Source organism: Mytilus edulis, chromosome 8, assembly GCF_963676685.1.
Source record: "Mytilus edulis chromosome 8, xbMytEdul2.2, whole genome shotgun sequence".
Classification (NCBI taxonomy): domain Eukaryota; kingdom Metazoa; phylum Mollusca; class Bivalvia; order Mytilida; family Mytilidae; genus Mytilus; species Mytilus edulis.
The window spans coordinates 10,639,626-10,899,018 of record NC_092351.1 but is presented as its reverse complement, the minus strand read 5'-3'; the positions used below and the strand labels follow the sequence as shown (position 1 = coordinate 10,899,018).

Sequence of the window (259,393 nt, the reverse complement as noted above, 5' to 3'; positions counted from 1 at the left end):
CAGCCAAACTGTGTAGAGGGCAGTAGAACAGAAAACAATTTCCATTGTGTATATATGCAATAACTCATATATTGAAGCGTAAAACCACGGCAGCCAGGCTCGTTTAGGTGGAAAAATTACTGTCAATTTCATATACTTAAATATTGTAAATATGTCATAAAAGCAAAAACACACGAAAAAAATGGCCACAATGTATAATAAAATTCAACTTTTTTTCGGCCGTTTCGTTTGTTCTCAAGTTAATGTCTTACTGATCTGTTTTGTTAATTAAAGTTTTTTTTTCCATCTACAACTGCAAAAGGCGCAACAGATGTGTTAAAATCAGCCATGCGACTTATTTGAAGATTCATGTGACCTTTGTTGTTTATAGATTTTATTCGAAGTTCGTATCCCTTCAACCATTTATTTAGATGGTATTTTAACGTATAGATAGCACGAAACTCTCCTTACTCTATGCATCGGATATACGACATTTTTATTTCGACTAAACGAGGCTGCAAATTTATACATCCGAGCAGCTAAACGGCCGCACCCAATTTTAGCAAAAATATGTAACTGTCGGACGGGAGCAGTCCAGAGATGTGAATATTTCTATACCCAATCAATCCTTTTTTTATGAAAAAGATTTTAAAGGTATACATTAATACGACAGCAACCCAACGACACATATAATTCAAAACACTAAGAGTCAACATACAGATTTTTGTTATAGCTAGAAGCCTGTAAAGAAAACAAAAACAAAACTGCAACATGAATATATAATACGGAGTCGGTGAGATTTTAGACAAGTGTTTGGTTGTGAAATTATAGACAGTGTTATATAAAGCAGTGTAAGAAAAACAATTCTTTGTAAAGTAACGGTAAAATAAATAATGATTATGGATGACGGACGCCAAGTGGCATATTAAATAAATAATCAGAACAAAAACATCAAATGTAAATATAATATGATAATTAACCCTGCTTTGTACTATAGACCGACACACAGAATTGGATTTCTAACGTGTGATACGTTTGATTTAAAAGAGGGATGAAATATACCCGAGCCGGGGACAATTTTATAGTTTGTAATTCCATAGAATGCATGTTTCACACCCGGGTTTCACAATTTTGACGAACACAATAGTAAAGCTGACTGAATTATTATCTCGTACAGATACTGGTCCATTATAAATAAAAAGATGCGATATGAGTGCTATCGAGACAACTATCCAACAAAGTCACTGTGTAAAAATACATTTGTCTTCCACACCGTCGCACTGCCTTTGAAAAATTAGCGGGGAAGTATAACGTTACGTCCCGAAACGTCTTAAAATTTCTGGCGCAATTTGTGAGGCTTACGGAAGGGATTGAGTAAACAATATTATAATACTTGATTTTTCTCAAAAACGAGTATGGTGACAGATATTTTTCAAAACGTTATGACGTTCCATTTTTTTCAAAGAATAGCATATCTTACTTTGGTCAAATCGACACCGTTAGAAGTATTAAAAAAAATCTTAAATGTGCATTTCAAATGTTCATTTCTTGCCGTTTTTGGGGGTAATCATAACGTTTTTGGCTTTTTTTGAGTAAGAAGTAATTCTTTAAATGGTAAAGTTAGATTTTTCTAACCATCTTAAACTATTTTCCTTCAATTTGAGCCCCAGTATATAAGTATATGTTGATTAGAAAATCGTATTTATTTTTTTTAAATAAAAAACGTTCGTTTCTTCAAAATTGCAAAAATGTTCAATTTTCAGCAGTATTTTCTGCAAAAACGAAATGGATGACAAATATTTTTTTTGGCAGAATTCGATTCTCTGTCAATTGAAGAATGAAATATCTAAGAGGGAAAAAATTCTCACCGTCAAAAATAAACTGTTGGATATGCCCTTAACATCTAAATTTTTAGTTAGTATTTAGGCTTCATTAAGAAGTGGGTTTAGATTTTTTATTATTTAATCTAGATAGGTACAATGTACATCATAGTTTAGGTTTTTATAAAAGTTTCAATTGCAGAAGTCCTAGGTAATTTCTAACAGCTAGATTTGCCGTTGAGTTTGTCCCAAGTACTTGGGTTTTTTTCTAAGATCATGAGTTTTATCCATTAAATGGATAACATCTGGTGTTGAGCTAGTCATGCTATATGTTAGTATAGGTTTGACTAATGATCCCGGGCCAATGATTCAAAAAGGCAATGGACTATCCGTTCCGAATTTTCCTCAGAGACTGGAGTTCGGCCGGTATTTTTATTATTTTTACTTTTTTGTGCATAAAAAAATAAAAGAAATTTTCATGATCTGTCATTCCTGCAACAAGATAGATCAAGATACAAGATATATATACGCTGTCATTCTTTTTATCATCCTGGTTCACTAAGCAAAGTGTGTCTGTACTTTATTGCAGGATAGAGTACAGTGCAAAGGGAGATGATTCAGTAATAACGTAATGCAATCTTTCCTTTATCCTGTAAATGCAGAAGGAGCACTTGGCATTCCAGGACTTTCTAACTCGAACAATTTGAAACTGTATTCCAGGAGACGTTAATAAAAGGAAGTGTCAAGTAAGATGAACATGAATTAGTAATGTTTAAGAAAGCTCACACTTGTTTAAAAATCCCGATCGTTCTGAACTATGAAAATTCTTCAAAATAGATCATTGTAGATTGCTTTACTTTTTGAGTTTCAGTTATTACACATATATGTTGGAAGTCAGTTATTCATGAGTAAACAAGAATGCACACACATGTCTCGTCTTCTTTACTAACCATTGAATTGATGTTGATAGTTCTAAATATAAAGCTTTACTACAAGTATCATCCACACAAACTAAACACGATCAAACATGATCCCAGAAAATGAGGTCAAGGTCAGATAAACCAAACGAGAAATACATATATGTGCCTTACAATCATTCAATACACCAAATATAGTTGAATTGTTTCTCATAGTTTCAAAGAAGCAGACTTAAAAAACCCAGACCAATGGCAATGAACCATGAATTTGAGGTCAAGGTCTTATGAGCAACTGGACAATGTCAATTTGCTTAGAGAATGTATTAACAATTTGGTATTATGTACCCTAATTTGGGGGTGAATCTAAATACTCAAAGCAAATTAGTTTGACTTGTATCATAACTGTTTCAACATTTCTACCAATCACAAACCTTTTTAGTTTATTTTTAATCATTTAAGACACAGAATCCATTAAAATAGAAATATGAAATAAGTACAGATTCATGAACAGAATAGTCCAAATAAGACACATTGTATGACTTCTTTTTAGAAATTTTAGAAATTTGAGTTAACTCCCTTTTCATGATTTTTGTTTACAATCCATTCTAAATTCACTTGTTTAAACGAACATAAAATATTTATGTACACATTGCATATTAATTTCTGAACCAACTACAACCCAAACTGTATACTGAATTATAATCATTCATGACATAAAATAATAACAAAACCCATTTCTGAATTTGTCAGGCACATTATGATCATATCATTTTATTAAGCATTTTTAGAAATTCAAACATCATTTACTTTGTCCACAACAAATCATTTGATTCACTGTGCCTAAACATGTCCGATAATTTTGTAATACTGTACACTGGCTTTTCAGAATATCTAAAACTATACAAAAATTATAATTAATTGATCTATAAGTAAGAAATAATTCTGCACTAAAATGAATATGTAATCACAAGGTGGTCACCACCCAACCTCTTTAACAGAAAATACATGATCCTTTTCTATTACTACCAAATTCATCCAATAAATACAAGGTGGTCACCACCCAACCTCTTTAACAGAAAATACATGATCCTTTTCTATTACTACCAAATTCATCCAATAAATACAAGGTGGTCACCACCCAACCTCTTTAACAGAAAATACATGATCCTTTTCTATATACTACCAAGTTCGTCCAATAAATACAAGGTGGTCACCACCCAACCTCTTTAACAGAAAATACATGATCCTTTTCTATATACTAACAAGTTCATCCAATAAATACAAGGTGGTCACCACCCAACCTCTTTAACAGAAAATACATGATCCTTTTCTATATACTACCAAGTTCATCCAATAAATACAAGGTGGTCACCACCCAACCTCTTTAACAGAAAATACATGATCCTTTTCTATATACTACCAAGTTCATCCAATAAATACAAGGTGGTCACCACCCAACCTCTTTAACAGAAAATACATGATCCTTTTCTATATACTACCAAGTTCATCCAATAAATACAAGGTGGTCACCACCCAACCTCTTTAACAGAAAATACATGATCCTTTTCTATATACTACCAAGTTCATCCAATAAATACAAGGTGGTCACCACCCAACCTCTTTAACAGAAAATACATCAAACCTTTTCTATATACTACCAAGTTCATCCAATAAATACAAGGTGGTCACCACCCAACCTCTTTAACAGAAAATACATGATCCTTTTCTATATACTACCAAGTTCATCCAATAAATACAAGGTGGTCACCACCCAACCTCTTTAACAGAAAATACATGATCCTTTTCTATATACTACCAAGTTCATCCAATAAATACAAGGTGGTCACCACCCAACCTCTTTAACAGAAAATACATGATCCTTTTCTATATACTACCAAGTTCATCCAATAAATACAAGGTGGTCACCACCCAACCTCTTTAACAGAAAATACATGATCCTTTTCTATATACTACCAAGTTCATCCAATAAATACTGTGTGGCTGAAAATTACTATAGATAGAACACATTCACATACTGACCAGGGATGCCTGCAAATTTTAGACATGCATGTTACCTTCAAACTTTAAGAACCTATATTTTTTTACATTACTTAAATGGTAAGTTTTCTCGTTTGTTTCCGGGCCTTTAATAGCTGACTATGTGGTGTGGGGATTTGTTCATTGTTTAAGGCCATACAGTCACCTATAGTTGTTAATTTCTGTGTCATTTGGTCTCTTGTGAAGAGTTGTCTCATTGGCAATCATACCGCATCTTCTTTTTTATATAAGATATTTTTGAATACAATTCTGATTGCTTTAGTTTAAATAAAAAAATATAATTATTAATAAAAAAAGAAACATGAAATTTGACCTAGCAGAATGAAATTCTTTATTAAAAAGTACATTTTCCATTTTTGTAGGACCTATATGTATATGTATACGTCTATACATGACAAGAAGAATTCACAACAATCTGTACTTTACATTTTCTTAAAAATTGGACTATTAATTTTAAAATACAATGTATCTTTCTTTTCAGGATTAGAAATGGCTTTTATGATTGGTGCAGTCACACATGTAAGTATGAATAGAAAAAAGAGTTTGGATACATTAATGAGACTGAGCAACCTAACAACATAGAAAGTCAATTTAAGGTGCATAAAAGTCAAAATATGGAGCGACTTCAAAGAAGTGTCCAAACAATACAAAATATATATTATTATTATGAAAAAATTGAAAAAAAGTTTCAATTATAACTAAATCTAAAGTTTTTAAAAAGCATTATCCTGGATATTTTTTTATATTTTACCTATGGTACAGTCAAACCTGTATTATGCAGTCACCCACAGAAAGCACTTGTAAAAAGTGACTGCTCAAGAAAGGTAAACTTCTAAAAGAGTTTATAAAAACTCAGATCCCTGTAGGTTGGATGGCATCAAATTGTCAAGTGTTTCAATCAGTAGAGATATCTTTCTTGTGAGCAATGAAATAAGAATGGCAGATTGAAGAGTTGTAAATTGGAATAAAAAGCTTTTGAAATATATTTTATTGTTTGTGGAGAATCAAGTCAGCAACACAGTTTTCAATGAAATCTGAAATGGGTTAAGAACACTAGGAAATCTGAAATTCACCTCCCCCCATTCCACGATCTATGTTGCATACAGGTTACAATTCTCATTTTTACTTTGATAGTGAAAACATGAATTTATGTGTCATGATCATATTGTAGTCCTATAATATAAGACTTTGTAGGTTCAGATTTTTTGCATTCAACGTTTTTTTATCGTTTTTATGCAGTTAAGCTGCATTATGCAAGCACCCTAGATTTGTGTTCTACCCAATAAATGCTGAAATACTTGCCATTGTTATTATCTAGCTCGCTACTATGTTATATATAACTAATTGAACACTTTTTTAATACTTTTTATTCTGGATTACAAAAAATATGACCAGAAAAACCTTAAATGATCGTCGATTTATCCAAAAGTTTTAAAGTTACACATAGGAAGTAGTGCTTATTAAGAATCCTTGTGTAGTTCATTATGACTTGTGCTTTTAGCTAAGATGTCAAAGAACAATTGTATGAAATATTTAATCGCCGAAAATCTCTTAAGACAAGTAGTTTAGATTTCCCAAATGACAAAAGTCGTAGGAATATTGTTTGTCATCAATACGTAGTACAACTACGTCAGTAGTCTATTATATAATAAGTTCAACTGTTCATGCTGTTGGCGGCAATTTCAAATTAGTCTAGAAAAAGAAATTTTCGTAGCTTTTCAATTTGGAGGCAAGTGTGCAAATTAGCGGTGGTCCGAGGTCCGCGACCTTCCACTTTTGCAAGCGGAATTTCGAATAGGATAGTTGGTTTCTAGCTACGCCCGACGTAGTCACCTTCCACTTGAAAGAAAATAAGAAATTACTTTGCAAACCTTTTCACCATGTTCACCAAAGTCTCCAATTAAACGAGCTAAAAACTTATTTTTATCATTATTAGTCATGACAGCGATGTTCATTTTGTTCAACCGCTAGCTTTATACAGAAAATCGCCGACAAATATTGTATAAATTCGAGTAAAATCGTATCTGATTGACACAAACAACATTGTAAACACATAACAATGGAGGCCGTGAAGACCAAATTTTATAATATCGGATCCGATTCCGGAAGCGGATAAGGGTAATTCCGGTTTTGGCGATCATTTACAAAATAAATCCAAGTAGGTGAAACAACACATCTATGCATGGTAAATTAATGAATATAAACACTAGAATTGTAAACCAAAAGATATATGTAAAAGAAAGAAAAATCAGAAAAATATTTTATTCAGAAACTCAAAATTACTTTTTGACAAATTTTTAATTTAAAAATCCAATACAAAGTGACAGCTGGGAACAGTATATCTAACAATATACATGTTCATGGTCACAGTCTAAATTTTCTTTATAAATGATAAATGATGATAATGCATGTGAGATGCTTTTAAAGTGTAAACATATTACTGCAATTTCGAAGGGTTATTTGTTTTTCTCAATTTTGAAGGGTCAATTAAAGTAGCTGAAAGTTTCTTTCTTTATTTTCACAAATAATGCAACTATATTATATATACCTTAATGTAAGTAAATCATATGATTTATAGGTGGCATTCTTTGGGCCACTCTACCCCCTCCTGTTTGATAACTTGGAAACGGTTGAGCTCCCCACCCCTAAACCATATGAGGGGCAGATCCAGGATTTTAGGTTAGGAGGGGCGCAAACTTAAATTTTTGCCGAGCAGAGTGAGGCTAAAAAAATTTGAGGTAAAATTATCGGAATATTCTTTATTAAGCTAAACACAACCCATGCTTTGCAAATTTAAGGGGTGTGCAAGCCCGCAACCCCCCCCCCCCCCCCTCCCCGTCTGAATCAACCCCTGCATATATTCAAGTATAGGACAATATAATAAATAAAAAATGAAATATAGGGGGAGTCCCTGGAGTTACACCACCCCCTCCTGTTTGAGAACTTGGAAACGGTCGAGATCCACACCCCTTAACCATATATATTCATGTGTGTGACAATATGAAAAATCAAATGAAATAATGAAATATAGGAAGAGTCGCTGGGGGTCACCCCACCCCTCCTGTTTTTAGAATTTAAAAATGGTCGAGATCCCCACTCCTAAACCATATATATTCATGTATGGAACAATATAACAAATCAGATGAAATATAGGGGGAGTCCCTTGGGTCACCCCACCCCCTCCTGTTTGAGAATTTGAAACCCGTTGAGATCACCACCCCTTAACCATATATATTCATGTACGGGACAATATAACAATTCAAATGAAAGATAGGGGGAGTCCCTGAGGTCACTGTTCACCCTCCTGTTTGAGAACTTGGAAATGGTCAAGATCCTTACCCCTAAACCATATATACTCATGTATGGGACAATATAACAAATCAAATGAACTATAGGGGAAGTCCCTGTGGTCACCCCAACCCTCCTGTTTGAGAACTTGGAAACGGTCGAGATCCCCACACCAAAACAATATATATTCATGTATGGGCCAATATAACTAATTAAATGAAATATAGGGGGAGTCCCTGGGGTCACCCTACCCCTCCTGTTTGAGAACTTGGAAACCAATGAGATCCCAAACCCTAAACCATACAGTGTATATATTCATGTATGGGACAATATAACAAATAAAATGAAATGTAGGGGAAGTCCCTAGGGTCACCCTACCCCCCAGTGGCGGATCCAGAAATTTTCATAATTGGGGCCCACTGACCGACCTAAGTGGGGCCCGTTCCAGTGGTTCCCTATATAAGCAACCAATTTTTTTCCCAAAAAGGGGGGGTGGGACGGGCCCCCTGCCCCCTAAATCCTCTGCCTACTTTGAGAACTTGAAAACCGTTGAGATCCCCACCCCTAAATTATATATATTCATATATATGGGACAAAATAACAAATCATTTACATTTACTATGGGCAGGTCAGTCAGACCTCACCTTTGATCCCTGTTGTAGTGAACATTTGTCTGATTCGTGTCTCATAACTTTTGTACTATAGAACACAAACTCAGTTTTCTTTCCAGGGAAACCAGTCCATTCATACTATTACATGTTCATACTAAGTCAAATTGAACCTCACCATAAAAAAATATACATTGATATATGCATTGCTTTTGAAACCTTGATAACATGTAAATTATTTGCCTTAATAAATAAATCATTAGATAAACATGAATGTACTATATATGAATGTTTAATGTTGAGGCAACATTGCCACAGTTTTCATAATTACGGTTGCCTTGGTTTTTGGTTAACTGCCTTCAGCGCTTACAGCGCTTTGATTTTTTTTTACAATCAATGGGGAACCACAGTATTGATATTAAAAAAAAAATATTCAATAAAAACCGTTGACTGCTAATGATATGAACGTACAAAGAAGTCTTTTATTATAGGACTAGTTTAAGTTGTAAGTTTTAAAGACTGCTGTAACAACTTGTTAAAAGTTAAAAAAATGACAATTCCATACACAAATTGTGTGACCGCTGAAAAAGAGTTAAATTATATACATGTAGAAAATGTTTTGGAGGGTCTGAAAGTGACCATTAGAGACAGGTCGACTGCTGAAAACTGTGGCAGGATTGACTGGATTTAAAAAAAATATTTTTATTTGAAAATGTATTGGAATTACACTCATCATGAAAAGCATTGATAACTAGAATCTGTTCTCATAGAGGAAGATTAATCATAAGATAACAGTAATTGTAATTTTCATGGGAGAATTTCATTAAATTTAGATAACTTCATCTTTAGCTGGATTTGTAATGGATGTAGTTCTAAGGCTGTGATTTAAGCCCATTGTATTGCAGTCTACAATCAGATAATATCTGCCATTGTCCAATGTTAATCCTAAACAAAGTATCATAATGCACTTTATATTGACTTTGATTAATTATATCCAAGATCGATGGCTTTTGTCAGATAACAGTGGATCTCTACATTTTACTATAAAATTGTTCCTTTGGAGACAGAAATAGTAAACTGAAAACTTCATATGCAGTGAGTTTTGAAACCATGATGCATTTTGCATTAATGTGGAAGAATATCACTATATAAGAGATTAACAAAGAGGAATTACCGGTAAATAACAAAAAACAGTTATTTACATGTATTGGAATGAATTCGCCATTTCAGACTCTAATGCATTGTGGGTAATATATACAAAGCATATATATACTTTTAAAACAGTTTGATTGATTAATCAATTTTTCATCTGGTGGAATCAATGAATTAACTTTAATGTCAATTTTACAAACATTTTGAAATATTAGAGAATTAAAATAACCAATCAACTTCGAAAAAAATGAAGATATGTACTAAGCCAAACATTAACAAAGAACATATATATATACTTAATGTATTTCTTTTTTATAGGATTTGGAATAGAATTCCTGGTTTTCAGCAGGTCCGTGGTAGAGGTTTTATGGTATTTTTATCGATAAGACTGGTCTGGTGAATACAACTTCCCAGTCTTACTCTACTTCATGGTAAAATTAAAGAAAAGGTACACATTTTTATAATGCCTTTTCTTGGCAAAAGGGCATTATGGTAAACCCTGGTCTGTCTGTTACCATCCATTCTGAAATTATTTTCTGTTTTAGTTTGCCTCAATCAAATATGAAACTTATACACATTTGCATATTAACACCAATCACAGATCAAGTTAAAATTTTGGTGACGTCACTTTAAAGGGGTACTACATGTAGCTACGAGATATATAAAAAATCTAAAGTTTGATTTTTTTCTGTTCAATCAATAATGAAAGTGAAATAGTGAAATAACAATTCACTTTTTGCAGCCAGAAAGGTTCAATTTTGTCAAATTACGCTAAGAAACATTGATAATTAGTTATTCACTTGCAAGTTAATGAGTCGACCTCTTTAAATCCGTATTTATGTGAACTTCAATTTAACCCCTAGCTACAGGTTGACAACGCATACATTGTACGTGTACTAGTTATTTAAAGAAAAAGAATGTCAACAATGAAAGTGAAACTACGGTAAATCATTTCATTACTAATGCGATGCACATAAAATCATTCTTATATGGTTAAAAACAATGAGAAACATCTATTTTAAATCTATAAAATCAAATCAAACAGACCTATAAAAATCCAATTGCACGTGTTGGTTTAATAATCATATCTTTATGTTTACATCGCTTATATGGTCATCTGAGGTCAAATCGATAGTTAATTAGATGCACCTGGACTAAAATACACACGAAACGAACCTATATATTATCTACCCCATGCTCTGTAAACTGTTTATTTTGGACTTTTGATAGTTTGGATAAATGTTTTTCATTGTTATAAATCAAATTTGAGAATTTGAGTCAAATTGGTGAACATGAATTTGACAGCTAGTGCCCCTTTAACCATATTTGATTTATGTCCCTTTATGAATGGAAAAAATACTGAATTTGCTGTTTCTGCACTGTTAACTTTGGCAAAATGTTCTGAAACTTGTATACAAGTTTGAATTAAAATGGCAACACTTTCACCATTCTTAAGATATGTCCCTTAATTATTAAAAAAAAATTAATTAATAAATTACTTGCCTGTTAGTACATATACATGTATATATATCTATGTAGTTATTTTATGAGGAATTCACTGATATTTTAATAATCCTTTTTGTACTGTATAGTGTTTACAGCCTGGAAATAAACATTTTAAAGTTTAGTCTGTCCCATTGTCATATGGTATAGAAGATGTGAAAAATGTTAACAGTCAAACTCAACATAGGCAGATCTATGGGGGCCCTCAGGAGCGCCCCCTATTGTAGGAAAAATTTGGTTGATTATATAGGGAATGACTGAAGCAGTCCCTTCCCCTTTACAAAAAGTTCTGGATCAGCTACTGGTCATATTTACAGGTCATGGGAACTGTCCTCTGCAAATTTCTATCCCTGGGGGAAAGGCTTGAAAAGAACTGTTTAAAACATTTATCCCTTATGAATTTATAGGCACTTGTGCACTATGATATATTATTGCAAGCTTACTTTTGGATACGTTCTGTGTGAAATATATATTCTGTGCCTATGATACAATACAAAACTTCAGTTGCTGCTCATCTACTTAAAAGAAGAATGTCAGTTCTAAAACGTAGCCCAATTTAAAAGAAACACCAACAGCACTCGAATGTTATGACTAATTGTTCTATTTTGTCAAAACAAACACAAATAATAAGTTAACAAGAGTAAATTCAAAACAAACTTTATAAGTTACTATTTATGTTAATACTAAAAAAAATATTAACTTTTAAACAGATCTTACAGATATGAACAATCTTTATCATTCTTATGCAATACAACAAATGTGTTTATCTGAAGATATTAAGTTCAGGGGCATCAGATGTGTTATTTTTAGAGGGATCCACTTAAACTTTCTGAAAAATGAAAATGACAGAGAGGAAATTAATTCCATTTGTTTTCTGTGATGATTAATGAAATATGCAATTAAGATCGATTTAGATTGCATTGTCTTCATTATTGAAAACTGTATAATTGTGGCATGCAAGAGTCGGTTAAGTATGGAATAATTGGGCAAATAGGAACTATGCTTTAAGATTAGATGTGGAGAAAGACTAGGTTTGGGGCATGTCATGTCAAGTTACTGGAACAGCACCACTAGAAGTTGTCAATGAACATAAATGAATTGTCAGTCGGATGACTAAGATGTGAATTTTCCCCAAAAAACTACATAAACGTTTTATCTTGAATTTAATAAAGAATAGTTATTTCAAAACTTTCTTAAAGGTATAATAAAGTGTCTTTTTACAAACACGTGCACAGGCACATACAAAATTTTGAGTTGATGAAAATAATTTTCCTATACTGAACAATAGATTTTATTTTTAATATCATCTGCATTCAATATTTGTTTAAACAATTATCAGTAGGAGTTATTCCTTTGCATTTTATGTAGATTTAATTACATTTTATGCAGGCTTGGTCAGCTTAAGATCCTCATGCCAATTCCCTATACGACAATAATCTGAAAAATTCACTATTTTTTGCTATAATTTTAGTCACTCTCATGAGAAATAACAATAGCTCTTGAGAGGTCTGCTTCACTGAAAAGCTTTCTTACAATCAATTAGACAGGATTAAAACATAGAAATAATGGTCATTCAAAACACAATAGAGATGAATAATAACTGATTTTTATTACTGGAATTTGAACGATAAATTTCTACCATCTGTATGATGTGAGCTGAAAAAATATGCAGGTCTTAAAAGTAACTTAACCTGGTCTCATATACCAGTCTGTAATGTCAAAACTTATATATAAAAAAGATCCATTATACTCTCCAAGGTTTAGACTAATGTATGTACCATCATACATAGTGACTAAATTATATATTGTTGTAAACAGATTGTGGCTGAAAACTGAATCTGAATTACGATGTCGTCCATCCGTTCTAATGAGATGCATTTAAATTTGACCTTCTGGGGAAAAAAACCCAATTTGCTTAAATTCCTTGAAGGGTTTCATATTTTTTCTCCAAAAAAGTTAGGAGGTTTATTAGTTTTGTTTTAATACTTGTTGTGTCCCTTTAATTTCTAGCATCTGATCTTGATTGTGGCAATTCTTAATTTTTAAGGTTGTGATAAATCATGTTTAAGCTGTATTAAAATTCATGAAATTATTCCATACACAATTGATGCTTAGAAATGCACTTAAAAATTATGTTACTGAAACAAGGATAGAATGTAAGGATCTTTTGAAAGAGAAGTAAAAATATGCATTTTTTTTTACAATGACTGTTGACAACTTGAATGGAAACGGATTTGTATTTCTGGAAATGTTTGGTTCACACAATTCTTTGGATGGTATTTCTCTGTAAACTTGCTCTTGAATTAAGCAGACTAATTCATTATGATATGTCCAGAGGTTCACTTGTTCACATTATAGACTAACTTTTCTTTGTCAACCCTTAGATTTGTCAAAGTCTTTGTAACTATGATAAAACTCGAGACTCATCCATTAGATTTCGTGTCAGAGAGGACGTTTTTGTTTTGTCAACTTAAGTCGCCCAAGCTTAATGTATTTAGTCAATATTTCATTACATTACATAGGGACACAATTTATAAAACATAATAAAACGCATTTGTCATGGGGAAATATCTCAACATGGAAGAATACAAGTCAAGGTGCATTTCACATTAATCATGGACAAACATTCTAGTCTAACACACAACATAGCATTTAACTTTTATCAGCAAGAATAGAAAGTAATTTTTCAGGCTTTTAATACTCATTATGTGGTTCAAAAAATGTTTCTAAGATGCTTTAAAAAATCCTTAATTCCTTTGATTGGGTCTCCTTGTTAAAAATGATCTTCTCGTAAAGTTAGATGCAATGGTCGATTAACAAAAATAATGTTTTGTGAGACGAGATCTGCAGGGGATTTTAATTCTGTCCGGGAAGTTTGTCATAAATTTGTGGTATTATGTCTCCCGATCAGACTAATGTTTTAATTTGTCGTATTTTTTATGTTGTTTTATCCCTGTTATGCTATAGTCGAATTTCTTTCTAACAGAGCTATTATTGAGATTGGACAATGTTTCTGATTTATTGTGTAATTAGATGGTGTAACATGGTACCATAAATGCAGCTTGGAAATGGTTTAATTATCTTTTTTTATTAATTGATCACTTATTATAGAAACAGTGTAGTATCAAATGATCGCCTGGATAAAAGAATGATTTAAACATACAATACTAATGAAATGTACATTGCATTTTTTCTAAATCAGCTTTGTATTGATACTTTAATTTTATATTAGACTGTTTTTATAGAAAAGGGGTGCTCATTTCTCAAATCCTGCTTTTTATTGAAGACTCTTGACATTGTATATGATAAATTGAGAATAAAGATATACAAACTTAGCATTTACTCTAAACTTACCCTAACCTGTACCTACATGTTACTTTAACAATAGCCCTACCCCTAAATATAACCCTAGCCCATATGTAATTTGAACACTATCCTTTATTTGTGTACACTATTTCCAGTCCTCTCAAATTCTTTGAAGAAAGAATTAATTCTAAATCTTTTAACCGTTAATCCAATATCTAACCATAAACCATACCCTAACATTAAACCAATCTGTGACCAGAACCCTAACCCTAGAATACAAGGAAAGTGAAAGAAGGGAACATTTGATAATTTAAAATCATGTGATGCAAGTGGTTCATACTAAAAAAATGTTGACATCTAATAAAATATAAGAATAAGACAAGAACAACATGGAATGAAAACAAAATCTCTTATCTCTAATTTTACAATTCACCCAATGAATCGCTAGATAATTCATCAGTAAATTCCCTATATTTTCACATTTGATCAGACTTTTTATATTTCCTGTAAAGTGAATTATCCCTACAGACCTAAATGAGGTCATGGGATAAATGTTTCTCAGACTTTGTTTTATATTTCTACAAGTAATAAAACAGCCTAGACAAATCGTAGAATTAATGACCAATGTTAAAAGCTTAATAAAAACTTTGTAGCCTGAAAATTTGTGAGAATTAATGATCAGTAAAAAAAGCAATAACCATTTATTGGAACAAGAAATGTCCAATAAAGGACATAGATGACCACTTGAGACCTGGCTTAATAAAACATTCACATTTGTCTTATAAACCAATAACACTTTAAATTATTACTGAACAAAGCATGGTCATTCATCTTAAGGTTACTTGTTAGTAATTTGAACTCTTTTAACCCTTTTTGCATGGTAACAGTTTGGTATATATCCATTTTGAAATATATAAAACTGATCATGGGTTCCAAATCTTTCTTCCTAGACCTATACTTGTTAAAAAATGTAAACCCAGTTTCAGAAATTTTATTTTACAAAGACTGGAATCAGCTTTTAATAGTCATTTTTTTTAGCTGAACCATAAGTGTTTTTTTTTATTGGACCTTGATAAAACTAAATATATGTGTGATTATCACAAAAGCCATTCAATTATCACAGAAAATTAAATACCGGTTAACACAAAAACAAATGAGGAGATACAGAGAAAACTGTTAGACATCAACTAAACATAGTGACATTCATCAGGAGATACAGAGAAAACTGTTAGACATCAACTAAACAGAGAAAACTGTTAGACATCAACTAAACAGAGAAAACTGTTAGAAACCAACTAAACAGAGAAAACTGTTAGACATCAACTAAAACGATTGACATCGATCAGGAGATACAGTAAAAACTGTTAGACATCAACTAAACAGAGAAAACTGTTAGAAACCAACTAAACAGAGAAAACTGTTAGACATCAACTAAAACGATTGACATCGATCAGGAGATACAGAGAAAACTGTTAGACATCAACTAAAACGATTGACATCGATCAGGAGATACAGAGAAAACTGTTAGACATCAACTAAAACGATTGACATCGATCAGGAGATACAGAGAAAACTGTTAGACATCAACTAAAACGATTGACATCGATCAGGAGATACAGAGAAAACTGTTAGACATCAACTAAAACGATTGACATCCATCTGTTACATTCAATGGAAAAGCTAATGATTGCAGTTTTTGCTTTTATCTGAAAACATGAGAGGACATACAAACAAACCAACACAAATACATGATAAACCATGAATGTGTGAGATATTGATGCCTATATTTTACATAAGCAAGTCAGTATCTTATAACTACTAGTTATTTGTATATTTGAGGCTTTTGAACCATATCTTACACAGTATTGACCAGTTTTCCTGTTTTGTGCAAAAGTCCATGATCTGTTTCATTCTTCAGTGGTTGTTGTTTGTTCATGACTGTCATTTTTGTTTTTCTTAAATTGTTTTGTTATAAATTAGGCCGTTATTTTTCGCAATATGATTTGTTTATATTTGTAATGTCATTATCCTCTTATAGCAGACTATATCTACATATGGTACAGGATTTTCTAATTGTTGAAGGTGGTACAGTTGCTAAACAACTGATTAAGAATTGTAAATATAAAATAAATGAACATCTTGTATTGATATGGGGAAAACATTAACATTTTGCTAAACCTTTTGTTTTTCCCTTTCAGAGGGCTAGTTGATACTCCTGATCCTGCATGGTTATGGGTAGAATTAAGGAGTATGTGTAACAGAACTAGTTGCTACAGAAACTTATTGAAAACAGAACAGGTAGTATGTTTTCCATTGAAAGGAGAGGGTATTTATGTTTAGATTGGCCCAAACAATCTAATGTTTCCCATTATTTATTCACTTTGCAGAATTTTAGACGATTGAATCTATTAACTTCAATTAGTCATTGCTATTTCAAGCTTGTTTGGCATCAAGTTTTGAAAATCATTCTCCTCTGAAACCACTTTTAAATTGACTTTTGAATCCACCTTAATGTGAGATTCCTTTTGGGTATTTATTTTGAAAATCAAATATGCAACACACATTGTCATCAATGCTGAAAATAGAACACAGGGTAACAGTTTTGTCTTGTATTTAAAAAAAAAAAAAACAAAGTTGTTAGATAACCTCTGGCAGAGCAAAAAGTTACCCAGAGGCTAAGATCATTTCCTAGGTACTACCTATGAAATTTCAGTTTTTTGCAAATACAAATTTATTGCAGTTTTAGGGAAACTATATAACAAATAGAGAAACACATTGAATAGAAAAAATGACCAGCACAGCAAGATCTTCAAACAAATCTGTAATGTTTAAATGTCCTTAAATGATGATTTACCCATTTATTGCATTATTTGTGTAAAATATGGAAGATAAACTGAAAATGTAAACAGAAGAAATTATAAGCTTGACGAAATGTTAATCAACATAACTGTTATTTTAATTCAAAATCTTAAGTGAGTTATTGCCCTTCAACAATGACAATTTTTACCCATTTTCGGAAAAAAAACTACTGATTTTCGCAATTTTTTAGTGGGAATTGTTTTTGCCATTTTCTGAAATGGCAAAAACGATCAGTTTTGTACATATGTAAATATGTTTTTTCCCTTAAATATTGTAACTGTCCGTTTCTCTACATTGTAATCTTTTGATAAATGTATATATTAAAAGGCATTTCACTTCACTCTTTATTTTGATAAAGAAACAACAGTTATTTTCCTAAGAAATCGTTATGATTTGACAGAATTTATTCTTAGACACGCTAGTGATAATTTACCAATATAGTCCATGTGTCATATTTAATAGAAATTTAATTATAAACTCTTCAAAGAACTGAGAGTACCTCCTACCGTGTGATTTCCATTGTGCAGGGTCCATTGTGTCACAAAAATTTACATTTGTTATTAATATAATTTATATATTATTGATTCAATTGGACAAAATTATGATAAATGACCGGTATGTGTGTGTATTTGACAGACTATGGTAGTTAGTTTACCCTGGTCTTTGGAACTGTGTAAATTATTGGTTATTATGCTTTTAACTAGGCTGTATGCACATTTTTAAAGATGGAAAAGTAGGGAAGCTGAGGAGGTTTTTATTTCAATTCTATCGTCCTGAATATGCATGAAATATTTGCCACTGGACGTTAAGCAACCAACAATCAATCAATATTTCAATTCTACAAGCACAATTATTCTGCCATTTTATGCATTCAATATTTGCCACTGAACATTACACAAACAATACCAAATCAAATTAGCATGGAAGTTTGATAAAAATAATTTTATATAAGACAAAAATGAACCTCCTCTTAACTGACATTTTGAGGAAATAAATTCTCTATCCGGAACAAAAAAGATGTTTCGAAATGAATTGTTAGTTTATTTAAACTTCCAAAAATATGATAAGTACAGATGATTGTAACTGTTTTTGAGAAAGAAAAAAAATTTGCTTGTGATCTGCTCAATAAATTGTCTTTTATTATTATTATCTTGAAAACTATCCACATTTTATAGTAAAAGGGGTCTGACTGAAAGACACATGTCTGTAAACAAACTTTTAGTACTTCATTATAGAAAATCTGATTTTGCATAATTTCTATTATCTTTTGTTTTCCTTGAATGGTCCACTTAGGAAGAATAAAACTGCTGGACCAGATTGTTTTAATGTTTTAATAATCAGTAATCATGTGATTAAAGAAATCATAAAGTTCAATTTACTGTTAATAACAGACAACAAAACACAGCAAATGGTAGTTTCCCTTGGGGAAATGTGACAATTATTTTTGTTTTATGTTTTAGGACATGAAATGTTTGGTCTTTTATATTGTATAATTTATAATTTTAGGTTTGTAACAGAACCATTTAGAAGGCATGCTGAGAAAATTGGTAGATTTGAATCGAAATAACTTTGTTAGGTAGTAAATGTTTTATAGGTAGTTTATATAAAATTATTAAAGAAAGAATTAAAGTGGTGAATAGACTCAAATGTTTTAACTACTTATATGTCTGTTTAAAATAAGGGGAAAATTACAAAAGAAGCAATAAGCAATCACTGATTATGAAAAGTGAAATCAAAGCTGTGACATAAAAGAGAACATGTTTTGGTGCTATTGCTCATGGTAAAATATTTATCATATGTATCAAACCAAAGACATGGTAACAGGAACAACTTATGTTAAGGTAATGATGTTTGGTAAAAAGTTGTATAAGAACTAGCAAATCTCATTTCAATTTTCTTTTAGTAGCCCCCTCCTATGAACTTTTTTATGCCCCTGCCATAGCAGAGGGAGCTTTAATTTAACCCTTGCCCGTACGTCCCAAAGTTGGTTTCTGTTCTCTAACTTCAGTTTGCCTCAACCAAACGTTATGAAACTTATATACAATGCTTATTACAACAAAACACTAACTAAGTTTTGAATTTTGGTGGGGTCACTTTAACCCTTCTACAAACTGTTTTTTTTTTTTTATAATTTCTTGAATTCATCAGCACTCAAATTTATACCATTTAGTGGTTTTATATATAGATATAGTTCATTGCTACTTTGGTAAGGAGAGGGGTTTGATAGATTTGGGAAAATATAGTTTATCCTGATTTTTGTTTGAATAGATATAAATGTGATCCCTGAACTGATAAAAAATGTATAATGTCCTTTATTTCACTTGTATGCAATTGAAATGCTGTGAAGTTTAGTAATCTAATTTACTCATTGAAATAGCTTTGGAGTCTACCCATTTTGAATACTAATTCCTGTATTATTTCTTGCTTATTTATCTAGCAAGCATCTTAAAGTGCACCTTGGTTGTCTAAATATTTGTATTGTTTGTGTATTTTGAGGTTGTTTGGCAATTTATGGCAGAATTTAATGAATTTATTTTCTCCTTTATAGACTATAACTTTATTTAAGATATTTACATACAGTATTGTCCTGGGATGCCAGTAGACTTGACATCAAGCTAAACATCCTGCTCTAAGAATGCAAGGGACACAGACTTAACTTGACGACGTCAAATATGATTATATTACCCTGTCTTATCTTCCAGTTTAGAGCTTATATATTGGCATAGTTAGTTTTTTTAATGATATTTAATTCACTTATTTGAGAATCAATCTATCTGTAACCTTTTTAAATTGAATTATCTCTTCAGGTCTTAGGAATTTCATCCTATGTTAATAGTTTATAATAAAATAAAAACAGATTATTCACTCCATACGAAATGATGTCAATATTTACTTTGCTGTATCTTTGATCGATTGTCGGACAAATTTTGTCGTATTCTCAATAGTATGGTCTGTAATTGCCAAGGAAGTAATTTTGTTTAGCATTGAGTAATTCAAAATCCAAACTAACAATTCACTTAAATACACAGGCTGAACAGAGTAAAAAAATCACTTGATTTAATTATTGGTGTTCTCAATTCAGATAATATACAATACAGAATAATCAACGCCAGATGTGGATGGAGGTTTTTTTCAGTCTTTTGCGAATAAATAAATGAATAATGTATAACTAAAATCTATTTCATAGACATAAGTAACAAGAACTTTGTGACATGTATAATTATAGCTTATCAGTAGGAAATATGTTAGCCCTATAATTGATTTAAACATCATTAAATGTTTTAATTCAGCCATTTTGAGTGACTTAAACAACCAATTATACTGCTGTACATGATATTTGTTGGAATTTTTTCACAAAATTGCCTTATAAATACAGATGATATAGGATAATCCTTTGTTGTTAATACAGTTTATTGATTTTGGTCAAACTATAAGGGTCAGTTGGTTCATTTCCATTGCTTCTGGACAAACATTGCTGAAATCAAAATTATTCTTCTCCTGTGATGATTTGTCTTAGGGAATTGTATACCTAATCTGCTCACACTTTATGTATTTGTTGAAGACTAAAATTTTAGATATCTGCTTTCATCAGTATGCCAGTGGCTAAATTGTGGTACAAACCAGGAAGCTATATACTGTGAAAGTACTTTTATTTGTGGGGTACCAATTTTTCGTGGTTTTCGTGGATGACTTTATCCACAAATTTAAGTGTCCAACGAAATAAAACAACCATTGTTCAAATCAAGACATGGAAAGATCCCCATGAAGGTTTGACTACTGATATGATATATATTGAATAAGTTCGAATCTGAGAATACTTTAATAGCAGTCACAGAACTACCGCTGCATGCAGGATTATACCCATTTAATCTTTAATAACCTAAACTGTACAACTTTTGATCTTTTAATTTTCATAAAAAAATTTTTTTTTCGATGAAAGTCAGATTTCCAGTATTGATATGCTAGCATGATAAAGTGTTCATTTTATATCCTCATAGTTCTCGTACATATGGGAAATAATAATTTCATGCTGGGCTTGATTTTGATAAAAATTATTTGACCATTCAAGATATATATCTTATATATGTGTTTATAGCATTTGTTTATGATACTGATTTCTTTAGGTGACATGTGTATGGCCTAATTAACACCTTTGATGGTCCTTAATCTGTTGAACACTTTATCTTGGGTTAATTAGTGTTGTCAGTACGATTTACACGGTCAATGTTTACTTTGCAATTTCCTTCAATCCAGACAATTTGTAACCTTTGTTTCTAAAAGGTTTAATTTTTAATTTTTAGCTCACCTGGCCCAAAGGGCCAAGTGAGCTTTTCTCATCACTTGGCGTCCGGCGTCCGGCGTCCGTCGTCCGTCGTCGTCGTCGTCGTCGTCGTCCGTCGTTAGCTTTTACAAAAATCTTCTCCTCTGAAACTACTGGGCCAATTTTTACCAAACTTGGCCACAATCATTATTAGGGTATCTAGTTTAAAAATTGTGTCCGGTGACCCGGCCAACCAACCAAGATGGCCGCCATGGCTAAAAATAGAACATAGGGGTAAAATGCAGTTTTTGGCTTATAACTCAAAAACCACAGCATTTAGAGCAAATTTGACAGGTGTAAAATTGTTAATTAGGTCAAGATCTATCTGCCCTGAAATTTTGAGATGAATCGGACAACCCTTTGATAGGTTGCTGCCCTTGAATTGGTAATTTTAAGGAAATTTTGCTGTTTTTGGTTATTATCTTGAATATTATCATAGATGGAGATAAACTGTAAACAGCAAAAATGTTCAGTAAAGTAAGATCTACAAATAAGTCAACAGGACCAAAATGGTCTGTTGACCCCTTTAGGAGTGATTGCCCTTTATAGTCAATTTTTAACCATTTTTCGTAAATCTTAGTCATCTTTTACAAAAATCTTCTCCTCTGAAACTACTGGGCCAAATTAAACCAAACTTGACCACAATCATCATTTGGGTATCTAGTTAAAAAATTGTGTCCAGTGACCTGGCCAACCAACCAAGATGGCCGCCATGGCTAAAAATAGAACATAGGGGTAAAATGCAGTTTTTGGCTTATCACTCAAAAACCAAAGCATTTAGAGCAAATCTGACATCGGGTAAAATTGTTTATCAGGTCAAGATCTATCTGCCCTGAAATTTTGAGATGAATTGGACAACCCTTTGATAGATTGCTGCCCCTGAATTGGTAATTTTAAGGACATTTTGCTGTTTTTGGTTATTATCTTGAATATTATCATAGATAGAGATAAACTGTAAACAGCAAAAATGTTCAGCAAAGTAAGATCTACAAATAAGTCAACAAGACCAAAATGGTCTGTTGATTTCTTTAGGAGTTATTGCCCTTTATAGTCAATTTTTAACCATTTTTCGTAAATCTTAGTTATCTTTTACAAAAATCTTCTCCTCTGAAACTACTGGGCCAAATTAAACCAAACTTGGCCACAATCATCATTGGGGTATCTAGTTTAAAAATTGTGTCCCGTGACCTGGCCAACCAACCAAGATGGCCGCCATGGCTAAAAATAGAACATAGGGGTGAAATGTAGATTTTGGCTTATAACTCTGAAACCGCAGCCTTTAGAGCAAATCTGACATGGGGTAAAATTGTTTATCAGGTCAAGATCTATCTGCCCTGAAATTTTCAGATGAATCTGACAACCTGTTGTTGGGTTGCTGCCCCTGAATTGGTAATTTTAAGGAAATTTTGCTGTTTTTGGTTATTATCTTGAATATTATTATAGATAGAGATAAACTGTAAACAGCAATAATGTTAAGCAAAGTAAGATTTACAAATAAGTCAACATGACGGAAATATCCAATTGACCCCTAAGGAGTTATTGTCCTTTATAGTCAATTTTTAACAATTTTCATAAAATTTGTAAATTTTAACTAACATGTTCCACTGAAAATACTGGGCCAAGTTCATTATAGATAGAGATAATTGTAAGTAGCAAGAATGTTCAGTAAAGTAAGATGTACAAACACATCACCATCACCAAAACACAATTTTGTCATGAATCCATCTGCTTCCTTTGTTTAATATTCACATAGACCAAGGTGAGCGACACAGGCTCTTTAGAGCCTCTAGTTTTTTTTAAGAAAACTAAAATCCACGAATTTTAAAACCCACGAACATGTAAATATTGCTCAAACCACAAAAATTGATACCAACGAATTAAAGTACTTTCACAGTAGTATAATTACTTGTATATCAAAGCAAGTAGTCAACAATGACTTATCATGATAGACAGACAAGCTATATTTGTCACAATTTACAATGTTTTCAACATAGACAATCAGAATTGTTTTACAAACCATGCAGACATCACATCCTAGTCAAGTTATCATTTCATGCTTCATATGCAAAAAAGACTTGCAATATTGTATAATTATAAACCAACATAGACTATCCTCAGAACTGCGTGTTCAGACATGCATCTCTTTGCCAATCGCTCTTATTACGGCTTGTTTATTCAGATGACCATCCCTGTGCAACTTGTTCTCAAAACTTCTTGTTTTATCCAGATGACCGTCCCTGTGCAACCTGTTCTCGAAACCTCTTGTTTTATTCAGATGACCGTCACTGTGCAGACTGTTCTTAGAACCTCTTGTTTTATTCAGATGAGCATCCCTTTGCAACCTGTTCTCAAAACCTTTTGTTTTATTCAGATAACCATCCCTGTTCAGACTGTTCTTAGAACCTCTTGTTATATTCAGATAACCATCCCTGTTCAGGCTGTTCTTAGAACCTCTTGTTATATTCAGATGACTATCCCTTTGCAAGCTGTTCTTATCAATGCTTGTTTTATTCAGACCATCTTTGTGCTGACTGTTGTTAGAACCTCTTATTTCCTTCAGATGAGCATTCCTGTGCAGACTGTTCTAAGAACCTCTTGTTTCATTCAGATGAGCATTCTTGTGCAGACTGTTCTCAGAACCTCTTGTTTCATTCAGATGAGCAGCTCCTACAGCCTCTTGTTTTATTCTGGTGTTCTGTATTAGTCATATTCATCCATATGTAATAAATGCGTGAAGAATATACTTCCAATCAATGCTAGCCATTTATCACTAGAATAGAAACCTATATTTTCTTTTAGAATTATGTTCTGTTTATGATAAATGACTATTTCTTGTCATCTACAGTATTATTTATTGGTTTTTCTAATACAAAAACAGAAAGTTTAAGTTGTGTAATCTTTCATGTTATTAAGGAAATATTGAAATATGATGAAAATGACAATTATATTTAAGTAAAGCGATATTATATGAGTGTTATAAATTATGGTCTGGTTTTATTTTCTGTGAGTGGAAGTCTTGATAAAATAAATCTATATAGAATCAATGATAACAGGCAAAAACAGGAGGAAACATATTCTGCATTTACAAGGGTTTCTGTGATGATGAAATTATATAAATTTTGAATGAACTATCTCAATATATATATATATGAATCATTAGAACTTTTGAGTTTTAATGATTAGAGATACATGTATCAGTATTTTGGACTGTCTCTGATGTTTAACTTTTTCTGAAATATTGCTAACAGAAATTTCAATAAAAATTGTTGAGAATTGTAAGCATAAGAGCACTACAACAATGTTAGAGGGTGGTACCAAATCATTGTCACATCCTTGTATTGCTGGTTAGGACAAAAACAAACAGACTTTATGCTTTTTCAAATGCAACCTGTTCAGTGTTTGGGACAAAATTAGGTGCAGCTTTTGGCTTATATCTCTGAAACTAAAGCAAAAGTATAACTGTTGCATTAATTTATGCATCTCGACAATTGTAAATAAAAACCTCAGGTGAGCGACACAGGCTCCTTGGAGCCTCTAGTTTCAGATCTTATTATGCAGAATTTTTTTTCTATTTACAGTTTCTCTTTATTAATATAGTTCCTGCCAAAAATATCATTTGCTCTCTGTTGAAGGTCTCAATTTGACCTTGAGATGAAAATCAACCCTTTTCTATTTCTTTTTGTTTGTCTTAGTGATTGTAGTGGGCTTTATGTCCTGCATTAATACAACCTCTCCATACATTATCATTGCACCCTTTGGTTTTTCAGCAGCATATACATGTCATGTTGAGGCAACTTTGCAATAAATAGACATTTTAGGGGAATATAACAAGAATAATTGTGAATCTTTGAATTTTGAACATTAATTCTTTAATTTTTGCAAACAGAAATTGTAATATCTTGCATCAATTTGATACACATCTGCAGAAAATGTGATTGCTTTTAATTTTTCTTTTATTTGTTTATGAATTCATTGGAGTGTAAATTATCAGTGATCCGAAATAATTTCCTTTTTTTTCTCATTATAAGGAAACAAATTTTTCATATTGATCTAATTTAATAGCTATTATTCTCATGTTACAGACTTATAAATGTATCGGTGATCTGTAATAATTTGTTTTTTCCTTATTTTATATAGTTACAAATTTTTCTTACAATACATTACAACCATAGATAACAAAAGTTGATTAATTAATCAATATTCTTTACTGATTTCCTCTGCTTTCAGCTTAATGAACAGTTTCCATCAGATTCATTCATGCGTAACAGGCAAGCATCCAAGCGATCTGTGTTACAGCGAGAAGTGTCATATGATCAGCGTAAGATATGTTTTCACCATGTAACAATAGCATAGCTGATTATATACTCAAGGTAACGTGTTTGGTATAATTAACTCTGTGTCTTTTGTACTATGCTGAAATAGACCTTTTATGTTGACCACTGAGAGATGGCCTATTAATTGTCACAGAAAGTGAATTGGTTCATTTGAATGAAAATTAAGGGAAAGTAACAATCTACAATCGTAGCTTCCAATCTCTTATATTTGTGTCAATCTATCGTTTGCGTTTCAAAAGGACATTTATTACGCTGAAGCGTGTTGGATTAGACATAATTTCCACAAAATACTCATTAGCTGTTGAGAAAGAATTTGAGTTTTTTATGAAGGAAAAGATTTTTAGAAGAATTAATGAGATTGTTAGATGTTAAAATCAGACAGGTAAGAAAAACTTAAATTTGATGAATGCATTAATTTCTACTTGAAAGGAGTGATTGAAAAATTTCTATAGAATAAGATTTGAAAAAGCTTTTTTTAATGATTTTGAAGCTTGTTCATTTACTGATATTGACTTATTAGTAAAGACATGACAGCCATTTCTGTCTTGATTTAACAGTTCTCTATAAAATAATAAGCTGTTTCATAAGGTTATCGTCATGGAAATTTATCACAATGTTCTACTATGAATATCTATTTTGAACATCAAGCCAGGGTGAAGTGTTATAAGGAGTCAAGGAGAATTTTCAACAGAAAAGATTGAAATAGCTCTATCAATGATATTATGTTTTCATACTTCATTGAGACACCAACCAAACAAAGTAAAAATACAAATGTAAAAAGCCAAGTTCAATATGGCTGTTTCCAAATTTTTGTAGTTGTAGATATAATATCACAACAAACTGAAGAGTTCTGAAAAGATCTTTACATCAGAAAGTAAAAGCCAGTGTTGTAAGATCCCTTTCAGGGGAGGATGGACGCAAGATCACAATGCATCTTGTAAAAGTCTTTTCAACTAAAAGTAAAAGCCTACATTGTCAGATCTATGTAAGCCTTTTGTGAATAGTGTAAATAAAGTATCTGTATATATTGTATATATTTATAGTCTTTTCTACGTGGTTAAAATAGTCCCTGAAATTTCTACTGTAACTAGATTTCGAGTCACCATGCCAGATCATATTTAGGTTATAGCCTGTTTGTAAATAACTTGACTTGACTTTGTGCTTTTTAAATCCCTTCTAAATTACACCATGTAAAGACTTCAGTAACTTTCAAAAGCTATTAAGCAGATAATTATGTAAATTTTATTTGCCTATTATCATAATATTGTACTTGTATTTAGATACCGCTCACTGAACTTGGAACAAATAGAAAAATAATGGTTGTTTCTGGCTTGAAATTAAAGTTTTTGTCATTTACATTTGTCCCAAGTGTGTATTTAGTCCAATGTTAAAGAGGGATAATGTTTGTGGAATAGGAAATTTAATTATTCATGTGAAATATTAATTAAAAGAATGATAGTATCCTGTTGATAAAGTACATTTAGCATTGGTTTTGCTTTAGCAATTCTGAGAGGCACTGTAAGGGGTGTGCATGTACTGCTGGTTTTTATAAAATTTTATAGGAAACCACTGAGGTTGTTGTAAAATATCAAAATAAGACATATATTTAGTCTCTTGTCCAGTCTGAAAAGCAAAAAAACATTTTCTTCTTATAATAAACTGAGATACTGGCTATCTTTGACTAAATGGATGAATTGGAAAAACCTTGTCTTTACAAATCAATGGGGAAAAAAACTCAATATTGGCTGTAGGTAAACATAGTTTTATTTCGGGAAAAAAAGTTTGCTCTAAATTTCATCTTTTTTTAATCATACAGTACACTGAAGTACATGTGACATAGTAGAACTACTTTATACAATCCTGGAATCCACAGATATTGATTGATAATTCTTTTTACAGATGAAAAATGAATTGTATAATTTGAATTGTAACTATTTTGTATTGAATCGTTCATCAGAACTTAACATCTGGTGAAATTACTTTGCAATCGTAAGGCCATAAGTGGTGAAGAATCATTTCACAATTTGATTTGAATAAAATTACCAAATAACGGGGAGTGTAGAAAAGTTAGAAAGGAGGCACAGGCACTTTAAATTAGAAATTCATGTATCGTATTATAAAGCAGATTTAAACTGGAAAATATATGGATTTTCAGAATAGTTGTATTAAAGAAGAATTCATCAAAACGTAGTAATTGTAAGATAAGAATTGAAGAAAACTAAATTGAAAAACTTTTAGAAGTGTTTTTTTTTCTCCTTTAGAAGGTTGAGTACTTTCTGGGTATTATTAAGTTTGGTAAAGGATATGTACTTGTAAGTTGAAGATTTAGTAAAGTTTTTGGGAAAGGCTAACTTTACTGTCATGACAAAATCTAAGAGTGAAGCTTAATGATCATGACTAAGTCTAATGGCTGTAATACATCCTGAGTACTGAATAAGAGGTGTTGAATTTAAAACCTCAGTTAACTGAAACAGCTCCCTGGTAAAGATTCATACACTTGAATCATGCATTGTTTCCCCATTCATGTGAGAAAAGTATCAGAAAATGATAGAATTTCTTGTGTGTTTTTTTTTAATGTTAAAAAAACCCAAACTTTTACTGTTATTTTTTTTATTTTTTAAAAATCGTAGAAATTTCTGATGAACCTGTTAGAAAACTTGTTCATGCTGTGGTAGAGCTTTTAATTCAGTTTCAGTATAATGCTGTCCTGCTCAAATTTCATGCTTATTCTGTTCAAATTCTTCAATAGATTTTCCATGCTATTGGTTAAATACTTTATGATTCATTTCTGGCTTCAGGAAAGTCTAACCAGTTCCGATATCTCTTTCGAATATTTGACTATTACTCAATTGAGATAATATAACAGTTTAAATACTTAAAAAATGAACTCATATTTACTGAGGCCAACTATCTTATCATGTTTAATTTTTGATAAAGCGGACTGTCACCTATTTGTTTGTATAAACTGACAATCTTTCCTGTAAAAGCCCTGTTGACTACGAAATACAATGAGAATTCTTTTATCTATTAAAATGAATCACCCATAAGAAACTTGAGACTATTTTGTCATGAACTTGGGTTTATGTACTTAATTTATCATTTTATTTGATCTTCTAGGCCTACAGCAAACATAAGCAGGAGGTTTCAGGTAAAAGTGCAATTTCAATTTATTTGGTGGAAATTAAAATTTTTTAGGGCTTTAGTATAGAAAAATCAAATGTAGATTTAACAACAAAAATATACTTTTAAGATTCTACAATCATAATGAATCCTTTAATAAATTTATAGGTTAAAAGTGTAAATGTATTAGGAACAACTGAACCTAAAGGGTGTAGAGCAAAGAGTTAATACTGTAATAGCTTTCTCACTGTTTTGAAGAGATTAAAGGATATATGGTTATAGTTGAAATTAAAATAATATTAACTTAAAGGGAAAATTCACGATTTTTTACTTATGGTTTAAATATGTTCATTATGACATAATATATATGTTCACAAAGTTTTATCGCTATATGTGCAGTAATAAAGGAGAAATTCAATAATTAATGAAAAAATATCAACTACTTCCTGTAGGTCGTGACGTTTTCTCCTGATTTTTGCATGCCGGGATTTAAAATACAATCATTAAAAGTCTTGGTTTTTAATCATATTTTAACGTAATCGTAAGCGCGCCGATGACTTATGCTTTATCTAATAACCATCCGATAATAAGAAGATAAAACGCACAGACGTTCAATTGTACTCATTCGTGAGATAAATTATCTATGTTAAACGTATATATTCGAATTATTTTTGTAGACAACACAAAAAGTTATAAATTTATTTTTAATAAATGCATTTTCGGACTGATAAGGTGAACAAATTAAAGTAAAATAATCTGTAAAGACAATATGTTGGTGTACTATTATTGACCTTTTACTATCTCTGCTATGACTAGGTTTATACGATGTGTGTATTCACGGTTCTGTGGCAATACTAGTAGATGGCTTGTTGAAAGGTAAATTGTTATTTGCACTTCGGTATTTAACCACGCCTCTAGGGCACACCTTGCCAGGTGTGACTGTCTATTCGGATCAGTGGGAGCATTTAATACACACATTAAAAATACATATTCAAGTTGGTGACAAATAAAAATTGGTCGCCGTGGAATTATTTAATTATATTTGGTGCTATTATTTATTTGAATTCAAATAAGTTAATTTACTAAGAAATACACAATTTTCGGTTAAAGACGGGAAACTTAATTCATATGTCAGAATGAAATGATATACAAGTCTTGTCCTTGATTTATGTCTCATAAAAAAGGGGGACTTAGAAATTAGAAATAGCTTCACTAAATCATTTTTATTTGTCTTTATTAGGCGAAAAAATGTACGAGAACACTTACATTTAGACTTTTGAAAGCCATGTATTAATTAATATATGAAACTATCTGAAGATAACTCTACCGAAGCGGAATATAATATGTACGAAAAAAGAACAAATACTTTTGTATTGGAATGGAATCGAAAAATTACGAATAGATATTCTTTTCAAGTGTGAAAAACGTCAACCAAATTTATTCATAATCGGGAACGTCCTTATTAAAATCTGAGACTACTATAATAATCGTCGTCTCCCAACGTATATATATACTTAAATAACTATTTGACCAACGATGTTTAAAATTAAAAGACAACGAATTTAATGTTATCTTTCCCTATTTTTGAATGTTTTTATAAGTCTGTTCAACTTGCAAGAATACCCCTAAAGCGGACAAATATCCGACAAGCAGTTTATTCTTTAAATTGCTGTCATTGAATATCAAGAAAGAATATAAATCCCGAAATTGATACTCAATAGTTTTCCTAGAAAATATTCACATCCCTTGGGGATTATTAGTGTACGTCCAGTTGCATATATTTTACATGAATGTTGGAACAATTGTGATGATGACGAATTTCGTTCTTATTCGAGAACAATCTAATTGATATATTATAAATCTGTGAGTTTACTATGTTCTTAACTTCGATGAACCAAAGCAAGTTATAAATTGACCTGTATTTAAATCAAATTGTTTCTTTTTTTTCTTCTTCTTCTTTTGGTATACAATAGTCTATCGAATTCGTTGATTACATACTGTTGGCATACGTGGACTAGTCTATTTACAAAACTTTTACCACAATTTACACAAAATGTATGTTTCTTTCTTATGTTCAATGTATACATGTATACATATTTTAAATTGCGCTACTGACTATAGTTCCGTAACTTTCTACCCAGGCGTATGTATACACGAATCGTCGACAAGTGCGCACATTTTTTTAAATCAATAATTCTGGTATGTTCCAATCTGTCCTAAACTATTGACAACGAGTATATATTACATTTTCCCAAATTAACCCTTGGAAAAATATGTAAATAGATTTGTATTTCTTCAAATTTTTTTTTTGTATTTTTTTTTTTTTTGTAAATAATATTCTTTACACCAGAAATGTTATTTATAAACAAGCGTATGAGTTCAGTAATGACTAGTATATTATATAACTTTCGGACACGCAAGACAAAAATGTATATTATACATGCACCTGATAGTTCAAAATGGAAAGTTATAAGTAACGGTCGTGTACACTGATCAATACCTACAGAAGTGAAACGATGCATGAACTTGCAAGCCCGCCGGACAGGAAATCGATTGAATACCTGGACGTGTCACCTTACACCCCTTCCAATACCTTTGGGAGTAATACCTTTAGCCATGCTGGTGATCAGATGAGGGAAGATCCGAATTTATTTAAATAAAGTTTATTACTTGAAAGAATTATGAACGAATTAGATTTTCGAAAACAATTTCCACGGAACACTTATTCATGATTTGAACTTTGACTTTTTAACTAATTACAATATTATCAGTTTAAAATTAACAGACTATATGGTTATTTAAAAATAAGACCATTTTCCGTATCAAGTTAGTCAGTCAGATAAAACAACCGTACGATTGACAAGATATCGACACGCAATTACGACTACATCGTTTACTGTAGTTTTGTTCCTTTGTGGTTTATAGACATATCGGGATTTTTCATCGGAGAAGGTGACAAGATGGCGGAGAGCAGAGAACTGATACTGAAAATTTAAAATCGATGGTGATCTCTTATTTAGCGGAATAAAACTTTAATATCTATAAATTTGAGCATTTTTATACAGAATGGACATAATATCAATTTTTTAGCTCACCTGGCCCGAAGGGCCAAGTGAGCTTTTCCCATCACTTTGCGTCCGGCGTCCGGCGTCCGTCGTCCGTCGTCGTCCGTCGTCGTCCGTCGTCGTCGTCCGTCGTCGTTAACTTTTACAAAAATCTTCTCCTCTGAAACTACTGGGCCAAATTAAACCAAACTTGGCCACAATCATCATTGGGGTATCTAGTTTAAAAAATGTGTGGCGTGACCCGGCCAACCAACCAAGATGGCCGCCATGGCTAAAAATAGAACATAGGGGTAAAATGCAGTTTTTGGCTTATAACTCAAAAACCAAAGCATTTAGAGCAAATCTGACATGGGGTAAAAATGTTTATCAGGTCAAGATCTATCTGCCCTGAAATTTTCAGATGAATCGGTCAATCGGTTGTTGGGTTGCTGCCCCTGAATTGGTAATTTTGAGGAAATTTTGCTGTTTTTGGTTATTATCTTGAATATTATTATAGATAGAGATAAACTGTAAACAGCAATAATGTTCAGCAAAGTAAGATCTACAAATAAGTCAACATGACCAAAATGGTCAGTTGACCCGTTTAGGAGTTATTGCCCTTTATAGTCAATTTTTAACCATTTTTCGTTAATTAAAGTAATCTTTTACAAAAATCTTCTCCTCTGAAACTACTAGGCCAAATTAATCCAAACTTGGCCACAATCATCTTTGGGGTATCTAGTTTAAAAAATGTGTGGCGTGACCTGGTCAACCAACCAAGATGGCCGCCACGGCTAAAAATAGAACAAAGGGGTAAAATGCAGTTTTTGGCTTATAACTCAAAAACCAAAGCATTTTGAGGAAATCTGACGGGATAAAAATGTTTAACAGGTCAAGATCTATCTGCCCTGAAATTTTCAGATGAATCAGTCAATCGGTTGTAGGGTTGCTGCCCCTGAATTGGTAATTTTGAGGAATTTTTGCTGTTTTTGGTTATTATCTTGAATATTATTATAGATAGAGATAAACTGTAAACAGCAATAATGTTCAGCAAAGTAAGATCTACAAATAAGTCAACATGACCAAAATGGTCAGTTGACCCGTTTAGGAGTTATTGCCCTTTATAGTCAATTTTAACCATTTTTCATAAATTAAATTAATCTTTTACAAAAATCTTCTCCTCTGAAACTACTGGGCCAAATTAATCCAAACTTGGCCACAATCATCTTTGGAGTATCTAGTTTAAAAAATGTGTGGCGTGACCTGGTCAACCAACCAAGATGGCCGCCACCGCTAAAAATAGAACATAGGGGTAAAATGCAGTTTTTGGCTTATAACTCAAAAACCAAAGCATTTTGAGGAAATCTGACATGGGATAAAAATGTTTATCAGGTCAAGATCTATCTGCCCTGAAATTTTCAGATGAATCGGTCAATCGGTTGTTGGGTTGCTGCCCCTGAATTGGTAATTTTGAGGAAATTTTGCTGTTTTTGGTTATAAACTTGAATATTATTATAGATAGAGATAAATTGTAAACAGCAATAATGTTCAGCAAAGTAAGATCTACAAATAAGTCAACATGACCAAAATGGTCAGTTGACCCCTTTAGGAGTTATTGCCCTTTATAGTCAATCTTTAACCATTTTTCATAAATCTAAGTAATCTTTTACAAAATCTCCACTGAAACTACTAGGCCACAATCATCTTTGGGGTATCTAGTTTGAAAAATGTGTCCGATGACCTGGCCATTCAACCAAGATGGCCGCCACGGCTAAAAATAGAACATAGGGGTAAAATGCAGTTTTTGGCTTATAACTATGAATTCAAAGCATCTAGAGCAAATCTGACAAGAAGTTAAATTGTTAATCAAGTCAATATCTATCTGCCCTGAATTTTTCAGATGAATTGGACAACTGGTTGTTGGGTTGCTGCCCTCCAATTGGTAATTTTTAAAGAAATTTTGCCGTTTTTGGTTATCTTGAATACTATTATAGATAGCGATAAACTGTAAACAGCAATAATGTTCAGCAAAGTAAGATCTACAAATAAGTCAACATGACCTAAATGGTCAATTGACCCCTTAAGGAGTTATTGCCCTTTATAGTCAATTTTTAACAATTTTCATTAATTTGGTAAATATATGTAAATTTTTACCAAATATAGTTCTCTGTTACTAATGGGCAAAGTTCATTATAGATATAATTGTAAGAAGCAAAATCGTTCAGTAAAGTAAGAACTTCAAACACATCACCATCACCAAAATACAATTTTGTCATGAATCCATTTGTGTCCTTTGTTTAATATGCACATAGACCAAGGTGAGCGACACAGGCTCTTTAGAGCCTCTAGTTATTTTTTTGCGAAGTTTCCCTTTAAGATTAAATAAAGGTCCATGTGAAATCGCGGACTAAATTAAATTGGACATCAAATCACATAATTGAAAGACCACATGATCAGTAGACCTGGCCTTGTGATTGTATAAAATTGGAGTAGGATTATGGTACATTTTTTACTCAGACTCTTAGAGTTCAGCCAATTAAAATTCTGGATTTCAGCTTTCAGGTTTGAGCACAAATTTTGTTCTACAAGTACAGAAAGTTTTGTGATTGAGAGCCTAGAACCAAGGCATATGAATTAAACCATTTCTCAGTGGAGTATAGAATTTCAAATTTTTTTATCTTGATTTATTTGAAATTTTAAAAGTGAAGATATAAAAGATAATCAAATTGCAGATTTAGGGTTGCAGCTAGGGCTGCCAAGTCTCTAGCATTTTCATGCTTATTTGGCGGTATTTTCTACATTATATATGATACACTGTTTTTTCTCTTCGATCTTTACAATTTTTGCAAAATCTCACGCATTTGCTTCATGAAAATTTAGCAGAACTAGGGTTGGTTTAAAATATTATCCTTCAAGTTTGGTGAGACCAAAATATCTTGATACTTAAAAATTAGCCTACTTTAGGGAGAGAGAAAAGTATATATACATGTGTTGTGTGTAGTACAACTCATGTGTTTTTTTCTGTTGCTTTTGTCAGTTTTCTGGCCAGATTCATACAGTGTTGCAGATGGTCTGAAATTGTTGTTCTAATTGTATAGATAAGAAATAGTATGTGCTTTGATTGCTTATAAGTCAACCCTACACCAGAGACAATATTGCTGTAGATGTTAGCAACTATAGTCACTGTACAGCCTTTAACAATGAGCAAAACTGATACAGCATAGCATATGTTTAGTTGATGGAAAACCCCCTTAGAGGAAAACCAATATTTTAATGCACTTAATGTGAATTTAATTGGTATATACTTTACACCCTGACATTTTAATACTTCCATGATTCCACTAAGTCAGATCAGAAAAATCAAATTTAGTGAAAATAATGTGATTTTAAAATGTTTATAATTCAATTTACATAAAGCCCTGAATTATCGGTATCATTACAATAGTTAAATTTATAATTAACAGTCCTAGTTGTAATATTTACAAACAAATTTATTAAGAATTCAGTTTTTCCTATAATAATTCTATGTCTTCCATTAGACATTCTGGCATCAGAGATATTTTATAATGGACCAACATTTTTGCTTCATAAATAATTCATGATGCACTTTCTGTGTATCGATTACCCTTACAAACCACAGTAAACACCAAAGACAGAAGAATGAAATCAGACATGGTCTGCAATAATTGGATGATTTCTGACGGCTGAAAAACACAATTAACTATAGAATTAGTAGTCATATTGCATCAAACTTTTGATAGCAAAAAAATTGGGTTAGAATTAGTATTCATAGTGTTCAACTATTTCTTTATTCTGGAAAGAAAAAGGATTTCCTTAGATAAAAAAGACAAGCTTATAGACTTTACCATGTACAGAAGACTAGACAGAGAGACAAAAGGCAATGAATAAAACCAGAAAAGTTATTGGATTAAACTTCATTTTTACATAGAAATCATATTCAATATTTTAATTTTCTGCTGGATAGAAGAACAAAATCCCCAAGATTTCTTTTACTGGTAATCAAAGGATAAAAATTAAACATTTTTTTTTTAATTTCATCAAACTTATTGAACATTTCAACATTTGCTAGTTTAAGATGCTTATTGATTTTTACCAGTAAATTCATGATACATTTTTGTTTTTGAAGAAAAAATCATATAGAAAACATGTTGCATTTGATTGGCCTTTCAAAAGTCCTTAGAATAACTCCAGCTTATAATCCCAGTCTATTAGATAATTGGGACCGAACTAAGGTGACTATATTTTGTCTGTAAACTTGGGTTTAAGTGACAATTAGAAACCCTGTTTTTTGTATTAGATTTCACAGTCTTTAATCATCTTTTCATTGTAAATTTGAAGTTTGTAGTAATTACCTTTAATCATGTGATCTATCTTACAACAAACAATTGATCTCTTATTGATAAATCACCATCCGGGTAGGGTCAGAGGTCAAGGCAGGTATTTATAACAGGTGTAATAATACACTAAATGACAACTCTTGGTCATGGTCTAGTTAACTTCCTCAGATCAAAGCCATTTCACTGGACATATGACCATATAATGTGTTTGACATTTTCACCTATATCATGTATATGGTGTGAATATTTTCAGTATGTATAATGGTTGATTTAGAGTTATTTGGATAGTTAGACTGTGATTGTAAGTACCATTGAGTTCCTTTATCTGCATATTGTTAAATGTTTGCCATACATCTGAAATTAATGCATACCTTTATTATTGTCAATCTTTGACCATTGTCAAAACTGAAATTAAATCAAGGCGATCTCAAAAAAAATATGAAGGAAAATCACTACTAAAATTACGAATGGAGATTTTATTATTGGGAATTTGATACTGTCACATTTGTCTCAATAATAAAAAAAACATTGCAATGCATTTCTTCATGACTTTGAGATGTGCCTTAATAGAAGTTTGTGGACATTTAAATTTGTAATATCAAATTTTGATGCATCCTTTTGTCATGTTTGTGAAAACAAATGTCTTCTGATGAAATAACATTTGTAAAGCAGCAATATACATTTCTCTCTGAATTTCCCCCCATCTTTTACTACCAAGTAGATTTAAAATATTATCCCCCACCCCCCACCCCAAACCCCACCAAAAAATAAATAAAACAAAAAGCAAGAAAGAAAACTTTAAAAACAATTTCAGAATGTTAGATAATGTGTACTAATTGATATGCACTCCTGCATTTCCCCGTATAATTTTCCTTGTTTTCTTTAATTCTACCGTATTTCAATGCTGCATTTGATGACAAATAGCACACGAAGAATGAGTTTGAAGGACTTTAAATTAAATTTCTAATGATAGAACATGTGCCTTTATATTGGGGCAAACTTAATTAAAGCCTGCGATGATTAGATTTCAAATTCATTCACTGATTTTTCATGATTTTTTGTGTGCCAGCATTTTAAAGATTTAGATGACTTCTGTTGAGGGATGTTATTATGAAGACAAAAACTCGGATGAGTTACGTAGTACAGATTGATCAATACCATGTATTATACATTGTATGTATAAAAAAATAATTGAGTGCAAGACTTAGAGTCATGCTGTTAGAAAATTGAAGTGTCAAAAATCTGTACTAAAAATCCTTATTCTGTATGATAATAGACAGAAAGTCATTTATTCTGTATATTACTGAGTCAAATATCTAAAGCATGACAATGAATCGTGATTTAATTTGTGAAACGTTGGCTATAGATTATTAGTGAAGCTGAGGTTTTACTCCTCCATATGGCTAAGAATTTGTTTTAAAAGATTTTAATATATGCAGACATTGAAATTAAAAGGGAAGGTATAAATGCTGATTATATTTTTGCTCAAGGTGTATTTGTTTTCATTATCAGCTGATCAAAGACCGAAAGTTGGAAGTGTCAAGATCAAAATGAATAAAAAAAATCAATCTTTAATTCTTCAATCCTTTGAAAAACCATAAAACCATAATTTTACACCTTTTGAAATGGTTGAGTAAATATATAAACTTTAAAAAAAAAAAAAACCTATTGCACAAATCTTTAAGAATATGAAGACTTGTGTAAGAAGTTATAAAAAAAACAACAGAAATTCATCAAAGTTGTATACATGCTCTGGCCATAACCTGCTGCTACTGAGTACTGTGAAATAAAGTAGAGAGGTCCATTGAAATCGAAGAATCAGTCAGATCATGGAAGTATTAAATATAATACTTCCATGGTCAGATGTTTCTCTTGTGAGAACATAAAATTGAGAATGGAAATGGGGAATGTGTCAAAGAGACAACAACCCGACCAAATAAAAAACAACAGCAGAGGGTCACCAACAGGTCTTCAATGTAGCGAGAAATTCCCGCACCCGGAGGCGTCCTTCAGCTGGCCCCTAAACAAATATATACTAGTCCAGTGATAATGAACGCCATACTAATTTCCAAATTGTACACAAGAAACTAAAATTAAAATAGTACAAGACTAACAAAGGCCAGAGGCTCCTGACTTAACCCTCCCCCTATACCTCTAACCAATGTAGAAAATAAAAGTACATGTAATGGACTGTGATACTCAGATCAGGAGATTGGGAAAAGTTAAATGGTTAACTTAAAAATTATATGCAGTTGAGTACTCATGAATGTGGTTTGTTTTGTATAAAATTGTCTTGTTGATATTCACATGACCACTTGGTGATATTGTTTGAATTAAATGATGAACTCTTTTAAAGCACTTGCTAAACTGATGCTTCTAACTAAGCTTATGTTAAATCTGTGTTGATAGGCTCAGGATACTTTATACTAAGTCTTTGTCTTTAGTATGTCAGAAAACTCCTGGAGGTTTTTAAAGTTGTAGTACATGAACATATTCTGGTATTTGATTTACATGATGTGAATTAAACAGGTGAAAACTTCCTGTTTACTGCTCTGAGCTGTCAGCTTTGATCAGGATATACAAAGTGACCACTTGTGACAGAGATACCTTTTTAATCAGGAAATACAGAGTGACCACTAGTGATAGATATACCTTTTTAAATGGACAGATAAATAGTGTACATTTGATAGGATTATGTCTCCTGATTAATGGTTATTGTCTTAACATCTTATAGTTGTTGCTTTGAAATTTTAATTGCAAAATAAATACATACTTGTATGGGTTTTAGTCATTGTTGAAGGCTGTAGGGTGGCCTATAGTTGATTAAATCTGCTTCATGTTGGAGGCTTGAAGTGGATAGTTTTTTCATTGGCAATCATACCCCATTTTTTAATTTTATATTAGTTTAATTTTCAGTTGACTCATTAACAATCAGTTGTGTGTTCTACAATTTTTTGTGTTTGTATGTCTGTTTTTTTTCTTGGTAGTTGCGCTGAGTACAAGTGCAATTATTTTTTTCAGGAATTGAAAGATTCCAAAATGATTAGAAGACTTTTGAACACTGACCTTGGAATGGGCCTCGCTCACATTGTATGCCACAGATCTATACACTGAGCAGACTCAGCATCAGAGTCTGAGCTTTATAGTATATCTTACTGTACTTATATTCCTGCTTATAGAGTGTTACGTAACCTTGGTTGTAAAAAAAAATGACAAAGATATAGTTGGTTTTTTTAACATTTTTCTGGTACAATGTGATTGTGTAACGTATGCTTCAGGTGGGTCCATATAATTATCTTTTTACTAGAATGCTAGTCACCAACAGTGCAGCCTTGAGTAGCAACAATACCTGAAGATAGCAGAGATACAAAATCCTTTCATTGACCAGGGTCATGATTCATATTATATGCAAAAAATTTAAATTGGATGTAAAGAATTTGGAAAATGAAAATCTAGAATTGAAAATACACGATCAAACCATCCAACTAATTAAAGAACAGCTTCAAAATTATTCTAATTACAATTCTGACTCAAAGCTTAAATATTTTTCATTTTGTTACACAAATTTTTCTCTTCAAAAATATCTTGACTTTAATATTCCAAAAGCACTATGTAAAAATTTGACTAAGTTAAGAATTAGTGCACATTCTCTTTTAATAGAAAAAGGTCGTTATCATAGACCAAAAATTCCGCATAACTCAAGACTTTGTCAGACTTGTGATTTATTAGATGATGAAAAACACTTCATTTTATACTGTAAAAAGTTTTCAATTTTAAGACAAGATCTCTTCAAAAAATTAAATATCGACCCCTCGGATTTAAATAAAAGGGAAAAGGAATCTACTATTCTACATAACATTATGTATCCTTTAAATAAAATTGATACAAAAGCTATCTGTACTTTTATTGAAAAAGCTTTTGAACTATATTAATGTTTTACAACTTATATTAGCTCTGTCCAGATATTATTTCTAATGTATATGCATTTATTTTGTATTAATTGTTTTAATATCTGTTCATTGTGTGGAAGACATCAATTGTGCACTGTACATATATATTGATTATCCAATAAACATATTTGATATTTGATATATTGAAAAGAATCAATTTGACCTTTTGACTTGATGTTGATCCTATCATTTTTATGGAGGTAAACCTCTCAGATGTTAGGATATTAAACTGTCATTTTAGTCTTTGTATGCATATAAGTTATGATATTCACTGACCAGTATCTAAGGTGTACTATTTCACACCTGTATACCTATCCACACCTGGGGAGATGTTACTTTGATGTAACATATTTACAGGTAATCACTTTGATGGATTATCTGTTATTTTTATATGTCCCTGTACAAGGTTTAGTAGTCAGATACAGGGTTAATATTAATTTAATTATATTGTAACTTTTTATATCATTGATAATGTCATTTGATATGATTACTGGGACATAAGGATGGGGAAATATATGATTTGACAGGATAATTTCAGTACACTTTTGCTAAAGAAAGTAAGTTTTTCAGTTGTGCATTATAAGTTTCTGCTGGCCGACAGTAAATCCTCACAGAATTAGTGCTAATGCACTTACATTATTTATAAGATGAATTTTGATGTAGGACAAAGCACTGACTCCACTGTTGATTGAAAGATATTTAAAGGGGCAAGCACACCACCACTAGGGTTCTTTTAAGAGACTGTTACAGTCCAACAACAGGGATGGATCCAGCAAATTTTAAAAGGGTGGTTCCAACCCTATATAAAATTGAGAAAGGAAATGGGGATCGAATGTGTCAAAGCAACAATAACTGGACCATAGACCAGACAACAGCCCAAGGCCACCAATGGGTCTTCAATATAGCAAGAAACTCCTGCACCTGAAGACATCCTTCAGCTGGACCCTTAAAAAATATGTATACTAGTTCAGTGAAAATGGACGTCATACTAAACTCTGAATTATACACAAGAAACTAAAATTAAAAATTATACAAGAATAACAAAGGCCAGAAGCTCCTGACATGGGACAGGTGCAAAATTGCAGCAGGTTAAACATGTTTATGAGATCTCCCCCTCCCTTCTTTACCTATCCCAATTCAAATGCATTTATCGTCCAAAAAAAGGGGGGGTTCCAACCCCTGCATCCACACTGAGAGGTATTGAGTGAAAGTTACCTCTAGGGAATAACAGTCGAAAACAGGGGTGTAAATTAGAGTGAAAGTTTCTAGGAACTTTCTCTAGCATTTCCCATGCAGGGGTATTAAAGATAATAAATCAAATTAAAGTGTGTTGTTGTGTTGTAAGGAAGAACTTTTTCATTGATTGTATTTATCAATTTGATTAAGCTAAATATTCTTATATGGTACAGAGCTACTTGAGTATTGTTTATATGAAGGCCTGTCTGTTTTGTTTCTAAGCATTTACAAAAAGAAATAGTTATGTGGCAGAATAAAAGTCATATATTTGACATTTTTTATACCCACTATTGACAATGCAGTATGTTGTAGACCATTTAGATAATTAATATGATTATCTGATGCAGTAGCACACCGACTTTTGTATTGTTATATTTGACATCTGTTTTTCACTGATTTTAAGATTACACATAAAATGCAGGATATAAATCGTTTTATCGATTTTTACACAATTATTTTAATTTTGAAGATGAAATTTATTGTTCATAACATCTGTCACATGCTTGAATTGCTTTTGTTATGTTTGATATAATAAAACCCACAAAAGACCTTGAACAAGCTTGTGGCTAAGAGATATACCCAGTCACTCAAAACTTTGTAAAAATAGCTCTAATTGTAATTGTTTGAATTTGATAATGTGGAAATTAGATTTTAATTTGAGCTATAAATTGATAGTTCAAGGGGATTTCTGATTTATAGAGAATTAATCCATAGTAATGTAAAGTTCATGATCTGAGTAATAAAACTAGTGGACAATGGCTCTGTAGCAACAGATGGGCAGTTAGATACTGACCGGTGATTTATTGGTTCAGGACATTGATATCTGGGATTGATAGAACAGGAATGGTATTCAATCCATTGGAAATTAGTGGAAACCCAAAAGGACTATCAGATTTACTAGGGAGATATAATGAACTGATAGTAATGCCCATATGTGTGATTTCTCACCCCGTTCTGTAATCTGTTAAATATTTGTCACATGGTTTTGTCCCTTGATAATCAGTAACACCTCTGTCTCGGATATTCCACAATTTGATACTCCCTAGCAGTGATACTATCAATAAAGGGGAAACTTGCAGTCTGTCAGAAATCAGAAGCTCTATTAATCTCTTCTTTCTAATTGTTCTTTATACCTTTTATGTGCAATATTAATGCATTGACGAATTCCCGCAGTCAGTTTCTTCACGCAGTCAGTTTCTTCACGGCAATCTTTTGAGGTTGTTCAAAGATACTTTAGTGTCATTCTTATATCCCCCTGTTCAGTCCTGTAAACAAATATATCTATGGGCCTGATGTAGGATGCAAATCTGGGTTTTTGGATAGAGATGTCAGCGATGACAGGCCACTAAAAAAAATACTCTATGGAACTGAACCAGTCTGATATTTTAACCTTAAAAAGCCCTAAATTTCACCAGTTTTATGTCTTCTATGCTATATAACTGGAGAAGTCACAATTGACTTTGTTGAATGAAAATATGGTAAATGAAAATAAGGAGATGTGGAATGATTGCGAATGAGACACCTACATGTATCCATTCAATGAAGTGGATATAAGCAATTATAGGAAACCTACCCCCTTCAAAAATGAGAAAAACCCCATACTCTAATAGGCCCTGATAAAAAAAAATGAAACTATTCAATTGAAAAAACTAACGACTTTTTTTAAGGCCAAGTAGCTCACTGGAGTGACTGATGCAGAAAGAACTGAAATAAAAAAAGGTTGAATTATCGATTTTGATGAAATCTAGTCCATTGTTGAAGAATCTTATCATGAAATCTGAGTTCTATTGACAGAGAAAATAAAGTAATTTGTGACCATTGTATAGAGATAGTATAACCCTATTACATAGCTTTATATCGCTGATTGCTTTCTTGTGTATAAGCTGATTTCATACATCTTAGATTGTATAGGAAAATTAAGCTGTTTCTTCTTTGCTTTAATAGTATTTACTGTTGTGTCGATCGTAGCATTGTATGATGTAGGTGGGATAGGACATAGGGTGATGTCAAACAGGAAATCGCATTGATTTGAATAAAAATAAAGATTGAAATCTGGAATCATGCTGAATTTATAAGAAATTGAAATGAAGAAATCTTATTGATTTAAAAAAGTTATTAATAGGATGGATATAGATATTTTATATACTTTTTGTCCTTCTGGAACAAATGTCACATGGTGCCAGGTGGCATTGTCAGCACTAAATGTGGAGTTTTCTTTATTAGATTCATTTGAATGTCTTATGATACATCATTTATATTTTATATCTAGTTTGATTTGCATGGAGGAATATCAATTATAATGTATTGAACCTCAGACCCTCCTGCTCCATTGACCATGTCTGATTATGTCACGTTTAAAAACTCAATATTTTTGCAAATCATTAAAAATGGAATTAAAGTTTGCCTATACAATGTTCTTATAAATCGTGAGAGTAATAGATTCCACTACCGTAACGCATGCAATATGATATTTCTTCTCTCGAGACTTTTAAATTTTAAATATTTAAAAGATACAGTATAAGCCTCACATTTTTAATTTGAAAATATAATTGTCATGAGACAAGAAATATCCTATCATGCTCGATGCAGCGGTATAATCAGTAATTGAACAAAATACACAATGTAATACCTTTAATACAACCTAATGTCAAATTTGAATTAAAATTTGAAAGAATAGGATGTTCCATGTTTACGTTGAATAGTAATGTAACTCTTGTTTTATGTTTAAATCTCTGTATCAGTAACAATTGAATGAGATCCTTAAACCTTTATTTTCATGTAAAACATGTTATAACTGCAACAACAAACAAATCCTTTACTCATGTGGGTCATAAAACCTGTTTTTAAAACATGAAGGAAAAATTCGTTAATATTTTATAAACAGTAAAAATCAATTAAGTACAGATCACTTAGTGTATAAGAGGATTTTGTGGGTGATATCTCATGCTCTCAGAGAAAGTGCATATTTGTCCTCCGATGTTACGGTGACATTTCTGACACATAAACCATCTGTCCTGCATTATAACATATATTTATCATGGTTATATGGAGTTATAATTGAATGGTGTTCTGTTTATAGGGCTGAGTTATTCCATGGTATTCATTCTCTCATATAATAGCTGATTTGCATGGTACATGTGAATATTGTGATCTATTTTTTGGGGGATGATCTGATGCTGGCATGTTCCCTTTTTTACTCCTGTTGGTAAAGAAACAGAAATTGCAAAGCATTTCATCAGGGTATTTTGTACTCTTTTATAAATTTTGTGGATTTAAGTTACCAAAAGAAGCTGCATTTAAGACCCATTGATGGCATTTGGCTGTTATCTGCTCTTTTGTCGGGTTGTTGTCTCTTTAAAAACATTTCCCATTTCCATTCTCAAATTTTAATACTGAAGAGGAAACTTCAGTGAGATTTAGTATATTATGTGATCTTAGTACATAATTGCAATATAAATCCTTGAGAATTTTAAGATTTAAAAGCATAGATAATGTTTTATAATGTTTGATTTATTGTAATAAAATTTTGTATTCATTTACTTCAATATTACCCCCCATATCGGATATTGTTTTTAAGGTATTTGACAGTTTACTGTATATGTGAACTTTATTAAGATTGCAGATGTGTTGTTTTTAAAGCAACCCAATAGCAAAAAATAAATCTGCTGAGTGCTGACCCTTATGGAGCACCTGAGATCACCCTGTTTTAGTGTTGTTAATTTATCTGCTGACCCTTATGGAGCACCTGAGATCACCCTGTTTTAGTGTTGTTAATTTATTTGCTGACCCTTATGGAGCACCTGAGATCACCCTGTTTTAGTGTTGTTAATTTATCTGCTGACCCTTATGGAGCACCTGAGATCACCCTGTTTTAGTGTTGTTAATTTATCTGCTGACCCTTATGGAGCACCTGAGATCACCCTGTTTTAGTGTTGTTAATTTATCTGCTGACCCTTATGAAGCACCTGAAATCACCCTGTTTTAGTGTTGTTAATTTGTGTTGCTCATTTTGTGGTTGTCAATGTTGTGTTTTGTATACTGTTTCTCATTTGTTTACTTTTGGTATTCAGCCTTGGCATCAATTTGCGTGGTCTTGACTTATGAGTTTAAATGTTCCTTTGGTATCAATCATCTTTCTTGTTATGATATGAGTGATAATATTACAGATGGAGTGAATTTATTTTGACCTCAAACTTCGGGTGATAATTGGTAGTTGACTTTTACGTTTATTGTAATTTATTCATATATACAACATGTTACATAAAGCACCCAAGGACTTGAGGTGAAATATTGAAATCTTAAATCTTTGTTCATAAGATTAGATAAATATTGTATTATTTATAAATAAACCATAGGACCAATAAGTATTGGTTATAAATGGAAGATATATTGTCAATATCATAAGGACAGTGATGTGTAAAATAGGATTTACCTGTTAAATTAAAAGTTAGTGAAATATTTAAACTTATTATAGAATTTAATGGTTTGAATTTTTATTGTACAAATACTTTAAATTTGTAGGTAAATAGTTTCCTTGTGAGCTTGTGGCTTATTTAAAACAGATTTCTCTATAGGTTTTTGTGTGACAGCTTTAAAAAAGAAACTAACTTTATAAACAAAGGATCATAACTGATACATGCACTTTCAGTATTTATGCTGTACATTCTTAAGTAAGTGAATATTTTGTTTATTTAATTTTGAGCTCAAGTAAAATGTATAATTTTAAGAATGGTAAAAAAAAAAGATTTTTTCCCCAGAATTTGTTGTCCAAACCTGATAGGCTTTTTATCATTCTTTGTAAAAATATTCCAAGTGTTCATGTTGTAATGTTTACAGAGGATGCAGGAAGCGATGCTTCAAGTCCAGTGGCAAATATTACATAAATATTTTATCGTTTATTTTTCTTTAAAAAAAAAATTCCACATGAAAAACAAAAATGTACACCACAAACAGATCATATTTTGATAATATTGACTTGCGGCTTCTTAGTAGTCTGATACATATATAATATATCGTAAAGTTATAAACTATATCATGTATGTTCAGTTTACAGCTTTAAGGTATAATAGATACAAGTGTTAACTACCTCTCTCTGTAGTATCTCTGATCAAACTGTAGTTTCAACAAATTATAAAATTTTGGTGAAAATGTGCAGGATTCGGTATTAGTATCAATCAGATTCTGAATAACCCTGCGCCTGATGAACATAAGGGTACCCTGTTTGTCCATTGACTTTTTGTTTTTCATTTCTTCTGATAAAGGTTTTGCAAACATTAATTTTGTTATGTGCCTCCATCTTCATGGCTCCAACTAATACCAAATTTCCGCTACTCAACTTTTTCAATAAGCCATGATGTGCCAGGCTAGGATTAATGAGGCTTGTTCAAATTTTATTTGGTTGTAAGAACTATTCTCAAAATAAGCCAATATATTCTATCAAAAAAGCTCAGCCTAACAGGATAAAATGGTTGATTGTGAAGACACCTCCCCTATATACAACTGTCTGATTCTGTGTTTACATGTAGTATTAACCTGTATCTAGTTATTTATATAATCATTATCCTATAGACCTATTTACTGCTCAATCTGGTCTGGACAGAGAGAGCTGTATTTAGTGTGTAATCGGTTGGAAATCTGTGGTATTATTGTGACTTGGGTAGGATGATCGCTGGTGACATACCATCATTTTATCTCTGATATAACTCATTGTTAACTTATCTGTAGACAACAATGACAAGTTTTACCTGTATAAGTGGCTTTATTAACTTTTAAATTTACTTGATAGATTATAGGACTTATTGAGAATCTTTTGAAAGCAGGTTGGTTATTTTCATTTTATAAATTTCATATATATATTTTTAGCAATATTCAAAAAACGCTTGTAGATTTTTAAATTTTTATGTCATGTTTTTTTGTCTTTTTTTTTTAACATATATAGATGATGGTGATTATAATTTGTTTTATATAAAATCAACATTTCATTACTCCAATAATGTCTCATAAAAATGAGCAATCATCATAAAGTTTTCATTTTTAGGGTAAGAGATAAGTCTGTGTATCTTAAACTTTTGTGTATAAATATTGGAAGATGTGGTATGAGTGCCAATGAGACAAACTCTCCATCCAAGTCACAATTTATAAAAGTAAACCATGATTGTATATGTGTAGTGTCTTTTTTTATTAAGAAAGAAAATAAAGGGAAAAAATCATTCTTGACTGGACTTGAGAAAAAAGAACAGAACACTCAATTCTTGAACAATGTTTTTGGTTGAATAAGTGGAAAATGATTTGAAGAAGAATTCCAACCAAACTTTCTGTATCTTAAAAAAAACAGACAGATGTTTTGTAGGAAGAGCAGAAGTAGATGAATTAACATTCTAATAGGTTTAATTCTCTTTTTTTCACTTCACAAATCAAAATAAATCTTCAGAGGTGTGATGCCATTTGGAAAAATTGGAAAAAAATTAGAACACTGATTGTAAGGGGACACATCACGACAACCGATTACTTGTCTGTCGTCAGGATTTAACGTCTGTTGTATGGGACAAATGGTAAACAAAGGACAACAATTTTTATTGCCTCTATTGGGAATTTTAAAGTTTTCAAGACGTTGAATCTTTTTATGCAAAACATTGTTTTTTATCCGAGAATCGTTTGACATTTGTGATTTCGTTAATTTGGACGTCAATCAGCTTGAGTGGTATGGGAATACATTGAGAACCAGGGAGAATCACAATATGTTGACAAGTAATTGCAGAAAATTATGTGTCAATTTTGTATACATTTTCAATAATTAGTAGCCTTTATAATGTCAGATCTATTTTAGAAATATAATTTCTTATAATGGGTAATGAATTGACAAATTTAAAGCATTGAATATAGAAATTTAAAACTGAAGAGTCATGTTTGTAGGACAATAACTAATTCAGAATTTCATAAAGGGTACTTGAAAAGACTTTGAAATATTATTGAATATTAAATGGTGATTGAATTTCATAAACGATGATGTCTACTTTATGATGTAATGCATATTAACACAAATTACCAAATTGGTTATATTTTTCTTCTTTTTTGAATACTTTAAAGTGATTTACTTTTGTAATGCATTTGTTTATATACTGAGGTTTCATGATTATGTGCTAAATTTTCAAGGATTTCATGGGTAGAGGTGACAAACAAATTTAAGTTGTTTACCGAATCAGCTTGTTTAAGACCCACTATTTGCAGTTCCACAAATTCAATTATCATGATTATTTCCACATCCACTAAAATAAATGAATCCATAGTTATAAGTATCACTGTTTGTGATTAGTTAATGTTTATAGGTTTGTATATACCAAAGTCAGAGCATACCAGGCTATCATTTCATAAAACAATCGTAGAATAAAGTGCATGTTAAACCCATAACAAATAAGTTGGACTGTAACCATGCATGTTAGCTTTTAATGGCTGTTTTAAATAAGGCACAGTGATTTAAATAAATCGTAGAACAAATTCAATTAATACCATCTGCATCTGCATTTTAAGTTTATTGAAAAGAAAATTAAAATTTACCCTTGAAAACATAAAACTGCAAGTTGGTAGACAGTACATTTGAAATTCAATTTAGCCTTCAATGATCTCCATTGATTTTACAGCTTCATGCAAACTTTAAGGGGAATCACATTAAAATTTTATGAAAACCATTATTTTTTTATTTTTTATTTTTCCAACTCGCTAGCAGATGAAACAATTGTATTCTGCCATATAACAAATTAATTTTATGTAAATTAGTTAGTGGATCCATTTGTCTTCTGACGCGTGACAGCACCATGTTTGTGTATGCTGTACGACTATTAAAAATCACCATTTGGAGAATTCAAATGAATTTGTGTTAAAAAAAATGAATTCACCCTGATGCCAAGGCAATGATTTATTATCATCTTTTTATTAAGAAGTCGTGGAAGATGACATTATTTCCTCTTTTCAAGCGTGGTAGATTGGAAGTCATCAAGATGTCTGGTTTGTCTTTGTAACTCTAGCCTCATCTTCGTTTAATCAAAATAAATTTCTGTAATGTTATTTTTATTCCTGTTTCTAAATGTAATTTCAACCATATTTTTTCTATTGAAGAATTTTATTGTCATTGGAAAAATAGTTTAAGGACTAAAGATTAAGTCAACCTGACAGATTGATGGAGGCAGGGTGAGAATAACAGAATTGATGATCGGAACATTTTAAGTAATGGAAATTCTTGATCTGTTTTCTATCATTTGTTAGTAAGACTGAGTTTAATTGAATTTAGACGTTTTTAGTGGGAAATATCTGACAGTTTGTAGGAGTTTGCTTTTCAAACTGAAGTACAATTGTTCTTTTTATTGCTGATTTGGCAGAACTCAGATGTACCAGTACTCTAATAGTGCAGTTCTGATGGAAGGATTATAATAAAGAAAATAATGTTATAAGTACAAAAAAGGAATCTTTCACCATAATTTTGTCTTTATTTTTTAATTTTTTTTTTACCTTATTTGAATATAAGATAGTATACTCCATTATATATAAAAAGAAACATTTATTGAATATAAAAAAAAGAACTCATATTAGTTGGGTTACGTGACTTCCTGTTGAGTTTTTGAAGTTTTCATGTTAAATCTACTAGGAAGTACAGTGACTGATAGTGAGTGTAGGTGGGCAGGATATTTTATAGGAGGTAAAGTACTTCATGCTTTTTTCCATCTTATCCATGACAAATTTGTCAGTGCCATTTTAATTTAAAATCTTACAAGCTTATTGAGGTTACACTCTAAGTTTACCAATCTTTTTCAAAATACAATGTATCCCCAGAGCTCCAGATAAGAATTCACAAATTGGGTTTTTTAACCACCATTTTCTTATACAATTGGGTGATAAAGTTTTTTAATTGCATTATCAATTCCAATTCACCCCTCATGTTAATATCAAATTGGGTTTTTCACCACCAAGCTCCTTAATGTATTGGGTTTTTTCATCAACACAATATTGAATATTTAGGCAATATCAACCCCAGATTTTTTCCATCTTAAATATGTTTCTTTCTTTGTTTAGCTGTTTTATTTGGTTAAGGGTTAGGGTTAGGGTTATTTGCTAGCTGTTTTATTTGGTTTATTCACTGAGGAGCAATTGTAGGTTTAATTTGTGTTCCGTTTCAAACCTTCTGCCAGTTTTATATTTTCTCATATAAACTGTAAAAAACGGATATGTATATTCACAGGCACTGGCGTCTTATACCTTTACAATGCTTTATATAATAAATTCTGAGACCATGAAGTGCCTGCGTGTGTATTCATAATTAACCGTAAAATGAAAAAAATAGTATATAAACTCTAATTATACTTGAATGTTTTTGTTTTATTCCAATTTTCATAAATCTGGGTTTAGTTGTCTTTTATTAGAACTTTTGGTTTCTGATGCTTTTTCATGTCATAATTGATTTGGCCTTTCACTTTTCAACTGATTTCATTTTTGAGGAAACCCTGTTTTTATTAGCAATGTTCTCGTTAAGGTACTCACACACGCCCGTGTGTTCGATGGACGCTTCCTAAAAACACTGGCTGAGTCTTGTTATCATCATAACTTTCCTTCAGCTTTTCAAAAGAAGCAGAAAACATGCTTCTATTCAATATTTTACCGGACATTCACTTTCGTTTTAATTCAATGTATGTTTTGATAAATCCTGAGCAATGCGAAAAAAATATGACTTCATGACACACGCTAATTGGATAAACGCCGAGAAGATCGAAATGTTTTCAAAAACATGTGTACCTATTGAGCAACGGAAAACTCTAACAGGAACCCATTTAAGCTACATGATGCAAGGATCTATTTTTAGAACGAAAGAAATTTCCAATTATAAATATTATAAAAATAATTTACCCGACGACTGTAAACAGATAAGGGTAAATAACGCAAATTGTAGCCAATAAAAGGGTTGTGAACTCATGGTTTTGGAATATAATTGGGTGTTCCTTTGAATAAATTGGGTTATTGAACCCTGCAATGGGCAATTGCATTGGGTATTTTATTATTTGTATTGCGTGATCACGCAAATACGCAGCTTATCTGGAGCTCTGTATCCCTGCATTTGATTACCATAGCTGTATTTGGTATTCAGAATTTGGTATTGATATTTAGCAAGTAGAAATTTGTTGGCTGTAGTCTCCTTCAGAATTTTGAGTCCTGAAGTCCAGGCTTATCTGCAACTTTGTACAGTTTATTTTTGCCCTTTTTAATTTTTTATTCAAGCATCACTGATGAGTTCTCTTTTAGGTTAAAGCATGCCTGGAACAAAAATTTGAATGTTGGTTTCTATGAGAGTGTATGGTATATATAAGAAACAGTAATCCCTGTAAGGTGTCTCAATCATATGTTTTGCTCATTGTTGAAGGCCATACAGAAACCTATAGTTGTTAATTTCTGTGTCATTTGGTCTCTTGTGGAGGGTTGTCTAAATGGCAATCATACCACATCTTCTTTTTTTTATATACATAATGTGAGACATCCATGGCAGTGCCATACACTTTATGAAATAATCTATCAAGATAGTATTGGTTTTGCTGTTTGCCTGAAGCACATTTTCATGTTTACCCGTTGTTCAACTAGTTTTTGTTCCATATCTAATAATCAGCAACATTTTCATCTAAACGTTGTGTTATTTGAGGAGGAAATGAAACTGTCGTATAATATCAATCCACGGATATCGCTGTTCATTTCATTAAAAAATGATTCATAACCCAGAGGGAAACAATGAGATATAGTGCATTAGATTGTAGCTTGGCAACAGTTTTATATGGAAACATATTAACAGCTTATAAGTAATGCTTAAAAAAATAGATAAAAAAAGAAGATATCAAAAAATGCATATAATTTAAATATTTAATCTATATAATTCAGTAAAATGTCCACAGCATTGTTAATAATCTCTGTATGAATTGTATCAGGCTTGTTGGCTGGATGCAAAAAAATTAAAGCATATTGTTCTAATAAGGTAATTATAGACTTAGACAGTTTTCAAGGGGGTGAATAATATTTCATTAAAAAAGCAAATTTGTCAAATTATAAAAAATATGTTATCTATTTTACATTATGTTTGTTTCTGATTTCAACCCATGTTGATACTTGCTTTCATTTGGTACTTCCATGCTTAGCATGCAGTGCATCTGTCATTATTTTCAATACTTATGTCATATAAAAAAGAAGATGAGTTATGATTGCCAATGAGACAACTGTCAACCAGAGACCAAAATGACATAGAAATTGATAACTATAGGTCACTGTATAGCCTTCAACAATGTGCAAAGCCCATACCCCATAGTCAGCTACAAAAGGCCCTGATATAACAATGTAAAACAATTCAAACGAGAAAACAAACGGCCTTATTTATGTACAAAAAATGAACGAAAAACAAATATGTAACACATAAACAAACAACAACCACTGAATTACAGGCTCCTGACTTTGGACAGGCACATACATAAATAATGTGGCGGGGTTAAACAATTGTTAGCGGGATCCCAACCCTCCCCCTAACCTGGGACAGTGTGTTTTATGATTATATTTATCCATCAACTGACTTCACCAGTAAAAAGAATCATAGTAGAAATGCTCTTCCTTCCTTCGACAAAGTGCCTGAGCCAAGTCTCATTTTATAAACTATAAATTAGTTGATTATTTAATTCATCTAATTCAATTGAAACTTCTGTGAGGTTTTTCACTGAGCCTGGGAACACAGCAAGGGAACATTATAGTAATACAATGACCGTCACACGACCATAAGCTGCCTGGAATAATTTAATAACGTTAATTGTTCACTATCAGATCTCGCCAGTATCTGTGATATTCTTTGTTGTTTATTTATAATTAATTTCACTGTTTTTGGTATTCAGAATTGGGTATTGATATTTAGCGAGCAGAAATTTGTTGGCGGTGGTCTCCATCAGCGGACTGGGAGACTCCATTTCATAAATTGATTTAAGGTGTCATTACTCGTATCATCTTTCAAACCATAACAAGCAGCTTGTGTAAAGAGATATTTCTCGTTATGTTTTTTAATTTCCGTTACATATTAATTGGCAGGTGAATGTAACTGATTGGAGGATAGAATTTCATCTGCTGAGGTCAGCACTTCCTGAAGAGTATTGACCTATAGTCAGTTATTATAATTGTAATCATTACTTTGATATGTTAATTTTGAAGTTTTGATGGTTTGAAAATGTACTCTTAGCTTTGACATTTATTTTCAAACAGACACACCCAATTGTGGCTTGAAATACCTTTCTAGATTATTTTCATCATAAAGGTAAAATGATCTGAGATATTTTTTTTAAAGTTCTGTACATGTTTCCTATACCTGTATTCCAGCTTTCTTGGTTTTATGTTATTTCTTAGGCCCTTGTTTGAATGGTGTAAACACTAGTAATAATTTTTGGGAACCCTTATAGTTTGCTGTTCGTTGTGAGCCTCAAGGCTCTGTGTTGAAGGCCATACCTTGACCTATAATGGTTTACTTTTGTAAATTGTTACTTGGATGTAGAGTTGTCTCATTGGTACTCATACCACATCTTTCTATATCTATTGGTCATGGTCACTCACTTACAGTCATTTTTTCTGCAAATTGTCTTTTTCTCACTTTACCAGTTTTATCCTAAATAGGTTGGAAATACCAGATTTTAGTTGCTTTAAGAGGTAACTTAGGACAGAATGTAAGCTCCCCAAAGCTTTTGTCTGTCTTTTGTACTCCAACGTGTTTATTTTAGATTGTAGCATGTTTGTCAAAGAGGGTTTAAATTATTTTATTATTGCAGAGAAAATTGATGAAGCTCAGGTTTCTTTCTCACTCAAACCTGCAAACATTTGTAAATAATAGAAAAGTTTAGAATTCAATTATACTGACAGCGCAGAACAGATTATAAATAATGGAAAAGTTTATTTAATAGAATAGTCTACAATAAAAACTGTTTATTTTGTTCTCTATATGTGGGGGCGAATAACTGCTGAATCAGGGCAATGTGATTGTAAATATCATTGTATTATTATTAGAGATGTATTGATACCTTAATGGTCTGTAGTCAGAGCTTTTTATAATTGCCTCTAGCCAACACAATAGAATTGACTTTTTACTGAGGCTTATGGATTATAGATGGAGGCAATGTTATATTTTTATTGTCCCATTACAACCATATGGTGATGGGAGAAAAACACATCTAACATTTTAGAATTATTATTTAATCATTTCATCTTGGTATTTTTATCCAGAATTATGACTTTATTATTGTAATAGGCTTGTGTTGTGGGAAGCTTCATTGTTTTTTTACATGTAAAAAATGTAATGAGTTTGTGCTTTGTGCAGATGAAATAATAGAGTTATCCCCCATTAATGCATATTGGAATAATCCCCAATTTGAAAGTATTGCCATGTTCTGTTTTGTAGCTATTTTTAACATTGTTAATAGCTTTTATATGCCTAAATGAATTTAGAAAGTGTATTGTAATAGTTATTTCAAACAAGTTATTCGACAGGTGGCTAGGTTTGTCAGAGATTTACAATAAAGTGCTCACAAAAGCAAATCTTTCAAAAAATAAGATGTTTGAAGTTAAAAATTTCCATGTCTTTTTAACAGCATGGAATATTATATTTCTAAAGTAAGTGAAATTTTGTTTGAAAATAAAAAAAAAGAGAAAACTGAAAATGAAAAGTAACATAGAAAAAGTGTGGACGTGAAAGGATCCCTTCCTTCTGTTGCAGAAGAAACAGTGAGACATCAGTAGAGTAAAAAGAGCATATCCATAATGGAAATTAAAAATTTGATCGATTATCATTTCTTCATCTTCTATTCCTCACCTGTTGGGTCGGTTTATTACCATTTCAAAGAAATATTTAATATTTAAATTATTGATTTTAATATTTTCGCGTCTTTGAACCATTAAATAGTAATCCATGTATAGGTACTTGAGATGTGAAGATAAAGAAGAAAATCATATTTACACTTTCTAATAGTATCTACGATATTTCTCAGATTCAATGAACGTGTTGGTGATATATAAGGATTTAATCGACAATTTTGTTGGTATTGTAACGGTCTTTAAGTAGGCGGTACTAGTTTGACATTTTTCGAGTAGTTCATTCAAGTTTTTGTAAACATTGAATTGAATAGGAAATTTCTAATTGTGAGTTATGACCACATGTTGTTACAGTTTTTTGTTGTACAAACTTTACACCTCGATGAAGCACTTTAAAATGTAATTCAGTTGTAAAAGTTTTTAGTATGATTCACTATTGTGGCTATTTTGAGAGGAATTTCATTATAATAGTTACTGAGGTTAGTATATTAATTGTAACTATTAATGTCACTTATAGATGTAAGGATGTAAGTGTTAAATAAATCTTATGTCTTTTTGAATATTTGACTCCTGATTTTTACTGTAAATTAATTAACGAATGAAATAGACTCTTGATTTTTTGGTACCTAAAGATATTTGTGACCTCTATGCAGGACAACTCAAGAAATTTAAAAAAAAGTAGTGCAAATGTACTGTTGAATTTTAAAATTTAATCAGTTGTGTCATCAAGTTTTTGTTTTATCGCAATCAGTGGTCAAGTATATTTTTAATAATATGACACATGTGCTATCATTATCAGCAGACTCATACTTCATTACCTGTATGTTAAAGATAGATAGAAGTCCAGGCACGGTCACCCAAGCCCACAAAAATGTCTGAACTCGAGTGTCTGAATACCTGGTCTTGCCGAATATTATTGACTTGACTGCAACAGTCCGCTTTTGACACAAAGGCTTGAATTTAAATTGTCATTTTAGATTTAAATTTATCAGCTATTTATACATTTTGTTATTTAATATTCTGTATAATTATATCATTTAATTGTACCATACATACCTACATGTATTTATTGACATCATAAATAACAAGATTCACATAGGAATTGAGAATAAATGAGATGTATTTATTATATGCATTGTCCTGATACCGGCAAAATTAAGTCTATGTTGTCATTACAAATATCTTACTCCAGTGAAAACTTGTCCTTTATCAAGGGAAATTTGAAAACCTAAATTAACATATTAATAGTGCATGGAGTTACCCTGAAGTTGATGTGATTTGACTTTTCAGTACTTTGAACAGGACTCAGACCAATTAGGAACTTTTCATAAGGGGGAGGGGCACTGACTGACCTAAGAGGAGGGGGCCACTCCAGTCATGCTTCAGTAATTCCCATTATAGTCAACCAATTTTTTCCCACAAAAGGGGGGACCAGGTGATCCGCCTATGTTCCTTCATAGTAATCAAGTAAATGCTTACTAAATGTTTTTTACAGAAATTAAAAAAAAATTATTGAAACTAATTAAATGTTTCATCATTGTCTTGAAATATGACAGTATGAAGTTGCTTCCATCAATTTATATAATGTTTAGAAATTATGATATATTTCCAAATAACAAAGTATGTCAGTCTTCATGTTCACTGTCATATACTATAAGGTCAGTGGTACTTTTGTTTTGTTGGTCAATGTTATTATCATTGATTATATAGTGTTACAACTTGAATACCTGACCATATGGTTATAAGTACCAGGATGACCATAAAGAAAGATTTATAGGAGAATATACATACAAAAACAGATTGCTCATAAAACCTGGTCAATTTTATATGTGACATCATAATTGAATATGGTCAACATGCTGTGTTTGATCCATATGCTATTGTTACATTAATATATGGTCTGGAAAGTAGACTTATTGACCCTCGATCTTTTCACTTTTTATAAAGTAAAGTCACCTCACCATGCTGCAGTTTCTGTCTAATTTCTGAATGATATATAGCCTTTATATAGATAGATACTTGGTCGTAAATGGTCAAATCCAGATAACCTATAGTGGAAATCTGCTTACAAGCCGAAAAGAATCATCTCTTTAAAACGTTATTATACTTACTTGGCTTTCAATAGAGCCTTTTCCACTTTTATTTCTGATGAGCAAAATTATATGATTTAATTGAATAGAATTTAAAAATTGTATCCAAAATATTGTTTTGTAAGAGGCGTTAAAAGAAACTGATTTCTCTTTGATGTGCGTTGAAGGATTTTACCAACTAACTGTTATGGTTTCTGTAATATCTGTTTATTACCACTCTTGATTCAAATGTTTGAACTGTGAAAATTTATTAGAATTTTAAGAATATCAAACAAAAAAGTTTGGTTTCACCCTGTTTGCAAAATATTAAAATGGAATATTTATAGAATATCAAAGCCCACTCAGCATTTTCACTGTAGTTTATTAAGGCTTCTCACACAATTTATATTTTCTTCAAGTTTTTAGAATAGATTTAAGTAAGATTGGATGATTTAGAATAATATTTCCTGTCAGAGTTTTTGATGTCCAGTGGAGAGGGCAATTAATACAGTTCAAAAATATAACAATCTTAAAATACGGAATGGAAAAGGGAAAAAGAAAAAATGACATAGCCCAATATAATCCACTTACTATAAAGAGAATATTGAATCAATAATGACTAAGTTGTTGATATATTAAATGTTTACTTTCATGTTTCAGATAGATTTATTTTGGTAAATACTTATCTTAAATTGCCGACAGTAGATTTAAATTGTGCAAATACAAAACAAACATTCCAAACAAAAAACTTTTATAGATAGACCTTGTTACACAGGCCAAAGGCAGGAATTACAAACATTTCTGACAATAGAGTCTTTGTAGAAAGACCAACAGTTAATAAACTGAAGTTTGCCGATTTCTAAATTTTTGATAAAATGAAAGAAGATTATGATAGTGTTATATAATTTTTATGTACTTAATATTTTGGAATATTGATCATGTGTTAAAGATCCAATGTTGATATAGTTGATCTACTTTAAGTCCTTTTATCAACATAGCTGTAATTCTCTCACTGCCTCCACAATCAATGTGATCTTTTGTTCTGAATTCTCTGACCAGTGGTCAAGCACCAGAAGGGGTTTGTTGGTATTGGTCACTGTGATCAATAAACCATTGTTCGTAGCTAGTGGTCAGTTACAGGGGGCACTGAGAATTAATGAACAGGAAGTGAAAAGCCATATTGGTTACAAACTGTTAATTAGGGTATTTAATGAATTATTGTTATTTTGGAAGTTAAATTTGGTGGAAGATCTTATTGTTACATGTGGTAAAACTATTGATCAGAAATTTGTTCATATGAATGGGATGTACTGCTTTATTTAATGGTAGGTAGGATCTTATTATTCTTTACATTATTAGGTTAACTACATGATAAAACAACAAATTCCTCCAAAACTTGAACTTGATTCTTTGGTACATTTTCATGGGAGATATAAAAGGAGAAATTCTTTAATTGAAAATTTTAACTTTCTTATTTTCGTAGTGTAATTTAACATGATTTATTCTGAGTCAGTCATTATAGGGCTAGAGCACACAAAAATATGAAATAAAATAGAAATTTCAAGCTGAACGTAAAAAAAACTTGCATGTTTTGTTTTTAACAAATGCCAATTAAACACAGTGAGAAATGACTTAAAATACAAGTTGCAAAAAGTTGCACAAAAATGACCATTGAGTCACCCACTTCTAAGATTTCAAAGTGCTTTCACTTCCTTGAAAATATAAGTATTAAACACATCCTGTGGTGATTTATAGAATAATGTTGCTGGATAATAGAGAGTGTGTCCTTCAGGCAGTATTAACCCATTGACACAGATCTTAGATCATCTTAAGCCACTACAATATGTGAAGTCAATTTTCAATGTATCATACATGTATCACTATCAAATACGTCAAGTTACTATAAAATGTCAAATCACTATCAACAATGATGTCAAGTCATTAAACAATAAGCCAAGTTATTTCACAAAATATTAACTCGGTATACAAAATATTAACTCAGTATACAAAATATTAACTCTCTATACAAAATATCAAGTCACTATACTAAATGTTGATTCAGTATTAGATATGTCAAGTAACAAAACAACGTCAAGTCAGAATCCAATTTGTTATTCGGCATTCAATATGTCAAGTAAAAATCCAATATTTCAAGTCACTATCTAATATATCAAGTCAGTCCATCCAAAAATGTCAAGTCAAAATCAAATATCGTATGTCAAATCAGCATTAGATTTATCAAGTCACTCCAATACGTCAAGTCACTTTCCAATTTTTCAAATTTATCACAATACCTTATGTTAATTTTGAAATTGTTTCAAATAGATCTACTAAAATATTGAACAAAATAGGTTTGACATCTTAAGGGATATTATATTTAATTAATAAAAAAAAAAATGTAGCTGATATCTAATTTTCATTTCTTAAAACTAAATACCAACATCAAACAAAAATATTCCAGTTACATACACAATATCATCATTATCATGACAAACTGTTTGACCTACTTCCTTTAAAGATCAGCTGTAAGATTCTTCTACCGATTTCCTTATTAGATTTATAAAACAGGAGACATTTGGTATTTCTAATATCAGCATCAGAAAGTCCTGTCAGAAGTTTATATTACAGAGAAGATGAAGCTGAAGATGAAGTGTAAATTTAATTGTTATAGATTTGTATACACAGAGATGGAAATTCCCAACAGATGAATATACCAGAAAGTGAACATTCAACTGGTTTTGTATTGATCCTAGAGATATTAATCACATAACCTTAACACTTTGATTCTTGTATTTTTACAGAATATTGGAATTTAGATAATTAGTTGGTTGTACAGACAGCTAATTAATGGTAGCTTATTGTAGAGTATATAGGTAAGTACTTTACCTTTGTTTTAGAGATTTATTTTGGCATCATGTTACATATTATGTCACTTCATGGTATTGAAAATTAATCTTCTACATAGTTCCAGTGAACTGATTTGTAGTATGTCAGGTCTGTATATTTTCTAGTCAATATATATGTTTGCTTAGAATAGAAAATGTGAACAAAAATATTTTAAAACAAGCCCAGTAATTGCACAATGAGTTATCCACACAATGAGTTATCCACACAATGAGTGTTGATTTAGATATTTATTTGGATTTTATGATATCTCCCCAAAACATTTATTCCAAAAATGTTTCCATGTAAGATGAAAGAGATCAACATGGATGTCACAATATCTGACCAAGGCATTTCTTTTTAATAAAACACATTGTCATTGCTGATGGTTAGACTGGCTATTGCCATTTTCATAATTTCATAATTTTCCAGCTGTTACACTACTCTTTCCATTATACATGTTATATGTTTACAAAATGAATTTCTTGCTAGTTGAGAATTTTTGCAATTGAAAAAAAACCATGGAAGATTTTAATCACCAATTAACCAAAAGGTTTTATAGAATAATACTGATTCTTTAATTTAAATAGCTTTGAAAGGTTGTCATGGTTATTTTGTATTCAACACTACACTCAACATGTGTCATAAAAAGGGACTGAAGTGAGTGTCAAATGGATTTATACTGTAAAAAAAGGAACATTGATTGAGCAGAATAATACTTATACTTGAAATATATGTAACAAGCACATTGCATAATGACTTTAGCCAGCATCAATCAATCAATGTCTAGTGTATGAAAAGATTGCCAGAACCTGAAAAAAGATAAAGGGCACTTTTTTGAACTGTGTCCGTGAAATTTTTTTTTTTTTAAATTAATTTTCAATATCTACTTTGTGAAATACAAATACATGTACTATATCTTAGAAATTGAGCAGTGCACATTTTGATAGTATCAGTACATATTGACTTCAGTATGCGTTAATTTTGTACTAATTTGGTATTGCTCCTGTTCTTAGGTAATTAAATTTGAAAACATGTGAACTTAGTGGTTTGCACAAATTATTTATTCGTTCAAAGGTAGAACAAATTTTGAGGTCAAAAGGGGAAATAATCCATGTCGATAATTTTGTGACAGTATAGACACAAATTGACTTACTGGATATGTGGTGAATTCACAGCTTCCATTGAACCAATCAATATGCTATTTAATCTATATAAATGTACATGTTGATGAAATTGTTAGTTAAATGACCAAGGCAAGATTTCTGAGGGCTTAATCTGATCAGCCAGAAATAAAATGGTCGGCAAAACAACGATCGATGCCAATAAGACTTTACAGAGTTAATTGGAAAATAATGCAAATAATAGAATGTAAAGAAAATTAAAGATGTGTTAATAAAATCGGTTTACAGTGTTTATATTTGCTTTTATGACTTGGAATACACTCACAGTATTAGTAGCATTTATGATTTTTAAATGCAATGCAAAATAAATAGGTAGCTAGTAAAAGACGTAACGTTATTATACACTGTGGCTACATTTTCTGGTTCTATTCTAATTAGTAACTTCTCGTCAGCTTTTTTGTCATGATAAGCTTTAATCAAACTTCTCCCATTCAGTATACCTAAAATACAGAGTTATCCATATTTCACATGTTGAGTGTGAAGATAACTAACACCATGGCATCTGTTTAGAAAAAGGTAATACCCTTCAGCATTTTCAGCAGGTTATAAATTATCCATCATTATATGAGCATGCTTATAAGCCATTATTTTTCCATTTGTTCACAGAAAATAACTTCAATCAAGTGAATATTGGCATATTTTTTGTCCATTAAGTTTTCTCATTGACAATTTACAGTACAATAAATCCTCTGTCAACAAGCAGAAAGCTAGCAATTAGCAACTGAATATTAGAATAAATATCCTAACTGGCCTTTTCTATCTGACACCTGAGAACAGGTAACAACATTGTCAATATTTAATTACTTTTAAATGGTAATTTTAATGGAATCCAATCCAATAGGAAATGTTGTTTTCACAAGGTCCATATTAGGCTTTGTGACTGATGTTGGGTTAACATGGTTGAGTGTTAACTGACAATAGTAGATCTGAACTTTGGAACTGAACATGGTAATTTTCATGACACAATTATAGCTATGTAATTCAAAGGGTAAACATTTCTTGTATAGTCCATAGAATTGACAGGTTACTTCTGCATTTCTAGTTTCTGAAAACATAATTTCATTGGTAGATAAAAAGGAGTTCAAGATTATTGGTAGGGTAGATAAGATGAAGTTCAAGATTATTGATAGATAGAATATGAAGTTCAAGATTAACCTTCAGTTGTTCATCAAGTAACTAGTAAACTCATTTACCTATGAGCAGACACACTTTATTTCTTCAGTTTCTTTTTAATATAGTTGGTTTAATTTTCATGGCTTGTTTTAAAGAGATCAAATATTGGAAGTGAATAACTCCACCTGTGTGTAGTGGATGGTTTACTCATTTACACAGTACAGTTTGCAACTTAATAACAATACAAGCAGTAGTATAGTCTAAACTTACAAGGCATTTGTACAACAAATAAGATTTGTCTATCAGTAACTTCTTCAGATTGTTACTTATCAATGCTTATATTTACAGCATGTCAGTATGAGTTAATTCCCTTTGCTTCATTTGGATTTTTTTTCATATAAAAATCAACTTTCACACAATATGAAAGATATCATGCAGAATCTTTGAGATTGAAGTTTATATTGCTTTATAAAACATGTGAAATACTGCTTCATTGGTGCCAAGTCCATGAAGTCAGACTATTTCTACCTGTGTGGCAGCCTATAACATTCTTAATAATAGTAATCTTCCAGTCTGAAATTATTTGGTAAAAACATAGTTTGTACCTATACCTAAACAAAAAATATTCTGAATCAGCATTTAAGCTTCACATGCCTGTAGATTGTAATTAATAATTATTGATAAGATTAACAAAGTTATGTTTTGTTTGGAACCTCACCAAAGTTACCAGGTACCATCTTATTATGAAGTAATGGCTAATGAATGGTTTTCTATGCTCTATGGAAAAAATAATACAAGATTGATAATCAGCAAGAGTGATGTTTTTGTTTTTTTGGTACCTTGTTTGTATAAAATTTCACATTCATATTTTGCATAAATACTAATTAGTCAACTTTGCAGTTTGAGCACATGAAATACCATAATAAACCTACTCTTCTTGAGTACTTGACCACTTTTTATGCCCCATTTATTATGCCATTATGTTTTCTGGTCTACGTGTCCATCCGTCCATTAGTTCATTCGTTCTTTCCTTTGTCCACCCTCTGTCCCGCTTCAGGTGGAAGTTTTTTGGTTAAGGTTTTGGGTCCAGGTAGTTTTTAATGAAGTTGAAGTCCAATCAACTTGAAACTTGAAATTATCTTAGTACACATGTTCCCTATAATATGATCTTTCTAATTTTAATGCCAAACTAGAGTTTTTACCCCAATTTCTTGGTTCCCTGAACATAGAAATAATAGTGCAGATGGGGCATCCGTGTACTATGGACACATACTTGTTATGGAAGTTTTGTGCATGGTTGCTTTGTTCTTGTATATTTAATAAGTGAATATAAACTCTTTTATTGGTGACACAGTTTCCCAAGTTCTCAACCTATCTCAATGTTGACAAATCATTTGATGTGATGTATGAATTTCATCACTTCACATTTTCCTACATGAAGTCCTACAAACCTTGATGTTGACCCTAGGTTTCCATGGATCAGAATGATTCTAAAGTAAAAACTGTTGTTAGTTATTTTAAGACTACAGACTTGATACAGACTGACGTTTTCTATTAGTTTTATCCTAGTTTATCTTTGTGTTTCTTTACAGTTGTTAAGAATCATTGTTCTAGAATCTTATCTAAATTAGATGAAAGAGATAACACATTAATTATACCTTAGGTCATGTTAGATTTTATTGTCTGACATCAAGTGAATAGGATTTAGATAGGTTTAATGAGGTTCCATTGTGTCTTGTAGTTTATATTGAAATGATTAGTTTCCTCATACACTATTTAGTACTCCAGAGAAAGATCTGTGATTGCATATGGACCAGATAAAAAAAAATATCGAAAAAAAATCTTGAATTTAACTCCAGTAAAATCAGTGTATTATAGATAGCAAGGAAGTATTAGTAAGTAAGTAAGTAAGTAATTTTAATTGGTTTAAAATCCAAAATTACAGGATTGATACCAAGACAATACAAATTTGTTATACACAAAAATACAAACATATATATATCATAGCAATTTCATAGATAGCTGATATAATTCTGTACTATGTATTTATAATTGGTGAACTTTTATGGGTTTAACTTGTGAGACTGTTCGAAAAAAAAAATCATATAAAATGTGAGGTTTTGTTTAGGATTTTCCTTTGAAAGTGAAACAAATGTCATGATTGCATGGGTCTTATTCTTTTTGTGTTAGTACTTAATGTTGCTGTTATAAATTAGTTTTGAATGTTTTTAAGTCATTAAAGTTGAGTGAAACAGGATAGCAACAAAAACAACTAATGCTAACTATTAAATGTAAAAGTCTAACTATGACAGATGTCCTCTTTAAGTATTTGTTTCTATTCACAAGATCACAATGGTTTAGAATTGCAAACTTATATAATTAGTGTCTTCAGTGCAAAGTCTATCTTGAGTTTTAATCTGCCAAGTTTTTCCACTTGTATCTTCCTTTATAAAAACTGTCAAAGATTTGTAATATAATCTGAGTGACTTTAAAAGTATGAAATTTCAAATTACTTCTCAGATTTATTTTATTTGTGGTATTTGAAGACTTTTTATACAAAACTTGTGGACAACAAGGTTAATGTGCACTTCAATGTTAACTGCATTTGTTATTCATTTTAGTTCATTTACTGTGGGTACAGACCTGGTACTTTAGGGTTAGGCTTCATTTGAGGATTAGGGTTGAAGGTAAAGGCATTGTTTTAGGGTAAGGGGTAGTGTGATAATAAGTATCATATGGGAAGGTCAGTTAGTTTTGATATAAGGGTTGATTTTTTTGCCCTATCTTTTGTCCACTGAAAAAATGAAGGCCATTGTTAAGTTTCATTTCAATTACTTTTCTTTTGTGATGCATATCATTGGTCAGTATTCTGCCTCAGAAAATAATTTGTATAGAAAAATATAAATCCTTTCAGGTATGGGGTTTGGATTTGATTTTCAAACAATTTTGAACATGTTGCTGCAGTTTTATTTTTTTTAGCAAATTATAAATTGACCTTATCCTTACAGTTTCACCTGAAATGAACTTTTTCTTTGATGTGTGTTTGATCTTGATCCTGACCTGACTTGACCTTGAGCAATAATTGTCTGACCACTGGTAACAAACTAATTATGACCATTGATTGATATAAAAGTTAATGTCTGATCCTATAGAATCTGGACACATGTAATGGACATGGATATTAATTATAACTTGTTGGTGGAGAGTTAAAGTGATTTGTTCAGACAAAGCCTGCAGGTCAAGTGTATATTATAGGTAAGCATTGCTGATGGTTAATTTTAATGGTGTTTTATCTTTTTGAGGTGGGTGTTTCAAGTGACTGGTCAGACTTATCTTGTGTTTTGTCTAGATATGTATAAATATCTTGAGGCTAATACAGATTGTTTCATCCTAAGTTATAGTTGACGAATTTCTGTTGAGATTAATAAAGTCAGAATCGGTGAGCAATCCAAGACATCATTGAAATGTTTGTGCTGGTTAATTTCCACTGAAAAAAAATAATACATGGTTTCCCTTCCATTTTCATAATGAAAAATGTAAGTGACAACAGACATAAATGCTTGCATTCAGGATTTGTGTATGAATCATACCAACAAAAAATCTTGTAAAATACAAAAGTGTGTTTGATGTTCAGCATCTTATGCATCATCACTGAAAGACCCCCCAAAAAAAATAATTTAAAAGGATACAAAAAATATCTTTTCAGGTGACTTTTTTTTTCTGAAAAATGAAACTTTTTTTATGATGGGTGTTTATTTCATAAACATTGGATTCTTGTTAATTTGAAGTTAGGTAAACTTGTACCCTAACTAATTTTGAATTAACTGTTTAGATTGATAGTACTTCATTAAAGATTTCATGATTCCTGAGGCACTTAATTTTATTGATATACTCAATATACAGAGATATGTACTTGGAAGTTTTTTTTTATATTAATTAATGTTTCTTTAAAGTTTTTGGGATGCTTGTTACTGCATGTACTGGTATAATGGGATGTGTATTTGGGTTTGTTGACTTGACATGTAATATCCATTATATCCAATACCAATTATCTCTAGGATCCTGTGGCTTTATAAACTACTTAAGTTTGATATGCAGTCTTTATGACTAATAATACAAACCCAAAGACTCCATATAATAAAGTTCCATCAATTTATACAACAAATATTGACAGACTCAAACTCATTCATTTCTCATTTTAATTAGCTCATTTATTAAACATTGATTTTTCACGTGGAGTTACAAAATTTCTTGAAAAACAATTTGTTTGTCTCCCATTAGAATTGAATGTGTTATTCCAATGTCTACAAGGAAGGAAATCATCAAAGAATCATGAAGTATGATGAGGCTCATTTTATGTCGGATTGAATGTTTGGGGCCTAGCGAATGTTCAGCAGCAAATGTTACAACCCAATTAATTATCCTTAATATGTGTGAAATATTTGTCACTGGACAAGCAATTATCAATCATACATGCAAATCTAGGATGCTAACATGAACTGAGGTCAATGAAATCGATATTTGGAGACTTTCAAGCCGCATTTTTACGCCTGTCCCAAGTCAGGAGCCTCTGGCCTTTGTTAGTCTTGTATTTTTTTAATTTTAGTTTCTTGTGTACAATTCGGAAATTAGTATGGCGTTCATTATCACTGAACTAGTATATATTTGTTTAGGGGCCAGCTGAAGGACGCCTCCGGGTGCGGGAATGTCTCGCTACATTGAAGACCTGTTAGTGACCTTCTGCTGTTGTTTTTTCTATGGTCGGGTTGTTGTCTCTTTGACACATTCCCCATTTCCATTCTCAATTTTGATGTCCTTATTTTATATTTTGCATAAAAAAATAATTAAAACTTAGATTTTAAAACATAAAGACAGTTTTAAATCATTTTTTGCAAATCATGTTAAAATTAGTTTATCAGGAGTAATTTTTGTTAAAGAGATTATTTTAGTTAGACCATAAATGTCTTGATGATTTATTTTCTGTGATGTCTTTGACCTAATCTTTCATAAAGACATCAGAAGAGTTTAAAAGTAGATTAAGAAATACTATCAACAGGGGAGATAATCCATATATCTCTGGTCCTGATAGACATAGAATAAGTTGTTAATATGTATTGATTGTTGCCAATATAAAGTTGATTTCCCTGTGTTTTCAAATTAAGACTAAGTCAAGCCTCTTATAGTTATTCTGACTTTGTAAAATTCGTAATTATGGACACCTGTGACATGATTTTTCTTAGAATTCCGTGTTATCACACATAAATCTAGAGTAGTAGAATGTCAGATCAAATAGAAAACGGCCATTCTTAGTTAAGTTGTCGGGGAAAACAAATGTATTTATCACACGACATATAAAAAATGACGGGAAAATGTGTTAAGTTTTTATCTTCAAGGTTCGGCAGCTGGTATTAGGAGGACTTTGTAAAGATCGTGTGACAGTTAATCAATGGTCTACGATGGATTATGAAACATTAGTTTTCATTTTGACGGATATTCCCAGGACGTTTGACAGAATTTTCCTTTTTAGAAAATTGTACTTATTCTTGTTATAGATATGGTTGAATAATAAAGTTTAAGAACCCTATACCATGTTTACAACAACAGGATATTTTGTATCACAAGAGTTTATATCTAGCACATTACGTAACTTTCATTTAAGGGTGATTTTCCTAACATCTCATATTTTTTGGTACACATTATAGATGATGTAACTTGGTAATTGTATCGGGGAAATAGCACTACATCTGTATAAACTGATTCATATACTGCTAGATTAAATGGTTACATATTGGGGAAAACCACAATAAATAACATTTCTCATGCTATCCAAAACGTTTCTCATCACACTAGTTAATTAAATTGAAAATACGTATATGGGTTTTGCTCATTGTTAAAGGCTGTATGGTGACCTATATTTGGAAGTATCTATGTCATTTGCAATTGGTCTCTTTAGGAGAGTTGTCATTGGCAATACCACATCTTCTTATTTTTATAATAACACAAATTAGTGGCAGGTCTCTAGTTTTTTTATTGGAATAGGGATTTGGAATTACATTGTCTGTAATTCAGGATTGAATTATAATGCAATGCAGGAACCAACACATTATTTTTCGCAGGAATTTTGGATGAGACACACCTCCAACTCTCTCTCACAATTCTCAAAATTGAAATATTGGATGGATAAAAACTGCATAATTGTTATCAAGCTCAGAAGTCTATAATTTTTTCTCTGACTTCTGTGGTAACACCTTAAAGAGAAACGACCAAAGAAAAAATTGTTTACTAGGAAATCTGCGTTTTTTGTTCATGTTGTTGGACAATTATGACTTTACGTAAAAAATTTCTTCTAATTGACAAATGAAATTACTTTCAAAACCGGTAGTTGCTATATAAATTTGAGATTTCTTCTATAACCGGATGTTCATTAAGCAGTCTGTTGATTTACTCAATCTTATTGTGCATAGAATTCAACTGAAATTAAATTGCAACTTTTCAGGTAGTTTAAGTGGGAGGATTTTTGAAACAGACTGATTTAATCCAAGAATTCAATAGGACTGTTTGAATGAATAAGTTTGTGGATGATTTAGAATGCAGACTATTGTAAGGCTTTTTTGTAATCCTTATGTAATGAGTTTATAAGAAGGTATTGATTGTTATACTGTTAACCTTGTAATATCCGTCAATACAGAAAACCTATGGCAGTTTACAGCTGTATATACTTCATTTGATTTATCCATATATAAATGTTCAATGCTGATCAATATGAACAACTGCCATCTCTTAAAACACCTACCAGATTGTGATATAAAACGTCTAATATAATACCATGGCTTACTTAAGAAGCATTGAGTTACATTTTAGATGTTTTTAAAAGATTTGGTTTTTAAATATGATAATTCTGACATGGGGAATAATTCTTAAATTAGTAGTTTGATATTTCTCTGATTTTCTGGGTGGATGATCTAATTCTTTATATTTGTATTTTAGAGAGCTTACATGTATGGTGGAGCTGTATTCTTTGTAACTTATCCTTTTTTGTCTGCACTGAGGTCTTATAGTGTACCGTTTCTATTTATTAAAACATTAAAGTTTCTTCATTTAATTTTCTATTTCTCAACAATGAAATCTGGGGGGAAAATCAGTTTTAAGGTTTCTAATGCTGGTAAAAACCATCATCTCTCTCTCAGGTCTCTGACAAAATCTTTGTCAATTTCAAATTTTTTTCTACTTTAATTTGAATATTTGTAGGAGCAATATATCAGAGGTCCTAATTGCAATATGATAAAGTCTGTCCATCTATCACATTACTGCTTGACAATTTTCTTTTGAAGTTACAAATTTACTATTGACCGAAAAGAGGACATTCAGTGTGGGAACAAATACATATTGACCATCTATCTATGGTTGATTAATATGACCCTTGGACATGGTTCTCTCTATAAACACGTCAAGTTTTACAGATCAAATCTGACATTTTCATTGTCGGCTAAAAAGTATGTTCATTTTGTAAATCCTTCCTTGTAATCAAATTAACTCCCTTTGGTGTTAAGTCAGTGGGTATATTGATTGAATTAGTCTTTGTACTATTCTGTAGATATATGATGGGAAAATTGAGAAGATACCAGCTAATATGAAGAAGCTTCGAATGCCATTAATGCTATTTGTTTGATATTTATTATCATCGGATTAAAGTGTAAATTCATCAGATTTTAGCATGCCTTGTACAAGAGATTTAGTATGTAAGGAATCTGATCTAATTGTAAAGAATCTGGATACAAACATTACATGATAGTTTTCTTTTGATATATAGTAGTTCTTTGGCAAATCAAACTACCTGTTTTTAACAGTCAGCATATTTAATAGTTTAAGTATTGAAGTGCTTCTAAAGTTGCATTAATTGTATTATAGTATTCAGTGTCTTCTAGTTTAGTTAGTGCAGGTGGTTGTTGTAACATATCTTGTCTTTCCGGCTAAGCCTGTTTTTTTTTGTAAAACAAAAATTCTGGGCTTCTATTATTTAATTTATACTTACCACTCTATGAGTAGAGGCTAAAATACATACCTTTTACAATCACCTTGTCCTTCCATTGTTCAGTAAATTATTTTGTCATCCTTTTTTTCAAAAAATAACTAACAGAATGGATTCATTATTTGGTCAGCAGCTTATAATTTTAGTAATTGTTTGTTAATACTATACAACAATCTGATTAAAATATATGTATATACTCTTGATATTGATACGCCTCAGTGATCTCATGGTATAGCATGTTTCCCTAAAGTGGGGGAGGTAATGTGAGTTCTTACCCTGGCTGGGTCAAAAAATAAACCTGGAAATTGGTATTTGCTGTATCCTGTCCTAAGCACACAGCATTAAGGAGTTAAAGAAAAGTCTGATTGGCTGAGAGTCTCTGTGTTACATTATGAACTTAGTGAGCACTTCAAAAATCTGGCTCAGTGTGTTGGTTTAATACAAAGCAGGGTGTTATTCTCTTGGAATTATGTTCTAGTCCTGAATTTGCATTTTTAAAATTTTCCACTGGAAATTAAACATCTTGATGTTGATAATAAAGTACAATATACAGATATGGTTAAATATAGAATTAAGCTCTTTACATTAGGTATATACATGCAAGGTCTTTATGATCAATAGTAATTAGTATTTATTTTTGATTTTTTTTCTCACAGGTTTATTTTTATGAGCAATAAACTGGGTGCTTCAAACAACTCTTTCAATATAAATTATATTCATTTTCCATATTTTTCTTCCCTGCAGTATTCTATGATAATCAAATCACTTAAATACTCCATAAAAGTAGTTTGTTGAGAATATTCTCTCTATAAATCTGTATATATAGAATTAACTCGATGGCCTAAAGCATATATGTAATCAGATCATCTTTCTACAGACTAGGAAATATGGTCATAGGGAAAAATCTTTCTGTTTGAATCTAGAATATAGAATTTACTGCCATAGTTGGGGAAAAGCTTTCTACATAAATCTCCTATATAGAATTTATCTTATTGATTTTTGACAATTTACTTTCCTACTGTGTTCCACTAGGGATCAGTCAGCCTGGAACCGCTGATGGCTGAAATTAAAATATATGGTTAAAAATATGATGAAAATAAGACATGTTTTAACAACATGGTGACATGGGTGCTGTATAAATCTACAAGTTTATGGAAGCATGTAATCCCTAGAGAGATGGCGGAGATAGTAATCCTCCATTAGAGTGTCAGACTTCACAATAAATGCTTTATTTTCGTGGCAAACCTCATCAAAATATTGTGTTACTTAATATGCCTTTGTTAGAAAAATGTAAATTTATTTAACAGTGTGATTATTGGGTAAACTTTATATGTAGGGTTCCATAAAGGATTAATCATATAGCAGTTGTTTTGGTTATCTGAATTAATCCCCTGAAAAGGAGGTGGATTTGACTCTGTATGAAGATATATAGGTAAAAATATGGGGTGTGGGTCCTAGTGGGTTCAAAAATAGGGATGAGGAAAACAAGGGGACTTGATAAAGATGGAAGTAGGAAAAATCATACATGTAATTTTATCTTGTGTATGATCAGAATTCTTTTTTTCTTACTTTCTTTTCAAAAATAACAGCTCTAACTGAGGAGACAACAGGACAATAATTTTTCTGAGCAGGAAATTGCTTTCATGGCAGATTTGAATTGAGTGTCATTGTTGACAGAAAAAGTAAGCTTTTACGAGTTTCTTTATCTGAAAAAAAAAAAACCAATGTAAACATCATCATACAGTTGTAATCATAAAATGTTTGTGAACAATTCGCCTAAAATCACCATAAAAGTATTCCTCCTTCCGACAGCATTGTGTGAGACGGGTCCATAAATTACCCATCATTCTCGTCTGGGATTGGCAACTAAATGACGAACATCCAAATTATACAGGAAACACTACACTTGTAATGTACAAAAGCTTGTATGGCAGAGACGGAATAATAGAGGGAAGACATGCGATGTGGACTACATCGGGATATGAACGGGACATAAACTATCGTCATGCATGATGTCCTCCATTGTTGGTTATTGGCCATTGTTACAATTACCAGGAATATTTGATATGAATTATGATTTGATTGGTAGCAGTAAATAGGAACAAAGCTGTCATTTGGATGTCATATTGATAGTTGTAAATTATGATATATGCTGTTATTACATGAGCTTATTTTTTTATAAAATGATTTACATGAAGCTGTATGAAATGAAGATAAAGTATATATATAGTTCAAAAATTGGAATCTTCAACATTTTTACTGTTTATTAAATTAAATCAAAACAATTTTATATTTCTTAAAAAATCAGTTTTATTTAGCCTTAAAAATATGAAAGTAAATTCCACTCCGTTTGTTTTCACAAACTATATGTAATTTTATATTGCATTTTATCGACATAATTCCGCTTCTTTTAATTCTTCAATAATGATGGGATTCCAGTTTTGTATTTTGCTATTAGCTATTACTAGAATTGATGTGTATAGAATTAACCTTAGAAGCAACTAGCTGTTGCAGTTTGTGAGAAGTCAAAACACATTTTTCATCCAGTTGATAAATTTATCTAGAATCAAAAGTTTTCAACCATTGTAAAACAAATGCATCAAGACATGCTCAACTGTCTGTTGTTTATAATTGATTTTTATATATAAATCTGCTATTTCAAAGAGCATAAACATCTCATATTATTTGAAGTCTTTTATTTCATCAATACACTATTGGAGTGTGTTATCAGAAATCAGAAATTAATATGAAATTGTCCTTGAAGTTTGAAATGGTTTGATTTTGTTGAACATTTATTTATTTATTGATACAAAAGACCAAAGACAGAATTGAATACATCTGCTATAAATCAGTGATCGGGAAGGACGTGCCCCCTGCGCCTATAGCGCATATTGACCAGAAATGGCGCATAGAGTGACAAATGTAAGGGCCCACGTGGCGCACAATATTTTTCACATCCTTTCGAAACGTTTAGATATCGTCAAATGGATTTCCGATCGTGTTCCGTGTCGCCATGTGTGTGTACACAACTGTATAATGTTCCTCCAATCATAGGAGCACCTATATATTTTTGTGACGTCTCAGCTGTTTTCCTATGGTAATAAAACCATGCGTGTTAAGTCTCCTGTGTTTTCCTATGGTAATATAATAGAACCATGCGGTTTAACTGATAACCCAAAATATGTAATTAACCATCGTTCATGATATAATTTTTTATTAGCAACTTTAAAATTTGTGAAATTTGACTATTACAGACGAGATTTAAATCTAATAATAATCTTTTAATATAGTTTAGCAAGCTATTATTTCGATTGAAAATCCCCGAAGCCTTTTTATGAATATAGTTTTTGTCTCCATAAAAGGCGCTTAACTGTTGTCCTTGTCATTTTTTGGTTTTTGGCTCGTTTTGACATTTTGTAAACATGACTTCATCGAATTATTGTTTTGTTCTATCAATAAATGGTACTCTTTACTGTTATTCTTGTCATCGTGATGAAGTAATAATAATAATACAAGAAGTGCAGAGGAAGTGCCTGAAATGTCCTCTAATACGGAACATCTGGAATAAGTATGGTATTGACGAAGACCCAAATTTAATGTTAAAAAAACCATGAACATGAACAAGCCAAGGCGACAGTACCAGTTTAAACATTGTAAATAAAGGTTATCTTTAATATTGTCCGTTTTGGAAGAAGTTATTGTATATTTATTGAAATTACAGAATCACAGGAACACTATATCCATGATATTATTTAAAATTATAAAGGTAAGTACCAACACCCCTTTCCAAAAAAATAATGATACTTTTTATTTTTTTACATAAGTCAATTCAAATGGCCCACTCATTTGACAACATGGCCCATTATTTTTATACGACCGCAAAATTTGAAAAAATTTTCGTCGTATATTGCTATCACGTTGGCGTCGTCGTCGTCGTCGTCGTAGTCGTCGTCATCCTGCGTCCGAATACTTTTAGTTTTCGCACTCTAACTTTAGTAAAAGTGAATGGAAATCTATGAAATTTTAACACAAGGTTTATGACCACAAAAGGAAGGTTGGTATTGATTTTGGGAGTTTTGGTCCCAACATTTTAGGAATTAGGGGCCAAAAAGGGCCCAAATAAGCATTTTCTTGGTTTTCGCACTATAACTTTAGTTTAAGTTAATAGAAATCTATGAAATTTTGACACAAGGTTTATGACCACAAAAGAACGGTTGGGATTGATTTTGGGAGTTTTGGTTTCGACAGTTTAGGAATTAGGGGCCAAAAAAGGGCCCAAATAAGCATTATTCTTGGTTTTCGCACAATAACTTTAGTTTAAGTAAATAGAAATTAAGAAATTTAAACACAATGTTAATGACTACAAAAGGAAGGTTGGTATTGATTTCGGGAGTTTAGGTCCCAACAGTTTAGGAATTAGGGGCCAAAAAGGGACCCAAATAAGCATTTTTCTTGGTTTTCGCACCATAACGTTAGTATAAGTAAATAGAAATCTATGAAATTTAAACACAAGGTTTATGACCATAAAAGGAAGGTTGGTATTGATTTTATGAGTTTTGGTCCCAACAGAATAAGGGGCCCAAAGGGTCCAAAATTAAACTTTGTTTGATTTCATCAAAATTGAATAATTGGGGTTCTTTGATATGCCGAATCTAACTGTCATGACTGTGTATGTAGATTCTTAACCTTTGGTCCCCTTTTCAAATTGGTCTACATTAAGGTCCAAAGGGTCCAAAATTAAACTTAGTTTGATTTTGACAAAAAATGAATCAGTTAGGTTCTTTGATATGCTGAATCTAAAAATGTACTAAGATTCTTTATTATTGGCCCAGTTTTCAAGTTGGTCCAAATCGGGGTCCAAAATTAAACTTTGTTTGATTTCATCAAAAATTGAATAAATGGGGTTCTTTGATATACCAAATCTAACTGTGTATGTAGATTCTTCATTTTTGGTCCTGTTTTCAAATTGGTCTACACTAAAGTCCAAAGGGTCCAAAATTAAACTTAGTCTGATTTTAACAAAAATTGAAATCTTGGGGTTCTTTGATATGCAGAATCCAAAAATGTACTTAGATTTTTTATTATGGGCCCAGTTTTCAAGTTGGTCCAAATCAGGATCCAAAATTATTATATTAAGTATTGTGCAATAGCAAGTCTTTTCAATTGCACAGTATTGCGCAATGGCAAGAAATATCTAATTGCACAATATTGTGAAATAGCAAATTTTTTTTAAATTAGAGTTATCTTTCTTTGTCCAGAATAGTAAGCAAGAAATATCTAATTGCAAAATATTGTGCAATAGCAAGATTTTTTTAATTGGAGTTATCTTTCTTTGTCCAGAATCAACTTAAATCTTTGTTATATACAATATACAATGTATATTCACTTTTTACTACCAACTGATAAATTAAAATAATCTTTACCATTCAGTGATAACAAGCAGTTTTTTTACATCTTAATATTTTATGATGTATTTAAATGAGTAGTTATTGTTGCAAACTCCATTAGAAATTTTAATTGAGATTAGTTTTGGAATAAGGGAAAGGGGAATGTAATTAAAAAAATTGGGTTCAATTTTTCTCATTTGAAATTTCATAAATAAAAAAGAAAATTTCTTCAAACATTTTTTTGAGAGGATTAATATTCAACAACATAGTGAATTGCTCTAAGAGAAAACAAAAATTTTAAGTTCATTAGAACACATTCATTCTGTGTCAGAAACCTATGCTGTGTCAACTATTTAATCACAATCCAAATTTAGAGCTGAATCCAGCTTGAATGTTGTGTCCATACTTGCCCCAACTGTTCAGGGTTCAACCTCTGCGGTCGTATAAAGCTACGCCCTGCGGAGCATCTGGTTTAAAATGGCCCATTGAATTTATTTTTGAGGGGCCCTGGGCTCATAGTGAAAAAAAACCTTCCAGATCACTGTATAAACTACAGTTTCATCAAAGAACAATGTTTTAAAAGTGTGACTATTAGGGAGGGACATTGCAGTTTAATTATTTTTCCAATAATTTGAAATTAGAAGTATAAGAAATAATAGCTGAAAAACTACCCATCACTTCAAGACTATATTTATCAAACAAGTTCATCATATTATATTGCATGTTCTAGACCAGGTACGCAAAATTGTAACAGTTAACACAACTTCAATTAAGCATATAAAACAACTGAAAGTCTCACTGGAATAAAGTATTATGGATAGATTTAAAGGTGATTTCAGACCTCAGAGAAAAAAATCCTCTATCTAGTTCCAAAATAAACTAGTAAACCTGTTGGTGACCTTCTGCTGTTGTTTTTTCTATGGTCAGGTTGTTGTCTCTTTGGCACATTCCCCATTTCCATTCTCAATTTTAATTACTGTTGGCTATGTAAAGCAATATTTTAAATAAATGAGTTTGACTGTAAATGAAAATTATAAATTAAAATCTTGGATCTATCATCAGTTGAGGCAGTATTCTTGCATTCAATGATGAAATTTGCCTGTAACAAAAAAATAAATAAATATCAAGAGACACTGGGTAAAGCCATGATCTTTACTGATCAGCAATCATAATATTTTGAGGCAATATTTCCTGAATTCATGCTGAATTTTGGCAGTAAACAATAATGATAAGTTAAGAGCTACAGGATTAAACTAGGAACTTTATTAATCAGCTATCATACATCATTTGTTGCCATTAATATCAGGTTGATCTTTATCAGAAAATCTCCATAAACTACTGAGATAAATGCAGGTTTGGAGTGATAAGACCATGGGTGCTGTAAGTCAGGGGTATTAGATCTATGATTATAGAGTGACATGCCAAGATAAACCTGTATAGAGATATGTATCAGAGGGCAGGGGGTCATGTCCACTTAATAAGCTGATGATGGAGATACACCATCTATTGAGTATGAATGAGGAGGTTGAAAGTGTAGAAAAATATCAGCCAGTAAAAATAGAAAAAGTTTTTTTCAGCAACAGTTCCTTAATTTAGGCAAGATTTTGGGTGTTCTGTTAAGTTCTTATTGTTTCTGATGCTCTGAAATTTTTATTTTATTGTTTTTTGAGTAAAAAAAAATCCAAAAAATCCGTTAGCAGCTCTTTCCTCATTCAAGGTTTTGGCTCTTCTTTTTCGTCCTGTTAAATCAAGCTAAATTGAATTTTTGGGTTTGGAGTTTTACAGGTTAATGATTTTTTGTGTGGTGTTTAGAGCTTATGTTGGGTAAGTGAAATCAGTACAAGTTGCCATCATGAAAATTTTGTAAAAAGAAGTTTATTAAAATATGAATCTGAACAGAACTTGAGATTAAATGCACTAATTATAATAAGAGGCATAATATTGTTTGAACATAAAATAACCATTAGAATACCGGTACATGCTTTTAGAATGCTATAAAACTGACTCGGGTAAGCTCTTCATGGCCTTTTAAAACATTGTTGATTTTGAGACCTAATACAGACATGATCGTGAATCATTCCATTCTGTCATTGATAACAGCCTTGTGTCTTCCCTCAGGAAACTGTGTGGAATAAAAGTCAATATGCTGTATGATAACTTTGACAATTAATGCAGTTAATTGGTTCTATAATTACTTTAAGTTGGGGGAAAATCTATAAACTGTCACAATTGGTCTTTATTGATGGAAAAATGACCATCAGAGATAAGGGAGGTAATATTGATCTCACAAGGGAAGTAACTTGTGTGTTTGTTTTAATGGCAGGTACTAGCCTGTTTCTTTATACCACTCTGTCCCTAAAGAAATGCTCGTGAGGTAAAAATTCTTCAAAATCTATTGTCTTCAAATATATACATTGTAGATCTGCTAAGAGTTTCAACACACCTTAAACGTCTACTTTTTTAAGTACCGTCTTTGAAATTGCTAGTAAAAATTCATGAATTTACAGAGAATTCAAGGGACCACTTGTATACACAATATGGCATTAGTTTCATACACCTTTCAGACTGTGCATCTCAGCATAAGACTTCATACATTTTTAAATGTCTAATTAATGCCAGCACAAGAGTTAAGGTTTAAAAATTAAGTCACAGTCTACTTCAATGCAGTTCTACCAGGCGTTAGTGCTCTTGCTAATATCTGAACCAATTATGGAGTACCGTGACCAGTCCTCTTATTGATATCTGAACATAATGCAGTCCTCTTACTAATATCTGAATCTGTGTAAGCTGTCTGTTATCAGAGTGATCTAATATATTGAAGAATCTTCATCGTTCTGATTGTAAAGTTCCTTTATAAAAGTATAACAATCAGAGCCTATTAAAAGCATCCTTTGTGGGCATCACAAGCCATTTAACTTGATATGACATAACATCCAGTAATAGCTTGTAAACAGGATAGAAGCCCTTCTCTAATTCCAATATTATTCCAAACAGAAGCATTTAATGTAGAGATTAGAAACATTGTTCTAATGGCTTCTCTGTTTGTTCTAGCTTCTCAGGTTTTTTGTTTTTGTAGGAGGTATGACATAATACCAAACAATGACATCCTTTGTTATAGACAGAGAAGTACCTCTTTAGCTATAGTAATGGGAGTACTTATTAAAACTACATTAATTGATATGGTTTTTTTTTCAGAACTACTAGTAGAATGAAGAGTGTAATTCAATCCTTTGTTTCATTATACTAGAATGAATCATGTCAAATGTATGAAGTTTTTAAAGTTTTTTGTTTTACAATTGGTGTTGAAAAAATTGGATGATAAATTCTAATGTTGCAATAATTTTACAAACAAAGCTGAACTTATAAGAAGGTTAAGTTGTTTAACATGGTACTGACATTAAATATTGTGGTTGTTTTTCATTTTACATTGGTGCTTTTACCATTATTAGTCTTACACATAATAGTACAAAATTTACCATTTACCTGGGTTAAAAAAGTTGGGTATGGGAATATATCCTGTTTATCTATACCTCAATTTTAAAGACATCCTTAAGCTAGAACAAGATTTTTTTTATGTCTCTTGAAATGATATATTGCCATTTCGAACATTTTTTTTTTAACTTTGGTCAGTTTTACTTTCAATTAGAATTAACAAAACAAAATGTTGTCAATAAAACAACAACCATAAGCCTCGGTCACACCTTACCGGATAGCCCGAACGGACGCCTAACGGATAACTTTTTTTCAATCCGTTCATGTCCGTTAGACGTCCGTTCTTATCCGTTAGGCGTCCGTCCATATCCGTTGCATGTCCGTTAAGCGTCCGTTTTATCCGTTGACGTCCGTTCTGTCCGGTGGAAAATTTTGAGCATGTTCAAAACTTTGAACGGACGTCCAACGGATAAAATGTCCGTTGAACGTCCGTTAGGCGTCCGTTAGGCGTCCGTTTTGTACGGTACTCGTCCGTTTTGTATCCGTTACGTGTCCGTTATGCATCCGTTGGAGATCCGGTAGACCAATTTACCAACGGACGTCTACCGGACGCCTAACGGACGCCTAACGGATAAAACGGATGTGAAACGGACATTAACGGAAGGATAACGGATAAAACGGATGCCTACCGGATGTAAAACGGACAAATGCCAATTGAAATTTCGCGTTAGAAATGCCAATAATTGGTATGTCAGATTTTCTTGAGTGTCATGAATATTTATTATTCGTGATGGATCTTGGAGTAAGAGCACGTCTTCGCTACCAAACAGCTCTTATTCAGGCCAGACTCAACTTAAATGTAGCAAATATAAACCTTATAGCTGTCGAAAGGAGAAGAAGGAGAAGACAAAGGAGATGGTGGACACGACCATGGCTTAGTCCTGAAAGACGATGCAGTTTTGGTCTATATGACCAACTCATGACCGAACTTAGGTGGGAGGATCGGCAGTCCTTTGTACACTTCCTTCGAATGCCCACAGAGATGTTCGACGAGATATTGCAAGTTGGACCTCGCATAGCCAAGCAGAATACCTTTTACAGAAATCCACTGGAACCAGGACTCAAGTTAGCAATTACACTTAGACACCTTGCTTCTGGAGCAAAATATCGTAGCATGCAGTACGGATGAAGAGTTCCGTATAACACATTATCCGTTTTCATACCAGAGGTACATAATATAAACAAATTCAGAAAATCAACTTAAACTCTATAAGACTGAATTACCACACTGCTTCTACCTTGAATTTTTTTTAATCAGAGTAGCTCTATATTTGCACACATATCATGCTAAACAAGACGCAATACAAAATAAAATCAACTAAACCTGTTAACTAAAGTGACCCTCGTGTGTAAAAACGTAAAAAAGAATCGGATAAATTGTTCTATTTGTTTGGTACGTGTGACCTTGATACCTGTCCTACTGACCACACTTTAATTCCCAGAAGCAAATATTATAACATATATACATGTACTAGATACAATCATTTTAAGGTCACGTGTATGTGGTTTATTGCCTTTAATTTTCAGATGGTTTATTGCTTTTAATTTTCAGATGGTTTATTGCCTTAAATTTTTAGATGGTTTATTGCCTTTAATTTTCAGATTATTTTGTTCATCCGTTTTATCCGTTACGCTTCCGTTAGGTGTCCGTTTTATCCGGTACTCGTCCGTTGGATGTACGTTCGACGTCCGTTCTGTCCGGTACGTATCCGTTTCATGTACGTTCAATGTCCGTTGTGTGTCCGTTAGGCATTCGTTACATGTCCGTTAGTAAACCAACGGACTCCCAACGGATAAAAATTTTGTCAACGGATAACTTTTTTTTTATCCGTTAGCCGTCCGTTCGAGCTATCCGGTAAGGTGTGACCGAGGCTATAGATTTGATATACCATAAGTTCTTGTTTTACTTCTTAAGTATGCCAATACCTTTGAACTTTTTACACCTTTCGTTAAGTATCATAGTTGATTGGAAAAGCAATAACTACATAAAAAGTACAAACATTCAGAAGTTTGATGTATATCGTCTGTAATTGTTACTAAACTTATGTTTTCTCACCAGATAAAACAGATGTTTCAAGGCTTTGATTATTTATGTTAAGATTTTCAGTTGTTTTGGCAAACATTTATATATTTTCATTGAGTCTGAGTTTGTCTATAGAGATATGAACTTTTGTCCCTACTGTATCATACCATTTGGTACATCCACACTGGAGGGTTATAGTTCCTTGTCAACAGCTTTGATGATGTTTCTATTTTAAATGTAATGTTAGTATCATTACCTTTATAAAGCAAGCATGCAGTACTAATGGATGTACCTACATTAATTTTCCATCCAATCCATTAATTCAATACATCAAATAAATAATAATTGCAATCTTTGTGGTGGGGCACATATGGTACCTATTACAGTCTTATATTTCAATCATAAAACATGTCTTCACTAGAACATTTAATGATGTATATCTCGTTAGCTAATTAATTGTGGTTTTCTATAAAGTCATTGATGGTGGAGAATTTGTGGTATAATTGTTTTAGTAAGGAATTGATTTAGTATCATCTCTGTGAACTTAACCAGCAAAAAGATGAAATGTCCTTGTACTCTCTTGAAGCATACAGTAAAACCTTTAGACAAAGGGATGAAATGTCCTTGTACTCTCTTGAAGCTTACAGTAAACCTTTAGACAAAGGGATGAAATGTCCTTGTACTCTCTTGAAGCTAACAGTAAAACCTTTAGACAAAGGGATGAAATGTCCTTGTACACTCTTGAAGCTTACAGTAAAATCTTAGACAAAGGGATGAAATGTCCTTGTACTCTCTTGAAGCTAACATTAAAACCTTTAGACAAAGAGATGAAATGTACTTGTACTCACTTGAAGCATACAGTAAAATCTTTAGACAAAGGGATGAAATGTCCTTGTACTCTCTTGGAGCAAACAGTAAAACCTTTAGACAAATGGATGAAATGTCCTTGTACTCTCTTGGAGCAAACAGTAAAACCTTTAGACAAATGGATGAAATGTCCTTGTACTCTCTAGAAGCATACAGTAAAACCTTTAGACAAATGGATGAAATGTCCTTGTACTCTCTTGAAGCATACAGTAAAACCTTTAGACAAATGGATGAACTGTCCTTGTACTCTCTTGAAGCATACAGTAAAACCTGTAGACAAATGGATGAAATGTCCTTGTACTCTCTTGAAGCATACAGTAAAACCTTTAGACAAATGGATGAAATGTCCTTGTACTCTCTTGAAGCATACAGTAAAACCTTTAGACAAATGGATGAAATGTCCTTGTACTCTCTTGAAGCATACAGTAAAACCTTTAGACAAATGGATGAAATGTCCTTGTACTCTCTTGAAGCATACAGTAAAACTTTAGGACAAATTAAAGCCATTATGACTGATGCTTTTGTGCTGAGTATGCTACAACACTCTTCAACTTGTCAGAACAGAAATCGTGGGACGTGTGTCAAGTGTAATATAGACTTGGAAAAAAAGCATGTGCTTTCTTTCCCATATTTCATCTCTGTGTAAAACAATGATATGACAGATGGGAGAAAAAACATCTGATGGCCATGTTAATATCATTAAAATGTAATTATCACATTCTCCATAGCTTACTGATTACAAAATCAGAAGTAGTGAGGGACATCACATGTGGTGAGAAGATGAGACAAGGATACAAAATACAAACAAAAAATACGGAAAAAAATGTCGACATGACATAATCAATCTGGAAAATATGTTGAATCATAATTCTAAAAACAAAAAAATCTATGGCAGATTTGTAAAGAGAATAAAGTACATGTACCATCTTCTTACACAATGATTCAGGTGACATATGATGTTCTGACGCTAGAGTAATGTAAACATAGTGTCATCTTGACATGTATTCAAATGTTAATATAACCTAACTTTTGTTATCTAAATCAGCTTATTATCTAGTCTATAGAGGGATTATATTTTACTTTATATAAAAAATATATACATTTATATCTATAAAGTATGGAGATAAATTGTCTGAGTAAAATGTTTGGAAATTTTTTATGTCTCCCTATGGTTCTCCGAATATTACGAACTAAAGCTAGATTCATGTTGAACACTGAAAAATTTCAATAATCTTCAAATAAGCCATTAATCTTTAAAATGTCTAGTTGAATGAAGGAATAAATTTAGTTTAACTCCCAAAGGATAAATTTCCTTATCAATGAATAGGTTTTTTTTTTTAAATTATAATTCTTTAGTGAGTAATAAACTGTTTATACTAAACTATTTGTACTGTTTTTACCTGAACAGTAATTCAAAATTCCACAGAAAAAAAGTACAGATTAAATTTCAAACGTGAATCATACCTAGGAATCATACAACTGCAAAATGTTATCTGAAAATAGTACCAACTTCATACCTCAATAGTTGGTAAACAAAACTACTTCAATATGAACTGAAAACAATGAATTTATCCTCTATTCTATTAACAGAACTTTTAAGTCTCTGATAGCTTATAAGAAACCAGATGTATATGTATATACTCTACATGCGAAAAATGAAAATAAAAACTCATGAAATTTTTACTGTTGCTTTAAATTATGATAAACAGGCCATACTTAGTTTTTCCTATTCTTAGTTATTCAATTTTTGTCAAGATTTGTATCCAAGCTGTTGCACCAGGTTTATTGATCAGAGAATATTTTTGTCATGTGTAAGGATGTGTGAACAGGTGGGCTGTCTGTCTGACATTTAATAGGGAGGGTTTGAATCTGAGATTTGATAGGGAGATCTGAGTAGAATCTGAGTTTTTTAATGGTAAGTCAACAGAGTTTTAGTTATAAACCTGTCAGCATTTCTATGTGCAATAAAGTAGGTTTTTGTATATATCTTTGTTCAGGATTATTTTCATTTTTTAACACAAAAGGTTTTTCCAAAGGAAATGAGAAACAGATTTTCGGATCATAGATGTGCTACTTAATTAACAATGTTGTACTATGGAGTCTTGTCTGTAAAAGTGAGTGTAACATTGTCTCCTTTTATCTGCCTTATTACCGATACTACAGATATAAACCAGAACAGGAATTACCCCATACAGACATGCTTTGTAGATTATATTCCAATAAAAAAAACTAATGAAGTGATTTTTATTGCACATCTGTTCCCTTACAGAAATGAAAAGTTTGCTGCAATATTGCAACAATATAGCGGCAATATTGCGGCAAACAAATTTGTTTGCAAGAAGTGTTTGCAAGAAAGTTGCAGGTTGTTGCAGCTACCTGCAATATTCCCGCAATGTTACTGCAACAAAATTTGTTTGCAAGAAAATTGCAGCAAGTTTGCTGCAATGTTGCAAGAAAGAATTTGTTTGCCAGAAAGTTGCAGGAACCTTTTCTTTTATTATTTAAGGAAAGACTATTTGCAACAACTTTGCAAGAAAAATTTCTTTAATAATGTCAGACATGTAGTAATGCACCAATATTTCAAGCATTTTAAAATATTACATTTTTAAAGATTTAAGGTTCAAATAATACACAAGGTATGGTTTCTTTGAACATTCAGTTATGGAATTACTTCAAATTATCTAAATTTGTTATGGTCATACTTTATTTTACTCAGATAAATCTGGATATTTGAATAATTTATTTGAAATAATCTTCAAATAACAATTGCCCCTGCGAAATGATTATGAATAGTTCATGAATGTTCATGGATGATTCATGAATGATTCATGAACATAATTCATGAATTGTTCATAAAAGATTCATGAACAGTTAATGAACTAGACATGAACTACAAATGGACAAGCACGTTCATGAACCAGTGAATAATGAACTATTCATGAACAGAAAGTGTTCATGAACTCTTTGGTTCATTAAAGTTCATGAACAAAAATAGTTCTTGAACTTTTATTATTCATGAATTGTTCATGATTTTATAGTTCATGAACACGCTTGTCCATTTGTAGTTCATGTCCTGTTCATGTATAGTTCATGAATTTTTTTATGAATGATTCATGAATTTGTTCATGAATTTGTTCATGAACCATACCAGTCCATGAATCATTCATGAACACATGAACTACTGTGTTTATGAACTGTTCATTAGTAATTTAATTTATGAACATTGTCTGTCCACTTGTAGTTCATGAACTGTTCATCTAAAGTTCATGAAATAATTTAAAAGGATTTTTTTGAATTTTCATTTTTTGTGTTATTATCATAAGTAAACTTCTCTTCCTGTCTGTAATTAAAATTGCTGTATCAGGACTTCCAACTAGAAATGCTAAATAACATCTTGGTGCAGTTGTTCTGCTTGAAATTCTTCACAGTTGAACAGATCTTTTAATCAATAAATGCATCTGAGTTTCCCCCTGCAAAATCAAAAATCACTCCACAAAGAATCAAAAGTCCTTGATATTTGTTTTTATAAATAAGCACTCAAGATTAAACAGTTTCTAACAGGTATAATACAATGTAATAATTTAATTTAATAAATGTTGTTTTTATTAAAATATCAATATAGTAAGATTAATAACATGAATATCACTTCAGCCTTTTCATGACATTTCAAATAATGTACCTACCCCCCTTTTTCCCCTTTTAATTTACCCACACACAATCATAAGAGTGGCTGAAGCATGAATTATTTTTACCTTGAAATACAATATATTGTACAAATCTATCAGTTATTCCTGAATGGAAATCATTAAACTAACACTGTAAAATGTAAAGGCTACTTTCTGGTGTTTTATATTTATTTTAATTAATCAATAATTATTATAAAATGCTTCAACAAATAGTTATTCAGCAAAAAAATATAATCAAAATATATATAATTTACTTATCTGATAACAAATCTGCTTTGTTTTGACAGCTATATTACTTCACTCCTCATCAAACATCTTCATTTGTATTGTAAGCGTCAAAAACATCATTTTGCTGACGTCATTATGACGTTTTTCTATTCCCAGTCACTTGTAATCATTTGTCTACATTGTAATCTTTTGTCAAAGTCATTGAAGCGTTTTACAATAGGTAAACGTAATTCATTAATAATGATAATTATTGACACCAGTCTGCAATGTTTGGGAAAGAATGAATTGTCATTAATCTGTCCTTATTTTCCAAGTTCCTCTATGTGCCGTATGATGGTTAAGAAAGGCACATGTTTGAACTTTGAGAGACAATCAGAAATTACATCTTTAGAAGAAAGAAATTAAGTTTACCAAATTTGTCATGATTGTAAAAACGAAACATGAGAAACATCTCCAGCTCAAAGTAAGTTACAAAACTTCAAAGTGAGTCCCAAATTTTGTATGACTCTAAAAATGTAACACTCTTCTGGCATAGTATGAAAAAAAGAAAAAGGTGCTGAGCTAATATCTGTTGTTAAATGATTTTTTTTTAATGATTATTTTATTTTCTTTAATTTACCACAAAAAAGAGAGATATTTTATTTTTTCATATTTTATTTTTTTTCTCCAACTTTTTCTCTTTCTCCCAGCCTTCCTCTCCTTTCTCCTACCCCCTTTCTCCTTTCTCCTACACCCTTTCTCCTTTCTCCTACACCCTTCCTCCCTGTCTCCCTTACCCCTGTCCTCCCCCTCATACATGTATTTACACTTTTGCTATTCAACTGAATTTTGTCTCAAAATGATCTCAAGATCTGTAAATGAATAAACTAGAGGTCATGCTAAAAGCACTTTAATTGTGATGTCATGATACAATGTAATGGATGTCAAATTTTATGAGAACTTGTATGACAGTCAAATTTATGAATTTTTTTATAAACTTTATGTATTCATTTATTCATTAAAGTTCATAAAATGTTCATGAACATGTGTTATGAACAATTTATGAACATTATGAACTGACTTACAGTTCATTAAAGTTCAGAAAATATTCATGAACTGCATTTTATGAACTATTCATGAACTAAATTCATGAACGAAACTTAATGAACTCATTATGAACAGTCATGCATTGTTCATGAACATTCATGAACAGTTCATGGTGGTTCATCAGTTCATGAATTTCATCTCGCAGGGGTAATGCTTATAAAGAATTCCTAAACTGCACGTTTATCACAATTTTAGATATTTTGTAAGGAAAGAATACTTTGGTATTCATTTCAACAAATTTAATCTAAATAATTGAGTCATAATACTTTTTGTTCTATATGTATTATTATGCCTTTTTGTCACTTTTTTGTGACATTTTTCTATAAACAATATTTTTAATTCTAATATTTTCCATCAAATGAATTTAGCCTCACCTGCAGTTTAATTTCTAGTATCATTATTTTAAAATTATTTATACACAAATTATCTTTCTCATCTCAATTAGTAATATGAGCTGGTGATAGAAATGTAATGTGCACATCTGGTTTTCAGTATCTGTGGAGCTGTAGAGACAGGAAGTACCATAAATTAATGTACACAGAGTTTGAGGCCAAATTAAGGGCAGAGCATTTCTTGTTTGTATATATTTCCATTATAACTTATAAAACCAAAGATAAAAAAGATGTATTTATAATTATTTATATATTATAATAAATAACAAATATTCAAGATTTAGGCAATGGATATTTATAATTATGGGCAAATTTCAAAGGGATCACATTGAAACAATACCCTAAGCAACCTTGATCAACATATATTCAAAATTTGAACTGGACATGAACATGCATACAACAAACAAAGATGTCTTCTATCAGGAACAAAGTAATATGAATTTTACAATGGATTTAGACATGTTACATCCAAAAGATCCAATTGATTCTATTGACACTGGGTAATGCAGATGCTAGCCTTCAGTTGACATGACTCTTGGATTCAGGAAGATTGGTGTTTACACACAATTTGGACAACATCTTTTGGTAAGTAAAATGGGGTTGAATGTCCACCATTTTGAATAAGTGCATGCTCTTTAACAGTTCAAATAGTGATAAATAAAGAGTCTTCTTAATTTAATAGAGTTGGCAAAAGTATTAGACAATAGATTTATGCACATGAATATTATCAATATTGTGTAAGACAGGAGATATTTTTTTAAATCTTTTAATTACTGTATGTTTTAGAAATAACATTACTTATATTGAAACAAGAAATCTTCTAATAAAAGCAGTTTGGTATTAAATAAGAGATCTGTGATTTAACTGTGCCAATAAGAGGTTTGTCAACAAATGGCAACAATGTATAGCTTTCATATATAATACACAACTTATCACAAAAATTAACATTTTAAAGAATAGACTAGACCAATTATGTTATAGTTCAATGAAAAACAAATATTCAAAAAAAACAATAACAACCTAGTACTGACATGAGGTTAAATGTATTCTATAGTTATATGCAATTTCTAGAAGGACTTGATCACTTTTAGACTTTGGCGCTTTAAGTGAAACAAATTCACGCGTAGCGAGTCATTTAACAGTGAGCACCAAATTTGTTACGTTATTTTGAATAGACAGAAAAAATATTACAGTCATTTCTTATAATTTAATACTAAATTCCATTTTAAACCGTAAAAAGCTATGATAAAACGTTGATGATATCACGGTCACAAGACTAAATTATGTATATGGGCTGATAACAAAATAACGTCAGCCAATCAGAAGACAAGTTACATCCAAAATTAAACCATATAGTAGTAACTTATATTTGTGTATCTTTATGATTTTAGTTATTTTTTTTATGTCTACTAATTAAAAATCTTCAACTTTTATTTTGCAGTATTTTTGAAATCAGAAAATTCAACTTTAAGGACAGTGAGACTTATAGAGAAACTGTGAGAACTGAAAGCTACACAGATGTAACACGACAACCTATATATAGAGGACAGAGACCATTTTCAACCTACAGAGGACAGAGACATTTTTTTTTTATTATTAAATCATAAATTATTAAATGTTTAGTTTTTAATTCCAAATTTTACACCTGAATTGTTGAAAGATTTGCTGCAATGTTGCCGCAATATTGCAAGAAATTAATTTTCCTGCAATATTGCTGCAACATTGCAGCTAATGAACTTGCCGCAATATTGCTGCAACAATCACAGCTACTGATTTTCCCGCAAACATTTGCTGCAATATTGCCGCAATTTGTTGCGGCAATGTTGCAGCAACTGTTTGCAAGAAAACTAATTTGCATACGAAAAATGAATATTTGCAGCAATATTGCCGCAACTATTTGCAGCAACATTGCCGCAAATATTTGCAAGAAGCCTTATTTTTCTGTAAGGGTTCTTACTAGTTTATTTTTTTCTGTTAGTTACTTTACACTGTAGGTGTTGCAAATATAAGATATTGTTTCCGGAGCTCCCACTAGGTGGGTGTCTCAATTTGCCTCCTCAAATTCCCACCCTGAATTTTGTAAACACTTGGTGTTTTATAGCATTTGATTGGCTGTTGGTTGAGGTTGATTGCACTTGATTGGCTGTTGGTCGAGGTTGATTGCACTTGATTGGCTGTTTATAGAGATACTTGTATAGTACCTAAGGTACTATACCTTATGTTGTTGTTTTTTAAGCTTAAACACAGCTATTTGATATTTAGTTGAATAATGATACTGTTGAAAAAGGAATAAGATAGAAGGGACATTGAGTTCTGTCATTGGCATTTACAGATAATTGCAATCTCTAATTAATTTAAAGATTTTTTCCATAAAATATAATTTATTTATTTATTATACTGTTCCAAAACAAATAAAGTATCCTGGAATAGAGACAAATGGTGAAATTTGTATGGATCTTGTCTCATGACTTTTTATTGACTTTTATGTCTTGGAGTTTTTCTTTGTTGATCATCAGCTATCTCCTTGAGTCACACCCCACATATCGTTTTACTTATATAAGAAGGCATCACTTGGAGGTTGATTTGCTCTAAGTTCTTATATTTTAATTTATTGTGTAAGAATTATCCAGTATAAACAAATATTTAAATTGATTTTCTTTTATTTAACTTTCTATATAGACTTTTTTTCAAGTCCCACTTCAAAGTTTTCTAGTTTAAAAAAAAAATGTCCCCTCCCCCTCTTTTAAAAATGTAGGATCAGCATCTTAAATTGCAGAACAGAACCTGCTGTTTGTAACTTGGCAGTAAATTGGTTTCAGAGAAAGGCATCAAAGTTACTAGGATTATATGATTGTGTATCCAGACTCTTATCATGGACTTTATGGCAAATCAAGGATAATGACAGTAAATAAATGACTTCCTTAAGAAACTATCAGGTTTTTTTCTCTGAAGACTTTGTGATTCAGAATATTATTATTTGTAAGATTACATAACATTTTTGACATATCTTAAAGTAATTTTCTGCCAGAGGCAAGAGAATTTATTATCATTAAAACAGTCAGTCATGATTTTATATAATTAGTTCCCACATCACAAACAATTACTGCTCCCTAGACAACTATTTTTATTTCATTTTCACCTTAAGATAATAGGTACAGGATATTGATAACAAATGTTCTGTAAACAGAAAGTTTTATTGTTACTCATTGTTTTGTACATGAAATTGTGGAATTGCTTAAATTTATTTTTTATTTATCTAATTGTACAATAAACACATTATATTGAAACAAGGTTACTGGTACTTTAAGTTTAAATATTCTTGAAGCTAATTGTAAGGTATTGGTTTGTCTTACTCGTTTCTTATGCTGTTTGCAAAAGTAAGTCAAATATATACATTTTTGGTCTTTGGATGTTTTCTGCTCTTTGGTCAGGTTGTTGTCTCTTTGACACATTCCACATCTTCATTCTTAATTTTATTGACTTCAAATAAATAGAAAAGGAAGCATCAGTTAACATTGGAAGGTACCGTTGTCTGAAACGCTCAGTAAATCTAACACATTTGGTAGAAAGAAGTACGTCTCTTTAAACTTGTTGGTTTCCAGTTCCAGTATGATTCTATGAAATCATGAAATCAATCACAAGTATTGAACTTAAAAACGCATATACAGCAGGTACATTATTATGATGACAAATCAACCAATGGTTTTAATTCTTTCATTGTTAACACACATTATATCACATTAGCTAATGCCACAACAAATGTATTCACAAACCTCAGAAAATAAAGTAGAATATAGCAAAAATATGCAACAGCCAGTACTTGATGCTAATTTTATGTAGATATTTTTGTGTGCAGTAAATCAGGTGCATCTGTTATTGATCAATTAATATAAAGCCTATGTAGTCATTGTCTAGTAGTCTGAGTAAATCCTGCCTCATTAAAAGCAGCAATAAAAGTTAGTCTTATCTCATACCTATAGGTTATCTCCCTTTAATGACCCAAAAGTGTCAATCATACTATTGTTTTTCTGCTGAAGAAGACATTTGGCAGGTTAAAGGTTATCTGATGTAATCTGATTTCTGATTGGTTAATTTTTGATGAGGATCAGAGATTGTTTTTGTTTTTTGTGTATTGCAGCTGATGATATGAATGAGAAACATTTTATTTCAATTTCTCACTTTTCTATTTTTGCAGGCATTAAGCAGGAAATTGGATCTGACACTTCTGTACCAATGTAATGTGTGAAACTGAGGCAGAAAGTCATTTGTGCTAATTCTCTTTGGAATGAATTTTATGTAATAGTGTAAAATTTTGAGAAATAATTCTTGTGGGATATTATTACATTTGCAATATTTTGTGGATTAATATATAACATGTGAATCGGGGAAAACCAGCTTAATAATTATAAAGTAAGTACAAATTTTATATTTAAGTTTATAATGTAAGCAACAGGCAATGACAAGGTTGATAATAATTGTCTTGCAAAAAAGTATAAAAACATACAGCAAAAAAAGTATAAACGAACAGAACTTTTAGGTAAATTCAAAAAGGGGGAGCTCATACATCTGACAAAATCAAACGTTATCAACCAACAAAAAACAACTGTAATAATTTCAAAAATAATTAGATTCTAACATGAATTTTAAGTATTCAAAACAAAACTACATGTTTTATTATTTAGAACAAAATAGCCATTGGAAAAAAAAGAATAAATCTCATGGGAAAGGTTTTAGTTTTTTCAGCTACCAAAGAAAACAAAATAATAGAAACACAAACAAAAACAAAAACAATGAGGAAAAAATGAGAAAAAGAGAAAGAGTTTGTTTGATATCTTTTGTGTTCTTACAATTTTAATTTCTGTCCATTACATGTTAGAAACGGTATATTGTAAAGTAATACATGCAACTAGATGTAAAAGAAGACTGCATCATTGAGAGCCAAGTGGCAAGTATTTTACCGTCCTTGGGAAATCCCAAGATGTGTTAAGTACTTTGTGTAATGAGTACTTGTATGAGATTATTATCTCCAGAAAAATGTCATTTGGTTATGTAACTTTTTTAAAGGACGCTTTATAAGTATCCCAAGTAGCAACCTTTTTCCTTTCTGGTTTCTCGTGAGAATGTATACCGTTTGTTTGTTCTTTACAGAGGAAAGTAGAACAAGTATAACAACTGGTGAATTATAACAATATTTCTTTTCCTTCATGTTTCTGGTTTGCTGTTTTTTTTAAATTGTAGATTTGTATAAAGGTTTTAGCATAAAGTTGCCCATATCACACTGGGTCTTAGTATAATGATTTAAGTTTGAAATTGAATATTCTGAGTCTTTTGAGATTGGGTTTTTAGAGGTGAGCTTCCCATTATGGAGCTACATTTGATAAATGAATATACTTTTTTAAACATCAATCCAAACGTTGGCTATATAGTGGAACAGAATTAGGGATGTAAAATTTGATGCATTTATAGGGAAGGTATATGTAAGTACCCTTGCAACCAAACCACTCTTTGTTAGGTTGGCACAGCCAAATGTCTTCTCCTCTAAAGATAATTAATTAACCCTGGCAATTGTAATTTCTCTCCTTTATCCTGGCCAACCCATCAAAATGCAATTAAAGATAATGCATTATTATATTGGAAGAGTACTGAAAATTGCAATGATTTTACAATGGGTTTCAACTCTTCTAATTTGAATGTATTAGTATACAACATTCCATAATGAGGTACATGTATGACAAGACAATAGCCTTGGAATTCAAACAAAATCAACAAAAGAAAAGGACCTGTAAACAGAACAACCAAAATCGTCAGAGTACTCTCCAAGCAACAGGTGCTTGTTTACATTCTGTATGTGAATTGAGAAGAAATGAATGATCATCTTTTGATGTAAATTTCAGGCATATCTAAGATAATAAAATATAAAAATGTGTTAAACATCAAAACCACTTCAGAAAATTCTAATAAAAAACAAAACCATGGTTTATAGCTTGTCTGGTAGTCATTTCAAAAGATTATTTTTCCATGTTGGATCTGCCCAGGTTTTAGATATCTGGGAAATATTTTACCCAATTAATGGTAAATTAAAAGATTTTTACATGTGGTGAATAAAGTTCAAAGTGTTTAGAGGAATAAAAAATGACTTTTGCATGTTCTATGCTGGAGAGCTGACAGCTAAATATACCTTCAAATGATAAAAATATGAGGATGATAATACTAAGGGGGTGTATTTAAGCTTGGCAGTTGTCTGTCATTTTCTTTGTGTTTTTTGTAAGTAAGAGATTAAAAACCCTTCTTCCTGTTGCTCTTTAGTACTGATATTTCTGGGATCAATTATAAAGATTTTAAAGGTTTAAGTAATAAAGGCATGGTTGTGTTTGTTTGTCTATCTCACATGTCAGATGCTATATAGTCCCCAGGTGGGGATTAGATCTGGGGATTAACTCAGGTCTTCCTGTTGCTTTTAACAAGTCAAATGGTAACAGGCTTATGTAATCGGTATAGATTTTTTAAGCCTTTCATACATGAAGTGTGCTCAATGTTTATTTTTTGCAATGAGGAAGCATTGCATGACTTAATCATAGACTTTGAAAGACAGAAATAAAGTGCAGTATTGTACATTCTTATAGCATGATAAAAGTTATCCAGTATTTTTATTTTTTTATTCGCTTTTGGTCAATAATTAGTTATACTCCTAGTAATAACAATTTTATGTATTTTTGTCCGGGTTGGACAAAGTCCAAAACTGACTTATATTATAGTAATGTCGGGTGGTGCATGCGTCATATAGGTGAGCAGGGAAATGGGATATTGTAATCAACCTTACAGATTTTTTAACCAAGATCCTAGAAACTTTACAGGGAGATTACACAGAATTTGAACTTGTTCACCTGTGTTACCTATATATTATTGGTATTGACTTCAAAGAATTTTGTCTAATTATTTCAGAACTCTGATCTTAAAATTTAGTCACAAATATTGCAACCTGAATGGGACTTTGATCCAGTTTTATAAAAGTTTTGGTTTAAGTGTTCTTGATGAAAGTAAATCCAGAAAGGAGAGCTTCAGACACATAATTAAGTGTTACTTTCATTTCCCATACACATGCGAAATTAGTTTAGAAAACACCTCATTAGTGGAAACCAGGCCAAAATAAGAAAAACCTGGGTGGTTGAGTTAGATGTCACAAAGATGCCAACCATTACGATTTTTCCGTAGTTTTTCCGATTTTGCGATAAAAACTACGCTATTACGGTCAAAGTTGAATAGTTACGGATTCCCAATCATTGACGTTCAATTTTGTAAAACGCGGATTTATATCATTACTTTTCCGTCCTGGTCCAGTATTTAGGAAACGCCAATCTGTATCTGTATCTGTATAAGGAATTCCCTCCTTTAAAGGAGCACTTCTTTTCAGAATCGGTTTAAAAGTTCACAATATATATTTACAGGACTATATTTACAGGGGTGTTCGGTATTCAAGAAAAGCAAAAATCTACGCCCGTGGGGTGAATGTTGGCTACATTCAATGGCCCTTTCGTTTGTTTGACGGTAGAGCTTTCAAAAGTTCATTTCTTTTGGTATGTAAAGCATAGCACAGTTTTCTATTTATATACTCTACTTTGAAGCAGTTGTCCATACATTTGCATCTACAGCCACATGCGCATAATAATCTACTTGGATCTAAAATAAGCTGTTTATTTATTACTAAGCTGGTTAGGTTAAAGCATTTATCACAGTTTTTAATGCTACGAAGAAAGCAGTCTAATTCATGTTAGTATGGTATACGAGTGTTATTCAGAGGTTTACAGTCTAGAATAAAATGTTCAACAGTTTCTGAATTTTCATTGCAGAGAAGACACGTTGGATCTATTGAGTTTTGGTTAAATGCAGCCTTATTGCTTTGCAGGTAATGCTTCTGGTTTCTCGGGAGTTATCAACCTATTGTTGGGTAACTAACTGACTTCCGAAGAGGCAAACTTGCATTTTATTAAGTAGCTTTCCCCCTTTCTCTACTTCTCCTTGACAAAACAAAAATGTTTGAGTCGAGAACATCTGAACAATTAATGAATGGAATACATACTACAGACAACATGTTAAATGACAAATTTTAGTGTACATCACTTTGCAACCACTCGTCAGTAATTTTTATTGGTAAATGCACATTTATGAATGATTACTGAAAACTTTTCAAAAATACGGAAAATTTGATAGTTTGTTACTGATTGTGTCAAAAGGGGGTTGGCATCTATGCATGATGTCAGCATCAACCTTGTAGATCACTTTAGCTGTGTTCCCTGTACTACTGTAGACCATATATACATGAGAAAATTTCTTAACACCTGATAAAGTATTATCATGGGCACTACCTTCTTGTAGTGAAAATCTATGTATAAGTTATAAAATATTACAGATTGTAATTTTCCCAGTAATACACCAAACATGTAACATGATGCCTCAATAATTATATAATGTCACCATAATATTTGTTTTGCACATAGATGTGGTAATATGTTTTAAAGGTCAGACCGTGAAAGGTCACCTGGTAATGACATCTCTTTCATTCTACTCAGTTTATTAGGAGATATTTATAGATATATAGTCTGAGACTACTATAACACTAGAGAGATATTTATAGATACAGTCGGAGCTGACTTATCTATAACAGTTATGTATACTGTCTAGGCTATAGTTAGATCACTGTCATGACTGTACTGTGACTGTGCTCATAGAACATTTGTAATTCGTTGAACATTTAAATTTGTTGTTTACCTGCACCCACAAAATCCACAAAAATTGGTATCCTACGAATACATGTATTAAAGAATCTATAGAACTACACATCAGTATTCTCTTCTTCTTTATAATTGTATAATGTAATGATCTCACTGTTCCCCCGCTGTGGGCCCATTATTGTAGAAAGAAGTATCAAATCTTGCATAAGATTATAACCAGAAAAAACCTGTAGCTTATAAAGGGTTATCTTAAAATTCCAACACATATAACCAGTCATAAATCACTATTTGCTAATCTGTGATAAATGTACTGAACAAAAAAATTCTAAAGGAATATACATATAGGAACAGAAATTAAAAATGAAATGGGTTTTAATAATTTTTATGATGTAATTTATGAAAAATGTCAAGTACGTCAAGAATGAACTAATTGCACAATTCAGAATTTCAATGTTATGGTAGGATGGTCAGTTAGGGTTGTTAGCATTCTTTGGTCAAATGGTCAGTTTAGGAGAATGCAATAAAGCGGTTGATGAAGTCTATCTTAATTAACCTCACAGATATATAGATAAAATTGTAATTATGTGCCAGTCAATAGACAGATTTATCGCCCTGTAATTGAAGGGTGACAATATTTATTGTTTCCCTGAGGTGTGATAACAAGCATGTAACACATGGTACAGTGTGGACCATGCCATACCCCCAAACATACAGGAAGGTTTATGGGATAAATGTCTGTTCCTGGATATAATTAATCTGATTATTTCAAAGTACAAACTAGAACTGTTTAGATGCTGAGGTGTCAGTGTTTTTCAAACATTTAGAGAGGAAGGTTCTTAATGTTTTTGATGCAGTATTTTAAGAAATAAACACATTCCATTTCCGATCTTTATGAATATCACTGTTTAATAATCATGATAATGGCATATTTATGACAGTCACTTAAATTTGTAGAGATAGATATTGTTATAGAAGTACTAATACTTTAAATTTAGATTGGTTGACTTAGGGGACAAAAGTGGAATGGGGAGATAAGAAATTTTGAAATACAACAAAAGATCATGTTTACAAAAGATGACCCAAGATGTGCTTGACATTAGGTACTTTTAAGGTAGAGGGTCAGGACACTTTTCACAATACATATGTATATGCATCTCTTAGATTTGGAGTGTCATTCCTATTGGATGTTAAAAAATAATAATCTATACAAAATTTATATCCTAAAAAGTATATTACCTGACTTGCATATGAGTTTAAATTTACAGTTCCTGAAAATGAGAAGATATTTAGTTTTGACCTTAAACACCTGTTTCATCTTTAACAAATTATTGCACATTTTGATATCAGTTTAAACCATCTTATCAGTATGCAGATTTCCTTTTAATATAATCAAAAAATTAATAAACCAAATTACCGGTAGATTTGGACAATTTTTCATTGTGTGTTCAGCATCCAACAATGGGCAACTTTAGAACCCATTCATTCAAGAGGATAATTTACACACTTGAAGCCATTTGTCATAATTTGTTTAGAAACTAATAACTAATTATCTCCTCAAAGTGACCTGACCATTGGACAGATTACAGACAGCCCAGGCTCCTGACCAAGTCTTTTGATCTGCTCTTAGCATCATTTATCAAACTTCCAAGCCCCTGCTGGTGTCACATTGGGTCACAATGACCTCAAAGAATCCAGCATTGATGTGAGGAACTAAGGGAGATAATTGGAAATAAATCATCCCCACAGCTTTTGAGATATGTGTAAGACAAACAGAAAGGGTATCAGGTGTGAGTAAAATAAACAAGCCAGCCTCCAGTGAGGTCATTAGTACACAGGATAGTTTACATTGTGGTGTTGGCTAATTATTGGCATCAGACAAAATAATAATCACATTAATTCACATGAGGAGAGAGAGACTTGTTTCTTGTAAGACTTATAAAAGACATTAGCAATTGGACTTATGTATACAATATTTCATCGATTTTAAAAGGTAAATGTCTTAAGGATACTTGTTTCCGAAATGATTTTTAACTGGATATTGAGGGCCCACATCTGTATTACTCTGCAAGCCAAAAATATATAATTTTACTGACCCTATTTAATCTCATTTCAGTAGTATTTGGATGCAAGTGTAATTTTGTTATTGAAAACTTTGAAATGCAGCATTTTTTGTTAACTATGGAACAATATCTATAGATGTAGATAGCAGATTTAGTCAAATATGAAAAAAAATCATGCAAGAATTTTACATAATCTTATATAAATCCTTGGTTCCTTACAAATATTTTTTCACACATTTACAGTAATTTTAGATAATTTTATTATTTAAATTAAGTGTATGTGTTTGATCTTTTCTTAGATTTATTGTTAATTAGAAGTGAGGAAAAGTAATTAAATATTTACAATTCACGCCTAGACAAGATGTTGTATAGATTGTCAATAGAGCCTTTGTTAAAAAATCCTCCTTATTGTGGAGAGTTAAATACTTGAATTAATCTTTTATATATCATTTGTCAATTCAATCAATATTGACCAGAAACATGTCACCAGACTTATTCCCTCCCCCACAATCAGCTGACCTGCAAACAAGTTTACCTGAGGTTATTTATTTACCTGTAATTGATTAGATAATTTAATCTTTGATTATTATGTAGATAACCCCCAGGATTCTTCTCAATAAATTTATGACCCTGTTTTCTGGATTAGGAACAACCATAAACTTAATGTGACATTTTGATAGGGGTATTGTACACAGCTACAGCACAAAGGATTTAGAAAAGAGGAAAAATTCAATATTTGTTAAGGAATGTACTGTTTAGTTGTGGAATTCTTTGTGAATGAGGAAATGTGACATTGCATTGTAGATGCATCACTGATCTAAAATATGTGAGCTCATTCATCTAAAGGATTGTTTTAAAAGTTATCTAGAGAGATTATCAGATTTGGTGAAATTTACATAAGGTATTTAACATGTTTAGTTTTATCTTCCACTTGTTGATAAAAAGAACTTAAGAAAATTCAACATAAATTAGGTATGTGCTTCACCAAAACATTTTATTATTTCTGCTTGCAATTAATTTGAAAGTTGAACAAAAAATAATATATATCTGTTCTCGAGACTGAAAACAGGACCTTTTATGTCATGTTACAAAGTTGTCCCACATTAGAATGTGGACCCTCCCAGCACATTCACAAAACCTCAACATTTAATATCCCTATACTTTAAAATATCTTTAATGATAAAAAAATCATAATGAGGATTATATATTTTAGTGCAACTTTAAGTGTTTTAATCATTCATGACAATGAAAGAACAAACTTTATGTGTTATATAATATTACAGAGAATATTTATTATACATGTATATATATACAAGCTGAGACTACTATAATACTGTTACAGTAGTCTCAGATACAAGTATGCATAACTATTAAACCTCATGTGAACAGGGTGGAGTGACACTCACTTTTATAATCACTAAATCATTAGGATCCTCAAATTACAAACAAATCATGTTTTGATATTTATAAATATTATTTTTTTCTGAATTACATGATGTGGTACCTGATTTACTTCCTTCTATTATGATTTAGACCATTACATGACATGGAATAATAGTCCCATGTACCCTGACAATCACAGTGATTCTACATTGTATAAACACAAAATAACAGAATTGGGAATGCTGCTGTAATTTGAATTACCTTAAATTTTGTGAAGTAAGCAAATAGTTATGGCATTGCACACCATTCAGAATCAAAAACAAACAATTTTTTCTATAATTATGCAATCAATTGACAAATAGATACTTCAGTTTGAAATGAAGAATTTTCTCACAATTGTCTAGTGAATTAGTGAAGAATTTCAATTTGAAATTAAATGACATCTTGACATTTTGAAGTGTTTATGAATTACATGTAAGACATCAATTAGGCCTGGAAATGCATCTTTAAAAGAAACATGATTTCTGAGATCTTTTAACTAATTTAAGAAACAAAATCTTCAATTTTGAAATGACATTTTAAGATTGTATTGGAAAGCCAAACATGACACATTTCAAGGTCAATATTCTTTAAAATGGAAACATGACACATTTCAAGGTCAATATTCTTTTAAAGTGAAACATGACACATTTCAAGGTCAATATTCTTTTAAAGTGAAACATGCAGTTGTAAGTGCAAGTTTAAGCATAGTTAAAAATTACTCTCTTTTGTAATATAAAGACACAATTATTTGGTGTCTTAAAGAAACTTATGTGCAAATGTATATATTTACTATTTAGTAATTTTCCATTTAAATTGGAAGCACAGAACAGTACTTTAATGTCCGTTATTTAATAAATGTATGAAATATTTTCATTTCTGACCATTTTCATGATGTTTATTGTTGAACCATGCTTATTGTTCATCTTTGCATGAATTACAGTATGAATTTTGTGTCCAACCACTGCTGGTCTAGCCCAACAGGTTTAGACATAGTCAAACCCCGCTGTCTTCTACCTGTTTAGAATTAGAATAGACAATTGACGACCAGATATATATGTGAGAGTAGAAATGTACATGTAGGCCACAGTCACATGGTTCTTTGAATATTTTACATTGGCCAGACATATCTCTGTGTCCGCAGATTATTGGGGTTTATATTTCCAAGTATTTAATTGTTCATCATAGACTAGTCTGAATTGCTTATGAAACTATCATGTCTATCATTCCTAAGGCCATTTTAGTCTTTCATCCATTTCTGTCTAGCCTGCGATAAGAGTTGCAGAATGCAAGACATTAAGGGATTACTATATGGCGGCAGCATAAACTTTGTGTTTATAAAGATTCACACTTTAGAAGGTAGAAGACCTGGATGCTTTCAATAACATGACTTATTGATAATGTTAGTCTGTGATACTTGTAGTAAATATTTTATTTACAAACTTTCAATATAACTTCAATCATGATAAGTTAAGCAGGCAAGACATTTGAGTGTGTGCATTCTTGTTCTAGTTTGTACTGAAGATAGTTGATAATAGAAAACATTACCAGTGAACTGTTTTCTACATACTTGTAGGTGGACACCTGATCTCTGACACAGTGAACAATGCCAGTTATTTCCCAAAAATTAATATTTTTAAACCTCTTTTATTTTCAGATAACTTAAAAGACATAGTAATGTGAATGGATATTTAGGAGATAAATTAATCAATAAGGTAAGAATTCCAGAGACTAAAGAAGCTATGAGGACTCAGAGCAAAAAGTTGGGGCATTTATTTTTTCAAATATGTGGAGACTTTTTTTAAGTAAACAGATTTGATTTTTTTTTAAACCAAGGTTATGATTTAGGAGGAAATTCTTTATTATTATATACACAAAGAAAACAATACAATGGTGTCAGGAAAGGGCATTACAAGTACAGGAAGACAAACACATGATATACCCAGACAGATATTATAAACAATGCACATGCATAATTGTGATCATAAGTTTAGTTTTTAGGGAAATCCCATAAATTTAAAAGATTACCAGGCCTCCATTAATATGTTATTCTCCCTCTTTTGGAACATTTCAACACATGCATAATTAAAAGCAGTGGTAAGAAATGTTTACTCAATGTAGCTACTTTTATTCTGTTAGCCTGTCAACATCACGTCTGTTAATCTTGTAGAACACACATACTTCATGCCATTCATAAGTCTTCTACTAAAAAGTGTAGGTGTTTGTCTCAACAGGGATAGATCTGTCACTATAGACTATGGAATTGATGGAAAAAATGTCACAATGGGAGAAATAATTCTGTTATCAGGTCTGTTGTACACTTTGGAAGATTCTTAGTATTGAATGGTGTGGGTGTTCTCAAGTCATTTGCCTAAATGGAAACTTAATGGAGATTCCATGCATAAAAAATTATGAGAAAATTGCTGGATTTTGCCTTTTTTGCACCCATATATTCCTTTATAAAATTATGAATTTTATCCTGTTTGATTGCTTGATTTTGATGCAATACATAATCGTTTCTGACATGTTGAAAAAAAACTACAATAAGGAGTTTTCAGCAGTGTTGAATTCGTCATGTGAAATATTGTGGAGTCAGGATTTCAATCATTTATCCATCCATGAGGGGCATCCATCAACATCGTGCTTACTATTGCATCATTTAAAGTCATACACAAGATGTAAAGTACTGATTTATAAGAGTTCTTATACAACTTTAAAGTTATCAAAAAATAAACCTTGTTTCCATAATAATTGAGGACAAAATTCTGTTTTTTAAATCCTTGAAAATTTTAAAGTGTTAAAATTGCACCTAGAAGTTGCCCTTAATCTGAACAAGGACATGAAAGAGGTGTGTTTAAATTTCCATAACTTTTTTTAAGGTATGAGATAATGGTATGAAAAGATCATAGGATTAATTATGTATAATTACTGATGACCCGTGATTTGATGTTCTTTATGTTTTGAATAAGATATCACAGGGAGTGCTTTCTTCAGTAATTATAGTAACCGTATTAATTTTGTTTATCCTTGAAATCAGAGAAGTTTGTGTGGGGAAGAAATGTCTTTCTTTGTAATGAGGAACAATTTTAAGACTCATTGAAATTTTCCTTTAAGAAGTTATATATTAAGTAAGCTACTATTAATACATTTTATGTAAATGAGAATTTAATATATTTTATGGAAATGAGTACTAAATGCACAACAAAATTCCAATAATTCATTGTACATGTTGTATTGTAAAATGAGCTGGAAAAACAGATTAAGATAAAGCTGCCTCCCTGATTATATTATTTTAATATAGGTGTAAAGATTTATGAATACCAGCCTATGAAATCTGCAGTTACAATCTCTGTAATTAGAGGGTGTCAGAGAATTAAAAATCTTTCCTTGACGGTTAGTTCCATCATCAATTGATAAAAATGGCAGGGAAATTATTTCTTTGGTTAGAATGTATGTACACATATTTCATATGAAGTGAATCTTCTGACATTCAATATCTATCGTGTCCATCCGTTCACAAGTTATTTAGTTTATATCAGGAGCTTTGTACTTTATGGTGATATTTGTTGATCTGTGATTTACATCAACAGAGAAGTCTGTTATTGTCTGCCTACTTGATCAATTATTGGGCTTACTGGTACCCTTGTCTCTGTTTGGTACTGTTAGTAGATTTGTTCCACATCAGAGGAACTGTGATGTTTTATTGGATTGACTGGGTCCCTGCTTTATAATACACTGTCTGCAGATCTTCTTTGCTCCAGTAGACGAAGACTTATATGACTTTCTTATTAAATTTATATAATCAATACAGATATTCTTTTTTGTCATCATTTTCCCATTAATGTTTGTGTTCATTCAAATGTTTTGATATCCATCCATTAGTATGATGAGACATGTAAACTTAATTCTTCATTTTAAAATGTTTTAATTAATTTTATGAGATAAAAAAGGTATATTGTTCTAGAAGACTGAATTTCTCAAGAAGATATTCTATTTATTTTAAATTTTTATGACTAGTTAACCCTTTCCTCCATAATGACGCCTTTTAACGCCACCCCCTTGCTTGAATTCCATAAAAATTAGTAATATCTTTTTATTAGCACACAAATATTGAAAAGTAATTACAAAACAAATTGTAATCAATCAAATGTTTGTTTTAATTTGTCTTATAGTTGTTAATTTCTGTGTCATATAGTCTCTTGTGTAGTTGTCTCATTGGCAATCATACCACATCTTCTTTTTTTATATTGTATAAGTATTTAGTTTGAGCTTACAAGTGCAGGATTTTGCTCTTCTAAGACTATAATGTCTATTTTCCCTTTGACAAACAAAAGATATTACTTATAATATTGCTGAATTGACCTTATCAAAACTTCTGTATTAACAAGAAAGTTGATGATACTGATAATGATTAGAATGGGGTGTTTGTATTAAAGTATTTTGTACCAAGAGATCTTTTTTACACCAGCTGGGAATCTTATGAGGAAATTTATTATCAGAATTTGCCAGAATAGCTTTCATCAAAATCAATCAAACAAAAAATGTTAGTAGGGTTTATGTTGCCAGAAATTTCATTTTTGATAAATTTATCAGCAGTTTCTGACTTTTGAAAAATTGATCATAATTTTTCTGATTTTCTATAATCTAAGTTTATCTTTCAAAGAAAATTAGATTCTAAAACTATTTTGTGTTTCCTTTTATTTTGTATTTGTACCCACGCTGTTTTTGTCATCCTTATCTAGGCAATTTTATGGATTGATGATTGTAGCATAATATCTTTAACACTCATTTTGAACAAGTCATCCTTTTATTTTCATGGCTTTTGAACATTCTGATTTTTGTGATTTTTTCTTTTATAATTCAATTGGTTAGCTGATTCTCAGAGCTAGAGTTTGCCTATTACAATAAACATGATCTAAACTTGACAATTCTCACCTTCAATATAAATAATTATCTTCTTGCTGAGTTCAACCTTTGTTTTGACAGGTGAAAGCAATTATGAGAACAAAACCTTTTACATGTGTAAAACATATACTGGTGAACGTTCTTCAAATAAACAAAATTGTAGATGTTTTACATGTTGTGAAGAGAATTCTTACCACAGTTGGAAGAGTATTGGTTTACCATAATTCATTATTTCCTGTGTTGGTATGCTATAGTTGTGACCACAGTTTATCGGTCATTGTCAAGTAACTGTTCACTATTATGACTGATAGCAGTCTTAGCTATTTTACTTCATTTTGATTGCAACTATTATATCTTTCTTGTGCATGTTGTAACGAGAGAACAAAAATTAAAGTAAGAAAATAATTGATTGAGTAAGAGTTTGGAGGACATTTAGTTATTTGACTATGTTTAATTTTCAGTTTTTAAAACCTGCAGATAAATAGTGATGTTGATGTGTTTTAAGATGGCCCCTGAATGCTGGCTAAAATAATGTGATAAATGACACTGGAAACTTTACTTTTCCACTCACCTCTTGAGCAAAATCGCCTGTTCAAACCCCCTAACAACAGCCGAAATATATGTTGAATGTAGTCCATATTTCATAATATATGACAAAACCTTTTCGTTCTTCTAATCCTTTTATGACTGCAGTGGCGAATCCAAGAGGGTTCTGGGGGAAGGAACCCCTCATTTTTTGGACGATCAATGCATTTGAATGGGGATATATAGTTGGAAACCCCTTTATCCTGGGTTGGAATCCCCCCTCCCTTTTAAAATGGCTGGATCCGCTCCTGCTCTAATAGGAACAGGACAGGTATTAATACTATTTGCTGTATCCTGAAATTACGGATTCTTTTGGTTAAGTACAAATTTAGGCAACAATGTTTTAAAATTTGGAATCAGCAGATTCAAAGTTAACCTGACAATAATCTCTGTCAAACATTTCTGTAGCCTTTATCATTTGTTTTATCTGCTATTACTGGACAGACATAGGAACATACAAATTGTCTCTGTGGAGTATGTTATATAGATCATTGTTATGCTACAGTCTGTGTTGGGAGAACTTAGAACATAGAGTTTGGCATGGGTCCAGACAGAGATACATTAGAAAGCTATTGACATCCTCCATTCTGATGTAAGAAATATGATGTTGATTGATCTTTAATGGGAATTACCCAGTGTACGAAAGTGATAAGACAGGTTTTGAAAGACACAATTCTTCAAACATTATAATGGCGTAATCAGAAATCTTTATATCTAAAGACATGCAGAGGGAGTAATGTTAATGTCATTTTTCATTCTTCAGTACTTTTGCAGTTGTTTGTAAAGGTGCAATATGGTCAGGGAAATTAGTAGACTCATCTACTAGAATCTAAGTGTAGCCTGTCTGACTAAGGTCTTTTTATAATAACTTAATGAACCATTCATACAATTTAAGGGTAAAGTTTTGTTTGACATTCAAACTTTCTCTGTTCTTCAACATGTGCTTTAAATTCTGCAGTCATGTCATATTATGTAAGATCAAAACAATAAAAAAGGAAGAGAATAATTTTGTTTTGGCAAACAAGAACTGCAAATGATGTATGCTTGGCAACATGATACACCAAAATAATTGTAAAGAGGAGAAATTTGAATAACTAATTGATTGATTGATTGTTGTTTGACATCCATTGGCAAATATTTAAGGATAGGAAATGTTTTGCATAATTGCTCTATATACCCATGTCTGCCTATGTGTAGATTTAACTGTAAAATTATACCTTGTCCATCAGTATTCTTACGATTAAGAAATACCAGATGGTAGAACATTTTTATAGTGCCTAAAAAGTCAGACTAACAATCTTAGATTGACTCTTACAATTCTTTATTTCCTTCCAACCCTGCTCATATCAGGTCTGATCTAATGATTCTTTACTTCCTCCCCAATAGGGGAGCCCATGTATGGGAGGAAGTTAATAATCAGATCTACTGTAATATTGTCTGTGTGGAAATTTCAGTAATATTACTAGTACATTAGCGACACTGTTAGTAGACAAACAGACATCATTTTTTTTTATAATTGTTCATCATAATATTTACATATATGGATTGCTTCTTTATATGCCATAGAAGTAGATAAACAAATTTCACTGATCAGTTAATGTAACTATATTTATGCTACAATAGAGAAACCTACAGAGGAGTGAGGATTGTTGTTACATTATCATAACACATCTATATCTCTTACATATTTATACAGATCAAAGGATGTCAGATATATATCACAAGGCATATATAAACTGTAGGGTGCTATATACTTCAATGATATTATGTAAGGTAGCTGGCAATGATACTGATTCAAGGGAAAACCTTGTGTTGTGTATGTAAAGTTTGATGGATAGAGATTAAATGTGATGTTCTACAATAAAAGTACCAGTAAATTCAGTGAAAAGTGTTCGTTGTTGGTTGCTGTCTGCATTTTTTGTTTATGTTTGTTGTTATTTACAAAAATAAGGCTGCTGCTGTTGCTTTTTCTTTTGAATTATTTCACATTTGTTTCATTAGGTTTTCAAAATTTACAAAGACATGTGGGTTTTACTAATGGTTAGAGACCATACAGTGCCCAAAACTTGTTTACATGCTTTTCCTTTGGTCTCTCATGGATAGATGTCTCATTGGCATTAACTTTTGTATTTGAAATTAAGTTATTTGACTCAGTCAGATTGTAGCTCTTAAATAAGGGAAAAATCAGTTCTAAATAAGTGTAGCTTTAGAAGGAATATAAAATCTATCTCTATGATATCAGCTCTTTCCTATTTAGTGCTTTAAACACACATTCAGATTACATATTTCAACATTTGTATATATGTGGCAGAATTCAGGGCATTCTATCCCTACACTTCTAACAAGACCTGAGTTGACCTTTCAAACTCTCCATGCTGTACACATTAAAGTCAATCCCCACATACTCTATACCATACAGATGTATATACAGTTTACTTAAGTATCTATAATGTAACACCTCCCAGAAGACAGGTATAAATACAGCTGATAGAAACAGATGTCAAACTACCTTGTTAATCAGTTTATATGTTCCTGTAGGCTTAAACATTCTCACATTAAATTCTTTTAAAGACTCAGCTTGAGGAACCTGGTACATAAAAAAACTATAATTCTGTTTTTTCTGTTTCAAGATACCAGACGATCTGTAGTTCAACAGGGATATATCTACAAGACACATTTAATCATGGTATTAGAAAAATGTATTTGGTAGAAAAACACTAGATGATATACTAACTCAGAATATCCTGTACAATCCAATATATTTGTACCAATAGAAATTACTTTAATTTGTTATTTTTTTATTCCTCATTGTACTTAAGTTTCCAGTTCAAAAGAATCTCAACTAAAAGAAATTCCTGCTTATTTTCATGGGGTGTTAGTGATTTTGCTAAGCGGTTAGAAATTCAGAATGCTAATCAGTTGTCTTACAACTTGGTCATTGACAGACAGTCTTCACCCTTCAAAATCAGAAGTCTTAACATTGACAGTACACCTTGCAAAACTTGTAATGCTGTCAAAAGTCAGACAACACACTTAACAAACCCCTTCAAATAACATTAACAGTACCAATGTTTCTGCACCAGATGAGAATTTCAACAATTAATGTCTCTTCAGTGATGCTTTTAGGCAAAAATTTAATATCATTGTAGCAGCAAATGGTAAATAAAATTGGCAAGGGGCTTAAATTTTCTGGGCATTTTTTTCAAAAACAAAATTTTCAGAATTAACAATTGTTAGGTCTTGTAACGAAGGTACTACAGTATACAGAATAGAAATGATGGAATGAAAAAATAATTACACAGAAGGAAAATATTGGTGATGGATTGTATGAGAAAATAATAGGAGTATTACATAACAGAATCAACTGATACATAATGACTTTGACAAGAGAAGTGTTTGTGTTGCATGATCAGGATACATGAATCTTATTGTTACATAACTGAATGTTAATGGCCTGTGTCTTCACCAAGGAGATGGAGACCTTATCACTTAATGTGGAAAATTCATCATTTTTCTCCACTGATTACTTTTTGTTAAAAAAAAAAAAAAAAGAACAATTAGTAGCTATGCACTCAGGTACTGTTCTGCGAAGGAAAAGTCATTTGAACTGTTCTCTGAGGAAACAGTCATTTGAACTGTTCTCTGAAGAAACAGTCATTTGTGAAGAGATTGAAACAATATAAATTAAACAAATCTGAATTGACCTGAAAAGAAAGTTTTAAAAGATCCTTGGAAGACAGCTGATCTATTGACCTGAAAAGAAAGTTTTAAAAGATCCTTGGAAGACAGCTAGCTGATCTATTCACCTGAAAAGAAAGTTTTAAAAGATCCTTGGAAGACAGCTGATCTATTCACCTGAAAAGAAAGTTTTCAAAGATCCTTGGAAGACAGCTGATGAACCATAGACAACTCAAAATCTCAAATGAATGCCAATGGAGATGACTGAATATCTGAAATATCTGATAAAAGAGACAAAATATAGTAAAACTTACTTGAGAGACCACTTGTATTAAGCAATAATCTGTGTTATAAGACCATTAATTTTAGATCCTTCTGTAGTGCATTTCATATAAATTAAACCTATATTAAAAAAACATCTGTCTTTAGCGACCATGCACTTTTTGCTCTCCATTAAGTGGTCTCTTAAAACAGGTTTCACTGTAAGTAGATCTAAGATTAAAAAAAAATAAAAGTGATGGGTTTAGACACTGACACATAAATTACTCTAGTCTAATAAGTTATTAAGTAGAACAAACAAAAAAACCAGGAATAACTGATCAATCAATTTCAGTAATAACTTTTTTTCAACAACTGTCTTTTCAATTCATAAAAGTAATGTTAGCTGCGTATATGATATATTTTCAAATTACAAAACAGATTCTACAGTTCATTATAAGTAGCCTGGTCAATATCTTCTATCAAGATAACAGTGTCAGTTCTAATCTTTCAGAAATAACATTTTGTCTCCAACACCAGGAGATTGGCCATTTGGTTTTATCCATAGAATTTTATTTACTGCACATCCAATATGGCTGCCATTTACTTCACGTCTGATGGGATCAATTTGTCAATCATAATAGATGTAAACTGTTTGAATTAGTCCCTGAGACTTCTGCCAATTGTAGATATATTCACCAGATAACATAATATTGTTAAATCCCAATTTCAGATATATATTGTCTGAGAAAATAAGGACATTCATATTGTTTGTTCATGAATATCATATGGCTTCTGAGGCTTGCTTCTTTAATCCCCGATTTCTAAAACCTCAGATATTTTTTTGAGACAATGAGATCTCACTGCATAATATTAGGCCCTACTTTGTCCAATGACATTTCTGCATTTGCACCTTACACATCATACTAATATTCAAAGATATACACCATAGCTAGGTAATGAATATTCAAATTTTACTATTTAGTAAAAAATAAATTGAAAAAAAATTATAACTACATTGTAACAACAAACATATATTTTTATGCCCCTGCTATAGCGGAGGGGGCGTTTAGTTTATCCTTGTCTGTCTGTCTGACTGTCTGTCTGTCTGTAGGTAGGTAGTCCATTTGCAATTATTGTCCTCATACTTATTGTATTCAAATGGTGTTGTATAATCTGAGGATTGCAAAGAATATAGTTACTTGATGTTGGCTTTGAGATAATTGAACTTTTAGTAAAGGTCAAAGTAATTCATTCAATGCACTTTTAATTAAATGGAGAATTATAGACCTCTTGGTCACACATTTAGCTAAGGCATAATTGTCATGGGAGCATATCATTAAATTCTGCTTGGTTAGCTGTGTGTTATGGTTGTCACGTCAACCACTCCCATGGGCCATATCTTCCTCCTAAATACTTGGAGAACCACTAATCAAAAAGTTAAAAATGGTGACATTTACTGGAAGCCTCTATGGACTAACTTTCGTTATTGGTCACTATCTGTCACATTCTATTTGCTGTACACCAATGAAAATCTCTGTTGCTAATCAAGCATTGATTGGCTAATTTATGTGGATAATTGATATTGATTGGATAGCAAAATATACAGCAAAATGTTGGGGAAATATATTTTGTTATCAGCTTGATGCAGTCTTTAATCTTGTATGATGTAATGAATGTCAGGTTGAATCATTATATGATATGCTTTGCTTTGTAGTTTTATGAATAGGTATTGGAGAAACAATCTAAAAGTTGAGATCTATAATGCAGATTGATAAATCCCTTAGAGAACCCCAGATTATCACTTTTACTTTCAGCTTTCACAATCATCTTAAATAATTGGAATTGTCTTTATTTTCACTTTCATAAACCAAAAGGAATTACAAAAATTATGTAAATATTTGCCTGATTCTGGTTCTTAGTTAGATCCTAAAGCATCCTGGGAATTCAGTCAGTAAATAGAATACAAAGATGACACCAGTTTATACTATAGATCAATAGTCAAAGCAACTGATTGTTGTCTTATAGCTTAGTATTTTTTCTCATTCATACTACTTTAATTCAAACACAAATCCATTTTGAAAAGGAAATGCAGTTGTAGTTGAATTAACATTTTTCTCAGAAATTCACAATAAATGAATTTTTGCTGTTATGCATTTCCATAGTCTTCCTAAGAGGAGGGTCTTTCCTGAAGAAGACACTTTCAAATTCACCTATTCAGGCATGTTTCAGTATGAAGAAATTTGATCACTAATAAATTACAAATAGGGCTAAGCCCCATAATCACAATTGAAGGTTAAAACGAATAATTATTAGCTGTTTGCAATATATTGAATTTTTTAATATTATAGACGATATCAAGGACAGTTTTGAAACACTTGTTTTTTTATGAAGAATTAATATTAAGCAGATATTATGAGTCATCTCTGCATTGAAAGATTTGATATACAAACAGACAAGATTATAGAATCATCTGTCAAGCTTAAGATTTACTTTTTGAAATTTTGAGTGCAAATTAATTTTTCAAAGAATATGAAGACATTTCTATCATGAGAAAAAAACTTCATTTACAAACAATGATATAATTTGTTATGAAGATATATATACAGAGACCATGATGAGGTCTGATAGAGAAGTTATAATTGCCCCATTCTTAACTGAAGAGATTACTGTAATAAGTGATATATGGCCGTCTTTGAAGTTGTCCATTCCATAACAAACAATTTGTCTAGCTAATTTGACTATTAAAGGTTTGATTTACTCCAGATGGCCTGCACTATGGGTGTATCAAAGGAGGCCATTCAATATAAATCATAACATAAATTGAGTTCCAATCTGGTGTTATGGGATAATGGGGAGATTAGAAGTACATTTGTATATATCAGTTAGTCAGTCAAGACCCAGATCACAGGATATTTTCCCACCTATTTCTCTAAATGTTATGAAGAAATTTGAACTTAGAAAAAAAAGTGTCTTAAAGCATTTGGTATAAAGATGAAACGAAAACTCGTCATAAATATTAGAATATTAAAATTTACAACACTGGATGTTTAAAAAAAAAAAAAAAAAAAAAGACTGACTGATAAGGTAATTCTATTCCTTGAAATTGACGTAATGTCTAGCAGAATTAAAATGTTTTGAAAATAAAGAGGAATTTGATAAGTTCTGGTAATGGACTTTCATCTCTGTGTTCTTCAACCAGTTTGCCCTTTATCTCATGGACAGGAGCGTTAAGGCATTATTGTTTTGCCATTGGCTTGATTATCAGAAATTAGTCATAATACCAAAACTGTTAAATTAATTTTAATGTCAATCATTAAGCAGGCACAGTTCACACTAGATAAAACAATACTCCAATAATTGGATTTTATTCATAAACTATGGAGACTATTGATAATCCTGATCAATAACTAAATGTCCATCATATCTGGTCTGTGATGGAAGAAGAAGCAATCTCATTATTATTTTTTTAGGTTTGAAATTTTTTCTGTCAGTAAGTTACGTTATTCGTCAAGATTTTTTTAGTGATGATTAAATAAGTCTTAAATATTTTTTAAGTAACAGTGTTTTATGAGCCGAGCCGTCAATAAGCTTAATTTATATAATAATCGTTTTGTTACTCAAAATCCATGATTGTTGCCTTAAATATTTACTGATTTCTATTTAATAGCAATATAACATCATCAGCCAGATGTTTGTACAAATTACATTTGGTTTGAGAAAATTAAAGACTGTAAGAACACAGGATATTAAATAATATTCAATGGTTTGACCTTTCTGCTCTTGTTTCTAAGTGTAATATCCATTCTGCAGCTCCATACTTAGGAATAATTGCGTTTTGTATTTGTTTCTTGGTGAAATTAGATTCTTCAACAAGTGTTAAGAGAGAATGTGACACAAAGAGGAAAACGTGTTCTACGATCTACACCATGTATTGATCAACCCAAGAAATGATCATTCATACTACAATAATAGTATAAATAAATTGGACCTGATTATTTACATTGAACTATGGATGTTGACTTCATTTTCTTTACAAAATAGTTCGTGTTCAGTTCTGTTATGTTACAAAGCGTGTACTATTGGTATTAACAAACCATATAAACATTGGAATTGATTTTTATGGGTAGAAAAAATAACTTTGGTTATCTTGTGGTAAAACAGTTAAAAGACAATTAATAGTTAATATTTGTGACAGACATGATGGAGTGACAAAAATCAAGCATTCTCTTTCATGGATTATAATCTGGCTTTTATTCCTGCTTCAGGTCAGTAGGCATTTAGTTTACGGTATTAATACTAAGTTAATATTAATTGAAAATTTTTTGTTGTGTTTATTTTAGATTTTTTATGTTATCAGTGTATGTATTTATCAGGCAATTAACAAGATGTAATACTATGGAAAATTGATAAAATCTATCCAAATTAATTCCATATGTAATTTTGAATGTTTTCCATTATATTATTCAACGGTTTGCAGAAATGTTGTTGCTTTGTTCAATCGGGAGGTTGATGCTTGATTTTATTATGGTTGATAAACCATATACATGGCCTTTTCTGTAGCAAAGCCTGTTTATCATACATAGACTCTCACCTAACCCAGAATCTCATCAGATATCGGACGAGGGCCGAGGGATGATCATTATGGTCCAATGCACATGATGCATATGGCCATATATTAATACACCTAAGGGCTTATATGGTTTTATTTTTCACCCCGTTTTGCATAAAAGACAACAAACAGCCTGATCATTATCTTATTTCAATAAAAATAATAAACTCAAAGGTTTGATTATTATTAAATTAAATTTAACAACTCAAGTTGATATCAAGTCATGTATGCAATTTGTTGTCAAAAATTGCAATAATCATTAGACCATATAATGGTAAGGTAGTGATTTCACTCTTATACATGTGTTTACTGGACCATATAATGGTAAGGTAGTGACATCACTCTTATACATGTGTTTACTGGACCATTTGATGGTAAGGTAGTGACATCACTCTTATACATGTGTTTACTGGACCATTTGATGGTAAGGTAGTGACATCACTCTTATACATGTGTTTACTGGACCATTTGATGTCCTGTAAATACTGATTTTATTATTGTTTAAGCAGAATCGGATCATTTCATGTGCAATAGTTGTCATTAAAATAAACAACATGTCCACTGCTATAAAAGTTTCCTCTGAGTCAATCATTATACAAAAATTCTGACAAGGTGCCACCATTTTTGGAGAACACAACATTATCAGTTTGGCAGTACAATTGTACCAGTTTTCCCATTTTCTGTTGGCCTTTAACAATGACTGCATGAAACTGTGCCTTGTGTGCCAAATAACCAAAAAAATCTAAGTTAAGAATTTGCATAATTACATGTGTAGGATAGCCATAAAAAATCAGGTGATTAATTTAATGATGTTAAGCAGTTAATAAACCTTGGGAAAAAATTAGTTAATAAGCGAAACATACAAGTTGTAAGTTACCAATCAAAAGAAGCTTTATAAACCAGCATGGTTAATGAACTAACAAATATTATGGTTTACTGAGGAAACTGAATGCATAAAATGCAATATGTGTTTCTGTAGACAATAATTAACTCGTTATGTTAATGTTTGAACAAACAATGGTAATTCTTTGATATTTGTGTTGTATAGCTTTATGTAATAAGTTTCTGGTGTTTGGAGATGATTGAAGTTATACAGACTACTTACACGCTTTTTTTCTGTGCAAAAAAAAAAAATCTGATATGGATAGTTTCTTAAATGTATCTGAACTATGTTGCTGTTAAAAGCCAAGAAAGAAATAACATATGCTACGATTTGGGTTTCTGGTATAAGTTATGAGGCTTTATATTTTGTTCGGAACTAAAAATTTCTTTTTGTTTACAAATAGCCCACAACTAATGAATCCAGCTTTAATCCACAATATTCACCCCACAGTTCCACGAAGGTTCCACCAGTATTTATAACTACAAACAGTGTATTAAAAAATGTTAGAATTATTATTAAATTGGAATTTAGGTAAATTTGTGCTAGGGACATTTGTCATGCCTCACATGTATTCAGAAGAGAATATACAAATGAGTCATGTCAACATCATATCCATACTGTACATAATTACTGAGTTTTGTTGTTGATTTATGACTTACCGTTATGTAGGTAGATGCAGCTTATCTATTACTGCCTACGGTTGTGTCATATACCTTCATAATGAAGTTAGTTAGATGAAGCTGTATTATGTACAGGGTTAGTTGACTGAGGCTGTGCTGTGCACAGGGTTAGTTGACTAAGGCCGTGCCATGCACAGGGTTAGTTGACTGAGGCCGTGCTGTGCACAGGGTTAGTTGACTGAGGCCGTGCCATGCACAGGGTAAGTTGACTGAGGCCGTGCCATGCACAGGGTTAGTTGACTGAGGCCGTGCCATGCACAGGGTTAGTTGACTGAGGCCGTGCCATGCACAGGGTTAGTTGACTGAGGCCGTGCTGTGCACAGTTAGTTGACTGAGGCTGTGCCGTGTACAGGGTTAGTTGACTGAGGCCGTGCCGTGCACAGGGTTAGTTGACTGAGGCCGTGCTGTGCACAGGGTTAGTTGTCTAAGGTCGTGCCAGGCACAGGGTTAGTTGACTGAGGCCGTGCTGTGCACAGGGTTAGTTGCCTAAGGCCGTGCCATGCACAGGGTTAGTTGACTGAGGCCGTGCTGTGCACAGGGTAAGTTGACTAAGACTGTGCTGTGCACAGGGTTAATAGACTGAGGCTGTGCCGTGCACAGGGTTAGTTGACTGATGCAGTGCTCTGCATAAGGTTTGTTGAATCAGGGCTGTGAGGCCATGCTATGTACAGGGTTACTCTCGAGAAGCAGTGAAATGTCTAGGTTAAATTTGAATGGCTTTGAAATGTTTAAATATATATACTTTTAAATTTCAAAGAAAAAATGGATCACCACAAAAGGTCCAATCAATAGTGCTGAAAGTGGCAATTAACACCAATTTATCAATCAATCTACTGTTAAAAAGTATTATTCCATTGTCATGGTCATCCTCTGAAATTAACCAAAATATTAAAAAGAAACCAATCAAAATGTCTCCTCTACCATTGACTCTGTACCTAAACTGTGTTTTATTTTCTGCTGCAGTGACATGGTCTGTACACTGCTTTTTGTTATTTCCTTTCTTACATGTCTTTATGTTATAACACATTTTCTGTGCTTGCTTGCACACCTTGTTGCACCTTTTCTTGTCAATATTATTGAATTTCTGCTTTGATAATCTATATTTTAATAATATAAGAACCACACTCATATCTACATTCCATAAAAACATAGTGACTACTCTCCATCAAGTTTTTCAAGGACAAAGACTTTATATTCAAATTTTTAACTTTATTGAAAATATATATTCATTTGTTGTTGACAATCTAAACAGTTTATAGGAATAACAACTTACAGTGTAAGAGAAGTATCAATATGATACAAAATTAATCTAAACTATGATAAATGAAATATGAAAAGTTTTATTTTCTGCTTCAATTGGTATGTTCAAGGGTATTGCTGCATTTTAAATTTCCACTTTTCAAATTCATATGTCTTATTGATTCATAACATGCATGCACAGAAGATAACATTCTTTTAATTGCATTGTTTTATTACAATTACCACACACAAATTAAAAGGAGATTTTTATTAAAAATTATTTATCTAAGATATATCCATTAAAACACCAACTACAATTGGATTATGTTTTCAAACTTAAAAAAACCCCAAATGTTTCAATCTAATTAACCCTTTTCTCCATAATGACGCTTTTTGACGCCACCGCCTTTACTCAATAATGCTGCCTTTTGACGCCTGTGTAGTACCTCAGTTAAAATGCTTTGACTACAAAATGTCTGCATCAGACTTAAAAAAAAATTGTATCCAATATGAAAAGGATGTTCATGAGAATATCTGACTTGAATTTCACTGATGAAATATTCATTTTCACTTAAACCTTAAAACTTTAAACCTGATTAATTTTTTTTTTATTGAAAAAATCCTTTGCAAATCAAGTATGCTAAAAAAAAATCCATGGAGGAAAGGGTTAATAGAATTTCTGTTACATAGAGATCACAATTGAATTCAAAATATCTTTTTACAGCAACATAAACTACAAGTTACATTACAAAGATTAAAAATGATTTAAAATATAAATAAAATGGTGTTTTTTCACCAGTTGCATTATACATAACCATCACATACATTCATCATTTATATAAAAATACATTCAATAAAACAAGACAATGTAATTAAAATCGACAACAATATCCATATCAACAATTTATCACAGTAGTATCTATTAAACTTGACCTTAATTTTGTCATCACAACAATATATAACAAGAATGTGTCCAAAGTACACAGATCACTGGCACTATTATTTTCCATGTTCAATGGAATGTGGAATTATAAAAAAATCTAATTTGGCATTAAAATTAAGATCATAACAAAGGGAACATGTGTACTAAGTTTCAAGTTGATTTGACTTCAGCTTCATCAAAAACTACCTTGACCAAAACTTTAACCTGAAACTTGCACTGTCATTTTCTATGTTCAGTTGACCATGAAATTTGGGTTTAAAGTCTAATTTGGCTATAAAATATGTAAGATATCATAAGGAACATGTGTACTAAGTGTCAAGTTGATTGGATTTCAGCTTCATCAAAAACTACCTTGACCAAAATTTTAACCTGAAGCGGGACAGACGGATGAACAGACGCACAGACCAGAAATCATATGCCCTTCTACTTTTGAAGGTGGGGCATAAAAATTGAAAAGAATGGTAAAACAGTTCTCAAGTTATAGTCTACAATTGAACCTTTTCTTTTATAATTTTTAAAAGATTTTTTTTTGTATTTGCAAAATTAATCCGACATTTAAGAGATAACTGTATTGTTTTTGAAGCTTTAAGGACGTCCATTGGTAGTTTTACTGTTGGAAATTTAGTTTACCTGGCGACGCAATACATTTATCTCTATTCCAATGCAAAACAAATTCATAATTAAATTTCAATCATAATTTCAGTGTAAATCTTCATTAAAGATAATTCCGAGAAAAGATGTTATCTTCTTTGGTCCCTACATCTAACTAGTTTAAAACTTTTCTAAGCTGTGACCACTCCTTGAATTTAATGTAAATCAGAACTGTCAATATCTGTGACTTCATCCCTTTGCTTCTGTTTTCATTCCCTGGTACTTTTTTTTCAGCATACCTGAATATATAACAATAATAAAATTAAATTCTCACTCCACTTATCAAATATTTTAGAAAAAAATAGTTAATCTTGTTTTTGCATTAGCATGAACACATAGTACATTGGTGCCCCACTTGCACTATCATTTTCTATGTTCAGTTGGCTGTGAAGTTGGAGTAAAAACTCTTAGCTTGGCATTAAAGGTCATTAAAGTTAAAAAGATCATATCAAAGGGAACATGTGTAGTAATTTCAATTGATTCAACTTCATCAAAAACTACCTTGACCAAAGACTTTAACCTGAAGAGGGACAGAAGGATGGTAAAACATGGGAACAGAGAAAATGACGAACAACAAATGAACGGACACACAGACCAAACAATGTGGACCAAATTGATAACCAGGGACAAATATTAAAAATCTAAATCCATGGTTAGATTCAGCATATCGAAGAACCCAATATATTCAATTTTTGTTACGTATCCTTAAGTAAAGTTATAGTGCAAAAACCAAATTTATTCGGTTGACGACGACGACGACGTGATACCAATAAACGGACCATAAACTCTTTTTTTTGCGGTCGTATAAAAACATAATTCTTATATCATTTGCATATCTATAAATACTTGAATTGGATTGGTCAATTCGAATATTTATCTTGGTTTACACTTCGATAAACCATGTTTCCGAAACTACTTTCGTAATCTATTCATGCGCGATGCACATTCTTGCTAGGATACTGGTATTTTCAGCAAATTGAGACTTAAGTTATAAAACAATTACATACCAGTTGTTTCTATTCTAATACATATATAACAAAAAAAAAAGAAATAAAATAAATAAATAAATACCCTTTAAAGCTTCGAAAATGAATAAAAATAAAATTTTAATAAAATTCCGCGAAATTTCATGAAGGATTTGGCGAATTTACGTCATGGCAAAACACGACGTCACACGAATGAAAGTTTTCAAGGGAAAGATCATTTCGTAACTTGTACGCTTCACATTCGGATAATATCTAATTAAAATGAAGTTTTTGAGGTAGGTGCTATTTCATTTTAGATTCAGTTGCATTTATCGGACATTTATGGTTTTTAGAAAGTCAAGATGGCGGCGTACTCCTTAGTTACGACATGCCATTGTGCTTTTGATGGTAAATATAGTAGCCGTCAACCAAATAATGTAAATTAAAAATGGTGTATGTTTGGCTGAAGAATTATAAGAATTAAACACATTTTTTCTAGAGGTTATTGATGTGTAAACCGGGTCTCTTACTCACAAACTTTACATAAAAGTCCTTCGGACTTTTATTCAGTTTGTGAGTAAATCGCCCCAGTTTACACATCAATAACCTCTAGAAAAAATGTGTTTAATCCTATAATGTTTTACCCAGTCACAATATTTATGTGCCTGTCTCTAGTCAAAAGCCTTTAATTCAGTGGTTGTTATTGGTAACTGACTTATTTGTATTTGCAAAATTTTTTTAATAAATCAGGCTTATAGTTTTTTGCTTAAATTGTTTTACATTTTACCAAATCATGTCAGACCTACTTTAATAGCTGACTATATGAATGATATTGGTTTTCTCCTTGTTGAATGTGCATTTTTGTCTCTGGTGGATAGTTTTCTCATTGCGACTCATACGGTATATTCAAAAATGAATATGTGCATATATTGACCACTGACAAAACTGCAAGTCAGAAGCCTGTAATTCAAGGGTTGTCGTTTGTTGATGTGTTACATATTTTTTTCGTTCATTTTTTGTACTTAAAGAAGGCCCTTAGTTTTCTCGTTTGAAATCTTTTACATTTGTCATTTCAGGGCCTTTTATAGCGGACTAAGAGGTATAGGCTTTGCTCATTGTTGAAGGCTGTACGCCTACGGTGACCTATAGTTGTTAATTTCTTTGTCATTTGGTCTCTTGTAGAGAATTGTCTTATTGGCAATCATACCACATTCTTATTAATCAAAATCTTATTAATGTGATGCAACATTCACATAAAGGATGATCAATATTGATTGATGAAGGCAAAAATTATGGAGAACCTGATACTGTCACATTTTTTGGCAATAATTTCTAAATTAAATAAACTTCTAATCAGTAACCTAAAAAAAATTATGACACAGAATGTTGCTGGCATACCCGTAGCCAAATATGCACTGTTAAAGTCAACGATTGGTTCAAATTGTGACTGTTTAAGTCGAGTTCATGTCAGAGTCCAAATAACCCCATGGAAATTCCTGGCTACGGGCCTGGATGAATGTAGTTACATTTAATAACAGCATGCTGAAGTCTAGCTATAGCAACTTTTGTTGAGGTAAAATAAAAATTATATGCAGTTCTCATTAATATGAACCCTTTCCAATTTAGCCTCAATATGAACCGCTATATAGAATTTGGACTTACAAGGAGTACTGTTGTCTCTTCTTCAGATAAACCATCAGTTTGGATAGTACACATCAACTGTCATAGTCTCATCAATTCTGAAATAAAAAAATTACCATTTATATATTTTCACCTACTTTAAACAACTATATAAAGAACATGTCTACCAAATTTCGTTGAAATAAATGGAGAACATGTCCATTGGACACATATAATGCCCCCACTTGCATAAAGGTTGTAAAGATACATAACTTGCAGTGAGGTGAGAGTATTTTTTGCTCCGTGTTGAAGGACTTATTTTGCAGCCGAAACTTTCGATTCATATATGCTTCTCGTGTAACAAGTACCGGAAGTTGCAGAAGTGATAAAAAGTTGCCTTTTTATGAAATAATCTGCCTCACACTGTTAAGTCAATGCTTCAATCTTTGTTCTTCAGAGAATGAATCGTTTATGTATAAATTTCTTTCATGATCAATGTTTCATCCACTAGAAAATATTATTTTTGACAATTTTGAAGTAGCCGGTGCCAAACCGGTTGCTGGCTTCTAATGACATACATCCCTGCTAGTCTAGTCCTTAAAATAAGTGGACTGTCTAAATAATGGCTTATACTTGTCTGACATGAACAAAAATTGTTTTTAGAATTTGCTTACAATTTAGATACATACTCCTTTTTCCTCAAGAAACCAGTGGAATTTCTTCTTTAAATTAACTTGATTCTAGCCAGCTCTTTTTGGAAGAGTACTTCAGGGCGACCTGGTTTTCTTCTTGCTGAAGAATTAAAACAATCAAGATAATACAAAATTATTAAAATAGATATAAATTAGCATTGTTATACCATTCAAATGGGAAAACCAACAGTCTAATCTATATATATAAAAATCCATGAATGTTACCAACCCACAACTTCCTGAACCAGAGACAAGAGATGTACACAACGAAAAACCATCCAGGCTGCTCAATGACTTATCACATTCATATTGAGGACATCAGAAGGTTTATGATATCATAAAAAATAAGTTTTCAAACTAACTTTATTACATAATAAGGCCATGGAAAAAAATTCCGGTAAAACAAAAATTAAAAATATTTTTTTTTTATTTTTTTTTTGGCATTCAACTTAAATTGTTGAAAATATGCAAGATTGTAGTTCCACTATAGAAACAAAACATATAGATATAAAATAACACATGGTTACAAAAAAAAAAAAAAAAAACCCCTGTCTGCTGCTTCTTTAAAATTTTCCCATGTTAGGGGAAACCAACAATTATTTTCCATGGCCTAATGCATGTTGTGAGGTAAAATTACATATTGGCTGTACCACAGAAATATAGTATGTATTAAATGCGTAGGACTCTAAAGTGCAATGGTTTATATTTGTTTTTTAAATGCGATCACAGGACATGCTAAAAAGCGATGGTATGACACGCTAAAGTGCGATGGTATATTACACGCTAAAGCATGTTGGTTTTAGACGCTAGAGTGCAATGGTGTAAGGCCAAAATTCAAAATATGTTTGTTTGCCCTCCCCCCACCCGTGTCAAAAATAAGCCCCTGGGTCAAAAAATTATTTTCCACAAAAAAATCGAAATTATTTTTTTCCTGAAAATAATTTGTTTCCATTTTTGGAAAGTGCTTGAACGCAGGAGGATTGATAATTTAAATAAATACACTCAAATTGAGCACAAACAACTGATAAGTGGACTGGACTGGACAAGTCAAACCATTCATGTGACCATGCTATGACAATCGCATCCAGTTAAAAAAAAAAAAAGAAAAAAAAAAGAACCTGTCTTCCTGGTCTGTTTACAAAGGGTTGACCTGGGGGAGGGGAAACAGACATTCTTTTAAATGTGGCCTTACATTTTTGTTACTGTGGATGATTTTGTTGGGAAAAACGCTTCCGCATACAATCTCTATATGAACCGACAAAAAATGTTTTGGATAATTTGTATCTCTTTTTTTTGTTTTGTAAAATTAACCTTCATCTCCACAAAACGACATGTCCATACAAATATTTTATGTTCAAAAGTGTAGTAGCTTCATAATGCAAACGTCCACACTTACGCCAACAAACCGATGATGCAAACGAAACTCCAGAAAATTATGACTAAATAATAAGCAATTAAACTTCAGACATTTTTACATCTTTTGGTATCTATTTTATAAATATCGCTCATAAATTAATTGCTACTTGGTAATATTTTTTTGAAAAACATCGATTTTAGTTGAAAAGATAGGACATTATTTGAGTGAGAACTCACTTTCTGTCCCATGACTGTATATTAGTTGGTTCATTAAGTTTTATGCTGAGAGTCCACATTTTCATAAAACTTTTCAAAAGTCAATTTTAAATTTCACTTTTGGCTTTTTACAAAGAACCGGCAAAATTACAAGTTACTGATATTACTGGTACACCTTTAATTAAGATATTTTAATCAGTGCTGGCAAAAATAGAATATTTGTTATTTTTGCCGGTGCCGGCAAAACTTGCCAGAAGAATTTCTTTCTTGACTGCTTCAATGTAAGTTGTAAACATGCGAGTGGCGATGAATTTATGCAGTATGCAGAATATTAGATGTTAAAAACGAAGTGTTTGTTTTACCGCTTTTACCTTTGCTGCTAAAAAGAAACATTGCTCTTCTTTGTATTCTTGATTTAAAACCGTAAACATTGTAAAAGGCAGTTTTCTGGCTGTCGTATGCACTTGTGATATGACGTAATTTGTGTAGTTTGTTGACAACGTCACAAGTTCACATAAGTCATTTGAGTGGTGCGAGTGCCGTACAGAACTACCAAGAAGATTAAAAGAAGATTTTTGCACAAGGTAATAACGTGATTTTGTCCTTATCATATCAGGTTCGGGTGAATAAAATAACTTTCCATGCTCGCATAGAATTGTGAATTCGCCTTTTTTGAACAACCAAACTCGAGAAACATTTCGGAGATGCACAAATACATTTTGCAGTGCGATGTATAAGCAGACTGGTATAAGTTGTGAAAGGTTTGCATATTTACGATTTTGACGATATTATACGAAATAAAACAGATAATTCCCGATATCGGAAATTATGGAACACTTGATTAAAAATACGTAAACCGTCAACCTTTCATAGTGAAACAGATGTAAACAAACTTTGTACCGATTGGCTTTTTTTGTGTTGGTAAACAGACAGAAAGTAGCATCATCTTCGCTAATTACTGTAGTAAATGTTGTAGCATTACATATAGTGGCAGCTGATAGTAAAACAAACAATTTCGTTTTCTCAGAGTTTAAAACAAATTATTTTTTTCTCCAAAAACGGAAACAAACTTTTTTTCAAAAAGAATCCAACACCTGTGTGCAATTTTTACAGTTGATTTTTTAAGCCAATAGCCTGGAATAAAGTGCCTATTGGGATGATTTTCTTTTTCTACTTGTTAGAACTTTAATGAAATGACATCTAGTCTCTTGTAACTTCAATTCTGAAAATGACGTTATTAATTAAACTTTATCAATTAGGTTTGGTAGAACGTTTGCGGATATACAATGTACCTTCAAGATAAATCAGAAATAATTTGTTTTGGGACCTTGTTGGTGTTTCTATGTTTATTTATACTGGGATGTAAAATTGAAAGTAATACTTTTAAAGAACTTCTAGTTCACATTTTTCAACAATCAGATGTTGCCCTGCATGATACATGTAAAATTTTACCTGTTTATGTTCTCCTTTTTAGCTCACCTGGCCCGAAGGGCCAAGTGAGCTTTTCTCACCACTTGGCGTCCGTCGTCTGTCGTCGTCGTCGTCCGTCGTCGTCGTCGTTAACAATTTACATTTTGAACTTCTTCTAGAGAACCACTGAATGGAATGGAACCAAACATGGCATGAATGTTCCTTATGAGGTGCTGACCAAGTGTTGTTACTTTGTAGCCGATCCATCATCCAAGATGGCCGCCAGCGGGGGACTTAGTTTAACATAGGACCCTATGGGAAATGCATACAAATGACTTCTTTTAGAGAACCACTGAATGGAATGAAACCAAACATGGCATGAATGTTCCTTATGAGGTGCTGACCAAGTGTTGTTACTTTGTTGCTGATCCATCATCCAAGATGGCCGCCAGCCGGGGACTTAGTTTAACATAGGACCCTATGGGAAATGCATACAAATGACTTCTTTTAGAGAACCACTCAATGGAATAAAACCAAACATAGCATGAATGTTCCTTATGGGATGCTGACCAAGTGTTGTTACTTTGTAGCCGATCCATCATCCAAGATGGCCGCCAGCGGGGGACTTAGTTTAACATAGGACCCTATGGGAAATGCATACAAATGACTTCTTCTAGAGAACCACTGAATGGAATGAAACCAAACATGGCATGAATGTTCCTTATGAGGTGCTGACCAAGTGTTGTTACTTTGTTGCTGATCCATCATCCAAGATGGCCGCCAGCCGGGGACTTAGTTTAACATAGGACCCTATGGGAAATGCATACAAATGACTTCTTTTAGAGAACCACTCAATGGAATAAAACCAAACATAGCATGAATGTTCCTTATGGGATGCTGACCAAGTGTTGTTACTTTGTAGCCGATCCATCATCCAAGATGGCCGCCAGCGGGGGACTTAGTTTAACATAGGACCCTATGGGAAATGCATACAAATGACTTCTTTTAGAGAACCACTGAATGGAATGAAACCAAACATGGCATGAATGTTCCTTATGAGGTGCTGACCAAGTGTTGTTACTTTGTTGCTGATCCATCATCCAAGATGGCCGCCAGCCGGGGACTTAGTTTAACATAGGACCCTATGGGAAATGCATACAAATGACTTCTTTTAGAGAACCACTCAATGGAATAAAACCAAACATAGCATGAATGTTCCTTATGGGATGCTGACCAAGTGTTGTTACTTTGTAGCCGATCCATCATCCAAGATGGCCGCCAGCGGGGGACTTAGTTTAACATAGGACCCTATGGGAAATGCATACAAATGACTTCTTCTAGAGAACCACTAAATGGAATGAAACCAAACATGGCATGAATGTTCCTTATGAGGTGCTGACCAAGTGTTGTTACTTTGTTGCTGATCCATCATCCAAGATGGCCGCCAGCCGGGGACTTAGTTTAACATAGGACCCTATGGGAAATGCATACAAATGACTTCTTTTAGAGAACCACTCAATGGAATAAAACCAAACATAGCATGAATGTTCCTTATGGGATGCTGACCAAGTGTTGTTATTTTGTAGCCGATCCATCATCCAAGATGGCCGCCAGCGGGGGACTTAGTTTAACATAGGACCCTATGGGAAATGCATACAAATGACTTCTTCTAGAGAACCACTAAATGGAATGAAACCAAACATAGCATGAATGTTCCTTATGGAGTGCTGACCAAGTGTTGTTACTTTGTAGCTGATCCATTATCCAAGAAGGCCGCCAGCGGGGGACTTAGTTTAACATAGGACCCTATTGGAAATGCATACAAATCACTTCTTCTAGTGAACCACTGAATGGAATGAAACCAAACATGGCATGAATGTTCCTTATGTGGTGCTAACCAAGTGTTGTTACTTTGTAGCTGATCCATTATCCAAGATGGCCGCCAGTGTGGGACTTAGTTTAACATAGGATCCTATGGGAAATGCATACAAATGACTTCTTTTAGAGAACCACTGAATGGAATGAAATCAAACATGGCATGAATGTTCCTAATGTGGTGCTGACCAAGTGTTGTTACTTTGTAGCCGATCCATTATCCAAGATTGCCGCCAGCGGGGGACTTAGTTTAACATAGGACCCTACGGGAAATGCATACAAATGACTTTTAGAGAACCACTGAATAGAATAAAACCAAACATTGCATGAATGTTACTTTGTAGCCGATCCATCATCCAAGATGGCCACCAGTGGGGGACTTTTGAATGAAATTAAACATGTTCCTTTCCTTATAAATGAGGTTGTGTTGTCACTTTTAGCCAAATTTTATATTTTTTTATATGATTTCAAAAACCCAAGTAGAATCAGGTGAGCGATACAGGCTCTTGAGAGCCTCTAGTTTCTTTTTTTTTGGCCAAATATTTTTTTTGCATCCTTGAGTTTATATGGCAACATATTTTTTTCTTTCTTATTTCCCCCCTAAATCTTATTTTTAATATTTTTTAAACTTGGGAATTTTCATTTTTTTTCATTTTTTGGTAAAAAAATTCTTCTTCACTGGACTTGGTGAACTATGGTCAGTATCGGGCCCACTGCCTGCCTAAGAGGGGCCCGAGTACATAATGCTTCAGTGATTCCCTATATAAACAACCAGATTTTTTTCTCAAAAGGGGGGGGGCCCCCCCCTCCTTAATTCACCTCTGATGCTAATTAAGGTATCATATTGCAGGATCTTGCTTCTAAAAAAGTTAAAAATAAGACTTTTCTCTGCAAAGCTTTTACCAGCTAGTTGAACCCTGATTAGGTTGAAAAAAATCAGATGCAGATTCCAGCTTTTTTAGAGGGGGGGGGGGGGGGGGTAAAAAAATGACAAATCTTGGATAAAATGGAGGAAGGAAATGTGGAATGTGTCAAAGAGACAACAACCCGCCCAAAGAGCAAATAACAGCCAAATTGTTAAAACTTCTGTGCATTAACAAATATGTATAACCCTAATGCCAGTAAATGGTGGCTTGGGGTTTGGCATCCTGCTCCATCAAATCAACCCAGAAATTAGATTCTTGTATAAGTTGACATTCTTGCAAATTCTGTCTTGGAATGACTTCTCTGATTAGCAATTCATAATCTTAATAAAATATCGATTACTTGTATATAATTTCTAGAATATTTGCAAACATGTGTATAATCTAATTTTAGAATCATAACTAACCCAAGAAAATGGAAATGAAAAGAAAAGGTTACTTTCCAGTCAAGTGATGAGCATACTTACTAAATACTGAAGGTGTTCTAGATACTGATGTTCACAGGATTGATACATGTAGGTATATATTAGTTAGTAAAATCAGTGAAACCATTATTTAAAATTAAACATTTATAGTTACACTTTAGTATGCACAGACTCAGTTGAAAAGTAGTTGAAAATCTGAAAATGACACACACTTAATAGCCAAGGGACAGTGAACAGGTCTTCTTTGATGCGCTGAATATAAACATGTATTTAGATTTTTTATTTGTGCCCAGTTTTCTGTTTTTTGCATTTAAATATATGCATTTTCAATTGTTGCACGTGACACTTGGCAGCTTCAATAAGATATTGAAAATGTTTTCATTATGACAACTCCAAATCTTGTATTGTTTTGCTCAGCTCAACCACCTCAATTATTTGTATGTGTCTGAACTCTGAAGACTACATGTTTTGTCCCATCATTGTGTTACATAGACTTACACATGGTCCCACATCTCGCTTATTCATATCTATATATATTAAAATGAAGATGTAGCATGATTGCTAATGAGACAACCCTCAACATTGACAGTGATATTGTTGGCTTTTTTCAAAACTACCTCTACCCTTTTTTATTGGGAAAATATGCGTTATTTTCATAAAATTGGGAAATTTAAAATAAAGCATGAATTTGACTGAAACTTCAATTTACAGACCCATTTTCAAGAGTCAAATCCTGCTTTAAGATAAGACCCCATTTTGTCAGTGGTGATACATAAATAGACCCTCAAATGTGCACATATAAACATTTGAGGCATGAACATTTTTTAAGTCGTGTTTTTCAGTTTGTATTCATGCACAATTACTACTAAGATTGCACTGTTTGGGAAAAAGTTGTCTTTTGGGGAATAATTTTAAGCCTTTTTTTTTCAAATTGGGATTCTTCTCCAAGCCTTTAATTATACTCCATTAATTTAAGGCAAACAATATCACTGATTGAAGAGACCAAATGGCACCGTAATTAACAACCATATAGTTTAAAACAAAATGTCACCAAAACAAAATCATTGGGTTTTCTGTATCATCTGTTACATGTATGAGAAACATAGATTCCATAGTACTTTTATTTTCAGGCAAGTATTCACTGTGTAACCGAGTAAAATTCTAGATGAGTGAATGGATTGACGAAGTAGATTCCAGTAAAACATTATTAAGAAAGAATAATATACAACAAGTGTTGGTAAAATATTATCAGGTAAAACATTATATGATCCATCATAAAGAATGTTATATATTGAAATCATTTTTTTTTCTGACCCTGCCGTACGGAGGGGGGGGGGGGGGGGGGGGGGGGTATTAAGTTTTACCCTTTTCTGTCTATACGTCAGTCCGTATGTCCTAAAGTTGGTTTCTGTTCTCTTACTTTAGTTTGCCTCAATCAAATGTTATGAAACTTATACACAATGTTTGTTTCCACAAAACACAGATCTACATGTATTTTTAATTTTGGTGGCCTTGCTTAAACCGTTCCAGAGTTGAGTTGTGCCCCTTAAAAATGGAAAAATTGCTGAATTTTTCGTTTCCATTGGCTAACTTTAGTTTGCCTCAAACAAGTGCTATGAAACTTATACCCAATGCTAAAATAACACAAAATAGTCAAATACAGATCAAGTTTGAATTTTGGAGGTGTCATGTAAATGGTTTTAGAGTTATGCCCCTTTACAAATGAAAGAATTGCTGATATTTTCGTTTCCATTCTCTAACTGAAGTTTGCCTCAACCAATTTTTATGAAACATATTATGTCATATACCGGTACACAATATTTATTACCACAAAACTCTGTTCAAGTACAAATTTGGGTAGCGTCACTATTACCATTCTTCAGTTATGTTTTTTTATAACTTACATGATATGCAAGCTGGGGCATCATCTGTGTGCATGGGCCACATTCCTCATTTATTTATTATTTGTTTAGTTGTATGTTTTAAAGTTAAGTTTGGCAGTAATTTTTCTCTCACTTGTGTAATGATTGCCAATGAAACAATCCACCAGTGGATGCATGCAATTACAGGCAAATGTATGGCTTTCAACAATGAGAAAAACCCATACCATGTGGTCTGCTATAAAAAGCACCGACACTAAAAATATGAAACAGGTCAATTGAGAAAACTGACAGCCTAATTAATAACAAAACTATTTACAAAAAACAAAAAAACAACTGAAATGAACATAAGATACAGTGAAATACAGGCTCCTTGCTTGGGACAGGTACATATAAAATGTGGCTGGGTTAAACCAATATCAAGACATCAACCCTACCCCTTACCTTGTACAGTGATGTAACAGTACAACACAAGAACAAAATATAAGAATCAGTTGAAAAGAGCTTAGCTCTTCAGCTTGATACAACGCAGGAAACAACTAACAAAAACAGATGTGTCAGGGAATATATATACATCCCTCAAAACAAAATTGCCTCAAAGTACAACCTGAGAGAAGTCAGTACTAGCAGTTACTGACAGCTAGTTCAAAGCCAGTTACAACAATTAACTTATCACATTCTTCCAAACACAGATTTTGTGAGAAGACCCATTGATGGCCTTGGCCTGTTTTCTGCTCTGGTCAATTTATTGTCTTTTTGGCACATTTCCCATTTTTATTCTCTATTCTACATATATTCAAATGTCTCTAAAGAAACTAAATAAAGTTACATAAAATATTTAACCTACCTGTTTTTCTTCTTGACTTTCTTCATAGTTCTCATTAAAACCGTGGTTCACTAAAATAATATTCCGCAAAATGTCAATGAAGCAATGGCATGTATCATAATGAAAAGAACCAGATTCAGTATTCTCTGTTGTCCTTTGAGCAACATGTTATTAGGGATATAGAAATACTGGGCGTCTTTCTGTCTGGTCTTGTTAGCGCTCTTGCATGTACAATTTAGAATTTTATGAAACTTTATTAAGCAATGTCTTAGACCAGTTCAAAAATCAGTGCCATTTAGTTATTTTTAAAAGAGTTGTGCCCCTTGAAAACATTATTTATATTGAACATTGCATTGTAAGCACTCTTATGTGTACAATTTTCGCGAGATTATATGAAAATTATATCAGTTTGACAAGTTTGAAAATCAGTGCTGATCAAATATATTTAAGAGAGTTATTTATGTCCCTTGGAAATATTAGTTATATGGAACATTGACTCCTGAGCACTCTGATATGTGCAGATTTTTATGAAATTTACATTAAAGGTTTATATCATCAATGTCTCAGCCAAATTCCAAAATCAGTGCTGATGAATTATTTTTTAAAGAGTAATGCCCCCTGGAAATATTGTTTTTTTTATGGTAAACTGCATTGATAGCTCTAATATGTAAACAATTTTGACAGATTTTTATGAAAATAATATCATAGGTTAATATCAGCAATGTATTTGACCAAAAAGTACCAAAAAAAAGAAGTGTTTGTTTGTTAGTTATTGCCCTTGTAATTTGGATTGATAAAAGTATATGCCTATTTATTTCAGACATAAAAATACCAAGTTATGTGCCAGATATGTACTACCAGAAAGTGAAAGAAGTTGAATATATAAATTATAATGGACAGTATCAGTGATATAACAATAGACATACAGATTAATTTAGGTTAAAGAAGTTCCTCTAAACATCCAGGCTACATCAACTGTAAAGAAATATTCAGAAATAATATCAGAGGAGACTTGTATGGTGGATGACCATTTTTTCAAGAGTAACATCATGGATATTATTATGTATTGGACATATATACGAATAAAGTTCTATGAAATACTAGATGTCTATTATTAGCTATAGAAAGGAAATTGTTTTTAAAATTTTTATATGAAATAAAGAAACATGAAAGTGTGTACTTCAAAATTAGAGTCAGTAAATTAGATGAAAAAGCAAGACTTCAAAAGACATTTAGAAATTTATTTCCCTCATGTAATGCTCTGATTCCTTGGTAATAATTTTGGTCCTTTTTGATTGATTCAACATAAGGTTTGAATTTCAAATGGTCTGATTCTGACCTGGTTTAGCAAAACCCTTTTGTCTTTTTATATTACATCAATTCTTCAACATCTCATATAGGTTATGGTTTTGGTTTTTGAAATGTTTTGATCTTAACTGCTACTGAAACAACATTAATTGTCAAAATGCATATCTGGTGCATTAAAAGTGGCATATTGGTACTGTGTAATGTATCCATAAGAAATTATTATGTTAAACAGAACTGTATATTGAAGAAAGCATTATGAATATAATAGTTGTCTCAAACATTGTAATTAATACCCCATCTCCATATTTTGATCTTCAAATTGAAGAGCTAGCTATATAGCCAGAACTCTTAACTGTTCTAAGTATTTAAAATGACTAGCTAGTGACCCATTTGTTGAAAGCAAAATACATTCACCATGCTAGCATTACAGTGGCAAGTGACATAAAGTAACAGAAATAATGCAAATCTGAAAATGCATAAAAATAAATTTGCAGACATACAAAGTTGTTTGTTTGAGAGGAGCTAAATATGACTTCAGAATATTATGTATCTGATTTAATAATGCTATTGACAGAAGAGAAAGTATACAAACTAGAAACAAAAACATTAAGAAGGCAAATATTTTAAAGCATTGTAAAGATCATTGCTTCACAAAAATGACACATGTATACACATACCAGTTTGCACAGACTAAGTCAACTAACCCTGTGCACATCACAGCCTCAGTAAACTAACCCTGTGCACAGCATAGTCTTAGTCAACTAACCCAGTTCACTGCACAGCCTCAGTCAAATAACCCTGTGCAAGGCACAGCCTCAGTCAACTAACCCTGTGCCTGGCACGGCCTTAGTCAACTAACCCTGTGCACAGCACGGCCTCAGTCAACTAACCCTGTGCACAGCACAGCCTCAGTCAACTAACCCTGTGCAGGGCACGGCCTCAGTCAACTAACCCTGTGCATGGCACAGCCTCAGTCAACTAACCCTGTGCACAGCACAGCCTCAGTCAACTAACCCTGTGCATGGCACGGCCTTAGTCAACTAACCCTGTGCACTGCACAGCCTCAGTCAACTAACCCTGTGCATGGCACGGCCTCAGTCAACTAACCCTGTGCACAGCACGGCCTCAGTCAACTAACCCTGTGCATAGCACAGCCTCAGTCAACTAACCCTGTGCACAGCACGGCCTCAGTCAACTTACCCTGTGCATGGCACGGCCTCAGTCAACTAACCCTGTGCACAGCACGGCCTCAGTCAACTAACCCTGTGCATGGCACGGCCTCAGTCAACTAACCCTGTGCACAGCACGGCCTCAGTCAACTAACCCTGTACATAATACAGCTTCATCTAACTAACTTCATTGTAAAGATATATGACACAACTGTAGGCAGTAATAGATAAGCTGCATCCACCTACATAACGGTAAGTCATAAATCAACAACAAAACTCAGTAATTATTTACAGTATGGATATGATGTTGACATGACTCATTTGTATATTCTCTTTTGAATACATGTGAGGCATGAAAAATGTCCCTAGCACAAATTTACCTAAATTCCAATTTAATAATAATTCTAACATTTTTTAATACACTGTTTACAACAAAATAAGTAATAAGGATGAAATGTTAAACGAACAATTAGCAATAATGAAAAAGAAAAGTAAAAGAAAATTGAGATTTATCTTTCATAAACCTATTTAACAGGAGCTCTTGATGTAGCTTTTGACTGAGATATTATCAGACCTAGATGTAATAATTCAAGAGTATTTAGATATGCTGCCTCACATGAAATGAAAAACTGTAAAATCTGATAGGTAATTTTTCAATGAGAGCTGTAAAATAGTATGAAATGATAAGATAAAACCTTTTTTATGAAGTATTTTTGAACAATTATTATCATTTCGCATGCTGATTTTGACATTAACATTTGATTAGCATTGCAGATTTTGATATGCTCAAATAAAAGTTGATTTAAATAGAATGTATAATGTATAATCATACACCTGAAGAAATAAGAAATTGTGAATTCCACAGACACTGTTGATTCTTCATCAGTTTCTAGTCTTCCATTTGTTTTATGTATAAAGAAAATCAAAATAGATTTGTGTAGGCTGAGAGTTGTTCTGTAATGTAATGTGAAACTTCTGTGTTTTTGTGTTTTTCTTAAGATTACAGGTCTAATTCTCATTACTTTAATAATAATTAAGCTACCAATTTGGCAAACAAAAGAAATTATGCAAAGTTTATTTTAGTTTAGATTTAATAATAGCAGGAAACATTTCTTACCTATTTCATCTATCAAAATTGAATTAAAAAAAAAAGAAGATTTGCCTCAGTTTAAGTACTTTTAAGAATACTTTTGGCAACTAACAAGAAGGATTCACATTTGTCTGATGTTTCATCAAATGCAAAAGTACACAATTGCTGTCGGTTTGATGGAGAAAAAAAATTGATAGCAGCTTTGAACAGGGATTTTTTTTTTCTAACTGACTGAAATATGGCCAAGATTAAAGATGTGAAACTCCCAGAGGCTGTCACTGTGTTAGAGGTTTAATAAAAGGCAGGTCCTGTGTACTTTTGTATTTGTATGTACCAATTAAAGATTTGTACTTGTGGGAGGGGGTCTTCATGTATTCTTAACATAGAAATAATATGATTCTGCATCAATATTTATGAAACTGGATCAATATAATGTCTAAAAGATTAACAATCAATATGCAACAGTATTTAATACATGTCTTTCAAAGTTAGATAATAAATGCTCTTAATAATTGACCATCATTTATAAAAACAGTACTGATAGATGTTAACTTCTTAAATACTGACTGGACTTGGTGAATGGTGACTTCTACTGGTCTCAATACACAGTGGTTTCTTGGCTTTATAAGTCAAGGTTTACTATTTCAGCCAAGGTTTAAAGAAAATAGCCTCAAAGTTATTCAAGTTAGAGCTGAGGACCATGTTGTTGAGTACAAATATATTGAGGTGTAGCTGTCATTTAATTAAGATTCAAAACTTCATTTTTTTGTACTTTCAGAAGATGGACAGAAGATGACCAGAGGATGACAGAAGACCATGACTAAACATCCTACAATGGATGGCAACTATAATTATCACAAATCAAAACATCGACGTAGTCACATCAAAAACACAAATGGCAGTATGTCGTATAGTTCTTCTGACGACGAGGAAGACTTCCATTCGGATGACAACCTACGACCTTATGAAGAGGTCAAAGTGGCACATAACCACAAAAAGTTAAATGGGTTAGGTAGGTACATCAAATCATGCACTTATTCTGTTGAATATGACATGTATTTCAACCTTTTATTGGAAGACGTCCATAGTTGATGATCAGTCATTGGCAAAATATTACACTATTGCAGTCAAGGTTTCTGTAATATTTGAAATTATTTTATATTGAACAAACCAACATTGTAACAGAACAGGAATAAAAGTTCTGCATTAAAAGAGATACTACTGTCAGTTGGGGATTTGACATGACCAATTTTGTTTTCACCTGGGATCAATATATTTGAGTCCCAGTGGCTACCTACTCAACCCTGTTCTACCAGTTAAACTGCATGCACACTCAAATTCAATTGATGGTGGCATTTCTTCTATTTAATTGATATTTTATCATAAATGGTCAGGGAAAGAATTTGGTAGTTAATTGTAGAAATCTAGTTTATGTAATAGTAAAAGTTTCACATATGTCCCTAGATATATGTAGGAACTATTTAAAATGTTGTAAGGGAGATTATCTCCTGATGTTAAACAATCATCTTTACTTCTTGTCGATCTTGAAACATTTTACCGTAGAGACTTTACTCATTTATTTTTCCTGGTCTTTCACTGCTATTGACGCACTTTACATATTTGGTTTATTATTAGAAAATGTATTTGCAATGATTTCATCTTTCATCATTTTTGACTTTTTAAAGTAAAAGCTTTGAATGATATCATGATTAATTTTTTACTTTAAAACATTCTATGGTGGGAAAAACAAATCTATAAAAAGTTTGGAATAATACAGAAATTAATCAACTAAAACTTGGTTATATAATTGTGGTCTATAAAAATTCCATTGAAGTATGTTTCTATAAAGAGCTATTGTAACTCAGCCTACATATCATGGTTGGAATTTCTTTTTTCTGGAAGCTGATCAAATAGAAGTGTAATTGAAATCTAGTATTGTTTAGAGACCTCCCTTGTGGATAATAAAAAGGTAATCTATTTCTGTGACACGTCCATGTGATTTATCTTAAAGTAATTCATTATCACAACTTTACTTGTTGCCTGTGATGTCTTACTGGTAGCATCTGCAAAAATATAGACGGGGACTGCAGACAGGACCAAGATCTAAGCCTCACTTTTGACTTTTTAAATTTGGACTTTGGTTGAATTTGCGTTACAGCATCCTCCAAAAATAAATCTAGAAGGTACTTTAAAGGATATCTGTTCATGGTATCATTTTACCTAAAAAGACATTGTATGAGGGTTTATACATAAAATTGAGAAAGGAAATGGGGAATGTGTCAGGTTGTTTTCATAGTTTGATGTGCAACACAGGCTAAAACCTAAACTGGAACTACTAGACAGTGGATTGTTAATACTCCTTTGAGGCATCTGATAAGACCATTTGCCCTAGTCATGGCCTTGGTTGTGGCATACAGCTAAACATTAAATGGGACCAAACAAGGATTAATCCATGATCCCTTTCATTTGACTTATATTTCATGAAACTATGATGCAGTAAAATGTTTGCCTGTAGAGTCTGTTCAATGCTTTACATTGCCATTTCATATTGCCCTTCTAACTTGTTCTTTCTGAAAACTTTATAACTACCTGAATACAAATCATTTGCTGTGTAAATTTCCACTCTTCATGACCATTCTATGTTTTAGTATCTACCTGTTATCAGTATACCTCTGTAGCTACTTCAATATCAGTTCTGTTTTTACCAATGATGCCATTGATTTCACATTGTAGGACCATTACACTGGAACAACAAGCCATTAACATCTCAAATTATTTTATTTTTTCCAAAGAATCCATATTTATTGCAATGCTTTGCTTACATTTGCATGCGTTTACAGAAATGCTGCTAAAATATTTTATTTTATAATTGATGTTTTGTAAAGGGATAAAAGCTGGAAATTAGTGTCTGGGTTTAACACTAGAATTTGTTGATGTAGTAGTGAAGTCATCTTATAAATTATATAATTTAATGGATTTGAAAGAAAGATTTTGATTTCATTATCACTACATCTAGAATGTTTTGAGCCACTGGGTTTTTCATTTGAACAGATTCTTTTTTGCTTAGATTATATTTATCATCCTTCAATTGCTCCAGATATAGCAAACTAATTTTAATCCAGTTTATACTTCATATCTCTTACAATTTTAATATAGAACTGAAATTCTCCTTTATTTACTGAAAGAAAAAAGAATTTTATACTTAATTTTACAGCACTTACGAACTAGAGTTTTTTTTTTAAACCAAATCAAGAATTAAAGTGTATTGATTCTTCCCTGTGTTATAATGGATTACAATTCTCCTTATTACATCTAGACAATCACGGTTTTATTAGAAAAAACAAAATTAAAATCTGATCAACCAAGATGGAGTCATTTACAACATCAATTAATCTTAAGTTATTGTTCTTTATAGATACATCGTATTCTTGGCTTACAAGTGAAATTCATACTTTTTTCAGTAGATCCATGAAATGATAGAATCTACAAGCATTCAAAGACAGTATATGATTTCTTTTTTTTTTATATTGCAAAATTCTGAAATGAAATCTTTGTAGTTTTATAAAGTAATTTCTCCTTAACCAAAGTTGAACTTTCTATTTATATTGGTAAATTGCAGATATGTGAAAGTGATAATTTTTTGACAAAGCAGATTCCTGTACACATCATTATATTGTAACAATGCTGAACAGAATGTGGGGATTATCTGCCAGTCCAATTAACTCTTTCCCTTACTCATACATATTATAACTTTGATAGGATTTATCTCCCTTTGAGAAAATATTACCTCTCTTTATGAAAACAATAAAAGTATTGCAATGCAGTAATTGGACAAACAGTTCAATATCTTATGATCAAATATAATTTTATTGTTATTCTCTTTGTGGCAAAGATATGTTCATTAAATGGACAGTAACTGTTGTAAGAACTCTTCAAGATGGTTGTTATAAGTATTGTATGGTCCTTTAGGAGTCCTCATAAGGTCTCAATGAAATTTGTCTTATTATTGCATTAAACTATTTTCCATCTTCTATCTGGTACCTTGATAGAAGCCAGTCTATGACAGCCTGTGGGTTGATATATCTCTACACATTACATTTCTGCCAGTTCATCAATAGATCCAATTTCATCACATAATTTAGATACAAAATAACAGAATTTTCCATTTGTAGTTATTGAAATTTTTTTGAAAAGACCTTTAATTGAATTTGTTCCGATTCTGCTTTACATCTCCTAGAAAAATGGAAACCAACTTGTGATGTAATTTTTCTAAAGAAATTTAATTAGACTAAATTTATTGGTTTCAGCAAAAAGCTTAAGGGAAATTTTAAATGAAATATAAAATGATTACGAACGTTATATTGGCAAAATATGGTAAATTTGATTCAGTGTACTTCTCTGAAGAAATTTAAATTTGATAATTTGTTAATAGATAAAATAGAAAGGAGTGTAGAGTAATTGGATAATTCTGTAATAAGGAAATGGAAACTTAAATTGTCAGGGGAAATTCCATGGTAACAGAACACGGTATTATACAAGTTGAACTTTGAAGGAAAAAGCAAGTTGCTTCTAAATCTGATTATGCTTAGACTACATATTTTCTTGGGAAGGTCTACACTATTATTAGGCAAAAGATTGGGACATTAATCCACCATATCAGAATCAGTTGACTGAGTTGACCTTGAATAACCTTGCCAATGACTTTGACCTTGAATCATGAATGACTTTATGACTTGCATAATCAATATTGAACTTGATTATTTTGTTCATTTTAAACCAGAAATTGAGGATTTTAATTAATGCAGCTAATCATTGTAAATGCAGAGACCTAAGCCAGCTGTATTTAAGTTAGCCCTAACCCTCCACAGAGACCTTAGCCAGCTGTACTTAAGCTAGCCCTAACCCTCTACAGAGACCTTAGCCAGCTGTATTTAAGTTAGCCCTAACCCTCCACAGAGACCTTAGCCAGCTGTACTTAAGCTAGCCCTAACCCTCCACAGAGACCTTAGCTAGCTGTATTTAAGTTAGCCCTAACCCTCCACAGAGACCTTAGCCAGCTGTATTTAAGTTAGCCCTTACCCGCCACAGAGACCTTAGCTAGCTGTATTTAAGTTAGCCCTAACCCTCCACAGAGACCTTAGCTAGCTGTATTTAAGTTAGCCCTAACCCTCCACAGAGACCTTAGCCAGCTGTATTTAAGTTAGCCCTAACCCTCCACAGAGACCTTAGCTAGCTGTATTTAAGTTAGCCCTAACCCTCCACAGAGACCTTAGCCAGCTGTATTTAAGTTAGCCCTAACCCTCCACAGTTCAAGCAGTACTTTCATTATATTAAATTGATTTTAGTTATTGAATTGATACTAGTGCTTGCATTGGTCATTGTCTGTTGCAATATTAGATGTTATTGTGACTGACCTTGATAAGAATCATTTGACCTTCAAGCAATGACTGTGCTACAGCTTTGTTTTTGATAACTGCATGTTGTGATAGAGAGGCTAACATCAACAGTAACTGCACTGGTCCATTGCTTTCAATATTGTCAAGTGCATGTAGGAATTTTATGTTATGGCTTAATACAACTTATCTTTTTCTTTTCATTACAATTATCATTTCTATGGTAAACTATTGTCGTTGGGGTCCCAAGTTGTGAAAAAACAACACTAGCAAACTTTCAGCATGTATCTTTATACAAACCTGACTGTGACCACCCCTTTGAAAAACAATAAATCGTATTTAACAAAACACATACAGTGTCTTACATCACATTAAGCATTCTTAAAACACCAGAAAATATTACAGACCACTTTGAAGTCATTGAGAAATGTTCTGTTTATATAGTTTCAACTTTCATGGCACCAGAAAGATATTTTTTATCAACAAAAAAGAGGTCAGGTCAGGTCGTTATGTTTTTTTGACATTGGACATCTTACGTAGCTCCTCAGATTCAGATTAATCAAGTTGTTTCACGGTTTATTTTATATTCTGACATTATAAACACAATCAAATATTGTTTATTCTTCTTAAATACCTTCATATATACAGCGTTTATACAGATACAAATCACCTGTTAAGTTCTCATAATCCTCCCCGCTTTACATGTAATAATCGGTAAAGATTTTCTAAGATGTGACTATAGCATTGTTGGATATAGTTGGGGAAAATGATGCAAACTTACCAAAATGCCTTAGAATTTAGGGGTATGTATTTTATTTCTATTCTTTTCATTGGAAATTGTCAATAACTGTATATCTTAATTTCTGTTTTGTATACTTAAACATGTGAAAGTTTTGTAATCAAGAAAAAAAAGTATTTACCAATAAGATATATTATAATTTGACACTTTTTTCCAAATGATGTATTTGTGCCTGAAAAGTTAGTAACTGCATTTGCATTGACTTTTATAAACTTTTTTTTTTTAAAACTCCAACATCATATTGACGATTTAAAGATAGTGATTCATTATTCCTACTATTTAGAAGAAAATTGTTCCACTGAGAATAAACAGCTTAGCACTGGTTCAGTTCAAATTACCTTTATATCTTATGCATAAGAATTGGTTAAGGAATTAAAGTAAATAATTGGTGAAGATAAATATGACATTAGCTGTTCCCAAGAAGTACATATTATATATATGGAAAGGGAGGTAATCCATACATGAATGTTGATGACCCTAGGGATACAGATTGACATGAATCATTGTGATCTTTATCCTGTCAGCTTCAGTGTAAAACTACTACATGTTGACTCAATCATTCTAATAACCCCACTTTTACGTTTTATTTCTGACCAGTTTTCTTTAAAGTTTGAATACTTCATCAGTGTCTTTTTATATTATTTCTTATACTATGCCAGCTCAATTATTTTAAAGAAAGCATTCATCAGGGACCTCATTGTAAAAACGGAAATCAAAAGTGGGTTCTTGTATTATAAATGCAACTTTCCCTCTGAAAAATATTTGAGTCAATCAAAACATTGGAGCAATAATTTCTGAATTGGCTATAGTAATCATATTCATTTGTCTTTATTTTTGTTCTTTTTTTTTTATACCAGTTGGTGCATGTTTTTCTACCTCATTTTATTGGTTTTGTATGGGAACAAACCTGTAACCTTGATGTGTTTATTGTAAGACATTGTTTACTTTATTTGCTTTATTTATGTTTTGTTATGATTATTATTTAAGAAGCTTTAAAATTTAGTAATTATTATTTGTCACTGTCAGCTTATGAATGTTCCACTTTGACAACCCTGTACTTAAAATGCCTGGCTCTATAGTAGCCCTTTATGACTTGCTCTTTCAGCTTAAAATTTTCTGCTTTGATATTGCTGTATTTTAACGCTGGCTTTATGTAAGCCCTATTAGCATTATCAGCTTGTGAATGTTACCCTGGTTAGGTCCTGTAATTCATTATCATTTTCATTATATCATCTGTCATATGTCACACTTCATTAGATATCTCTTCCATTCATTAAATACGCCAAAAGTCATAGACATCATATCTCATTAGTAATTTAGTTCATATTTTATTTCACAAAACAATGTTAAGATTTGATGAACTTGCATAAAAATAAAACACTTCTTTACTCCAAACATGGATGCAGGAGGTCATTTAGTATAAAGTTTAAAAATTAGATTCAACATGGTTTTGAATTCTTAATAAGAGGTATTTGTGACGTTATTGAAAATGGTACTTGAATTATTTGTACCATATGTGAATCTAGTGAACTACAAAAATACTGCAAGAAAAAAAAAATTAAAATATTTTTATCAGATTTGCATAATAGATATCCGTTTGGATGTTTTCAACCAATGGTTATATCCAAAGTATTACTTGCATTTCACTAGGTTCCTTGATGGTAAACAGCGGGATTGTCTCAAAGGAACCTTCATATGCGAAAAATTATTTATTATGAACTAATAGCTAACCAAGTTTTTATGCCTGAGCATGAAAGTGTTTTGAGACAATCCCCTGTTTTAATTGTTGTTGCTTTTAATTACTGATTGTTTTTGTGTATTTTTAGTTTTGCTTTTGTTTTGCTAATAGGACTCACACCTGACGTCATTTCAGCGGTGGACAAAAAGGGTCGTCATGACAACCCAAAGGATCCACAGTTGTATCATTACAAGAGTGGTTCTGACGGTGACCTTGACTCAGATCAAGAAAGGTCAGCAAAACATGCTTCTTTAAATGTAAACCACCAGGGCTCTCAGTGTTCTATTTCATCAAATGAACTAGATCATGAACCTACACGACAAAATGGGCATGTATCACGATTGTCTATGAGTGACTCTGAACAAGAAAATGTTTCACATCGTCATTCCCATGCTTTCCACCAGCCACATGTGCACCAACCTTGTATGGCTCACCATATACCATATCCAGCATTACATCATGCAGGTAAATCTTTAGTTATGTCCCTTTGTTTTAAACAAATTATCTCCCTTACATTTGAATGACTACACTTATATATGTTTACATGTAGTTCTTAATGACTTTTATATGTTCTCTCTATTCATTTAAATGTTTTCAATTTTAAATGTATGGAAAGACTAATTTGATATATAAAAAAAAAAGGTATGCAGTTTAAAATTGATTGGTTTTACATTTAAAAAGGAATACGCATGCTAGAGTTCTTTGATGATATTAGGAGTAAAGAGATTGCATCAGTTTTGTGTAGAAATAATAGATGATAGTTGAGTTAATATCTCTTAATTTATGGAGATCAACTTTATGGAGGCAAGCGAAACAATTATACAAATCAAAATGTCATAAAGTTTTGTGGAAATAATGAAGAAAATTGTCCAAATAGAGACAGATCATCAATCATATAGAGAAATAATGACTGTACAAACATTAGAAAAGATGGCCACTGTGAACTGCAGACGACAAAAATATGATGGATGATGGGTAATTTGATAAGATGGCACTCTGGGAAGTGTCATTCCATATATTGAGTAGCAGTGAATCATCAGGTGGAAATATACAAAAAATGTTTTACAAAAATTGTAAATTACTATTAGCATGATTAGCACTTGCTGTTTTTATAGTAATCCTTTTTAAACTGACAACACATATTGAGCATTTTTAATGGGTTCCTAAGAAAGTTTCTATTATTTTGACTACATGTTGCTCTTACAAATTTGAAATGGTATTGAATATTTGATAAGCAGGCATTATATTTTTATTTGACAAATTTTAGTCAATTTTCATACCAGTTATTTTGCCATAGATGTCTTAATTGTTCGTTTTTTGTGTTTTGCCTTCTATTGAAATAACATTTAAAAAAAAAGGTGTCAAAATTGTAATTAACATTTGTAAGCATAAGGAAACACTCAGTTCGCCACTATTTTGATGTAAGGGTTTGTTTTTATTACCCTCCAGTTATTACCCTGGTACCTTAGTTAAATTGAAGATCTGGATGAAAAGATACAAAAATCAGATATCCACAAAAACACAATTCTCCCTCAATCTATGAAAATGAGTTTCCCTAAAAGATAAATGAATCGACAGAACATGAATTTCATAAATTTGTTGAAGTAGTAGTGATGTTTCACTCCTGTATTGTAGCAAACTGCATTGTACTTGACATTACTTATCTGGTGTCTGACAACCTTCTGAATATCTGCTTCAACAACAGAAATATGAAAATACATAATATCAGAAGGTTAGCTTTTAGCAAAAAAATGTGGTGTCAAGTGTTCTTATTTATCATTTACATTTAAAACACTTTAGCTTAATGGTGAAAAATAGTTTCATTCTAGTGTATTACAATTAAGTCAAATGTTAGGCATGTATAGTCTGATGAAGAAGTAAAATGGTAACAGTAGCGTAAGTGCTATAGTGAATAGGTCCTGTTATAATGGCGTAAATAGAGAGCATGTTGAAGTAGCCATTTATAATGGGAAATTGAATATGAAAAACTCTTAAGCACTTATTATAAAAATGATTATCAGTGTGGCTGTTGTATAATTATTATTCTAGATAATAGGTTCACACTAATGCCGGAGCCTGTTATTATGTTAACTATAAACGTAGGTGACAAAGCTTCGGAAAAAACATGATTCATTGTCCGTCTATCTAAATATGACAGGCTGTCTTCAGAGACTCTTGTGAGTTTTTTGTAATATAATATTACTTCAATCATCATAGAATAAATTGTATTTTTTCCGATGGAGTGAGGAACGATGATATTACTTTATTATACGGAAGATACTCTGATATTGCATGTTATGATTCCATTAGAAATCGTCCTGTCATTTGATTTATAACACTTTCCTGGAATCTGAGATTCTTTTCGTATACTTTTATGGCTGTTTATGTATATAGTTATCATCTTGATTTCCTAATGACGTACTGGAATGAAGTTTAGAATTGTCAATTGTCTTTGTAAATGCATATAAGATTATAAAATGGATTTAGAAAGTCACTTACATTTTCTCTCTCTAATATTGAAAGATTTATGTGTTTATGGTATTAATGTTTTATTTGTAATTGGTTGATTTATGACTGTCCAGTATCTTCTAGTTACAAGATGGTTAAGCAAAAAGCAAAAAAACATAAAAAAAACCAAAAGTATGTACAATTTGTAAAAGGTAAATCACCAGAAAGATAAAAAACAACACCACATTTTGAAGGGCATAATGTATTGTATGGAGTGGAGTGTTGGAGTGGAGTATTGGAGTGGAGTGTTGGAGTGAACTTTTGGAGTGAGATTTTGGAGTGAAATTTTTGGAGTGAGATTTTGGAGTGAAATTTGATGAAAAATTTTGTAATGAATAATTTAAAAACAAACTATACTGAAATAGAAATAAAAAAAATGCATGCAGTGAAGTATTCGAATAATAATGTTTCGAATAATAATGTGAACGACCTCATATCAACAGTCCTTTATAAACAATTTCAAATTCTCCTGATCTACTGATGCATAACTTAGAGTTATATAATTATTTAGCATTGTGATTTCCCAATCTCTTAAGAATCTGGCAGCATCCTCATTAGGAGAATTTTACATGCCCGTGTAAAAGGTTTAGTCCCCATTTCCATTCTTTATTATATTATATTATTTTGTAAAATGAACAAAAAATCTTCACATTATCATGTTTAAAAGTATCATATTTATTGTTTTTGCACTGTTGTTTTTAGTTTTTTAAATGATTTACAAATTAATTGACTTGAGCTTCTGTTTAAATAAAAAAGAATGTTTAAATGTTTTCAACAATGATGAAAGTATTTTCATTTTCTGAATTTAATTTAGATGAAATTTGGATTTATGAAAAAATAAGTTATTAATTGGTATTACCTAGCTATCATTTCGGTATCGATAGAACACAATAATAAAAGATGAACTGCAATTACAGTGTTATTTCCTGGATTTACATTGAGAAAATATTATTACACCTGGGGTGTGTGGTCAAACCTTCGTAGCAGGCTGAGCTATAAATATAAATATAAAACATAGGTAATATGGTAATTTTTAATACAGGCACTGGTATAGATACATCAATAGTAATATCATATCATATATATATATATATATATATATGATAAATCTCCAATATGTGGATACATATTAACAAGAGAGATTGGTCAAATTTCAATATTTACAAAACTATTTAGTTGTAGTTATAAGGCATATAATAATTATGGTCTCAATAAAATATATAAGTCTTGAGATTCATTACGTATGTTGGTTGAAGGAACTGCATTTAATAAAAGTTGAAAATAAATGAACCTTGTTGTCAAATCTATAAAAGATATTGTTGAAAATCTATATAGGAAAAAGAAATAGATTCACAAACTTATAATTTCTTGAGGAGGAATAATAATGAATCAAAACACGGACACATGTACCTTCTTCCAAAAGTTCATAAAATTAATCTAGAAATAATTAATGAGGCATTCCGAACTGGTCAAATAGTTGGAAACATAAACATTCCTTACCGACCAATCATCAATAAGTGTAACTCTCCCACGAGACGCATTGAAAGATTTCTGGGTCTAATCTTAAAACCATTATTGAAGAGGCATAACGTTTACATTCAAGATACAAAAGACTTCATTAATAAAATAGAGTCATACGAGGTCGTATATCAAACGAAAGGTCGTACAAAGAACATTACGAAAACATCACTTTTACAGGAAAGACCTTTCAATTGTTTTACAAACAATTGAGATACTAGTTATTACGAATTTTATTCTTTGCACAAAGATATGAGCATTATTATGATATTCTGGTTCAATGAGTTTTCCCAGATTTTTGCCCATTAGGACTTCGAAATTCTGTGCAATTCAATGTGCACTTTGTCACTACAAGTCAAATGACACTCCCACAAGGTGAGTTAATGAAAGGAGCATATTTCATATTTTTAAATGAACATGACCAAATAATTATTCATGATTATCTGTGATCAAAATTTTAATCAATATTTAGCACTGTAATTTTTCTTTATATATTTTTATTGAATACTTGTTCAAAATTAAACAAAACATTTAACCCCCTGACATTCTACTAATAATATACTATATACTCTAAAATTTCACAAAAAAAAAAAATCACTCCAAAATCTCACTCCAAAAATTTCACTCCAAAATCTCACTCCAAAATCTCACTCCAACACTCCACTCCAACACTCCACTCCATAAAATACATTATGCCATTTTGAAGACCAGTGCATGGGTTTAGTGTGGTTCTTCAAGTTACAGTTTTATTGTTCCTTGTGGTCCTGGTCAATGACTTAGACGTTTGACCAGAAAGGAAAGTTTACAATTGGAAAATTTTTAGTTTCAAATTTAGTATTTTTATGTAAACTTTATGTGAAAAGATCAAGCTCTTTGATTGTAATTCAAACTAGATATTATCTCTTTTTTTCTCAATATACTAGAGGAAAGTTGGTAAAAGTCAATTAATCAAAATACAAAAGCTTTTGAATAAGTAAGTATCATTAGTTTATGAAATCAAAACATAAATTTTATTTTTTATTCAAAGTATATAGATAGATGTGTTCATATGAAAAATGAGAGTATGATCTGTAATCTATAGGGGAGTCTAGGATTACCATGCTTTCACCTCATATCAAGATAAAATAGATAATTATCAGTTAAATTACAACATATATCACAATTCTCACAAGTAAATTGACACCTCCATGCACTTTTATCTACTAAAACTGTCATTTCTTTATATATGAAACCATGACTTGGTCATTGAACCAGAAAATTTATTGAACATTTTATAACTAACTCCTGCTGTAATCTTATGATAGTGTATAATTAGAGGGCATAAACAAAAATGACTCAAAAATTATCTCAAAAATCTCTTTTTTTATCTTCAATATCTTAAGAAGTTGGTTGAAAATATTCAATTTCATTGATTGTAATAATAATACTATCCTTCTTAAATTTTTACATTGATATAAAAATAAGATATAAAAAAATCAGATTTTGGACTGAAATATAATTTGTATGTCTTTACTGTTAGATATTAAATAAAAGAAACAAAGAAACAAATAAACAAACAAAAAATACAACTGATTATTATATGAAGAACCAGTAATTTTGTTTCTATCTTTTTATTTTTTTCCATGTTTATTAACCTACAAACTGTTGATTTGTTTTATTCAGACAGGATTTAATAGTGATTGACCTTTTATCAGAATATGATTAGTAGTTATTGCCCCTGAATGAGAATAAGTTCTTCCGAATCTTTGCAGTTAAGAATCAGAATTGCATGAACCATCAATGAACAGTCATAACTTATTGATCCTTCATCAGAAATAAATCCATATTTATAACCCTATAATCAGAACTGCTGGAATATTAATTGACCCTGGATTCGAATGTTATCAGCAGTTATTGCCCCTGATTGACTGATAAGTAACACATTTATACAATGTTTTGTTATCTATTTTGAATTTTTTATGATACAGATAATTTTGCACTAGAATTTTATCATGTGCCAAGCTGTCAACAACTACACCAATTTTATTGCATTCTTTTGATAAACAATATAATAAGATTTATAAATTGTTAGGTTGTTCGAAAAATATGGGGAGGTGATTCATGCCAAAAAAAATATATGTAAAAATGTTAGGTAACAATAAGAGATTTTGTGCAACCATTGGCTAGATTTCTCAGTGAAGCAGCATACAAAAATGTACCGAATTGGGACTAAACACGAAAAAATGTGTGACCAAAGTTTAAATTCCTAAATTTTGCAGTGCAAAACAATTCATTATATTGTCTCTGTCAAGAAAGTATTTCATTACATAATATGTATAACATAATAAACAAGGTCAGAAAGGGAATCTTAAGCTGTTAATTTTCTATAATTTAAAGTGTCACATACCATAACAGGTCCATATCGGGTTTCACAAAATTCTTATTGTTACAAGTTATAATTGTTTAAAAGTACAAGTTTTAACTGTCTTTTTATTGTCATCCATTTCTGGAATATTTTTTTTAACCAAGTTGGATGTATACATCCTCAGAGCACAAATTTCTTATTACTTGGATAAAATTGGATTTAATGGAGTCTAAATCATAAGGTAAAGAATCATAATATAAAACTGACACTGCATTTGACATGTTAACCATAATGGAAGTCTAAATAAATATAAAAATAGAGGGTGTGGTTGGTGATGATGCAACTTTTGGAATCTGGACCACCAGAGATCAAAGAACAAAGATGTTAACAACTACAGGTTATTGTACAGCCTTCAACAATGATCAAAATTCATACTGTGTAGTAGGCTTATAAAAGCCACAGCAGGATAATTTTCAGATGTCATTTCAAAAAGCCAACATGTAACAGTCACTATTGTCAAATGATTATCTAAGATCATTTGTATCTTCAAACTCATGTCAACCACTGATAATTTTTTTTTTAAAGCTGAATAAAATTGGTAACTTTGAATTGTTTGTTGTTTTATATGCATTGTCAATAACTGTTTTATAAAGCTGATCGAAAGAAAAATCCGTAACTAAATTGTTTGTTGTTTTATGAGAATATGATAAGAATGTGTATTTACATTATCATAACTTCTAAGTGGTCCTCTATGGTGGTACCTGGAATATATACAAATATTGCACAAAGTTTATTTGATTTGCTTAGTGTAAATCAAAACTTGGTGATAAAGCACCAAGCATGAATAAACATTATCAATGTATTGTCTTATTGGAATGCCATAAACATTGCTATCTGTACATAATTTATATTTCTAATATCTGAAGCAAAGCAATTGTTATACAGTTCATTTGTTGTAACTCACAAAAAGTTAATAAACTATCATCAAAAGTGAGATAAATATAATAATACATCAATACATAAATACAAGAATGTCTAATGGTGTTTCCTTACAGTTGTAAGATCACACAATTTCTCATCAAAAACCTAACAAGATTGATTTACACAAAAGACTAGAATTGAAATAATTTGTGAAATTTATTTTCTCCAAAAGTGTCAATATTTTTATGGTTTGTGAGATTAAAGCTTTTGGGATGAATTTTGTAAACGTTTGGATTCTTTGAGCACTTAATTTTGTGGTTTGAAAGAGAAATCTACAAAAGGTCATTAATTTACAGTAGTTTCTCTAGGAAAGATACATGTCTACCCAATGCACAATATTGACTATCAAATGTTTATGATATAGCCTGGACAACAATTAACAGTAGCAATATAAATGAAACCTGTCTTTCAATCATTTCAGTATCAAATGAAATATGTCTTTTCTTTATTGCAGCTACAGCACCATTAATTCCTCATTATATAGCAATATAAGTAAAATCTGTCTTTTATTCATTTCAGCTACAGCACCAGCATTTCCTTATCTTCCCCCACCCCCTCCACCACCCATAGAAGACATTCCAGGAAGGACACCAATACAGAAACAGAGGTCATTAGGTCAAGGATCTAATCGGGGAACTTACTCTGACGCTGAAACTTGTGTGTGTCATAGACATTATGGTGACTCATATAGTGCTCATTATCATAGGGGACATTACTCTGACATGGATACATCGTCACGGTTACGACATTGTCCATATTCTGAAGGAGAAGTTTCTGACTTTGAACCACATTATTTAGAACAGACACCTTCAGGGAATGTTTATATCCCAGGTATAGTATGATTTATATTGTATATAAAGAGTTACTGGCATTTGGATTGCTAAAAAATGACATCTTTCAAATATTAGTAAAATTATTAATAGAACAAGATGAAACTATCTGTAGAGAGAAAGATACTACTATGTGGAATGGGATTAACTCATTATTGAAGGCCATATGGAGACCTATGGATGTTAATTTCTTTGTCATTTGGTCTTGTGGAGAGTTGTTGCATTGGAAATCATACCACATCTTCTTATTTTTATATTCACACTTTAAACACTTTGCTCTGGAAAAAAAATAGACAAAACAGAATACTAATGAAAAAAGTCAAAATCTGTAAGAAACTATATTTAATTTAATTATTGAACATGAAATAAGAAAGAACACAACAACATACCGGTAAATCATCTTAACAAGCAAACATTTACAGTTTTCAGCTTGTCATTTGCTTATTCTTTGTACATGCATTATTTAATAAAGTCTTGTATCTTTTTAGACGGTCAGCCACGTTTTCCACGAACAGTTCCACGCTCAGGTTCATGTACTCAAGAAAAACCATGTTCACAGTCGCGCACATCAAATACAGTTCCTAACCATTGTCAGAACGGCCATGATTTAGATAGGTAAAGTTATAGCAGTTAATTGTTGTCATATAGACAAATACGGAAAGAAAATTTATAGAATGGTCATGATTAAGATCAAAAGTAAAATTAGATTTTGCATTATGCGTAATGTCACACTTGAAATCCTAATTGCCAGAACAGTAATGATTTAGAAAAAACGGTAAAGTAAGTGTAATGTCTGTCTACCTAATAATTCAGACACAAGTTGCTTACTGTTATTAGTTGGATATAGGTGACAGTATCATCTTTACCTTTTGTCATACATATGTACAGTGACTATACATTTTACCATTGAGATAATTTCATGTCTGGCAGTCTGTTTCATAATATTTAATCTGCCAAATTATTATCTCTTTTTAAACTTTCTATGGCATAACTGCATATTCTAAATCTAAAACAATACAGTTCTTGTATAGACAGGAGCAATCGACCGATTTGTTCTATTTTTGATTGTCTGATGATAAAATCTTCCTTCAGAGATGATTCTTGTACAAACAATTCTAAATTTGAGATGATAGATAATCTACAACGACCCATATATATCATTTTTGTTGTCAGGTCACATTTTTCTATTCTTTTGTTATGTCTAGATATGTCTTAATAATATTTTGTTATGATCAATGATAGAGAAGTAATCTCAGAAGCTTGCTTCCTAATTATATCAAAGCTAATGGTCAAACGCAGCCAAGACAAAGACCAATTATTTTTGGCTTAAAGATAATATTTATTGTCTTTTACATCAGATAATAACTCCAGTTTTGATAAATAACTCGTTTATTTCTTATGAAAAGAGAAAGTATAATTGTCTTGTTTAATTTACTTCCTGCTATGATATGATCAGTTATTTATTCCCTGGATGATAAACAGGATAAAAAACTGGTAATAAAACAAAACAATTTCACAGTGAGAATAGATATAATTGATTGAGAAAACTCAACTCAAAGAACCAGATACAAAGGTTTATGTATATAACTGAGAAGTTAAAAATCACTTTTTCTGTTAGACAACTTCATAAAAAACTGGAAATAAAACAAAACAATTTCACATAGAGAATAGATCTATAACTGACTGAGAAAACTAAAACTAAAAGAACTAAATAAAAGTTCATGGTAGTATATAACCAAAAGTCAGAAAAAAAAAGTTTTCTGCTACTCGAAATTAAGTCGGTAGCAGTTTCCATACAAAACCATGTCAATTGAAAAATTAATCTGCCCTTATATTTCAAAACTACTTGCTTTTGTTCCATTGCAAGAGACTTATTGTTATTACTTGGAAGACAGACCCTTCTTAACAAATATATCTCAGAGAGGGTTGTGATCATTAAGTCTTTGAGGTATCCCTTAGAATTATTAGATTGAAATAAAAATAAAAATTCTGGTGGTGAGTTATGTCTCATTAACAATCATACCACATCTTCTTACATATAAATACTTGTGGCCATTTTAATACCACATATTCTTATTTTTAAATACTGTTGGCCATTTTAATACCACATCTTCTAATTTTTAAATACTGGTGGCCATTTTAATACAACATCTTCTTATTTTCAAATACTGGTGGCCATCTTGATACCACATCTTCTTTATTTCAAATACTGGTGACCATTTCATATACCAAATCTTCTTATTTTCAAATGGTGGTTATAAAACTAAGCATTTCTATAAATGTTAATTGACCATGTTTATTGTACTGGATTACACAGCTACTTTAATACTTACTGATTAATGGCCATGTCTCCAGACAAACTTTTCTGCAAATGTCAAATTGATTGAAGAAGTTATTTGTACTGAGATCACAGTGTTACTGTAAATGTTGACATGATGGAAGAAGCTATTTGTGCTTGATCACAGTATATTTGTGTAATAAGTAGCTAGTAATTGCCTTCTGGTAGACTGTCATTCATAAGTAATTGTTAATCATTTGTTGTGGCCATTTGTTTAGGTTGTCCAAGATGTTTGTCAATGTTTTAGGTTTTAATAGATAAGTTATTGATGATTATAAGACATTACCAGTTAAAGGTTGCTGATACTTATCGTTAATTACTTGGATTGGTTCTGATTTCATTGGTGAACAACAGTTTTTCCATGACATTGAGATGTTTTAAGGTCACTGTTTAAGTAATTCTAGACTTTCTTTTCATATTCTAATAATGGAAAGAAAATGTTCTACGGAAATGAATGGAAATAAGGCATATATGTTTACACCAAGTATAGAATAGTATTGATTAATGAGAACACAATTAATAGTTGTCCTTTTCTTGAACGATGTATGTAAATTTATTAAAGCATGCTTCTAAATCCAGATAATGGTTAAGGAAGATAAAAAAAAATGTAATTTATAGTGGAAAGTTTCAGATAATTTTCTTACTGTTCATAGATTTGATATCTAATTCTAAGCAAGTTGATTGCGTTTTCATTTTTGACATCAATATTATGAAATATGACCAGAGCAATTTCCTTATAATAACAAAATGTCATTTTTAAACATTGGCCTGTCTACATGTAATTTCCTTTGCAAAGCTGATTTTGTTTATTTTTTACAAAATGTTCGCTGACTACGATCAGATTACATGACTGGCAATTGTTTTCAGTTTTCTTTTAATTTGCCGCATTGATTGCTTAACGGTTTTAAATCATCTAAATTGATCTTCAGTCTAACACGTAAAAAAATATGTTTATTTTGGATATATATATATATAGAGAGAGAGAGAGAATATTGCAAAAAAGGCAAATTCTTTTATTTTTAACTTGAAATTATTTACTTCATTAAAAAAAAAACTAGTCAAACATTATTTCTATTTATAGATGATAATGTACATTGTTACTGTTTACTACATTGCTAGTTAAAATGGTTCTTCTGATACCAAATGAAAACAAGTCTTTATTTTAGTGTCTTCTAGCTACATTTTAATTAAGTAAATTGATTTCGTGCAGTTATAATTTATACAACCATTCTCATTTTATCTCTCCGCAGCAGATAAAAGTGTTGTTTTCTAAAGTGCATTAAAAAGATACAATAATACGGATAGCCTGCCATCTGCAGGACTGACAACTGTCATCATGATGTGCATGTGTCTTGTTGTCGTGCAGTGTTTGTGACATTACTGCATCCTTGTAACACAACTTAATTGGCATTGACGATTGTAGAGAAATAAATGAAACAACCTTCAGTCTATCGGCACTGATCGTTTTCCACCGAACACTTTACACAGGGGATTCTTTAATTAGGCTTTTTAAAAGCAATATTCTTAAGTCGTCTTACAATAGGTTTGATTAGTCAACCGTGTTTTACTGGCATCGGTGCAAGGTCTTTAACGTTTTTCATCAAAATTGATTCTGCAACTGGTGGCAAAATTTTCTCTCAAGGAATTCTTGTGGAAAACGATAATATTACAAATGTTACAGAGATATATATTCTGATTTAAGTATTTTGTTGATAATTTATTGGAATGGTTGAGCAATATTAGTTTACATGAATTGACATTTAACTTAGCAAACATTTGAATACTTATTAGCCTGAAAGCTCATCAGTTAAGTGTGAGGTCATTAATGGTCTTAACTTCATTCAAGTGTGGACTTTAGACAAAAACAGTGACAATAGTGAAACAGAATGCAGTCAATAGCATAAACAAAATAATTGTTTGGAACAGAAGTTACTTGGGCAATCTATGGCTTAGTGACAATGAAATATTCTGCTTAACCTAATTGAGCAATTATTGATTCATTTTCAATTTTCAGTTCTTTTGTAAACTTTTCTTAAAAATTGACAGAGATAATAAAAGCAGTTTGGAGCTGTTCGGAAACACACTATTATAGAACTTTGGAGTTCTGCAGATTAGCTTTATGTTTCCTTGGACATGCACAGATTTTAACTAAATGTTTCATTGGACTTGTGCAGATTAACTAGATGTTTCCATGGACTTGTACAGATTAATATATGTTACTTTGGACATGCACATATTAACTAAATGATTCATTGGACTTGTACAGATTAACTAGATGTTTCCTTGCATTTGCACATGTTAACTACATGTTTGCTTGAACTTGTACAGTGTATCAGTATTGAACATTGAAATTTGCGGATGACATTCTTCAGCATCAAATTTGGAATTTGTTAATAAAACAATTATTGAATTTGAAAACATTGACTTGAAGATCTACAGTTGTTTTAAAAGTTGGGTTTAGACTTGAGTTGTGACAATTATGAAATTGTTTTTCAGGCATGCCTTCACCCACCCAGGATTTTCCTGTCAACAGCAACATTTAATGGGAGGCTACCCACCTCCTGTGACAGACGATTATTATTATTCCAAGTTTAACTGTACAGGAAAACACATGAAGAAGTTACAGCGAGGGTGTACGTGGAGATGTACTGCTTTAGTGCTGGTGGCTATTTGTGTAGTATTGTTAGCTTGTACATTATATTTTGCAGGTAAGAAGCAAGTTTGCTAGTGTCAGTAATTGAGTGACCATTGGACTCTTATAAAGTGGAAAGGTTTTAGGGAGAAATTTTACTTTATCAAATGAAATGGGTATAAGGAAGAAATAGCAGACGAGTTACCATTTGACTTTTATAAAGGGATAGGGGTATTGTGATGGAATTTTATACCTCATATTTTCAAAGTAACCATTTGAATTTTACATAAAGTGGAAAAGTAATAAAGTTATTGTGAAGGAATATCAGATTACATCTTTAAGAGCTTGGAGGACTGCATAACAGAACAAAAGTCTGGTTTACATATCAGCAAGTTACATACATTTTTGAACAGAACATATTCATATGTTCTGATAGTCTAACATGTTGTTGTTTTGATGATGTTTCTTATCCTAAACAATATTCTTGTTTTTGTAGCTGCCATGGTGTTCAAAGAAAAAGACCCAGTGTCAGCTGGTGCCTTGAATAGTTCTAGTCATTTAGGTAAATATACAATAATTCATATTACCATACACTCATTGGAGAATATAGGCCTAATATTTGATTATAATGTAACCTTGCAATATATAGAAAAATTAAACCAGGTTTTAAAGTTACACTGACATAAATTTTAGAAAATTAAAAGATAGTATTACACACTTAACAATATCATGTAACAAAAGAATAACATCATAAGAATTCTACAATGCAGAGCTGAAGCTACTCAACAATAGTCTAATATTTCACAGTAAATTTAAGTGTCTAAGAAGCTTTAAAAAAAGAAAAAAGAAGCTTTAATGCGATAAACAGTCAGAAAAGATTGCATTATTACAAAGGTAAGGATCAAATTTCCATTCTTTTGATTACTTGCATTCTTGTGGCATATTTTGATGTCAGATTCTTTTTATTCATAAATATGGCATATTTACTGTCATAGTTCCCAGCTGAAATGAGGATTTAAAATAAAGGGATTTAAGTAAGTAAAAACTGAATTTGCTGTATTTTTTTTAGGTTCAACTGTAGGTCCGACATATTTCCTAGTTGGTGACCCCAACGTAAAGCATCAGATTCCACCAAAGTCTTTCTGGATGTTGAAGTTTAACCAAGATACAGACAAGCGTGTCAAATTCAATTTTTCCATTCCGAGTAGTGCTATATTAGGTGTATATGGACGACGAGGGATAGCGCCCTCTATTGTTCAGTATGATTTCTTTGAAGTGCTAGATGGCAGTACCATACCAATGAGAAAGACCAGATCTACAGATAGGGTACAGTGTGATGTTGTTTTCATGTTTTCTCTATGTAAATAACGGGACTATACAACTATGAAATTTTATCAAAACTTAAAAGGAGAAGGGGCTATACTGCATTCATTGTTTGTTTGTCTTACTAATTTCTCAACACATTTTATTACGCTGTTTGAAAGTGATAAGTTGTAATTAATGAGCACTTTATACATCTGTCCAACACATGCTTCCTGTTTGCTGTTATGTTGAATTTTCAATACATTGAATGAAATTAGTATTTTTATCACACATTTCTCTAGTACTATATAAAGAATAACTCCATCTATGTTTGGTAGTCACACTGTCACATTACCACACTACCGTAGTGTGGTAATGTGTCAGTGTGTAGTAAGCACTATTCAGACCTGTCAGACACCTTCTTCCTGTTTTCCAATACTTTGAATTACTATTTGGTTTTCTTAGGCAAGGAGTGCAAATTGTGAGCTTGAAACTTAATATCTAGATTAATCAATGAGACATTTTAAAACTTTTTCCATTAAAAGTTTTCTCACCTTATGATGAGAGGGGGGAAAGTCATTCATTAAACGCATTTTATGCTAACATACTCAGTTCACATTTAATTCTTACGAGATTATAAGTCACAAATCTGCATGTAATATTATTGGAAAAATCCATTCCATTTATGAGTTAACTAAAAAGCAATAACTTTTCTTTCTTTTAGGTAGGTTAGAAATATTTTAACTATATATTGTTATACTGCATCAATGATGGCCCTCTCCCCTTAAAGACAAAGTTCATATATAGGAAACTGTTATTATTTTGTTTTAGATAAAACGGAGTTACTATGGTAAAGATACAGGATTTGTTCAGTATCTGATGGAAGGAAAATGGTATCTGAACATCTATAACGACAGAAACTTCCCTCAGTATATCTCTTTTAAAACAGCCGAAGACAGTAAGTGTGATGATATCCCTGTAAAAGAGGGAACATTGGTAGTTAGCCATCCTCTTTGTTGGTATTGAATTGAAAGTAGTAACCTTGGGAGGAATAAATATTGTTGGTATTGAAGTGAAAGCAGTAACCTTGGGAGGAATGAATATTTGATATCATATTATGCTGGACAATTGTTTTACATTTTTTATGTTCATACTGTTTCATTGATGTGTATATTTTAAAATTTCTGATTCCTTTATTTTTTATGAACCATTTCCGCTTTACAAATCTCATAGAACTGTTGTATATTCAATAAAAACTTCATTGTGATAGGGTTTTAAATGTCCTTTTACCTGTTTCAGATTCTCTAGTGAGTGAGTGCCCTTCTGATTGCTATGGACATGGTGATTGTGTAGATGGAAACTGTCGATGCTTTCCTGGATTTATTGGATGGGACTGTAAAGAGAGTAAGTATCACCATGGTAACAATGATAACTATGACTTTGTCCATGTTAATTCTTTATGCTTCTTCAGGAATTATTTGGATGGGGAAAAAGTTTATAGTGCCTGCATTAATGAATGTCCAGAGGCAATTATTTCATACATTTTTTGGGGCAAGAAAGGTCCATCTTGTAAAACATGACAGATATACTCTGACACACCAAAGATTAGAGATTTTCTTGGTTTAATATCCAGTATGATGATATGCATGAACTAAGGCTTGTAAGAAGTATTTTATCTCAATAGTTCATCATTCTATGTAATATGTATTTACTTGTTAATGAAAAGTACCATTAAAGTATAACCCATTTAGTTATCAGGAGTCAAAAGTTTATTCTTATTTGCTCTTATTCCTGCTGAGAAATACTTCTATGCACTGAAATTTGTAATAGCATTTTTTAATTGGTAAATTTAAAATTGAAATTAGCGTAATAGGATTCTCAGTTTTTATCTTAAAATAGTGGAATAAATTGCCAATAATTGTTAAACCAAACATTAAACGCCTTCTGATGTTGACAAAAATGATAAAAATTAATAGAACTAACTGACTTCTTAGATAAAACTCCTGATTCTCTCTTATTAATCAGGAACATTAATTAATTATTGAACACGTTTAAAAGATAATATTTTGCGTGTTTTCATTTTGATTTAATTGGTGATATTTGGTATTTATATAGGCCAAGGTCTAAAGTTATTGCTGTTTTGATTCCCCATAATGTTATATTTACATCATTCAAAAGATCGCTGTCATTTAAACAACCAACCTTATCAATACTGTTTTTCTATGAGGACAATAAAAACTGCCGCAGGCCAGCAATTTAACTTGCTTCACTATAAATTGCTACAAATAAAATGATTGTCTGTATAACTTGTTGTTGATAATTTACATCATAGAGAATATTAACTCTGTGTAGTAGTATGGGATTGTGATGCAAGAAGGAACAAGCATTTGTTGGAATTGATTTAGCTGATAGTTCAAACAATTATCTGATAGGAAATGAGCCGTACCGTAAAGAATTGGAAGGAACTCTATCAAAAATCCAGACAATTTTATCAGGAAAATTGTCTTTTTATGTGACTCAGAGAATTAAATTTAAGTTAGTCATCAGGTGGTGTTTGGGATCAGAGATCGGTCTGTCTTTATATAGTAATTTGGTGATTTCTCCTAATGATCATTTCATTATTAAAGACTGTAAATCTACCGTCTATCCAACATGTCCAAATGATGGGGGAAATCGCACACTTTTAAAACTATAACTAAGTCATTTTATACAGTTTGATTGGTCGATAGATTTAATGGGTAAATATTAAACGTGACATTTCAGGAAATGGATCGTGAAATCTTGGAAAAATTTTCTTTAATTGTTGCGATTTATTTTAAGTGCTGTAATATAAGATGAAACCAATGAGAATTTTAATGAAACAAGACTCATGTTAAATTCCTAGGAATGTCGTTAGAGATTGATGGTTTGTAATGCTGTGGTGGAAATGAGGCCATTAATCTAACAATAGGACAGTTGTTTCTCTACGACTTGCATGCAAATTAATAATGTCAGCTTCAGGATGTACATCATTGTTAAAATAGAGAGGTTCAATACTCAAATCATTTAAGGATTTAAATAAAAACATATAAATGTTAGATGGTCAGTCCAAAAGAAAAATAAATGTTAGATGGTCAGTCCAAAAGAAAAATAAATGTTAGATGGTCAGTCCAAAAGAAAAATAAATGTTAGATGGATCATTCCAAAAGAAAAATAAATATTTGAAGGTTCAGTCAAAATGAAATAAAAATGTTCATCCGTTTGAATTTGATTTATTGATTGTTGTTTTTTTTTAATGTCCAGTGGCAAGTACTAATGAGAAGGTCAATAGTTCACTATATTGAAGGAGTTGCTACTGACTATAGCTTTTAATGTATTGGTTTTCCATTCAAATCATAACACAAAATCATTAAATTCATCAATATGAAATAAGATGATGTGGTATGATTGCAATGCATCTATCCATAAATTTTTTTCCAAATGATGTTTTAATGTTATGCAAAATCACTTTTAAATGTTGACTTCAAAGATTTTAAATTGTGACACAATATTTTGCTGCAAATTGTGTGGTTTTATGTTATAGCAGATTAATTTGCATACAAGTGTAAGGAAGTTTATACTTGGTCAAATCAGTATGAAAATGTACATCAATGTTATCACAGGTTCTTTTATCCTGTAAGAAATGTATTTGTAATGACCGTATTTGTGATGACCATGTTCAGACGTCCTGCAGAGTGATGATTTATTATATTGCTGAGTTAATATTTGCATGCAATGTTTGATGATTGGGACAATTTTTGAAGCAACAAATGATTTTAGGTCTGAATGCTCACGGGTGTAGTTTATCAACAGTTAATGAATGAAACACTATTGATTTCTGGTCTGTTAATCTAATTGGAACCACCAACTGCCTTGATGATTTACAAATCATATTTATAACATGTATTAAATAAGAGGAAAAGAACATTAGAAAACTTGTTTGACGAGGATGGCATTTCAAACACTAGCACCGTCAAATTTATAACAATACAGAAATGAATTATATCGTTGACCATGAAAGAAATAAAAAAATTAAATAAATTATTGCAATTAAGGAAATACTGAATACTAGAAATGCTATCACAGTTTAAAATGCAAGTTTTTATTTTTAGCAGAGCAATCAGGTCCCTATATTTGCAATATTGAAAAGGCTTCTAAAATTTCTGAATTTACAGTATTAAGAGAATAAACAAATTAAAATTCATTTCAAAAGGTAAATTATTAACTGTCACTAGTATTGTTATTTATTTTTTTTCCTGAATATTATCTTGTTGTGTGTAATAGAAAAACTGTCACTAATTATGTAATATTTTCATTTTTCAGGAGATTGTCTAGTAGTGTGTAATGGTAACGGACAGTATATTGGAGGGGTGTGTCATTGTATACAAGGGTGGAAAGGTCAGGAGTGTAATGTTCCAGAGAATGAATGTGCACTCCCAGACTGTAATGGCAATGGTTATTGTCACGAGGGAGAATGCCATTGTGATACAGGATTTCAGGGACCTCATTGTGGAATCGGTAAGGCATTGAATGGATCTTTAAAATTTATAAAAATGGAATTTAGAATTATGGGAAATGGCTTCACAGTTTTGGGAAATAGTATTTTATGTAGGAATTAAACAATAATTGACCCTTTTGTGTAAAAATTGGAGCATGCTCAGGAAGGACTTCCACATTATAAATGTTGTAATTCCCCAAATGAAATGTCAGACAGAAACTTTTATTCATTTATTCAATATTTAATTTAATATCATAACTGATTGGGAAAATAAAATTCCTTTGGAAGAATTTTTTTGGCATGCTTTGAAATATATTTTGAAAGAGCGTTATAACAAATAATGAAAAACATAACATTTGAAACAATTTAGAATATTTATGGGAACATGAAAAAAAAATATGCCTAGTGAATTGAACAGTTATTTCTCAAAAAAATTTAAACACTTTTTGACAGGTTATAATTCACATAAAATCTTTTCTTTTAAGTTTATAATAGTCAGTGATTCCCAGAACATACACAAGCTCATTCATTAGATTTCTTATTTAATCATCTCAAAATGAACCGCTCAGCAAATTCTATAAATAAAGCTGGCAGGTCAAATGACAAACAAGATAAACCGATGGAATAGTCAGTTGAATAGCCTATTGGGTAGTCTCCTCTAACTTTATTTCTTCAATATATAAACATTTATGTGTGCACAATACAAGCCTCAAAAAAAGATTTATATGAAGTTGAGAAATAACTGTTCAGTGAAAGTAATATCCAGAAACAATAATTTGTTGATCAATTTTCATCTTATCCAACATAACATTTCCTAAAAGCTCAACTCTGTCAAAACAATTTTCAGAAATCATGATGTATTTATATGTTTAAAACCTAATGATCAAATGCTCCTGACAGAATATGGAGACTTAATGTTGTTGGATAAGATGATATTTTGCTGTGGTTTTAGATTATGTTTTGTAATCATCTTGCTGTGGTCTTAGATTTATATGTTTTGTAGAGTTTTCAAGCTTTCTATTTATTTCTTTTTAAAGCTTTATTTTACTAATATTTGATTTGATTAATGCCTTGGCTGTGTATTACTAATTTTTAATTGAGTCATTTATTATACAGTTATCTCTATAACCATACAAGTCAAAATTGACATCAATTATACCAATGTCGTCTAAATTCTTTGGCATATTAAGTATACTGCTAGACTATTATCATTGTATCATTTTGCATGAAATAATAAGTTTTGCTTATATATGCAAATTAAAGCACGGCTCTTTTTATTCTTAGATTTTTCAAAGCATGAATCATATAACTTTGTAATAATGCTAGCATGTTTATAAATGGCTCAATGAAGTGTATTTAATTTGACCGTAGTTTTTCTTCTTTTATCTCAATGGTTACAGTTGACTGCCTTCTTCCTAACTGCTCTGGTAACGGGGTATGTCATCTAGGACAATGTGTATGCTTCAAAGGGTTCAAAGGTCCCGATTGTCGACTCCCAGATAAACTTAACGTCACTAACTTATGTGCTCGAGATTGTTCCGAGCGTGGGAAATATGATGCTGAACTTGGAAAATGTATTTGTGATAGGTTCTTCACTGGAAAGAACTGTCAAACAGGTAATTTGGATGCGGAATGAGTTATTTCCCCTTGTTAATATGCATTTGAGTTTTTCAGAGGGATGCTGTATGAAGAGTTACCTCCCTTTTAACAATATAGATTCATAGTTATCTCCCATGTAGCTGCATGGACCATTAACAATATATAAGCTAACAAGTAAGAATAACAAATCTGGCATTGGAAAAAATAATCATACATTTAGTTACAAATTGAATCCAGTTCTGTGCAATTTTTTAACCAATGACAAAATTGACAATTTTATTTTGGAAGTTCTATTTTATCCATAACTTCGGGGTACTTTCATATAACCACCTTTTTGTATCAAATCATTTTTTTTTTGGCAGTTCATCTGGGTTTTTTTGTAAACCATCTGGTTTTATATCTGTCTAGTGTTTTAACTATTTCACTATATATATTAGGTCACCCAATGAAATTTGAAATAAAACTCAACTTGTCTATTTATTTTAAAATATTTTATGCATGGCAGTTTATTTTCTTGCATGTTTTTTGACTAACATCACAAATATGCCTCCATGATTTAATAGATGTTGTACTATATGTATATTATATAGATGTGTATTCTGTATAGATCACAATATTTTATGTAGTTTGATGACACGTGTTTAGGAGACTAATTTCAGAATATAACTTATTTCAGATTTAAAGCGTAAAACTCACCAATTATCAGGTACTAACAGTGTTAACTGCATGTAGGCATGTTTTTATTAATGTATTTAGCTGTAGAATGTCAAAATTGAGGTGCATTTGATGTATTGTACAAAAAAACATGGATCATGCATCCTCTATATGAAAACATATAATGACACAATTCCATTGAGAAATGACGTTCCTTTTCCACAAACGTATATACAGTAATTCCAGTTTTGCACTGAACAGACCTTTTAAATACCATTTCTGGAAAAAATGTTTGGGAGGGTTAGACTTGATAATTTTTTCTGTAGGTCATAGGGGTTGAAGCAAATAGAATTTCGTTACAAATGAAGTGAGAATAAAAGTTATAGGTGGTGGGGTTTATAAAAAGGGGTCCACCAACCCATACTACCGCAAACAATTTTTCTTGGTCTAGAAGTTAAAAAAAGAATATCATTATTCTGTGGAAATTCTTTAACGTAAATCATTTCCTTATCAAAAAATTTTGTACAAAGATAACAAAATTGTCCTATTTCTCCATTGAAAGAACAAAACAATGCCCCTTTGTGCTTATGATTTCCCTGCTATATAAATCTGTCAACAGATAATTTTTTATTTTTTTCTAGAAATATATTTGATGTTGTATTGTGTGTGGGTTTTATACAAATTTTATACATTAGTATACAACTGTGTAGCAATTTAGATGAATCTTACCAGGAACCAGTTTATATTCTTGTTTAACCTTGAAATAGAAATCAAAGCTTCATAATCTCTTGTAAATCTTATAAGATTTTAACTAGTAATCTAATGAATCTTTCAACTATTTAGCAACTAACATGGTTTACATATCTAATGTTTCATCAATCTCAATCTTCTTCTGGAAAAAAAATCAATTACATTTGTTCAAATAAAGTCTCTTTCATTGACCCTGGATTTTGACCTTTCACCTTTATAGAAGTATGTCGTCTAACATGTTATCGTGGTACCTGCCGTAATCAGAAGTGTATCTGTGATGCTGGATGGGGCGGAGCTTTGTGTGACCAGCTGTCATGTGATCCACGGTGTGATGACTTCAAAGGGAAGTGTGAGAATGGAACGTGTGTCTGTCGGAAAGGTTGGAACGGCAAACATTGCACTATAGGTAAATCCATCCTTCACACCTGACTTTTACCTGTTTTTCATTATTTTTTACACCCCATTCTTTTTGAAGTTTGGCAGTATATAGTGACCAGGTAGCCATTTTGTATCTGCAACTCTTCCTAAAGCCCTTATTAGAATTTATTGAATAATTAAGCTTTATCCCCTAGGGATGAAATAGGTTCTTACAAGTATCCAAGATGTATCTCTGGTGTAAAAAATTCCATGACTATTTTTTCTGTACACCAACCAGGAAGACTAGATATATATCTTGTACTTGTAGTTGATATTCTGAACTTGGATCCAAATAAGTTACTTTAATTATTTTTATAAGAAAATGTATCAGCTATAAAGAACATACTTTCTACTTTGCCATTAGTCTTCTCTTTGCTTTTGCTAGATATAATTATTAAAAGGGGCATAACTTTGGAAATATAAGCATATTACTTGTTTCTAAACACATGATTGATTAGCTGATATTTATGTAAACTAAATATGTTTTGTCAAGAGTAAAATTGTACATGTGTTTAGAAGTAGATCTTATTTGCTTTAAACTTGCCAATAGAGAGTGATACATAATAGGTTATGGTTAATAAAAAAAAATAAGTTTTACATAATGCTTATAAAGTAGATTGTGGGTGTCGGTAGTATTTTTGTATACTAAATATTTAAACTTCAGTGGTCTTGTCACAATAATTTTTATTTCAGAACCAGACATATAAGTTTCTTGGTATAAAGAACTATTTAATCTTCCAACGTTTTTACCATAATTGTGAAATATTGGGTCACTTCATCTTGTAAGAGTGGGTAGGGAAAGTGGGAATGAAAGGTAGGAATTTGGACAAGAGGGGGAGAAAAAATTAGGATATTTTGGATAAAAATATATAGCAAGAAGGTAAGTATTGTCCTGCAATTTCGGTGTGTACCGCAAGTACCTGCTATATTAGTATGATACACATTGTACTAGAATTCAATATGTTACAGATGGATGTCCTAATGGTTGTAGTAAACATGGTGAATGCCGTCACTTCTCCGATGGCTGGAAATGTACATGTCACACCGGCTGGACAGGAAAAGGATGTGATGTTGCCATGGAGATGGTTTGTGATGACATGGAGGATAATGATAGAGGTACGATTTTGATCAGAAAACATTTAAAGTTAAATTCCTGAACATTAAAATGATAGAAGTTGGAGAACTTATTGCAAATGAATAATATTATACAAAAGACCTGCAGGAAACCCCCTTCCAAGAAAAAGAAAAAGAAGAAAAATTAAGAATCAAAACTGTGGAGTTTATGAACATTTGAATCATGCTCTGTTCTCTAAGCTTTACTCAAAGGTTTAATTTATCCTACAGTTAAGCGGATGTTTAATATTTAGACTATTACACGACTAGTCTTTTTATGTGCTTATGCTTGCTATGTGTTTTACAGATGGGTTAAAGGATTGTCAGGATCCAGATTGTTGTATGACTGCTTCCTGTGTAGAGGATGCCTTCTGTCAGATGTCACCTGACCCTGTTGACATATTACTACGGAAACAACCTCCAAGTCCTACAGCTTCTTTTTATGATAGAATGAAGTTCTTGATTGAAGAAAACAGCGTTCAGATTGGGACATCTAGGAATGCATTCAATGAAAGGTAGTCAATGAAATCAGATAACAGTTATCAGAGAAATCAGATTACATTAATCAGAATCATATTTGATCATCATTCTTGCTGAAGAAAGTATATATATATATAGTTAGAATTTATTTTTTTGCTAGGAAGAACTGAATGTTTTTGAAATATATTGTACAAAAGTTCAGTGTGGGAAAGCTGTTTATGTCTCTTTATGTATGAAATTGTCAAAAGTTTCTGATAAAAATTAATGAAATGTAAAATTAAACATTACTTCAGCAAAAGACTTCATATTTCACCTTCAGAAATTCAGTTAATTGGTTAACTCTTGGTGTAAAGGAATTTCCCGATCAAATTACAAAATGTTTACTCCAGAGATCGCATATTGTGAATTATGCAATTATTGATTCACAGGGAAAATGCATGTACAAAGCAAATTCATGTGAGAACTTTTCACCCTAGATTGGATTTAATTGTTTCTTATCTCACGAATATGTAACAAAATTATATAATTATATCGTGTCATAGATTACATGACACTGGGGGTGAGGAATCTGTGTAGGTAAAGATGTACATGTATTACTATCGTAGATAGAAACTTTTTACCTTCTATCCATGTAGAAGAATATTTAGTAGATTAAAATTAATTGTTTCTAATCCTATAAAACAATAAATAAATGCAATCCATGTTACAGACATTAAGGGCTCTATATGTTACAAAACTTTATGTTTGGAAAAAAACAATGGGCTACCTGAACTTCACCGACAGAGGTGATCTCAGGTGCTCTGGGAGGGTTAGAGGATCCTGCTCCACAAGTCTCACAGTTTGTGAAAGTTAAAATGGAATGAGTAAAACCAAAAAAATCCCCAACAAAAGAAAGTCAATAATATACGGGTATCTCCAAATTTTCTAATATATATAGATTATCAAGTGTTCAGCACATTGATATTGTAAAACATCAGCTGGAAACTTTGTTTGTGAGTGAAGATATCAAACAGGCAAAAAACTACAAATTGTGTTTAGCAGCTGAAATTTTATGAGGCAAAAAAACACACAGATAATCTGTTTATCATGCTACTATTGGTCCTCATCCCTCCTCCAGACAGTTGTTTCACTTGATTAAAGTTGGCTTGAATACATCTCTTTATTGCAATGTCACTGATAAATTTTTCTCAGACATTGTGACTTCATTGATAATCTCAAATCTGTGATACAAGAATTAGAGTAACTATGCAGGGAGATATAGTCAAAGGGAATCTTGATAAGACTGCACATTAGAGCTGATAAGGGAGCCCCTTGTGACATCAATAAAACAAACTAGATACCCTTATATCATTCTGATGGTCTTGGCTAGTATTGCATAATTTTTGTCTGTATCAGCAATTTAAAAATGGATTTATTTTTAAAATATGTGATGAATTGATTTTCAATCTTTGAAAAGCTTTGCTGGAACAAATTTCATCCTATTTCAATTTATATATTGAAAAAGATAATTGAGAAATGACTCCATTTGATTAGATTGTCCAGACATGCAGACTTTTATGGCCATCTTAAGTTATATCTTTCAGAATCATGTAGCACTGAAATCATGTATTTACTGTCTCCAATAAACAAATATCAAGAAAAATGACTCTAAAATGCAATGAAATGAAAGTCCCTCATGCAATTTTAACAAATCAAAATTTTTAGAAATTGATACTATGTTGTTTATTGCAGTTAATTTTCTGGTTGGTTAAGACTCAGAAACTGATCTTCTAAGATAAACGTAATGTTCCTCATGTTTGCAAACCATTATTTGAATTGTTATATGAACTAGCGATTCAATTGGTATATTAGAAACTATCACTTTTTACAATCAAGTGGAACTCCAATCAGCTATTATTTACCAATATGTTGGGCGCCTTGGTGATTCTTGTCATTTCCACAAAAATCTTAAATTATTCATTAAATAAATTGGCGAACTTTTACGAGATTGCTTGGTTTTGATATCATAAATGTCATGATATATAAAGTAAATAATTTTGTATATTGTGTTATATTAATTTGTAGTGCTTGAATAAATGCAATCTATAGGAAACTTGAGTATCAAGTTATATAATTTACTTAGATAAAGAGAGGCTCTAGATTTCTATTATACTTTGCCTTTAAGGAGCAAAAATGTATGCTCTTCAGTTTTCTAAGATATGTTTTATAAAATTTATCTTTAAATTTAAGTAGCAATTCCAAAAGAGACTCATAAATTCTTTCAATGGCATTTATCTTTGGCATTTATTGAATTGTAAGGATTTATAAATAATGGCATTGCAGTAAAACTTCTGGCATGGCATTCTGATTCGATTTATTTAGAATAGAAAATGTCCTACATGTATACTTCGACATGTAAACATAGTCCTATAATTATTTTTGTGCAAGATAATAAGCAGTTCTAGAAAAGCATGCCCTCTTTAGATATAATCGTCTGATTTCATTAATTTTACAGTTACAAATATGGTATATTTATGTGTTCCCGAATGGGAAGTTATTCATGAATATTTTACCTTTGTGTCCTGATAATTGCAGTAGATTTTTTCGATAAATTTGAAATTCTAATATAAAAACTATTTCCATCTGTAATATGACTTATCAATGACCTTAGATGATATCTTAAGATAAAAGTTACAATAATTTATTGTGAAGTTTCTCCAAGAGAAATAAAAAGTTCCACAAGGATGGTTCTTTAACAAAGAAGATGATTTTTTAAAAAAAATAGATACTTATACAGCTGTTAATAGGAATTGCAAATCCCCTCCCTCTAATAGCAAACCTTTCATGAAATGCAAATTTGGATTAAATTCATTTTTAGATACATAATTCCTTATTGATAAAGGCTCATCTAGTCAAAAACAAACTGATCTTACCCAAAGCCTCACAGTATTTCATGAGAAGACACTGCAATCCATATTTGGATAATAATTAAACCAGATTTAACCTAACAAACCCTCATTCAGCTCCTGGGCAGACAGGGTTGAATAGATACAGTCTGGTACTAATGTTAATCAAACAGGCCTCATTTCGTTCATCAATAACAGAGACTTCTCCTTTTGTTAACTTCTACCAGTTTGGAGCCTATGTTATAAACTACTTGTACTTCAGACTATATATTTGATAGATGAGGTTTATCAGTAAAACATGTTGCTATGTATGTCTGTATGACAAAACCTAAGTGCAGTATCATATATCAAGTAGAAAGCTTTTGTTGTAAAGACATTTGGTGGTAAAATTATTTGGACATTGTAGTAAATCAAAAAGTCAAGAAGTTGGTTCTGCCTTTAATGAAAGTGATTAGTTTGAAGTTGTTTAAGTGCAATGACTGTTATTTATTTAGCTAAGAGTATGATTTGATTCAGGTTTTATTTATGTTTTTTATATTTCAGTCAAGTATCAGTCATAAGAGGAGCGGTTTTGACAAAAGATGGCACACCATTGTTAGGGGTCAGGGTCACAGTTACTAGACAACCCCTGTATGGGTACACCTTGACTAGGAGAGAAGGACAGTAAGTCTTAGTAAACAAACTCAGTCCCCATATTACCAAGTGGTGTATACAACATATAGATAAACATTACTTTATAAACAAAAACAAACAACCCCAAAAGTACTTACTTAATGTAAAGAAACAGCCTTGTTGCCAGAATTTCTCTGTACTGAAATGTACATCATAAGATAAGGAAACATTGATGGTTAGATATCACAAAAACAAAAATCATGCCAATATATGGTGTGGAGACAAAACATATAAGGACAAGACAATCTGAAAACTATCAATGAATGTAGGCTCTTATTGAATATCTGATCACTTTCAAATTTAAAATGAAACTAAGATTTTGGAGCATTTCATTTCTGTTTATTTTACTAATACCGTATAGCGGTTTTTTTTTCTGCGGGGTGCAAATTTTCGATTATTTTCGCGGATAGAACAAAATCTCCAAAACAAATTCTGCCAAATTAAAGGTGAACATACAAAGGTATGAATAAAGTTTTTAAACCGCCAAAAGATTTTGTATCCCTTGTTCAATGACAATCGCAAAATTTTACACCCGCGGAAATAACCAGCTATACGGTACTACATACTTAATAACAAAGCAGTAAGGTTAATAATGCCTCATGGTATTCATCATTAAAAGATACCTCTGATTAATTAACTTATTCTGAAGAGCCTGATTAATATTAGATAATATTTTTTCAGATTTGACATACTGGTGAATGGAGGTGGATCTGTTACTCTTGAATTTACACGTCTCCCATTTATAACTAAGAAAATCAGTGTCCTGGTACCATGGAATCAGATTGTCACTATGGAAACGGTTGTCATGCATCTCAAAAATCAACTTGGTGAAGCTTTTGAACCAGATCCGAAACTATGTGGTGTGATGCATGATCATTACAAACTGAAGCCAGTGGTGTTGTCGACATGGCAACATACACAGCTAGGAGCATGCCCAGAAAGGAGTACACTGATTCCTGAATCACAGGTATGTTTATTGCAATTCAGTCTTAGTACCTTGACTTACTGTCACATTTCATTTATAACTTAAGTCAGGTAATAAATAGATTTGTTGTCAAAAAAATTTGACTTAAATGCAGTTAAACCTAATTCATGAAGGAAATATCTTGATGCATGCAAATAGCTTCCAGAAGAGACGATCTTAATTTCTTAGCTGAAATTTGAAATATGAATAATGGAAGTATCATCAGAAACTGTATTTGAATTTAGATAATTCTGTTAAAAAGGCTGACTGCAATGCATGTGTTTATGACATCCAAATGTTTATTTTAGTAATCTCATAGATTGTTTTTTTTTACCAGTAAATTGACATAAGGAATACAAACTTGAAATGACCACATTATGATTTATTTTATTGCAGGTTCTTCAGGAGAGTATAGAAATACCTGGTACCCATGTTCATCTGGTTTACCATTCCAGTGATGCCATTGGTTACAAATCTGTTATCTTGATACAGATGACCCCTGACACCATACCCTCTAACCTTGCCCTTGTTCATCTGAAGGTGTATGTTGAAGGCAATCATGTAGAAAAAACTTTTGAGGCTGACCCTGAACTGAAGTATACCCACTCCTGGGATAGGAAGAATGCCTACAATCAGAAAGTATATGGAATTGTACCTGCCAGAGGTAAACATCATATGCTTTTCTATCTAATCTTTTCAAAGTTTTTTTTTATCATTCTGATTACAATACATGAACTATTAATAGAATAAGAAAAGAGATCATTTTAAATATGCTCAATGGAGTCCAGATATGAACTAGTCTACTTCAGCAGGTAAATTGGACTTTTGTTCTTAGGGTGTCAAAAACTAAGAAACATCAACAGATTTTACAAATTAAAATTATAAAAGCTCATTTAATGGCATAAAAATATTACATATATATTGGTAAATGTAAACATCTATTTGTTTATAATCAATAGGTAAGAAATATATTTTTTGTTAACCTATTTACTTATGTTTATATTATTACCGTTATATTGCAGTACACGTTGGTTACAAGTATACAGGATGTGACTATGTATTCTGGGAAGTTCGTAGTACGACAATGAGTGGATTTGATATGACATCATCAGGAATTGGTGGATGGAACTTAGATATACATCATACTTATAATTTCCAAGAAGGTTTGTGTTTTTATCGGATGTGTAAAGTTACAAATCAATTATGTCACAAGTCAGAATATACAAAATATTTGCAAACATAAGTCCTTTGATAGCTTTTAAAACTGACAAAACAAAAGCACATGAATAAAGGATCCGTGTTGAAGACCTTACCTTGACCTATAAAGGTTTACTTTGAGTCGTCTCATTGGCACTCATACCAAATCTTCCTATATCTATATATATATTCAATCAAGCAGCTTCAACAGTAATGTATTAATATATGAGATGCCTACTGAAGAAATAATAAAGAAATATTATGAATATGTTTACCCGTATTACACAGACCTGTCATATTCTTCGTCAAAATGAACTTGTAAACAAATAACTGGAAAGAAAGACTACATTTTTGAAGTTAATATACGTTAATGACTCAAAAAAATCTTAAATTTAAAAAATTTAAGCTAATACTTTGTGTTTAATGGCCAAATTATGTTTATTTGCAATTCTTTTTCTTTTATAGGTATTTTACACAAAGGTGATGGAACTAATATTTACCTGAAGGAGAAACCCCAGGAACTTGTTAATATCCTTGGTAACGGTCAACAAAGGAAACCAGACTGTGACATGTGTAATGGGCGAGCCCTGGATAACAGTTTACTGTTACCCATAGCAATGGCAAGTGGGCGAGATGGAAGTTTGTATGTCTGGGACCATAACTTTATCAGAAAAGTTACTCCAGGCAGAGATGATATTGCTAGCATATTAGAAACAAGGTACCTATATAAGTCAAATGATTACTGAGTTGTTCAACAGAGAGACTGATTGTGGTGAAAAATGAATAGAATCTGTCTTCATATTATTAAGTGGCATAAATGATTATTATATATCATGAGAGATATATCGAAGATTATAAAAAGGAGACAACTTACAATCAGAGACCGAACGGTGAGGATTCAAATGACGGTAGATCACCAGAAGCCTTCAACAATAAGCATAACCAATACCCTTTATACAAATCTTATTTTGTGCTTTAGATTATATCATATGACATTTATGCTGATGGATTTTTATAATTTTTTATGTTCATGCAACCTTTATTTTGATTAAAACACTAGATTATAAAGTGATGTGAATATTATTATTTCAGTTCTATATCAACATCCCACAAGCCATACATGACTGTCAGTCCTGTAGATGGTAGATTGTACATCTCAGATTACATGAAATACCGCATCATCAGAATAGCTACGATGGGTCCTGTCAAAGATCTCAAGAGTAACTTTGAGGTGATAGCAGGTACTGGTGAGGAATGTCCTCCAATGGCCTTGGATAAATGTGGTGACGGCAAACGAGCAAAAGATGCCAGACTTGTCAGACCTAAAGGTAAAGTACTAGACAATAACGATCACAAGTACAAATATCTGTAAGAAATTATTTACTTATACTGGATGTATATAAGGAAGATGTTCAAATCTTATTTGACAGAAAAAAAACCAATAAAGTGAGACTGAAAAATACATTGATATACTAAAAATGGTAAACAAAATATTTTGGAAAGAAATAATGACTTGAATTATTTCATCAAAATGTAAACTATGATTAAATGTAAGTTGAATATATTTAAATTGGATGGAAATTAAAAAAGATTTACAAATATCAAGTTTAAATTCCTAGTTAACAACAATTTTATACATAATATAGTTTTAGAAAAAAATAGTCGAAATTATCTAGAGTTATTTCCCTTTGTCCAGAAGTATAGACTTGCATATGTAAAAAGTGTCTTCACTCATTGCAATCTTACCTGTTTCATAACCATATTCTCTCTGATTATAGGTATTGCTATCAGTAAGGATGGAATAATATATGTAGCTGACAACTTGAACATTCGTAAGATTACCCCGGATGGTAAAATCCATACACTGATCGACTCCCAAGCTCAGTCTATGGCCTGGGAACCTATGGATTGTGGAACCAGTCAGCCTGCAGATAAGGTAGACATAAATATATATATATATTTGATGATCAAACTCTCCTGATCTCAGTTTGTAATATTTTAAATTTTCATAATGTATGTAAATTGGCATAATCTATGCAATGAAGAATTTGGAGTGGGTTATCAATACTATTTTTCACTTTCTTAAAATTGAAAACAAGATTTTTTGTTGTTAAAGAGTCCATCATTTCTGGGCTACTTTATTAGACTTTGAAATGAAAACTGAATTTGGAATATTGTTATTTTGTACATAGAATTTAATAATGCAGTATTATTCTGAACAGTAATGATTAACTATATTTGGCCATATTTGTTTCAGTTAGTTGAACATGAAGTAAGTCAGATATTATACACCCCATCATACTATACACAGAACACTTCATTTATCATATTACAAGCAGACATACAGCAATTTACTTGGTGCTATTTATTTTCTTGCTTTTGTGTATTTTGTACTTTTTAAACCTTCTACACTATTCTTGTGTGGTTATGTTGCAGAATGAATTACACAATGTATCTTTAAAATGAATTTTAGAGTTAATTCCCTTTATTTCCTAGTAAAAGAAGTTGATACAGACCATGTCATTTTAGGAAGATTAGAACTTGATGATAACCAACTATCAAAATCAAATACAACTGTTTAAATTTTGTTGTATTTTGTTTAAAGAATAAACTCCAGATTTTCTAAACAGAGGTTTTCAAAAAATATACAAATGTATTTGCTTCATAAGATAATGATTATACATAGACATTTATGTTAATGGTGTAAATTATTTATTTATAGGTCCGGTTACAATGGCCGACAGACTTGACAATAGATCCTCTGGATGATACATTACACATTCTGGACAAGAATGTCATCATGAAAATGACAAAGGACAGGAAACTGATCACTATAGCAGGACGTCCAATCAACTGTCCAATAAATACCAGAGAATTTCTACCATCTGGTGTCCTGCCAGATAATGAGCAGGCATCAGGAGTAGCTACAGATGTAACATTGGTCAATCCTCAGAGTCTAGCGTTTGGTAACCAGGGGGAGCTATACGTTGTCGAGAGTGACACTCACCACATTAACCGTGTCAGGGTGGTAACTTCCGATGGTCTGATCCACCATTTTGCTGGAGTCAAGTCCAAATGTGATTGTCAACAGATAATGTGTAAATGTTATAAAGAAGAGGAGACCCTCGCTGCTCAGGCTTTGTTCAACGAGTTAACTTCAATTACAGTCACACCAGATGGCATTGTACACATCGGAGACGCTGGGAACCTACGAGTCTTCTCTATCATGTCTAAACTCCCACCACAGAGTAACGCTGGAGAGTATGTAGTTGTCTCCCCTGAGACAGAAGAGATCTATGTCTTCAATCATTATGGTCAACATAAACACACAGTAAACATCATGACGGACCAATACATGTATAACTTCACATATAACGTCAATTCATTTTACGGTAAACTTGAAAATATTCTAGACGATGCAGGAAACAAAGTAGAAATTAAACGTAACTATGCCATGCATGCTAAAACGATAATATCACCTGACAACTCACGATGTGAAATAATCATGGATAATATGAATCAGCTACAGAAATTTCTTTCACCAGATAATTCTACTGCAGTCTTTAAGTATGCAGAGACCTCTGAACTTCTGATCTCAAAGTTCATGTCCAACGGCAAAACCTACATCTACTCGTACAATCAGATGGGACGATTGAGAGAGATTCAACAACCAACAGGGGAGGTTACTGAACTGAAAACAGATGTCAACACTACGGGATCTATTGTCCGTGTCACTACAGATGGAACTGATATTGTTGCCATGGCAACTTATGGTAGTGTCCAATCAGCTATGCATGGTAAATTAAGCTTTATGTTTTGACATTCTTTATTTTAAATTACTTAATGACATAAAATGCTTAAGAATCCTATTTAGTTAGCAGGAAGAAGGGTTTATATTTAATAAGCTGTCAAGCTTTTATATTGTGCTTCATTGTTAGTACTTTATTCATCAAATTTCCCCTAGGCAAACTATAGAATTTTTATTTTCAGATTTTCTTTAACAAAACCATTCTAATTATATATTTATAGTACATGTATGTTTACTCTTTGATGTTGGAACAATGCAAATATTGGAGTTTTGGGAAATTCTGAGAGGCAAAAAGGTCAAATATAAGAGGGGGAAAAAAATTGGAATTTTATAATTTTATCAAGTCATCATACAATATATGTTAAAGATCAATCTGTTTGATTTCAGAATCTTTTTGTTTTCCTTTCACTTGGGAAAAGAATAACTGAAGAGGAAAATTCTATAAATCCAATATTGATACAAGTTTCAACTTCATATAAAAGAGTTTAGCTATTGCATATTACATATAATTTTCCTCCCATTTTTCAGTTTTCACACAAAACGGTAAAATATTTAGTTATTTTTGGTAGATTGTAATGGTTTACTAAATAGATTCTCCACCTAGTGGCTATCAAAGCTTTCTTGTTGCTCTCTGTACTAATGACCAGATATGCTAGAAATATTTAGCTTCTTTGTGCAGTTTATTATTTTGGCAGCCATTCATTTCATTTCTGTAGACGTGATTTATATTTTGGAACTTTAAAAAGTTTGGTACTTTATAAATGTTTCAACACAAGCTTTAAAACAGTAATACAAGTTTATTCTCAAGTGAACTTTCTTAAAATGGACATTATTTTTATGGAAAAAAAGAAACAACAGGACTTCAATCAAATGATGAGAAATTATTTTTAGGAAGAATAAAACCAAGTCATCAAACTCCATCGATCAGCTTGAATCTTTCCCCTTGCTACCAATAAAACTCATTAATTCCTGTTTAGTTCACTCTATATAGCATCTTTGCCTCTACCTAAACTCCAAAGTCTCACAGCTTTGTATAACTTGTACAATGATATTCTGTTTTACTCAATGAATTATGTTATCTGTAGATGAAAACTAATGCATTTATTATTCTGGATGCAGTTGTACTTCTTGGGAAGAAAAGAAATAATTTAAATTTTTATCCTGAAATGTTACTTGCATAAAAAAATTAAAAAATCATAAGTTTTTATACATTATGATGAATATATATTATTGAAACACATCCAAAGATTCAGTAAACACCCTTTGCAGGAAACATGGAAAGATGGTACAGTTAGTCTTTTAATACTAAAATCTTTTGAAATATCTCATTTCATTTCAAGGCATTGCTTCATATAAATTTTTAGTACAATGTTTGAACTCAGAAATCAACCAATTAAAGAACTGGTTTTCATGTTTCTGATTTACAAAATGTATGATTGCAAGCCCTGGTCCGTGATTTTTGTTGCCAAAACATTGAATATTTGTAATGATATATATACTGAGACATAGATTACATACATGTTACAGATTTCTGGCTGACTTAACTTGTTATGTCAATTATGTTCTATGGCTTTTATCTTAACTTTTAACAATGTTTAAGAATTTAAAGAATCTGTCCTTAGGGTTAAAGGATATGTATTTTAAAGGTCATGGACAATTTGTTTTTGCATGATACAAAGAATATAACTGGTGGTTTTATATTTACAAGGTAGATTTGTAACACAAAAGATATATGGTTTGGGAAAAATGGGTAAAACTGTTTTAATTCTTTAAGAAATATCTATGGCATCTGAAAATGAAATATTATTTATAAATTGAAATTATTTGTTGTTTATTACAAAAGGGAAGTAAAAACACTATAATGTAAACCAACTAATTTTTCGAGGATATATTTTTTCTGCATCAAGCTCACTCTAGCAGATGTCTTTGCGAATTATTTTCATGATTGCTCCACTTTTCTAGTCACATGTACATACAGAAAGATCAAAGTAAACATATTCAAGGCAATTTATGTTTACATAATTTTACTACTCATAAAAGTGAAAAATAAATCACTGATGAAAATAATTTGGTTTAGTTATTTATACAACAATTAGTTACTATGTTTCTATGTTTCTTTCTACTTTTGTTTTGTGATCTAAGTAGTATATGCTAGATAATGCTCCAGATTCTCTTTAACACACACTACTATAGAGAGGACCTTTTTCCTCCATGTCTATTAAATTGTAAAAAAATGTTCCCTTATGTCTGTCTGGGTAAGTGATTAAAACACATCTGAAATAGTAATATATATGCAGGATTTTCTTGGAATCTGGACAATATTACAGACATGAGTTAGAAATAAAAGGTTTAATTAATTGTCATCAATTTTCTGTTTCCACCAAATAAGTCACAGCAAGCAGTCTCATATTTTCTTGAAATTTTGCATGATTATTTAAAATATTATAAAGAATAAGTATAGCGATGTTAGAAAGGACATAAGTTGGCGTTTTGCTGACTCCTAAATTTTTCTTTGATTGGTTTTATAAGATGAGTTTACTTTGTAGAATATTCAATTATCATGTTTGCAAATTGAAGTTTTAAATACATATATGTAGTTCTAAAGGCACTGCTGGGATGTTCTCTTTAATGATTCTTTATTTCGTTATTCACTTTACGACTGTTTATTACAGGTCCAGCAGAAACCAAAGTGACCTACTTACCAGACGGCACCATTGTAGTTGTGTTTCCTAGCAACATGTCTATTTCCGTGGAATCAGGAGAACACCCAATCTTAGAAAACCAACATCGCATGCACTTCAAGCGCAAAATTATTATGCCAGGGAAGCTTGTCCATAAACTGGAATGGCGTTTCTATAAACGTACTTCCAAAGGACCCTCTCGTCCAAGAAAAATTGAGCGCGTTGGAAACAGGATGAGGGTAGGAGCCTCCTTCTCACGGCATGCGAATATGCATGACACGCATGGAGCTGCAGATTACAAGGGAAAAGCCCTCCTGGTATGTCATATCTTTTACATGTCTATCCCGCCTGCAGTGCTAACTTTTATATACACTCTGCTTCTATCTTTAGTAGAACCCCCAACCTCATGGCTTTTATTGTCTTTTTATATAGAACTTCCTCAGATGTTGTTTGTATGTATATATTTTATATATATATATGTATATTGTATGTATACGAAAGGGTAATATACCTTCTTTATAGACTATACAGATGAAAACATGATGGACACTAAGTATTATTATCAACAGATTTATATTGAATACAATACGATAGTACAAGCTGGATGAACTTGGAGAGTATTATTACGAAAACTGTTTGTTGGAAAAAAATAAGGAATGATTGTATGAATTGATTTAATTCCTACTCTCGACAAAACATAAAAAGTTTAGCCTTTCAGTATGAAAAAACCCCATCAACATTACTAATGTCAACTATATAACACTTGTTTTTCACTGTCTGTAAATATAAAGATATATACATTATATCCTTATTTAATTAAAAAGAAATACAACACAAATATAAAAAACATCTGTTTTTGACCGATCCTGTTAACAATGTTAAGTTCTTATTGCTGTTAGTATATACCAAGTGGACCATTGACTAAAACAACCTGAATGCATGCAGGAAATCAGTAACCATCACTTTCTCCACAAGAGACGATGGGTAGTAATCTGGATACCTGTCATGTATATCTACTGTTGTAGTGAACAATTTATTTTGTTCCATCTAACAACAGTATCCAGTATACAGGAACACATGATGATATTACACAATATTAGAATAATTTCACTCACTTGAATCTTTATGTAGAAATATTACCTGTCTAGAATGGCATTTATATATACAATTATTAATTTATTTTTAGTCAATGCTACATCTGTCTTGCGTCAATACTCTTTATTTTCAACACCAATACATGAACCAAGGTCTGATTAGTTTTATTCTTTGTACAAGTCCATTAATCTTACACAACTCTCCCCCTCCTTTTTTTAGTGAAATATTCTATTCATTTATTTTTGTAAGTGATTCTTTGTAAATAAGTGACTTTCTTATGACATTGTGCTCGCTGACTTTTCTATGAGTTGAGTTAGTTATTGTGTATTTCATTTAGACTCGAATGGAATATTCAATTTATTCTGTATTTCATGATTTGATTTGAATAATTTTTGAAGTTGCTCAAAACAAAACATGGACTTAACATATATCTATACAAATGTTTTATCTGGGAACATGATCTATTTGCTATCATAAAAAAAAATGGTTTCTTTTTCATCTGTAGCTAAAACATTCTCTAATTTTCAAGACCAAAGATACTTTGTTGGGTTTTTTAATTTTTTAATTTTCATATTTTAACACTTACAAAAACGTATATGAAAAATAATTACGAAACTATGGTTGCAACTTCCTAAGGCAAGGTTGACCTTTGATAGACTCGACTTTTACTTTTAGGTCTTTATTGTCATATAGTTTTCACCAGTTAAAGTATGTTAACTTTCTTGGCTTTCAAACATTCAGCTTTGAGAATTCCTGATGAAGGTAAATCCAGAAAACTTCTGGTGCATAAAATTTGTAAAGTGTTATTTTTTTTTATATAAACATATTTTAATTGTTTATTGTATTATTGTATAGCTACTAGTTCACCAGTTGTTAGTAAGTTTTGATAATAAATTTGTAAACTTTATTCGAGCAGCAAGAATGACATTTTTGAATGAACAACTGATATATATATATATAAAGAATGTGCTTTATTTCACCATACACACATATACTCAGATAAATGATTAAGTTACAGCTTTATCTGACAGAATTCTGTCAAACCAGCATCTGAGAATGACCTTTTCCATCTCTTTCTGTATATTCTAGCTTTTCTATATAAACAAATGCTTTATATTGATGATTTCTATTAGGTAAGGGACAAATACGGTTTTATCAGTCCTGACTTCTTATCAATTCTTGAATTTTGCTGTCATTTTAGTATCTTATCCAAAAAAAAAAGATTATCTTTCCCTTAAGCATCAGTAACTATTTTTAATAAACAAATTCAATATAGAAACAGTTTATTTCTAATCCAGAAACAGCAAAAAGGAAAATAAGAAAAATTGAAGGCTTAACTGTTGCTTTTCCTCTTCTCTTTTTTTCACAAATGACCAGAGCTAGAAATATTTTGAATATTCTCTGAAGTAATCTAGGTATCATGACAAAATTAAAGACAATATCAGCTTCCAAATGTTCCTGCTGTATATATCACTGACTCTCTGCTATACTATAGTACTTCTGTATACAAATTGACATACCATCTGCTTGTATCATATTCTCTGGACAGCAGTTGAGTATTTCCACAGGCTGCACATACTTATTGACGCCTTTGGTACAACTATGTATTACTTATGAAGATCATGCTCTTTTTTTCATGTCTTGCTGTTTTCTTGTATACAATTCTGACTGGCTTTTATTTCTATTTATATCCTATCTCTATTACACTGATGTCTCACTGTCATATTTCTATATTCTATAATCTATAAGCCATGTGACTTTGAAATAAATTGTAAGATCCAAGTAGATTTTTAGATTTCTCATCAGAGCACTGCAGTACTGGGTAACTATGGTAACCAACACATGAGTGAGGTGAACCATTTAGTTATGCATGAATTTAATATTTTTCACGATTTTTTTGTCAAACTTTAGATTTATATTTATGTTGCATAGTTACTACCTATTTTATAGATCCATATTTATTGGTTTTTCCCTGGCTATAAATATAATTCCCCCCTTTACATATATAAATAGCATGTCTGCATATGAAAAACAAATGTTTTCATTTCAGTTTCACAGGATTTAATATATATAACTGCCACAAAATCACGTAATATTTGCATGTGATGTTATAAGTTATCTCCCTTTGAAAAAAATAACTGAATATTTAAATTTCTCCCTAAATTAGAAACCTTTGTATCTCAGTAACCACAAACTATTTGAATTAACCATTGAATAAACAGAAAAAAGAAGGGATATTTTTAGATTTTATGAATTCATTAAAAGGCAGGGGGAAAAATTAATATTGAAATGCAGAATTTTTTTTAATGGAGAACAAAAATCTCTATTTGAAATTTGGTATATTTTTATTTAATTATAAAAAGTCTTTGTTTATAAAAATGGTCCTATATATTTAAACAAATGGAATACAAATTGAAAACAAAAAATGTATTTACATGTGTTTGTCTGTTTTGCTAGATCTGTTTACATATACATATTTCGCCTGTAAATAACCATCTAAAATGTTCCTTTTTCAGATAAATGGTGAAAATCTATTAACGGTGCAGTATGACAGGGAAACACACACTGAAAAAATAATGAAGAAAGATTTACAGGAGATTATTACTATCCAATATGACGACTCTGGACTTCCAACCAGTTTTTCTCCATCCAATGGTCATCACGCCCTAAACATCACCTATCGTCAGGATGGACATATCTCCCACTGGCAGTATGGTGAAATCAGAGAACAGAGGATATACAATGATGCTGGACTCCTACAGGAGAGGTTGTCCTCATCAGGAGCTCCATATACCTTTAGATACAGATATGGACGTAGGGTTAGTATACTCATTTTTCCTCCATTATTGAAGAGGTTTTAATTTGGTTAGAACAGCTATAATATTTATATTTGAATGTCAGTTTCATCATTTGTGTTAGGATACTTGAAAACTATCTTCACTACATTATACCAATCAAATTATCAAATCTAAAAGTGAAAGAAAATAAAACTTCATTGGATTAAATCTGTCAGTACTCAACAAAAAATACTATACACACTGTATATTATTCTTAGAAAAAACTTCATGAAATACTATGTTTGGAATGAGATGAAATAAAATTTCTATGTTATGTATCACATATTGAAATCTAAATAGATTAATCCCATTTCAATGACACAACATGATTCTGAATATAACTTTTATTCTAATGATTTGAATTTTCAAATATTTTAACTTTGAGCATCACTAAAGAGACAATGACTGTCAAAATTCACATCTTGTGAAGTAAAATTGGTACCATTTATATTAATATTTGGTATATTTGAGGGCACAAGTCTAAAAAAAAAAAAAAACCAACAATACATTAAACATTTTCAAAAAAGAAGTAAGAAAAGACACAACAGAATATCATTAACCTATATAAGGTCATCCTTTTCTTCAAGATTTGAAGCTATATTTTAAACACAAGTGATGATATATGAAATGAACATGTGTTTGTCACTGGGATTTTGGTAGACAGTCTACCAGCAGGTACTTGTACTTGAAAGTCAAGGGCAAACGTAATTTCTAATTTCTTTATTTTATAATTCCTTGTTTTCAAAATTCCAATAGGGAACATACTATATATAATTGTATAAATAAACCAATTTTTCAAGACGTTTCATGGCCGAAACGTCTTGAAAAATTGGTTATTTATACAATTATATTTTATAATTCTCAACCAAGAGATGTATAAAAACACAATTACTATCATTACAATAGCTAACAGGTTCTACTTTTGTTTTATTTACAGCCAACAGACATACTAATGCCCAGTGGCCTGCAGTACTATCTAGAATATGATAATCAAGGCAATCTGAAGTTCTTACGTACACCAGGTCTTGGGAAACATTACTTCAACCAGATCACGTCCATTGGAGTTCAGAGATATCTGTATCATATTCCAGAACTAGAGAACCCCTACATTGAAGAGTATGATGCTAATGGTAAACTTCTCCAAGTACTGTTCCCCAGCGAACAGAGGAAGGTGGTCTATAAATACAATATGTATGCCCAGCCAGAACACGTCTACTTTGATGGAACCGATATTCATTTTGTGTATGATGATAATATCTCGAGATTAAAAACAGCAGAAATAAAATGGAATTCTTACAATGCTATGGAACATTTTGAATATGCTGGAACACTCTTCAGTCAGTATGGTATTGACTTTGCTATGGAGCGTAGTCTGAGTGCTGTTAGTACATATGCATATGATAATAATTTTAGACTAACTGAAATAAGGACTCGATTTGGTAAAAACTTTACTACAACTTGTAATATGGCTTACGATACTGACACCGGAAGATTGAAATCTCTCAAATCCTTTAAATTTGATTGGCCCCTTGTTGATTCAGAAAGAATCAGTGACAGTCACATGACCATTACATCAGAATATGATAATTATAATCGTCTCCAAGCGATGAAGTATAAGTTTGGTGAGAAAGAGGCTCTAGAGTTTAGCGTTGGATATGATACTATGAATAGAATACATCACTGGAGTATGAGATTGCAGGAAGGTATGTCAAGCGATTACCAATATGTCTACGATATCAACGGAAATGTTGTTGATATCTTATTGGATGGACAGTCCACATGGAGATATCGCTATGACAACAATGGAAATATCAATAAAATATCAGAGAGAGAAACTTATAGAATTCTGGAATATGATGTTGGTGATCGGCTGAAGAAATCAGGACCTTACCAATACAAATATGACAAAGATGGTTTCCTGATTCAACGACATAATCAACAAATTACTTTCAACTCCAATGGACAGTTTATTGGAATATCCCAGAGATCTACGTTCAGGAGGATGTACATCTACGACACCCAAGGTAGACTGATAATGGAGGATAACAACTTTGGTGGAATTCTACAATTTTTCTACATGAACATTGAAAAACCATTGCTAATTACTCACTCTTACAACCACACTACAAGTGAACTATCACAATACTTATACCATCCAAACGGGAAACTAATAGGAATGGAACGTAATAATGTCTTCTATTATGTAGCAACAGACCCCATGGGATCCCCTCTGGTTATTTTTAACAAAGATGGCGGTATTGTTAAGAAAATGAGTTACGATCCTCTTGGGAAACTAGAGTCTGATTCCAGTCCAGGATTCCAGTTTGTGTTTGGTTTCCAAGGAGGTATATACAGCCCTGTGACTGAGCTTGTGATGTTAAACAGTCGTGTGTATGACACAGCTACGGGTCATTGGATCTCACCAGGGTATAGCCAAGTACTGAAGAACTTGAGAGACATTCCAGAAAATCCTCTACTCACTAATAACTACAGGTTTATGGATCTTATAAATGTACATGTTCAGAGGAAAAACTTGCCAATTACATGTAAGTCATGAATTTAGATTTTAGTCAGACACACAATTGATATAGGCTTTTCATGGTATAGTAAAAAATTTAATTTGAATTTTCATTCAAAGAAAATATACAAAAGTTATGAAAATTGGAAATATTTTAATAATTTTTATCTGATTTATACTCTCGCTGTCTATGTTAAATATCAATTACTTCAAACTTGCTGCTTTCACTGAATTTTCTATTCTTTACACAAAAAATATTACCATAGTGATGACAAAACATAAAAAAAATATTAGAGAAACATCCAGCCAAACTCATACATTACAAGTTAAGGTGGTACCCAACACCTAAACTAAAATTAATTTGGCTTGTTTAATTTTCTTAAAATTTTGACAAAGTATTTACTTTGACCATTTGACAAAAATATAAATATTTCAAAAAAATTGAACCAACCGTTTAATCAGAAAAATTACACTGGTTATATAGCAGTTTGACAAACACTTATTTTGACCATTGAGAAGCTTGATATTCCAATAACAATACAAATATGCTGATTTTACAGAGTTATCTCCCTGTAGTGTAAGGTACCACCTTAATGACAACCTGATTGTGACATGTGATCATTGAAAAAAAAACATCTTTAGAGGAACAAACTTCATCTTGTGCAGTGCAACAGTTCAAAACTCTCAATAGTTGATGATGACCTAATTGTATTATATGTGACAGACTTTTTATAAACTGAATGTTTTGTATAAACTTATGTGAACATTGACAAAACTCACCTCAAATAAAAAAAAAGATAATATTCAACTCTTATTGTATATTACAGCTATAACTAACTGGTTACTGATGTTAGGCTATGATGTCAGAAGTCTGGCGCCAGATATATCTTACAGTGGAGAGATTCGTCCTAAACAGAAACAAAACCAACATGTTCTTCTACCCATGTCGTCTGCATTTGAGTGCACATTCTTACGCGACATGGATAGTCTTATAACAATGACAAATGTCCCTAAATCTAAGGTTTCTCCGTTACAGGAGTCGGGAGATTTAGAGCCAGCTCCGTTACCGTTTATTTTTGGGAATGGTGTGATGCTTTCTTACCATGATGGTAAAGCTGTTGTGACTCTAAGTGATGATACGCCCATGTGGGCCAGACAGTTAGCGCTTGTATTAGTGAATTCATCGCAGATCGTTAATTTACGATTTAATATAAAAGGAAAAGATACGCACTATTTAATCAAACCTGACCATGCTCAGGCAGACATTGATTTAAATACACTAGGTATCAAAAGTGATGTTGTTCTGTTTGATAACAATATAAATGTGACTGTTCATCGGAATAAACATATAGATTTCCGACAAAATCCTAATCCTGATACAGACATTCGCCTGAGAGGCAAACACTCAGTTATCAATATTAGATATGGCACAACAATAGATAAAGAGAGAAAAAGACTTTTAAAGCATGCAAAAGAGAGGGCTGTTACACACGCATGGGCCAGAGAAAAGTGGATCTTACAGAATAATTTAAAGTCTAAACATCAGTGGACGGAGGAAGAAAAACAGAGTATCTTAAACTTTGGATTTGCTCGTGGATACGAGGGACATTTTATCCGTAGATCAGAGGAATTCCCCGATTTGTCAGATGACTGTAACAATATCAGATTTGTGAAAAGTAATAGATAACATCATAGATTTCTATTATTACTTCTATGATGACATATACATGGGTAATACTGGGCATGTGCAACAATCTGACAAAGACTGAGATTTATATTGCTCAACTTAATTAGTGATCTGTGTAGAATGCAATTAGACGGTACAATTTGTACCAAGTTCATGACATTTGATAGAAAGTAACAGTCTTAAATGGGAGATATAAATCTCATATACAGTGAAAAAAGGGGGGAAATAGTTTATTTAATAATGGTTGTTGGTGCTAGGTGTGGTCATTTTAAACTTGGAAATTTGAACCAGTCTGCAAAATAAATATATATACAAGACTGATTAACCTGAAGTCATATCTCTTTAAGATAATAATGCGATGACTTCAACATCCATGATATCTGGCGAAAGAGAAATGGGTCAATAAATAAAAATATTCAAAATATTTTTATTCAATATTTTATAAACCACAGCATATAATCAAGTCAAAATTTTATTAACCTAATGGTAAAAAAAAAAGTACGGACATATGATTATTGTGGAACCTAGAATGTAAATGTTTTCATTATTTTGTTCTAAAACTAAAAGACTTTCATGTTTCTCTATGTTTATGTTCTGGTTCAAGTTTTCCTTGTCTACATTATGTGTTTGTGAAATCAAAAATGACTGTATATTCATTATATGTGAAATATATATAATTATGTGACAAAGTAGGTGTAATATATTTATTGGTGTAAATATGTATAGTTATTTGCTGAATGCTATATAATCATACATACATATTGTAATGATAGAACTTAAAAGTTCAAGATTTTTTTTTATATTCATCATTTAAAAAATGCAAAGTTAGTGTTAATTTAATGTATATGTTATGTTCACTGAAATCAAGGTTAATAAAGATGTTGGCATAGGCAACTGATTAAAGTAAACATGAAACTAGAATTTAAAGGTCATTTGAATTTTCAAGGACATTCATGATTTGTCTGTTTATGTCCTGTTACTTTTTGTCTTAAAAACATGAACCAGAGGTAAAAGATTCATAGTTGCATTAAAACAACCTTGAATTGACCTTGATTGAAAACAAAAAATGTTTGAGTGTTTGAAATTATTATATTGAAAAGAAGAGGACATGATTTGATTTTAAAACTGTTAAAAGCATAGATTGTACAAACCTAAGCATTCATCATTAAGCTCAACTCAGCTTTTTATTGAGTTTGTTTCGAATTCTGAACAAGAATTTTATACTTGTTTCAAAAGCAGACAATAGGAACAGTGTTACACATTACTTCTTATTTTAAGAATTTCAAATAAACTAACTTTTTTATGCATGATACTTTATGAATAAATTTTTAACTTGACATGAGATTTTTAGAAAACTTTAGTAGTGCTATTTTTTACACAATGACAGGTCATATTTTTTACTCTGTCTATTTTATAACCTATTGATTTTAAACTAGTGTTACTAAAAAGATCCATTGTTCAATTTAAATAACAAGATCAGATTTGTGACTTTCGAAATTTAAATGTTTATCTTTATATTATAAAGTTAAAAACTTTAAATTTTATACTGCACAATTTACATACAGTATAAAGTTACTTAACAAGGTCAAAAATACACATCCTATTGACATACTTGTCATAGTTGTATTAGCTCCGTAATATTTTTAGTATTGAACCAACCCAACTTCAAAAATCATGAATGGTTTAGTGCATCTATAAATCTTATTAATCTTTAAAAGAGAGAAAAATAATTAAAAAGAAGATTTTTCTCTTAACCTTTGTATGTGCCATTGGAGTACGTTTAAGTACTGGTATAATAATTTTGAATTAACCATTGAGAAAATTGCCTGATGTAATCTATATGTATATGTGTGTGACATATCAGGCTAATGTCTATAAATATTTATCTGTGTATTGTGTGCCAAACATAATTATATTGTTATTACTATTTGCAATAATTCTATGCTAGTCCCATAGTTATCTCCCCTTTTTGACTAGAAAATGATTCCATAGTGATGTTAGGTTATTGGAGGGGATTCCATGAAGTATAATGAAAATATTGAAAATAATTTACATGATAACAGATTGTTAAGTATTATAGTTTAAAAATAAGTTCCTCCAGGTCCCTTGATATTTCTTGAATATACCCGTTTGTGTCCATTTTAATGTTTCAATAATATTTCGGCTTAGTATGTGTAAATTTGACGAGCTAAGTTCATCCAGTAAATATGTTGGGTAGTTAGATGTTTTGCATCAATCTGGAATCATGTGTAATTCCATTGACCTTTGCAAGTTAGATATTTTTACACTAGATCTACAGCCTTTTTCTTTGTTTATTTTGTTGTTTTTTACCTATGCAATGTAAACAAACTTCAGCATTTCCCTAACAGTGCAATATTTTGTTGTTTTTAGACAATATTTTTTAAAGTGTTTTTTTTCCCCTTCTCAATACCCATGATACATTAACTCATTGCTTATTTCTATAACGTCATTCACAAACAGAAAAGACAGCTATGAAAGCAAAACATGACATTCAAATTCCTTTAAATATTTTAATAACCAATGAAACAGCTGGATTTTGTTTTTTCTTGTATAGAAAAAATAAACAAATTCTGAAAAAAAATTATTTAAAAAAAATAGATGTCCTTTTCCTTGTTTACCACTTCAAAGATTGATTTTATTATTAATTTTGAAGAAAACACACCAGTATAAATTCATACATAACATATTTTATACAGTCAATAAACACACTATCATGGCAGATTATTAATTTATAGATTTATGACAATCAAAACAATAAGCTTATTTCCTACTTAACATTTCAGTTAAGACATATATTTAAATATTTTCTGTAATGTTGTAGAGTAGAAATGAAATGCATGTTACATATTCATTCCTCATTATAATATGCAAATTACCAAGTGGAGATAACTCCTGCTATTGGTAAAAGTGTTATATATCCATCTTGTCAATCATTATTCATTACTTACAATTAGATCATGAATCATTATGTCATATTGTACTGTTGCAAAATGATAAAAAACATTTTTATTTCTAAAATGTAAATTGAAAAAATAAAAACTATAGGAACAAAGTTTCAATTTATTCATATGCCATTTGACTGATTTGAATAGCTTTTAGAAGGAAAGTGTCTGGACAGGACAACTTTTTATCTGGTTCATATAAGTTTGTGGAAGGGCAGTTGGGTTTGAAAATATAGTTTGACATGGTGATCGTGTTTATTGCTGAATTGAGTCACATATCATAAATGATTCTGTAATTGAATGTGAATGTAGCAAAGTATGATTTGTTTTACTTCTAGGAACTTTACATCAAGCCTTTCAAACACCCAAACAGCAAGCAAATCGTGATAAAATTGCATGATAAATAGTTGTCTAGGAATAGATAAACAGGACTAATAATGATCACTTGACTTGATAAATGCTTGATTGGAAGTTTACTGATTGATATTATAGTATGGTAAACAGAATTTATTTATAAGATGTAATAGGCTTTAAAAAAGTCAATTTAGCTGAAAAATCACTCAACCTGCAACTAATAACAACACAAGCTTTCAGTACGAACGTACATGGTGTATTTTTTTTTTTTTTTTTTTCTTTTTCTTTGATGAATGAATCCCCTTTCAACTGATTTGAACAAACCTATACAAAAACAAAACAAAACAAACAGACAGACAGGCATATTAATGACAAAAAGATGCACATTAAAAATACAAACATGAAGCATTGAAAAAAAAGAAAAAACATAAAAGATATTTGGTATATGAGATGCTTGCAATGTCTACATCACATACTTGATTCACCTGACCTGACTGCCCTGATTTCATAAGTAAAGCTTTTCAAAGTCAAGTAGTTTGTCGAAAATGATCCCCAGACTGGTAAGCTTGGATATCTGAAGGTATGGTATACCAAGATATCAAATGAATATTTGAAATAGTCAAGTTCGGTTCTTGTATGATGTGAGAGGTTACATACAATACATATCCTCATCGTTGTCATTCGAAATGTATAACTATAATTTAAAAAATAGATTGTGTTTATCATACAGGATGATTGTATTTTATAATGTAAAATGCACAGGACTAGTCTCTGGAAAATAATACTATATAACTTGCATGTGTGTACATGATACAAGCCATACAATATATAATATGTAACATCATGTAAAGATCATGATCTGGGAATAGTTTACAGTCAGTATATTATGTACTTTCCAGGTAAAATCAATATTAGATAATAATCAACATACATGTATCTAGTTATAAAAATGTTATAAATGTGTATTTATGACAGAACACTTATATAAAATAGAAGATGTAGTATGATTGTCAACAATCGAGACAACTCTCCAAAAGAGACCAAAATGACACAGAAATTAACAACTATAGGTCACCGTACGGCCTTCAACAATGAGCAAAGCCCATACCGCATAGTCAGCCATAAAAGGCCCCGAAATGACAATGTAAAACAATTCAAACGAGAAAACTAACGGCCGTAATTATTTTAAAAAATGAACAAAAACAAATATGTAACACATAAACAAACGACAACCACTGAATAACAGGCTCCTGACTTGGGACAGTAATTATGATCAATTAAAACAAAACTTATAACTAGTACTTACTGTACAGTATATGTATTCCGTCAAATTCTTAGATATTCACTATATAAGATATAAAAATACCTAGTCATTTTGCACTGAGACTAAGTCTTTACACGGTGTTATAGTGGTTTCTGTTTTAAAACAAAGTTCTACAAATTGCATGTGAAGATATAAAGGTTATATAATTAGAAAAGGGGTACAATTATAATACGTCTGACCAAACTCCCAATACTTTGTGAAGAGAATGATTCAGTTACTGTTTATTATCTAGAAATACCAACAGCGAAAGTGCGAACGCCTATAATTATATTTTTTAATGATGTAATGTATGTAATGATAATCTCTCGGTAACTCAGATATCCACTTCATGATATTTTTGTCATGATGATAGAGGGACAAAAATGTTCCGTTACAAAAGAACAAAATTTACAAAAGGATTTTTTGGTGTCAAGATTCAAATTGAATTGTGTTACACGAACCCCCCAAAAAAAGAATGTTACATACGAATGCGAATTTATACATCTTGGATAGCCTAACGGATTTCCATTGATCGCATGGATTTCACTAATCAAGGGCGTGTTCGTAATAGTAATGAATACAAATATAATTATGACGGTATTTTCATCTTCACTGACTCATGGTTATACTTGGAACCTACCAATCTGATGATTATTGGCGACAGTAGTTTATCGATATTGAAATCTTAAAAATCGACATAGAAAAGACAAATCAATATCACAAACATAGCCTACCTTACAATATCAAACGACAAAGATTCCAACGACCTACAAAAAGATCCAGATAAACTGGCAATATGGGAAACCAAATGGAAAATGGCCTTCCACCCAGACAATTGCAATGTACTCACCATCAGCCGGAAAAAACAACACCATTGCAACATCATACAAACGACATGGAACCTATCAAAAGCGCCAAATACCTAGTCTGCACATTCACGTCCGAACTGAAATGGAATGACCATGTTAACAACATCTGCAACAAAGCCAATAGAACAATCGGCTTCCTAAAACGAAAGCTGAACATCGGATGGCAATATCTGTAAAGGAAAGTGCGTACAAAACACTTGTTAGACCAATAACAGAATACGCCAGTTCTGTATGGGATCCAGTAAAACATTTATCAGGTCGAGAACTCTAGATTTCTTTACGTCAGAATATATTTGCATAGTAATTTCCCAAACACAAGGCCAATACGGCCTTGAAAAACTGACCAATCGACTCAATGAGCTACAGTGCATTGTGGGCTACTACGAGTTTACTATAACCGGAAAAATATCGTGTCTGGGATTCTCAAAATATATGTTTTTGTTCTGCGAATGTGATTTTTGTAAAATATATAAAATAATCTTCAATTTGCATGCTCAGATTGAAAAAGTATTGTTTACGGGCTTCACTATTCGACTTTCTTTTTCGCCTTGTTAAAGTTGTTGAACAGGTTTTTTTCCATTGTTATGCATTGTACCTGTGCACTAACTTTACGACCTGAAACAGTGAAATTTCAGATGAAATGACCACTGTCCACTATGAAATGTTTTGAGCTCCTTTAAACCTGTATAATGTCATTCCAAAATCAGTCTGCCTAGAAAAACACGAAAACTTTCATTGAAACACTTCTTTCTGTACTGGATGTGTAAAATTTTTATCAGGACCTGAACTGAAAGTAAGAACATCATAATATTCAGTATGCTAAAAATAAATGTTATGAAAGCGGCAGGGCGGATCCAGCCATTTTAAAAAGGGGGTCCTAACCCAGAACAAAATGGTGGGGGTGGGGGTTCCAACTACATGTCCCCATTCAAATGCATTGATCGTTCAAAAGAATGGGGGTCCAACCCCCGGACCCCCCCCCCCTTTTGGATCCGCCACTGAGCGGGTACGGCATATGCATTTTGTATAGCTTCATCCCCGATAAAGTCCGTTAGTTGCTAATTTCATCACAAAATATACCTCAGAGGTTTTTTATCGTTTGGCTGCTGTCATGTTGACGTATGTGAAATATCTCCAATATTTAAAGCCTCTGGATCACAGTGGGTGCACATTACCTATTATTTTTATTCTAAAACGTGCTTTGTATATAGAAATAAGAAGATGACTGAGGTATATGAGTGGCAAATGAGACATCTTTCCAAAAAAGACACACGCTAGTAAAGTAAGCAGTCATAGGTTCAATGCCGAAAAGTACGCTATAAATGACCCAAAAATTACTTGTGTCAAACAATCCAAACAAAAAAACAAACAAATAAAAAAAAAAACAAAAAAAAACTCGGCCTAATATAATATATTAAAGGAGAAGAAATCTATCTAATAAATAAAACATAGGTTTGTATATATATATAGGAGCCTGTATTTCAGTGGTTGTCGTTTGTTTATGTGTTACATATCTGTTTTCGTTCATTTTTTTTTATATAAATAAGGCCGTTAGTTTTCTCGTTTGAATTGTTTTACATTGTCATATCGGGGCCTTTTATAGCTGACTATGCGGTATGGGCTTTGTTGAAGGCCATACGGTGACCTATAAATGTTAATTTCTGTGTCATTTTGGTCTCTTGTGTCCCATTGGCAATCATACCACATCATCTTTTCTATATTAAATCCAACGCTGCAATTTTCACAAAACATATCATATTTTCCATCTCGTCGCACATACATATGGATAACATCATTATAGCTTATTTCCTAATGCATGTAGAGAAAAACTTTGGTTAGCTTGCATGCTTTGTTTGTATATTGTACAGTCATATTAGGATAATAACCAATTAAATTCAAATATAAAATATACAAGTTAAACTATGCCTACAAATGTATATATATTGTTTAAAGATGTCAATCTTATTTTCAAAGCTTGTATAAACAACTATACACACAAAACAAGCAAGCCAACCAAAGTTTTACTTTGCAAGCATTAGGAAATCAGCTGTAATGATTTTATTCAGTTTGGCAAATGTCCGAGCCCGTTAAAAAACGAAAACTTCTTTTTACGAATACAAAACTCAAGAATCACACATTTGCCTTTAATTATCTATACGGAAATTGCTGTACTCGTGAATATTAGCACCGGCTGTTATCGACGGCTTACTTTACACTAGAACGTTTGTCTTATGGGTAATTTTGTTTTTCGCAGTTGTTTCGTTGCTGTCTTGTGGACGAATACATGAAATCTCCGTGCCATCATCAAACATATTAATGGCTATATATCGGGTAATTAAAACCCTCTTTTCTTCGCATAGAAACAACTCTTCTTTAATCTGAGCATGGAAGGAATACTTTGTATCACGAACTATACATGAGAATACACAAAATGAAAAACTAAGCGAAATTGTGAATCCTGCATTGCACGAAAAAATGTGTTGTATTTCAGTAAATAACACGTGTTATCGGTTGATTGTAAACACGTAGTAGTCCATCATGCATTGTAACTCATTTAGTGGATTGGTCAAAAACCTAGGTAAAAATAAATTGCGTCACATGTAAATAAACAATTACATGTGCGAGAACATAAGTATGCTAATTTATGCATTTCCATATAAGGTAGTGGTCCCGACCTGTTTATATTGGACTAAAAGGTTTTTTTTTTAATTTATCTGTAGCAAGAAAACAAGTTCGGTGACATCATTTTTTCTTTCTATTTTCTTAAAATATATCATAAAACCTTTCTTCTCACAATTTATTGCAAGGTCCTTATGCCCGTCAGACAGTTTTCACTTTACCTCGACCTCATTTCATGGATTGGTGAAACAAGTTTTTGTGGTCAAGTCCATATCTCAGATACTATAAGCAAGAGGTCTAGTATATTCGGTGTATGAGAGCACTGTCCAACTGGCAGGTGTCATCTGACCTTGACCTCATTTTGATGGTTCAGTGGTAAAAGTTTTAAAGTTTTTGAGTTTTGGTCTGTTTTTCTTTAACTATAAGCAATATGTCAACTATTTTTGTTGTGCATGTGGAAGAATTGTGTTAGCTGTACATAGTCCGGCCGATTGGTGCAGATATAGAGCAGAATTGCTCACTTGATGAGGAAAGCATGAAACTTTGCATAGTAGTTCTTGGTTATATACCCTTTGATTTTAGCTATGGACCCACTCTGAAAAATCCAATATGGCTGTCATTTTCAAGATGGCGGAAAAACGGTATAAATATCATGATTGTCCTAAAAGTATTCTATATAATTTCGGAAATTAAAGTACTGATTCTTTAAAAATGGACTTCATGTTCGTGAATTTGTTATCAATTAATTTTAAAATATATAAAAAAAATAATTTGGTTATTTCTATAACACATACATTTGCAAATATGGCTGCATATACAAAAACAAATAGTGAAATTCAAAATGTTAATCAACATGTTACATGTTATTGTAATTATTCTTTAAACGCTTTCAGTTTTAAAGGTTGGAATGAAGTAGGTTGAAACGAGTCGATTGAACGTTAATATAGGTCGGTTAAATGTGGTGGAATAGTAGGTAACTCATCTAAACTTTGAGGCAGTGCCGAGGGCACCTTGTCTTGTGTCTCTTCAATACCACGTCTTACGTCACTTATCGTGTTTTCATCTGCCGTACCCACTACATCGTCAAATTATTCTATGTAATCAAGAGGTGTACCTGTCTTAATTCAGGCGGATTAGACGATTGACATAATTTAAAGGTTAAGTGGCAACTATTTCCTTTTCCAACTACGTGCGAAAGCAATTCGCAACTATTTAGCGAGCATGGTCCTAAAATGAACTCCTTGTCAGCACTTTTATTAGTTTTAATGGTAACAGTCATTTTTGAGTTTGGCGGAACTGTGATGGTTCGTTTTATGCAAACTTGCTGAGTTGAAATCTCGTTTCCACTGTTAACTATTGCCGCATTCATCACTTTATTGTTGATGGTAATTGTTGGAGTACTCAGGTTTATCATTGCGCTCAGTGTGTCCAAAATATCTAGCCTAAGTATAACATCGTCTGTTAATGGCTCTTTGCACACATCCCATTGTATGTTTACTCTATTAATGTCGAGAGTCGTTCTTTATAATCTTCCAAATAACAAGCTGTTAACCCAAACCACGTAGCGTTACGTTCTCTAAATCTCCATTTTCTGCTGGAATTAATTTCTCATTTACTAATGTTATCATTGCAGCAGTGTCCACAATCATGCTCACATTCTGGTCATGTATAGTACCTCGTACTGCTTAGCTCTTTCAAACGGTTTGTCTGCTGACAATATCGGACGAGGCCGTGGATGAGGTGATGTTTCATGGGCAATAGACTTTGGAATCGTGCGTTGGCCTACTAGCCCGATCCTTTGCTGTTTAAAGACTCCATTGTTGGGGTTGCACTTTGATTTGCTCCGTATCCTGGTGAAGTTGACCGTTGTCTGAAATAACCGGGATTTCTGAAGTTTGTCCGTGGATATGCTAACCGTTGTCTTTATGGACTAAATGATCTCTAGCTTAGTGGGGGTGTTGCTGATCGATAGGCTTTAAGCTTGGGTGTATTTCTGTCTGGCGATCTATCGCGATTGTATTGCTCAGGAGATCTTCCACGTGTATATTGATCAGGTGATATTCCATTGAACTGGTGATCTTCCATGATTATTTGATCAGAAGAACCGAGGTTATGTTGATTGGCAAATCCACGGTTATGATGATTAGTTGAAAGTATAACATCAGCTAGTTTTGTGACATTTTGTGTGAGGTTATGCACCTCATTATCCAAAGGACTGCTCATATTTCCTTTATCGGTCGGTGATACTGCGCCATCAGCAAAGTAGACTTTTCGATGGTCATAATTGGCACTTTTTGATCCATATATCGCCATCTGGTTTACTATTGAGGTTTTCAATTGTTTTAACACCTTGTTGAATGTTTCTGGGTTCCTCGCTATTACATGCCTTGAAGAATCTTTGTCTTTACATCCTCGACGGAATGCTTCGGTTACACTCTGGTTTTATCGTCTTTCTTCGCTGCTCAAAATGAATGCTTTTTTTAAGGCATTGGAATCATCACCTGTGTTTTCCTTGCGAGCTTAATACTCAAAGCCAAAATCGGCCTGGCAATCTGGGGCCTACACATATTTTTTCTGTTTTCCCATTGTCATCTACCGGCAGTTCGTTCAAATTGGTAAATGAGCGCCTCCCAAGTCATGGATCCTCTTCAATTGAGTTTTTGCATGTTATACGAGCTGTGTGCTTCGGTTCCGGTCCCTTGCACCACGATTTTCTTGCCATCGGGTATATTCACTATCCAATGAGGAGTCTGAAGAAGAGGTGTCGCCACACTCTTTTAGTTTCCTCTGCCCTTTCCTGGATCGGTCAGTAGAGTCAGCTTGCTGTTATGGTTGTCATAATTGGATTAATAAATGTGGGATTTGCATTCAGCATTGGAGAAACTTGATAGAATCCACTTGCAGCCAATTGTTTATGTAATGGTGTGCTGCTCTGAACCAAAAATTATTGACTCATAGTATATGGTAAATGTGCGTAAGAATACACATAAGCCTTTTACTGGTATTGGATGTTTATAGTAAGTTCTTAAATGGAGATTGTTGTTGAATAATTTGAACTGTCTCATGCAGGGCCAAAGGCCCTGATATAGGACTTTTGTCTTAAGGTGAAGACACCTTCAACAGAGTTTGCGCGGTCGATGGTTCATGCGAACTACAATTAGGGAAAGACCCAAAGCATGGATTTTGTTGTGTACTTTTGGTAAACTTGCCTTGTACCTGTAAAGGTCAAATTTTGGCTAAGATGATATGTCCATTGTAGGAATTTCAACTTCTTTATTTCGATTGTCCACTAATTCATTTACAACAGATGTCAGTTGTTGGAAGGTACCCTGCTATTCAAATGCACTTTTGAATTGAACTGTGTCTCCTTTCTCAGTTGTTGTCAGCTTGTTCATTCGTCTCACCACAACATTGAATATCTTATTGGTCTGACCATCAATTCCGCCAGGCAATTAATACTAGCCTTGTGGTCTATCCTGTCTTCAGACTGCTGAAGTTGCTGAGATTTTGCTCTCATCTGTTCATTATTAATTATCATTGCCTCTTTCTGTTCAACTTGAAACGTACTGAGACCAACACATATTTAATCAACTCGCGCTTCGCTCTGTTTTATATTGCGGTAAATCTCAGCTGTTCTTTGAGCGTTATATTTTCTATCTGCTAAAAAAATCTTGGTACAATTGTTTAAAAGTCATTTCTGAGCTGTCCTCTGTTAAAGTGTCTTTAGCTGTGAGTTTCTCCATATCCCTTAGTGATTCAGTTTCTGCCATTTCAATGTTCTTGTCCTTGCTGTCCTCAATTCCTGCCATTTCACTGATATGTGTTAAAATATATGTGTCTCAATTCACAGTTTAATATCTCAAATTGCAAAATATTGCGACCAAAGAAATAAGATAGTCACTAAATAATCTCTTAAGGCATATAAATCCCAAATCACAGCTTTTATGTGTGACCAAAGACAACAAATAGTGCAGCTTTTAATGAAAGCTTCTATTGCAGCTTTTTATGAAAGCTGCTACTTTGTGTATGAAATAACAAACAAGACAAAATCAAAAGGGACAGAACTTGGACAGATACTAAATGACACAATACATCAATAAAATGCTTATATTCAGGTCAATTCTCAATAATGAATATTTGCTTATTTTTCAAGGCGGCCATTTTGAAAATAGCCGCAATTTTGTATTTCAAAGATAGATCAAAACAAAATCTTGCTAAGTTCACTCAGTCATTCAAGTATCTTGATTTTTGTGCTTCCAGCATCAAATCCACTGTGGTTTGTGCAATACTGGAAAATATTTTAGAACGTACGGCAGCCATCTTGAAATAAGCCGCCATATTGAATTTTGAGGGTGGGTCCATAGCTAATATTGCTCAGTATACAAAAATGTACCATCATGCAAAAATTAGTAATTTCCTCATTATTTGAGCAATCTTTTCACCGATCGGCAGGACTAACATGCCGGTCTGGTTATGGTTAATCTGACCTTGTCTTCATTTTCATGGTTCATTGGTCAATGTTTAGTTTTCTTGGTTAATGTTAAGATTAGGTGAAAGTTGTATAATAAAGCTTTATTTTTAGGACTATCAACATACTATCAATGATTAGTAAAGAAGGTGAGACATTTCAGCGTGTGTGCTCTTGTTTGGCAACAGTTCTACTGCTTGTTGGGCTTGTTGCGAAAGAAATGCATTTCCCTAGATATAATATCAATGTGTTTGATGGCTAAACTGCTTTTAGTTCGAAATTTATAGAAAAGTTTATCTTTCAATAATGCTAGTTTTCAAAACAATTTCATTGCTTAATAACATCTTCTCTTTGGGCGTATGACATTTGCGCCGATTTTGAAAATTTTCATTCTTTCATTTGCGCCGAATTCATTTTTTCATTTGCGCCGATTTTATATTTTTTCCTAATTGGATTTACAGGTAAGTTACAGGTAAGTTTATACTTTTATATTGGCTGAGCACAGAGTATAAAGACAAATCAAGTGACATTGCAATTGGTAAATGGCTATCCCAATGTTTCAGGTTACCATTCCTTTCCCTAAATGAAATCGATGACTGCTTCACGTTTGACATTGTCTGACGCTCCGCTCCTTCTGATGATAAATGTCATACATTCTTAGACAACGTGCAAGTACACATTCCATAACGGTCAACTAATTCGCCAAATATAGAAGATGCGAAATCATAAGAAAGGAATATATTAGATGTGTTGCCTAAACATACTCGGCAAGAACAGATTTATGATTTGAATGTATTCCGTTTTTATGGATGACAATTCATAACATGTGTACAACAGGCTAACGGAAGAGGTCTTTAATGATAAATGAAAATAACATTACTGGGATGGAGAGTTGTCTCATTGGCACTCAGACCACATCTTCTTATATCATTTCACCTGTAATTTACCTGTTATTTACCTGTAAAAAAAATCGGCGCAAATGAAAAAAAAATCGGCGCAAATGAAAGAAAAAATCGGCGCAAATGAAATGCAGATCGGCGCAAATGCAAAACGCCGTTCTCTTTATAATAAGTTAATTTTAGTCAACATATGTTTATGACTGTTTATGTTGCGACAAATTATTGATCAAAATATATCTGTGTTTCAAACATAGAACATACAGAATTGCAACCATTTAGGTATCATATTGTTTTTATAAAGTAATTATATTGTAAGAAGATATGTATTGAATTTATGTTTGGTAGTACTAGAAAATAAATTACCGGAGAACTGAAATGATGTTTTATATAAACAAAAATCTATATCATTCTAAATCGTAAAGCGTTGAGTCTACCATAATACGATGTTTGCTTTTTTGACCTGCTTCGCCATTACAATTTCACTAGTGTGGACCTACCAGTGGACAATGGAGGATACTATATGCAGTTTGTGTAGTAAGCGTCAAGTGCCAAACGGTCATCCTGACCTAACAGCACTGAGAGAAGCTGTAAAAGCCAATAGAAAAGACATTGAAGTACAAAAGAAAGAAATGCAAGGTATGAAAATACTTTAAAAAAAATAATCACGCTACGCTAATTTTCCATGGATGTCTATTTTCGAAAATTCTTTCAAACTTAAATCAAGGATTTGTATAGTACTATGCAAATCCTTACTTAAATATAAAGTATACTTTTAATTTCTCAAGATGGTTTCGTAAAAAAGTGTAACACCCAGGCTCCAAACAGATTCAATGATCTGTTCTCGTACTTGCCGAACACGGCTGCGGTGACAATGTGTGTATGCCATATCCCATTAACAGAAATCTGTTTATAATACATGCTACATACAACTCTTTTGTTTCTTCTTCTTCTTCCTTGCTAAGGACTGGATTCTTTAAACGAATGTTATAAGTGCACTAGACGGAGAATGAGACAGCAAGTCTCCTTTAACTATTTACACATAAAACGTTCCGAATATATACAATTCAAAACTATGTACACTTGGCTACTGTCTATGGTGTTGGTTTCTTGGGTGCACTATTGTTGGCTAGTGCACTCTGGAACCCCTCAATTGTCAGAGCTTCAGTTGTAGCTGTTTGAAGATGGTTCCACTCTTGTATAGTCCGTGGAAAGTATGAGTACTTATATAGTCTCTGGTTTGCTGGTGGTTGATATAGGCGTTGTTTGCCTCTAGTACGCCGATCGTTTGGACGTAAGATGGAACTGGCATCAATGTCCACTAGCTCATGCCTTTATAGTTATGTCCCGCTCCCTCTCTTCTAGGGCGATCGGCCATTGCGTTCAAAAACTATTAATCTAACTCAAAAATTACGAATTTGTCTAACTAAAATTTTACGTCTAATTCAAACAATCGAAATCAAATAATAAAGATATAACATAACAGTGTGAGCAGGTTTCACTCACTTACAAATTTATTTATATTTTAACAAAAATTGAAATCTTGGGGTTCTTTGATATGCTGAATCCAAAAATGTACTTAGATTTTTTATTATGGGCCCAGTTTTCAAGTTGGTCCAAATCAGGATCTAAAATTATTATATTAAGTATTGTGCAATAGCAAGTCTTTTCAATTGCACAGTATTGCGCAATGGCAAGAAATATCTAATTGCACAATATTGTGAAATAGCAAATTTTTTTTTATTAGAGTTATCTTTCTTTGTCCAGAATAGTAAGCAAGAAATATCTAATTGCAAAATATTGTGCAATAGCAAGATTTTTTTTAATTGGAGTTATCTTTCTTTGTCCAGAATCAACTTAAATCTTTGTTATATTCAATATACAATGTATATTCACTTTTTACTACCAACTGATAAATTAAAATAATCTTTACCATTCAGTGATAACAAGCAGTTTTTTTTACATCTTAATATTTTATGATGTATTTAAATGAGTAGTTATTGTTGCAAACTCCATTAGAAATTTTAATTGAGATTAGTTTTGGAATAAGGGAAAGGGGGATGTGATTAAAAAAATTGGGTTCAATTTTTCTCATTTGAAATTTCATAAATAAAAAAGAAAATTTCTTCAAACATTTTTTTGAGAGGATTAATATTCAACAGCATAGTGAATTGCTCTAAGAGAAAAACAAAAATTTTAAGTTCATTAGAACACATTCATTCTGTGTCAGAAACCTATGCTGTGTCAACTATTTAATCACAATCCAAATTTAGAGCTGAATCAAGCTTGAATGTTGTGTCCATACTTGCCCCAACCGTTCAGGGTTCAACCTCTGCGGTCGTATAAAGCTACGCCCTGCGGAGCATCTGGTTGATTATGGACCCAGTTTTCAAGTTGGTTCAAATCAGGATCCAAAATTATTATATTAAGTACAGTATTGCGCAATAGCAAGAAATCTTCAATTGCACAGTATTGTTCAATAGCAAATATTTTCAATTGCACAGTATTGCGCAATAGCAAGAAATATCTAATTGCACAATATTGTACAATAGCAAGAAATTTTCAATTGGAGTTATCTTTCTTTGTTCAGAATAGTAGTTGAATCAACTTAAATCATTGTTTTATACAATATACAATGTATATTCACTTTTACTACCAACCAATCTTTACCATTCAGTGATAACAAGCACTTTATTTTACATTTTAATATTTTATGATGTATTTAAGAGTAGTTATTGTTGCAAACGCCATAAGAAATTTGAATTGATATCAGTTTTGGAAAAAGGAAAAGGGGGATGTTTTATGTATATTTTATACCTTAAGGCTATCCAGTCAAATTAACAGACGAATTTCAGCCAAGTAATTACTGGTTTTTAAATTATAAAAACAAACCTGTTAGCTAGTGGTTCCCATCCTAGTGTCTTGCCCATAGTTGTCACACATCCAGGTGTTCTATCAGTGTAGTTGTTTGTTACAAACTTGGCGGCCCTCCTTTGCACTTGCTCTAAACGATTTATGTCCTCAGTGGTGTGAGGGTCCCATGCCGCACCAGCATATTCTATTGTTGGTCTGACCAGAGAGATATAGGCTGCATTTCGTACATTCTTGCTGCATTTTCGAAGGTTCCGCATAAGGAATCCGATGGATTTGGATGCTTTTTTGGCAGTAACGTCAACATGATGTTTCCATTGTAGGTCTTCACTGACATTTACTCCTAGATATTTGCTGGTTGGTACAGTTTCAAGAGTGTGGCCATGTAATTTATAGTATGTCTCTTTTTTTGATTTACTGTTGGTGCTAATGCGGATGACGGTGCATTTTTCTGGGTGGAATTTCATCTGCCATTTGGTTTTCCAGTCTTCTAGTGTTTATCAAATTCAAGAGCTCATATCATGACAGAAAATTAAATTGTGTATTTACGCAAGCCATAATTATGGTAGTTTTTTTGGAATTTATATAGGGCATCGGAAATAAACATATATATTCTAAACCAAGTTGTTTGCATGGTCATGGGATATGTTCTTCTCGTCATATTTTATGATGATATGATGGAATGATAATAAAGCCCTAACGGGAGGGCTTGTGATTGATTTTCTCATTATATTTCAATCAGTTCAATTAAGGTGGTACCTAACAGTACAGGGAGATAACTCTGTAAAATCAGCAGAACGTTTTAATGACGTTGGGTTGTTAAGGGAATATTAAGCTTCTCAATGATCAAAATAAGTTTTTGTCAAACTGCTATATAACCAGTGTAATTTTTCTGATCAAACGGTTGGTTCAACTTTTTAAATTTTTTTATATTTTTGTCAAAGGGACAAAGTAAATACTGTGTCAAAATTTTAAGAAAATTAAACGAGCCAAATTAATTTTAGTTAAGGTGTTGGGTACCACCTTAAGTTCCGGAGTTGGCATAACAATAACTGCTAGTAGTCCTTTGTTTAACATGCCGCTTTTCAAACATGATATATTTATTTCATATATTTGTCATATTCACGGTACTTCAGCGCGGTACTGAATACCGCATTTTGTATATTGGACTAATTTGGAGAGGAGAGGATTATTTTAAATTGTTATAATTAGTATCCAATCCTATTGTATATTTAGACGATACAATATGTTTAAACGAGTCATATGTTAATTTTGTATCATTGTTATTTTGCTTAGTTTCTTCTGTTTACTATACCGTGATGTGTTGTAACATCAGATTCGGACTTCTTTTAAACTGAGTTTTACTATTACCGTGTATGTTGATTTTACATTTGCTAAAGGTATAAAGGGAGCGTTGCCTGAGTGAAAAAAACCACAACGAAACTTTAACTAGTACTGACTAATTAACCAATGTTTTTATACAGTTATCCTTCTATTTTGCAGATTTGAAAGAGAAACATAGTCACGTAGCCTTCTTTGCTTACATGAGCAATAACTGGAAACAACTTTCTAAACACAAAAGACTTGTTTACAATGTAGTAGATTTGAATAATGGGAACGGATATAACCAAGCCAATGGCATGTTCACAGCTCCATCTAGCGGTCTTTATGTGTTTCATGTGTCTACTGGTGCCTTTGATTACTCACATGCTTCAATTGAATTGGTATTGCAAGGTAGAATACGAAATATTGGCTGGGCTGATTCTGCGAATCACGGTGACAGAACCTTTGTAACCACAGTAACCCCTCTACAGCTGAACAAAGGAGATGTTGTATATACAAGAATTGGAAAGGGTTATGGAGGAAACTATATAGAAAGTAATTCTTACATCAGGACGAGCTTCTCTGGAGTAAAGATCAATTAAAAAGAGTAATAAATTGATTTTATCATCTAACATTGTTTTACTTGAATTGATGGGATAAATCATGATAGCGTAAAGTAAAATACGAACAAGGGGGATTTAATACGCACCCCCTCACCACTTGTAAGGGTATTATGGTTGAATCCTTGTTGCATCAAAAAGTCGATTTACACAGTAACACCCCAACACGAATTGAAAAATAAATGAAACACATGATCTTCAACAATAGACACATATTATTTATATATGCTCTTAATGAAACTCCAGTCATCACAAATGTTACATGATAGCGCAAACACCCTAAGATATTCACATAGAAAATTTAGAGACAATGTTCCGGATTTTTATTTTAATTTAATTTTAATCTTTAATTTAATTTTTAAAAACGACCTTGATTGGTTATACAGCCCTTGCACGGTCGGTCCTGGCTTGCGCCGTTTTGGGCGTTTAACTTATTAAATTTTTACTATATGGCAATTAATAATTCAAAGTTTTTAAAAGATGTGAATTACCTTTTAATAGTGATCAACACCCATTCCTCCTGTTAACACTTACATCTGTTACGTTCGAAACGCTTTTCAGTATTATAGACCGTCTCCAGGGACGCTCAAAACCAAACAAAAATATAAATTGTTCGTTAACAATTTAGAGGTCTTTCCTTTTCATAATGTAACATGAATAGATGTAGATTGCATTTAAAAGTTGAGTATGACGTCCATTATCACTGAACTAGTACATATTTTCTTTATGGGCGAGCTGAAGAACACCTCCGTGTATATTGAAGACTCGTTGGCGGCCTCTGGCTGTTTTCTGCTCTTTGGTCGGGTTTTTGTCTCCGTTTGACACATTCCCCATTTCCATTCTCAATTTTATGAAATAGATATAAGACCTGTCATGAGTGCCAATGAGACACCTCTCCATCTTAGTTATTATTAGTCAAACGTAAACCGTTATAATAAATAGGTCAAAGTACGGTCTTCAACACGGAGTTTTGATTCATGACAACAGCAAGCTACAAAAAATGTACAAAGGTCTCCAAAAAATGACTAGTGTAAAACCATTCAAACAAGAAAACAAACCAATGTAATCTTTATAAAAAAGAGAAACGAGAAATATTATGAACCACATCAACAAACGACAACTACTAAACATCAGGTTCCTGACTTGAATAAGGGGTGGGGATTTCAACCGTTTACAAGTTTTCAAAAAGAAGGTGGGATCACCCCTGTGGACTTCTTTTATATTTCATTTGATTTATTTCATTGTCCCATACAAAAATATATATGGTTTATGGGTGGGGATCTCAACCGTTTACAAGTTCTCAAACAACAAGGGGGTGTGAGTGACCACTAGGGACTCGCCTTCTATCTCATTTGATTTGTTTTATTGTCCAGTACAAGAATATATATATGGTTAAGGGGTGGGGATCCTGACCATTTCCAAGTTCTCAAACAAGAGGGAGTGGGGCTGACCCAGAGGGACTCCCACTTTATTTCATTTGATTTGTTTTGTTGCCCCATTCATAAATATACATGGTTTAGGGGTGGGGATCTCGACCGTTTCCAGGTTCTCAAACATGAGGGGGTGGGGCTGACCAAAAGGGACTCCCACTTTATTTCATTTCATTTGTTTTGTTGCCACATACAAACATAAATTTGGTTTAGGGGTGGGGATCTCGACCGTTTACAAGTTTTCAAAAAGAAAGGGGTGGGGTGACTGACCCCACTGGAGTTCCTCTTATTTCAATTTATTAATTTCATTGTCCCAAACATATATATGGTTTATGGGTGGTGATCTCAACTGTTAACAAGTTCTCAAACAACAAGGGGGTGGGAGTGACCCCAAGGGACTCGCCTTCTATTTCATTTGATTTGTTTTATTGTAACGTGTAAGAATATATATGGTTTAGGGGTGGGGATCTTGACTGTTTTTTTTTTAAAGTTCTCAAACATGAGGGGTTGGGTGGGTGACCCCATTGACTCAACCTAAATTTAATTTGATTTGTTTTATGGTCCTGTGATCATTACTGAAAACCATTGTGTCTGTCACTTACTGTGTCTGTCACTTACTGTTTTCAAGTAATAGTCATTTGAAAAATTAAAAAAAAATCCCATAGGGTTCTATAGTAAATTCCTCCCTTCTGTTGGCCCCTCAACATACACATACATAGATCCCAAGAAGAAAAGCAAGCTATAGCAACATTCCTTAAAACAATTAAATATACACTGAACGAATAAATTTGACCTATGATAATTCAGAATTTTTAATACTGATAATAATGTAGTACTGATAATGTTGCAGTGTTTTTCATATTGAAAGGTATGACTTTGAATTTTTTCATGTCGTTTGTACAAAATTAATGAAGTATGGTACCTTTATCTGATTTCAGCCAAGCCTTCTTTTTTTTTTTTATCCAACTCGACTATTTCTTTAAAGATGAAAGCAAATGATTTCATCTTAGTATTCCGTTAAGAGGGCATAATAACCTTTAGTTTACATGTATGAACATCAAGATTATTCTCCTTAAATCTGTAGAGGGAAGTTTTAGCTAGCTCTAATTGTATAGTTTAAATATTGTTGATATTCACCTCAATTTGTATCTAGTGTCAAATTTTGTATTTATATGACGGAACTTTCTTGGTATTCTTATTATTGGAAGAATTTTATACATATAAGTAGTATACCTAAGACGACAAAGTTATTTTTCATTTACCGGTTTTTTTTTCAAAAGTGATTATTTTCGGAGGGTTAAATATTTCGCGGTTGTGTCTTGCCATGGCTTTGTTTGGGCTGTTTGTTTGCTTTTTGGCCTTGAATGTTTGTCCCTTATATTTTATTAACGGTGCATTTGCATTCAGGTATCGCAGATCAAATTTATTCGTTCATAGTGTTTTGATTGAGTTAAGCCTTAATCGTGTGGTTTTCTATGTTGTGATGTTATGCTATTGTTTCGGAAAAGGGAGAAGGTTTGGTACCATTAAAACGTTTAATCCCGCTGCAAATGTTTGCACCTGTTCTTAGTCAGGAATCTGATGTACAGTAGTTGTCGTTTGTTTATGTAATTTATACGTGTTTCTCGTTTCTCGTTTTTTATATAGATTAGACCGTTGGTTTCTCGTTTGAATGGGTTTACACTAGTAATTTCGGGGCCCTTTATAGCTTTTTGTTCGGTGTGAGCCAAGGCTCCGTGTTGACGGCCGTACATTGACCTATAATGGTTAACTTTACTTTTATAAATTGTTATTTGGATGGAGAGTTGTCTCATTGGCACTCACACCACATCTTCCTATATCTATTATGTTTTTATATATAAAAAAATATACATGTATACAAACAACATCTTAGGAAGTCCTATTATATAGACGATAAAGCCATGAGGGGGCTCTACTAAAGATTGATGGAAGCAGAGTGTAGTACATCTCATTGTATACCAACATACCTAGCGATAGGGACAAACATGGCACCTTCAAATCTTATGCCAATATTTTCATGGGCAAATTTTAAACAGTTTTCAATTGACCTCGACCTCATTTCATGGATCAGTGATCAAGGACAATCAGTGAATGATAGTAGGAATAACACAGAGGTGTAATCATGATTGAGCAGGCGTTTTTCATTTGCGCCGATATTTTCTTTCATTTGCGCCGATATTTTCTTTCATTTGCCCCGATTTTTGTTTTCATTTGCGCCGATTTTTTTACAGGTAAATTACAGGTTAATTACAGGTGGATAGACATAAGAATATGTAGTATGAGTGCAAATGAGACAACTCTCCATCCAAGATTTTTTTTCAAGATTTTATTTTAAGTCATGTTTTTCATTTAACATTATAGAACTCTTCCGTTAGCCAGTTGTACAATATATTCACATACTTTAAAATCAAAACGTAAAATACTTAGATAAAAACACTCTGGTTTATACTAAAATGACGAATTGAAAATCTATTTAAAGCATTCAAATCCATAAAAACGGAATACATTTAAAACCATAAATCTGTTGTTGCTGGGTATTTATAGGCGACACATCTAATATATCCCTTTCTTGTGATTTCGACTCTTCTATATTTGTCTGGCTTACGTAATTATGTGTATAGCCGTCGATGGTTAAAGAATTGACTCCTCGGCTCGTTGCAATGCGCAATATGTCCATCGTCTTACAGCAAAGTTCAGAACAATATGAATCAAAATTAACTAAAACCTATGTTTATAAGCAGAGTTTACCAATATACCTTAACTGTAAAGTACATGTACAAGTATTAACTTACCTGTAAATACAGGGGCAAATATAAAATCGGCGCAAATGAAAAAATGAAATTGACGCAAATGAAAGAATGAAAATTTTAAAAATCGGCGCAAATGTCATACGCCCGATTGAGCCATTGGAGAGGTTCAAATTACATACAGACAAACAAAAGCTGGAGACCTTTATATATGACAATGCCAATGAGCATAATGATCGTAGTATAAACGTAGTCAGGCCGTAACTGCGTGATGAGGACGAACGAACGCACAGACCAGAACACATACTGCCCCTCTACTATCGTAGGTGGGGCTTAACGTAGGTGGGGCATACAAATATCATTAATTTTTCACAATGTTTATCTAGGAAAATAAAATCAGTTGTATTAATAATATATTATAGAAATGTGGACGTGCAAAAACAAATTGAATAATTACTGCAATTTGAAGTTTCCTCAAACAAAGCAAATATTGCTGTTCGTCAATCATTGCAATTTAGTCATTTCTTATTTGAATTTTTTACGATAAATTAAATATTGATTCTAACAACAAAGCGTAACGGGCAGATCCTGGATTTATACCAAACTTGGACAGAAGCTTGTGTATGATCAAAAGATAGTATTATGCCCGAGTTTGTCTGCCAGTTAACATCAGATTCACTCTGTGGTTAAAGTTTTAAATTTTTTTAATGACTTTCTTTAAATATCATAGATTTCTATTAAACCTGAACAGAAGGTTGTCTCTGATCATAATATAGCATCCAGAAGTAAATCTTGCCAAAAAAAATCATGTTTGTTCGCATTTTACTTATATAATGGACTTATTTTTTTCTGCAAGTGAAAATTACTTTCACCCTGTGGTTACATTAAAACAAAAATTAACTTTCGTAAACTCTCCTGGATTTGTACCAAATTTTGATAGAAACTTGTTTATGATCAAAAGCTAGTATTTAGAAGTAACTTTGGAAAAAAATATTTCCTATTTTTTTCTTTATATTACTAATACAATGTAAATGGACTTTGTTTTTCATCCAGTTCACATTACCTACAGTCTGCAGTTAAAGTTTTAAAAACTTATATTAGATTCATAAACGATTCTGGATTTTTATTAAACTTGGACAAAAGCTTCTTACAATCAAAAGATAGTATCTAGAGGGAATTTTATAATATTTTGTCCCCCATTCTTTTAGACTGCGACAAACAGCAAAAGTAGGTGAAACGCTGGGGTCCTTTCGGATTTGTTTTGGTTGTAATTTCTATCCTGCTTATTTATTTTTAACTATAAATTTGGTCCTTCCTTTTTTTTTTTAGCAAAGTGTCTCATCCGGTCTTTTTCAAATGTCATCCTAGCCCCCACTTCACCCTATAAAAATCAAATGGTAGCCCCCTAACAGTCGGAAATCCTTTTAGAAACGACCGTTAAGCTTACATTATACGGGTTTGCTCTCACTTTTACATAAGGGAATGAATGGAGGTGTCATCGATTGTATCACTGAATAGTCAAACTTATCATGTTGAATTTCGATAGCTGTTATCTATCTAGCTAATGTACATTTTCAAGCTTGTGTATTACATTTCTCCGGGAAAATTCAGATTTCTTGTGCAGATATCTGTTGAACATTGTAGTTTTAAGTCCATACATTCATTTTCGTTGTCTTTAAGTTCAATTGCATGAGTCGGTCTGAAACTATGTGCATCTGTGTATGCATCTGAATTTTGACCTGTCGTAACCACTATTTTATCCTTTTCAGAGTCGGGGAAGTCTTGTTGTGCCTTACAGTACTCGTGTCTATCTGAATCTGATACCATTGGTTGATATGGATTGAGGTATTGTGAACTTTTGTTTTCCCCATTGGATTCAGAAGAGTCTGTATCGCCAGTATCATGTGTTCTAGAGTATTCATGATTCTCTACTACTTCTACCATAGGCTGATATGGGTTTAGATAACCATCATTGGGTAATGGTCCTGTACCAACGTGTGAGCTGCTTTCACTTGTGTGGTCACTGGTTTGGTCATTTTCAATAAGTGGATTATCAGTGACCATATTTCTTTCATCAATCATTTCATACGCATTTTCCAAATTCTCACTCGAGTGATTAGATACTTGTTCAAAGATAGGATTATCCTGAATGTTATCAGTAGTACTGATTCCGATAATTGTGTGTCGCTCTCTGTATCTACGGATTAAAAAGGTGCAAAACAAAAACCCGAAAGAAAAGACACCTGTGCAGATGGAGTAAACAATTACCTCTCTTTTTTGTAGACCTATACAAACAAAAAGTACACTTGAATAAATTCATATATAACTTTCATTTTTTTGGCAATATTATAAAAAAATATGATCGCAATTACTTTTATTTTCAGGGATATTTGTTTGATATTTTAAATATGAATTCAGTCCACTAGATTTTGATATTTTTATGGAACATTTACTTTCAATATTCAAAACAAACATAATTATTTCTTTTTAAAATTTACTGCAATTATTGTTAATTATGTTTTTTGACACTAAAATAAAAGTTCGACATACCTAACAAGGTGAATGCTTTTTTTTTTGTATCAATGCTTCCAGATATATTCAAGGAAGAATGAGTACCTACTGGTATTATAACATTTTCTTCTGAAATAAACATAATTTTTATTTGATCAATACAAGTTTATCCACTTGTTGAATTTGTTAGGTTCACTAGAAAAAAAAAGAAAATGTATTTGAAAGATCTTAGTAAGCAATGCTACACTAAAATGTAAAAATACTCCCCAACGAATAAAGATTCGCAATTGTTGATTCATTCGTACGATTATACATCCAAACTAAAACATTCTGTAGAAATGTACCTGTCCCAAGTCAGGATCCTGGTATGCAGTGATTGTCGCAGTGTCACATACTTTTTTTGCCTATTATTTGTACGCTAATTAGGCTGTTAGTTTTCTCGTTTGAATTGTTTTACATTTGTAATTTCGGGTCCTTTTGCAGCTGACTATGCAGTACGGGCTTTGCTAATTGCTAAAGGCCATACGGTGACCTATAGCTGTTAAGTTCTGTGTAATTTGGTCTCTTGTGGAGAGTTGCCTTTTATATGCAAATTTTTATTTGTTTCGCAGTCGAAAACTTACCACTGTAATGTAATTCAGATGAGGTTTCCCCAATAGAACTTAACTCTATACAGCCTAACACATGATGACACCTGTAATTAACAAAAGAATAGTTCCAATGGTTAATACGACAAAGACTGTGTGTCAGTAATACACACCTTTAGTGATAATACGTTGATGTGCTATGAAAAAATATGCCTTTTAAATAAATAAGACAGTTATTTTATCAAAATATTCAACCATAAAACTAATTTTTTATAGTTTCTCAATTGCTAAAGGATCTTCAAAATTCTATTCTATTATTATAACACTTTTCTAAGCAGTTTTGGTTTTGCAAAACAAAAGAACTCGAATATAAAAATAACACTTCGCCATTGTTTAAGATCGTTTGTAAACCTTTATATTAATTAAATCTTTTATTATTCATAAAAATGATAAAGACGGAGAATTCGAAAATCAAGAAAGTCAGAGAGACATTGATAGATAAATCTCCATTTATTCGATACTGTTATTCCCATGTTATAAATATAATTTAGAAGATGTGGTATGGGTGCTAATGATACAACTCTCCATACATGTCATAATGTATAAAAGATTAACAATTATAGTTAAAAAAACGGCCTTCAACTTATGGCCTTGGCTTACACCAAACAGCAAGGTATGAAGGACCCCGAAATAACAAGTGTAAAGCAAGTAAAACAGGAAAACTAACGGTCTTATCTATATAAAAACTAAAAACGAGTAAACCAAACCAACAAACGACCACCTCTGAACAATAGGCTCCTGACTTAAGATAGTTGGATACAAATCCAGCGGGCTTAACCTATTTTGCTGAACCTTCTCTTATCTGTGGACAATGATGCATGCACACACAATATAAAACTATACAAAATAATAAACGAAAAACAAATATAAGAAACAGCAATAAACAACAACCTACAAATTACAGACTCTTGTCTTGAGACAGGCAAATTTATATTGTGACGGGGTTGATCTTTAAAAAAAAAACGAGAAACAAAAAACACATATGAACCACGCCAACAAACGACAAACACTTTTGCAAGTCTGTTAAAATCTACCCCTAATAATAAAAAAATAAGGAAACTTACCGCTGATCATTACAGCTGCAAAAATCACTGCATTTACGTCCATATCTTCCCGGAGAACATATCTTGCAATTTTCTCCCATTTCAGAAAAATAACCAATCTTGCATTCTACTCAGAAATGTCAACAAAGAGGAAATAGAAATATCATGTATATTTTAGGCGTTAACTGGGCCGTAATTACCCAAAAAGTTAGAGATTAAGATATCACCAGGTTTAGCGTTCATTTTATACAGATAAATAAGTATTGATTGTTTGTATTGTTTGTATATATGTCTTTCCATGTTTCTTTGATCCAAAGAACGACATCAAAGGTTTTTTAAATTGATATTTATTATCCTTGATATATAATTGTTGATTAATTACTTATCAAATGTACCAAGTTTATAATTTAATACGCTAGACGCGCGTTTCGTCTACATAAGACTCATCAGTGACGATCAGATTAAAATAGTAATAAAGCCAAACAAGTACAAAGTTGAAGAGCACTGAGGACCAAAAATTCCAAAAAGTTGTGCCAATTACGACTTCGGTAATCTTTTCCTGGGATAAGAAAATCCTTAGTTTATAATTGATATTCATGTCAACACCGAAGTGCTGACTTCTGTCTAGGCTGGTGATGCTCTCGGGGCGAAACTGCCACCAGCAGTGGCATCGCCCCAGTGGTGTAAATAGTTATCAAAGGTACCAGGATTTAATACGCCAGACGCGCGTTTCGTCTACATAAGACTCATCACTAACGCTCAGATTGAAATAGTTGTAAAGCCAAACAAGTACAAAGTTAAAGAGCACCGAGGACCTAAAATTCGAAAACGTTGTGCCAAATACGGCTATGGTAATCTATTCCTGGAATAAGAAAATCCTTATTTTTTCGAAAAATTCATAGTTTTATTAACAGGACAATTTATAAAAATGACCATAATCATAATTGATATTCATGTCAACACCGAAGTGCCTACTATATATGCTTCTATTCAATTATTTACAAGTTAACCAAACGTTGGAAAGGTAAACCTCATGTATTCTATGAAAAACAGTAAAATAAAAATAACACCAATTTAGGCAAAAATTCTTTAATCAATGCGGAAAGTCCCTACGCAAATATCAAAATCAAAAGATCAAACATACCAAAACGAATGGATAACAACTGTCATATTCCTGACTTGGTACAGGTATTTTCGTATCTCGAAAATGGTAAATTAAAGCAGGTTTCTTAGCTGGCTAAACCTCTCACTTGTATGAAAGTCGCATAAAATTCTATTATTTTGACAACGGTGTGTGAACAAAACAAACAGACATAATATGTTAAAATGTCAAAAATAGGAAATACAGCAGTCAACATGAACACTTGCTTTCTGTTGGAGACCGACTTTGTTAACACTTTTGTTTTCTTCTGGCATTTTTGTGCATTTAAGTTGCTAAAGGTTTAAAAAGTAAAAAAATAGTACCGAACTCGGAGGAAATTTATAAACGGAAACTCTTTAAACAAATGGCAAAATAAAATGTTCAAACACATCAAATGAATGGATATTCCTTATATCGTATAGACATTTTCTACATAAGCTAAACTTCTTACTGGTATGAAAGTCGCATAAAACTCCATTATATTGACAACGATGTCTAAACAAAATAAACAGACTATTCATTATTTCATATTTTTCAATCAGTTTAATTGAGGTCTGGAGCTGGCATGTCAGTAATTGCAAATATTCCATTGTTAATTCATGTATCCTTATCTTTTGCTTAGTTTCTTTTGTTATCTTTTCTGACATCGGAATCGGACTTCCTTTAAACCGAGTTTACAGTGCGTATTGCTATGTGTTTATATTTTTCTACATTGACTAGAGGTATAGGGGAGGGTTGAGAGCTCTCAAAACATGTTCAATCCCGCCACATATTTTCGCCTTTCCCAAGTCAGGAGCCTCTGATCTTTGTTCGTCTTGTATAATTTTTTATTTTAGTTCATACTATGTATATATGTTTTGGAGTTAAGTACATGTATGACGTCCATTACCACTGAACTAGTACACATTTTTGTTTAAGGGCCAGCTGAACTACGCTTCTGGAGGCGGGATTGTCTCACTGTGTCGAGGACTCGTCGGTGGCTTTCAGCTGTTTTCTGCTCTTTGCATCTTTGACACATTCCCCATTTTCATTTTCAATGTTAAACATAATAAGTAAAAACATGTCCAAAATAAAGATGTAATACCAATATTGGTTTTCCCCAATAAGAATTTGTCAAATTTTCACTTTTCAAATTGTGAAAAAATTATTTTTGTTTCAAATATAGGAACACTTGGCATGAGTCAAGTTTTACCCTTGTGCAGTACTATAAGATTTGGAATATATATATACCGCAGAGGTCGAACCCTGAACAGTTGGGGCAGGTATGGACACACCATATAAGCTTGCTACAGTTCTGAATTTGGATTGTGATTAAATAGATGACACAACATAAGTTTCTGATACAGAATGAATGTGGTCTAAGAACTTAAACTTAAAAACTTATTTTTTCTTAAATTGGACATTTACCTTTTATGGTCCAATATCCAAAATCTAAATACATGGTTAGATTCAGCATATCACAGAACCCCAAGAATTCAATTTTTGAAGAAATCAAATAATGTTTAATTTTAGACCCTTTAGACCTCAATGTGGACCAATTTGATAACCGTGCCCAAATATTAAAAATCTAAATACATGGTTAGATGCAGCATATTGAAGAACCCCATATATTTAATTTTTGTTGAAATCAAACAAAGTTAAATTTTTGACCCTTTGGACCTTAATGTGGACCAATTTAAAAAAGGGACAATACTGTGCAATTGAATATTTCTTGCTATTGCGCAATATTGTGCAATAAGATATTTCTTGCTATTGCGCAATACTGTGCAATTGAAGATTTCTTGCTATTGTACACTACTGTGCAATTGAAGATTTCTTGCTATTGCACAATACTGTACTATTGAAGATTTCTTGCTATTGCGGAATACTGTGCAATTGAAAATTTCTTGCTATTGCACAATACTTAATATAATAGTTTTGGACCCTGATTTGGACCAACTTGAAAACTGGGCCCATAATCAAAAATCTAAATACATGTTTAGATTTAGCATATCAAAGAACACCAAGATTGCAATTTTTGGTCAAAATCAAGCTTAGTTTAATTTTGGACCCTTTGGACCTTAATGTAGACCAATTTGAAAACAGGACCAAAAATTAAAAATCTGAATACACACTTAGATTTGGCATATCAAAGAACCCCAATAATTCATTTTTTTATGAAATCAAACAAAGTTTAATTTTGGACCCTTTTGGCCCCTAATTCGTTGGGACCAAAACCCCCAAAATCAATCCAAATCTTCCTTATTTGGTTATAAACCTTGTGTTAAAATTTCATAGATTTCTATTAATTTATACTAAAGTTATTGTGCAAAAACCAAGAAAAATGCTTATTTGGGCCCTTTTTGGCCCCTAATTCCTTAACTATTAGAACCAAAATACCCAAAATCAATACCAACTTTCCTTTTGTGGTCATAGACCTTATGTTAAAATTTCATAGATTTTTGTTTACTTATACTTAAGTTATTGTGCGAAAACCAAGAAAAATGCTTATTTGGGCCCCTTTTTGGACCCTAACTCCAAAACTTTTGGAACCAAAACACCCACAATCAATCGCAACCTTCCTTTTATGGTCATAAACCTTGTGTTTAAATTTCATAGATTTCTATTTACTTTTACTAAAGTTAGAGTGCGAAAACCAAATGTCTTCGGATTATAAGCCCGAGAATATCGTATCATTTGGTATATATATACGCGTAATGGTCAAAAGGCGTAAATGGTACAGACAAATTGGAAGTGAACCAATCAAACGTTCATCCTTTTCCTGTGTTCAAGCTTACGTAACAATGTAACCTCAAGTTTCAAAAATATTCTATAGAAACCCTAAATAAAAAATAATAATGGTGCTTTGAAATATTCAAGATATATGTTGATGATCCAGAAATGTTTTACTGCAAAAAAATGTAGGATAAATGACATACAACTGTCAAGTTCAAGGAAATATTTATTGTCGACCTATTTTTGTAATCAACCGGATGTGACGTACTATGACTTTGTGGTATTACACCTTTAGCAGTGAGCATTGTGTTTTGATCTTAAAATCTTATTTATAGCCAAACATAGATTAAACAGTAAAATTAATAATTTACAAATACAAACCAAAAAATACTTTAACACGTTATTAAGATGATAAACAACATCTGTATCCATTCTGAAACCATGGTATATTATAAGTTGATACGGAAAAGTAATCAACAATGTCTTGGCATCTTTCGCCGCGGATCGCGATGAAAAAGAAAAAAGACGGGACGTCATGCATCCCATATTTCTTTTTATGAATATTTGTGTGTTTGGCTTATGCTTTGTGATAATCTAATTTAATACTACCAATGCAAGTTCCGTTATAGTCTTCTTCATGATTGTCACAACAAAATGACACTCTCTCACCAGTGCTAAATGTAAAAGAGAACTTACTATCAAGTTATTCTAATTTTAATCTCATAATACATTATCAGACATTTTTTCAATAGTATATGCACATGATATCATAGGTAAATGTGTAGCTTTCACAAAATACTAAAATACAGACCTTTATTTTAAATCTTGCAATACTATTTTTTAATAACTGTATTTGCCAGAACGCTGAGCCAATATAACAAGACAAAAATATAAACTAAATACCTTGACGTTTCAGAACATCTCAGTTTGTCACCAGCAACGCCTCTAAAAACAAGACAAAATGAAATAATAAAAGTCAAAAGAGCTATTACCATCGACATGATGTTTATTGAAAGTTTCAGGAAACAATAGTTAGGAAAAATAAATCATTTGAAATAATGTCATTGTGTAGACTTTCTATTTCCTTGTGCTGGAATTTTATCAGGTTTTAGTAATAAATTTTAAGTATACATCCGGTGTATGATATATACTGCAATACAGCAAATGATGTACGTACTTATATCCTGTATCAATATTAACTCAAAATCAAAGATCCAACTGATCGAATAAATAAATTCTATCCAATTACGGGTGACGATTTGTATAATGAATGACATCAGAATGCCTTCTTATCATCTGGTCAATAACATTAACGGTACCAATTTTTCTGCACCAGATGCGCATTTCGACAATACATGTCTCTTCAGTGATGCTCGTGGCTAAAATATGTAAAATTCAAACCTTATATAAAAGATGATATGTCAATATATAATAACAAAATGCAAAGATAATGTACACAAAAATTCACCATCATACTGTTTAAAAATATGAATGTATTCAGTTATTTATTACTACATAACATTTAATCGTAAGGATACTACACACAAATAGTAGTCATGTCCCTATCGTAATCTTTTTGAAAAAGTTGAGACCTTACACTAAACCGCGCTTGATTGAATTGTTTTGTTTTGAACTTAAATGTCAAAATTTATATCACTTCGAAACATTTTCAAGAAGTTTGGTGATAAAACTTTGTTGTTTGTTCAATGAAAACTGGAAACTACGTACATTATTGATTCAGTAGATTATACGATACTATTTAGTTTTTTTTTCAAATTGTATATTTTGTCGCTTACCATATTACATATGTTGTTGACGAAGTTATAGCATTTTCTTGTATGTTTATTGCAATAAACTTAATACACACATAATAAAACGATCAGTTATTTATACAAGCCCTCTAAGTGGAGGTTCTTATCAATTTATACATTTTCTATATCAATATAAGAAGGATTTTGTACACTTGATTGCGGAAAGCCAAGCAATTTTCTTATTTTTAAACTGCATTCTAAGTTATCATAACATTGAGAATGGAAATGGGGAATGTGCCAAAGAGAAACCTGACCATAGAAAAAACAACAGCAGATGGTCACCAACAGGTCTTCAATGTAGCGAGAAATTCTCGCATGTTTGTATATATGCATATGATTTCTTCGTTAGCACTTCATATTACGTTTGTCCTTAGGAATATCACATGAAAGTTGGTTCACCTACAAAACATGTTCTATATTGGTATTTACAAATGGTTTTTAAATGTGACAAAATGTTGAAAATTATTTTAAATTTCGTAATGTATCTCCCTCATGCAAAGTTCTAATTATAAGTCTGCTTTTTTAATATTTTTTGTCCTATATTGTTTAATTATATATAGCTCTTTATCTTTTTAATAAGCTTTAGATTTTCCAAAACACACATTAAAAGAGGAGTAAAAGTTACCAGAGGGACAGTCAAACTCATAAATCGAAAATGAACTGACAACGCCATGGCTAAAAAAATATACTAATACTAGTACACAACATAGAAAACTAAAGACTTAGCAAAACGAACCCCACCTAAAACTTTGGTTGATCTCAGGTGCTCCGGAAGGGTAAACAGGACCTGCTCCACATGTGGGATCCGTCGTGTTGCTTATGTTATTTAAAGCTAGGTAAATAGTCTAATTCGGTAGGTCATTATCGTGTAAAGGGGACGGAATTATAGTAACGTCATAAGAAACATATCCGATATTAGCTGTAAAATGAATATTAAATAATGGTCAACCAACTCGTGATGGCGTCCGTAAAATTTACAAAGGGATGATTTCAACCTAACCATATAAAACTCTTCATTTAATAGCTACCTTGTGAGCAGCAACCCTTTTTCAAGGAAATCATGATAGGAAATACGGGAATATCGTATCATTTGGGATATATATACTGCGTAATGGTCAAAATGCGCAAATGGTACAGACAAATTGGTACTGTTTGTTATTGAATATTGTAAAGAGTGTGGTTAAGCTAGAGAAAAAAATTCAAGTTTTAGATACAAAAGCCATTAAGACTAGTCAGCGCGACGTTCTGCTATATACTGCTAGGTTTTTAACTTCCATATACTACACTATACATAGAGTAGAAGATGTAAGACAATTCATGATTTATATTTGTTTGAAAGAAAGAATTCAGGATATAACTTATAATTTGTTGTGTTAATAATTAAATATATTTTTTCAATTATTTTCCTTTAATTTAAATGCTGTGTTTTTTATGACTAAATATTTATCTTGTTTGATGGATTGACTTTACTGTAACCCGCTGATTTCGTATTGCTCCCGTATTGGTTTTCTTACTCTTATCCTTTTGGAGTAAAACTCTAACAAAACCTTCTTAAATTATTTTGTTTCATGTTCATATCTATTGACAATGTCCCATCATTGAATCAACAAAATGTTAGCAAGGGCTTGCATTTCATATATCCCAGTGCAGTTGACAAAAAAATACTCAATAGAAGGTCCAATTCAAATATCGTATTTGTTTTGATAGTTATCAAAGGTACCAAGATTATAATTTAATACGCCAGACGCGCGTTTGGTCTACATAAGACTCATCAGTGACGCTCAGATCGAAATAGATAAATAGCCAAACAAGTACAAAGTTGAAGAGCATTGAAATTGATACAGATAGATGATCTAATATAATCATTATTGGAAGGTGTCGTTTTAAAGGACAGCAAATATATCTATAACTTGACGTATCACAAAGGAACGAGATAATCATATAATTGTACTCACCATAATCACAATGACAATAATGTAACATTAATGATAACATTCGAACATATAAAAAAAAAAACACAAAAAAAAACGATTAAAGCTGTAGTGGTGGAAAAAATAATGGTTTCTAGAACAGAAAAGTGCGATGGTACAAACAATAACAATTTTGCAAAAGAAATGAATATAAATTCGTATTCTGGAACATAAAAAGTTGGTCTCAGACGTTAAAAGTGACAAAAATGCTTTAATTACTGCATGTAATAACAACCTAGATTTGCACATTATCGGTACAACTGAATCATATCTAGTGAATATTAATGCTTTACACATTAATAACTATAAATGGTTCAGTAACAGAAACAGAAACAGAAACAGATAATATGTGTAACTCATTCTGCAAATGTATACTCTATGAACCTGTCGAGTTGTCTTCGTGTTCTACAATTGCACTTGATTTTTTTTTATTTTACATTAATGAATCAACTATATTTTATTTTAAATTTGCATCCGTTTTACAATCCTGGTACCTTTGATAACTATCACAGTTGGTGATTTCACAATAGCTATGGAATTGCAAATGAGGTGACCAACATATATATAGTAAAAATCAATTTTTATATAATGATTAGAATATAATTTAAATGACAGGATTGCAGATAAAAGAGTTATAAATCGTATAAATTCATGTATTTTAAACATAGAATCTTCTATTGGTAATCAAATTGAGGTGGATAATATCTATTGTGATATATTACATAAAGAAATGCACAAAAAGTTAAACAAAACACTTTGAGCTCTAAATAATAGTAACCATGGTGGAATGGTGTATGTTTGTATGTACGATTTGGACACAAAACAGCACAAAACAGTTAAACTTATTTTCGACAAGTATTTTAGAGTAAACAAAAAATCTGATAAAGCTTCACATCAAATAAACGTCAGTATTTGCATAGTTGCCAAAAGGAACTGGTAAGTTCTTATAATAAAAACCCAAAACAATTTGGAAAAAAGTTGGACAAAATTGGTATTGGTATACACAATAATGGCTTTGTAACATACAGTTTGGAATCTGTCTTTTAAAAGTAAATTGAAGATAGTTGTTTTGTAGCTTACTAAATTCAGACACATGCAACAATGATGAATGTGAGGTTGATAATCTTACAGTTAAAAAAATATAAATTGTGTTTTATTTAAGAATTGAATGCTTCTTTTTGTAACTTTATTGGGATGTAAAAGCGTTGACCGAAGTACATTTTTATGAAGCGCGGAAGCTGTTTTAATAGTATCTTATCAAATTGACATGTAGATGGAAGTAAACTTATACACAATTCGAGTAAATGAACAAAAAGTACTGCGTTATTCCTTTCTGTTACGTTCTGTCATGTTACATGATAAAAAAGTAACAGCATAACCATAATCAGTAACAGGAAGGATGTTCAAGACAATTTCACTGATGAATCAAAAAGTTAATCTACTATATGTCAACTATTTCATTTCATATAAGTTGTCATCACCATATTAAATAAATTTCAAAGTAATATACAGTATATCATGGTATATTGAAAGAGAAAATAGGTTTTTTTTTGCTTTTGATAACAGCAGAGAACATTGTGCAATTCTAGTATAGTAGATAGTAACAGAAAGGAATTTATTTTAGCATTTTTCATTACCTAGGCAGATTTTTCATCTTGCAAATACAGTTTCAAATTACAATTATCTCTATCTATAATGAACTTGGCCCAATAGTTTCAATGGAAAATGTTAGACAAAATGTACAAATTTTATTAAAATTGTTAAAAATTGACTATAAAGGATAATAACTTCTTAGAGGGTCAATTGACCATTTTGGTCATGTTGACTTATTTTTAGGTCTTACTTTGCTGTACATTATTGCTGTTTACAGTTTATCTCTATCTATAATAATATTCAAGATAATAACAAAAAACTGCAAAATTTCCTTAAAATTACCAATTCAGGGGGCAGCAACCTAACAACGGGTTGTCCGATCCATCTGAAAATTTTAGTGCAGATAGATCTTGACCTGATGAACAAATTCATACCCTGTCAGATTTGATCTAAATGCTTTGGTGGTTGAGTTATAAGCCAAAAACTGCATTTTACCCCTATGTTCTATTTTTAGCCGTGGTGGCCATCTTGTTTGGATGGCCAGGTCGCTGGACACATTTTTAAAACTAGGTACCTAAAAGAAGATTGTGGCCAAGTTTGGATTAGTTTGGCCCAGTAGTTTCAGAGGAGAAGATTTTTGTAAAAGATTACTAAGATTTACAAAAATGGTTAAAAATTGACTATAAAGGGCAATAACTCCTAAAGGGGTCAACTGACCATTTCGGTCATGTTGACTCATTTGTAAATCTTACTTTGCTGAACATTATTGCTGTTTACAGTTTATCTCTATCTATAATAATATTCAAGATAATAACCAAAAACAGCAAAATGTTCTTAAAATTACCAATTCAGGGGCAGCAACCCAACAATGGGTTGTCCGATTCATCTGAAAATTTCAGGGTAGATGGATCTTGACCTGATAATCAATTTTACACCTGTCAGATAGATCTAAATGCTTTGGTTTTTGAGTTTAAGCCAAAAAACTGCATTTTACCCCTATGTTCTATTTTTAGCCATGGCGGCCATCTTGGTTTGTTGGCCAGATCACCGGACACAATTTTTAAACTATATACCCTAATAATGATTGTGGCCAAATTTGGTAATATTTGGCCTAGCAGTTTCAGAGGAGAAGATTTTTGTAAAAGATAACTAACATTTACGAAAAATGGTTAAAAATTGACTATAAAGGGCAATAACTCCTAAAGAGGTCAACTGACCATTTTGGTCATGTTTACTTATTTGTAGATCTTATTTTGCTGAACATTATTGCTGTTTACAGTTTATCTCTATCTATAATATTATTCAAGATAATAACCAAAAACAGCAAAATTTCCTTAATATTACCAATTCAGGGGCAGCAACCTAACAACCAGTTATCCGATTCATCTGAAAATTTCAGGGTAAATAGATCTTGACCTGATAATCAATTTTACACCGTCAGATTTGCTCTAAATGCTTTGGTTTTTGAGTTATATGCCAAAAACTGCATTTTACCCCCATGTTCTATTTTTAGCCATGGCGGCCATTTTGGTTGGTTGGCCGGATCACCGGACACATTTTTTAAACTAGATACCCCAATGATGATTCTGGTCAAGTTTGGTTAAATTTGGCCCAGTAGTTTCAGAGAAGATTTTTGTAAAAGTTAACGCAGGACGACGACGGACGACGACGGACGCCGGACGCTAAGTGATGAGAAAAGCTCACTTGGCCCTTCGGGCCATGTGAGCTAAAAAGTATACTAAAAATGTAGAAAATAAAATTAAAAAATCTGATGGTTTGGCTGAAATTATCTTCCTTTTCCCGTATAATTATGAAACTTTCTAACTTAAAAACCATAAAAGACGTATTGTTTATATTCCATATCAACAACTATGCCAGCAGACGTTGAGGTGAAATGTTGCTTTTCATGCTTAAAACATCAGACAGACTTGAAAATCAACTTGTGAAAAAATGTTTCGTTATAAATACAATTGACATTGGAGATATTTTCAAGATTCAAGAAAAATTTGACAAACCACAGCAAGCCTCTTATTTGATTCTGAGTTTTCTCCCTTTCAATTCAAAATTTAACTATGTCATACTAATCATGGATTCGTCCCAGTAAACAAAAGCTGCTTTGGCGGGTTTATTTATTACTTGAATGACATTTTTTAAGGAAACAGTTAGAAACAAAAGAAAATGCTCGGACTTGCCAAATATTTGTATTGCTTTTAAAGGATGATACTTCTACTGAAAATTTTACTTCTGGTAAGAACAAATTAGATTTTGACTATTTTATTTATTGTGTCTGTTTATTTAACGCATCAATGTAAAAATATCGGAAATTGATGAGACTGTCATTAAAGTGAGAGGGTTAGCGCTATAGAACCAGGTTTAATCCACCATTTTCTACATTTGAAAATGCCTGTACCAAGTCAAGAATATGACAGTTCTTGTCCATTCGTTTTTGATGCGTTTTGTTATTTGATTTTGCCATGTGATTATGGACTTTCCCAATTGATCTTCCTCTTAGTTCAGTATTTTTGTGATTTTACTTTTTAGATATGTTGAGCTCGACTCATTAGTCAGTCAGAATAATTGATTGTATCATTTGATGACTTTGAATCGATATTCTGAATTTGATTTTGAATACTAAAGCAGGCACGTGGTATGCGGAAGTTATAAAAGTATTTAAACAGTGTGTAAAGTAATACACAATGTTTGTATTTGTACAATCGCCATTTAGAATTCAGTAAATATGATTTTACGATTTACACGAAAAAACATAAATAAAATAAAATGCAATTTATTTTATAAACAATGAATTGTACTTTTCTTATCGGTATAAAAAATTTGAAATCAAGGTAACTGGTATTTTAAATAACCCAAATTTTAAAACTGTGAATATTTAATCTTGATAAACATCTAAATTTAGACATTTAACCATAACAGCGTTAAAACTGACATGGCGTTCGAGGGTGATTGTTTTTTGTTTGTTGTTGAATATAATGCAACATGCAAACAAAGAGACATATGTTCTTGGAAGACATTATACCAATCTCAAAGATAAATATAAAATGAATTTAACTATGGAAATACATGAAATGTGATCATATTAAAAATTAACCTATGCACATGATGTATATCCTTTCATTCACGCAGAATTTAACATAAATACTTGTATTTGAACGAATAAGGTCGTTTTACGATATATTTAATTTCGTTTGTTTATGGATATCGATTTTTCAAGCTCCGCATAGGTTTTATCTAGAGAATAAACAATTCGTAAATTGGTAAAAAAAAAATACAGAAAAAACCCCCAAATAAGACAGGCATGTACCAACGACAACAACTAAACTGCAGACAAGTGATTTGGACAGTCACATGCAAATATGACAGGGTTGGACAAATGTGTAAGCGGATAACCCTTTCTTTTTCCTTTTTATTAAATTTTCGTTCATTTATTAAGGTGTATAGGTAACGTGTTTTTTTGCAGAACACGCATACTGATTGTATTCTTGTGAAGTTTTCTGTATGTTAAAATATTTTATCGAACTATGTATACGAAGATTATATTATTATAAAGATGCATTCGATCTGAAAAGAGAGGTTTTGTCGGTGCAGTAACAATACACCGTAATAGACTGCTAAAATCATATATTTATTTATTTTACAAAGTATCTATGTGACAAAAGACATAATTGAAAAGCTTTATATTTTCAAAAACTTCAAATATCATCTTAAAGCAACCGAATAGACAAAATTTACATACTAGACTGATATCTCCGAAGTTGTTTTTTATGATATAATGTTTCTCTGAATAAAAGGAGATGTGGGTTAACCTTTTTTTTTAATTGAAGTTGTTTTCCAAAATAATGTAGGATTTGTTTCGTCAATATAAAAAAGATGTGGTGTGATTGCCAATGAGACAAGTCTCCACAAGAGACAATAAAAGTAACACAGAGATGTACAGCTATAGGTAATCGTTCGGCCTTCAGCTATGAGCAAGACCCATACCGCATAGTTGGCTATAAAAGGTCCCAAAGTTCATTTATTTGTGAATATATATTTTGAAAGAACGCACTTTTTCTTCTTTTTTTTTATTAGTTTTTTTGTATTCTTTACATGCCATAAAATAATTAACTCTAATGTCATGATTGTAAGAGTTGTTTTGTACTATTTTTACCTAAACGTATCACATCTTTCCTTATTAATTTACAATTATTATTTAACCATTCTTGCATTTCTTCTTTAATGTCTTGTTTAATTTCAATATAACACAAGTTGTATCAGTATCAATTATAACATCTGTGAATCGTTTTATCATTTGATTTTTATCTGTAATACCTCCTGTATCAACATTCCTGTTGTTGCTATGGTGCTCTCTTTGAGGTTCGCTTATGGTATATAAAACACCGATCCATAGTACGAGTTAGTTCATTTGTATTTTGTTCTGTTGATTGTGAAGCAATAAGTTCGGGTTGAAAGATTTTGGTTTGAAGCAAACGGGTAAGCAGTCTTTATGATTGTTGCAAGCTACCGGGTTGTTCTGAAACTAATTTCCCACGGGAATGGTTGCAGTCCCTCGAACAGGAATTTGGTAATAGTCTGATGACTTAGGGGCTTCGGAGACCGGGTGTTACAGAACTAGTTTTTTCAGAAACTAGGTGATTAGGAAAGTAGGTCTTCCAGAACTATTTGTTTCAGGAATTTAGTGCTTCGGAGACGATTTGTTTCAGAAGTAGTTGTTTCAAGAACTAGGAGTCTCAGAACTAGGTGACTCGGAGAATATGTCTCTCAAAACTAGGTGTTTCATAAACTATGGTTTTGAAGTTTGTTCTCTTTGATAGTTTTTGAGAGGTTATAATTGTTTTGCAAATCAGTTGGGACCTCGGAGTCAGTGAGAGGATTCAGGATATATTGGGATTATGGTTTTTAGACTAATTTTTGATACAAAGTTAATTGTGTAATTGTTGTTGTTTCTTTGTTTAATTTCAAGGTTTAAAGGTTGGTCGCGTATGTTTTAGTACAGTCTCCAAGTTGTAATAGGTTTTGGGTTGATATTGGAGTCTCTCACATTCTGTGAAAACGAATACGAACAGATAGTTTATAATCCAAACACGTTAAAATAACAAGAAACACATCGGTTAATTGTTCAAACGTTGTTTCAATGTAATCCAACATAATATATCATTATCCCGTTGTTACAATATTTATTTGAGAACTCCAACACAAATTTCTTAATATTTCACCTCTCAAACTTCAAATGTTGGAATACTCAAAATAACTTATTATTATCATAGTCGATGATATTAAACTAATATATTTAGTCATTTCTTTCAGATTTTTACTTTTTCTTTTGATATTTCGATTTCTTTGGAAACATACAATGGACAATGTCCCCATCGCTCCCAGATGAAAACCCGGGCATCTTGGGTTTGTGGAAGTAATCCTTTAGAAAATTATTCATGTTTATACGGAACAAATGGCAGTGTCGAATCTTGTACAGATAAATCAGATTATGCAGCACCAGGTAAGTTAAAGTAGATAATCGGGGATTCCTTTTTTTTCTAATCTGATAAATCAATAAGCTTAGTCAGTTCCACTTTCCTCAAAGCTATCAATAATTTGTTCTCTACATAATGCACCAAAGCCCTGTTCAAAAAATTGTATTTTGACTGTTCAAATTGTACTGTGTACCAAAAGTGCATCTACAAATTTCAATTAAATTTGTATAAAGTTTGACTAAAATTCACTTATAACTTGTACAATAATTATATAACTGATTTTGTTATAAAAGAAAAAAGACATCGGTAACATTATAGAATTTATATTCAATGACCATACAATAAGCCTAATTTACAAAATACAAAAATACGCAGATGGTGACAGGAAATGTTATTGATACATAGTACAGACATGCCAGTCTTTCTTATAGTACAATATAAATTGGCCACAGTAACATCAGAATGACATTAAAGTTGAATCAACAATCATGCGTCCTAGGAAGCGAGCGCTTTCTAACTAACATATCACGGTGCTTAACATTGTTTATCATATTATGAGCATTTATTTGACAGATACATATAGTTGCCTAATGCTACCAAATTTCCGTCTGTCTTGTGTCCAGTGTTCTTGGTCCCAGTTTCATGGTTCTGTGACTACTTTTAAGTTTACGCGAACAAGTCCGTATTTCAGATACTATAAGTAATAGGTCTTCTATATTTGGTGTATGGAATGATTGTAAGGTGTACATGTTCATCTAGATCTTGATCTCATTTTCATGGTTCAGTGGTGAAATTTGAGTTTTGAGATTTAGTCTTGGTTCTTCTTAGTATATGAGACAATATCTGAAAAAGTCTAATTTCAATGTCCCACTCTTTACCAGCAATTATTTTTTTATTCAGGCATCTTTTTGGAAATTTTAAGTTGCAGTATCAACTAGAGTATATAATGCACCAACTGCAGCCAATTAAACATTCTATTTGATATTTCTTCTAATAAAATATTATAATTTAAATGGTCAACCCCTCAAAAATCATGTTGTCCCCTGTTATTTTCTGAAAATTAAATCATTCAAAGAATATTTAAATTAAGTAAACAGCCTTCCGATTTTCACAAATCTGATAGATTAAATAAAAAAACTCCATTACTGGTCAGGTTTTGTTATAACTAAATCATGTAAGAAAATTTTGCATTTTTAAGGGTGTTTTAAATGTTGTCCCCAGGGGTAATTTCCCTCCTGTTACCGCTTGTTTTTTTCACCTGTGGACATGTTTGAAAGACCAACAATTTATTTCTTGTAATGCAATGTGAATAGCATCATTTCCTGAATGTATGACTCTATATGTTTAGGTGAATAGCAACCAGTTTAAAAAATCTGAACTCTCCTGTTACAGCCTTTTTGTGTACCTTCTGAGAATATTTCATTGTCAGCACTATACCAGTACATGTGTTTTTATAGTATCTTATCAAATTGACATGTAGATGGAAGTAAACTTATACACAATTCGAGTAAATGAACAAAAAGTACTGCGTAATTTCTTTCTGTTACGTTCTGTCATGTTACCTAATTGAAAGTAACCGCATAACCATAATCAGTAACAGGAAAGATGTTCAAGACAATTTCACTGATGAATCAAAAAGTTAATTTACCATATGCCAACTATTTCATGTAATATAAGTTATCATCACCATAATAAATAAATTTCAAAATAATATACAGTATATTGAATGAAAAATAGGTATTTTGCTTTTGATAACAGCAGAGAACATTGTGCAATTTTAGTATAGTAGATAGTAACAGAACACTTCTATTTCAATTGATGCAATTACTTTTTGTGAAAGATTTTAACTGATTTAGTCATTAAAAACGCTCCGATTTAAGCTTAAATATGAAAAATCTATCAAATATGACAAAAAACGTCACTTTTAAGATGGTTTTTGTCAAAAATGAAAGTGGCCGCATCCGTATTTATCCTCAACCTTTATATATTTTATTTATTATCATTAAATACAACTTACATTTAAATATTATGAATGAACACGAATGTGGCCACTTTCATTTAAGACGGAAACCGTCTAATATTTAACTAAAATGCTAAAATTGGGAAGATTTAAGTAATTTAGCATAACTTTATGATGCTAGTACTGTAGCAGAAGCATTCTACTACCCAGTCAATAGATTAAAGATTACATTTTCACAATTTTGTAAAACTGCTATATTTTGGGGCCAAAAAGAGGTCTTAATGCACCTACTCCTTTATCTAATCCCCCAAATGCGTACATATGTAATGTGACCACAGATCCAAGTCGAATATCCAACCAAGAAAACGAAACGAAATTTTCAGAACTTGCTGGTGGGGATCATGAATGTCATTATACAAATTCCTTAGTATGATCGTGCCCAAACTAATCATCGAAATATATTAGGTGCAATAATTTAATCAGGAGAATTTGGGTACCACATTGCCGAGAAATCAAATTTAATCTTTATTCGCAGCAATGGTTCCTGAGCTTAAGCTATCGTTACGTAAAGCAACTTAAAAGCTTTAAAGAATGGTGGTGAGTGGTTATCTAAGGTAAAGGCAAAGAGGGGTGAATCCCTTCTAAATATCTATGTATAAAAAAAAGAAAAGTAGTTGTGCGACTCCCGAAGCCATAATTCATTTGCATGCTCAAACAAAGGATCCAGAACTATTTTTGTATTTTGTATAGAAGGTTTATTGTGGGTTCATTGAATAAATAAGATATTGTACAAGTTATAAAACAACTTTAGTCGAATTCTGTACAAAATGTAATATGTACAAGAATTTTTTGTAAAAATTTCAATTTGTACAAAGTCACAACACAATTTATAATTTGTACAAAATATATATAAAATGTCTGAATAATAGGCACCGATAAATCCTACGTGGCGATGGATCATATAATTATGATACAGTACACAGAAAGATATAATATAAAACAATTGCAAAAAGGTATAACATCACAAAAGAATGATTAATAATTATGTTTAAACTAATATCCTTCGTCATAAGATGTCAACTGAATCTTATCTTGACATGTGGTAATCGAACTAAAATTATAATCTTAATCGTTATACAAATGATCACGCATCAATACACTATTACATTTTTCAATATAAATGTTTGGGAGGAAAAATAAATTCCTTAAAATTGTAAAAGACCTTTATGGAAGCCTGAGTTGAAGGAAAATAGTGATTGTATGAAAATGAGAGATGGTAGAAAAAATAAGAATTATTCTATGTTTTATTAATCATGCCCTTAGGGGAATTTGTCCTTAACTTTCTAATCCAAAATTTTGCCCAAGCAAGTCTGTCGGCTCTTGGCCAACCCTCGTTATGGTCTTTGATAGTGATTGTAAGGTTTTTGAGATCAACTTTGGCGTTCCTAAGTGATCTCAAGTGACGACTAACGGGAAGGTCGGGCTTGACGGTGTAGTCACTTCGATGGCCATTCAGGCGTTTGTTAAATGGCTGTTCTGTCTCGCCAACATACTGCATGCCACATCGAAACTGAAGAATAAATACAACATTCTGGGTTTTGCGATTTCATTGCAAACTATACAGTGTACACAGACGCAGTGGAATGGCAAATAAATGTTTGAATATTCAGTATTTTTTGGCAAGTCAGACATCGTCTGTTACCACACGAATGGGACCATCCTGCAGCTGAAAGGCTTTTAAAAGAGGAGAAATCATCTCTCACCAATGAGTCTATCAGACTTGCTAGTTTCCGAAAAAACAAAGACAGGAGGTTTGGGAAAGATCTTCGATACTATGGTATTTGACAATAATCGCCAATTGGCACGAATCAAACGTTAGTCAACAAACGGAACTATTTCGCTTCCCAATTTCTGTTTTTACTGTAATAGTTCATTCTGGCTGGTAACGCACAAAGGTCTTATCTTTGTCCCATTTGTTATAACCTGGTTTGGTAAAAAATTAGCGAAGTTCCTCTTACCGTTAGTGACAGCCTCCATGCTGTTCAATGTGAGTCAATACTCGATTTTGATGGCCCTATTTTGACCTTAAAACTTTTTTCAAATTGTGACCTTGATCGAGAGTTGTCTCATTGACACTAATTCCACATGTTCTAACATCTATATAATATATTTTTATTTGCGCAATGAATAAGTATTTCTTCGATAATTTTATGATTTTGACACAGCACGAATGCTTCGGTAAAGCAAATAAAAGCGTAAAATAGTGAAAGTTATTTAGAATTGAAATATATCTGTATAAACAGAAACAAAATCTACAAGCGGGAAAACACACTTTAATCTTGTCTGGTGTCTAGAAAAAAATGGATTTTTAAAGATTCTGTTTTGTCATGGAAAAGTCTGGTGCATGTGAAATATAAAACGACAAATGTATATTCGAAATATTTCATTGAGTATCTTATCATTAAAATACATATTGATTTGTAACAACGAGTAAAAGGTTTTAACTATTATTCTAGTCGCAGCCCTTCATATATGAACAATATAGATGGAAGGGAAGAAATTTTGAAATGTAATGTATATTTCACTTAACTTAAGATTCATGCTTGAATAAATACCAAAGAGATATAAATGAATTATTATTTTAATTGGCAAAATAAAGGCCACGGCTCACAAATTAATCAAACATTAATTTATCATCAATAAAGATGAAACATTAGCATGATCATGTGTCACAAATGATCAAAATTAACACATTAGCGTGGGTCACTGTTGATCAGTTATAATATTAGAATGGATCACGATTGACCAATTAAAAACTTCAGATGGATCACGATTGATCAATTATAACATTAGCATGGATCAAGAATTATCAATTAGAACCATCTGTACAAAAAGAGCACTTTACCATTACTGTCCAATACTGACATTGACTTTAAAAATTCTGGCCCTGGGAACAGAAGCTCAGTCACGGATATTAGAGTCCATTATGTGAACATGGTGCAAGATTGTTGGCGTTGTGTTGCTTTCCCGCCAATTTTCTTCAGATAGTCCTTCTAGAAATTAGTTGAAAACTAATAGAATGAAAAGTTCATTAATCCAACGCTTCTGTGTCAAAATATTTCAACATTTGTCCATTAGTTAAGGTGTACAAAGTTCAATTATAGAATCACGATTAAAATTTGAACGGAATATAGCGAAGAAAATCTCTTCTTGAGTCATCTTGTAATTTCTACACTTGGTGAGCCATGACGAATCATCATACAACATTGGGTGCAAGGACATAAAGTATGTCCATAAAACCTGAAAAATAAATCAAAACAGCAGAAGTATATCGCCAAAATACACGTTTTGAAATCAAGAGGTGGGAGGGTGGGTTTTTCTTACATTACATAGAAATATATTATTACAAAACCCATAATTTCCTCTGACGAAACATGTCTGCCTTTTCTTCTTAAATATCTGAACGCCAATGCAGGCGATATACTGACGTCACAGAAGATATTGGTCCGCTAGGCCATATGACCCTTTTTCGAGAAGCGTAGTTTGATTTTCAGAAAATTGCAAACCTACATTATAAAGAAACTGTATAAAGAAAGGTAACTCGAATAACTGAAACGGCAGCTTCACAGAGTTAAAGCAATCTATCCCAAATTAGTATAGATTGAATTAACTTAAGATTCATGCTTGAATAAATACCAAAGAGATATAAATGAATTATTATTTTAATTGGCAAAATAAGGCCACGGCTCACAAACTAATCAAACATTAATTTATCATCAATAAAGTTGAAACATCATGAGTCATAAATGATCAAAATTAACACATTAGCGTGGATCACTGTTGATCAGTTATAATATAAAAATGGATCACGATTGACCAATTAAAAACTTTAGCATGGATGACGATTGATCAATTATAACATTAGCATGGATCAAGAATGATCAATTGGAACCATCTGTACAAAAAGAGCATTTTATCATTACTGTCCAATACTGACATTGACTCTAAAATATGGCCCTGGGAACAGAAGCTCAGTCACGGATATTAGAGTCCATTATGTGAACATGGTGTAAGATTGTTGGCATTGTATCGCTTTCCCGCCAAATGATCACATGTTAAACATGCGACCACCGCCATGAAATAAAAGAAAACGACGCAACAAGCCGTGGCGTTATTGACTTGGTTGCTACACATTTATATTCATCCCTTCTCTTGCAGGTCGAAGCCTTTAGATAAACGAACGTCATAGCACACTATTGCAAGTGCACGACTTAAATTAACAAAACATTATTAGTTAGTTACCACACAGTTTGTACACTTAATCATTATCTGTACATTTTCTTTCATTAGGAACGCTTACACAACTTCCTTGAGAAAACTTTGAATTCTATACAAAAATAGTTCATTTGCCATGTTTGTAAGGTGGAACACCGTCCATGTTGAAAAAATTCTTCTCATTCAATGTTATTTCAGGATATTTTATGTATCCTCCACCAGACTTAAGATATAACCAACCAGCAAAATTGTTTATTCTGACCGCAGCTCGGTTCAGAGACTTAATGTTTTGGCCATTCCGCCAAACTAGCCTTGGTTGTATCTTGGACCAAATTTATTTAGCTTTAGGGAGCAATTCTGAAACCTTACAAAGCGACGACTTAATTTGCCGTCTAAAGTTATGTAACTTGCAAGAGCCTATGTTGTTACCCCCACACTGTATGATTAAAAAATCTGGCTCCTGCTCAAATCTTAATAAATATTTTATCCTTGGTAATAATTCGTGCCAATTCATGCCCCCTTTACCTTGCCACCAAATGGTACATTTTCCCCGCTTCAAACCCAAATGAATGTCGTCATAACTGGTGCGGGCATGGGTAAATGCATGTTTTACAATGGACGAGCCTATTATCCAAACAGACTTTTTCTCAAGTCTCCCTATTAAAACACAATTAATCGTTAATAACATATATATACCACCTGTTTACAGCTATATATAAACAATAATTGTCTTTATGTCAATAAATGACCACATCAAAATATTTTTTTTTCAATCTGATATATGACCTATAGGCACCAGATTTCCATCGTCCTAGCTTCATAATTTCCTTATTAGAAATTCCTTTAGCAGAGGCTTCTGAAACTGTCCCAATCCTGAATGAATGTGACTTGTAGCCACTTGATTCAATACCTATTACATTCAATGCTTTAGATAATATGCCAGAGAACTGATAACAAGACACGCATTTTCCACCAAGGTGACAGAGTAAAGGACCATTTTTATTTGGTCTTACTCTTAGGTATCTTTTTAATAGCAGTATTGGACAAACTGTTGAATCCGTCTCCCTTATATCAATAGAAATACCCTTATCAGTTTGATCCCCCTTAGAGTGCGTTAAGTGAATCATAATAAACTCCCCTTTTGCTCCCCATAAAATTTGTGTACCATGAATTGATATTATATTTTGCGCTTGGTCTAATTTTGTGTAAACTAATTCTCCAACTCTTAGAAAGCCGTGAAAGGCGACTGAAAAAGCTGCCGCAAAAAGCAAAGATTCGTATGCTGAATAACAAACCGATGGCAACTTTTCAATTATCCTAGCCAAAAGTTCCGATGTAATTGGAAGCCTCTTATCCTTCGAGAACTTACTGCGTTTCAAACCCTCCAACATTTTTTGTATAATAAAATTTTGCGAATAGTCCATAAATTGAGACTGTAAAACCTTACAACGAAAACCGATAGCAGTCACGTAACAGTTGACAGTTTTAATCCACCATTTTCTACATTTGAAAATGCCTGTACCAAGTCAGGAATATGACAGTTCTTGTCCATTCGTTTCTGATGCGTTTTGTTATTTGATTTTGCCATGTGATTATGGACTTTCCGAATTGATTTTCCTATAAGTTCAGTATTTTTGTGATTTTACTTTTTACGTGCTCCCCCTTTCAGTGATAACTATGCAATAAAAGCACAATATGCGAGGGGGAGGCGACCACACGCAGTCCATAGTAAAGTCTTTCCGAAATATCTCGAAACTCCGCAATTCCGTTTTATATATATCCTTCGTGTTCGAAGCTAGCGAGGCATCTACTAGACGATCAATTTCAGACTGGAAATCAGCTGCAGAAAAGTTTCTGGGGTTAATGTCGCCTCTGTCTCTGCTCGTGGTGCTTCCATGCGGAATCTGTGCCACTGTTGACGTGAAATAGCATCAGCGATGAAGTTCTAACGACCTTCAATATGTACTGCTTTAAATTGCATATTAAAAAGCATTGTGTGTAATACAAAAGGACGAACCAACTCCATCACCCGTCTCGATTTTGAGGATTTCTTGTTCAAAATACTCACAAGTGCCTTATTATCTGTACGAAAACGTATTCGCTTGTTGTGCAAATCCTCTTTAAACAACAAAATCGATAGCACAATAGGCACCAACTCCAAAAAGGTTATATCAGCCATAACGTCAGTGTTTTTCCAACTAGAAAACCATTTAAATTAGGCCTTCGGCCTGAAAAGTAAAACCAACAACCTAAATCTGGGTTACCAGCGCTATCTGTAAAAATATGAATCTTACTATTTGAAAGCCATTCGCTCTCACCAAAAGACAAAGTACCATTGAAATTCTCGAGAAATGTAAGCCAAGTTTTTATGTCCTCCTCCATACCTAGTGTCACTCGGATAAAATGATTTGGCCTTTGTATACCGCACAAAGCCCCACAAAACCTCCTGTTAAAAGCTCGAACTGACGGAATTGCTTTGGCACAAAAATTTAGGGAGCCCACTAAAGATTGAAGATCCCTTAGAGTGATTTTTCTTTTCTTTATAGTCAATTCCAGTTTTCTCTTAACCTCTGTTAGTTTGTCTTGTGGTATCCGAATAACCATCTCCAAAGTGTATATTTCTAATCCCAGAAAAGTCATAATAAACGAAGGACCTAAAGTTTTTTTCTCCGCTAGAGGAATTCCAATATCGTTGCAAATAGTCCTAAAATTGTTCCTGAGATGTAAACATTCCCCCGACCGAGCTTCTCTGGCAAGCAGGAAATCGTCTAAATAATGCTCTATTGATTCCTTGTGCGATTGAAAACGTACCAACCACTCTAAAAAACATGAAAACTTTTCGAACAGCGCGCACGCCGTCGAACATCCCATTGGGAGCGCTTTCTGGAAATAAAAGTTGTCTTGAAAGCGAAAACCAAATAAAACAAATTCATCAGGGCGCAATATTAATAATCTAAATGCCGAGACTATATCCATTCGTGTCATTTCTGCCTCCTTTCCTAGTTTACTAATAGTGCCAAGAACTTTGTCAAAGGATGTGTATTGCACAGTTGCTAATTGGGGGTCAATAAAACTATAAATACTACTTCCCAGTGGATAACTCAAATGTTTTTTATACACCATCCGTGAATTTTAGAAGCTCGGTCGGGGGAATGTTTACATCTCATGAACAATTTTAGGACTATTTGCAACGATGTCCTGTACCAAGTCAGGAATATGGCCATTGTTATATTATAGTTCGTTTCTGTGTGTGTTACAGTTTAACGTTGCGTCGTTTGTTTTCTCTTATTTTTGAGTGTAAATTGACATTGCGATAAGACGTGTCACGGTACTTGTCTATCCCAAATTCATGTATTTGGTTTTGATGTTATATTTGTTATTTTCGTGGGATTTTGTCTGATGCTTGGTCCGTTTCTGTGTTAGTTACATTGTAGTGTTGTGTCGTTGTTCTCCTCTTATATTTATGCGTTTCCGTCAGTTTTAGTTTGTTACCCCGATTTTGTTTTTTGTCCATGGATTTATGAGTTTGAACAGCGGTATACTACTGTTGCCTTTATTTAGAGCAAGGAGGAGGCTTTTTACCTACAAGCCCTATCGGTGATAAGCGGAGGTTAGAAAAAGGTGTGTTTTTGCTATTCGCCCTGCCTGAATCTCTTTCGTAATTTCTTCCTTTAATCAGACTCATGCTGCTTGGTCGAAATCAAATTCGAACAATTTACAGCTTGACGCGGACCCATGTAATTTACTTTAAATCCATTTGTAAATCCATCTAACAATATATGTGCATCAATTTTATTTGGATAACTTTTAAAAAAATGTCTAAATCTTTCCACTGTAATCGTTTTCTTTCCTAATTCCGTTAGCCTATAATGGCTATATGCTTCCTGGGACTGACGATGCGGACTTAAATCTGAATCCATTGACATTGTTTTTATAGCTCTTTTCTCTCCGAAAGTCACTCCGAAATGATTCATAAGGCTTTCTTTTCTCATTCTGACTGTTTTGTGTAGTTTTTAAATTGCAAAACAAAGCTGCATGAGCATCCTCGCATTTTAAGCACCTATGAAGATAACGACAAGCTGAACGGCCACATCTACCTTTATTGTTGTACAAGAAACATTTTCCTGCATTCATTTGAGATATTTGAGGTTCTTGTGTAGGAGTTACACTCTGGGAAATATACAGAAGCCATAACTCATTGTCTACACAACCCCAATTCATTGATGGGTTTCTGGCACGTTTTAGTCTAAATTGATGATCATAGGTTAACCAACCAATATTAGCACATCTGCCTGCCCCCAATTTTACATTATAAATATACTTCAGTAAACCCGGGGTACTACTAGGATATGCTGCTGTATAAATGCTAGTATAAATTAAGATAGCATCGAACCATGTATTAATGTCGGATATTTTCTTTCCGGATTTTGGCTTTAGATTAAGATTTCCAATATTATCCATAACTACTGCCCTTGATTGCTCGGAATGAGAAATAACCAATAAGTTTTCTAATTCTACATATTCCCCATTAATAATTTTGTCTCTCACTTGCTGTGAAATGTGCACCCAAGGTCATAATTGAAACTTTTAACAGGGGCAATATTATCATTATCATTTACAAGTATGCTGTTATTAGTGAGATTTATACCTGACAAATCTGTATCTGGGGTTGAGCAGAGTGTGGGTGTCCTCTGGGTAGCCTCAATTGCTTTAGCTATTTGGTCCTTTAATTTTGGCACGATGCGTTGGGTGACAGTATTTGCACCTGCCCCAACTCAGGACTCAGGCTCGGCTGCTGCTGGGGAACTCGCTGAGTAGTGGCATTCACACTTCCAGTCCTCCGGTAAATAACTGTTTCCCCATCTGAAGAATGGTGTGCGGACTTTCTGTTGTTGGCCGCCGCATACGGGCTCCTAGTCTTCCGGGTCGTTCTTCCCATATTACTATCACACAATCTGAAAAACTAATATGTGAAATGTGAACAACAAATCCTTGTTTACCTATTTCATGCAAGTGTGTACGTTGGTTTAATTCAGAACTTATATATATCGATCCTCGCTATAGAGATCAATTAGTTATGCGTTTAAAGGATTTTATACAAAACCACGCCTAACGTTAAACCCCACTGCAAAACTTACCAAAAAATTATCTTTACTGAATCTTATAAAACACATTTTTCTTTTCTGAAAATTACATGTTGTATTACGTAGAAATATGTATACGTTTTCTTACATTTTTCTTACATTACATAGAAATATATTAATACAAAACCCAGAATTTACTCTAACGAAAAATGTCTGTCTTTTCTTCTTAAATCTGTGAACGCCAATGCAGGCGATATATTGACGTCACAGACGTTTTGGTCCGCTAGGCCACATGACCCTTTTTCGAGAAGCGTAGTTTGATTTTCAGAAAATTGCAAACCTACATTATAAAGAAACTGTATAAAGAAAGGTAACTCGAATAACTGAAACGGCAGCTTCACGGAGTTAAAGCAATCTATCCCATATTAGCTATTAGGATAGATTGAATTATCATCAACAATTTTTTCCAGTTAAGCTATATTTTTTCTAATATAAAAAAAGAAGATGTTGTATTATTGCCAATGAGACAACTCTCCACAAGAGACCAAATGACACAGCCAATAACATTGGAGGTCACCGTACAACCTTCAACAATAAGGAAAGCCCATACCGCATAATCAACTATAAAAGGCACCGAAATGATAAACGTGAATTAATTCAAACGAGAAAACTGACGGCCTAATTTATGTACAGAAAAATGAACGAAAAACAAATATGTAACACATCAAAAAACCACAACCCCTAAATTACAGGCTCCTGACTTAAGACAGACACATACATAAAGACTGTGGCGGGGTTAAACATGTTAGCGGGGTCCCAACCCGTCCCTAACCTGGGATAGTGGTGTAACAGTAAAACATAAGAACGAACTATAAAAATAAGTTGAAAGAAAAAGGCTCAACTCATCAGATGGATACAAATATAAATACATATAACAAAAAACAGAGTTGTATGTTTAAAAACTATACTGATGAAAAAATCCTGTAGTCATTATGTAACACTGGTGTTACACCTCCAAAATTTAAACACTATATTTTTTGTTATAATTTTGACATTTATACAATTTTTAATTTTTATTCAAGTTGTTTGCCAGATCTTCGTAACAGTAACATACAGTGAACGGCAAACACTCATTTTGTTTTTATAAGATGTTCTTTTGTTCATTATTGCTGTCACAGAAGGTTTCTAAGACAGACACATTTCAATAGTCTTAATCCTGTACATAAGCTTTGCTGTCACAAATATGATAACTTTTATTTAAAGTTCATCAAGCTACTTTCAGATTGAGTTTTTTCAATTTTAAATTAATTGTTTGTATTTATCAGGAAAAAGATACGTTGTAAAAGATAATCCCCATCCTGAAAACTGTCCCATCTACAGATACCAGCCATACAAGTTATGGTCAAATAGAAGCAGTGACTGTGAATTTATAAAATCTGAATGCGGGGAATTAGGCCAGATTATGTGTGGCATTGGTACAACAATTAAAGACCTTACATGTCGCTGTGATCATACGAGAGGATATGCATTTTTAACAACACCCAGAAACGTCAGTTTGTGCGAACCAACTGCGGAAGATTGTTCTTGTTTTCTGAAAATTTGTGATAAAAGCTTTATTCTTGCATCAGGTATTTACTACACTATATTTCATTTAACATATTCCCTCAAAAAAGATGTCTAGCTATAATAAGCATATTAAAACAAATTATATTTTCCTGCTATAAATGAGAGAAAAAATATTAGAATGGTAAATATGTAACACAAGTGAAAAAACTCATTGTACATACAAAAACAATAAAAAAAAAAAAAGGAATTTTAGTGTTTCGTCAGTATGAATTGTAGGACTTTAGTTTATTTCATTATGTGGAAAGAGTTGTTGTACAACTGAGGAGTTTGGATTTTTAAATAAGAATGTACTTAGGTGATATTAAATAAATCAAGAATTAAAAATTGTTACTATAAACCGAAAGAGTATAAGTTAAGAATCAAAATAAGCTATAAATATTGATAGGTCATGGAGCTCCTTTTCGAGATATTTGATTCATAAAATATGGCGGGAAAAGCCTTACTCGGGGTTTACCTTAAATTTGCATTGGTATTATTTGGGTCTCACACCAAAAGAAAGAAAATCAAGAAGCTACTTAAATTTTTGTAAATGACCTTTTATGAGCTATTACGTATTTTATGAAAAGATAAATGGGTGTTATGGGGCAAAACATTTTAATACCTTTTATCTTAGGGTAATAAAAAAGGAGTCCAGCACTTCAACTAAGTACATTCGCAAGGTTAAAGGAATATCAAATTTACAGTTTAATCCTATTTTATACACAGAAGTCAGCATCCGGCATAGTCTTTAAAAGTGGTTTTAGAATGGGAAAGTAATATGTAGTAAACGCAAGAATTCGTTTTGTGACCCCTTCAATGTAAAATTACAAACCCTTATATGAATTACAGTTTTCTCCTTATAGTATTTGTTGTTTTATAAAAAAGGGCGGCAAAAGACACATCTGTTTATGGTGTTTTAAGCTTTAACATGATCTGGGTCAAGAAAAATTACACAGACTACAAAAAAAAACGATATCAAAACACGTGTTATGCATGTCTATATAGATAAAGAAACCACAAAGAGAGATTTTTTACGCTAGGAAACCACAAGAATAATTGAATGTTTTTAGCCCGTAGCCTTGAAAAGTAAATCAGATACTAAAAAACTTCATTGTAGACATGAATTCATATGTAAACGGAAATTGTTCGACCGTGAACCAAATGTTCGAAAAGACGTAACTGGAGAGACCAATTAAATGAAATTGACAATTTGGGATCAACAAATCAATCTGAAGTTTGAAAAAAAGATCGGAGGGGTCAGAGCAGGCAAAGGAAAGCTATACCTATGACTGTGCAACTACCGGTTGGTAGTATTTCACATGATCGAGACACAGTCCTGAATGAAAGGAAACGATCTTTCTGTAGATTGTTGAACCCAGAAGGTAGTATTGATAATATTCCAACGGACACAAGTACAGATAATGGTGCTACGATGAATAATGTCATTACTCATAATGAAGTTAAACGAGCAGTGATCAGTTTGCAAAATAACAAAGCTGTTGGTGTAGATGAAATTCCATCGGAAGTCCTCAAGAATCTGTGTTTGTTGAAGTTCCTTCTATGTCTGTTTAATAAATGTTTCTCCGGTGATACAATTTCAACAATCTTGCGAAAAGAAATTATTAATCAAGTACCTAAGTCGTCGACGTGGAATCCAAAAGACCAGCTGTGTTGCCGCGGTGTAACACTTGTCCCTGTTTGCTACAAGCTGTACTGTCACATATTGGATAACCGATTGCTCCAATGGGAGGAGGGACATAATATTTTAGATGATTGTGGTCGTAGTACAGTTGATCATATAAAGTCATTATCGTCAACTATTGAAACAAGAGAGCTAAAACCTTTGTCGACTTTCACAGCTATTATAGACTTCTGAAAGGCGTATGATAGACCGTAATAGACTAATTTCATATTACCGACTTTATTATTTCGACAGGTTACCTACGACATCCTAGTACATTTTCAATTAAGCTTTTTAACCTAGTCAATTAAGATCAGTCATAATAAGTAAAATCAAACATTTATTCAGTGTAATTTGAGTGGAAATTTTACTATTTTCTTATGAGTTTATATAATTATCGTTTAAAGAAATATGAAGCAGTATGTTTTCCCCAAGAATTGTACACATTAAAAGTTTGATGTTACTTCTTTACGTTGCTTTAACTTGACTTAGGTAACCTGTCGAAAAAAATATAAATTTCGGATTCAAAAGTCGGTAATATATGAAAATAGTCTATTTATTATGTCAGAAATTACTTAATATTGAAATATGCTGGAATATGTATCATGCTATTGTGTGGTTATATAAGTCGGTAGAGTGCTTTATTCGGATAAATAGACAATTAACGGACTGGTTCAAAGTTGAATGTGGTCTAAAACAAGGTTGTTTGCTTTCATCGTTACTTTTTAATGTGTATGTGAACGGTCTTGTTACGTTTATATATCATTAAATGCTGGAATAAACATTGACGAGGAAAAGGTGTCGATTCTACTTAACGCTGACGACCTGGTATTATAAGCTGGCTCGGAATCAGACTTACAAGTTTTGCTAGATGGATTTCAGCCCTGGTGTGCGGAGAATAAGATGACAATAAACCATAACAAGTCAAACGGTATTCATTTCCGACCAAATTTAACCCCAAGGATAATAAACAGTTTTAAATGTGGCGAACTTGACATATTGATTGATTGTTGGTTGCTTAACGTCCAGTGGCAAATATTTCATGCATATTCAGGACGAGAACAAGTTCGAAATAAATACAATAGGAAGGTATTGTCATAAATGTGGTGGAGAAATATACGTACCTAGGTTTAGTGTTAACGGAGCATTTGGACTATCAAATTATTGGCAAACACGTAGCAGCATCCATCAATTGTGCCTTTGGACTAGTGATATCCAAATATAAATCCTTTGGAGGACTACCGTTTGATTCTTTCACAAAATTATGTGACTCGATTGCTTGAAGTACAATTAGCTACGGAGCGGCAATGTGGAGAAATGGAACATTTTCATGCATTAATTCGATACAAAATAAGGCAAGTCGTTTTTATATGGGAGTTGGACGGTACACACCTAACGTAGCAGTGAATGGAAACCACCTAGTGCAAGACAGTGGCGAACTGTTATAAATCATTCGAATCGTTTAAGGTATATGAACACTGATTGACTAAATAAAAGAATTCAAAACTGGGCGGAAAATAGTTTGAGACGTTATAAAGCATGTAAAAATTCATATTATAGACTTGATCAGCAGTTTGACTCGTGTAATATTAGTGACTGGTATAATGACACAACCATTCATAAAACAACGGTGTTAGCAAAAATAGAAGATACTAGACCACATCCATGATATCGCGGGTCCGTGACTGAATTATAGTATATAACTATGCGTAAGCCTTATTTTAGTATTGGTATTGTCATCTGATAAAGTCATGCCGATTATAAGATGCACAGTTTTCTCTGCTTTCAAAATCTTTCTGTTTGAAACCGTCGACCTGGAACTTATCAATTATTATTAATATTAATTATTTGGAAAACAAAAGGGCCTGGAATGGAGTATTTTTTAATCAACGGCATTGTCCTGTATTAGTTTTAAATAAAGTTGAATTATTTGATTCGCTGTTTTACGTCATGCCGGCTAACACATTAAAACGCCTTATTTTATGTCCAGATTTTTAGTATTCGTATTGTCATCTTAGAAAGTCATACTGATTAAAATACTACAATAGGGACCAATGTGACAATGATTGAATTTAGTAGTGTCAACCCTCTGATTATGACCCGTGTATATAGCAAAATTCTAAATACACCGTTTGGTGGTGCGCCTGTCAGATGCAGAACGTACAGATAAGGTAATAGGTAACAGGTGAATATACTATTGGTATCGGTATCGGATTCGACCGGGAACTTGTTAATTTTTGGCAATATATATTATGTGGAAAACAAAATGGGTCTGTAGTGGTGCAATTTTAAATCAACACCATTGTCCTATATTAGCTCTTTATAAAGTTGATTTTTTTTATTTGTCGTTTTTACCCCATAACGGCTGACAAATTGGACATCGTTATTTTAGTATTATAGAAACGTTTAACTGATTTTAAAAAAGGTGGACGGAAGATCTCCAATGAGTTTCTGCTAGACGTATGGATGTTGTTGGTAACAAATTAACGACACATATAACAGTCAAAACAGAAATTAGTTGTAAACTTTATTAAAAAACACTGTTATCTCCTGTTCAACGTAGAGCATATTCACAATTCAGGTGTGGGGTTGCACCTATACGAATCGAAACCGGGCGCTACTTATAGATTATCGGTGATCATCTCAACGAGATTGATTTTCTCGCTTGAGCCGGGACGGCGAAAGCGAGAAAGGCAATCGAGTTGAGATGAAAAATGATAATCTTTTTATCGCTATTTTACCTATGACGACGTTGTCAATTTCATGTCAATTTCGTTAGCAACGCCACGTGCATGCTTAGTTTCTAGCGATAATTTTCCATCTCAAGCGAGTAGCATGATATGGAAATTATCACAAAAAAAGATCAAAGAAAAAAAGCACAAAATAGCGATAAACATGTTTAACCCCGCCGCAATTTTGCGCCTGTCCCAAGTCAGGAGCCTCTGGCCTTTGTTAGTCTTGTATGATTTTAAATTTTAGTTTCTTGTGTATAATTCGGAGTTTAGTATGACGTCCATTATCACTGTACTATTATGCATATTTTAGGGGCCAGCTGAAGGACACCTACGGGTGCGGGAATTCTCGCTACATTGAAGACCCATTGGTTGCCTTCGGCTGTTGTTTGCTCTATGGTCGGGTGGTTGTCGCTTTGACATATTCACCATTTCCTTTCTCAATTTTATAAGAACGTTTACCAATGCATGAACGGACTTGCTTTATGTGTGCTAATAAAACTGAGGAAGACTTACTAACTTGTCCACTTTATGACGATTTATGGAACAAATTAATATATATAAACAGTGTTAGATGGGAAGTTTAACATTTTTACAAACCGTGAGAAATTGGAATGCCAAAACGTTCATGTTATTTACAAATGTGCCAAAACCGGCAAATCTATTTTAAACAGAAGGAGACGTTTTTTATTTCGATCAGTTTTCGTAATTTGTTTTAGAAACTTTAATAATTACATGTACAAAGTTCTATAAAGTCCTTCCTTTTATTCATACTATTGTATGGTCACAGGGATAAGCATGTGTCTAAGGTACTGTATCATTTTTATTTTTATTTTAGACTATAATTGTAAACCAAGGCAATACTTGGATGAACAAATCACATGCATAACACTGCCTGACCAAGAGTGAGTATTATTTATTATTTGTTTCATTGTTTCTCTCCTTACACCAACGTTTATACACTTATAAGTTATAGTTATTCATTGGTTGATTCTTTGCAATTTAGAGCGAGGGGCTTGCCCCGAACACTGTATTCCTTGTTTGTACATTTTCATCGATTAGCACACATTCACAACTAGGGTAATCTTATAATTGGTATATTGAGTTCGTTATACCACTTTTTCACAGGTAGATGTATGTAGAATGAAGCTCATTATGAAAATTTATTTTATTTAAATTTATTCAGTAGCAACATAGCTGTCAATTTGTTCAATTTGTGACAGTGATTTACTGGATCTTGATTTTATAAAAGCAAGCAAATATGTAAAAAGAACTTAACAGTGTATATGGCAATCAAACATAAAAAATTACGATTTGAAGGCCCTTGACCCTCAAATGAAAAGATGATTGTGTAAGTATGTATATTGATATCAGGTTGGTGTCTTCTTGATGTGTTAAGACGGCAAAATGAATTGATCAACAGAAAGCATACATAATTAAGTGTCCGATGGCATTCTTTTTTTTTAAAGCTGAAAAATGTAGAATTATTTGGCCCCTTGATATTTATGGGCCTTAATACAGATATCAGGAGTTTAATTATATGATAACAAGTTTCTTTTTTTTTTTTAATTTCTAGATAAACATAAAGCTGCCAGTATATCAAATTTAGATATAGATAACACATTCCCTTCAGACATCAGTTTTTATGATGAAAGGTATTCAATTACCTACGAACATTTAAAAACAAAGATTGTTATCATCATCATCATTTTATGTGACATTATGTTTTGTCCCTCAAATATATATATTTCTGTGACAGTATCTTAAGATCCTTGAAAATAGATAATTTAGATTATCTGCAATCAAATCTATCTTCGTGGCTTATATATCACATACTGTGTTACTACTTTAGAGTCTTCTGACAAGGTAAGGTCAAACTAGGTCTCCAAAAGCCTGATTATACGTTTTGTCTAGGCGGTCGAGTAGTCGAGAGCGCTGGACACAGTGTAGGCGTTGTTGTGTCGATATACCAATAGCATGAGTTCGAATCCTGTCGAGGAAAAATGAATTTGCAGATTTAACATTATTTTGCTGATACATGTATGTAGAGTAACTACGAATACATCAAAAGTTTAAGTCGTGTATCAACTTCACTGGTAATTCCAGTGATCTATTGGATGGATATGTCGTACATTTGTCACTTGTTAAGACATACTTAATAATTATTTCTGTGACTTTATCTTACGATCCTTGACAATGGAGGATTTAGCTAATTCGCAATCAATTCCATCTTCATGCCTAACATATCATGCAATCTTATACACTATTACTGTGTCACAACTCTAGATTCTAATGACGAGGAAAGGAAACACTAGGCCAACGAAATCTGATTATAATTAGTTTAAGTCGGTTGATATTTACAATGTGTTTACTAATGTATTTATTTACATCATTTATCACAAAGATAACTGGCATGGATTTTTTACATGTCTGGGTTTTAGACTTTAAACGGATTCAGAAAGGGATCTGGTACAATGTAGAAGCTTAGGTTTGGCAAAGCAAGGGGTGCACCTTTTATTGCAGCTTTTAGATAGGTCTGTAAAAACCTTGTATAGGTTAAATGACTTGAAATAAAAGAGAAATGTCATGAAACCAATTGAGAAAAGATTGTAATCATCTTGTCTTTTTGTTGTTTCAGTTTCAAACAAAAAATGAAATCTGCTGATTATAGTGTTTATCTTTTCCGTTGGGATCACATTATTCATGGTTCAATTTGAACGACTATTTATATGTAAATACTAGAACACACCCGTAATATCGCGGGTCCGTGACTGAATTAAAGTATATAACTATGCGCAAGCCTTATCTTAGTATAAGTACTGTCATCTGATAAAGTCATGCCGATTATAAGATACACAATTTTCTCTGCTTTTAAATCTTTCTGTTTGAACCCGTCGAACTGGAACTTATCAATTATTGGTAATATTAATTATTTGGAAAACAAAAGGTCCTGGAATGGAGTATTTTTTAATCAACAGCATTGTCCTATATTAGTTATAAATAAAGTTGAATTCTTTGATTCGCTGTTTTACGTCGTGCCCGCTAACAAATTGAAACTTATTTTTAGTCCAGATTTTTAGTATTCGTATTGTTATCTTAGAAAGTCTTACGGATTAAAATACTACAATAGGTAACAATTTGACAATTTAGTAGTGTCAACCCTGTGATAATGACCCGTGTATATAGCATATTAATCCTGAATACACCGTTTGGTGGTGCGCCTGACAGATGCGGAACGTACAGATAAGGTAATAGGTAACAGGTGATTATACTATTGGTATCGGTATCGGACTCGACCCGGAACTTCCTAATTATTGGTAATATTAATTACGTGGAAAACAAAAGGGCCTGGAGTGGTGTAATTTTCAATCTACACCTTTGTACTATATTAGTTGTATATAAAGTTGAATTCTTTGATTCGTCGTTTTTACGTGATGACGGCTGACAAATTGGACTTCGTAATTTTAGTATAATAGATTTATCTTTCTCGTCGCCTATTTTAGGCGACTGACATTCTGACCTAAAATATATTTTTAAGGCACCTGTCTAGCACATAACTACATCATATATCTTTGGAAAGATTAGAATGTGTAGATTTTGTCATGCTCGGTCGTAAAAGTGAAATATGAGGCATCCGGGTCAAAGGTCGCAAGAGAAAATCGTCAGAGTACACACATTTTCCCCCCATTATGAACTGATTTGGCTGTCCCTCTGGTATATTTCGTCCCTCTTTTGAAGCTATGGGGTTATGAAATCGTTTTTTATTTACTTTAATCAATATAAGAAAAAATGTTATTCCGATTGGAATCTGCATACAATACATGCAAGAGCGGTAATTAACGTCATTTTCACGTTTCTACCCTGATATGAGTAGAACAATACTTTTGACAAGATATGACGATGGAAGTAATATTTACTGATTACGAATGAATTTGACCATTAAACTATATATATATTGCAACTTTCAAAATTGGTTCTAGCATGCATTCAGAAAGGAAATAATGATTTTTTTTAAAGATATACTGACTGAATTTAAAAACGCAACACTTATTTTGTAGATTTATTTTACCAAATCATGTTTGTTCCTCCTACAACTACTATCCATGCTTATCATACTTCTTCCTCTTTCGAAAAAAATCAACATCTGACTTACCTGTTGTTATTGTACATACCGGATTATTGAGATCGTACGAATTTCACAAAGCGAAATAACGAACCAATACATTTTTTTTTAATCTATTTTCTTTGTGAAACAGTTCTTTCAATTCCTGGCCACACTTAAATCACTTAAAAAATGTTGCATCTCTATATTGCCAAGTCTTAGTAATAAAAAACTGAATCAACCCATTAGAATATGGAAACAGGAAAACGTGAATGTGCTGTAACCAGAAAATGTGACGTCAGCAACTCGTCATACTGTCATTCTGACAATGATACAGGTAGGAGGGATTTTGATTACGCAACGTCATTTGCGAGACAGTTCAACTGCTAATCAAATTGCTGAATGCTATTTTGTACAGATTTATGCCATACATGTTTCCCATTAACTGAACTGCCAAAGAATCGACTGCAGAAAAACATTTAAAGCTTCAAAGTTTCAGGTGCATAATTGCCAAAACCCACTGAAATGGATGGAACAACGGCAAAATCAAAAGGTGAAAAACAGACCCCACAACATGCCGAACAGAATTGGTTGACCTTTCTCACAATCATTTGGGCGTTTGTTACAAGCAGTCATAGCTTTTGACGGTAACACGTTCATTGGAAAGGGGAAAACCAGGGTTTCAGTGTACATAACATTATTTGAACATTGAAAATGACGAAATCAATTCAACTTTCAAACTGGCATTTTTCGTTAAACATTGAAGAAATGAAAGAACTTTCTGTTCATAAGTTTGTTTACTTTAAAACAATGCATATTTGAAAATAGGAATTAAAAAGAATATTCTAGTGTTGCGTTTCTAAAGTCGGTCAGTATACAAGTATGAGATTGTAATAAATATCGAAATTAAAGGGTGTCAAAAGTTTGTGTCGCATCAACAATAAAGAGGCCCTCTTGTTTGTGTAAAGGCTATCAACCACGACAATGTCGTAGATCATCTGCCGGTTTATATATTTTTTTAAATATTTTTATATATTTTATCTTTTTTTTATATAATTTTAAGAGTACACTTAATGTGATTTGGTTTAGGGTCATCCATAATTGTGAACCATTTTCCAAAGTGTACAAAACGTACACTTGAGGGGAGGGGGTTAAAAATCAACATTTTTACAGTACGCTTTTTTTTTAATTAAAAATAAAACAATCTGATAGGTTTCAGTTTATTTCAATGCAATCTTTTATATTAAATTAAACTATAACAGACAGGATCTTCTTTTTATAAACAATGATTGATTCTTGTCTTGAAATCTGAAAATGGTTGATGTACACTTTTTGAGGGAGGGTGGGGGTCCGAAAAAGTGTATGTTTTGTTCACTTTGGAAAATGGTTGACAATTAAGAATGACCCCAATAAATAAAATATTTTAATACATTTAAAAAATAATACACAAAATGCGACATGTCATCTAGATAAAAATAAAAATAAAATTAAAAATCATACTTTAAGAAATGAAGAGCTTCCTCTTCATCGTAATCTTCGGGGCCCCGAGAACTCCTCACTGACTAGGACAAAGTTCTGTGCAACAAATATTTTGTTCAATACAAACAAATTCTCTAACATATCTGTTTTACTTTGCATGAACAAATTAAATCCCGAATACAATTTGATGACACAAGTCCAGTTAACAGAACTGGGGTTGGACTATTGTAACTTTTTCCCAACTGTATTCATATGTTTGGCAGCTTTGCTTGATTTGATGTCATCTGTTTGCGTATTTGTATGCTGACGCTTAGAACATGTTGTTTGAATGACGATTCGTTCAGTGGAAGACGAACAAGAGAGCAGGATTTGCCAGTTGCAAGTCGAACACGTTACTTCAAAATCATTGTGACTTGACTTATATTTGCATTTTGGGCCATACGACGTAGATACAAGTTTTCTAGCAACACAAATATAAGTGTAAGTAACTTAGTTGTGATTGATACGACAGGTCTGCAGATGACGACTTCCACAGCTTTTAAAAAAACCGACTTTTTCCAATATCAAAGAGACTTGATGTGGTGTCACAGCCAGTAAGTTTCATGTTTGTAAGTGAACTACACAACTCATGTACGGGGATGTATCGTTTACCAACGTTACCGCTAGTGACAGAAGCCATAAATAACCATAGCGGATCTGTGTTAAGCATTAAAGGACAGTAATGGCCAGAGAGAACTAAAACATCAGTGTCAGAAAATTTCAGAATCGTTCTCCCTCTAACATTACAGTTTTTGAGTTGTTCTTCCTTTTGTGTGCTGAACAAGCTTGCACAGTCAGTTATTTGATCCTGAGTATTTTTATTACAATTTCCAGATTATGGCAAAACCCTGCTAGGTGTAAAAGAGGGACAAAAGAAACCAAAGGGACAGTCAAACTCATAAATCCAAAACAAACTTACAACGCCATGGCTAAAACTGAAAAAGACAAACAGAAAAACAATAGTAAACATGACACAATGTAGGAGACACAGAACAGCTCCATTCCTCAAATTCTGTTATTAGAGGTGCTAAACGCATGTCAACTAGAGATTTAACGATGACTGTGTCTTGATCCCATGAAGACATATTACAAGAAAATGTATCATAGCACATCAGAAGGGTCTCTGAAGTAATAATGGTTATGTTGATTACATGATCTGTGGTTATACACCAATTAAATTAAGAAAACACCCATAGCGACACCATTGCCTCATATAAGTGAGTAAGAATGCAAAGCTAGACCATTTGTTCTGTTCATAGTGAATTGCTCAATAGCAAATACATTTTTTTAGGTTCATGAGACACCATTCATTCTGTGTCAGAAACCTATGCTGTCACAATCCAAATTCAGAGCTGTATCCAGCTTGAATGTTGTGTCCATACTAGTCCCAACCGTTCAGGGTTCGACCTCTGCGGTCGTATAAAGTTTCGCCCTGTGGAGCATCTGGTTGTGTTTTGTAATTCTGTCCAACGTGTCCTGTCTGACCCTTATCTGTTCATGAACGGGTGCCATCATTAACTTTATCAGCATATTTATGTAATCTATTTGAGAGTGATAAATGATGAGTATTATCTAGTAGATACTTATCATAAATATATACATGAAATTAGCATACTTGAATATTTAACTTTTAAATTAGACTGTTATTGAAAAATAAATGCATTTCTGCGCCTGTCCCAAGTCAGGAGCCGCGTCTTGTATGTTTTTAGTTTTAGATCATTTGTATATTTTAGAGTGTAGTGTGACGTCCATTTTCACTGAACTAGTACACAATTTTATTTAGGGACCAGCCGGGGACCACCTCCGGCTATGGGATTTTCTCAGTGCATTGAAGACCCATTGGGAGTGGACGTAATAAATGTTTTTTGGAAAATAAGTTTGTTTCCAGTTTTTGGAGAAAAAAATAATTTGTTTTTGACCCTGAGAAAAAAAAATGTTTGTTTCAACCTCAGCTGCCACTATATGTAATGCTAAAATTGAAACAAAAAAATTGTTTTCGACTTGTCGCCAAAAATATAGATTGTCTTTCGCCGAAGGCGAAAAAAAAAGTTTGTCCAGAAAAAAAACCCCATAGCCCCCCCCCCCCCCCCCCTCCCCTCAGAAAATCAAATGGTTGCTGCCTTATAACTTATGTCCAATCCCTTTTGCTACTTTTGCAAATAAAATATGTTTCAAATAAACCCATTGGTGGCCTTCGGCTGTTATCTAATCTGTGGTCGGGTTGTTGTCTCTTTAACATATTCCCCATTTTCATTCTCAATTTAATTATAATTGTTTGATGTATTTATGTATCACAATGCTTTGTGGTTTTTTTTCAGATAAAATAAATATAAATTATAAAAAAATCCAGATCTGAGAGTACTCACAGTTATTGGCAGCAAGTTCAAAGCCTATAACAACTAATAAAAAAAATCATGCATCTAAGACTAAATTTTCAATCAGTTCACATCCAACATAAAATGGATTTAGTGTAAATTATAATGATTTATATATATACGGAAGGTCAAACACGGCACGATGTTTCAAAGTTTAATATAGTTCAAATTAAGGCCTTTGATGTTCGGCTCCTATGAAATTGGCTTTAAAGGCCAATCGTTTATGGTTGCAGTACAAATTCGGAAACATCGTCATAACCTAACTAAAGACTAGTCTTGATGATATTTTTTCGTTAAACAATCAAGAAGTTGCTAATTATACTACCGAAATTTACCCAAAGGAAATTACTTTGAATAAATCAAATGTATAAACGCTAATAGCTGATTTAAATATTTCAGTTTTACATGAAAAACTCCACACCTAATTTTACGACAGCAGGGACAATTGTTCGTTCCCTATTGTTAATTTTGGATGGTGATGTTCCTATAGCACCATCTTACGGTGTTTATATTTCACAACTCGTTCGCTACTCATGTGTCTGTAGTGACGTCTTAGATTTTCACGAACGTTATCCATGTATTACTGGTAAATTATTAAGGGGGCTCGCGGGTCTAAATCGATTTTTTTATTTAATATAGGATTTCTCTATATTTTTCTATAAATTAACTTTATCTTATACCTAATGGAAAAATTAAATAAAAATATGGGGTCACCGTGCATTTACGCTCACAATCTGCCTTCGAAAAAAGATTACATATTTGTTAATGTCCTTTTTTTCTGTTGAACTAATATGAGAAATATTGGTAATATCGAAATAAAAACAGAACTAAATTACAGAAATTGGTTAAATTTTACAATTTTTTAGTTTATGTACAGCCTTTTGGAAAACAACAATAAAAAATATAGGTCACCGATGAGTTAAAAAAGATATTTCATTTTTAGCCAAAAAAATGTCACTTTTGCACCAAAGGGAGATAATTTGGAGCTTTTTCAATGATATCTAAATTTTAAAAGTCACCTGGGGCCAACATGTATTGATTTTTTTGAAAAATTCTTGTACCATAAAATAAAGTAACAACTACTAAAGATAATTAATAAAATTTGTAAAGAAAAATGAATGTTTCATATATTTCGTTATCACAAATAACTTAAACATTTTACTAATTTTTCCATAGATATAAAGATTTTGTTCGGTTGCAAAACGTATTTCAAGCTTGTTAGTACAGCCTCATTTTTACCGAGATGTTGTTAACCGTGCCCGGAAATTTAGAAACGTTCTTGGTAAACTTTTCGATTCTTTAAATTAAATTTTTCTAAAATGTTACCAATTCAACATTGTCATTAGATCTTTGAATATTGTTTTTATTAGTAACAATACTGATTTTGATATCAGAAAATTGAAAGCAAACTGAATATTATTGTTATATACATATGCACTTTCAAGGATCTACAGTCTGTCGACTCCCGTATCTTGACATATCTGTCAGTAACTGCGAGTACTCTCAGATCTATACTAAGTGTCCTTTTGTTGTTAGGATGTACACGTACCCCGCCACGTCCACTCTGTGTTTTGTTTGATGTATTCATATTTGTATTCATCTGATGACATGATAACATATTTAACCCCGCCACATTCTCTATGCATGACTTTGTGCCTGTCCCAATTCAGGAGCTTGTAATTCAGTCGTTCTCGTTTGTTGCTTTGCTACGTACAAGTATTTGTTTTTCGTTCATTCATTTGTACATGACCTATAGCTGTTAATTTCTGTGTCATTTTGTCTCTTGTGGAAAGTTGCCCCATTGGCAATCATTCCACATCTTCTTTTGCATACATACGTTAATATTTTGACGTTCATATCTAAAGTACCACCTCACAATTTTTAGAAAATAAAGGATAGATGTTGCTTTCATCATTTAATTTTAAAAAATCCTGCAAGGAGGTGTCTTATTGTCTAGTAGTACCGATATTAATGTTTTCAAAGTTGCATCATTTTTTATCCTTTATATATAATATCAGTGTGTGAGTTGCACTATTGAACTTGAAATATCTTTTTTTCCCCAATTTCTTGCAGTTATAACCAATTTAATGCATCACAGACTAAACTAAAAGGTAAGTGACACATTCTTTCTTTTATTAGGTAATTTAAGCAGAACAAATTTATGAACTGAATTTACAAAGCATTTGAATGTTTAAACTGTGTTTTGTTAAAGTGCATTTTCAGTTTGCGCACACAATTCTTCTTATTTTTTTTAAAGAACGAACCAGCTTCATAACATTTTCCTGACAACGGGAAAATAATTATATTATTCCAATATCTAAACATAACTTCCTATTAGTATTTACTAAAGCATGAATTTGTATGTTTCTAAACAATGTTGGTCAACAATTTACATATGTATTTCTACTGATATAAATCAATATACATCAATAACTGTTAACTTATATAACAGTCCAAAAGGAATAGTATGACTTTTATAATATATCAGTCAATTCGAATGATAATACAAAATCATCTTGTAATTTTTTTTCTCTATATAGTATATCTTTAAAAAAATACAGCTCTTTAAGTGCGTAAAATAGTGTTATAAATCGGCAGTTTTTGTTTTAGCCCTTGCATATATTCGAGGTTATCTGGATACCAACTTTCAGTAATTTAACATATTTAAAGGAAGCAAGATTTTCATAATTGGGACGAGTTTGCACACCTATATTCCGGGGAATTTTAACCTTTTTCATAAATAAGGCGAGTTGTCAGACTGATTGTTGATTGGGATTTTTATCCTTTTTCATAATTGGGGCGATTTGTTAAACATTGTGAGGCGATATTTTAGAAAGTGGCGATAAAGTGTAGGCCGAAAGGCCAGTGGGACGAGTTCACATGGTTTCATATTCAATCATCGTGGTCGGGGGTCATAAAGGGTATATATTATAAATAATAAAAATAATACTAGATTTTTATGAATTGTAAATGTTTTTTCGTCTAATCTATAGGTTGGTTTTTGTAAATATTGACAATGCATTTTCCCATAGGAACTCGGTCCGTGTAACACTTATCAATTCAAAGTTATAAAAAGTTTTGAAATTTTAGTTTTTTGGAATTTTGATCAAAGTTTTAAATTGTGTTAAAGTTTTGAAATTTGAAACTTTAACCACTTAGTTAAAATATTAAAATTCTAAATATCGTTTTTAAATTTGATGGTTTAGAAATTTGATAAAACTTTAAAATACTAAACATAACGTGCGATTTTGATTATTTCACTTTTTGAAAGTTTGATTATTTTATTTTTTGATTAAAATATCAAAAATAGAAAAGGGGCGAAAAGAGGTGTTACAGTACCTGTGAACACGGCTCTGATTCTTAGTTAGAAATAAATAGCACGAAATAACAAAATAAACAACAAAAGTCGGTTTTTTTTTTATAAAACATATTATACATCACATGTGATAATAGTATCCTGAAAGGAGTAGGTCCGGTAAGGGCCGATTTTGGCCTCAAATTTCAGGTTGAACTAACGAAATATTTTGGACACTTTTTAAACACTTAAGTGTCTATTTCAATTGATTCAATTAGTTAATGTGGAAGATTTTAACGGATTAAGTCATTAAAAACGCTCCGATTCAAGCTCAAATATGAAAAATATATCAAATATGCAAAAAATCGTCACTTTTCAGATGGTTTTTGTCAAAAATGAAAGTGGCCGCATCCGTGTTCATCCTCGACCTTTATATATGTTATGAATTATCATCAAATACAACTTACATTTCAATATTATGAATGAACACGAATGCGGTCACTTTCATTTAAGACGGAAACCGTCTAAAATTGTAACTAAAATGCTAAAATTGTGAAGATTTCAGTAATTTTGCATGACTTAATGATGTTAGTACCCGATATATGTGCATTGTATTGTAAAAAACAGCCCATATTTGTGTAGCAGAAGCATTCCACTTTCCAATAAACAGCTAAAAGATTACATTTTCACAATTTTGTAAATCTGCTATATGTTGGGGCCAAAAAGGGGTCTTACTGAACCTACTCCTTTTAAGGTTGTGCAGCATTAACAAAAATATCAAATAAGTTTATTTAAATCTCTAATAGAAGGTTAGCGTTTGAGATAAAAAAAAAAAATCAAATAAAAAAAAAATCAGGGCTGGTTGGTGTTCCCAGTGCCAAATAGTATTAATCGCCTTTTTGACGTTCCTGATGAAGGAAGATCCAGAAAAGCGCTTCGGTCACATGTCATTTAAAACTTTTGTTTTCTTTTTTATCGATTGCATGACGATAACATATTGCCTTTTATGATTGATTTCAATTCCAAGTAATGATACGGAAGGAATACTCAATTTATGGTGTCGCAATGAACGTTGTGCTAGGCGTGCTTCAGCAGGCCCCTAGATTAAATCAGTGTACTGGTTCAGTGATAGTTGGGTGATAATAGACGACACACTAAACTCCGAAATATAACAATGAACTAAAATTAAAATCATACAAGACTGATAAGGCCAGAGGCTCCTGAATTGGTACAGGCGCACAAATGCGGCGGGGTTTAACATGTTTCGTGAGATCACGACACCCCTATACATCTAGCCAACGTGTACGGAATAAACAAACACACAGTAATACGCACAGTTAAACGCACTTTTAAAGAAATCTATGTCCTATGTCAGAAAAGGATCAACAAAGAAACTAATCAAAATGACAGTGATAATAAATTAACAAAGTACTACCGTATATAAAGCTAGCCTAGCAGTTACTGACATATGCCAGCTCCAGACTTCGATTAAACTAATTTAAAGACAATGTCTTCATCATATTAATAACAAGCACAATCCCTCCCTGTTGTATTTATTGCTAATTTGTTCCTGAACATTCATGATATATTTGTCACTGGCAACCAAAAATTGATGATTTAAAATAGGTTGTTTACATACAAGTTACAAAGAATCTTAGGATTCAAATCCCTCGTGCAAAGTAGCCCTTATATGGGGATCTTGTTATGTTTAACTTCACTTTGACCAAACACCTCTTCAATTGTTTCGGCTCTTATATTTACTTGATTTTCAAATATTCAGTTTTCAGCCTTCCGTAGGTAATTGCTTTACCTAAAATTTGTCGTTTTACATTGTTTTGGTTTTTCTGCTCTAGTTACATTGGTGTATGGCCAAAAATGGAAAAATCCACCATGCAGCTGACAGCGTGGCACTTTCTTTACACGCACCATTCTGGCTGGATGTACCTATGTTCTTTTACTTTGCTCAAACTTGATTGTCGTACGATAACTTAAAAATCCGAAACACTGATATCCCTTCATACAAACAAAAATCTCATTTCCTTTTATTTGCTATTTAAACAGAGTGGTTGCATATACTTTTTACAAGCAGCAGTCCATATGGTTGTTTTGTTTTTGTCGAAGTGGAAAGGGGGGAGGGAGGGGGGAAATCGCGCTCAGCGCAAACAAATTTATTAAGTTTTTCATCGCTATTAATAAAATTATTTGGTTAAACATTTAACACTATAAGGCAAGGGCAAAATCTGGATTCAAAAGATATTGTTTGTCCTCTGCTTGCACAGATTTTGTTTTCTACATCAAATTGTGGATCAGAATATATTCATGTACCTTTATTGAGACCCTCAAGTAAAAAAAAGTGTCACGTTAGTGACTATATTTATATCTCGCATTCCAAAAAAAGATAAACTTTTATCGCTGATATAAACTTTTGAAAATAATTTTCAATTTACAAACGCCGACACATACAAATGGATAGATGGGCGCTTAATGTACAGCGGCAACTATTACATACATATGAAGGATGAAAATAATGTTTATGGTATAAGTTTATACGATATGAATGTGT

The 259,393-nt window shown here is 32.1% G+C and overlaps 4 protein-coding genes and 3 long non-coding RNA genes across 31 annotated transcripts; 5 read left to right on the top strand and 2 right to left on the bottom strand.

The window, feature by feature from the left end:
- Nucleotides 1-16,826: 16,826 nt before the first annotated feature.
- On the top strand, nucleotides 16,827-26,149 carry LOC139484777 (uncharacterized). The gene is made up of 3 exons (XR_011655152.1): nucleotides 16,827-16,929; nucleotides 18,997-19,066; nucleotides 26,039-26,149. It is a non-coding gene; the product is annotated as an uncharacterized lncRNA (long non-coding RNA).
- A 48-nt stretch (nucleotides 26,150-26,197) lies between these two features.
- LOC139484776 (teneurin-m-like) lies at nucleotides 26,198-189,875 on the top strand. 23 transcript variants are annotated; one of them, XM_071268722.1, is made up of 33 exons: nucleotides 46,452-46,523; nucleotides 60,578-60,649; nucleotides 92,342-92,556; nucleotides 102,015-102,072; nucleotides 135,325-135,558; nucleotides 142,588-142,941; nucleotides 150,347-150,658; nucleotides 151,146-151,272; nucleotides 155,492-155,703; nucleotides 156,124-156,189; nucleotides 156,697-156,953; nucleotides 157,761-157,887; nucleotides 158,229-158,333; nucleotides 161,271-161,465; nucleotides 163,721-163,750; nucleotides 164,669-164,854; nucleotides 165,835-165,981; nucleotides 166,286-166,493; nucleotides 169,887-170,006; nucleotides 170,697-170,982; nucleotides 171,376-171,643; nucleotides 172,002-172,142; nucleotides 172,642-172,894; nucleotides 173,269-173,504; nucleotides 173,955-174,112; nucleotides 174,434-174,448; nucleotides 174,899-175,973; nucleotides 176,513-176,527; nucleotides 178,657-178,982; nucleotides 180,616-180,636; nucleotides 182,277-182,579; nucleotides 183,535-185,143; nucleotides 185,943-189,875. In XM_071268722.1, exons 5-33 carry the CDS (start codon nucleotides 135,363-135,365, stop codon nucleotides 186,800-186,802), a joined length of 8,208 nt encoding a protein of 2,735 aa, XP_071124823.1. In that variant the 5' UTR covers nucleotides 46,452-46,523; nucleotides 60,578-60,649; nucleotides 92,342-92,556; nucleotides 102,015-102,072; nucleotides 135,325-135,362; the 3' UTR covers nucleotides 186,803-189,875. The 23 variants fall into 23 exon arrangements, with proteins under 23 accessions (XP_071124813.1, XP_071124816.1, XP_071124822.1 ...); XM_071268706.1 differs by lacking the exon at nucleotides 163,721-163,750 and adding an exon at nucleotides 162,846-163,061; XM_071268707.1 differs by lacking the exons at nucleotides 46,452-46,523; nucleotides 163,721-163,750 and adding exons at nucleotides 47,503-47,672; nucleotides 162,846-163,061.
- Nucleotides 82,596-83,261, bottom strand: LOC139483940 (uncharacterized). Its single transcript, XM_071267664.1, has one exon. It carries the CDS (start codon nucleotides 83,259-83,261, stop codon nucleotides 82,596-82,598), a length of 666 nt encoding a protein of 221 aa, XP_071123765.1.
- LOC139484774 (uncharacterized) lies at nucleotides 117,147-124,126 on the bottom strand. 3 transcript variants are annotated; one of them, XR_011655149.1, is made up of 4 exons: nucleotides 124,012-124,126; nucleotides 122,051-122,168; nucleotides 121,419-121,495; nucleotides 117,147-119,030 (listed from the first exon to the last, which is right to left on the bottom strand). It is a non-coding gene; the product is annotated as an uncharacterized lncRNA (long non-coding RNA). The 3 variants fall into 3 exon arrangements; XR_011655150.1 differs by having other exon boundaries at nucleotides 122,066-122,168; XR_011655151.1 differs by having other exon boundaries at nucleotides 124,003-124,090.
- On the top strand, nucleotides 124,097-132,082 carry LOC139484773 (uncharacterized). The gene is made up of 4 exons (XR_011655148.1): nucleotides 124,097-124,224; nucleotides 128,243-128,363; nucleotides 129,404-129,525; nucleotides 131,800-132,082. It is a non-coding gene; the product is annotated as an uncharacterized lncRNA (long non-coding RNA).
- Nucleotides 189,876-200,647: 10,772 nt separating the features above from the next.
- LOC139484775 (C1q-related factor-like) lies at nucleotides 200,648-205,100 on the top strand. The gene is made up of 2 exons (XM_071268705.1): nucleotides 200,648-200,913; nucleotides 204,649-205,100. Exons 1-2 carry the CDS (start codon nucleotides 200,721-200,723, stop codon nucleotides 205,068-205,070), a joined length of 615 nt encoding a protein of 204 aa, XP_071124806.1. The 5' UTR covers nucleotides 200,648-200,720; the 3' UTR covers nucleotides 205,071-205,100.
- A 19,764-nt stretch (nucleotides 205,101-224,864) lies between these two features.
- Nucleotides 224,865-246,449, top strand: LOC139483939 (uncharacterized). Its single transcript, XM_071267663.1, has 4 exons — nucleotides 224,865-224,964; nucleotides 228,040-228,229; nucleotides 240,848-241,150; nucleotides 246,379-246,449. The coding sequence occupies exons 1-4, from the start codon at nucleotides 224,935-224,937 to the stop codon at nucleotides 246,447-246,449; spliced, it is 594 nt and encodes a 197-aa protein (XP_071123764.1). The 5' UTR covers nucleotides 224,865-224,934.
- Nucleotides 246,450-259,393: the final 12,944 nt, after the last annotated feature.

Excerpts from the sequence above, each read along its gene's own strand:
- LOC139483940 (XM_071267664.1), bottom strand. The coding sequence starts at position 83,261 with ATGGCTTTAATTTGTCCTAAAGTTTTACTGTATGCTTCAAGAGAGTAC.
- LOC139484776 (XM_071268706.1), top strand. The coding sequence starts at position 135,363 with ATGACTAAACATCCTACAATGGATGGCAACTATAATTATCACAAATCA. Across the intron at positions 155,704-156,123 it reads TTGTACATTATATTTTGCAG|CTGCCATGGTGTTCAAAGAA; the intron begins GTAAGAAGCAAG and ends TTGTTTTTGTAG. Across the intron at positions 173,505-173,954 it reads CAGACTTGTCAGACCTAAAG|GTATTGCTATCAGTAAGGAT; the intron begins GTAAAGTACTAG and ends CTCTGATTATAG.
- LOC139484775 (XM_071268705.1), top strand. The coding sequence starts at position 200,721 with ATGTTTGCTTTTTTGACCTGCTTCGCCATTACAATTTCACTAGTGTGG. Across the intron at positions 200,914-204,648 it reads ACAAAAGAAAGAAATGCAAG|ATTTGAAAGAGAAACATAGT; the intron begins GTATGAAAATAC and ends TCTATTTTGCAG.
- LOC139483939 (XM_071267663.1), top strand. The coding sequence starts at position 224,935 with ATGATACTTCTACTGAAAATTTTACTTCTG. Across the intron at positions 228,230-240,847 it reads ATCAGATTATGCAGCACCAG|GAAAAAGATACGTTGTAAAA; the intron begins GTAAGTTAAAGT and ends TGTATTTATCAG. Across the intron at positions 241,151-246,378 it reads AAGCTTTATTCTTGCATCAG|ACTATAATTGTAAACCAAGG; the intron begins GTATTTACTACA and ends TTTTTATTTTAG.